This window comes from Nyctereutes procyonoides, unplaced genomic scaffold (assembly GCF_905146905.1).
Source record: "Nyctereutes procyonoides isolate TBG_1078 unplaced genomic scaffold, NYPRO_anot_genome, whole genome shotgun sequence".
In the NCBI taxonomy this organism is placed as follows: domain Eukaryota; kingdom Metazoa; phylum Chordata; class Mammalia; order Carnivora; family Canidae; genus Nyctereutes; species Nyctereutes procyonoides.
The window spans coordinates 23,140,928-23,429,285 of record NW_026575146.1 but is presented as its reverse complement, the minus strand read 5'-3'; the positions used below and the strand labels follow the sequence as shown (position 1 = coordinate 23,429,285).

At 38.1% G+C, this 288,358-nt stretch overlaps 11 protein-coding genes, 1 long non-coding RNA gene and 1 pseudogene across 21 annotated transcripts in view; 6 read left to right on the top strand and 7 right to left on the bottom strand.

Moving 5' to 3' along the window:
* The window catches only part of GPRC6A (G protein-coupled receptor class C group 6 member A), a 20,705-nt gene extending 10,514 nt beyond the window's left edge, over positions 1–10,191 (top strand). For 2 of the 3 annotated variants that reach the window (XM_055311456.1, XM_055311453.1), the window contains exons 4-6: positions 3,662–3,874; positions 6,563–6,686; positions 9,077–10,191. In XM_055311456.1, coding sequence (XP_055167431.1) covers positions 3,662–3,874; positions 6,563–6,686; positions 9,077–10,191 — 1,452 coding nt within the window. The remainder of the gene's footprint in view (positions 1–3,661; positions 3,875–6,562; positions 6,687–9,076) is intronic. The other variant, XM_055311455.1, reaches the window with a different exon arrangement.
* Positions 10,192–32,725: 22,534 nt separating this feature from the next.
* FAM162B (family with sequence similarity 162 member B) lies at positions 32,726–41,354 on the top strand. The gene is made up of 4 exons (XM_055311219.1): positions 32,726–32,916; positions 33,079–33,190; positions 37,198–37,306; positions 40,338–41,354. Exons 1-4 carry the CDS (start codon positions 32,745–32,747, stop codon positions 40,434–40,436), a joined length of 492 nt encoding a protein of 163 aa, XP_055167194.1. The 5' UTR covers positions 32,726–32,744; the 3' UTR covers positions 40,437–41,354.
* An 11,835-nt stretch (positions 41,355–53,189) lies between these two features.
* Positions 53,190–95,679, bottom strand: KPNA5 (karyopherin subunit alpha 5). Of its 3 annotated transcripts, XM_055311084.1 has the most exons (15): positions 95,516–95,679; positions 94,217–94,398; positions 89,840–89,973; positions 88,335–88,436; positions 88,116–88,215; positions 86,619–86,713; positions 83,352–83,483; positions 81,631–81,719; positions 75,682–75,781; positions 67,094–67,257; positions 64,858–64,936; positions 63,189–63,314; positions 62,260–62,387; positions 59,086–59,264; positions 53,190–56,629 (listed from the first exon to the last, which is right to left on the bottom strand). In XM_055311084.1, exons 2-15 carry the CDS (start codon positions 94,254–94,256, stop codon positions 56,442–56,444), a joined length of 1,656 nt encoding a protein of 551 aa, XP_055167059.1. In that variant the 5' UTR covers positions 94,257–94,398; positions 95,516–95,679; the 3' UTR covers positions 53,190–56,441. The 3 variants fall into 3 exon arrangements, with proteins under 3 accessions (XP_055167059.1, XP_055167061.1, XP_055167062.1); XM_055311086.1 differs by lacking the exon at positions 94,217–94,398; XM_055311087.1 differs by lacking the exons at positions 89,840–89,973; positions 94,217–94,398.
* A 3,688-nt stretch (positions 95,680–99,367) lies between these two features.
* On the top strand, positions 99,368–127,760 carry ZUP1 (zinc finger containing ubiquitin peptidase 1). 2 transcript variants are annotated; one of them, XM_055310978.1, is made up of 10 exons: positions 99,368–99,586; positions 101,217–101,789; positions 108,974–109,084; positions 110,943–111,064; positions 112,817–112,985; positions 116,711–116,899; positions 117,692–117,857; positions 122,923–123,074; positions 124,132–124,352; positions 127,524–127,760. In XM_055310978.1, exons 2-10 carry the CDS (start codon positions 101,231–101,233, stop codon positions 127,569–127,571), a joined length of 1,737 nt encoding a protein of 578 aa, XP_055166953.1. In that variant the 5' UTR covers positions 99,368–99,586; positions 101,217–101,230; the 3' UTR covers positions 127,572–127,760. The 2 variants fall into 2 exon arrangements, with proteins under 2 accessions (XP_055166953.1, XP_055166952.1); XM_055310977.1 differs by having other exon boundaries at positions 124,132–127,760.
* On the bottom strand, positions 106,870–108,710 carry LOC129499748 (eukaryotic peptide chain release factor subunit 1-like; annotated as a pseudogene).
* A 488-nt stretch (positions 127,761–128,248) lies between the features above and the next one.
* Positions 128,249–148,111, bottom strand: RSPH4A (radial spoke head component 4A). Of its 2 annotated transcripts, XM_055309586.1 has the most exons (7): positions 147,786–148,111; positions 141,351–142,361; positions 139,444–139,678; positions 134,101–134,841; positions 132,605–132,755; positions 131,636–131,753; positions 128,249–130,564 (listed from the first exon to the last, which is right to left on the bottom strand). In XM_055309586.1, the coding sequence occupies exons 2-7, from the start codon at positions 142,028–142,030 to the stop codon at positions 130,333–130,335; spliced, it is 2,157 nt and encodes a 718-aa protein (XP_055165561.1). In that variant the 5' UTR covers positions 142,031–142,361; positions 147,786–148,111; the 3' UTR covers positions 128,249–130,332. The 2 variants fall into 2 exon arrangements, with proteins under 2 accessions (XP_055165561.1, XP_055165562.1); XM_055309587.1 differs by lacking the exon at positions 147,786–148,111 and having other exon boundaries at positions 141,351–142,444.
* A 13,300-nt stretch (positions 148,112–161,411) lies between these two features.
* Positions 161,412–196,873, bottom strand: LOC129499622 (amine sulfotransferase-like). The gene is made up of 7 exons (XM_055309413.1): positions 196,734–196,873; positions 187,626–187,778; positions 170,463–170,671; positions 167,043–167,166; positions 165,939–166,033; positions 163,652–163,835; positions 161,412–161,871 (listed from the first exon to the last, which is right to left on the bottom strand). The coding sequence occupies exons 2-7, from the start codon at positions 187,765–187,767 to the stop codon at positions 161,750–161,752; spliced, it is 876 nt and encodes a 291-aa protein (XP_055165388.1). The 5' UTR covers positions 187,768–187,778; positions 196,734–196,873; the 3' UTR covers positions 161,412–161,749.
* Positions 181,572–181,838, top strand: LOC129499623 (ATP synthase subunit f, mitochondrial-like). Its single transcript, XM_055309415.1, has one exon. It carries the CDS (start codon positions 181,572–181,574, stop codon positions 181,836–181,838), a length of 267 nt encoding a protein of 88 aa, XP_055165390.1.
* An 11,633-nt stretch (positions 196,874–208,506) lies between the features above and the next one.
* RWDD1 (RWD domain containing 1) lies at positions 208,507–229,952 on the bottom strand. Of its 2 annotated transcripts, XM_055311096.1 has the most exons (9): positions 229,656–229,948; positions 228,286–228,413; positions 222,873–222,972; positions 221,937–222,002; positions 217,137–217,267; positions 214,386–214,529; positions 213,881–214,013; positions 213,078–213,140; positions 208,507–210,318 (listed from the first exon to the last, which is right to left on the bottom strand). In XM_055311096.1, the coding sequence occupies exons 2-9, from the start codon at positions 228,319–228,321 to the stop codon at positions 210,197–210,199; spliced, it is 795 nt and encodes a 264-aa protein (XP_055167071.1). In that variant the 5' UTR covers positions 228,322–228,413; positions 229,656–229,948; the 3' UTR covers positions 208,507–210,196. The 2 variants fall into 2 exon arrangements, with proteins under 2 accessions (XP_055167071.1, XP_055167072.1); XM_055311097.1 differs by lacking the exons at positions 222,873–222,972; positions 228,286–228,413 and having other exon boundaries at positions 229,656–229,952.
* A 52-nt stretch (positions 229,953–230,004) lies between these two features.
* Positions 230,005–231,521, top strand: LOC129500547 (uncharacterized). Its single transcript, XR_008662566.1, has 3 exons — positions 230,005–230,324; positions 230,806–230,862; positions 231,179–231,521. It is a non-coding gene; the product is annotated as an uncharacterized LOC129500547 (long non-coding RNA).
* A 4,455-nt stretch (positions 231,522–235,976) lies between these two features.
* On the bottom strand, positions 235,977–243,462 carry CALHM4 (calcium homeostasis modulator family member 4). Its single transcript, XM_055311247.1, has 2 exons — positions 242,844–243,462; positions 235,977–238,818 (listed from the first exon to the last, which is right to left on the bottom strand). Exons 1-2 carry the CDS (start codon positions 243,438–243,440, stop codon positions 238,432–238,434), a joined length of 984 nt encoding a protein of 327 aa, XP_055167222.1. The 5' UTR covers positions 243,441–243,462; the 3' UTR covers positions 235,977–238,431.
* Positions 243,463–251,349: 7,887 nt separating this feature from the next.
* Positions 251,350–287,971, top strand: TRAPPC3L (trafficking protein particle complex subunit 3L). Of its 3 annotated transcripts, none has more exons than XM_055311292.1 (5): positions 251,350–251,542; positions 254,597–254,694; positions 256,629–256,728; positions 281,910–282,095; positions 285,742–287,971. In XM_055311292.1, exons 1-5 carry the CDS (start codon positions 251,501–251,503, stop codon positions 285,859–285,861), a joined length of 546 nt encoding a protein of 181 aa, XP_055167267.1. In that variant the 5' UTR covers positions 251,350–251,500; the 3' UTR covers positions 285,862–287,971. The 3 variants fall into 3 exon arrangements, with proteins under 3 accessions (XP_055167267.1, XP_055167266.1, XP_055167268.1); XM_055311291.1 differs by having other exon boundaries at positions 256,605–256,728; XM_055311293.1 differs by lacking the exon at positions 251,350–251,542 and adding an exon at positions 251,970–252,009.
* CALHM5 (calcium homeostasis modulator family member 5) lies at positions 275,662–281,405 on the bottom strand. The gene is made up of 2 exons (XM_055311290.1): positions 280,332–281,405; positions 275,662–276,786 (listed from the first exon to the last, which is right to left on the bottom strand). Exons 1-2 carry the CDS (start codon positions 280,869–280,871, stop codon positions 276,397–276,399), a joined length of 930 nt encoding a protein of 309 aa, XP_055167265.1. The 5' UTR covers positions 280,872–281,405; the 3' UTR covers positions 275,662–276,396.
* Positions 287,972–288,358: the final 387 nt, after the last annotated feature.

Here is a 288,358-nt window from a genome sequence, read left to right as displayed (position 1 = left end):
GGACTCCTTTCAATAGAAATCTGCAAAACTATGTTTATAGGTTTGGACTTGATAGAGCAAGGGGAACAGTTAAAGATTTATATTTTTACACAGGAAAGTGTCATGCTCCTTCTTTCCATGTGATTCCTCATTCCAATGCAGAAATAGCATTTCATTTCCACTGTGTGTGCACGGTTAGAGGACACAAGCCAAGAGGTAGAAGGGACATTAGGTATCCAGCATTTAAAATAATGATGGGGGGGCTTATATACAGGTACAAGTATACAGTATTCTGTGTGACAGTGAGGATGGAGATGCGCATATGTGGATTTTTAAGAAGAAGAATGAAGAGCATCTGGAGATAGATTGGGTGTAACGGACAACGACAAAGAAAAAGCAATGATGTTGCAAGTGAGTCCACATTTGGACAATTGGTATCATTTGTTGGGGTAGAAACAGAGATAAATAGAGGTCTGGTGGGGAGAAGAGGCATTCAGTATTGGAAATGTTGAATTCGAAGAGCTTCACAGACATTCAAGTATAGCAATGGCAGTTACATATTGGTCCAGAAGTCAGAAGAGACACATGCTGAGGAGATAGTGATTTTGAAGTGATAAGGAGAATAGTAACTAATTATTTTTTAAAAGATTTTATTCATTTATTCCTTTGAGAGAGAGAGAGAGAGAGAGATAGTGAGCAAGAGAGAACATGAGCAAGAGGGAGGGACAGAAGGAGAGAGAGAACAGATTCTGCTGAGCAGAGAGCCCTACTCAGGGCTCAATCCCAGGGCCCTGGGATCATGACCTGAGCCAAAGGCAGACGCTGAACCTACTGAGCCACCTAGGCACCACAATAACTAATTTTGAAGGGCTACTATAGTAGGCATTGACCTCTAACCTCTATAATATTCTGGTAGGTCCACATGTTCATGCTCCTTACACTCTATCCTAAAGTAGTGGCAAGAGGAAAATGTTACTAGTGACCAAGATTTGCAGCTGTTTAGACATGGAGGGGACCCCCACAATAAGCATCCAGCCCACAGTCACCCACAGTTAGTGATGAAACTGTTCCAGCCTTAGTCCAGGATGCTTTCCACCACAGCATAGAAAACTTCATGGAAGAAAAAAGACATGGGTTGGGCACCAGACAGAGATGCAAGGCCGCATCCTCTGTGACTCGAATTTCCTCACCAGCACAGCTTACTTAGGGAAATGTCCTGGACATCAGGGTAGACAGGGAAAAGGAAAACAACATTAACCACAACAGCTTGAGTGGTGTGGCCTCCTGGCATCGCGTTCTCAAAAACAGTTCCCTGCCCTACAAAGGGAGAATTCTGTTACATGGAAATGCAAATCCCACTGTTTACGATTTATAGCATCAATTTACAGTGACTTTCAGAGTCTCAATGAAAAAAAATTGGCAGAAAAAGCCTTTAATAGCCTCATAATCAGAGCACCAATGTTTGAAACTCACCTTAACCCGGAGTAAATGCTCTATCTTACTTACCAGGTCATGAATGCACTGTTTTGTTTGCCTGCACCCCCTCTGCTGTGATGAACGTCATTACAGTTAGCTTAGTTTATGTGCATTATACAATGTTATCATATTATACAGAACGGTATTGTGTCAAAAGCTTTACCCTTGAAACGCTCATTAAATACAGGAAAAAAAATAGATGGGACATTATAGTCCAAACACAAGAGTTGGAAGAAAAGCTCCTAAAACGAGCAGAGTTTTCTGGGTTCGTGAAATGTGAATTGCTAAGAAAATTCAATACACAGGTAGAGGTGGAAAACATAGGTCCTTACTTTCTTTTTTAAATTTTCGTTCCCTTCACATTTTTTCTTCCAGGCACAGTGCCTGGAAAAAGCTTTTGCTGTTATTCCACCCTGTTAGAATCTGATGTCCTACTTCTTTAAGTAATACTAATCCATTTGTTCATTAAAGAAACTAAGAAATTGTGGGGAACATCCTAATAAAATCAAGAGACATTGCTTAGAGATTATTACTAAAGTGAACATTGATCTCAGATATGTATAACTAATATATTGTACCTAAATTAAATTGTTTTCTTATTATATTTTAAAAATGGAGAAAGAAAATTATAAAGATTAACTCCAAAGGCAATAAATAAGAAGATATATTCTACAATAGAATAATTTCTGCCTCATTCCACAGGATGTTTGCATACTGAAGAGCTCTTCATAAGCTCATGGACTTAGCGAGTTAGGCGACGTGTGTTCAGCGAGGGTAATTACTTAGCTTGATTATCTATCTCTCGGTTTAATGTGGTGCGGGGTCCTCTCCAATCAATGATTCTTTCCAAAGCACAAACTCAACACAGCTGCTTCTGTGTTCAGTAAACATTCTCATGTTCTAACTGCATGCATACACAAGTTCTTACTGTACAATTGGGTAACAAGACAGTAATTATTCACTGCATTTCTTTCCTCTCTAACTAAAAAACAAAATTATTTTATGAATTACACTTGGAAATAGAAATTTAGAGGTCACTTTACCTTACATCACTGCAACAGATGTGAAAATGACTGGAGATAATAAAGAGCCATACTTCCACCAAATAGTAACAAGTATGGATTTAGGTGGGCAGGTGTGGCGTACCTTCAACCCACCAGCTAACTTGTCTGGCGGGAGACACACGAGAACAGGGTGCTGTTGCCAGGGACTGTTTCTCCACATTTGTACTCGTTCCCTTTAGCCCTATTTTGCAGATGGGGGAGATAATTACCTCTGGCTGGATTCCACTCCCAGGTTTGGCCAAGGATCCAACTGTGACTAGGAAGGAAAAAAGGCATGTTGCTGCCTTCATATAGATCCAGTTGGTCACCAATGAGTGACTGCTTTTTGAGTCAGACTGGAAAAAATAGTGCTATTGTGAATAATATAATGTTAGATGCAATGGAAAGAACTGAATGCCAAAATGTGTGGGTCCGGATAAGGCCCTTCACCCCTTGGCTGGTGACGTTCATCTAACAAAAGAAAATGATCCCTGCTCAGCTTGTTTCACTGAGTTGTTATGGCATAGAAGGATAGCACACTTCTGAGTATTAGCAAGTAATATATGAATGTCAGGTGGCATCATTAATTGATAGACTCAAAGTATTTTTATTTGCACAATATCTCTATTAGCTAATTAACAGTGTTAACAGATATTTATCTTTTACTAATCTTAATCTGTGCCCAACGCTGGGCTAAACTCTTTATATGCTTAATTACATCTAATCCTTATAATAATCCTATAAGGAAGGTTCCATTTATTTCATTTTACAGAGGGGAAGCTGAGGCCTAGGAAGGAATTGGGTCAATACCACATCACTAATGAGATACAGAACCAGGATTAGAGCCCAGGCAACTGCCCCCAGAGGACTCACCCTGAAATTCTACATCATGGAAAAAGAAGATGCCCAGATTTCAATTTTATAAGCGAGAGAAGCTGCCCTCTGTAAATATTAACTTGATTCCTCAAATTTACAGAGCAAGACTTTGGCAGAAATCAGACTAGAATTCTTAAATTGTTGCCAGATAGTTACAAACCTTCTCAACTAATTACCACACTCGCTGATCCAGAATGTCCAGAATGTCCTTTTCTTTTTTTTTTTTTTTACCTTTTAAGTCATATTCTATGTAAGGCAGTAAAAATTTCCATTTTTATATTTTATAGTTACTTGATGTATTAAAAAATGTGACATTCACTGATGAAGGGAATTCATTTCATTTTGATGCCCATGGGGATATGAATACTGGATATGATGTTGTGCTCTGGAAGGAGATTGGCGGCCACATGACTATCACCAAGATGGCACAATATGATCTGAGGAATGATGTCTTCATCATCACAGACCAAGAAACAAAAAATGAGTTCAGAAATCTTAAGGTAATTTTATGGTAAGCCTGCTTTATAGCATTCAAATCAAATTAGTACCTCAGTTGCAAAAGTCCTTGATCCCACCAGAACCTCCAATAACCTCACTTCCTGTTTACTGTTCCCAATTTCCCTCCTTAAATTCTATGATCAACTTATATATCACTCCCTGTTCATGCTGTCTTCATCATACACATTCGACCAAAGCATGATCCTGATTAAATTCAACTCTCTGCCTAATCAGTAGAGCCCTCATTTAGCTGAACTTGGCAAAACAAAAACAAAAACACCTTGTTGACAGTTTTCACTTCAAATTCATGATCTCTCACCTCCAATGGCCCTTAATGCTGTTGGACAATCAGACTATTATCCTACTCCATTAATTCACCCACCTTCCTGGATAGCTATTCCATAATTTTTCTTCTCTCCTCCGACTCCCACACATCTTTCCCATCTTCACATTCCATTGACCTTGCTTCTTATGTCACTAACAAAACTGAAAACATCAGAAGAGAACTGCTTCTTTTCCATCTTTCCTAAAATGTCGCCATGTCAGGGCAATCTTCCCCAGTCACTTTATTTACAACTGCAATGCCAACCTAATACTTCTTATATATCCTTCTCTTTTTATTTCTCTTCCTAACACTTATCACCATCTAGCATTCTGTACCCTTTGCTTATTCTTAACTTGCTTATTGTCAGCCTTGTCAGCTAGAATGAAGGTCTATGCGAGCATGGATTTTTGTGTTTTGTCCCCTGCTGTGGCCCCAGTAATTACAACAGTGCATGACATATAATAGACACTCAAAAAGTGTGCTGAGTGAAAGAATCAAAGCTTCAAGTCACTACTTTTATTCTAATTTTCCCTGTCATAAGTTTCAGTAAGGCAAGATACTTTTTCCTTGAAAGATAGAAATGTAGCCATCTTTCTGTGTTCTCAAACTTTCTTTATCATTTTCATTATCACCTCCACTCTCACAACAATATTGTGAACCCAGAACTCTGCTAAACACCGTAACTCAACTCAATCTTTACTTTACATAGTTTACTATGTGGTGACTCATTTTTTGTACTGAATACAGAGGGGATTCTCTACTAAAATTCCTGCAAGAACCATTGTTTTTAATCCTTACCAAGACTATCTTCAGACTTTGTAGGGGAGACAGTGAGAGGGAGGTGATAGGATGATAAGTAAGTGAGAGGGGTTTTTGGTGACTAAGTGGAAAGGGCTGATCACCATAAAAAAGATGGACATGTCTTCTTTTCTGATGGTAACACCCATAAATATTTCAAGGAGGTAGTAGGAGACCAATTAAGTCAGATTTCAGGAACCAATATGTAGGCTAGTTGGGGTATCAGCATTTCTGGTAAATCATCAAAATCCATAGTATAAAACCTCAGATAATCCTATATCTTTTGATATTCCAAAGTTATTAATACCAGACTTTAGAATGTCTTTGCTGTCTCTTATGTGAAGAGGAGAAAAGGTTTCCCTTTTATCCCCTAATGACGTCCTGCCTGCTGAAAACCCAGATGAGGAATAACTGTGTTGAGAGGAAGAAAGCCACTGCTTGTGGACACAGGGCTACCAAATCTCAGCTACTTCTCTCTCTCAGCCAGATATTTTCATCTCCCAGAGTAAAGGCCAGTTAGCTTAGTCCTTGGATTGTGTTCCTGGCTCAGGAATGGCTATTAAGATAATCTGAAGAAGCCCTATTTTACCCATTTTGCTTTGGTCTTCAGAATGTAAGAGGGAGACGATAACAGATATAGTTTGCAAGATATGCCATGAGAAAGGGACTATGAATGGAAAAAAAGCACAACTGAAGTGCAAAGAATTATTATGTAAATTGGAAAAGCCTTCATAAAAATAGGATGCTATATATGATTCACACTGCGGTGTGCACAATTATAACCTAAATTCTCAGGATTATTAAAATTCTATTTATATATCTAGGGTTGCCTTTTTCACTAATACTTTAATGGTTTTAAATTCAAAATCTCCACTGTTTATTAAAAAATATTTATTTATTTATTTATTATTTATTTATTTATTATTATTTAGTGTGAGAGTGGAAGGAGGGGCAGAGGGAGAGACAATATCTCAAGCAGGCTCCCTGCCGAGTGAGGAGCCAGACTCCAGGCTTGATCTCATGACCCTGAGATCATGACCTGGGCCGAAATCATTCGTCAGATGTTCAACAAACTGAGCCATCGGGTGCCCCTCCACTGTTTTGTTTTTGAAGGTCAGACTGGCCAGAGTCCTTGGACGGCATGATTACTAACCTTATTCTGAAGAATACAAAAGCCCATTAAGTTTCTATTTTCCAATATAGCTAAAGTCTTTATATAACACAAGATTGTACATTTCCAAGCCATTGTCCCCTCTTTTAGTGTCATCACTATACATTTGTCCCTCTGCTAGGGACTTTCTGAAAGAGCTCATTTCCCTTATTTGCTTACAGAAGCTATTAATGGGACAAAAACTTCTTCTTCCTAAGGCAGTATCACTATCTGAAATAGTTTCTATTTTTTAAACTTGTTCGCATTCCTCCAGATGACAAAACAATTCTATGGTGCTATTTTTTTTTAAAGAGACCAATGTTTACTATTTAGTAAATATATCTTTACATTAAGTCAAGGTTACTTAGGATAAATCTTTAAAAAAAAAATCTATTTGAGATTTCTTTCACTTGGCAGCAAATTCGATCTAAATGCTCCAAGGAATGCAGTCCTGGGCAAATGAAAAAAACTACAAGAAGTCAACATATCTGCTGCTATGAATGTGTGGACTGTCCTGAAAATCACTACAGTAACCAGACAGGTAACTATAGTCACCACAGCACATACTGTAATAGACCTGAACCATTTCTCTTAGGCTGATTTTTTTTATAAGAATCCTATTTTGTTTTGTTTAGTTTTGTTTTTCACTTAAGGATTTCATGCACCTGCTAAAATAAATTCCAGTGAAATTTCATTTTACATTGGAATTTGCTCTTTTATATCAGCAGATGCATAACCAATACATAATAGAGATATAAAAGTAACTTCACTTCCAAGGAGAGATGTCACCCCCTCAACTGGATTTCCTCTCTCGCATCTCTCAAAACAATGTGAATTCTATCCATTTTTGTCCATCTGTCCCCCACACAGACATGCCTGCCTTGTAACTGGGGCACAGTACGTATGAATAAATAAATGCTGAGTTAGCTAAACAGAGCATGATAGAGACCCAGAGGTGTGCATACCCTGGAGATCTCATTATTCCTACCAAGAGGCAACGGTAAAGCCTAAAAAGAATCATCTGTGAGAGGAAGGGGTGGACTATTGACATAGATGAGATGCTAACTGCTTGTTTGACAAATCTGTCTTTAACAGTTCATGATATCTAAGCAAAATACACAAATTAGAGAACAAGAAGGAGCCCAGCAGCCTTCAGGGTCTTAAAAGGAGCTATCAGCGCTTTCTTTGGGGTTAAGCCTACTTTAAAGCCTCTTGTTCCCTCCCTGGCTTATTGTTCATTATAGATGCATCCCCATTCATCTCTAACTGCTGAGAACTCCAGAGCTGGACCAGTTCTCAAATGCTTACTCTTTTTTCTCATTGGCTCCAAGGGGAATAAATGACAATGTTAACATTCCAACACTCACGTTCTATCACTATCTCACAAAAATGCCACTTGTCCCAACCCAAGAGATGGGCTCTGCTGTGTGAATAATTAGATAACAGGCAGGGAGGGGATTTTCCAGGTAATACGATGTCTAGCAACTGTCTGCCAAGTGGATAATAGAGTATGTAGCGTCTGTTTCCCATAAAGACGTGCACGAGTTTTCAAAATACAATTTGGGTTGCCCTTTGATAACCCGGGAAAGAACAAGTGTAGAAGACTGCTTTTCCCCTGGAGGAAACACAAGGATTTAGGATGATCTGAAAGGACAGCATCTCTTGTTGCTCCCTATGTCTCCAGCGCACGGCCCAGGTACATCGACAAGGCCATGAAACATTCGCCAAACAGGTGAAGAAGGTGGCACACACTTGCAGCAACAGTTAGGGGACCACAGAGAAGAATGGGTACTTATAGGGACACAGGGTTTGGAAAGAGGAAGAGGCTGGAGAGGTAATGAAGAAATTTATACACAGAAACACAACCTGACTTTGAGATTAACAAAAAAGAGAACGCGGGCCCCCTTATAAAACAGAATGGGCACTGTGGAGGGTTCTCAGATGGATGCCTCGGGAGGGGATTTGGTAGTAGGCAGGACCCCAACTTTAGGGGGGTTGAGAATGGAGAGCAGAGGCAATCACACTCCCAGAGACTCCACTCTAATATCAGCTCATCATGAATCAGCTGAAATCACTTCCCAGCTTGTCACTGCCTGTGTGAGAAGCTCAATTTTATGACCTCCTAGAAAAAAAAAAATAACTAATTCTTCATTCACTGTCATTGGTTACAATCTTGTGTTATCTCACTTTTAGAGAGCTTTTAGAGAAACTTGGCTATATTTTCTCTGCTCTTAAAGAACTGCTGTCATATTTATTTATAATAGTTTTCACTACATTGAGCGTCTAAGATGTGTAATGCTCCGTGCAAAGCATTTTATATTTATTGGCGTGAATGCAGCACCCCAGTGAGGCAGGGTCTTTATGAATTTTTTTAAGATTTGGATCAGAAAGTTCAAATTACTTATCAAGATTATGGGAATCATAAGTGATAGAGGAAGGAACTTGAGATGCATTTTGACTCCAAAGCCCTTCTTCTTAACAGAGTCCCTGAACTGCCACCTATAATAGCAAATTCATAAGAGGTTAGTGTCTATCTTGAGTATTGATTTCCTAAAGACTCGCAGCCCAGCTGGTTTTTTTTTCCTTTCTCTTCCCCTTTTTCTTTTTTTTTTTTTTAATTTTTATTTATTTATGATAGTCACACGCACAGAGAGAGAGAGAGAGGCAGAGACACAGGCAGAGGGAGAAGCAGGCTCCATGCACCGGGAGCCCGATGTGGGATTCGATCCCGGGTCTCCAGGATCGCGCCCCGGGTCAAAGGCAGGCGCCAAACCGCTGCGCCACGCAGGGATCCCTCTTCCCCTTTTTCTTCCTTCACCTTCACACTTTCTCTCTTGCCTTCTTTTGGATTCTGTGTGAATGAATAACCAATGTGAAAATTAACTCTAGCTTAAATGTTTGCAATGTAACTGAATCTCCTCTGTCTTTTAGATATGGATCACTGCCTCTTATGCAACAATGAAACTCACTGGGCCCCTGTCAGGAGCACAAGATGCTTTGAAAAGGAAGTGGAATATCTCAACTGGAATGATTCCTTGGCTATACTGCTCCTGGCCCTCTCCCTACTAGGAATCATCCTTGTTCTGGCCATTGGCATAATATTTACAAGAAACCTGAACACACCCATTGTGAAATCATCTGGGGGATTGCTGGTCTGCTACGTGATCCTTCTCTGTCATCTCCTCAACTTCGCCAGCACAGGCTTCTTCATTGGAGAACCACAAGACTTCACATGTAAAACCAGGCAGACTGTATTTGGCGTGAGCTTCACTCTCTGCATCTCCTGCATTTTGATGAAGTCCCTGAAAATTCTGCTAGCCTTCAGCTTCGATCCCAAGTTGCAGAACTTCTTGAAGTGCCTCTATAAACCGATCCCCATCATCTTCACTTGCACAGGTATCCAGGTTGTCATTTGCACAATCTGGCTAATCTTTGCAGCACCTGCCGTGGAAGAGAATGTCTCCTTGCCCAGAGTCATTATCCTGGAATGTGAGGAGGGATCCGTCCTTGCATTTGGCACCATGCTGGGTTATATTGCCATCCTGGCCTTCATTTGCTTCATATTTGCATTCAAAGGCAGGAAATTACCTGAGCATTACAACGAAGCCAAATTCATAACATTTGGCATGCTCATTTATTTCATAGCTTGGATCACATTCATCCCCATCTATGCTACCACATTTGGTATATATTTGCCAGCTGTGGAGATTATTGTTATTTTAATTTCTAACTATGGGATCCTGTGTTGCACATTCTTCCCCAAATGCTATATTATTCTTTGTAAGCAAGAGGCTAACACAAAATCTGCCTTTCTCAAGATGATTTACAGTTACTCTTCCCACACTGCAAGCAGCCTTGCCATTAGTCATGTTTCACTGGACTCCACTAACAGCAATATCACAACGACCAATCCCAGCTCTAGTGGCAAGTCTGCAGCCTGGCAGGAAAGCAAGGATCTTCAGGCACAAGCATTTGCACACATATGCAGAGAAAATGCGATAAGTGTACCTAAAATTTTGCCTCGAAAAAGAATTTCAAGTATATGAAGGAGTCCTGAAGAGATGGCATGTTCGAGAATAAAATGTTTCTAGGATCTTTGTATTTAAAATGTACATTTATTTTCCAATGAATATATAGTTTGTTTTTCTTCACTGCCACCATATTCACCAATGCTCCCTCTGTCTAACCACCTGTTTAACAGAGAAAATAGAGCCCTCAACCTGAAACTGCCTTGGTTCCTCCTTCTGCATCCATCTTTAACTCCTTGTTAGCCATGTTTTTATTCAATATTAGCCCATGTTACATCATCCTTGTAATATCCTCTGTCTCCTCTTCTCAAACTTCTTCATATGGGTTCTCCTTCTCTTCCAAAGCATCTTTACCTTTCCGCCTTCATTGCTCAGTTTAGTTGAACAAGCATTTTAGCAGTTACCATGTGCCAGGTCGTATGCTAAATATGAAGGTACGGAAGGATCAAGGCATCATTTCTGACCTCTAGGAGTTCAAAATCCAGGAGAGAGGGTCACATATCAACATTTTCACTTCAGTGTGGAGAATTCTGATTGTCATGTGCATAGGGCACTGTAACAGTATAGTGAAGCAGCACTTAGTCACCCTGGGAGATGATGAGAGAGCTTCAAAGAAAGCTAAATATGACACTTAGGTAAAGTCTCGAAAGATGAATAAGAGTTAGCTAATCAAAGAAAGTACAGAAAACTGTTCCAGATAAAGGGGGAAAGCAAGGAGCAGCAGCAGAAAGGGTCAAGAAGGTACACTCGGGAGAGTACAGCCATTTGGTGTTACTAGAGAGGAGTCCTGTTTTGTATGTAGTGGTTAGGTCATGAAGGAATACCACAGACTGGAGTTTTTTCATAGGAAGCTTAGATCTTTATCTTGTGAGTTGAAGGTCATCAAGATGACAGGTTCAAAGTCTCATTTTAGGAAGATCACTCTGAAACAGGATAGAGGATGGAGTCTAATTGGGAGAGGATTTGGATCTACACGAGGGAAAAGAGAAAAGAATATGAATAGGTATCTAAGCTATATAGGAAGTGGTACTTTACTTCATGTGGTTGGTGAGGGGTGAAATATAACCTTCTTATCTGGTTTATTGGAGGAGATATGCAATATGGGAAGAAGACTGGTTTAGAGTAGGAGATGGAATATTGAATTTGAGGCGCCTGGAGTAATTTCAAGATGTATCAAGCATTCATATGGATATTAGACTCTGAGCCCAGGGGACCAGGTCAGAGCTGCTAAAAAGATTTGAATGCCATGTTCACACTGCTGCCCATCCTTATAAAACAGATAAACATACAAAATAACATTGTCTCCAGTCTTGACAACCTCTTTAACTACAACTCTCTTTCTTCCTCTTCTTCACAACTGAATGTTTGAAGGAATAGTGTCATTATTGACTTGGACCCACTGAGCCCACTGAAATCTGGCTTCTAGTTGTACCACTCTGCCAAAGTAGTTCAGAGAACAGCTGTCTGTGGCTTTTTATCTATCAGATTCAATGGTGATTCTTAAGCCTTCATCTCCCTTGAATCTGATGGGCATTTGTGGTATAATTCCTCCTCCCTGAAATTCTCCTTCTTCATTCCCTACATGATATTCTAAAGCTTCCAATTATTCAAAACTCTTCAATCTGATGCAAAGACTCTTTTGGTTCTATTCTGGCATCCTGACCATATGTCTTCCTCCATTTGACTCTCAAATATGGGTAATCCCCAGAGTGCCATCCTCAATCTAAATCCCTTTTCTCTCTATCCACTTTCTTGCTACAATACCATCCATCTCCATACCTTAACTTTGGCCCAGATAACTCCCCAAACCATGTCTCTGGTCACTCTAATCAACCCACATTCTTGTCCCTTGTACTTTGACTTGTCGAAGTCAACATGTCTAACATTTGATCCATTACTTCCTTTTCCTGGCCCCTCCTCCTGTTTTCCATTTCTCAGCATGTTATACCACCTTTGGATTCATCAGAACCCTGCAGATCATCTTATTCATCTCTGACCCCACCATTTGCTTCACCTTTCTATACCTTTAATTCATCACCTGTCTTTTGTTTTCTAACTTTTGAATTTTCTCAAAACCTTGCCAAGCCCTCTATCCCCGTCATCACTTCCTTAACCTAGGCCTTCATAATCTCTTTCATAGATATTTACAACAGCTTCCTACTTTGACTCTGATCTCTCATTTTATTTCAAATACAGAGTTCTTACTAAGCCTTCCATTCATTTCTACCTCATGTATTCCTAGAGTAAAAACCTCTTCATGTTACTCGGTTGTCCTAAAACCTCTAATAAGTCAAAATTTCTTATCTTGATGCCCAGACTCTCCATGCCCAGGAACAATGGCTGCCCCTTCCTAGCTGGTATGTTACCCTCGAGAAATGGTCACCTGCTGGTGATCGTCTGTACCCATACCATGCTACTCCATGCCTCAGAGTCTGCCTCTCCTCTTGGCCTTGATGTCCTTTCCACCTCTGTCCTCCTAGAAGATTCTAGCTAATCCACTAGACACAATCAAGTGTTTTCCCTTCTACCAGGACTTTCTTTCTGCCACTGTCACGGCACCTATTACACTTCATTGCATTCACATGTTTTTAGTTTAATTTATTCCACTAACATTTATAAGTGCCTACTATGTGCCAGGTATAATTCTATGCACAGGGCATATACAATGATAAACGACAGACAAGTTCTCTCCTCTCAAGGAGTTTATATTTAGTGTTTTCATCATTATGCAGTGAGCAATCAGTTCTCCTTTGGATCAACGTTCTTGGCTGCCCTTTCCTCTCTACTACCACTGCTATCATCACCCCAGTTTAGGCTGTCATGACTCCACATCTCTGTTGTTGAAACAGTCCAAACTAGTTACTACCCTAGAATTCCCCTTCTAATGCACACAATACATCACCACAGATTGATCTTACTCAGGGTAGTTTCAATACTATCATTCTCCTATTCAGAAAAAATTTAATAAATTCCTAACACTTTCAGAATTAAGTTAAATTCCCCTATCTTGCTAAGCAAATCTTCCACAGTCTTAGCCTGTCATGGATTGTATGTTAAACAACAACAATAAAAACAAACAAACCCAAGATATTGATCCTAGCTTACTGCTTAACCCAAATGTATTCACCTATAATATGGTGATAACATCTCATAAAATTGTTAAGGGTGAAATACCCTGATGTACATGAAAGTGTTAAGAAATGAGTATTCTGTTTGTTATTTTACTGACTCATCGCTCTGTTGATATGAAAACAGTTTCTCTTATTGACATGAGAGCAAAGCTGTAGGAGAGCTTCCAGATTCTTGAGTGTGATCACACAAAACAGAAATCCCAGTACTGTTGTGCCAATAAAACAATGAAAGGAATATTGTTTCATAAGAGTTATGACTTTTACTACAGTTACATAGCTTTCAACAATTATTCTAGAATTTTAAAAATGCTATTTAACATAAGAAATTAAGTTCTGAATTCCTTGATGCCAAAACTACATCTTTGCCATCATGTAAAACAAACAAACAAATAACAAGGGAAAGACTATTGTACTTTTCACTTTTCTGTTAACTTTTGGGGCTCTTAAATTCAACTGAGTATAAGTTAAATAATTGCTTACTCTTTTAAATAATTTCTTGCTACTTTTGGAATAAAGTGGGATTTTTTCTATCATAAAGCCAATATCTAAACATTATTTTTAAATAAGGAAATAAAAATAAGTAAAAAGGACACACACAAAAAAAACCTATAACTCTATGACCAACCAACAATCCACCATTACATAAGTAGTCAACTTTTTACAGGTTGTTTTAGCAAAGTCCAAATCATTACTCAAACAGAAACATTCCCATTGGTCAAGACAAACTGATCTGGGGGTGGGAGAGCATTTAGAATCCAGTGACAGACTGGTTCATCTAGTTATCATCTTACACTGATCACAGAGATACACACACTAAAATACTTTATTGCTAAAATGCAGGGGCAAGGGAACAAAACACATCACACCATAGCCTTAATTGGCAGGGCTGAAATCAGAAGGTGGTCATCACAGGCTGTGAGGATCTCAAGAGCACGGTCCAAGCATAACTGTTATGGGTGCATTCGTACAAAGTGAACACCAAAATTAGTATTCAGCAAGTGTTGAATGAGTAATGTTGTCCACAAATATTCTTAACGTCTTGATCAGCACAATAACTCACAGGGTTTTTTTCCAAAATTTACCTCTCATATTAGAGTCTCCATAGCTCTTGAGCTGTCTGTAAGCCAGATCTTCAGATAGGCCCTTACTGCCATTATTAGCAACATAAGACTTCCAGACAGTTCAAGTAGAAAACAGTTAACTGCAGAACCCTCAAAACTTGGGTTAGAAGATGGTGAAGAATAAACATGTGAACAATTGAATATGGAAGTGGTAAGTGGATCTTCTAGTGTGGCACTGAAAAGAAAGGAGTTTGCCCTGCTTCTACCTCTATTCTCCTTCTTTCTGGCTGTTATGCAGAAGTAAAGCCACCATCTTGGACCATGAGATACGATCTGCAAGCTTAAGAGGGCAGAGCAACAAGACTGAAAAAGCATTGGTCACCAAGACTCTGTATTGCTTTTCAGCTTATGGATTTCTTATGCTTAGAGAATATGTTTCCTTACATACTCTCTAAGCAAACAGCCTGATAAATTCATATTTGGGCTGTCTGCCTTAATGAATGACCATGAATGAAGAGTTGGAAGACTGAACACAGCAAGAAGATGCATTCGCATTCAAGAGCCCTTAGTAGGAAAATCCCAGGTGATTGAAATTTCTTACATTTTACAACTTCTAGTCTTACATAATTTTCTGATACCTATGAAAATGATTACATTTTCAGCCAAAATAATATTATGAGAAAAATGAAAGTTTGAAAATTCCAGAACAACCTAAAAACAAATTAATCAAATGCTTTCTCATTTTTACAAATAGCCATCCTTTCATATCCATGAATATGTGAATTTGATCTGCTTCTTGCTTGTTAGACATAGAAGGCATGATTAAATATGTATAAGCCAAAAGTGTAAAATCTAGTCTGCAATTAACCAGAGGGTCTGTGTTAAGAGTATTTCTCATCTAAAGAGCTATTCCTTGTAAATACTCAGATAAAACAAAAAACCCGGAGCCAAGTTCTGGGAGTTACCAGCGTAAAACTATTGGAATCCAGTATATTAGAAAAACTACTCTGTTCTTATAAGAGATAATAAAAGTGAGAATATCTAGTAAGAGGCCCCATGTTGGTAAAAGCAAGAGAAAAGTGTTAGTGGGTACAATTTATTTATTATGTTTGAACCACCCATTTCCAAGATCTCAAGTGAATTTTATGAAAAGAAATGTATTTAATAAAATTCTTAAAATAAGTATTTTAAAAATCTAATGTGGAGTGAGACCAAGCAGAAATAACTGACATCAAGGCTAGGAAGAGTGGTTGCTCTTGTACTATTCATTCTCGGCATCATGGCAGGCAAGAGAAGCGGACACTATAGCTCTCCACAGTCATAACCTACAGTCAAGTTGGAAAATTCATAACCTTGGAGGTTTGTTTTTGGGTCTAGTCCCCTTTTATTTTCTTTGTAACCTTACAAGGTTCCATCCCTCTTCAGAATTCTTTGAGGAACTGTCCACTCTATATGCCACTGGAAGGATTGTTAATCACTTGGAGCTCCACAGTGGTGGAAGAGTGGCTCATAGTAAACCGTAAGAGTCCTTCTGGGTCCTTTCTGCCCTTGGAAGGAAATAGAAAGGCTCTCTCTGATTTGGGTTTGTGAATGATAGGGCTTCCAACCATCATCCTTCCTGTCTCATGAAGGAAACCAATTTGACACAGGTAAGGTCAAAATGAAAAGTGAAGCAGAGCCAAATGATAGAGAGGAAGAAGAAAGGGCCAGAGGAAAGAGGATGGAGGTGAAGTGGGGGGAGGGAAGGCAGGGATGAGATGGAGAGGGAGCAGAGAAGCATTTGAGCACCTTGATCTAACTGTGCCTGAAGCTAAACTATACTTAGACTTTAGCAATGCCCAAAGCTGAACCATCCTTAGACTATTGGTTATAAGAGACAATACATTTTCCTTTTTTATTCACCTTAATTTTCTTGGATATCTATTATTTGAAACTAAAAACCATGACTAACACACTTGTGCTTTGCATTATTGGTTACATATTCTCATCTGTAAAATGAAAGACACGGCATAAATTTATTTAAAACTTCCCTTTGACCTAAAGCACTATAGTTCTAACTAGATTAATATGTGAACTCCTTCAGGACAGGGATATTATCTCACTTATTTTAGTACTCAGAATTTCCAGTGCTTTGTAGACTCTCATTAACTATTTCTTGTAGTAACTGAAAAGAACAGGCTGGCCACTCTCTAAGCCTATCCTCTTATGAAACTTCTGCTTGCTTACTTCCCTTCTGTTTCCCCAGGATAGAGTTGAATACATATTGTCAGGTCTCCCTTTCATAGGAAGAGAGCTAAATAATGCAGTTAAATTACTGAACGTGTTTAATCCTCAAGTGAGAAATACACACTATACTACAGATTTGATTCCAAGGGAAATATAATACTCCAAAAGAGATATTTATTATTGACATAGACCATGATAGAAAAATTAGGGATCCCTGGGTGGCGCAGTGGTTTGGCGCCTGCCTTTGGCTCAGGGCGCGATCCTGGGGACCCGGGATCGAATCCCACATCGGGCTCCCAGTGCATGGAGCCTGCTTCTCCCTCTGCCTGTGTCTCTGCCTCTCTCTCTCTCTCTCTCTGTGACTATCATAAATAAATAAATTTTTAAAAAAAAAAGAAAAATTATTAATCATTACACTCATAATGAACTTGAATATTTGATATTCTCAATTTCTGTTGGTGGAAAACAGGGAACATTTTAAAGGATTTACTGGATCAGTTGATTATAAAGGTATAATCCAAGTTTTAGAAATTGTACTCATGCTTCTGTTAATGTCAGGGCTTTCTTTTCTTTCAAGTGTACCTTCTTCCCCTCAAAAAAAAAAAAGTCAGTGCTTGTAATGATGTTTTAGTGGAAGCTCAGAAAAACAGGAGCTACAAGTTAAATGCACAGCCAAGGCTTCCAGCAGTGATCAAGGGAGGAAAACTTGAGTGTCCTATCTTTGTTGAGTATGGATCAGATGGAGTGCTATATAAAAGCAATGCCTGTCTGATGACTCTGTTTCTATACAATGTAAGCATTTATAAATCATACACATATTTCTATTTTCTAATAATTAAACTTTTCTCTATAACCATATGTGAAGAGTTTTGGTGGGAAAAGTGGAGGGGGAAGGCTGGTCACAGAACATTTCATTTTACAGATGGGAACATTGGGAAAAGACACGTCATACATATATAGTATTCCCCAAAGCTCCTTGCCACAAATACGTATTTCCTTGTCCTTGGTATTACCTTTGTGTAATAACTTTAACTTCTAGAAGGAACATTTGTTGATATTTTTACCAAATCTTAACTGCACCTTAGTTTTCTTATGTGGAAAAAAAAATGACAAAAATGCTTGTCCTTATCTACCATATCAGGTTATTATGGAGATCAAAAGTGATAATGCACATCAAAGTGCTTTGGAAGCTATATAACAGTACTCAAAATATTATTACTACCCTCATCACTGTCATTATTTGTTTCCACAACAATCTTGTGAGGTGGTAACTATTACCAAGGAGGAAATTAAGGAACAGTAAGATTAAGTGTCTTGCCTCAAGTCCCACAGTTTTTGGTGGCCAAGGTGATATGAATTCACACACCCTAACCAGCTACTAAACCATAAACATCAGGAAAAGATCTCCAGAGTTACAGATGAACACTTTTTTTCATACCTTTGACCTAAAATGCTTAAACTTTTGATGAGATCTATTAAATGATTTTACAGGCATCCAAGTCAAAATACCAGGGTAGAATCATAAACCTGTTTCTCCAGTCAATCAATCAAAACCGGAAAAGAAGAAAAGGTATATTCCATGGAATGTTTATCCAACCATAAAAAGACAGATATTCTCAGATCTTCAAAATATGTTAAGTTTACTAGTTTGGAAATAGGAATTATTATATACTATAGAGGGAAGGACAATTCAGAGCAACTTTTTAGAGGCCAATTTGTCAATATCACAATTAAAGGAACAGTTTCTGACTTAGCAATTCTGATGCAAATTTAGACTCACATATAAATTCTCAACTACACAGAGATCTATTCAGTTAGAGGATGTTCTTTGTAACAATCCTTACAATAATAAAAAAATTTAGAAACTTGAAAAAATTAAAGATCCATAAAGAATTTGCCAAATCAATTATAACACATTTGTTCAGTAAAAGACTATTCAGCCATTTGAGGAAGGGAGTTAAGTGTATATGAACAGATATTAATAGACCCTGCCATCCATTTTGAGTAATGGAAACCAGTTTCAGAATAGTATAATTTTTGCCTGGATAATATATACACAGATTGGAAAGACAAGTAGCTAACTGCTAATACAAGTTTTCCCTAAAAAGTGTGTGATTGGAAAGACTTTTCACTTTCTATGTTTTATTGACTGAATTTTTATTATAATGAGCATGTTCTATTTCAGAATGAAAATCTAAATAAAAATAATTTCTTAACCAGTCCAATTCTTAATTGGGATAATCACATTATCCCAATGAAAATCATAAAATTATGTTTTATGTAACAAAAATAGAAAAATAAATGGTAAAGAATATTCTAAAAAAGAATAATGATAAAGGTGGGAGAAGTGCCACGCATCACTAGTCCTTCCAGATAATGAATGTAACAATAATTAAATGATGCAATATTGACACAAAAACAAATGTAAGTAAATTAGAATTTTAAAACCCAGATAAGCCAATTTGTATATTATGTTTAAGTGTTCAGTGAAATAAAAATCACATAATTCAGGGTGCCTGCGTGGCTCAATCAGGTAAGTCTTGATTTAGGCTCAGGTCATGATCTCAGGGTTGTGAGATCAAGCCCCATGTCAGGCTCAGCACTGGACATGGAGCTTGTTTAGGACTTTCTCTCTCCCTCTCTCTCTGTCTCTCCCCACCTCCTCTCTCTGTCAAAAAAAAAAAAAACCCACATAATTTCAGGCAAGTGAATATTATTTAATAAATAGAGAGGGATAATTATAGTACAATATAGAGAAATTGATTTAGATATAAAACTTATACCCCAAGTGAACTCCCTGTCGATTATTTGGTTATAGAAATGTAGAAAGAAAAAAAATAAAAACATTAGTTACAAAAAATAAAGTCATGCTAACATTCCCAGAATTTCACTAAAGTATGAAGAAACATTGTAACATAAAACTCATACTTTTAAGTTTGTTTGAAATATTTCCTTAAGTCAATTTCCCAGAATAAAATTCTTGGCAAACACACACACACACACACACACACACACACACACACATTTACATGGTTCTTAGCAGGTGTTGGGAATCAAATTCAGAACATGTTTTGACAAATATGAGAGTATTTACAGATGGAATTAAACAAGATATCTGACCTCAAGCCCATCCAGAACATCACACATTCTAGAAACTACAACATATAAAGTAAATACAATCTGTATCCGTCACTGAAATAAAATAAAGTATAGCATGTCTTTATAACTAAATATTAAGATACCACATAAAAGGAGAAATATAAAGATGAGACTAAAAATAAAAATGGTTTATCAAGTGAAATGATACTAATTATGAGTACTCTAATTAGAACTTTGTATACAAAGCCTACAAGGATAGATAAAGATTCTCAGAAAGCACAGAGAGGTAGAAAATATTTGTGTTGAGAATGTGAGAATATGGGATAATTTTGTGTTAACTTTCATATTATTATAAATATATATAAAATATTTAAGTTATCTCATGGGGTATATCAAAATGTACAGATGATAAGAGTAAGACTGCTCCCTCCAACTTACAGCTCTATTGCCACTAGTTAGGATGTGACTGGATATCTTGCCTATACAAAAATATCATAAATATGATATCTGGATATCATATTTATTGATGAGAAAGCACAACTGCTTTCTCATCAATAAATATGAGTTTCAATTGTCTAGAGGCTAAGGAATAACATGAAAAAGGCACAATGCCTAAAACCACATATATTTTTAATGGAAATACTATCACATTTACTATCTAATGTCTATTAGATTAATTTGGGGCCGAAAGAGGAGTGACACTACACTCATAATTTAATTCCAGTAATGTCACAAAACCACTTGGTAGCTCAGGCTTCCCACTAGCAAAATAGCCTCACTTTTTCTTCTAACATATGAGAATAGTCTGTATTTAAAGTTTTACTACCAAAAGAAAAAGAGACACAAAGTACATATATTTGAGCTGCAGAAGAGACCATGAGTTAGCTGAGGACAGGGACAGAATTCAATTTCTTTATATCTCAAGAATTTAGTAGTGCCCCTACTTTGTGGATGTGTGTTTTTTTTTTTAATTTTTATTTATTTATGATAGGCACACAGTGAGAGAGAGAGAGGCAGAGACACAGGCAGAGGGAGAAGCAGGCTCCATGCACCGGGAGCCCGACGTGGGAATCGATTCCGGGTCTCCAGGATTGTGCCCTGGGCCAAAGGCAGGCGCCAAACTGCTGCGCCACCCAGGGATCCCAGGATGTGTGTTTGTAGAACAATTTGACATACTCCTGCCACCTGGTGGACAATTATGTGTTTCCTTTTTATTTATAGACCTTAGAGTAACTGGAATGGAGATGCTCATGAACACTTATTTTTTTTAATTCCTACATAATTTATTCTTTTTAATGTTATTATAAATGGAATTGTTTTCTTAATTTATTTTTAATTGATTTTATGTAAATCAATTAGTTAACATATACCATACCATTACATTCAGACATAGAGTTCAGTAATTCATCAGTTGCATATAACACCCATTGTCCATGACATGGACATCGTGCCTTCCTTCATGCCCATCACCCAGGTACCCCACCTTCCACTCACCTCACCTCCAGCACCCCTCAGTTTGTTTCCTATAGTTAAGACTCTCTTATGGTTTGTCTCCCTCTCTGATTTTGTCTTTTTTTATTTTATTTAAATTGAATTAATGTATAATGTATTATTGATTTCAGAGGTAGAGTTCAGTGATTCATCAGTCTTACATAATACTCAGTGTTCATTGCATCACATGCCTCTTTAACATTCATCACCCCGGTTATCCCCTCCTTTCCCCCTCAGCACCCCCATCTCACCATAGAACACTTTTAGATAAACATTAGTAATAATGTTTCCACTTAGACCAATACTGATTAATATAGCCATTAAACTATATATTTTAGTAACTTACCAAATATAAGTAATTAAAAAATAGTAATGTAAAGATATATTCTTAGAAGCAAAGAATTTGCTTTTAAATTGGTTCTTTGAGGAAAAAATACAATTTTAAATATTGGCAGGATAATAATTCTTCATTTTCAACTTTTACACATTTTTCGTCCTTAGGGAGAAGTCGTTATAGAATTTGTCCTTTCTCCCCAAATATTCTAATTTTAATGCATATAAACAAAGTTCGTTCTCATTGAAAAATTTTAAACAACTTCACCATTTATTCATGCACCATTTTCCAGTGCTTACAATATTCACCCCTGATGCAAGTAACAAGAAAATTATTTCTAAATAGTTCAAATATGTTCTATATATCATACTCTGGCTCATTGATTATTATAATAAGCATTAAACACCATCAGGTATTCCTAGCTTAACTCTGTGCTAACTCAATACTAAATTCAAGTATTTCTTTGATGCTAAAGAAGTCCTTGTGTTGTCAACATATAAACGAAACAAAATTTAAAACAGCACAATTTTAAACAATCTTTATTAGAATTTTTTGCATCATTTAAGCTTGATTTACTGGGGTAAAGCCTTCATTGCCCTGTCCTGATCATAGCTATGATTTACTTCTAGGAATTATGTGAGCTGCTGGAGCATCAGAAACAAGTAAGACCTGGTGAGAAGCACAAGTTTCTTTAACATCAGGCCAAAAACATGTTACAGGTGCCATGGCATTGGTTACCGGGCATGGATATACAGTTAGCCATGACCAGCATTGCTGATGATACGGACACCACAGGAGAATCTGCAGTCTCCCAGATGCAAGCTCTGCTCTTCCTGGAGTATTGGAAGATGAGATAGATGAGGCATAGGGAATAATCAAATAGGCTAAATGTGTCTGAAGCATGTATTCTCAAGTGATTTGCAGCTCGGTTCTTGAGGAGCTAAAAACATCTTACTATTTGTCCCAGACAAAAGAAGAAAAGGAGAAAACTGCTAATTTGGACCTTCATTAATCCTTATGTACTAAAGTTTAAGAGTAAAAACAAAGTAACAGTTGCTTCTTTAATGTCTGAAGGGTTTTCTGCTCTATCACCTCTATTTCAAATTTCCTTTTAAGAGATATTTATATTCCTTGTCTCCAATTTCTCTCTTCTGGGGACATATATTTTATCATCCAAACAGGAACATTTTGGGAATGAAAGAAAGCACCAATAATAATTATGCAAGGACAATGGGCATCCCAGCCCCTTCAGGGATTCCCAGCCTTTCTTAAACCCACTTCCGTCAGACTCTATCCCCAACCACTACACCAAAAGTGCTCTCGGTAAGGTGCCATGTCGCTAACTACTAGAATCACCAATTCTTAGTCTCTACTTTACTGACCTTCAGTAGTATTGAATACAATTGATCACACTTCCTCCTTAATACTTTCTTTACTTGGGTTCAGAAACACTGCACTCCTTTTTCCTTCTTCCAATCAAAGTAGATGCCTGTTTCACTTTCCTTTGCTGATTCTTCCTTTAATCCTTGGTCTCCTAATGTTGTCATGCTCCAGAACACAGTCCTTGGTCCTTTTTGCTATCTACATTCACTCTCTTGGTGATCTCAACCGACCCGTGATTTGTCAGATGAGATGGGGCCCGTTCAGGGTGGTACAGCCCTAAATCTCTGATTTGTAAAACCATTCATACACTGAAAGATCTCTCATTCATGTCCTAAACTCTAGACTTTTATATTCATATGCCTACTTCTCATCTCTGCTTGTCTAATAGATATCCGTGATGGTTAATTTTATGTGTCAACTTAGCTAAGCCATGAAACCCAGGTAGTTGGCCAAACACTAGTCTAGCTTTTGCTGTAAAGGTATTTTTTAGATGAAATTAACATTTAAATCAATCGACTTTGAGTAAAGCAGGTTACTTTCCATAATGCGGATGGGCTTCATCCAAGCAGATGATGGTCTTAAGAGAAAAAGACTGAAGTACCCCAAAGAAGATGGAACTCTGCCCCCCAGACTGTCTTTGGACTTAAGCTGCAACACCAACTCTTCCCTGGGTTTCCAGTCTACTGATCTTCCCTGCCAACTTTGAATTTGTCAGTTCCCACAATCCCATAAACCACAAGCAATTTCCTTAAAATCTGTCACTCTTTCACTTTCTCTCTGTCTGCCTCTCTCTTTCTCCATATACACATATATTTTGGGGAGACAGTAAAGATATAGATATAGATACAGATAGATATAGATATATAGATAGAAAGAGATGCATAGATATACATTCATATGTATTTTGTTTCTCTGAAGAACTCCAATACATCTTAAACTCAAAATATACAAAACTGAACTACATAATTTTTCCCTCAAACCCTTTCCAACCTACAGTCCTATATTTTTCTCCATTTAATGACAACTACACCTTTCAAGGTTCCTGAATTGAGTCTTTTCTTTATCTCATTCTCAACCATCATTCCCTGCAGAAATGCTGTTGACTGAACATTCAAAATATATGTACCTTATATAAAATGCAATCTGTCTTCTATCCTGGTATTCTGAATCCCCCTTACATTATTTTTTTAATTTTTTCGTGCAACTTTTAACATACTAATTTTCCTATTTACAATGTTTAGTTTTTACTCTGTTTCCTCCAAACAGAATAAGAATTTCAAGAGTAGAGATCTTCATTTTAGTCATTGACATTATCACAGTGCTTAGGATTGTTTTGTCACAGAGTAGACAATCAAAATATCTGTTAAAATAAACAATAGAGTTGAAAAATAATCTTGAGAAAAAAATCTCTAAAAAGTAAGTTAAAAGAAAAAGAGATCAAAAACAGTAGAAATAAATCAGAAGACTTCTCTAAGAGATCACATCTAAATAGTTTCCAGAAATAGAGTACAGAGAAAATGATAGCTGGAATTTATCAGAGAAATATTTCAAGAAATTAATCATTACTCTCATTAGTAAGTAACATGAGTTTTTGAAAACAGAATCCAAAAAATGCCAAGTACTTTGGATGAGAAGAGATCCACACCAAAACACCTCATTTTGAAATTTTAAATCAGTAGAGCCAGAGAGAAGATTCCAAAAAAATTTTAAGGGGGAAAAAGAAAGGGTTTACTTCTGAAGATTAAGAATCTGAATAACACCATGCTTCTCAACAGCAGTACTGGTGCCAGATTTCAATGGAACAATATTTAAAATTGCTAATTTTTTTGGTCTTAGAATTTTATTCTCAATCAAGCTTTTAATTAAGGATGAGAATTCTTTTTAAAAATCTGCTGCTTAAATGAAATTCGTCAGTACATAATAAATAATATAACAAGCAGATTTTTTTTTAACAAGCAGATTTTAATCCAAGCATCCAAAGTCTTATGATGGCATACTTATGAGAAGGAAATTTGGACACAGAGACAAACACACAGGGGAGAAGCCCATGTGAAGACATAAACAGAGATTGCAGAGATGCATCTATAAGTCAAGGAACACCAAGCATTGATGGCACCCATCAGAAGCTAGCAGAGGCAAGGAAGGATACTTCCCTAGAGCCTTGAGAGGAGCATGAACCTACCAACACCTCGATTTAGAGTTCCTAGCCTCCAGAGCTCAGAGAACAAATTTCTGTTGTTTTAAGGCATTCAGTTTGTGGTAATTTGTTATGGGAGCCCTTGGAAACTAATACACCACCCAACCTTTTTTTAAAAAAAGATTTTATTTATTTATTCATGAGAAAGAGAGGCAAAGACATAGGCAGAGGGAGAAGCAGGCTCCTTGGAGGGAGCCTGATGCGGAATTTGATCCCAAGACCCCGGGATCACACCCTGAGTCAAAGGCAGATGCTCAACCACTGAACCACCCAGGTACCCCTACACCATCCAAACTTTAATTTTTTTTTTTTATTTACGATAGTCATACAGAGAGAGAGAGAGAGAGAGAGGCAGAGACACAGGCAGAGGGAGAAGCAGGCTCCATGCACCGGGAGCCCGATGTGGGATTCGATCCCGGGTCTCCAGGATCGCGCCCCGGGCCAAAGGCAGGCGCCAAACCGCTGCGCCACCCAGGGATCCCCCATCCAAACTTTAAAGACAATTGTCTTAGTCCATTCAGGCTGCTACAACAAAAATACCATAAACTCGGTGGGTTACAAACAACAAACATTTATTTATTGTAATTCTGGGTGCTTGGAAGATTGTTGGCAGAGTCCCTGTTTGTTAAGGGCCCGCCTCCTAGAAGACCATCTTTTCACTGTAGCCCCACATGGCAGAAAAGACAAGGGTACTTTCTTGGGCCTTTCTAAAAAAAAAGCTACTAGTTCCATTCATGAGGGCTTCACCCTAATAACTTAATGACCTCCTAAAGGCCCCACTTCATAATACTGCCACCGTGGTTGTCAGGATTTCAAGAAACGAATCTCGGGGGGATCCAGATATTTAGACCATAGCACCAATACTAGATTTCATGGTGAAAGTATTCCCATCAAAGTCAGGGACAAAATCCACTACCATGCTTTCCTATAAATGTTGTTCTGGAGGACATAGCCAATGATTACAAGGAGGTATAAAAGTGGGAAAGAAACAACTCAAATGCTTTATTTTTTTGATAATATAACTGAATAAATAGAAAATTCAAGAATATGTACAAAATTATAAAAATATGTAACCCACCGAATTATAATTAAGTTCATCAGGATCAAAGGATACAAGATCAGCATACAAAATTCAACAGTGGAGCACCTGGGTGGCTCAACCGGTGAAGCATCTGCCTTGGGCTCAGATTATGATCTCCGGATCCTGAGATGGAGCCCCAGATCTGGCTCCTTGCTCTGTGGGCAGCCTGCTTCTCCCTCTCCCTCTGCCTACCTGGTGAAGTGCTTTGGAATTTCCCTCATTCCCATATGGGATTGGCAGGAGGGGGGCGGAGGAGAAATTCTTTTCTCCCACTTCAAACCCAAGGAGAGAAGTTTTGGAAGAACCTCTTGGAGAACTTGACACACGTACTCTGGAGTTTGATCCACGACTAAGACATTTAAAGACAAAAGGTTGTGACTAAAGCCATCTGTCCAGCAGCAGGGAAAAGAGGTGGCTGCATCAGGAGAAGCCCTCACTCCACTGATACCATGGTGGGCATGCACGGTGTGTCTCAGGAACCTATAAAAAGACCCTGCCCACACCAAGAAAAAGGGTCAGCTTCTGACAGCCATCAAAGACAGAGAGTGCCTACATCAGATCACAAAAATCTGTGAAGCAAGACCTTTCTCTTCCCTTTCTTCTCCTCCTCCCCTTTCTCCTTTCCAGATTTGAGGGAGCCCTGGGGGACCTGTGAAGGGGATGAGAGGTAGGGCCAATTAGATGTTGAAGAGAAGCATAAAGCAGGGAGGTGATAGATAGGAAACTGACCACACACTCCCATCTTCATGGCAGTCTGCCAGCCTGAAGCAGACCTGAGCTCAGAGAGGGAGGCCAGTTTTGTTTTAAATAAATCCCAGAATATTTATCATTACATTCAATTCAACATTTAATTTCTAAAATGAGACTATTCCCAGATTCAGAAACTTCATTTCTGGTATATACCCCAGAACAACCTATTACACATGCACCCAAGGACATGTGTCAGGAATACTCATTGCAGCATAGTTTATAATAATGAAAATGCAAAAAACAGGAGACTAGATGAAGAAATTAATGAACAAACAAAATAGCTGATTTTTCACCTCTATAACACTCTCTTAGGTTGATTATGCAGTTTCAACCTTAAAAAATTTCCCTAGATTTTGGTTCTTCAACCCAAGCCAAACCTCTTGTTGGAGAGCTCCCATAATTTAAATGATTTGTGCTAATCATCTGTAACAGGTTCTTTTGTAAATCCTTCTTATCATGATCATAAATAATAATTGTTTCCATTTGTAGATGGTGGTATACTGAGAGGTATGGAAAACAAAACAAAACAAAACCCTTAGTCCCTGCCCTTTTAATTAGCTCTGCCTAGATATGACGACTATACTTCTCACTGGAAATCAGAAATCAGTATGAGTAGCCCCAAGTAAAAAGGCTGAAAGAGAAAAAAAATTATTTGATAACTTGATTTTTTTATCCCTGAATAGCCAAAACACTCAAACAGGTAAGTTCACAATTTCTGAGAAAACATGACCTCATAAATCAAGAGAGAGACAAGCAGCTGAAAGGAGTTAAGATCTGTACAAATGCAAGTAGGACAAGAGGTAATTATCTTATGGGAATTTGGGGTGGCGTCATTCACATTATGATTATGAGCAGCCTTCTTTAATTGTAATCATATAGGAAAGGTATTATGCTGGACATTTATATTGGGTCTGGTTCATTCTGCAAGACTGCTTCTCTATATGTGTCTGAAGAGGGTGGTGTGGGACGGGAAGCTGGAGAAGCACTAGTAAGTCAATCTAAAATTCTAGCCAAGCCTAGGATTTGAATTACATAAAGTCATTATTGTGCCTCAAGAGGGAGAAGTCTGAAGCAGATATAGCCCTTGGGACCATAAAATGCTGATTTTGTCACATGAGATTGTTACCAGGAATTTTGGACTTTGATATTGAGCACGGGGGTAGGACCAGAGGCTGCTTCCTATAAAGTGATTGGGAAATTGTGTACAACTGACACATGAAAGAGCCTTAACAGACATCGAAGTCGACTACAAAAATAACCTTTCAGCCCAAGAATGTTAGAGACGTGGCCAATGCAGATGCCCCTTCACCGTCCGGGGGGCAATCTGCACAGACTTGTACTTCATAAACACGAATGCATTTCAGATTTGCTGTTTCCAGAATAAAAGCTATGTACTATTGAACAGTGCAGGAGCGGTTAATCCAACCTGCTTTCTTCTGAATGTATTTCTCAGACTCCTATTGAGAGCAATAGGACCCTAAACAATTCATCCAGTCAGAAGCCTGCCATGCCCTGATGAGAACTGGTTACACACACCGTGCCTACCAGCCTTCCAAGCCAGAAGTAAACTGTGATGTTAACCGGTAGCTGTTGTGCCTCAGTAATAGCACACAACAATTCTATGTGACCTACCTACCTGTGGTTAGTGACATTTTAAATGTCTAGGGATATGACAAAGGCAGAGAACTTGAACCAGACTACCCAAGATATACAAGCAGGAGACTTTGAATGAGTCCTCTTGCCACATTAGGATTTATTTCAGGGTCGTCTTCATGGAAAGGGATGTGGAGTGCAAAATTAGGGAGGGAATAGGGAAAAAATGGGGCCCACGAAAGATTTACATGATTGCATCCATGCTTTAGAAAAGCTATCTCCCAGAGGCTGGACAGAGGAACAACAAGAGAGAGAACAGACTAGAGATGGGGAAAATGCTTTGGGGGGCCATTACAATGGCATGCTTGAGAGAGAATGAAAGATTGAACTGCTGCAATGAAAATGGGAATGAATAGGAATAACAAGAAGATCTGCACGTAGGAGCTCATGAATGGTTTTTCAGATCTCATTTTTAGCTTCTTTGTGTGTTGTCAACCTATGCTTCATTCCTATCGGGTGACTGGGCCGTCGCCTGGACCAGCTACTTCATTGAAGTTTCCCAAAGCAACCAATCTGAGACTACATTGAGCAGGGTTGGCAGGTCACCAGTTCTAAGCTGTCACCTTAGAACTTTCCCCACAGACAGACTAGTAGGGGATTGGAAAACAAACTAGTTAAAGTTCCCTCCCAACTCCTCTTTAGGAAGAAAGGCATTTCCTGATGAGGGACTATCATCTGAGTCAGAGTGGGAGCCTCTCAGGGATAGCTCTGCAGCAATCTTGGCTTCTCCTGCCTTAGCCCAGTGGTGAGCACACAATGGCTCTTGATAATAAATAATAATAATAAAATAATTTAAAATTTACCCACACTTTCCACTCAGTCTATATAATAGCTTTATTTAAAATGGATTCATAGGGATGCCTGGGTGGCTCAGTAGGTTAAGCATCTGCCTTTTGCTCGGGTCATGATCTTGGTGTCCTGGGATCCAGCCCTGCGTTGGGCTCCCTGTCCAGGAGGGAGTTGGCTTCTCATTCTCTCTGTCTCTCTGTCTCTCTCAAATAAATCAATAAGATCTTTTAAAAATAAATAAAAATTAAATAAAATGTATTCCTACTTTTAACAGTGTATCTTAAGAAGTAACTAAAGTAACCATAAGGAATGAAAACATGAACCGGGATCCCTGGGTGGCGCAGCTGTTTGGCGCCTGCCTTTGGCCCAGGGCGCGATCCTGGAGACCCGGGATCGGGTCCCGCGTTGAGCTCCCGGTGCATGGAGCCTGCTTCTCCCTCTGCCTGTGTCTCTGCCTCTCTCTCTCTCTCTCTCTCTCTCTCTCTGTGACTGTCATAAATTTAAAAAAAAAATTAAAAAAAAGAAAAGAAAACATGAACCATACTAAGAAATGGAAAGGTAAACCATGCTAATCAAAATCAAGCCTGGAAGGAACAAAACTGAAAATAGTGTATACAAATCAGATGAACCATGGGATTGAAAAATAATATAATATAGCACACAATAAAACCGCCACATATTAGTAATAAGCTCTGTGGAGGGCAAAGAGTTGTATTTGCTTGCCTGCTGCAACCTCAGATCCTTGAACAGTGCCCGGCATACAGGAGGCACTCAGGAAATATTTATCGAAAAAATAAATAAGCTGTCCTTGTTGGGAAAAAAAAAAAAAAAGGAAGGAAGGAAGGAATATAATTAGCTTTTTCTTCTATTAGAAGATGATTTGAGTATTTTTTTAATTTAGTCCAATTCTAGAACTAAAGAAAACATCTCTCACGCAGCTGTACTTTTTTTATGTAGACCACTGCCAAATAGTGACATTTTAATCCCATAAGGAATAGAAAATAGAATTCAGATTGTTCTTTTTCTCATGATAGAAGCTCTTATTCAATCACATTGTCATTCTGCAACTCTAGAGAAGCTTGGGATAGAAAATCATGTGTAGATGTTTGACATTTAGTTCTTTCCAGGGAAATAAACTTACTTGGCTAGTTTAATACTCCTTGGTGAACTATTAATGATGGGCTGTTTCCCAGAGATGTTTTTCTCAGAAACATGAAGAAAAATAAAATCTTAAAAGGAAAAGGAACACATCTGAATAACAGGAGAATTTTCAAGCAGCAAATTCCTGGAGCAATTAAATATTACCTATGGCAACATACTTCATCAAACAGGAATTCCTTCAGTTCATCATGTGGCACATCCTCAAATACTTCAGTCTTTTCTTAAACTAGCCCAGACCGAGTCTATTTTATTATTGAAGACTTGCACTCATTTATTCATTTAACAAATACTCATAAGGGATCTACGAAGTGTCAAATTTTTCAGCTACATCCTAAGGATACAGTGTTGAATGAAACATAACCTTTGCCTTCTGGGAGGTCATAGCCTCCAACATTGCCTCCATGAGATTACACAAATTAAAATGCCCTTGCGTTTTGGGACTACTGAAACAAAAGATGTGAAGAGAAGAAATGATAACATCTTTTGGAATGTTATTACCTGTCTGCCAGGCACAGTAAGAGGGGTATCCCTAGCTATGTTTTCTAAATAGCTTTCACTCCACCCCTGCTTCCTTTTTTTTCATCCTGCTTTTTGTCTCTTCATCTACTAATTCCCACTTGACATTGTTCCGGGCCCTATCCCCAGCTCTGAGCCATAGCTGGCATATAGAAGGATTTTTGTAGTCTTTGCATGAAGGAACTTGAGAGGTAGGGATTCTTTTACAAATGAGACCAAGATTGATGGCGTAAATGATTTGCTCATGATTGTGCAACTCTTAAGTCATAAATCAGGGGTTTCAACCTTTGTATGAAGGCAAAGCCTGTGTTCCTTCTACAACCACTCCTTTAAATGCATATTTCTATCCAGAGGTATGAATCTCTTCTTTTGCTAAACATTGTTATGTGAGAGACAGTGGAGTTACAGAGATCTTGCCTTCAAGAGCCTGACAGTCTGGTTAGGGAGAAAGAAATATCTGGAGATCCAACGAAAAGTGTAAGGCGGTGTCTGGCTATGGAAGGAACCCTACGGAAAACAACAGGAGGAGGGTGAGCTGGGCCAGGTGCTGGGTCCCAAAGAGCACTCTTACCTAGCATAAGTAAGCAGAATAAGTAAAGTCCTTCAGTGTAGACAGCTTTCCAATAAGCCCTTTCCTCAGTCCTTGTTTCCATTTGGATGTCAGAGATTAGCTGATCCCACCACTTTTTTTTTTTTTTTTTGCAGAGGGAAAATGGTGGGAGGTAGAAGAAAGGCTCCTTTTGAAGAACGTTTGGAGAGTTTGTGGTCTTAGCAAGAAATGAAGAGATGGAGAGAAATAAATTGCAGCAACTGAGGTTGTTTTGCCTAGATAAGAGAAAAGGCATGGGAGTGGAGGATGGGATGAGGAGCCAGCTTCAAGAACTGTCTTCGTGGGGAATTCATAAGTTCGTTGCATGTCTTCACACTGACGTGCAACATCTGGCGTGTCCTGCCCTTGAAGGACTGTTGGTTCTTTCCGGGGGGTTTAGATTTATTCTCTTGGAACCAAACAGTGGAACCAAAGGGTGATAGCCGGAGGGAAACGCGTTTCTACTCCATACGAAGAAAAATGCCTTTAAAAGGAGCTGCAGGAATCCCTGGTGGCGCAGCGGTTTAGCGCCTGCCTGTGGCCCAGGGCGCGATCCTGGAGACTCGGGATCGAATCCCACGTCGGGCTCCCGGTGCATGGAGCCTGCTTCTCCCTCTGCCTGTGTCTCTGCCTCTCCCTCTCTCTCTGTGACTATCATAAATAAATAAAAATTAAAAAAAAATAAAAGGAGCTGCAGGGAGCAGTCTCAGGGGGTCGTGAATCTGCTCCGAGAGGGGACCCTGGGTCCCCCGGGGGGCGGGGCCAGTGTGGCGAGGGCGGGGCCGGGGCGGGGCCAGTGTGGCGAGGGCGGGCCCTGGGGCGGGGCCAGTGCGGCAGGGCGGGGGCCAGTGTTGTGAGGGGCGGGGCCAGTGTGGCGAAGGGCGGGGCCGGGGCCAGCGCGGCGAGGGCGGGGCGGGGGGCGGGGCCAGTGCTGTGAGGGGCGGGGCCAGTGTGGCGAAGGGCGGGGGGCGGGGCCAGTGCTGTGAGGGGCGGGGCCAGCGCGGCGAGGGGCGGGGCAGGGGCGGGGCCGGGGGGATGGGGGCGGGGCCGAGGCGGGGCGCGGGGAGCAGTGCTCTGCCAGCGGCCGGGAGCCCGGGAAGCCCGCGCAGGATGCTCGCGGCTGTCGGGGGCCTCCTGCGCCTCCGCCTGGGGCGCATCCTTCGCGGCGCCCCGGGAGCGCGTGGAGAAGCCGCCCCGCGGCCCACGGCGCCTGTGCGGCCTCGGGGTCTGCCCCGCTACTGCAGCGGCCGGGCCCCCAGCGGCTCTGGGCCCCAGGGTCCCGGTGAGCCGGGGCTGGGAACGACCCGGGAGGGGGGCGCGGCGGGGCGGGGCGGCGGCCGCGGGGCCGGGGCTGGGGGCACCGAGGGAGGTGGGGGCGCGCGTGCGCTGAGCCACCGTGCGGTCGGTCAGTCGGTTCCTCCCTCCACCCCTGTCGCTTTCGCAGCAGGAAAGGTGCACCGGGTTCCCGCCGAGCACAAGCCTTCGCAATTCGATAAGAAAATCCTGCTGTGGACCGGGCGTTTCAAAGCGATGGAGGACATCCCGCCTCGGATCCCGTAAGTGCGGCGTGCGCCGCGGCAGGTGCCCGGGGCATCACCTCCCCTTGGTCGGCTAAAGGTCAGATTCCTTGACGGGACAATGGGCGTCTAAGCTTACTAGGAGAGGCTGAAGTTGAGCGAAAACCCAGAAGTTCAGGGGGCACTTCCACCCCCGCCCAGACACCTGCCCCTGGGAGCGCGGAGCCGCAAGCTGAGCCCTTGGGCCGCGCAGAAGGCCTGGCCCACGCGTGCGCTCCGGGTCCTGCGGGGTCCCCAGAGGGGGAGAGGCGCTCTGCCCTGGGAGCAGCTCCCTGCCCCGCCCAGCGAAGGATCCTGGCTCTTGGGAGGGCCTGAGAGTCTCTGGGAGGAATCTGCGTCCAGGGACCTCCCGTTCTGGGGCTGGAGACGCCTGGGGCTGGTTCTGCAGCCCACCGAGCACCGGGTGTCCCCGGGGCCGGGACCCTCGGAGCTCAGCATCCCTAGCCTCTTCAGCATCCCAAGCCCAAGACAGAGGGTCGCTTAAATGATAAAACTCAACGTGACGACTTCACCCCAAGGGTACATTTAACTTAGTCCAAACAAGTAAAAACTGTCTTTCTACAGTTTCGGTTTATGCAAGCCCAAACTACTTCCCAGCATTTTTTTTTTTAGATTTTTTATTTATTCATGATAGACATAGAGAGAGACAGAGAGAGAGAGGCAGAGACACAGGCAGAGGGAGAAGCAGGCTCCATGCAGGGAGCCCAACATAGGACTCGACCCTTGAACCGCAGGATCACTCCCTGGGCCAAAGGCAGGCACCAAACCGCTGAGCCACGCAGGGATCCCACTTCCCAGAATTTTTACAAGGGAGTCAATTTTTAAAAGAGAATGAAGGAAACTAAGAAGAAAACCAATCTACTACTTTTTAAACTGATCTTTAAAAAAAATGGGGAGACTAGAACTATAATATCAAATAAGGATTTTAGATGTCCTGTATATTATTTTTATACAATATAATCAATGACTAGTAGAATGGATGATGGAAACTAGGCCTACATTTTGCTGTGCACATATTACCTACATTTTTTTGAAATTTAAATTTACATCCTTTAAATTGTAGTTGACACACAATGTTACTTCAGTAACACTTTTATTACTTTTTAATGTAATAGTTACCCAAAGCATATCAAATAAATGAAAAAAAATATGGGAAATTTCCACTCAATAATGAATTCTCAAACATTTTGTTTCTTTCTTGGATCAAATTATTTAATGAGGAATGGGCATGGAATTTGAAATAACAATGAATTTGAATCTGCATTCAACATTTATTCAACCACAGAGACATTTTTCAATATTATAAAACAAAGATTGTTTGCCTTAAGATGAATAGACTCTGAAACTACAGACTTAGACCAAAGCAGAAATTATACTCAGAAAAGCTAAAACACTGTCCTTAATTTTTTGGAATTTTGAGTTTTAGTGCTATAACAGAGTAATCAATACTTCAATAATAAATCAACTGATAACTAAAAAAAAAAAAAGTTTGTAAAGAAGCTGCAGTATTGTAAATTAATGTTCATCGAGAGACTGTAGGCCCAGGATTACATTAATAATAGCTCTTTGTGTGAAGAGAACCATTTTACAGAAATCATTTAATTTCCCCAGGATCACAGTCAAAAGAAGTGTTATAAACAGGAGAATTTAACTTTGAATAAGATGTCTAAGAAAGGAATTGTAGTTTGGGGTTGGAAACATTAAATAAAGTATTTGAATATTTTTCATTTTGCTGTTATTGTAATTTTTTATTTTTTTATAAATTAATTTTTATTGGTGTTCAATTTACCAACATACAGAATAACACCCAGTGCTCATCCTGTCAAGTGTCCCCCTCCGTGCCCGTCACCCATTCACCCCCACCCCCCGCCCTCCTCCCCTTCCACCACCCCTAGTTCATTTCCCAGAGTTAGAAGTCTTTATGTTCTGTGTCCCTTTCTGATATCTCCCACACATTTCTTCTCCCTTCCCTTATATTCCCTTTCACTGTTATTGTAATTTTTTAAAGCATTGTTATTTAAGAGGGATATGGCTCCTAAACTGAGTATTAGATTCACAATGTGAACAGCTTTCACTTTGTATGCTCTTAATGGACATGTAATTAACAAGTGACCTACAATTTTTTTTATCACACACTAATGATATTTAATAATAGTTGTGGTTTTTCTTGGTTTTTTTTTTTTTTCAGTGCTAAACTAATTTGGTATAGCAGATCAAAGCCAGATGGATAGGTAAAAAAGATCATATCTTCTAGGCTCCATCTGGAACAAAACTCAGCAACAAATATAATCTAATAATGTCTTCATATTCACCTGTTTGCAACCAACATCTTAAAATGTGCATCTTCACCTGTCTCAAATCTAAGGAAAACAGGCTAGATACTGGTTTTCTGTGCTTTTTAAACTGGTGGAAAAGTTAAAGAAAACTTTTTTCATTCTTAAGAGAAATCTCAACTTGTCTTTCTGAATTTTTTTTCCAATGTAACTACATTCTATTTAAACTTGACTTTAGATAAGAAAGACTACTGCTGCATACATTCTCAAGAATCATTATTTAATCATGTGTATCTATAAACTTGTTGCCAATTGTTAAAGTTTATTTCAGTATAAAAGGCCCACAGGCATGATTATGTTTTTAATACTGCTTTGTTAAATAGCATTGCTAAAATCTCAACTTGCCCGTAATTTTATATTAATAAATAAGTCTCCCCAGTATTCAATAAGTATATAAAATTTCAGAATAATAAGAAAACGAAAGTGACTTTTTCTTTTTCTTCAACAAATCTTTGTGATTTCGATCACTTCTTTTTAAAACTTCATGCAAAAGCCACAAAGAAAACACCTTTTCTCTCATAGTGGTCCTTACAAAATGTAAAGGACCTTTCCATTCAGGATTGGATGGGATGGGGCAAGGAGAGATTGGGAGCCTGATGAGAAAACAAAATGAGGTAAATAAGTTTTTAAAGAAACAACCTGTTTAAAACTAGAAAGGAGAGGGGAGCCTGAATGGTGCAGTCAGTTAAGCATCTCACTTCAGCTCAGGTCTTGATCTCTGGATCCTGGGATCGAACCCACATTGGGCTTTCTGCTTAGCAGGGAGTCTTCTTCTCTCTCTCTCTTTCTCTCTCTTCTCTCCCCGCTTCTTGTTCTCTCTCTCAAATAAATGACAGATAAATAAGTAAATAAATAAATAAATAAATAATAAATAGGGAGGGGCACCTGGGTGGCTCAGTCAGTTATGTGGATGATTTTTGGTTTTCAACTCAGGTCATGATCTCAGGGTTCTAAGATGGAGCCCCAACTCATGCTCCTGGCTTAGTGGGGGTCTGCTTCAGATCGTCTCTCTCTCTCTCTCTCTCTCTGCCTCTGCCCCTTCCCCTTGTCCCCCTCAAAACAAATAAATAAAATCTTTAAAAAACTAAACTAAAAATGAAGGGGATCCCTGGGTGGCTCAGCAGTTTAGTGCCTCCCAGGGCATGATCCTGGAGTTCCGGGATCGAGTCCCACATCGGGCTCCCTGCATGGGGAGCTGCTTCTCCCTCTGCCTGTGTCTCTGCCTGTGTGTGTGTGTGTGTGTGTGTGTGTGTGTGTGATGAATAAATAAATAAAATCATTAGAAAAAAACTAAAAATGAAGCTCACTTAACAATAGAGGGGCAAATGAACACGAGTCATAGACATACATAAATTCTTTACCCTGATCTATGATTAAAAAATGATGGAGAGTCAGACCATCATTTCTAGTCATTATATTTTGAGCAATCAGAAGCTGTATTACATTGTAGATTGACAGTAACTAAGACCTAAATATACCTGTTAATTTGAAATTGGTAATGTAACGGGCTAGGTTTTAGATGTGTCTTCCACAACTGCGGTTGGCATTGAGGGAAATTTGGGGCATATTTACATAACAAATGATTATCTATCATGTCAGTGAGAAAAAGCAGATTGCTCCAATATAATTAACAGAATACACATCTTGGTTTAGGCCTGAAATGATAGATGCTGCAAGAAACAAGGCTCGAGTGAAAGCTTGTTACATAATGATTGGACTCACCATTATCGCCTGTTTTGCAGTGATAGCGTCAGCCAAAAGGGTGAGTATTCTCTTTAAAATAAAGCTGTACAGGTGAATTTCAAGAAATATTATGAGTTTTGTTCTCAATTTGGGGTTTATTGTGCTGTGCTTTCAGTGTAAGCACAATTTTGTCTTCAACACCTTGAGCCACCCATAAATATCTGTCCTCCTGGAACCAATTTCTTTCATGGAAATTTGAGTCCACAAGTGCAAACTACATGGACAGGAGGAACCAAAGCTTGTTTCTGTTTATAAGATAAAAACAAAAACAAAACAGTTCATAGCCTGGTTAAAATCCACACAAAAAGAAGTTTGCTGTGTGAAAGTTACCCAGACTAGATCATTCTTTAAGTCATGAACTCAATCGTAGGCTATCACATAGAATCATTAAATCGTTAGAAAAGGCAAACGTTGGAAGTGATCAAGGTCAACTTGTGTGTCTAATTCCTGTATGTGAGCCCTTTCCTTGTCATCTCCAGTACGTGGTTTCCAGAGAGAAATTAAGAGCTGATTACTCTAATTGTGTTCTTGTTTCCCCAAATCCTTTCATCTACTGACTGCTTTTTACCATGAAGAGCAGCCCCACAAATATTGGGAGACATCTAACACATCCTCACGAGTCTTCTCTTTTCCAGTCTTAATTCCCCTCTTACAACTTCCCTGTATTTTGAGCTCTCTTCTGAACACACTGCAGTTTATCAGTGTCCCTCTTCACTGTGGCATTTGCAGCTGGACCCATCAGATCATGACTGTAACTTCCTTGTTGGTGAACTATGTCCTATTAGCACAGCCAGAGTTGGAACTAAGTTTTGGCTGCTGCATCATGTAGAAGGGTTTGCTTGGGCCCATACATCTTTGCTCTCTGGGCACATGTAGCCAATTACCATTCTCCCTAGTTCTGTGACTCTTCCCCTGGGTTATTTTTTAGGTTTTTGAGAGTATCTGGGCCCAGTAATTCACATAAGGACTGAAGCTGTAAGCTTACTATGTTATGTACGTATCCATTCATTTCTATTAGCGTGGCAGAGAATGTGTGCTTTGAAATGACTCTCTTCAAATGGGAAACTTCCTAAATATTTCTTAAATATTCAAACATAAAAATAAAGAGACTTTGTCATCTCTCGTGGATAGCCTCCTGTAGATAAAATGACTGTCCACCAAGGTGATGATTCTCTAGCTCCTAAATGACAGACGAGAGTCTGATACTGTCTGGACCCACCTCGTTTTATAACATCTTCTTTGTTCATTATGCTCCATCTACACTAGTTGCTTTTTTTTTTTTAAAGATTTTATTTATTTATTCATGATAGTCACACAGAGAGAGACAGAGAGGCAGAGACACAGGCAGAGGGAGAAGCAGGCTCCATGCACCGGGAGCCCGACGTGGGATTCGATCCCGGGTCTCCAGGATCACGCCCCGGGCCAAAGGCAGGCGCCAAACCGCTGCGCCACCCAGGGATCCCTGCTTTTTTTTTTTTTTTTAATATGCTAACCCCTTTGTCACTAGGCTTTCCTTCCTTCCCCTGGTCCTGCCATAGCTGGCTTATTCTCACTCCCATCAGAGACCTTCCCTGACCACCCCCTCCAAAACGGCCTTGTCCAGGTGCTATTTTACCATCTTCCCAGCTGCTCACAAGTAAGCCATTCTACGTCAGCAATCCTGCTGACTCCACTTTAAAATATACCTACTGTTGGACCACTCCTCAACATCTCTCCCGATATCACTCTGGTCTGAGATAACCAACATCTATTGCCTAGTTGATTGCAGTCTTTTCTAAAGGGCCTCACAGCTATCCTTCTTGCCTGTGTCCAATTCATCTTTTGTTTTAAATAATTAATGCATATATTGTAACTGAGATTGTGATAGATGGTAGTGGAGAAAAGGTTAGCAATTTGAGATATATTTGGGGAGATAGAAAGGATAGAACTTTGTGGTAAGTTTGATGTGGGAAGAGGAAAGAAAATGGAAGAAAGAAACAACCAAAAAGCCTGGGGTTTTGACTTCAGCAACAAGGTGGATGGTGCCACCATTTGTGAAGATGTGTAAAGCTGGGGAGAGAACTGATAGACACGACAGGCAAAACACACCAAGTCCTGTACTGTGGATATATTAAGTGTGAGGGGTGGATTAGGCATTCATCAATATCTATTACATTTTTTTTATTCTGCTAAGGACTTTGTACACTCTTCAGTCTGAAGACCAATAGCTTCCCTCGCTTCTGAAAAAGTCTAAGCCATCATAACTTCAAATATGGCCTCTTTGCCCATCCTATTCTTTCCATATTATGCATGTATGTTGGAACGTCTAATTGTATTCTCCATGTCTCTTAACTTTCTTTTCTATTTTTTGTATTTGTGTCTCTGTACTGACCTTAGATTATTCCCTCAGATCTATTTTCTAGATAGAATTTTTCCATCCTAATTATGATGCTGATCATCCTTCCTTTTCTGAGGTGATTCCCCCACCCCACCCCCCGCGGTAAATGCCTAGTTTCTTTGCCAGTTCCTTGGGCTAGTGTGAGGGATTGTAGTCATTTCTTTGGATTATCTGATACTTCCAACCCCAGATCCTAACTCTGACCTCACCTATTGGTGTAGAGATTAAACTCCCAGCCCACAGCTGTTAAAAACCCTATTTGCCCCTCTCCCTGAAGCCATTCCTCCTTATCCTGTCTTCAATCATGCTTATGCCCTGCCTTTTGAGATCTTCCCATTCTGATTCCTAAGGATTTCCCTTTCTTGATTTTGAGCATAACTATTTGAAAATATTTTTGTTATTTTTTATCCAAAAAATATGTCTTTGTGTGCCAAGGGAGTCAGGGCCGATTTCCAATGTCAGTCATCCTGTTGACTAGAAGTCTAACAACTTAAAAACTTTTTTTCCTCTACCAAAGGATCATTTTTATTGGATATTATTTGTGACAGATATCTTGAGTTAATTTTCTCCTCTTCTTGGAGTATCTCCTATATATGTCTATCTGTAAAAAGATTCTTTCCAGACAGTCACAAGGCTTTGCTTTGTTTTTTGTTTTGTTTTTGTTTGTTTTCAGGCTGCAGAACGACATGAATCCTTAACAAGTTGGAACCTGGCAAAGAAAGCTAAGTGGCGTGAAGAAGCTGCATTGGCTGCACAGGCTAAGGCTAAATGAAATGCTAAGTGATGAAGTGTTAATCAGAGTATCATGACTATTATTACAAACAATAAAGGATAGGTAAAATAGAATATTTAGCAAAATAATTGCCATGGTTTTATTTTATAAAGAGCACAAAGTCTTTTTATCTTTACTTGTTAGCAAAATTTTGCTGAAATGGAACTATATTCAGAGAAATGCACAAAAGTGTATACAGCTTGAAACATATTTACATAGTGAACACACCTGCATAACCACTGCCCAGGTCAAGATGGGGAACACCAGTAACACCTGAGATACCTCCTTTGTGCCCTCTGTCAGTCATTACCCCCAAAAATAACCATTGTTGTGACTTTTATCACCATAGATGAGTTTTGCTTGTTTTTGAACTTTATAGGAGAATTACACAATATGCACTTGTGAGGGTGGATTCTTATACTCAACATTATGTTATGAGATCCTTCCACAAATTTTGTATAAGCATGAGTTTATTCATTTTAATTTTTAGTATTCCCTTGTATGAATATGCAACAGTTTATCTGGATATTTGGTCCAGTTTTTGGCTAATACAGTTAATGTTAAAATGAGCACTCTGTGTATGTCATTCACTAAGCATTCTGTAAAATCTAAACTAATTTTCAACCAAAGTTCCACTGTATTTGGGTAGGACCCTTGCATTGATCAAGAACAATGTAAAACTATCAACTTTAGCATCTAAATACATAAGAAATTGTCAGAACTACAAGGAAAAAAGTGGACAAACCCACCATTATCTGGGGAAATTAATACATCTTTCTTAGAAACTGACAAATTCCACTGATTAGTAAATATATAAAAGATGTGAGTAAATTAATAATATATACATTCTTTTTTAGCATGCATGGAACATAGCACACACATGTCCCTAAAACAGCACATACTAAACCATAAAGCACATTTCATCAACTTTCAAACTACAGGGGGGGAGGGGCAAGATGGCGGAAGAGCAGGGTCCCCAAATCACCTGTCCCCACCAAATTACCTAGATAACCTTCAAACCATCCTGAAAATTTACGAATTCGGCCTGAGATTTAAAGAGAGACCAGCTGGAATGCTACAGTGAGAAGAGTCCGCGCTTCTATCAAGGTAGGAAGACGGGGAAAGAGAAATAAAGGAACAAAAGGCCTCCGAGGGGGAGGGGCCCCGCGAGGAGCCGGGCTGAGGCCGGGGCGAGTGTCCCCAGGACAGGAGAGCCCCGTCCCGTCCCGGAGGAGCAGGAGCTGCACCAACCTTCCCGGGCGGGTGGAAAGGGGCTCGCAGGGAGTTGGAGCAGGACCCAGGAGGGCGGGGATGCCCTCGGGCTCCCTGGGACACTAACAGGCTCCTGCGAGCGCAGGAGAGTGCGCCGAGCTCCCTAAGGGCTGCAGCGCGCACGGCGGGACCGACCGGAGCAGCTCGGAGGGGCTCGGGCGGCGGCTCCGCGGAGGGGGCTGCGGGGCGGGAGCGCGAATCCCACAGCGCAGGCCCCGGAGCACAGGGCGCCGGGACACAGCCCAGGATCCGGCCTCCCCCGGGACAGGCAGAGGCCGGGAGGGCCCAGGACAGCGAGGACGCTCCTGCCCCGAGCTGAGCAGATCAGCGGCCCCGCCCCGGAGCCTCCAGGGCCTGCGGACGGAGAGCCGAGAGCCCCGAGCCCCGTAGTTCCTGCGGAGGCTGAATCCAGGCTTCCAGAGTTGCCATAGCAACTGCTGCTGTTCCTCCTGTGGCCCCACGGGGTAAACAACCCCCGCTGAGCCCGGCAGCAGGCAGGGGCAGAGCAGCTCCCCCAAGTGCTAACACCTGAAAATCAGCACAGCAGGCCCCTCCCCCAGAAGACCAGCTGGACGGACCAGTGATACTCCCCCGTGTTCCAATACAACTTGTTTCTGGCCACTCTGCACTGAGCAAAATGACTAGAAGGAAAACCTCACCTCAAAAGAAAGAATCAGAAACAGCCCTCTCTCCCACAGAGTTACAAAATCTGGATTACACTTCAATGTCAGAAAGCCAATCCAGAAGCACTATTCTACAGCTACTGGTGGCTCTAGAAAAAAGCATTAAGGCCTCACGAGACTTCATGACTGCAGAATTTAGATCCAATCAGGCAGAAATTAAAAATCAATTGAATGAGATGCAATCCAAACTAGAAGTCCTAACGACGAGGGTTAACGAGGTGGAAGAACGAGTGAGTGACATAGAAGACAAGTTAATGGCAAAGAGGGAAACTGAGGAAAAAAGAGATAAACAATTAAAGAACCATGAAGACAGATTAAGGCAAATAAATGACAGTCTAAGGAAGAAAAACCTACGTTTAATTGGGGTTCCCGAGGGCGCCGAAAGGGCCAGAGGGCCAGAATATGTATTTGAACAAATCCTAGCTGAAAACTTTCCCAATCTGGGAAGGGAAACAGGCATTCAGATCCAGGAAATAGAGAGATCCCCCCCTAAAATCAATAAAAACCGTTCAACACCTCGACATCTAATAGTGAAGCTTGCAAATTCCAAAGATAAAGAGAAGATCCTTAAAGCAGCAAGAGACAAGAAGTCCCTGACTTTCATGGGGAGGAATATTAGGGTAACAGCAGACCTCTCCACAGAGACGTGGCAGGCCAGAAAGGCCTGGCAGGATATATTCAGGGTCCTAAATGAGAAGAACATGCAACCAAGAATACTTTATCCAGCAAGGCTCTCATTCAAAATGGAAGGAGAGATAAAGAGCTTCCGAGACAGGCAGGAACTGAAAGAATATGTGACCTCCAAACCAGCTCTGCAAGAAATTTTAAGGGGGACTCTTAAAACTCCCCTTTAAGAAGAAGTTCAAGTAACTCTGAATGTGAATGGGCTTAATGACCCCATCAAAAGGCGCAGAGTTTCAGACTGGATAAAAAAACAGGACCCATCTATTTGCTGTCTACAAGAGACTCATTTTAGACAGAAGGACACCTACAACCTGAAAATAAAAGGTTGGAGAACCATTTACCATTCAAATGGTTCTCAAAATATACCCTAAAAACTACAGAACACTTCTGAAAGAAATTGAGGAAGACACAAAGAGATGGAAAAATATTCCATGCTCATGGATTGGCAGAATTAATATTGTGAAAATGTCAATGTTACCCAGGGCAATTTACACGTATAATGCAATCCCTATCAAAATACCATGGACTTTCTTCAGAGACTTAGAACAAATTATTTTAAGATTTGTGTGGAATCAGAAAAGACCCCAAACAGCCAGGGGAATTTTAAAAAAAGAAAACCATATCTGGGGGCATCACAATGCCAGATTTCAGGTTGTACTACAAAGCTGTGTTCATCAAGACAGTGTGGTACTGGCACAAAAACAGACATATAGATCAATGGAACAGAACAGAGAACCCAGAAGTGGACCCTGAACTTTATGCTCAACTAATATACGATAAAGGAGGAAAGACGATCCACTAGAAGAAAGACAGTCTCTTCAATAAATGGTGCTGGGAAAATTGGACATCCACATGCAGAAGAATGAAACTGGACCACTCTCTTGCACCATACACAAAGATAAACTCAAAATAGATGAAAGATCTAAATGTGAGACAAGATTCCATCAAAATCCCAGAGGAGAACTCAGGCAACACCCTTTTTTAACTTGGCCACAGTAACCGGAGAAGGACAAACGGTGTGTGTTCTCATTCATTTGGGGAATATGAATAATAGCGAAAGGGAATATAAGGGAAGGGAGAAGAAATGTGTGAGAAATATCAGAAAGGGAGACAGAACATAAAGACTTCTAACTCTGGGAAATGAACTACGGGTGGTGGAGGGGGAGGAGGGTGGGGGGTGGGGGTGAATGGGTGACGGGCACTGAGGGGTACACTTGACGGGATGAGCACTGGGTGTTATTCTGTATGTTGGTAAATTGAACACCAATAAAAATTAATTTATAAAAAAAAAAAAAAAAAAACTTTCAAACTACATGCAATTATGGCACAACTTAGAAATTAATGGCATAATGTTTGTAGTCACTTATTTATTGTCATAATATTTTTGAAATTTGAAGATTTGAAAACATTTCTATATGACTCAAAGGTCAAAGTAAGTCATAATAGAAAATTTAAAATGCTTAGAACTGAATTATTAAGAAAAAACTATATATCAAAACCTGTGGGATGTAGTTGAGTGGTAATTCAAAGTAAATTGTTAGCCTTAATATGCTTTTCTTAGAAAAGAAAGTTCTATAACAAATGTATTAAACATTTCTAAGAAATTAGAAAAAGAAATATAGAGTAAATCCAAAGGGAATAAAAGATTGGAAATTACAGAAGAGCAGAAATTGGGGGCACCTGGGTGGCTCAGTGGTTGAGCATCTGCCTTTGGCTCAGGGCATGATCCTGGGGGCCTGTGATGAGTCCCACATCAGACTCCCCACAGGGAGCCTACTTCTCCCTCTGCCTATGTCCCTGCCTCTCTCTGTGTGTCTCTCATGAATAAATAAAATATTTTTTAAAAGTATCTCTCTTTGCACACCGCCTTTGCATTTTGCACACTCCCATCCGTTTGCACATGCCATTCCTCTCTTCCTTTGCACACCCCCATTCCTCTCTAAAAAAAAAAAAAAAAACTTTCAAAAATGAAGACGAAATAAAAACATATTCATTCAGGAATGCAAAAGCTGATGGAATTCACCACCAGCAAACTTAAAATACAAAAATACTAAAATCCATCATGTAAAAGGAAAATGATACCAGATGGAAATCTACATCTACACAAAGAATTGAAGACCCCCCAAAATGGAAACTATGAGGACAAATATAAAAAATTTTATTATTTTTGGGACACCTGGGTGGCTCAGCAGTTGAACATCTGCCTTCCACTCAGGGCATTATCCCGGGTTCCAGGGATTGAGTCCCACATGGGGGGCCCCGCAGGGAGCCTGCTTCTCCCTCTGCCTGTGTCTGCCTCTCTCTCTCTCTCTGTGTCTCTCATGAATAAATAAATGAAATCTTTTTTTAAAAAAAGAACTTTAGAATTTTTAAAACCCCTTTTAAAAATAATAGACTAAAGCAAAAATTTATGAGAAACCATGAATATATTATGGGGTTTAGATAGAGAAGTAAAATGTATGAAAACAATAGAATAGAGGCAGAGGAGAAAATGGAAGTATGTTGTATTTAAGCTGCTCATACCAGGGTTGTCAAAAGAAAAATAGTACCACAAATGAAATTTATAATTTCCTAATAGCCATATTAAAAGGTAAAACTAATCAGTAAAATGAACTTTAATGGTACTTAATCCAATATGGCCAAAATAGTATTTTAGCAAGTAATCATAATATAAACACTGTTAACAAAATAAGTTACATTCTTTTTTCCTTTTTAAGTCTTTGGGATCCAATGTGGATTTTACATCTCAGTTCAAAGACTAAATTCTATTTGGAAATACTTAGTCTATACTTAGACTTCATAAAATGTATAGTAAGAAAAAGATACCCATACCCAAGTTATTCCAAATATACCAAGTGTATAATGACCAAGTTATCTTGGTTTCTAATAACCAAGTTATCAGTTTTTATTTTTAATTTGATTAAAATAAAATAATACTAAAAATTCAATTTCTCAGTGGTCCTAGCCACATTTCAAGTGCTCCAAAGTGAAATGTTATGTGTGATATTTTCTATATTATTTGAGAGTAGCCACAGTTAAAAATGCTTAAAGCCTAAAGCAACTGATAAAAAATGAAAAATATAGTTTATAGCTAATAAGTCAAAAAGGAGATGAAATGGAACCCTAAAAAATACTTAGTTAATCCAAAACTATGTAGAAAAAGAAAAAGCAGACCAAAAAAGAGAGAGAAAAAGCAAGATGGTAGGTCTAAACTAAATTAAATCAATAATTGTAATTGTTAATGATTTATAAACACTCCAGTTAAAATGCAAATATTGTCAAAATAAAAAAGCAAGTCCCATATGTTGCCTACAAGAAATCCACTTTATAAAGGAGCAAACTGATTAAAAGTAAAAGGATGAAAAAGATATACCATGCTAACACAAAAGTAAGTAGGAGTGGCTATAGTAATATCAAAGTAGATTTTAGAGCAAAGAATATTATCAAATCTAAAGAGGGTTATTTGATAAGGGGACAATTCATGAAAACTAAAGTGTGGAAACAACCCAAATGTCCATCAACCAATGAACAGGTAAATAAAATGTGTTATATACATACAACGGAATATTACTCATTAATAAAAAGGAATGAAATGTCGGTATATGTTACAGCATGGATAAACGTCGAAAACATGCTAAATGAAAGAAGTGAGTCTCAAAATAAAATGTTCTACAATTGATTGTGGTTATAGTTACACATCCGTATGAATATAGAAACCACTGGACTGTATACTTTAAGCAGATAAACTGTACGATATGTGGGTAAATATCTCAATAAAACTTTTTTTTTAAAAAGAAAGCATGTCCTTGATACCTGAACAGGGAAAATTTAATGAAAAAACAGTTGTAATGAAGGATTGGCTACTGTAAGGAGAAGTCTGATAAATAACAGGAAAAGCAGATGTAGGGAACAGCTACTATGTCTGAGACAAAGGTAGTATCCAAGGAAGGAATAAACCTGGATAGAGCCCTCTCCTCCAAGGTTAAGAGTCAGACCTCGTTGGTATGTAGCATCCCTAGATGGCAGCTAAGTTCTTTGGGTGTCTCCAGCTGAGGCTGACAAACAGAAAACTGTCCACTGAGGTGCCAGCAAAACTCATCAGGAAGTTGCTCTCAGAGATGCTGGAGGAACTTCCTAGAATGTTGCTTGCAAGATGCTGCTTAGAAGTTGCCCACTGGGGTCCCTGCAAGTCTCCTTACTTGCCTGCTGGGGCTGCAGTGAAACTAAACTGGGAAGCCACCTACTGGGTGCCTGTGCAACTTGCTAGAAAACCAGTTGGATCACTGGAGTAATTCTCTGTAAGTCTTCTGCACGATGACTGAGCATCACAGGAACAAACACTAAGAAAAACACACTTGGAATAAGTCAAGAAAACTTCTTCCTCTGTCAGTGTCTCTCCAGTGCCTTCTATTGACAAATCAATGCCACTTGGCAAAGGAGAAATGTTTACAGTCCAGTAAACATATCACAAAGTAGGTTGAGGAAGAGTGCATTTGGAGCTTAAAAGCAATAAAAGGATACATGACACATTGGGTATATCTTAAAATAAGTTCAATACTGGAAAGTCTTTTTTTCAGCATATTAACAATGGAAAACCATATGCCTATTCATGATGCAGAATAAACAGGGGAGGAATTTCAACTCCATTCTGGTTAAAAACAGAATAAAATAAAAACCTTACACTAGGAATGAGTACTTTTAACTTTTTAAGGCTGACAGAAACTATCTACAAAAAACCCAGTCAATTCTCATTATTCATGGGAGTTATTGTATAAAGTTGCTGCAAACACCGAATTAGCAAGTACTAAATCATTACTCCAAGGGGAAAATCCCATATTAGTTTCCTGAGAGCCTCTGGTAACATTTTTGTCAACCAATCAATGCATAACCTGTTCTCTGTGTGTTTAAGACTATATATATGATTCATTAACACTGAACTCACAGCCTACGAACTCTAACTCATGCCTAAACAAAGCCTGGGTAACATGTTTCTGTTAAGACACATCACTGTTTTCTTGCACTTAGGAACACTAAACAGCACTTCAGCACTATACTTACAGGCCATTTTAGACAGCAAGATTACCAACAAATAAGGTGCAAGGAACGTGGCACTAAGTAGGTCAGGATAGTTTATAGTATGAGAGCTGAAATACGAAAGCAGAGCATTGCTTTGTTCAACCTCAGCTGGGAACATGTGCCCTGGGTGACTCCATTTTTTCACCACTCTCACAACGTCCACAAATGACCTTGAAAATGCCCTGAATTTTGATTTTTGGAGAGTAGGCAACTTTGATAACACAGCATCTGAAAATAGCAAGAGAACCTACATCTACTACTTCATATTTGGTGGTGCAACATTAAAGGCACTAAAAAAAATAAGAACAAGTTTAAAATGCTTGCTATTACTTCTAATCAGTATTGTACTAGAGATGCTACCTAATGCAATAAGAAACAATTAAATGCCATTATTCAGTTCATATGGTCTACAAAACCACAAATCTCCTATAATTGGAATTAACTTAGCAAGGTTATTAGACATGATTAATATAAAAATTCAATTATATTTCTATACCCCAGCAACAAGTTGGAAAATTTTAGGTGGCAAAGATAATTGTTTTTACAATGAAAAATGTAAGGGTCCTAACTTGGGGTAAATCTTTAAAAATGTGAATGATCTTTGTGAAGAAAACTGCAAAAAAATTTTTTTGAAATGCAATAAGGAAGGTCTAGGTAAATGGTAAGCTATAACTTGTTCATGGACAGGAAGAGTTAGTCTCATAAAGATGTTAATTCCTCCAAAATTGTCCTCTAGATTAATTTCATCCCAAAACCCTATGGGGCTCTTAACAGAATTTGAAAAGTGAATTTTTTATGTGAAAATGCAATGATAATCCTGAAGAACAAGATAGAAGATGTGCCTTATGTTGTCAGAAAATGGAATAGTATATACAGCAAAGAAAATGAACCAGATATATACATCAATATGAATGCATCTCAAAAAAAAGTTAACATTGAGCTAAAAAAATCATAGAATATGTGAAGTGAAATAGTCCATTTTATGTATTTCGAAAACAGGGAAGTGATACTATTTTAGGGATACATAAACATGAGACAAAACAATGAGGAAAAACATAGGAATTATTAACACAATCCAGAATAATGGTTGCAAAGAACTAATAATTTTTTAAACTGGGTGGTGTATATGTAGGTGTTCATTTTGTTATTCAAACTTCTTACACGTTATTCTCTTTGTGTATATTTTATAATAAAACAATTTAAAAGATGCAATGCTTAGGAAATAGTCATACTGAAACTCTAAAAGAGTATATTAAATTGTCATGCTATTTTAGTTTTTAAAAACATGTTAACCATAAATGCAAAAGGAGATATCCCTCATGAGTAGTCTACAAGTTTAAGACATTTAATTTTTAAATAAGAGGCACTTTTCAGCTTTACTAATTAAATTCCCTAAACTGCCTGTCTCCATATTAAAATGTTTGTGCATGAACTACTGAGCATTCCAAATTGTTTATTTGGTGGGGCTGCTCCCAATCAACATTCTAGTTCTGGTGTTGCTTAATAGGCAGCGCAATTATTTGAAGATTTTATTTAATAACAGAATGTAAAATTGAAATGTTAAAAGTGCTATGAATAATGATATGATGTATATATATCTCCTAAGACAAACTACTGAAACAAATATAAAAATTGATATGCTAAAAGGGGGGAATCGTGTGTTTACTGAATTTAGTCAACTCTTCAAATACCAAAGAAAAGGAAATTAAAGAACATATATAAAATTGAGCAAAAACACATTAAAGGATGTACTTAGCAATTTCTGGGGAGGGAATGCCACTGCATATTTGACCTCTACATTTAATTTTCATACATTTTCAGGAACTCATTTGTCACTAAAATTGCAGACTGCCTTGAGAGTAAGTTACCAAAAATAACTGATCCAGTCACTTTCACTATTCTGTGATTAAACTTAGTTTCAAATACTTAAGGAAAAAAAGCCAGGCAAAGCAAAAAATATAGTAGCAGCAGAAGAAAACAAAAATACTAGGCTAGGAGGCTTAGGCTTGGCTACAGTGTGTACCCTGTGTCCTATACACAGTTCATTAGTAAGTTAAATTGGATATTCTCTCTGATTTCTATTTACCACGTTTAAAACGTTACCCCTCATGATACTCTACATAGAAAACCCAAAAGCCTCCACCCCAAGATTGCTAGAACTCATACAGCAATTTGGTAGCGTGGCAGGATACAAAATCAATGCCCAGAAGTCAGTGGCATTTCTATACACTAACAATGAGACTGAAGAAAGAGAAATTAAGGAGTCAATCCCATTTACAATTGCACCGAAAAGCATAAGATACCTAGGAATAAACCTAACCAAAGAGGTAAAGGATCTATACCCTAAAAACTATAGAACACTTCTGAAAGAAATTGAGGAAGACACAAAGAGATGGAAAAATATTCCATGCTCATGGATTGGAAGAATTAATATTGTGAAAATGTCAATGTTACCCAGGGCAATTTACACGTTTAATGCAATCCCTATCAAAATACCATGGACTTTCTTCAGAGAGTTAGAACAAATTATTTTAAGATTTGTGTAGAATCAGAAAAGACCCCGAATAGCCAGGGGAATTTTAAAAAAGAAAACCATAGCTGGGGGCATCACAATGCCAGATTTCAGGTTGTACTACAAAGCTGTGGTCATCAAGACAGTGTGGTACTGGCACAAAAACAGACACATAGATCAATGGAACAGAATAGAGAACCCAGAAGTGGACCCTCAACTTTATGGTCAACTAATATTCGATAAAGGAGGAAAGACGATCCACTGGAAGAAAGACAGTCTCTTCAATAAATGGTGCTGGGAAAATTGGACATCCACATGCAGAAGAATGAAACTAGACCACTCTCTTGCACCATACACAAAGATAAACTCAAAATAGATGAAAGATCTAAATGTGAGACAAGATTCCATCAAAATCCTAGAGGAGAACACAGGCAACACCCTTTTTGAACTCGGCCACAGTAACTTCTTGCAAGATACATCCACGAAGGCAAAAGAAACAAAAGCAAAAATGTACTATTGGGACTTCATCAAGATAAGAAGCTTTTGGGGATCCCTGGGTGGCGCAGCGGTTTGGCGCCTGCCTTTGGCCCAGGGCGCGATCCTGGGACCCGGGATCGAGTCCCATGTCGGGCTCCCGGTGCATGGAGCCTGCTTCTCCCTCTGCCTGTGTCTCTGCCTCTCTCTCTCTCTCTCTCTCTCTCTCTCTGTGACTATCATAAATAAATAAAAAAAAAATTAAAAAAAAAAAGATAAGAAGCTTTTGCACAGCAAAGGATACAGTCAACAAAACTAAAAGACAACCTACAGAATGGGAGAAGATATTTGCAAATAACATATCAGATAAAGAGCTAGTTTCCAAAATCTATAAAGAACTTATTAAACTCAGCACCAAAGAAACAAACAATCCAATCATGAAATGGGCAAAAGACATGAAGAGAAATCTCACAGAGGAAGACATAGACGTGGCCAACATGCACATGAGAAAATGTTCTGCATCACTTGCCATCAGGGAAATACAGATCAAAACCACAATGAGGGATCCCTGGGTGGCGCAGCGGTTTGGCGCCTGCCTTTGGCCCAGGGCGCGATCCTGGAGACCCGGGATCGAATCCCACGTCGGGCTCCCGGTGCATGGAGCCTGCTTCTCCCTCTGCCTGTGTCTCTGCCTCTCTCTCTCTCTCTCTCTCTCTGTGTGACTATCATAAATAAATAATAAAAAAAATTAAAAAAAAAAAAAAAAAAAAAAAAACCACAATGAGATACCACCTCACACCAGTGAGAATGGGGAAAATTAACAAGGCAGGAAACAACAAATGTTGGAGAGGATGCGGAGAAAAGGGAACCCTCTGACACTGTTGGTGGGAATGTGAACTGGTGTAGCCACTCTGGAAAACAGTGTGGAGGTTCCTCAAAGAATTAAAAATAGACCTGCCCTACGACCCAGCAATTGCACTGCTGGGGATTTACCCCAAAGGTTTAGATGCAATGAAACGCCGGGACACCTGCACCCCGGTGTTTCTAGCAGCCATGTCCACAATAGCCAAACTGTGGAAGGAGCCTCGGTGCCCATCAAAAGATGAATGGATAAAGAAGATGTGGTTTATGTATACAATGGAATATTATTCAGCCATTAGAAATGACAAATACCCACCATTTGCTTCGACGTGGATGGAATGGAGTGAAAGCTGGAGGGTATTATGCTGAGTGAAATAAGTCAATCGGAGAAGGACAAACATTATATGTTCTCATTCATTTGGGGAATATGAATAATAGTGAAAGGGAATATAAGGGAAGGGAGAAGAAATGTGTGGGAAATATCAGAAAGGGAGACAGAACATAAAGACTTCTAATTCTGGGAAATGAACTAGGGGTGGTGGAGGGGGAGGAGGGCGGGGGGTGGGGGTGAATGGGTGACGGGCACTGAGGGGGACACTTGACGGGATGAGCACTGGGTGTTATTCTGTATGTTGGTAAATTGAACACCAATAAAAATTAATTAAAAAAATAAAAAATAAAAAAAATTAAAAAAAAATAAAACGTTACCCATTAAGTAGTGCACTGTATTGCATTAAAATAACAGAAAAGGAGGGCAGCCCTGGTGGCTCGGCGGTTTAGCGCCGCCTTCAGCCCAGGGAGTGATCCTGGAGACCTGGGATCGAGTCCCACATCGGGCTCCCTGCATGGAGCCTGCTTCTCCCTCTGCCTGTGTCTCTGCCTCTCTGTCTCTCATGAATAAATAAATAAAATCTTAAAAAAAAAAAGAGAGAGAGAAAAGGAAAAAGTAATCTCGAAACATGTGGATGTCTGCTAACTGCCAAAGCTTGAAATACAAAGATAAATTTGTTGTATAGCACAACATACAATTTTTTAAATAAAAGCAACATACGGCTTTATCAGATATGCTACAAACAACAATCTGGTTTTAGAAAGTGGAGGGAATTATAGTCAATGAGAGCATCTGTTTTTGTTCCATCAGGAATACACCATCCTAAGTGAGAACAAATGAAACTGACACATTTATATAAATGCAATTGTAAAATAGTATTTTATTATTTTTAATATAGTGCTGTAACATTTCATAATATTGCATACTGCTCAATTGTTGGTTTAGTTAGGCAAGAATATCCTCCCCTCATCCCACTCCCCAATTCAGAATTTGAAGACACATTATCCTTGTAGAGCCCTAGCATATTGGCTCCTAATATGTCACATTTCATAAAACAGTAATGCTATGAACTAAAATGAGTAAAGGTTAACAACAATTACTTTGATTTCACAGTTTCACAAAGCAGCCAGTAGATAGCTGAATTCGGAACAGCTCACTAAGACCTTGTATTAGAGTTACCTTTTCCATAATGTTCCTTTTCAGAAAAAATATGAGGCAAAGGTAATGCTTCTTTTAGTCCTTTATTCAATAAATCAACCTTTACCTTGCAAAAAAGTTTTACAGGTACCAAATGATGTTATTTTTGTGCCAGCAGATTTTGTTGTTTTTTGTTTTTGTTTTGCTTTCTTGTTCTGGTGCAACAAGTGAAAAAAATGACACTAAAAAGTTAAGTTCTAGAAACACCTTTAAAAATAAAACTTGTTAAAAACACCAGGCTACTGAGTCAAGTACTTGCAAATACAAAACAAGTAAGCATGATTGCATAGATTAACTAGTACAAATTAAAATTTAGACAAAACAAAACAATGAATTTAAATAAATGTAAAAGGTTCTTTCAAGTGTTTTCTTGATTTTTACATTAATGTTGCATGCATTTCCCCTTTTTACAATTTTTTTTTTTTTGGCACAGTTTCTATTCAATTTAAATATCTCATTAGGAGAGCAAGTTTAAAAAAGAAATTTTTTTTTTTTTCGTAAGGGTGAGTGAAGATTAATGAAATACATTTTGGAGCTTTTTAAGTATTTTATTTGAAAAGAGTAGTCGTATGTAAAAAATTTTTAATAACAAAGTATTTGCTACTCTTGATTCAATTAAGTCATCAGCATGTCAATAGCTGGTCTCAACTATTAGATACTCCCTCCTGAATTCAAATCTAATTAAATTAATTACCCAAATAACAGATCTAAGAAATTAAATATAATTTTATATTTAGATGCTTAAAACATGGCCATATTCTGCATTTAGAGATACAAGATTTGTTTTACTGGCAAAATTTAAAAATTGTCCCCTCAAAAATCATTTTTTATGTGTGTGGGTGTATAGACATATATATATTATTTTTCCTTCTATAAGAACTATTTGTTTCAAAGACTTAGCTTAGATAGTTATGTGACTACAGGGTCCTCAAAATAAAAGCAGGCACAGCTGGTTAGTTTATGAATTATGCTGCATTATCAAGTTCAATTGATTAGAAAGAGTGGAATACCCTGTTACCTGATACTTGGAACCATCTGTACCACAAAAAAATGTTTATCTCATAAATTCACCATCAATTTGGTAATCTTGGACAGAACTACCCTGTTCTTTTAAATATACATACCACAAAAAAAGCTTTTTATACTAAACTTTGTAACTTCCACTACAATAAATAGGGCACAGATACAATCCTCTACTTAACAATATATAAAAGAGGTTTGGCAGATACAGTCAGCATTATGGACACCAATTAAACCTGTATTTTAGGGCTGTAGGTTTTAAGTGTCTTGCCAAAAGCATAGTTTCATGATACATAATTTACAAAGTGTCATACAATTTAAAAGTACTCCTATATACATTTTCTTCTCGTAACATGCCTCTGATTTCCAGCAGAAACATTATAAATGCTATCATAAATGAAATCTTTCTTTACAGAATAGAGTATGAATCATATCAAAAATGCTTTACCTCCCATCTTAAAACAATTGTATACTAATTTTTAAATAAGTATTTCAGGTATATAATTGGAAGTGTAAATAGCCTGCATTTAACTATAAATGAAAAGACTGAGTTTCAACAGTACCATATCTGCTTGGAAAGCTCTACCAAGTACAGCACTGTGAGAATAACACACAGACACCATATACATATGCATCTATAAATAAATATATATACTTTTTCTATTGAAACTTTTTTAAAAAGCTTCATGGTTTGAAGAGGTTTTTGCTGTTAATACATAAAACACATACATTATAATCTGATACAAATGTAATTTAATACACTGATTTACAACAAGCAGCAGTATGGCCCTCCGATTATGAAAAATGAAAAAAAAAATCCCTAATACAGATTTCAACTATATCAAAGAATCCTTAACAATTTTCATTAGTGTCATCCTTTAGTGTCTAAGCATTAAGTCATTTATTAAAATTTAACATGTAACAAGGTGATTTCTTCAGGATAATTTTGCCATTCAAGTACCTAAGTTTATCATTACACAAAAAGTGAAACTTTTCAATTACTGCTCTGAAAAAAATCAGAGAAAGAATTACAGTATATTATTTTTGCTATGCAGCACTACTTTAGATTCATGATGGCATCTCTATCATGATGCTTTTTAAAATGAAGAGTGAAAAAATAATAAAACACTATTTCAAAAATGGTAGCATATTTGGTCAAAATACAAAATATACTAATATAATAGCATTTACATGTTAAAAACACAAATATTTAAATGTTGTGTAATCATTTTAATGTGTTCAACATGAAGAACAGCTTTTCTCTTCACAATTGCCACATTTTAATTGATTATCAGTACAATACTTCTATGTTTTATAAATAAATCTTACAGGTTTTTCCTGTTGTAATTTTTTTTTTTTTGCAAAGTATAACCTACAGCACAGTGATTTATAATTTAAGGTAATAGATATTTTCACATTCTAATTTAGCTTTTACACTATTTCATGCTTCTGAAGCTTTTTTGTTTTTGCTTCAAGATAGAGGTAGATTTAGTAGATTGGGCATGTCAGACTTACTGCCAAAATGCAATTATCAGCTGTACTGCTAATGTGCAGTTTCCAAGATGCTAGAAAAAATTCAGAACCATTATATGTAATACTTTACCAAAGTTCTCCTTTTCAAGCTTAAGTTATTAAATAATTTCATATGTATTTAATTGCTCACAAAATAGTTACAAAAAATAGATAAAATAAAAACACAAATATAGGTACACTAAAATAAAAACAAAACTATAATGAAAATTGAATCTGAATGGAAATTTTGTTTTGCTTTTTAAAAGTGCATCAACTTGTTTTTCTGTTCTAAGTAAAAACACATCAAACATTCCTACTGACATTGTAACAAAGAAGTGATATCTGAAATTACCCTTTGTAGCCATTAATTTTTCCCCAACAAGTTAAAGTTGAAACCCTTCCATTGGTGCTTCCTGCTGCTGAAAAACGAACTGTTGTTGACTTTCATCCACCTGAGGTACAATGCTTGGGTCATCTTCCTCTACACCAAAGTAATGTTCAATCAAATCAAAAGCCTTTTGGTAAATTTCCTGATTTTCATGGCTTTGCAAAAATTCGATTTTATCCAGACCTGTTATATAAAACATATATATTTATATATACACACACACACATATATACACACACACACAAAGAAAATTGTTATCCAAGTTTCATCAAATATTTGAACCAAAATACTGAACCAATAGGATCTGTCAGTCCATCAGCAATGGGGGTTGTTATTTTTATCAAATCTTTGCATATGCTGATAGACAATACCACTTATGTTTTAAATTTCAAGAATGAGAACATAAGGCAGTGTGGTATGAGGGAGTAACACAGGCTTGGGAATAAAAAGATCAAAGACTCCACCTTGCTATGTGATTTTGCCCAAATAAGTTTGGTTTCTCTAAAAAAGTTTAGAGAATGACAATTTCAGATTCTGTACTCCACAGGTCCTTTCCAGATTGATTTTGCTCTTTATAAAAACCACAAAAAGGGAAAGCATCAAAACAAAATGAAGAAACTAAAAAGTGAGCAAAAAACACACACATTCTCTCAGAGAATGAGCCAGAGGAGATTAGTATGGAATAGAGTACTATTTACAAATCCAATGAAGCTACTGTATAATATACCAAAAGTACAAACTATAAGTGAAACTATTTTTATAAGATAAGCAGAATTTAGAGCACTCACTCTATTTTATTGCTTACAAGAAGAAAAATCTATACTAAGTCTGGGTGATGCTGAAAATATTTTTCATTTAATTACAGATAAACCTCTTCAATTGTATTATAGCAGGATAGTACTGGAAGTTCTAGCCAGAGCAATTAGGCAGTAAAAAGAAATAAAAGGCATCTAGTTTAAAAAAGAAGTATCACCGTTTGCAGATGACATGGTATTACATATAAAAAATCCTAAAGACTCCACCAAAAAACTTAAAACGAATCAGTCAATTCAGTAAAGGAGCAGGATACAAAATTAGTACAAAAATCTATTGCATTTCTATACACCAATAACTATCAGAAAGAGAGATTAAAAATAATCCCATTTACAAGTGCATCAAAAAGAATAAAATACCTAGGAATAAATTTAACAAAGGAGGTGAAACACTTGCACACTGAAAACTATAAAAAGGAAGGAATTGAAGATGATACAAATAAATGGAAAGATACTCTGTGCTCATGGAATGGAAGAATTAATATTGCTAAAATGTCTGAACTACCCGAAGCAATCTTTAGATCCAATATAATCCTTATCAAAAAACGAATGGCATTTTTCACAGAAATAGAACAAATAATCCTAAAATTTATATTGAACCACATAAAACCCCAAAGAGCCAAAAGCAATCTTAAGAAAAAAACAATGCTGGAGGCATCATACTCTTTGATTTCAAACTATATTACAAAGCTAGAATTCTCAAAACTTACTGGCAAAAAAGCAAATCAATGGAATAGGACAGAGAGCCCAGAAAGAAACACACATATAAAATCAATTTACTACAAAGGAGCAAAGAATGTAACATACAATAGGTAAAGGGCAGTGTCTTCAATAAATGGTGCTGGGAAAACTGGACAGCCACATACAAAAGAGAAACTGGACCACTATCTTATACTGTACACAAAAACATGCCCTGAATGGATTACCTGAATTTAAGATCTGAAACCACAAAAGTACAAGAAAACATTGGTGATAAACTATTTGACACTGGTCTTGACATTTGAATTTGACACCAAAAGACAACAAAAGTAAAAATAAAAAAGTAGGATTACATCAAAGTAAAAAGCTTCTGCACAGCAAAGGAACCCATCAACAAAATGAACAAGCAATTTACAGAAAAGGAGACAATATTTGCAAATCATATACCTTAAGATATAGAAGGTATAGAAGTTCTTCAAAAAATTAAACTACTCAAAAAAACCAGAACTACCATATAATTTAGAAATTCCATTTCTGGATATTTATCCAGAGAAAACAAAAATACTAACTAGAAAAGACATCTGCATCCCCTTGTTCATTGCAGCACTATTTACAGTGGCATTTAAGGTATGTAAGCAACCCTAAGTGTTTACTGACAGATGAATGGATTTAAAAAACTAGTATATATGAATATAATAAAATATTATTCAGCCATAAAAAAGAATGAAATCTTGCCATTTGTGACAACATGGATGGACCTTGAGGGCATTACACTAAATAAAATAAGCCACACAGAGAAAGGCAAATACTATATAATATCACCTATATGTGAAATCCAAAAACAAAAAAAATACCAAATTCATAGATACAGAGAACAGACTCGTGGTTGCCAGTGGGGGAAGTTGGCAAAATGGGTGAAGGAGGTCAAAAGGTACAAACTTCTAGTTATAAATAAGTCATGGGGATAGAATGTACTGCATGGGGACTATGATGGTGATCCTGATCCTTTCACAATATATACAAACAATGAATCATTATGTTGCACACCTGAGACCAACTTGTAATGCTATATGTCAATTAAAAACAAAAAGACTTACTTATATGATACATTTTGAACTCACTGCTTACCATATGCTTCTTCAATGAGAGCACAGTATGGATTAATGCCTATCCCATTCTGCTTAGATTCTTGTTCTCCAAGACGTAAAATATTTTCAAGTCCATTTAAAGCTACTTGGACTATTTTAGAGTCCATAACAGTCAACAGGTCACAAAGTGGTTTAATGCAACCTAAAGCTACCAAATACCTTCAGAGTAATTGAAAAAAAAGCAGCGAGAGAAAAAAAAAAACACATTTAGAAAGACTTAAATGTTATTTACAGCAAATATTCTTCAGTGATGTTATATAAACAATTAATAAAAACATTCTTATACAAACTCAAACATTAAAATTTAATTTGCACTTACATAAGAACAAGAAAACTTTTTACTCTCCTATTCTCATTTAACACAATTAGCAATAAGTAATATTACAAATATTACAAAAATACACATGCAAGCAAATTGGTACTTGGGCCTGTTTTTGCACAGCATATGAATACTATGAATAGTGGCTTCAAGGTGCTTTCTTTTTTAAAATGTGAGCCTATGCACACACATTGGGGTCATATGGGAGGAGGGAGAAATAGGGAGAAGTGACATCGAAGTCAAATTTCCCACAAAAACAATCATAGCTGATGCTCTAAAATATCTCCTGTGTTCAGAAGCATACAGTAGGCTTCTAGGAGCAAAACAGCCTATGTTGTGAGTAATTTTAATAAACAATGCTCACAAAAGTTACTCCACTCATTTTTTTTAAGATTTTATTTATTTATTCATGAGACACAGAGAGGCACAGAGACACAGGCAGAGGGAGAAGCAGGCTCCCTGCAGGGAGCCCGATGTGGGACTTGATTCCAGGACCCTGGGATCACGCCTTGAGCCGAAGGCACATGCTCAACTGCTGAGCCACCCAGGCATCCCTTCCACTCATTTTTTAATACTCTGTTCTTTTATAGTTTTTAGCACTTCTTTTCCATTCTCTATAACATAAATAAAGTAACTGATTTATTTACTTGGCAAAAAGTCCATTAAGGCTAAAGGAAAAAAAACATGTACTAAAGCCAGACTGCATGCAAGTTCCATTGCATTCCTTATTAGTTGCATGACTTTGAGTGTTCTGTGCCTCAATTTCTCCATCTTAAAAACGGGGTAATAACAGTACCAAGCTCAGAGGGTTGCTGTAAAAATACAGTTAAGCTGTTCAAAAGTTAGTTTCCACTCTTCTTTTTTTTAAAAAAAGTATATACCTTCATTAGAGTATTCACTTGCTATATACTTTAATCAATATATTTGTTGAATAAATCTCACAGAGGTATGGAGTTAAAGGACAAAAAATATATGAAAGTATCTGATATTCTCCAGGCACTCAATAACTGAAATGAATTAGTACAACTGGCAATATCATTCAACAAATATTATTGGTATGCATGCTGAAATTAATCTAAGATCAATATTTCCTTCCATATATGTAGAATTAATGAAATGGCAAAAATGGCTAGAAAAAATAATGATCTCATTTTGGACACCTGACTCACACCAATAAATTTAGGTAATAATATATGGACTAGACATAATAATGAAAACAAATTGAAAAAATACAACTATTTGTAGATGAACAAAGAAACTTTCGTTCACAAAGCAGATAAATATTAGTTTATAAAAAATGCAAACTAGAACAAAGGGAAGATCTTGTTTTATTACTCCTTATATTCATAATATAATGAGATTGAAATGTAATGGAAAGTGGAAAATAAAAAGCAGAAAAGATGTAATCAATATATAGAAATATAAATCTAAAACATCAAGATAATAGTATAAATGAAGGCAAAAAGACAAAGATCTCACAACAGGTATATTTCAAAATCCTCTCAGTGATTTGTAAAATAGCTAGTAGCTTGACTTCTTGTTTTATAAATTATGACATAAATTAAAGACTCATTAGAAAATACCCTCTACAGTCACTTCCAGTAACTTAAAAAGTCCTGAGTTTCAGACAAATCCATAGAAGAAGATTCTGTAGGAAGTCAGACTTTTATATAAGTGCAAAGTAGAACCTTGCTATGGGGGAAAAGAGAGTAAAAGTACAAGATAAAAAGAAATTTAGGAATCAACTCTGGTCATAAAAGTTGATGATGATTACAAATAATAATGATAATAGCAGCTAAACTCAGTAGAGAACTTAATGTTCAGGCATCATGTTAAGCACTTTCAATATATGAATTCCATTTAATTATCAAGAAACTACCATAACTGATTATCCATTAACCAAATTCATTTGAAAATGTGACGAAACTGTGGATGATGAGACAGGTAAAATTACTTTGTCAAGGTCACACAACTTTTATTCAGGGAACAGGATTTGAAAGCAGCCTGACTTCAAAGCCCCTGTACCTACTACTTATGTTGTCAGTAAAAGAAACAAGTAAACAAATAACAAAAGACCTAGATTCAAAAACCAACTGTAAAAAAGAAAAAAGAAAACTAGTATAGAGAAAAAAAGATACCATCTGCAGGTAAGGCTAACAACCAACTAGGAGAACATCACTATACAAACAAATGTCTATTTCAGTATTATTTTTAATTTTATTTTTAATAATTACTTTAAGTAAGTGGATGTTCAAACTAGCCATTCCTATATAATAAAGTTATATGTATGTGACTCTAATGGTATACAAAATATTTAATTTTGTATTTATTTAATGTCCATTATAGTATATTTTTTAAATTAATACAGAATGTTCTTCTTCAGATTTTTAATCTGAAATAGTCTGCCAAGGCAAGTGATGTTAATTATCCTTTACTGATGAAAAAAAAGAAAAAACCCTACTATGAATGAATAATATAACTGATGTAACAAAATGCTTTCATTTCACATTAAAAATGCACATTAAGGGACACCTGGGTGGCTCAGTGGTTGAGTGAGCATCTGCCTTCTGCTCAGGGCGTGATCCTGGGTCTGGGGATCAAGTCCCACATCAGGCTCTAGGGAGCCTGCTTCTCCCTCTGTCTGTATCTCTGCGTCTCTATCTGTGTCTCTCATGAATAAATAAATAACATCTTTAAAAAAATAAAAATAAATAAAAATGCATACTAAACGGACTTAGAAATAATGTTTTAGTTTCATCAACAAATAAAAAGTATGTAGTACTTCATTTTGTTCTGTTCACATTTGAAATCGAATAAAAAAACTCTCTATCACACCTTATTTGTTCTGGAGTGCCTCCTGATGTTGCATTAGTTATAGCCCAAGCTGCTTCTTTTCTGGTGCGAAACTCTGCTTTCTGAAGAATCTCAATCAAAACAGGAAAAATATTTGCATCTATAACAGCCTGAGAAGGAAAAATGATACAGCATAAACAACGCCAATGCGGTTTTAAAAATGTTAATAAGTAGAGAAATAATAAGACCCGTTGGCTTTAAAAGAGTTTTTTGGAAACACCTTTGGAAATCCTTCTAATCTTTCAATAAACTTTCATATACTTTCAAGATTGGAAAATATATTAATAGAATATAAACTTGGGATCCCTGGGTGGCGCAGCGGTTTAGCGCCTGCCTTTGGCCCAGGGCGCGATCCTGGAGACCCGGGATCGAATCCCACGTCGGGCTCCTGGTGCATGGAGCCTGCTTCTCCCTCTGCCTGTGTCTCTGCCTCTCTCTCTCTCTCTCTGTGTGACTATCATAAATAAATAAAAATTAAAAAAAAAAGAAAAAATAGAATATAAACTTAAAAGGATGATAAAAGTACAAGGTAAATAACTTGATCAAAATGGATAAGTAATTTTTGATTCAAGTAGCCTAATAAGACCCTAAAAAATCATCACTTAAAAGCTTTGAGAGGAATATTATTACCTAACTTACTTAAAACTAATAAAAATCAATCTCTTTTTAAGACTAGTCATATGTATCTAGCACTGTGGGCAATTTTATACATACACGCATCACACGATTCCTTACCAAACTACTATAAATAAATATTATTTTGGAGGAGAAAAGGCCATACTCTGTAAAATACTTTACAAGAATCTTTTTAAGTAACACTAAAAAAAAAAAAAAACACTGATAATATGGTAACTTTTGTCCAAACTGACTTATGAGATCTTCCTGTTTTCTTAGATCTGAAAGATATTTACCTGAATCTGAGCTCTATTTCCAGCAGTGATATTAGAAACAGTCCAGCAGGCTTCTTTTCTTATTGATTCCTTAGGGCTACTCAACAAATGTAAGAGACATGGTAATGCAGAACAATTCAAGATTACCTGAAACAAAAATTAGAAATGGAAACAAAGTTTCATAGCAAAAAACTACACAAAGATAGACTAATTTAGAAATACAAAAATCGCTCATGAAAAACTAAATTAAGAAAAAAGAACTTCCTTTCAAACTAAAACTTAGGTACTTGCTATCTTCTACTCTCCCATCTTGCCAAAACTTGTTGCAGTAAAGTGCTGTCAAACCACTAAAATGCAAACAAGCAGGACACTCAGAAAAGTTTACAAATATACTTAAGAATTCAATTGATACAAGAATTTCAATATAGATTTAGTGACTGGTCAGAATCCAACTTCTAGTTTTACCAAATGAAACGATGAAAAAAAAAATCAAATAGTTTGAAAGTATCTAATTCCATAACTGGTAAGACCTCAATGTGTAGAATAAGTACATTACTTTTCATTAAAATTTTTTACTGTTCCACTTTTCTTTTGTAAAGAAATATGTGTTGTCTTGTCCCTTTACATTCTTCATTCCATGGCATAATTATGTTCCTATTTTTGGAATACCCGCAATGATTTACATTAAATTTACTTGCTGAAGAATGTATGAAGCAGTACACCAAAATTCTGCTGGAAAATGTTATGTTTAGAAGAGTATTCTTGTTTAAAGAGCTATTTTAAATTAATAACTATCAATTACCAAGGATCAACTACTTAACTAATTATCTAAATAGAACTTGAAAAGATTAAACCTGAAAAATAATATGTAAATTAGAATAAATTTATGGTGGCAAACGAAAATTTAACATCAGAGTTTAAGTTCCTATCTTCAAGAAAGATTGCCCCAGACCTAAGGTCAATCTTGATATCATATCTTTTCTATATCTCACCATCCTCCAAAACACAGATAGACACACGGTTACTAACCCAGAAAATGTTTCCTTGCCATCCTTCCTTCCATTCTCTGAATTCACTGAAGTAGGTCTTCAATCTACTATAAAAAGCCCTCCTACTTCCAACCAAATCCACATTAAAACTATTATCAATCAACCCTACCAGTTCCTTCTCCAGTCAGGCTTAATGTTTCTTAAATACAAATCACACGTCTGCCTCTGTACCTATGTTCACATAAATCTCTTCTAGTTTACTTAAGTTCTTCTCCACCTTTAAAATATAGTTTTAATTGCAATTCTTTTATGGAATCTACAAAGATTTCTCAGCACAGTGATCTCTTTTTTAAACTTCTATAGCGTTTACTGACCAATCAGCTCTCAGCAAACTTTCATTAACCTGGGTAATTTGTTTTGCTTTAATACATATTTTCCCTTCAAATTTATTATAAATTCCTTGAGACCCAACCTCTTATCTTGTGCTTCTTTATATTGATATAGATCTAGGATAGTGCTTTCACATACAGATATTTGAGGTTGATCACTTCTTATCGAGAATATGCTTACTGACACATTATACATGCCTATATAGTTATGGTAATGCTCAAGTCTTGATTAATATGTAACCAATAGTATGAAACTAGATAAATTTCTTAAAATCTATTATGTTAACAATTTATATTAAAGTCTGAACTCACCTGTGTTTGAATATCATCACCAGTCACAATATTACCAACTGCTCTTAATGCAGGTGATACAACTTTATAATCATTGTGCCTAAAAATAATAAAAATATGAACTTACATACAAGGTAAGAGTTACAATTTACAAAAAATTTGCAAAAATAGTACAAAATATTCCCATATACTCTTTACCCAGAGATCCCACTCAAGTTCACTAATTATGCCAGTAATACCTCTGTAATAAGGAATCTAATCCAGGATTATGTATTACACCCAGTTGTCATGTCTCTAGTCTTTTTAAATTCAAAACAATTCCCAATTTTTCCTTTATTTCATGATCTTGACATTTATGCTAATCATAAGCCAATTATTAGGTTTTTTCCAAAGCTTCCTCATGATTAAGACACAAATTATATGTTTATCTGGGATATCATAAATGCTATCACCTTCATTACATTATACAGCATCTGATACCTGTTTTGTCCACAATAGAACCAAACTCCAGTCACTTATGATGGTGTCTGTCAGATTTCTCCATTTTAATATTACTGTTTTCCCCTTTATACTTAATATTTTTGAGAGAATATACTTTTAGACTACATAAAATCTCATTCCTTATCCCACTTGCACCAGCACCACTATTTTCACCACCCCTTGATGGTGAAATACTGTCTGAATTATTATTGTTGATGCCAATAAACATTTTATAATACCATCATTCCAACTATATGCTTTTTTTTCAGTCTATTAATCTACCTACTTATTTTAGTGTGGACTCACAGATTTCTATTGTTATATTATTGTAATTTATTTTAATGCTCAAATCATCCAAATTTTGGAAGTTTACATAGGATTTCCCTCAAGTGGGTCTGTGTCCTTTTGACATTTCTCCATTCTTTGAGCACTTACTACTTTCTGGGTTCATCTTAATTTTTCTCAGTCCCAGCCCTAGAATCAGCCATTTATCCAAGAACTTTGGTTCCTGTTAATGAAGAGTAGTATTTAAAAACCAAGATTTGGTGTATTTGGCTTTTTAGTATAGATGTGTCACCACCTCCCACATCCTTTAAGAGGACACACACACACACACACACACACACACACACACACACTTATTTCTACATCTATCTCTTTATGTTCAAAGCTGTGAGTTCACATTGGTATCTCTAATTCTAATCTAATACCACGGGATTATTCTGTATTTCCTCCTTTCCTATTTGTACCTTCATTCTTTTAGAATAAGAAACTGGCTTCTTTTATCATAACCCCCCTATAAATGACCAATTTTCTGATCCAACTAGGTTGTTATCTATCATGGGTTGCTCCATCCAGCCTGCTTGCTATTCTGCTCTGTGGGTGCTAACCTCAAGCTTGAGCCCTGATCCCCCATTGGACCTGCCTGCCTAGGCAGATGTTGTCTTTGTACTAGAGCTCTTTTCCTCATACCATCTGCCTTGTTTGAGCCTACCTAATGGTTTTTTGATAAAAGGAAAGGGTATAATAAAATTTTTTTAAGAAAATGATAATCTTTTTAAGACAATTCTCTTACAGGTTTTTAACTTCTTTTATAAAAAATATGTTCTTTTTAAAAAAGGTAGCAATAGTAGCCTAGCAAGTGAAATACTAGAACAAATGAAATACAACAAAATGTTTTCACTACATGGGCTTTTACAAATTGGTTACTGTAACAATTAACTGGATTACTGGTTCTGTGAGAGCAGATGCCATGTTCTATACTTCATTAACAATATGTTGTACAACACTATAGCAAGTAACAGGCATTCTATACCTAAATGTTGAATTAAGTCCCTACCACTTATAAAAAGATTAAAACTGGGATCCCTGGGTGGCGCAGCAGTTTGGCGCCTGCCTTTGGCCCAGGGCCCGATCCTGGAGACCCGGGATCGAATCCCACATCAGGCTCCTGGTGCATGGAGCCTGCTTCTCCCTCTGCCTGTGTCTCTGCCTCTCTCTCTCTCTCTGTGACTATCATAAATAAATAAAAATTAAAAAAAAAAAAGATTAAAACTGATGAAACACATTCACAAAATGATTAGTTCCAACTAGAAAATGAGATACAAGTTTAAAAAAGATAAACTTTTCAGCATGATAGCTGTTCTGAAAAGTGGGGTTGATAGCTCTTCAATCATTCCTAAAAATAGTACCTCTTGAGAGATTATTATAAGGCCATTACTCTAACTGCTCGATTTAATACACAATCATACAATTATTAATCATAAATCATAGTTACATCAAAAGTTCCACCAATCTTCGACAGACTCCAGAATCAATGACTGCTTGAATTTTATCATTGGGTCCATCAGAGAGATAAGAAAGGGCCCAGCACACATCTGCTAATACATCTGGGTCGCTGCTAAACAACAATCGTGACAAGACATTTAAGCAAGGTGAAACCTAGAAGAAAAGAGCCAATATTAACTATTTTATCTAAGATCGAGTTTCCTGAGGAAAATCTAGAACTTCATTTTATGTTTTTTAGAATCTCATTTTAAAACAAAAATTTAATGCTACAAAAATACCAGAGAAATTAAAACATTCTATTGTTTTAAAATTATGATCATATATATGAACATGTAACTGATTATTTCCAATTAATCTTTTTTAAAAGACTTATTTATTTTAGAGAAAGAGAGTGCATAAGCTGGGGAAGAGACAGAGGGGGGGAAAGAGAGGGGAGGCAGACTCCCCACTGAGTGGGGAGCACAATGCAGGGCTTGATCTCAGGACCCTGAGATCACCACCTGTGCGGAAACCAGGAATCGGACGCTTAACTGACTCAGCCACCCAGGTGCCCCTCCAATTAATCTTACATTAAATATGTGGTAATTTTAAGTTTTTAAGAGTACTGAAATACATATTTGAGATCCCCTATATTTAAATCACACACATAAATCACACCCATAAAAGGCATACCAAAACTAACAAAAGTAAAAATGTTTTAGTTAAGTGTTTTAATACAATGCTCATGAAATATGATCCAACTGAAATAAACTTCAACCTACTTATTACATGTACACTACTGGAAATAAATCTAATAGTCAGTTGAGGACTAAAGGTAGAGAAAATACAATAAGAAACCTTTAGTCACTAATAAGCTGTACTTTTTAATGTACTAAAAACCCTGAATCTTCGGTTACAAAAAAAGAAAAACCACACACATAGCAAGAGACTTTAATCTCTTTCATATTAATATTACAACTAATCAGTTGTGAAATAAACCTATCACTTCACCTGAGACTCAGTTTCCAAATCTATGAAACAAATCCATAATTAGACAAATTCTATGATCCTTCCTTTCTCAAATCAGACAGACCTAGATTCACTAGATGTATGACCATGGGTAAATTACTTAATATCTCTAAAATCCATTTCTTCATTTATAAAACAGGGATAAAATAGCACTGTTAAGGGCACCTGGGTGGCTCAGTAGGTTAAGTGTCTGCCTATAGCTCAGTCATGATCCCAGAGTCCTGGGATCCAGCCCTGCACTAGGCTCCCTGCTCAGCAGGGACTCTACTTCTCCTTCGGCCCCTTCCTCTGCTTGTGCTTGCCCAATCTTGCTCTCAACCCCTCCCTATCCTCCCTCTTACTCATGAGAGAAAATAAATAATCTTTCTTTAAAAAAAAAAAAACAAAGTACTGTTAAATTAGTAACAATGTATGAGGCATCTTAGAACAGTAACTAGCACAGAGATGATTGCTCTTTTTATTGCCATGATCAGTACTGATTCTATACTCAATGTTTTTTTTATTAGTAACCTAAAGTATCCCTTAGTCTATTCTCAGACAAGAGCTATATACTAAATCTAGATATGCCACAAATAAAGAATAGTTACAGCTTCTGAAAGGTTCTAGTACTTTAGAAAAAATTTCAAAGAAATTATAAAACCTCAGGTAGATAATTTGCTGGGTCCATAAAAAAGCTAACACCTATATAGAAAAATTCCATATAAAGATAAGAGCAAAAAACAAATTCTTGAGAATATAAAATGATTGTGAAAATAATTTTTTTAAGTGTCAATAATAAAATCTCTCATAGAAAAATCACAGAAAATCTACCCAATGAGTCTTAAGCCCTATTAATGTGAATTATACTGTAAGTTTGGAATACATAGGAAACAAAAAGAGACAAAGACTCCTAACTCTAAGGAGTTTATTTCAGTGGAAGAAAGATATTTAAATTAGTAATAAATTTTTAAAACCATGTATTATGTTAAAAGATGTTGGAAAAAAATGTGGAGTAAAATGTGGAGGTGGGTCAATGGCTGGGGTATTGAGAGATTACATTATTATGAAGGGTAGTCAGAGTAGAGCTTATGGAAAAATTGCTTAAAAGCAAGCAATTAAAGAAGATGAGGGAATTATGTAATTAAGCAGATATTTAGCATTCAGTTGTAGGCCAATGGTTCTCAAAGTGTGGTCCGTGGACCGCTGCAGGATTCTTGAAACCTTTGGGAGAAGCAATCTTTAATGTAAAAGCCATTTTCATAATTATACTAACACATAATTGGTCTTTTGTTGACATTTGCACTTAAAGCCACAAAAGCAATGGTGGGTAAAACTCAGCATATATTAAGGCAGCAGTACCAAAATATACCACAGAACTTTGTATTCTTTACACCCACACACTTGCCAGGAGAGAGGGGAATGCCAGTTCATTTAAGAATTACCTTGTAGAAGCAGTAAAAATTACAAATTTTATTAAATCTCAATTCTTGAATACATGTTTTTTGAATAGAATTGTGAGATAAAATGGGAAATATGCATACATATGTATGTGTATATATACAAATAAAATATATTTTAAAAATATATTTACTGGCCTATTTGGGAACACATTGCAGATATTATCATACTTCACCCCTCAATCCTTTAGCATGTATCTCCTAAGAAAAATGGCATTTACTGGCCTATTTGGGAACCAACTGCAGATATTATCATACTTCCCCCCCCCGAATCCTTTAGCATGTATCTCCTAAGAAAAATGGTATTTCTTTACATTCTCCTATCACAACATAACTGTTATCGAAAAATCGAAACATCGAAAAATTTTTCATTGCTACAATAATATTATCTAAGGTCTAAAGCAAATTTAAATCTTTTAAACTAAAACTTAATTTCAATCCATGATCCAATCAGTAATTAAATGTTGCATATACCTGTTATAGCTCACAAGTGTTGTAAAAAAATCAAGTTTGAAGTATAAAGTAAAAATAATAGTTAGGTGTACAGTTCTATCGAGAGTTTTGGCAAATACATTCAGTTGTACAGCTACCACCCAATCAAGATATAGAATATTTCTATCATCCCTAAAACTACCCTCTCTGTCCTTTTCAGGTAATCACTGATCTGATTTTTTGTTTCTATAGTTTTGTCTTTTCCAAAATATTATATTAATGAAATCATACAAGATGCAGCATTTGTGTGCGGCTTCTTTCATTTAGCTTAATGCTTGTGAGATTCACTCATGTTGTTGCATGCACCAATAGTTTCTTCCTTTTTATTGTGGAGTTGTATTTCACCTTATGAATGAAATTATTTATCCATACACCAGCTGATATACGTTTGGGCTGTTTCCAATTTCTGATGATTATGAATAAAGCTCTTATAAACATTTATATACAGGTCTTTTTGTAGACATACTATTTCTTATTTCCTGGTAAGTACCATATTGCTAAATAGCATAATAAGAAACTGTCTTCTTACTAAAATGTATGCCATTTTACATTCTATCAGCAATGAGTGAGAATTTCAGTTGCTATCCATTATCTCGTCAGCACTTGGTATTATTAGTCCTTTAGATTTTAACCATCCCAATAGGTCTGCCTTTACTGTCTTAATCATGACTAGCTCCTCATCCTATTTGTGTGCTTTCACATTGCTGATATTCTTAGAGTCTAGGACATTTATTTCACAAATCATTCCTCAATTCTGATTGGTCTTCCTGTTTCCTCGTTATTAGATTCAGGTTAAACATTTCTAGCAAGAGTGTTACATAAGTCATGATGTGTTATTTTTAGTCATGTCACATCTGAAGGCACATAATGTCAGTTTTCCCTTCTTAGTAATGTTAAATTTAATCATTTGGTTAAGGTGACAAGAGTCCACTAGAATTATCAACAGTAAACAAAACTCCCTCCTATGCCCTTTGTAATTATTATTTTTTTAAAGATTTTATTTACTTATTCATGAGAGACACACAGAGAGAGGCAGAAACATAGTCAGAGACGGAAGCAGGCTCCTCATGGAACCCAATGCAGGACTCAATCCCCAAACCTGGATCACGCCCTGAGCCAAAGGCAGACGCTCAACTGCTGAGCCATCCAGGCATACTCCCTACTTTGTAATTAATACTCTGTAGGGCAATACTTTCCAACCATATAAATATTTTGTTCCCCAGCAATATTTCACTTAAGTGTCTTAGAACTCACTGATGATCCCTGCCCAAATCAATTATTAGCATGGTGGCTGACTTTTCTAATACAAAGTCCTTCTACATGTATTAATTGGTATTCTTCTGTAAAAAAGAGCTTTCCTTTCCCGATTTTTAGTATTAGGATAGACTCACAGATTCTTTTTATTCAATGTTAAAACTATTTCCTTTCCTTATCATCTTGATCCTCAAGCAAGGATCAAATTTGGCTAGAAGAACCCTTACCTGAATGTTCTTCAGGAGAGGCAACAGAATTTACTGATGGAATGAATGCAGAGTATGAGATAAAAGAGAAAGCAGGTAAAAATGTTAAAGTGCCTCATTTAAATAATAGAAGATGAAAATTTTATTAATGGGTCTGAAAAACTTAGCACAGAAGGTTCTGGGCAAAAGATCAGGAATTGTATTTTAAATATGTTAAATTTGAGATGTCTATTAGATAGCCAAATAAAAATGCTAAGTTTGGAGTTAGAAAAAAGATCTGAGTCAAACACTGAAATTTGGAAGTTGTTGGCATGTGGATGACATTTAAAGTCACATAATGGGTAATATCAATAAAGAACCGGATGCAGATAAATATAAGGAAAAGCCAAAACCATTCACTTTGTACTCTCAACTTTAGGAGGTAAAAGAGGAGGAACTACTATATGAAACTGTAAAGGAGCAATCATTGAGGTAGAAGGAAAACTTAAGAAAGTAGTGGCTTGAAAACTAAGTGAAAAAAAAAAATTACAGTGGTTGACAGCGTCTGCCTTCGGTTCAGGTCATGATCCTGGGCTTCTGAGATCAAGCCCCACATCAGGCTCCCCACAGGGATTCTGCTTCTCCCTCTGCCTAAGTCACTGCTTCTCTCTGTGTCTCTCTTGAGTAACTAAACAAAATCTTTAAAAAAAAAAAAAAAATTACACAGGAGGAAGAAGTGACCAAGTGTATCATGTGAAGGCAATAGATCAGGTAACATGAAGACTGAGGAATCACCACTGTGATGTATGTAGCAAGTCATTTAAGAAAAGGTCTAAACATTAACCCTTGAATGTCACAATGTAAAGACACTCATGACCTTAGTGAAAGTAGATTCAGCGCAGTGACTGAGGGAAAATTCTGATTGGAGGATGCAATGAGAATGAAAGGAGAGAGAACAGACAATGAGAACAGACAAATGAGGAATTCTGCTATAAAAGGAAGCAAAGAAATGGGGTGGCAGTAAACAGGGAAACTAATAGGGCTTTCAGGGACTAAAAAAAGATTTAACATGAGAGAAATAACAGTATCTTTAAATTATTAGAAGGAAAGAAGTGATGTACTTGGAGCGATGAAGACAGAAATCTACATAATGTACAAAAATATGAATTAACTTTATAAAGAACCATGGTTAAAGTAACCAACGATGATAGGAATGCATAGCGATACAGATGGTGACAGTAATAACCTATGGACTTTCGCTTCAGAGTACAATTTTCTCAGTGAAGAAGCCGAGTAATTAATTGAGTGAGGATGGAAATGAAGTATAGTATAGTATAGGTAGGACAGAAGAGAAAATAAGCAAGTCTCTACCAGCTATTAAATAATATCTATTCACCATTATAAATGAGAATTGGCCTGTAATTCAGGTAACCACATGGCTTCTCAAGATTCATAAAACTTCTCAAAGTCTTAATATTCCATGAGATGTTTCATACAGGCAATCATTTTAAAAAGAAAGCTCAAGGGATCTCTGGGTGGCGCAGCGGTTTAGCGCCTGCCTTTGGCCCAGGGCACGATCCTGGGGACCCGGGATCGAGTCCCACGTCGGGCTCCCGGTGCATGGAGCCTGCTTCTCCCTCTGCCTGTGTCTCTGCCTCTCTCTTTCTCTCTCTGTGACTATCATAAATAAATAAATTAAATAAATAAAAATAAATAAATAAATAAAAATTAAAAGAAAGCCCAAATATGTGGTCTAGACTATCAGTTTTATACATTACAAATTTATAAAATTTGAAAGTATCTTTCAAATAAGCAAATTCTTCAGGAAAAGCAATTCTATGAGAAAACTCTTTTTTTTTTTTTTAAGATTTTATTCATTTATTCATGAGAGACACAGAGAGAGAGAGGGGAAGAGACACAGGCAGAGGGAGAAGCAGGTTCCATGCAGGGAGCCCGATATGGGACTTGATCCCCGGACTCTGGGACCCGGCCCTGAGCCGAAGGCAGACGCTCAACCACAGAGCCACCCATGTGTCCCTGACAAAAACTTTTTTAAAAATGAGTTCTTTATATTAGATACCTGTTATTACAAAAAATTTTTAAAAATCTTTACTGCTTGTCTATGGCTAAAGAACTCTTAAAAACCATGTAGTACAATTAGAACACAAAAAGATCGCAAAATGTAAACAGTACTTAAAAAAAGAATCCAATACTGTTACTAAGCAGGAAAAATGGAAAAAATGAAACAGGATTTTAAACTAGCTATATGTTTACAACTATTACTGCATAATTATCATCTCAACATATACACATACAGATGCATAGTATTTCAAAAGCTAAGGGGAAAAAAACTACAAACTCTTAAGAGGAAAGTATTTTACAGAAAAACTTAAAATGAAAAACAATGAAAAAACTCAATCAAAATACAGTTATCCCATACCATTCTTTAAAAGGTAAATTTTTAAAATTACTGATTGTTATGTTAAAACCATGAATATATAATTAGCAAGCCAATTCTACATATGCACATCTAAACCTACAAATAGCTGAAGGATTCATCACTGTCAGTTGAATTGATCCTTATTATCTCCTCAAAATACAAACATTTTTTTCAATTCTATAATGATCATTGCCAAATGATGTTTTTATATATAATGCATTTGTTTTTTAAAAAGGTCATTTACTAGGTACTTGTGTACCATATATTCTTTTCCTTGTATTATACTCAGTTCAAATACTCATCCCTTATGGTATTTCTACTCAAAGAAATACTTCTACAATTAAAGTGAAAATTATAAAAAATCCTTTTAACTAATTAAGGCAATTGCTACATTATTTCATAACTTGTTTCCTTGAGGAACTGTGGTATAGCTTACACAAAACTTTTCTAAGATACATATTAAACCAAATTTCTAATTAGAATAATAATTCAGGGGGCACCTGGGTGGCTCAGAGATAAAGCGTCTGCCTTTGGCTCAAGGTGTGATCCCAGAGTCCTGAGATGGGAGTCCCACATTGGGCTCCCCGCAGGGAGCCTGCTTCCCTGTGTCTCTGCCTCTCTCTGTGTGTCTCTCATGAATAAGTAAATAAAATCTCTTTAAAAATTTTTTTTAAAATAAAACCAAATAATTTTGGGGATGCCTGAGTGTCTCAGCAGGTTAGGCATCTAACTCTCAATTTTGGCTCAGGTCATAATCTCACGTGTCATGAAATCAAGCCCTGCATTGGGCTCTGTGATCAGTGGGAGTCAGCTTGAGATTCTTTCCCTCCACTCCTTCCCCATGTTGAGTGTGTGCCCTTTCTCTTTCAAATAAATAAATAAAAATAAAAATAAAAAAAAGTAATAATTTTGTTCCTCATTTTATTTGTAGCATACTTTACAATGCTTTAAACCAGCTTCTTAGTCATATTACGTACTTGTCAATATACGTGGAATATGATTTGGAAAAATTTTATGGATGGTTGTGGATAGTAATGGAAAAATTTTATGAACTATGATTGAACCTCTAACATGCTATGGAGTGTGCTAAAAGATCAATAAATGATGGTACCAATGAGATTTTAAAGTTATGTTGGTGGTTCAGATGAAATGTGGCTAAATCTTAAATTTCAAATTGGAATGATAAAAGTATAAATGAGAAGGCATACCAACTCATGCATATTTTTGAATTAGGAATTTATTATTTATTGCCCTCAGAAACTTTAACACTAAATCCTCACCAGATTTTAAGCTCTTCTTAGTGCTATAGTCAATGTTCCCCTTTCACTCATGGATACTGAATTCAAAAGAAGTGTAATAGCCCAGAAATTTATCTACATTCTGTCTTTTTAACAATATCTTATTGGCAAGAAAATAGAACTAAAGATGGAGATTTGCTAATAATCTATTCTTGTAGCAGAACATGAACAGATGGGGAAAAAGATATTCTAAACAGATAAAAAGTACATTGGGAAAACACAAGCCACTGTGGACTTTTACTTTTCCAATTTTACAACTAATAGTGGACCTGGATGAATTACCTTAACCTTTTGGGGGATTTCAATTTCCTATACATGAGAACAAAACTAAAAGATTTCTAAGGTCAACACTAACATACATAAACATCAAGTGACAATGGTGGCTGAGAGGCAATCATATATATTATAAACAAACTTAAAAGTTTATATAGATAGATTCCTTAATTTGTATATTTTACTCATACCTTACTAAAGTTTGGAGGAGGGTTTTTGCCTCTACATAAATTTGAGAGGGCCCATACAGCATTTCTGGTTGTTGTAAGTCTGTTTGAATTTGTTAATAACCTGCCAAAAAAAAAAAAAGAAAGAAAGAAAGAAAGAAAGAAAAAAGAAAATTGTCACTTTACATTCATTTTTTCTCTTTAGCTATTTTATATCAGAAACTATGAAAATTCTCAGTATACTTTATAATGTAGTCAGTCTAATGTGGTAAAATTGGAAAAAGAAATTTTAAAAATCATTATATTTCTGGAAATAAAAATAAATATACCACTTTACTTTTAAAATTCTGAATCTATGATCTGAATAGAGCCTTACAAGACATAAAACATGCTCAAAATAAAGGATGTTATGGAAAATTGACTTACTTCTATATACTTTATTTTTTTAAAACTTTGATAGATTTATTATTTTGAGTCACAATATAAAGTAATAAATAATACAATTTTGAATATTAAATCTTTTTACTGGGATTTTAGAGGACCAGAAAAGGGAATGCATAAAGTCTTACCAAGAGTAGCCTAACCATTATAAATTAAGGCCAAATCATCTTAGTAAAAAAAAAAAAAAAGCAAAATATTTGGTCTGGTGCTTAAGTAAAATTATTTCTATATACTTTAAAAAAAGTATTACCTTTTTTAGAACTATGAAAATAATACATTATACAATTTCAAGAAGCAAGGAATACAGGGTCAAACTGAATGAAGATCAGCCATTGAGAAGGCATGTTTGTTTTAAAAAGATTGTCTATTAGTATTCTCGAAGACAGCCAAAAGTTTATAGTAACCAAGAAAGCTTTTAGCTAGGAAAGGGCTGCAATGTGGTAGGAGAGATTTCAGGCAGTCTGACATACCCTTGCCCAACTCCTCCCCAGTCTGGCAGCAGTCTGAAGAAGAAAGCTAGAGTTCCCACTGTGAGTTCCTGATTCGAAAAGGGAGCTAAGGAGACCTGTTTCCAAGGAATAGTGTTTGTCTGTTTTGATCTGTGTGGGTGCTGTCTGAAGGACTGATACAAGGGGTATGCCTTTGCTTTGTCTAACTGGGAACTCGTTCATGAAGTTCAACAGGTAAATTTTCATCAAAAACCATGGAAGACAGAAGGCAGTGAGATTATATATTTAAACTGCTAAAAGAGGGACACCTGAGTGGCTCAGTGTTTGAGCATCTGCCTTTGGCTCAGGGAGTAATCCCGGAGTCCTGGGATCGAGTCCCACATCGAGCTTCCTGCATGGAGCCTGCTTCTCCCTCTGCCTATGTCTCTGCCTCTCTCTCTGTGTCTCTCATGAATAAATAAAATCTTTTAAAATTTTTAAAAAATAAAAAATAAACTGCTAAAAGAAAAAAACTGTCACCTAAGAATTCTGTATCCTGCAAAACTAGCCTTCAAAATAATCAAAGAGAAAGTAAGATTCCCAGAACAACAAAAGCTAAGAAAACTCATCACCAGTAGATCTGCTTTACAAGAATAACTGAAAGGAGTCCTTTAGGCTGAAGTGAAAGGACAATAAACCATAACTCAAAACCAGAAGAAAAAATAAAGAATAAAAATAATCATATAGATAAGTATAAAAGGTGGTAAGTTTGCATTGTAATTTTTCTATGATTTAAAAGACAAACACATAAAGCAATAATTATAAATCTACTTTAATTGCCATACAAGAGATAATGTAATTTTTCATGATGACTTAAAGGGGGTGGGGCAGAGATGTACAGAAGCTGTTTTTTCATAGTATCACAACTAAATTGATATTAATTCCAACGAGTACTGCAAGTTTAAGATATTAACTGTGCTCCCTGGATTAATCATTAATAGAATAGCTAAAAAATATACAGAAAAGGTAATGAGAATGGAATACAATCTCTTACCCCAAAAAATCAAACACAAAAGGTAGCAATAAGGAATTGAGAAACAAAAAGGATATAAAATATACAGAAAACAATAAAATGGCAGAAGTCCTTTCTTGTCAGTAATTATACTGAACGTAAACGGATCAAATTATTGAATTAAAAGGCAGTGACTGGCAGAATAACATTTTGTAAAAACTCAAAAACAATCTATGAGTCATCTATAATACACTCTACAGATAATCACTTTATTATTTTTTTTAAGATTTATTTTAGAGAGAGGGAGAGAGTGTGTGCATGAGCAGGGGAGGAGGAGAGGGAGAGGTAGAGAATCTCAAGTGGACTCACTGAGCAGAGACCCCGATGTGAGGCTCAATCCCACAACCCATGAGATCATGACCTGAGTCGAAATTAAGAGTCAGACGCTTAGCTGTCTGAGCCACCCAGGCACCCCAAAAGCTAAAACAATCTTGACCAAAAAATGAAAATTGAAGGACTCACATGTTCTGATTTCAAAATTTACCACAAAGGTACTGTAATCAAAACCATATACACCATTCAATGAATAAAGAATATTCTCTTCAACAAATTATGCTGTGATAAGTGAATGTCCCCTTACACCCCACATCATATAAAAAAGTTAACTTGAAACGGATCAAAGATGAAAACACAGGGGTGCCTGGGTGGTTCAATTGGTTAAGCATCTGCCTTCAGCTCAGGTCATGATCCCAGGGTCCTGGGATCGAACTCCATGTTGAGCACTCTGCTCAGCAGAGAGCCTGTTTTTCCCTCTCCCTCTCCCTGATGCTCCCCCCACTTGTGCTCTCTCTGTCATGTCAAATAAATAAAATCTTTAAAAAGATTAAAATATAAAAGCTAAGACTATAAGACCCTTAGAAGAAAACATAAGAGCAAATATTCATGACCTCTGATTTGGCAATGGTTTCTTATATACAACACCAAAAACATAAACGACAAAACGAAAAAATATGTAAACTGGATTTCATCAAAATTAAAAACTTTTGTGACTCAATGGACATTATCAAGAGTGAAGATAACCCAGAGAATGAAGATAACCTTGCTGCTATGGAAAATAGTTTGGTGGTTCCCAAGAAGTTAGAGTTACCGTATGACCCAGTAATTCTATCCATAGGTATACCTAAAAAGAATTGAAAACTACCATTCTAACAAAATCTTGTATAAGAGTATTTAGAAGATTACTATTTAATCCAAAAATTGAAAAAAAAAATGACCATCAACTGATGAATGGGTGAACAAATGTGGTAGTACATCCATACAATAGAATATTATACAGCCATAAAAATACTGATAAAAAATTACTGATATGCTGTAATATGAACTGTGAAAACAATATGCTATGTGAAAAAAGCCAAATACAAAAGGTGACACAATGTATGATTCCATTTATATGAAACAGCCAAAACAGGCAAATCCATAAATAGCATATTAGTGGTTTCCAAGAGCTGAGGCTAGGAAGAAACGGAATATGACAGCTTACTGGGTATGGGGTTTCTCCTTGGGGTGCTAAAAGTTCTGGAACTAGCTAGTGGTGATAGGTACAAAACAAAACACTCTTTAATGCCACAACTGTACATTTTAAAATAGTTAAAATGATAAATTTTATGTTATGTATATATTACTATATATTTAAAAAATCTGTTGTACAGGTTTTCCTAATTGTCTTCTAAAACCATTACTCATTCAGAAATAAAAAAAATTACACTGACTTTTTAAATCAGGAGCTGAGAAACTTTTTCAGTAAATATTTTAGACTTTCCAGGCCTTTCTCTGTGGCAACCATTCAACTCTGATGATGCAGCACAAAAGCAATTGTAGATATTAAGTGAGCAAATGGAATGATTGTGTTCCAATAAAACTTAATTTACAAAACAGGAAGCAGGCCAGATTTGGCCTGAGGCCTGTAGTTGGCTAAACTCTGTTATATATTGTTTTTCTTTATCTGTATTAATGGAATTATTATACAAATTAAAGTTAAAACAACAAATGTGTCAGTATATGAAATATACAGTAATAAAAGATTTACATTTGCTGAAAGGTTTATGGTTACTGCAAAGTTACGCTTACTGTGAAACAAATGAAGTAGAATAAAACAAATTAAAACTCAAACAGAATTGATAAAACCGTACATTAATAGAAGTTTTACATTTACTTAAACATTAACTAAAATGTGAATTTCAATATGAACAGATAATCCATAATCTTAATAAAAGCCAATCACTTCCTTCCTTTTGCTCAACTAAAGTGGGAGCATCTAGTAGCTGAGGTGACATAATTACTCTTTCACTACTTTTCTCAATTTTTTAATGAACTTGAAACTTTCTAATTTTTTAAGCCTACTCCTTTTCTGAAATTTATTATGTTTATAACCAGCACTACATACCTGGGTACTTTTTCTCCATTAGAGCTTCATCTTTTAGTTTGGTTTCTTTGGTCATGATTAGAGGCTCCTTAGAACATTTAAAGGAATTAAAACTAAGAAATGCTTACTATTTCATAAACCATTGCCAACTTGAGATATTAACAAATAAAAAAACAAGACAGAGAGCAAAAGTAAAAAGAAATAAAGTGCTTAATCTATGAACCATATTATCAGGCCAAAAAAATCTCAAATTGAAAATTTAAGAGATACTTTTGATAGTATGAATTTCAAAATAACTCTGATATTGAACTCTAAATCACTATTTTCTTTCATAGCTCAGTTAAATTCCCAAAACTTTGGATTAGTTTTGAATAAGTCCAAAGTTAATGACATAATGACATCGTAGCAAGTGGTTCAGTAGTCTGCACATAGGTAAGTATTCAATGTTGAGTGAAATACTGTGAAATCACTCTGTTTATGGAAATTTACTCTCTCTAAAGGAATAACATATCTTTTGCAAACTAGTAACTAAAAATTTATTCTTCCTATTCAATTCTTCAGCTTGGAAAAGATGGCTAATAACACACAAATGATAAAATTTTCCCTTTCAACCATCTCCTCAATTAGTTTTTCCTTTTTCACTACCTGCAGGTGGCATCAAACCAAAAAAAAAAAAAAAAAAGTCCTCTTAGTAAATAATAATAACCAAGATTAATAAAGGAATCTACCTTTCAAATAATTTTATGTGGGACACCTGGGTGGCTCAGCGGTTTAGTGCCTACCTTCAGTCCAGGGCTTGATCCTGGAGTCCTGGGATCGAGTCCCACCCATATTGGGCTCCCTACATGGAGCCTACATCTCCCTCTGCCTGTGTCTCTGTGTCTCTCATGAATAAATAAAATCTTTTAAAAAAAAATTTTTATGTAATTTCTGTAAAGGTCCTTACATTATAGGGTAATTGCTTTTCTAAAAAGTGTATAATGTATTTGAAAAAGAAACCAGTATATAAATCATTTAAGTAAATTCTAATTTTGAAAGAAAAATATCTTATGATCTTTGATCTCTGAACGTTTCAATATCAAATATAAAAACCTGATATCCTAAATACATCATCTGTTCATGTACTAAAGATGCCCTTCTTTAGCAAAATTTAAATTTTTATTGTACTAAAAATTACTACATACTCTTATTTTGTATAATTATTATTTCAACACAGTAAGCATCAATACACAATAAACACTGTTAGCGGCACCTGGGTGGCTCAGTCAAGTAAGTATCTGCTTCTGGCTCCAGAAACCTGGGTCCTGAGCCCTGTGTCAGGCTCCCTGCTCAGTGCCTGCTTCTCCCTCTCCCTCTGCCGCTCCTCCTGCTTGTGCTCTCTCACTCTCCTCTCTCTCTCTCAAATAAATAAATAAAATCAAAAAAATAAAAAATAAATAAAACACTGTTAAGTATAACTTAAGTACAGCTTAAGAGGATATAAAAGAAATGATAAATTTGGAATTTTTTATTTGTTTTACCTACATTTAAGCTATTGCTCTTGCAAATACAGCTAACCATATACCAAATTTAAAAGCATCACTGAAGAACATAATTATGTATGTAGAATATAATGTAGAATATAGCTTTCTTTTCTGAAACTAGTATTAATTTATGATAGAGATACTTACTCTAAAAGAGGTGGAAGTATTTCACAATTCAAAACAAAATCTCTACATTCTGCATTGTCACCAGCAATATTACCAAGTGCCCAAACAGCCTTAGGAAAATGAGAAAAAAATATTGTTACAATATCTTAAATGAGATACTCTCTCTACAGAATGAACAAAGTAATAGTTTCCAAATTGTTAAAAAAAAAAAAAATGAAAACATGCTAATAGGACAGTAAAGAAAGTTTAAAAGTACCATTTATTAACAATATTTTTAATCAACCGAAGAACAGGGCATTAACATTTTCTAATTACACTAGTGAAATCATCATTATTCTGTTCAACAAAGAGAAAGTCTGTCTATGCTGAATCTACATGGAGACAAAATATATCAATTTAGTGAAATTTGCAATTACCTATACCTATGCCAAGGAATCCACTCACTGGGTAAGGACAAATTTGTAAAAGGGAAGGAGAGACAAAATATAGAAAAGTGAAGTAAAGATATTACAAGAATTGGCTTGGATTGATCTTTGAAAATAAGTTTAGAATTAGTCCAGGTTCATTCTAATTTTTTAAATAATTAGAAGTAGAAGATCAAATTATTCACTTATTAAATTTCAATTAAATGAATTATGCAAATGTAACTTATCATTTCATTACATTCTCACTTCAAATTTTTAAAGTCAGTTCAAAAGTAGACATAAGTTACTTTTTCAATTGGGAAAATTTTAATACCTAAAACATGGGTCAATATTTTTAACATTTACTCTAGACCTAAATTTATTTTCTATTTTTTAACAAAAATTTTTATAAGACAGGCACTTTAACCATAGAACCACCTTAAGAAAAAATTTTTGAAGTAAAGAGATTTTTCACCCTGAAGTCTAATATTCTGTTGGTGGGGAAATCAGTATGTGTAACTTCTTCGAAGGTCAACTTTGAAATATTAAGAATTTAAAAAATTTTTCATCTGCCAAGGTTAAATCATTGTGCCTAATGAAATAATCAAGACATACAGGCTGAAATATAATGATATTCATTATAAATTAATAATATTAATTAGTTGAAAATAATTTTAATATATAATAAAAGGTAACAAATTATGGTACATACCTGACTAGATAATGTGTAATGAGTAAAATTTTCTTGGAAGAATAGTTCACGTCATTAGAAAAGCCTTGCAATATCAATTAAGTGGGGATAAAAAACCATATATATAAAAAACTAAACAGATGAATGGAATGGAGGACCAACAGATCGATTTGCAATAAAAATAGTTCAAAAACAGAAATTTCAAAACATTTTATTTTCTTTCATTGGTACAAAGTATATGTGATTAAATTTTCCCTCTTTACGACTCTGAGAATTTACTTATAAATGTTTATTTAAAAATAGTTCCAATAAAAATAATGTGGTATTTTAAAAAGACACAACAAAATAATTCTATGTACATGCAAAAAATAGAGAGTCAGACTAGCTCAGGTTTAAAACTTGGTTCAGCAATTTACTGTGACTGGGTAAATTACTAATTATGAGTTCCAGTATGCTGTTTTATACTCAGGAATAGTAATTTCTGATTCCTGAGATCACACTTAGAGAGAACCCAGGATTATGCCTGAGACAGTTCATTCTGCCTTCTTTCTAAATTGACACTGAAGAAAAATTACTATATTTTAACAAATACAAGGCACCTGCAACTCTCTAGAGGACATTAAAATCTAGTAAATATAAAAACATACCTGCTCTTGCACATCTTCATGCTCTGAATTAAGAAGTTTAATAAATATTGGAACAGCCCCAGTTTCAATCACTACCTTGGTATGCAGAAAAGTTCCAGATGCTATATTAGTTAATGCCCATGCAGCTTCAAACTAAGGAAATAAATGAAAGCACCAAAGAAATGTCAGAAAGAAAGGAAGAAGAGAGGGAGTAAAGAGTTAGCTGGACAAGCCTGTAAGATTTATGATTATAGAAGATTAATCAGATTTCATAAATAAAACCCTTAGTTTTAAAAAAGGATTCAATTTGGACAAACAAAAACTGAGAAGAACATAATGAAAGATTTCAAAATCATGAATACATGAACACATGTGAAATTATAATTCACAAAACTCCTAATGGTTACTATTCAGAGAGCCAGGTGTCCTAAAGCAAGTAGTTCAAAAATCAATGAGACACTACTTAATAGAGCAACAGTATTTTTATGGAACTTAGAATCCTAAAAGGTACTTTTGTTTCCTTAGGGATGGATCATCTAGTTCCAATCTCCCCATTTTAAGAAATTAAGAAACTTAGAATTCCAGAGACTTAGCTGACTTGTTCAAAGTCAGAGTTCACTATGAGCAGATCCACAAGCAGGGATCAGAGTACTCCTATGAGCAACAGAACCTCTGAGAAGTCACTCATATCAATCCTACTTAAATTCTGATATACTTAAATGAGATAGATTTGTAACAAAACAGAAAATTCAATCCATGGTTCCCAATACACAATTAACTAGTGAATAACTGAAAATGATCTACAAATCAACAAACTAAGGAGTGACTATAACTTTAAAAATATTTGACATAGACAACTTTTCACATGAAAGGTACCTATCACTATGATTAATAGAATGAAAACTCATCCAAAAGTATTACTAAAAGGTATGAAAGTAGTTACTATCATGTGTAAGACTAAATTTTTAAGGGAGGAATTTATATTGGAAAAATATAATCCTAGTCCTAATCCATAGTCCTAACCAATTCTAAACAAAGAACAATGAAAAAGTTACCCCCTAATATTCTCCTAGGTACACCCAGGAGAAAGCATTAAAGACTGCTAAATTCACAAGTTGACAAAATAGACAATTAATAATAAAAGAACAATAAAAGGAGTGATATGACTAAGCAGGGAATTATAGCAAACTGGAGAGCATGATTATGGTATTTCTAAAAAGAAGGGGAAAAAAATAACTTTACTAAAAAAAATAGGGTGGGCCCAGGTCCTATTCAGATCCACTAGATCTTTGCTAAGTGGCAGGAACGCCATCTCTTCTGATTTGTCAAAAGTAGCCAAAAATCTAGATTTCCGTATGAAATTCCCAATATTTTAAAGGCTAATATCTAGATGTGAATACATTTTTAAAACACATGCAGGACAAACAAAACTTGTTTGTAGGCCAACATGGCTTGTAGCCCTCCACTGGAAAACCTTTTCAACAGACCAATAATCAGAACTAGCATATTTCATATGATCTTGGGTAACAGAACAAAGCTATAGCTATCCCAAGCTCATATTGCTAAATTTTGTTAAGTCTTAACTGCAATGATTAATACATGCCAAACTCCCCAATGTTCTTCTTGAATACTCTACGCTTTTTTGAGCTGTTCCCACAACCTGCTAATAACTTTCCTCTTTTTGGGTTGCCAACTCTCGTTCATCCTTGAGACTAGCCACACAATACTACCTTTGTGAAGTCTTCTTTAACTTCCCTTACACAGATGAGTAATTATGTTCTGTGCTCCTAAAACACTTTGTTTATAGTTCTGTTATAGCACTAAGTATACTACGGCATTAGAAATCTGTTTACATGTTTGTCTTCCCCCAAAAAAAGTGAAGAATTTCTGCAGAGGGACAATATTTTAATTTTCTAATACAAAGACTTACACACAATATACGGCTAAAACTAGCACTCAATTTTATTTATACATATTTACTCATTTCCTCTTTCATTCATTTAGAATTATAATGCCAAATAATAAGCTATATAAATCATGCAACTCTTGGGTGGCTCAGTGGTTGAGCATCTGCCTTCGGCTCAGGGCATGATCACAGAGTCCCGGGATCAAGTCCCACATTGGGCTCTTTGTGTGGAGCCTGCTTCTCCCTCTGCCTGTGTCTCTGCCTCTCTCTCTCTGTCATGAATAAATAAATAAAATCTTTAAAAAAAAAATAAGCTATGTATCGGGAGACTTGGGTTTTAGTATGGAGTTGGGGCTTAGACATAAAACAAATGGGACTAGAAGTCCTGACCTTTAGTCCTTACAGTGCTAACACCCAAAGACTTTGAAAACTAATGCACAGTATGACTATATATAATACCAAGTGGCTTTTTCCTCAGGCATCCTTATTGTAAACACTCTCAAAATTTTTCAGCATAAAAGTCATGATAGGTAACGTTCACATGTGCAACACATTCCTTTGCTTATTATCTAAAATGTGAAGAGCTTTTCTAAGTTACTCAGATAAGTGGAACACTATTTTAAGTTGCAATTTCAACAACTCTTACTCAAATAAATACCAGTAACAATCTTCTACTACTGACAATAGCACAGATAAACTAGGTGCAGGTCTTGTGCAATTCCTGATAGATTAGATTCCACACTGTACTCCTACATAAGAATATATATAGCAATGAAATCAGGAAAAGCAATCTTTCTTAAAAAAACAGTAAAACACTTGCAAACTTCAGTAATTTACTATTAGCAGCCAATTACCTGAAAGATATCTTACAACTGTCACTACAGTATAACTGAGAAGCAATGCTCATTTAGAGAAACCTAACTTTGGTCATGTTTTTAGTTGATTATATTCATTTCATTTTTTTCAAAAAAAAAAAAAAAGAACTAATCAAATAAAAATATTTTAAGAGGTAAAAGTGTTGATGCTAAAAAGTTACAACCCTAAATAGCTAAGAGCCAAAGAAAATTATTCATTAACATTTTAATTTGAGGTTTTCTAAAATGAAAAAGTTATTAAAGGTTGACATGTACAAAATTTTTATTACCATTAGGAATCATTTTATATAGTTTTCCCAAATTTTTTAAATAAAATAACAGTCCCAAGAAGAAACCAGCAATCATAACGTGACCAAGGCAAGACAGGTGGCAGGCACTACCTCTTCCTTTAATTACCAAGTATTTCCTGAATGCTTACAATATATTTAGCATTGTAGAGGTTCACTAGAAACTTTCATTGTATGTTATTTCTCAAAGGACATTAAGAAAGAAAACTTTAGAACTCACCTGTAAAGTACAATTTTCATTTCTTTCAAGAAATTTCACAAATCTCTGTACAACTCCCGGTTTCTGTATAACCTGATCAATTGGTGGGTTAGGTTCTAAAAATTAAACAAGAATTAAGTTATTACACAGACACAAAAAGACAATAACCTGGTCCCTGTGTCAATTTACAGGATACACAAAATAACTCTTTCCTAGGTTTCACTGACCAAGTTTAAAACCCTTAGGTGGACTTAAAGGAAGTAAACAAATATTCTAATAATTGCAGTGCTACTGGAAAGCAAATCCTTATTCATTAATTATAGTAAGAGAAATTTTAAAATATTTTCTACACAAAAATTTAAATTTTTTAAGTTGAAGACTATTTGTTAGGTTACCTTCACAACATGGAGTATTACAGCCTAACACTCAAAACACCAACTGATAGATAATGTTCCTGCTAATTCTTTATAAGCATAACCCAGGCAATGTCTCCTCCTCCCCTACCAACCATTTTCTAATGCTTCTCAGCCAAATGATACTCTATTTCATCAGATATCATTCATTATTCACAGAAATGCTACTGGATTATGTAGGATTCTTTATCAATTTTCATGAAATGCAGAAAAGGCTTTTGAGAATCATAAAATCTCTAGGAAATTTTAAAACAAAGATATGCAAAATTAAAATCAAGATATTTCAGCTATTGGCAATCTAAGTACTAACAACTCTTTTTTTTTTTTTAAGACTTTATTCATTCATTCATGAGAGACACACAGAGAAAAAGAGAGACGGAGAGACAGAGAGGCAGGGACACAAGCAGAGGGAGAAGCAGGTTCCATGAAAGGAGCCTGATGTGGGACTTGATCCCGGGTCTCCAGGATCACACCCTGGGTTGAAGGCTGGTGCCAAACCGCTGAGCCACCCAGGGATCCAGTACTAACAACTCTTTCTCCCTCCCTTGGCTTCAACATAAAATATACTCTTGTGATTCTCCAGAAACTTGTCTGTTAATGTTCCCTACATATAAAACAAAAAGGATTAAAAAATACTTCCTTTAGGGTTTCCTGACTGGCTCTGTCATTACAGCAAGTGATTCTTGATCTTGAAGTTGTGAGTTCAAGACTCACATTGGCCATGGAGCTTATTTAAATAAACTTTATTTTAAAAAATAGATCTATTTACAAGTACAATTTATTTTATTTTTTTAAAGATTTTATTTATTCATTCATGAGAGACACAGAGAGAGAGGCAGAGACACAGGCAGAGGGAGAAACAGGCTCTCTGCAGGAAGCCCGACGTGGGACTTGATCCTGGGACTCCAGGATCACACCCTGGGTCAAAGGCAGGCGCTAAAGCGCTGAGCCACCCAGGGATCCCCTACAAATACATTTTAAAGAAGAATTAAGAACTAATGACCTACTGACAAGGAAAATGCCTTAAAATAAAAAAAATCTAATAAGTAAAACTCTATTACAGAATCTTATAATATCAAATAAGCAAATTGAAAACAATTCTTGCCTTTAGAAAGTAGCTTTCTAAATTTCTGAGTTGCTGTTAGCTGTTGATCAGCATTGTTAGAAAAAATCATCTGAACCATATCTGTGGTGATAACTTCTTCCTAAAACAAAGAAAATATACTTTATCATTTAAATATTTTACATGAATAATCACTGCTATATTCAGTAGCTCTGAAACATTGATGAAATATAATTTGAAAAACATTTTTATAATACCTACCTCTGGAATGGGTACAGTGGAACTGATATCTGGATCCTGGATAGGACTTTCTAGCATAGATTCATCATTTCTGGGCAAAGAGACATTTCTTCGTTTGAACAACTGTAATAAAAAGAAATCACTTTATACAACACTGGGCTTTCCATAAAACACTGAATTTCCATAGAATTATATTTTTTATTTAAGTGAACAAAACAAACGGATGATTTAAAATTCTAAATAGTATTTCTCAATCACTATACCATGATGACCTAAATTATCTTTGAAAAGTTAGAACTTTCCAAAGAGCTTGGTTAGCTCTTATCCTGCAGACTGCTTTGGGTCGTTCTTAACCTCAGGTCTTCTACCAGTGGCCGGTCCCATAAGTGGAGTACACATTTACATTTTATAGCATTTAAAAAGCACATATGCTCACACTGATATGTGAGATGTCTAAGAGTTTTTCCAATATTAATAAAAAAGCAAATTAGTTATATAGGAGAAATAATGTGATATATTAACAAACATATAGCAGATTACTAAGGAATAGAGAACACCTCTCAACAAAATATGGCCCTATCCTTATTATTTCAAGAATGAATAAAAATAAAGAAAAAAAAGAGGAATGAGGCATAGTGAGGTCACTGAGGGGGATATATGGATACATTTCCTATATCAAAATATACAAAAAAAATCTGGTATATTCTTTTTGATAGCTGAAGAAATACTGCTCTTCTTTAACCAGTATACAGTTCTTTCTAATCATTTACTCAACAGATTTTTTTCGAGTCTTTACTATATTATAACAGGGACTGATAGTAAAGACTGTGTTAGATACTATAGATAGGGAGATGATAAAACAATATATCTAAAAGAGGAGGACTTTCCCTACTTTTTATTATTTGCTAGTCCTTCCTATACATTAATTTTAATTCATGCACGTGAGGACTAAACCCTCTTAATTCCTCATATATACTTCTAAATTTAAGTATATCTTGGAATGAAAAATGTTGAGATATACTCTTTTAAATGATTTTTCCATTCCTTATGTCACATATACAAAGTTCAAAACACAGAAGGCTAGGAGAGCTAGCTGGCTAATGAGACTATAGAAGGAACAGTATGAGTGGCATAGGAAGAAGACTGTAATTAACTTAGGAGCAAGAACTGTGAAAATCACAAAGCAACAAATGAATGTAATGTTTTTGTCAAATTTTATAATGACATATGGAAGTGATCTAAATAGGCTCAAGAGTAAAAAATTCCTTAACACTGGGATAAAACATGATGAACATAAAATGTTTATCAATAAAACAGAAAAGCTATTCCTCTCAGTGATTAAAAATAGCAGAGGATTCTGATTCAGGAATTATTCCTGTAGTCTAATAAAGAATAGATTTATTCAATCTCCTAAAAATATTTTTTCATTTTAAATTATCTAAAAATAAGCAATAATAATGTAACTTCTAAAATCTATATAATGATGTTTCTGTGTTACACAGAATTAAATATTTTAAGACACCTACCTGCTCTTCCCTTTTTTGTTTTCGAAGTTGTATTCCTTCTTCTTCTCTTCGTCTACGCATCTCTTGGGGATTTAGGGCTTTATTCTTATAACTTTTCATCCTATAGTTATCTTTCCCTGGACTAGCCATGGCATCTTAAGGGTAGGAGAGAAGAAAAAACATACTGACAATTCTCAAAACAACATGAGATGTCTACTCTAGGAAAACTAAGTTCATGCTTACGGCTTAAATAGACAAAATTAATTCTTAAAATTATGTATAAAGAATATGTTCCCTCATTCCCATATCAAAATGGAAACAAAAAGATCAAAATATTTTTGGACTAAACTATCCAACAAATAATGAATTTTGGTCTTAATACAGATAAAGTCATTGACCCTAACTTCACTGATTTTAAGATGCACTACCCAGTGCCTGGTGTTTTGATCTTTCTGAAGTGGGACACATCTTAACATCATTGTCAGCTAGGATATAATCAATCATGAAATAGTTGGGTAGAAAGCTTCTATACTACAGCTCCTGGCAAGATCTTATTTTCAATGGAATATGGTATTAGGCTTCAATAAGCACACCTCAAACATTTTGGGGGGTCTGGCTGTTTTCGTTTACTTCAGATGCTGTCTTCAGAACTAAGGCTCCATGGGTCATGAATTCAGTCATGACTGCAATACTAATTTGCAGTACTACTGTATAATTACTTCTTTTTAAATACTGAAATACTTGTATACTTCATTTTTAAGTAGTTTTAATATAAATGTATTTTAAAACATTAACATTTACATAAACTTCCTTACAAGTATGTTTACAATATTTTATATAACATTTTCCATTTAAAATAATGTGATAGGCACGCCTGAGTGGCTCAGTCAGTTAAGCATCTGCCTTCGGCTCAGGTCATGACCCAGGGTCCTGGGATCAACCCCTACATCAGCCTCTCTGCTTCGAGGGGAACCTACTTCTCCCTCCCTCTGCTTGTGCTCTCTCTATCAAATACAATCTTTACAAAAATAAAAAAATAAAATAATGTGATAATTTTTCTTTTGGAAACCAGAGAGAATGTTCGTGATCAATTAATGCTTATAAAATAAACAGAAGAAAAGGCTGGCATTTATCTGCCATTTCTGATGTTGAAGATAAACTAATTATACAATAAAACATATGCTTTAATCCTGTAAGAGCACAGAAGATACAGCAACTAACTAAGGAGCTAAAGGAGCTCTGAAATTTATCTTAAAAGAGCAAGAATTTGCCAGGGAAGAGGATGAAGAGAGAAAAGGGAAGGAATAAGCATTTCAAGCAGAGGGAATATATGCAAAGGCAGCATTCTTACAGAAGACTGGCATAAACATAAAACGGTAAGAAATTAAGTATGCCTGAACAAAAAAGATTTGTGGGAGAAAAGGCAGGATATAAAGGCAGAAAGGTAACTAACAACACATATGGTTCCTGAAATCAAGTTGAGAAATTTGGATTTGATCCTGAGTAAAGAAATTTAAAAAATTAAAGAGATTGTTTCAAACTTTGATGATAAAGAACTGAACTAAACCAGTAGCTTAACTGGAAATGTAGAAGACTGGCTGATTACAGAAACATTGCAGAAACTGATTCAATAAGAATCAGAGACCAAATAAATGTAAGGAATATGTGGTGAAGAAGAAAAAGTAGCTTAGAATGACTCCATGGTTTTTAGCAACAAAATAAGCCAAGACAGGGAATAAAGATGGAGTATCAGAGCGATGGTTTTGATTGCTTACTTGTTTTTGAGCTTGTTTTGAGATGAAAGCAAAAAATTGTTTTATTTTTTTAATTTATATACAGTAAAAATATCACTCTTTTGGTATAAAGTTCTATGAGTTTGACAAATGCACAGGCAATCAAGATACAGAATAGCTCCATGTTCCCTAAAAAACCTGGTTGCTGCTCCTATTAACCCTTCTCCCACCCTTAACACCTGGTAACCACTGATTGGGTTCTCCATCTTCAGTGTTCTGACTTTTCCTGAATTTCACATAAATGGATTAATAACAGTATGTCTTACTTTGGCTTAAATTAGCCAAATTGGAAATGCAAAATGTTCTTAAATTGGCTTATTTTATTTAGCACAGTGTATTTGTGTGATCCACACTGTTGGCATATATTGACAATTTATTCCATCTTATAGTTGAGTAGTACCTTATTGCATAGATATTCCAGTTTATCCACTCATTAGTTGAAGGACATTTAGGCTGTTTCTAGTTTGGTGCAGTCATGAAGAAATCTGTTATAAATATTTACATGCAGGTTTTTGTGTAAATATAGGTTTTCATTTCTCTTCAGGTAAATATTTAGAAGTAGGATTGATGGATAATATGGCAAGTGTATGCTTCATTTTTTATAAGAAATTGCAAAGTATTGTACCATTCTGCATTTCCACCAGCAATGTATAAGACTTCCTGTTGCTCTGTGTTCTGTCTACACCTGGTATTGTCAGAACTTTGTTGTTAATCGTAGCCATTGTACTAGATGTATAGTAATTTTCACTTTAAACATGTTATACTTATATACTTATTAATACTTAGGGCACATACAGGAGATTAAGACCTATAGATGGTTAAAAAATAGGGTCAAAACTGATGAAGAGTCCAAACTGATCACCCAAGATCATGCAGAGCTATAAAAGAGAGATGGTCAAGGGAGAAATCTTGAAAACGTTTACCTTCGATTGGGAAAAGGAAAGAGCAAAGGAAACCAAAAGAAATAGGTCAGAGGAATAAGATAATCAGAAGTAAGAGTCCTGAAAGAGAAGGGAATTCAAAAGACAAAGGAGTATTTCATTTGTAGTAGCACTAAAAATAAGCCACTCAATTTATTCATTCATTGATTCATTGAACGAATACAAGTTCCAACAATAAGCTAAATACCACATGAGGCAAAAGATGTGATAATTAGGTCACTGGTAAAGACAGAAAAATTTCATTATAGGTGGAGCTAAAAGTAGAATGGAATAGGCTGAGCACTTCAGAATGATTTAAGAGGTACTCTCTGTCTTTGAACCTATCACATGTATATTCTAGCAATTAAAGTGCATTTATAATTGACGAAAATCTTTCTTTCAAAGGATTTAATGAATGGATTGCAACAATACTGTGGACCTACAAATACTTATCATTAGAAACAGCTCAATCTAACTTTATTAATAATAACAATGTTCAGCGTTATTCTCTAAGCATTTCATATATAAAAATTGTTTTATTAATAAGAGTTTAGGCTCTGAGAAGAGAAAAACAGAAGTTCACTGCAGAGCAAACTGGGCTTCAACATTACTTGTTGCATTACGCTCAATAAGTATAAAACATTTTAGCAAAATGAAATGTTCACAGCAATAAGCATCTTAGTATTTATCACCTACAACATTAGGCTTTTCCAGGTCATTGTCCTCTAATTGTTTTTGATCACATATCCTCATGTATGCAAAATATATTAGTGCATTCATCCCCACATTTATTTATATACAAGTATTTCTAGGCTAAAAATCCATCCCATTATAAAATTAACAAACAAAAGTTTTTTTTAAAAGGTAAAGAAACAATTTCTAATATCTTCTCCCCACATTTGATTCAATCACCTTGTGCCTCCCCAACCTACACACTCAACACTAGTACTTCTAAGACCATTAATCTAGGTGACCACAATTAAAACCATGAATATACACTTGGGGAATATAAAAAATAGTGAAAGGGAATAAAGGGGAAAGGAGAAAAAAGGAGTGGGAAATGTCAGAGAGGGAGACAGAACATGAGAGACTCCTAACTCTGGGAAACGAACTAGGGGTGGTGGAAGGGGAGGTGAGGGGGGGGGGTGGTGGTGACTGGGTGACCAGCACTGAGGGGGGTACTTGATGGGATGAGCACTGGATGTTATTCTATATGTTGGCAAATTGAACACCAATAAAAAATAAATTTATAAAAAAAATAAAACCTTGAATATAAATACATCAACCAAATAAAATCTACTCCCAACAACTCATGAATCATTGGTTTCCTTTTCAGATGTAGTACTAACTTCTTACTGAACACCTGCATCCTCACTGCAGTTGCTTTAAACGGGACAAGTCCAAGAAAAGTCATCTCTAAAGGTGCCTGGCCCAACAGGATTGTTCCCTTTTCTATCTTTGCTATCTCATACAAATTATTTTTTAAAAAGATTTTATTTATTCATGAGAGACACAGAGAGGGAGAAGCAGGCTCCCTGCAGGGAGCCCGATGGGGGGGGGGGAGGAGGGGGGCCGGATCCCAAGGATCCCGGAATCACGCCCTGAGCCCAAGGCGCTCAACCACTGAGCCACCCAGGTCCCCCTCATACAACTGATTTCAAAAAGAAGAAATGACATTCACATACTTCGAGGTTGCACAAAGGATTTCCTTTTATTTTCAGTCATTAGCTTATTTTTTTTCTTCACTTAGCTCTTTGAAAATACTGGCTTGAGGCTGGGAAAGTAACTGGAATTTGAACTTCTTCTATTTATCAACCGAATTTCTCATGCCCCTAAAAAAAGCCTCCATTCCTACGGGTTTGGGTGCCTAGCAGCAAAAAAAAAAAAAAAAATTAACATCGGCACAAGACGGGGAGCCTGCCTGCCGACTAGAGCCCCGACAACTGAACAGGCAGCGAAGACGAGACTCAGCTGAACGTTGTTTACCAAGAAAAGTCGCTTCCCTACAGAATAAGAATCACCGAGCGTTGTAATTAAGAGACACCAGGTCAGGGATCCCTGGGTGGCGCAGCGGTTTGGCGCCTGCCTTTGGCCCGGGGCGCGATCCTGGAGACCCGGGATCGAATCCCACGTCGGGCTCCCGGTGCATGGAGCCTGCTTCTCCCTCTGCCTGTGTCTCTGCCTCTCTCTCTCTCTCTGTGACTATCGTAAATAAATAAAAGTGTTAAAAAAAAAGAAAAAAAAAAGAGACACCAGGTCAGAGGTCCGTTCTCTTAAAAAAAAAAAAATAATAATAATAATGTTTTAAAAGCCTAAGTGTAAATGCCGATGTCCTAGTCTTTTGAAGCATCACTATCCCGTTTCATAGCTTTCGGATCCTTCATCTCCTAGGCACCGCCGAGGAAAACACCTATTAAATTTCCATCTTGGGAGGGGAGGCAGATGACAGGCTATCAGAGAGAAGCATGTAACCCACCCACCCTTGCCGGCGTGGACAGGAGCCCCCCACCCCGCCCCGGGGCACCTGCACCTGCACCTGGCGGGCCGCGACCGTGCGGCAAGTAGGCCCCCGGGGCCACCACCCGGGCCGGATTCCGGGCCCTGGGTAACTCGTAACGCGCTGCCTGAGCCACGCAGACGCCGCGTCCCGGGAGCGAGCGACGTCCGACCAGCCTCGTACCGAGAATCGGGGCCCAGGCCCGGGGCGGCGGCACCGGCTCGGCCCGCAGGGCTCCTCCCGCCTGCGAGGCTCTGCGTTCCCGCACCTTCGCGGCAGCGAGGACCAGGTCCGGCGGCCACGCCCCCGCGGTCTCCCCGCGGTACACCGGGGGGCGGGGGGGAACCCCAATACCCGGCAGCACGGCCTGGTCCTCGAGCCTCCGCCAGCAAAGGGGCAAGTAACAGTGGCCCCTGGACCCTGTAACTCCCAAAGGGGCCTGGCCCGGGGTTCTCACCCAACCTGGCCCGCCCCCACCCCGACTTACCCATTAACGTGGCACTCCAGCCGGCGTCTTAACTGCCCAGTTCCCGGCGGCGGCGTCCGGTACAGGTAACCGCGGGGCCGCCACTCCGCCCCCAGCGTCGAGCGCAGCGACCAAGCCGGCAGCTCAAGATGGCGGCTCCCGGCGCCCCTTCCCCGAGACCCCGAGGCTCGGCTCCCAGAAGCCCTTGCACGCAAGCGAGAGGCCTAGCTCCACCCCCTCAATGGGCGTGGCCTGCATCTGCCCCGCCCCCCGCCCCGCCTCCCGGGTGTCAGCCGGGAGCGCGCGCGGTGGCAGCCGCGCGTCCTCCCGACCTCGTCCTCCGCGCGAGCTCCCCTCCGTTCACACTCATGCGTGGGTTGCGTTTGCTGATTCAGTCATTCATCCTTCAAGGTGGTGTGGATGGGGAGCCTAAGCGGCGCCGGGCGCTGCCACGGGATACTAGAGCCGCGCTGGGGGTGCACGACGGAAAGTGCAACCTCGTGGGGCTCCACCGGGGAGGCTCCGCGGCTTCAGCTGCATTAACCGCTTCCTGTGCGTCCTGCTCGTTCACGGGTTTCAGTTTTGCCGTTTAAACTTCGGATTCTATGACATCTGTGAATTCTGGCAAAAAGATAGTCCCTGATGGATGAATAGTTGCAAATAAGGAATTCTAAATTAGTGTAACACAGAAACTTTGTAATCCAGCCTTGGAGTCCAACAGCATTGAAAGAGACTTTTCCAGATGCGATGCTGGGCACGGAATATAGAAGATAAATAACAAATCATTCCTGCCCCTACGAAGATCCTGTTTTCTATCTTGTTCTTTTTGCTGAGAAATTTCTTGGTTTATCTTCCAGCTCTGGATTGAAATAGATGATAGATAGATAGATAGATAGATAGATAGATAGATAGATGTAGATTGAGATAGATTGATAGGTAGATGGATAGATTCTGCTATTGTATTATTAAATTCTGCTATTGTATTTTTAGTCCCAAGAGCTATTTCCTATTTTTGAATCAGGAATTAAATATTTTTTTGTCTCTCTGAAGATATTAACTTGTGGTTTCCTTAAAGTACTTTTTTCTTTTTCATTCATTGTCTCTGATTCTTCACAGTTTTTTCTTTTCTTTTCTTTTTAAATATTTTATTTATTTATTCATGAGAGACAGAGAGAGAGAGAGGCAGAGACACAGGCAGAGGGAGAAGCAGGCTCCATGCAGGGAACCCAACGTGGGGCTCGATCCCGATCCCGAGGCTCCAGGATCAGGCCCTGGGCCAAAGGTGGGGCTAAACCGCTGAGCCACCTGGGCTGCCCAGTTCTTCTCCTTTATGATAGTATTGGGTTTCATCTTTCCTGCCACCACCATACGCTAATGCTTGGTGATCCTTGAGCATCTATTCATATTTAAGAGTGAGACACTAAAGAAAACTACTGTAAACTTGGTTATCAGGTGATGGTTTACTTGCCCATTATTGGCCTCCCTACAGAGTAATAACATGGGACTTTGGCTGTTTCATTGGAGGACTATCTAAAAGCCTTTATCTGTAGATCTTTTCTCTCAGACCAATGATTTCCCTGGAGAAGAATCTTTTAATTTCCTGTCTGGAGGGCACATATAAGACATCAGAACGTGATGGGGGTTAAAATGGCCTCATAATTCAGTATTTAGCTTTCACTATTACCCACTTATAGTCTAACACCTTAACACCCCTCTTAGCTGTGCATTTCTGACTTTATAGTCTTTCTGATTCAGTTTCTTCATGAAATCAAAACTGTAGCCTTCTGTCTTAAAAGGAAAGGTAACTTGGCACCTTGGTTATTGAGGAAATCTGGAAGTGGGGTGCTAACTGCTCCTTATTCAGACTTTTCAGCAGACTATTCCTCTCTTCAGGCCCAGTTTTAGTACGTTTTTCAGGAGTATCTAGTCTTTAATTTCTGAACATTTCCAGAATTCTTTTGTATAAACTGATTAGTTTTTGTTGACTTCTTAGCCAAGTTAGTTACTACTCATCTGTCCTTTTTCTAGCTTTTAAATGTTGCTAAAATCTCATTAGCATTTACTTTTATTATTTTTATTCTTCTAAGTCATTTTAGTAGATTTTGAGAGGCAGGAAATATAAATGTACATGGTTAGCCTGCCATATTGAAGCACAAAACCCCAAATATACTGTACATTATCAGATTATGCCACTCTCCTATTTAAATATTCTAATAGTTTTCTACAAAAGCCTACATTATTTGGCCCCTGCCCACAACTCTGACTTCCCATAGTAACCACTCTTCCTTCTAATTTTTTTAAGATTTTATTTATTCATTCATGTGTGTGAGAGAGAGAGAGAGAGAGAGAGAGAGGCAGAGACACAGGCAGGGGGAGAAGCAGGCTCCATGCAGGGAGCCCGATGTGGGACTTGATCCCGGGACTCCAGAATCACACCCTGGACTGAAGACAGGCTCTAAACCACTGAGCCACCCAGGGATCCCCACCACTCTTCCTTCTAGAACATTACACTTAGGTTACAAATGTTCTTTTTCCTTCAGTCTTAACAGCCTTTGCTCTTATTTTCTTTGCCCTGAATGTTCTACCTTCTGTTGGTGCAAAATTTAGCAGCACACTCAGCTCCTCAGACAGACCTTTTCTAACTACGTTAGTACCACATATAAATAACCCAGTTTTATTTTCCCCATAGCACTTATCACGATCAGTTCGTTTAACTTCTTTTTCTCTGCCTCAAGAGCGTGTAAGCTTCAAATAGCCTGCATTTTGAGTATTTTGGTTACTGCTGCAGCCCTAGTTCCAAGCAAAATGCATTTCGAATATACACTCATTATATATTTATCGAATGAAATGACAACTGAGGCCTAAAAATAAGATGCATGTGATCTTGTAACCTGGAGGCAAGAACTTGTCTTAGTCATCTTCCAACTAGAGCAGTTTAGATTTTGGCACATGGTAGCATCACAAGCCCTTTATTGATATACCGTGGTAGTCAGGCCCTAGGGCATTGTGGACTCATGTAATGAGAATACCTCAAAACCTATTAAAAAGAGACAACTGCTAGTAATATTTGGGAGTATATGCCTTCAGCCTTCTTTATTCACAAAAACACACATACACTCAAAGGCAGTTTTACATAAATAGAATTGCATTAAAGATATTTTTGATTTAAATGTTTATTCAGAAACCTGACATGGATATATTTGCCTATCAACAAATCTAGAGGTACAAAATCATCTTAAGAACTCTAAATTCCCTTATAGGAAAATATCATAATATATCCAGTCTTCCGTTGTGGATATTCTGGTTGTTTTCAGCTTGTAACTACTGCATGGTACAAAAAATTTAAGGAATAGTGCCCTGAACTTGTGTGTGTATCCTTGCATTTGTAGGAGTCGTGTAAAGTATGAGGGTGAAAGTGCTGAGAGGATTGGATACTCCCAAGTTTAATATGCGGGAAGGAGAGCATATTTGCCATTTTGGCTAATGCGTTGGTAGGATAGTGGAGAGAAGAAGGATGACTACATTTCCAGGGCCTGAGAGAAGGCGATTCCCTTGCAGTCTACAGGAGGGGGAGTCAAAGCCACCTGAGATACACGAGAGCCTGGGCTGCTTCTAAACACCATCCTCCTGTGGTCCTTGCAATCGTTCTAAACAAACAAACAAACAAACAAACAAAAGAAAACAAACAAACAAACAAACCGTCGTAGGATTTCATTCTGGAAATTCTCAGAGCCTCCTGCGCCTCTCCTAGTACATTAGGAGTCAGCATCCTGAACGGAGGATGCAAAAGACTACGACTCCCAGAAGACACCACGACCCCGAGAAGCGTGGAGCAGTGCAGGCTGGGAGGCTTTTCCTTCCGGGAGGCGGGGACAGAGGAAAAGGCTCTTTGAATGTGGTGATGAATTTCGAGTGTTTTGGAGGCGCCGATTCTTTTCTTGGTTAACTGAGAATCTCTGGGTGTAGGGAGGGCCTGCGTCAGTTCTTCCTTGGACGGGCCCTTCTGTGCGGGAGAGCCGGACGGCGCCGGCGGCGGACCCGAAGAGGAAGCTAAGCCTGGGGCAGTGCCGCCGCGGCCGGACCTTCGGGCGGGTAGGAACCTGCGGCCGTCCCGTCCCCCATCCCCCATCCCCCGTCCCTCGTCCCCCGTCCCCCATCCCCCATCCCCCATCCCCCGCTCCGAGCCCTCCGCTGTCTGGCCCCGGGAAGAAAAGAAACTGGGCGTGACGTTCTTACCCCTGGTGCGTTGGGAGAATTTCCTTCTAGAGTCAGAAACTTGTTTTCACATTTTTAAAAAAAAACTTTATTCATGTGAGACACAGAGAGAAGCAGAGACAGAGGCGGAGGGAGAAGCAGGCTCCGTGCAGGGAGCCCGACGCGGGACTCGAACCCTGGCCTCCAGGATCAGGCCCTGGGCGGAAGGCGGGGGCTAAACCTCTGAGCCACCCGGGCCGCCCTTCCTGTTTGTTTTCAAGCAGCCCTTGGCTGAACGAAGTAGGAAGTTTGTGGCTGTGGTTGCTTTCTAAGGATTCTTAACAAACATCGCCTTTTGTCGGTACCCAGTGCTTTCGTAGTCCATAAAACCCTAAAGTGACTGCTGATTTTTGGTACAATTCATTTTATACACCGAACGTCAAAGACGTGCGATGTGATTGTCTTACGTAACATTTTGAAACCTGAGTTTGTAATCCAGTTGGTTCTAGAATCGGTGCTCTTTTCTACCTTGGTTACTCTGTTTTGGTTTGTTTGTTTGTTTGTGTTTTCTTTCTTTCCGTCAAGAAAACAGCGTTTGGAGCCCAACTGGGTTAGCATTTTGGCTGACCATTTTCTGGCTTTGGTGACCTGACAAATCCTCCCTATAGGATGACAATAATGTTACTTAAATTACTTTGATAAATCTGAAGCTCTTTTTTTTTTTTTTTAGAGATTTTATTTATTTATTCATGAGAGACACAGAGAGAGGCAGAGACACAGGCAGAGGCAGAAGCGGGCTCCAGGATCATGACCTGAGCCAAAGGCAGATGCTCAACAACTGAGCCACCCAGGCGACCGAGCTGAAGCTCTTTTTTTTTTTTTTTAATTTTTTTAAAATTTTTATTTATTTTATGATAGTCACACACACACAGAGAGAGAGAGAGAGGCAGAGACATAGGCAGAGGGAGAAGCAGGCTCCATGCACCGGGAGCCTGATCCCGGGTCTCCAGAATCGCGCCCTGGGCCAAAGGCAGGCGCCAAACCGCTGCGCCACCCAGGGATCCCACGATCTGAAGCTCTTTAACTGTTAACTCCTGTACCAAGATGTGTTTATTTACACTCCCCATTGTTAACAACTTTAAGTTTCGGTATTTAGATCAGTTAATAAGATTTCTTCTTATAGTTTTCTCATAACTGACTTGTCTTACTTGGGAAATTTTATGAACATTATTTTTTTTTCTCTACCTCAGACAAGACACACTTTTCAAAACATTTTAAAAGCTATTTATTTTTAAGTTGAACTATTATCGCCTTTATTTTGTTGAAACCATAAATTTAAAATTCAGTAGAGAAAGTTTGGTTGAGATTTATAGTGAGGTGTGTACATTTGAGGAATAGTTAAGTACATCAGACTATCACCTATATAATCCAGTTTTAGATATTTGTTAAAACTTTGTTTCAGATCATTTTATAGAATGCATTTCTCTTCAGCCTTTCAAAATTAAAATAATATTATGTTCTTTTCTAGCTACCGGTTGTACTATGTTTTCTTGTGATATTTGTGGTGAAACAGTAACCTCAGAACCAGACATGAAGGCTCACCTTCTAATCGTGCACATGGAAAATGAAGTTATATGTCCATTTTGCAAGTTGTCAGGTGTGAATTATGATGAAATGTGTTTTCATATTGAAACTGCTCACTTTGAGCAAAATGAACTAGAAAGAAGCTTTGCAAGGATCAATACGATACAAATTAGAACTTCAGATAACAGGAAGGACAACACCTTGCAGTGTAGAATGGAAGTTAATTCTAGTGTCCATTCAGCTTGTGCATCTAATCATCCAAAAACTTCACCTCAAAGCCTGCCTAGGGATGACACTTTAAAACATAAAGCCTATTCGGAGAACTTAACTGAATCTAGAAAATTCCTTAAAAGTAGGGAGAAAGAGTGTGACCTATCTAAAATAAAAGGATCAATTTATGAAACAGTGTATAGTCCTCCCGAATGTCCGTTCTGTGGAAGAATAGAAGATTGCAGTCAAGATATGGAAAATCATGTGAAAACAAAGCATGCCAGTCTTTTAGACACTCCATCAGAAGGTAAGATGTTCATTTTATGTAATAAAACCGTAGTCTCAGTTTAATATATGGTGTCCTAAAAATTGGTTTGTAAATCAGATTACTGCAAATGTGTCTTTTTTTTAAGATCTTATTTATTTATTAGAGACAGAGAGAGAGAGAGAGAGAGAGGCAGAAGCAGACTCCACGCAGGGAGCCCGACGAGGGACTCGATCCCGGGTCTCCAGGATCACGCCCTGGGCTGAAGGCGGCACTAAACTGCTAAGCCACTGCGGCTACCCTGCAAATGTGTTTTTTAAATACAGTTTATAACATTGTTCATTTGCTATTATTGCAATCTAAGAATATAATTATGGAAAAGAATTTTGATTCAGTTAATGTTTCAACTACATTGAGAGTAGTTTTAGAACCTTTCTGAGGAGGAATACACTCAGAGTCCATTTTTCAGAGGGCATGCTTTTACTTACCACCAGCCCAATGGCATCTGAACTGTATTGGACTCTGGTTTTCTGTGGTTCTGAGATTGACTCCCTTATGATCAGAAAACACACTCTATGATGTTAGTTATTTTGCAAATATTTCTTCCAATCTGGAGCCTGTCTTTTCATTCTCTTAACAGTGTTTTTCATAGAGCAGAAGTTTTGACTTTTAATGAAGTGCAACTTACTTGATCTTTCATGGATTGTGCTTTTGATGTCGTATCTAAAAATTCATCACCAAATCCAAGGTCATCCTTCCTATGTTATCTTCTAGAAGTTTTGTAGTTTTGAATTTTACATTTAGGTCTGTGGTTCATTAGAGTTAATTTTTTTTTTAAGTGTAAGGAGTATCTAGATTCTTTTTTTAACTAATGAATGTCATTTTTTAGAGCAGTTTCAGGTTCACAGTAAAAGTAAGTAGAAAGTACAGAGAATACCCACGTGCCCACTGTCCTCATATATTCACAACCTCCTCCACTATAAATAACTGTCCAAGTGATAATCATTTTTTTTTTTTTTATAATCAGTGAACCTACTCTGACCCATCATTGTCACCCAAAGTCATAGTTTTCATTAACGTTCACTCTTGGTGTTGTATGTTCTATAGGATTTGACAAATGTGTAATAACAATTACCCACCATTTTAGTTATGCAGAATAGTTTCACTTCTCTAAAAATCCTCTGTGCACCACCTAGTCACCACTCCCCCACCCTAACTTCTGGGGCAATCACAGATCTTTCTACTATCTCTGTATTTTTGCTTTTTTCAATGTCATTGGGAATCATGCAGTATATAGCTTTTTCAGATTGGTTTCTTTCACTTAGTAATATGCATTTAAGTTTTCTCCATGTCTTTTCATGGCTTGGTAGTTCGTTTTTTAGGGTTGAATAATATTCCATTGTCTGTACGTACCACAGTGTATTTATTCACCTACTGAAAAGCATCTTGGTTGTTTCCAGGTTTTGGCATTTAGGAATAAAGCTGCTTTAAACATCCATGTGTAGATTTTTATACGGACAGAAATTTTCGATAGTTGAGTAGATAGCAAGAAATGTGATTAATGGATTGTATAATATGGTGTGTTTAGTTCTAATAAGAAACTGCCAAGCTCTTTCAGCAGTGAATGACATTTCCTCTTGCTCTATATCCTCACCAGCATTTGGTATTGTCAGTGTTCCAGATTGTGGCTATTCTAATATTTGTATTGTAGTATCTCATCTTAATTTATTTTTTGTCTTAAAGTGCTATCTCATAAACGTAGCATGAATCTCTTTTTGTATGGTTACTTAACCATCGGTATATCTTCTGTGGTAAAATATCTGTGAAGGTCTTCAGCCACATTTTAATTTGGTTTTGGTTTTCTTATTGTTGATTTTTAAGAGGTTTTTTGAATATTTTGGATAACAGATCTTTAGTACATGTATTGCATTTTCAAGTCACTTTTGTGAAGGATTTAAATTCTGAGTCTAGATTCATTTTCTTTGTATTTTGATGTCCACATGTTCCAGCGCCATTTGTTGAAAGATTTTCTTTCCTCCATAATTCTGCCTTTGCTTCGTCAAAGATTAATTGACTGGGCTATAAGTCTATTTCTGGGCTCTCTGTTCTGTTTCATTGATCTCTTTGTTCTTTTTTTCAGTACTGTAGCTTTATAGTGTCTTGGAAGTCAGGTAGAACCAGTCCTTTGTTTTATTCTTCAATATTAACTTGGTTATTCTAGATAGTTTGCCTCATCATATACATTTTAGAATCAGTTTGTTGATAGCCACCAAATAATTTGCTGGGATTTTTTTTATTGGGATTGCCTTGGATCTATAGATCAAATTGGGAAGAATAGATATTGTGGCAATATTGAGTCTTCCTATCATGAACAAGAAATATCTCTCAACTTAGTTGTTTACTGATTTCTCTCATCAGAATTTTGTATTTTTTTTCTCGTGTATATCTTGTTATATATTTTATTAGGTTTTTACCTAGGGTTTGTTTTTGTTGTTGTTGTTTTTGGGGTGGTGGTGGTGGTATTAATTTACCTGATTGTGTCTTTCAAGGAATTGGTCCATTTCATCTAGTTTACAAATTTGTGACCTAATTCATAATATAACTTTATTATCTTTGGAATGTACATAGGACATGTAATAATGTTCTCCTTTTTACTTCTGGTGTTAACAATCGGTGTTCTCTTTTTTCTTCTTAGTTTGGCCAGCAGCATTTGGTTTCGTTGGTTTTCTCTTGAGTTTTTGTTTTCAGTTTCATTTATTTCTGCTCATTTTTTTAAAAAAATTTCTTCTGCTTATCTTGGATTTAACTTGTTCTTTTTCTAGTTTCCTGAAGTGGAAACCTGGATGATTATCTTTCTTCTTTTCTGATACATTCATTCAGTGTTACAAATTTCCTTCTAAGCAGTGCTTTTGCTGCATTGCATAAATTTTAAGTTGTACTTTAATTTTCATTTAGTTTAAAATATTTTAAAATTTCTCTTGAGATTTGATACATTAATTAGATGTATGTTTAATCTCCAAGTATTTGGGGATTTTTCGGCTCTTTTTGTTAATTTTTATTTATTTCCTTTGTAGTCTGAGAGCAGACATTGTTTGACTTTAATTCTTTAAATTTCTTAAGGTTTAATGGCCTAGATTATGTTTTATGGCCTGGAATGTGGTTTGTCTTGGTGAATATTTTATATTTTATATGAGCTTAAGCAGAATGTGTATTCTGCTATTGTCGTATCAATTATATCCAGTTGATTGATGGTACCATTGAGTCAAACTATATCCTTATTTTCTGCCTACTGGATTTGTCCACTTCTAAAAGAGAAGGTTAAAAATTCTCTAACTGAAAAAAAAATTCTCTAACAGTATAATAGCAGATTCATCTGTTTCTTCTTATAGTTCTATTAATTTTTGCCTCATGTGTTTTAATACTCTGTTACGGGGATCCCTGGGTGGCTTAGCGGTTTAGCACCGTCTTCAGCCCCGGGCCTGATCCTAGAGTCCTGGGATTGAGTCCCACGTCAGGCTTCCTGCATGGAGCCTGCTTCTCCCTCTGCCTGTGTCTCTGCCTCTCTCTCTCTCTCTCTCTCTGTCTCTGTCTCTGTCTCTCATGATTAAATAAATAAAATCTTTACCAAAAAACTCTGTTAGGCTCATATACACTAAGGATTATTGTGTCTTCTTGGAATATTGAACCCTTTGTCATTATGTAGTAACATTATCCTGGGTGACATTCCTTATTCAGAAATCTGCCCTCTCTGAAATTAATATAGCTACTCCTGGTTCTTTGGTTTTGGTTTTGGGTAGTGTTAGCATGACGTATCTTTCTCCATCCCTTTACTTTTAATCTGTATGTGTATTTTTAAATATTTATTCATTTATTTGGCAGGGGGGAGGGGCATAAGAAGAGAATCTTCAAGTATATCCCCCACGGAGTGTGGAGCTCACACAGGGCTCCATCTCAACAACCCATGAGATCAAAACAAGAGTTGGACGCTTAACCAACTGAGGCACCCGGGCATCCCTCTATATGTGTATTTATATTTAAAATAGAATTTCTTATAGACAGCATATAGGTAGGTCTTGTACTTTGCTCCACTCTGATAATCTGTCTTTTAATGGGTGTGTTTAGACTAAAGATGTTTAAAGTGACTATTTCTATAGTTGGATATTTGTTATTGTTTTCTTTTTGTTGCCCTTGTTCTTAGCTTCTTTTTTTGTCTTCTACTTTTTTTCTGTCTTTTATGGTTTAATTGAGCCTCTCATATGATTTCATTTTCTATTGGGAAAAACAGTGATGCGTGTAGTCTTTTGACCCTATTTGGCTACATAGGAATGAGCCTTGGGCCTGGAACACTTCCTTATCAAGATATAGAGTCCTCACAGCCTGTGTTTGGAAATATTTTTCCGTTTCAGGCAATAAGGTATACTCCTTTGTTTTGTGTAACCACTTGTGTCATCTGGCACCCGAACCAGCCTTACTGCTGGATTTATCTTCTGCCAGAGGTGGGATGGCATCCTCTGCCAGAAGGGGATGACATCCTTCATTCTGTGGCACAAGAGAGGTGTGTACAGACCAATTGCCGTATATTGGCTGCTAGAAGAGACCTATTGGTCATGGCAGGCTAATGTCTAATCCTGAAGGTTATCCTGCTCTTTCTCTTCTGTGTGTTTCTCTATGTTTACTTTGAGTAAAGGGTTCTCTCTAGTACTTGACTGCATTATGTTTTCCTTGGTGATTCTGATATCAAGATGCATTTGGACTTCTACTCCTGATACTAGGCAAGAGATGACACTTGCTCACTACTCTTCCTTTCTTAACATATCAATTATACTTGTTCTTACTTTTTTTAGTGCTTGGCCTAGAATTTGCAGTGTATGTTAACAACTAATCCAGGTCTACTTTTGAATGACACTGTATCACTGTAGGAGTACAGACTTTATAATAATAAGATATTTATTCTTAATTCCTTCCCATCCCTTGTGTCATTGCTGTCATTCATTTCAAGTAAATGTAAGCACATACATATATACATATATATATATATATACACACACCCACATAATTGAATACATTGTTTCTATTTTTATTTGAATAAACTTTTATATCAATGAGAAAAATAAAAGTTTTTATTTTACTATTTCCTGCTTCACTGATACTCTTCCTTTATGGATATCCATGTTTCTGACCAATACCATTTTCCTTCTCTCTGAAGAATTTAACATTTCTTGCGTGGCAAGTCTACTGGCAACAATTTCCCTCAATTTTGTCTGAGAAGTTCTTTCTTTTCCTTCACTTTTGAGGGATAATTTTGATTGCTATAAAATTTTAGGTTGATGGGGTTTTTTTCCTTCTGGAAAAGTGAAATATTTCACTCCTCTGTCTTATTACCTGAATCACTTCTGAGAAGCTGTATGTAATTCTTATCTTTGTTCCTGTATAGGTAGGGTGTTTTTCCTTCTGGCTCCTTTCAAGGTTTTTTATCCTCGATTTTCTGAAGTCTGAATATGATGTGCCTAGATGTAGTTTTTTTTAATATTTACTGTGCTTGGTGTTTTCTGAGCTTCCAAGATCTATAGTTTGATGTCTGACATTAATTTGGGATATTCTCAGACATTATTGCTCTAAAACTTTTGTTCCTTTCACCCTTCTAGTATTCCCATTTTGTGTATGTTATAACTTTTGCAGTTTTCCCACAGCTTTTGGAGATTGTGGGTTTGGATTTTTATGTTTACCAGGGGGCTTTGGGAGATCATTTTCTTTTTACATTTCATTTTGGAAAATATCATTTAAGAACTTAGTTGAAGGCTGCAATGTTGACACCATGACAAAGCCACGTGTAGGGTCGGGTCTGGTTTTGTTTTGGTTTTGTTTTCAGTAGCCAGTGGGGTATGTTCCTTGAGTTGGCTGCTAGAAGGTGTGGTACAGTTTGGTGGGTAAAAAAAAATGCCTACTAGTCATCAGGGTAAAAAAAAATTCATTATCTCCTCCCTGGTATTCCATTCCATGGAAATCAACTCAGTATTGCAAGATACTTGCAACTCCACTGAATGCTTTCACAAACTGGGATCTTTTGTATGACTTACCTGTGACAATTTCCAATGTAGCTCCAAATTTTTTAGAGTTGTGAGCAAACCATTCTATCAGGGACATATTTTTAAGCAGTTCATGTTCCTGTCCTGTCAGTGAAATGAGATTTATCCTTCTCCTATTCACAGTTAGATAGAGAGTGTTCTCCTCTTTTGTGCCTTGGCAATGAAGAACATTTCTCATTGAATCCAGATTTTCATAAACTGTTAGAATCTCTACAGCTCCCATTCCAAAGCTTTAGTTTATCGTCAGCTCCAAAACAGTACTTGTCTGTGTCCTGGCTAATTTTCACCAAAGTGTTGAATTAATTTCTCTTTTTGAATGAATTTTACCTTGAAAGAACAACCCTAGATAACTCAATGACTTGGTTTCCATTTTCACCACCATAGTATATATCAACTCATTTTAAATCTTTTGAATGCAGCCTCTCACCAAACATATCAGATTGACTTAGTTCAATTTTAAGGTCAGCCGATCCACCTAAAATAAGACCAGTCACATTCACTTAGTAGAAATAAAAGCTACAAGGCAGTCTCAGCTACTTTCTAAATATGGTTATTCCATTTCCAGACCAGGCCTTACATGTATGGCTTGCTCAGCTCAGTGTTCTGTGTCCCTCTTCTGTGCACAATATCAGTCCATTCTTGGTCATGCAGAGGGTGCAGCTTCTTTCCTGCGCAAGCTGCACCTGTCTGCTTACAGTGCTGCTTGGTGAATACAGCACTTTGATCTCCTGCTCCCAACTAGGCAGTGTGATCCCAGTTCCAAGCTTTATGCTGAAAGCTTTGTGCTGAATTTTGCACCTCACCACTCAGTTTTGGAGGAAGGGTGCTGACAATTTAGTCCCTAAAATTCATGCATAGACTGGCCCCTACTTACCATTTTAATTTTCCTTTATACTTTTCTTTCTTTAACTACAGATCCAACTGTTTATTATTATTTTTTTTTTCTTTTATTATACCGGTAAGAGATTTGTGCTTATGTTCAGCCTTCCATTTTGACTCTAGAATTAGAAAATAGCTTTAAATCCAACTATAAAGAGCTTTTACTTATTTAATTGGTTATTGGGCAGTAGACAATCTTTGACTTCAGGTGAAAAAATCTTGAAGTTTTAAAAAACCAACTAAATTATATCTCCAAAACAGACCATGATCAACCACTGTATGACTGTCCTATGTGTGGGCTCATCTGTACAAATTACCATATTCTTCAGGAACATGTCGACTTACATTTAGAAGAAAGCAACTTTGGACAAGGTATGTTGATGTGTTTAAAAATAAGAATCTCGTGATGTAATTTCTGCTGCCTAGAATATATTGAATCTTTAGAGTAGTGATATAGAGAGAACAAAGCATACCAGTTAAAAATAAATTTGTACCTTTAAAGAATTCTAATGTCCCTTCAACTTTTTTTTTTTTTAAAGATGTACTTATTTATTCATTCAGAGAGAGCGAGGGAGAGAGGCAGAGACGCAGGCAGAGGGAAAAGCAGGCTCCATGCAGGAAGCCCGACGTGGGACTCGATCCTGGGTCTCCAGGATCATACCCCGGGCTGCAGGTGGCGCTAAACTGCTGCACCACCGGGGCTGCCCTCCCTTCAACTTCTTTTTAGAAGTTGTTTCACAGAAAAGTTGTATAGGAATTGCTGTGACCAGCAACTAAACTAGTGGTGTGTACCCCAGAGTTTTGCCCCAAAATACCAATATTTAGAAGACAGTGAAATATGGTACAATTTAAGAAATATGTTTGATGAAGTTGAGGCTATTTCAGCAGCTAGAAGTTACTGAATTTAGCATCAGGTCAGCAAAAGTTGATGAGCTAGGAAGCTGCCATATGACACATATAATTTTTTTAAAATACGTGAACTTTATGATTTAACTGTTTTCAAGTTCATTTCCAGTTTGCCCAGTTTCTTATATTATCACTTACTAGTTTTGTAAGTGACTCTGTACAATTTTTTCTCTGTCCCCTATGTCTTTGAGTAGTGTCATTGATTAAAAAATCATTGTGATGCCTTAGAAGTGGAAAGATCCTGTGAGTTTCAGAGTCCCAATGAAACAATATAAAGTAGACCCTAAGAGAAACCAATTGTGTTCTACTGGGCTTCATTTTCTTAAGGTACATTGAAATCTCCTAATAATTCAGGGGTCTTGAGTATCCTCTATTACTGATCTTAGTACTTACTGTCAGTACAAGGAATAGGATCTTCATGTACAATATTCCTTGCTTACTCAGCCTAATCTCAAAATGAGAATCCCTGGAGCAAAGATGAACAGTCCTCTGCTCCAGTGATTTTCTACTACTGTGGAAAAAATAACCCTCTGAAGCTGAATGTAACTCTTCTTTTGTTTATGATAGGCTTTGTAGGGGTACATAAATTATTCTATAAGCCTATGGTAAATAATGGAAGGTATGGCCTGAGTAAATCACTGTAGATTGCGTCAGAAGTACGCTAAAAATCAGTTGTAAATTGCTTATCTCCGGCAGTGGAAATGGGGACCAATAGGAAGATGTAGTAAAGACTGAGAGATTTGGAAGGAAAGAAAGAATATCCAGATACATAATTCAAATATCAAATTAGAAGTCAGGGCGACAAGATCCTGGCCAGAAGCCACTAGCTAATGGATCTGCAGGGTATTGAGTAGAGAAGAAACAGGACAACATGTGGCAAAGTTGTACTATTTGTTTGAGACCAGACTGTAATTAAGCTGGACTTTGCAAACATATTTTTATGCCCTCTATTATTTTCTTTTCTCCCACCGGTTTATTTTAAAAGCCAGTTTTCCTTTTTTGCTAATTAAGAGTATTAATATCTCAAAGTTCTGGTTTCCTTAGTACGTAATACCTAACTTCCTAAGGTTGTTATAATGATCAAATGAGATAATTAATGAAAAATGCTTGTCACAGCCTACCTACTCAGTGAGTATTAGTGATTTAAGTGGAGGTGGTACCATGATAGAAACTGTTCAAGTTCTGCTAGAAACTGTATTTTCATGACATCATAGTCATGAATAAATACCAAAATAATGGCATTTGCTTCATTTAAAAAACAGGAGTTAACGTATAATGAGATTTGAATACAGTTGTTATTTTATTCTAAACTAATATCTAATAGGCATAAATAGAGTACAGTGTTCTCGAGATCTGGAATTGGCTCACCAACTTCAACAAGAAGAAGACAGAAAGAGGAGATCTGAAGAAGCACGACAAGAAATGGGAGAATTTCAGAAGCTGCAGGTACAAAGATTAAACAATTACAGTATTTTGCGTTGGTAGAATTCTTATTTTTCAAACATGCTGTCAATACTGCAGCCTATTAGTTTTGCCATTGTTGGTATATAAAATACTTTTTTTACATTTATATTTTATAATTCATAATAGTTACCACTTATAAGTATTCACTCTGGTCATTTCCTGGGATAAGAACCTCATATATAGTATCTCAAAATCTTCACAACAACTCCCTACATGACAGATGAGGAAGTAGAGACCGAGTGCTCACATAGCTAGTAACTTGTTCAGGTTCGGGCTGTATTAAATGATAAAGCCTAGATTCAAACCTATGTTAAGTTGATAGGGCACATTAGGAAACCAAGATTCAGAATTTAAGTGTTTATATAGATACTTAAAAGAGAAACTTTGAATTAATTTCTCCTGAGTGTTAGATTCTTTTAGTGATTGCAATTCAGGCATTTTTAAAGACCCATTTTTAATGGAAAATGCATTTTTTATGATATTTGAGATTTTTATCTTAGGTTGATGATGGTATCTGCTAAACTAAACTGGCAGCATCTAATATATTTTTGGTGCATTTATATTTTTAATAGATTTTTCTACTTTTCTCAGTCCTAATTTGCTGTGGACTATGGTGTTACCTGTGCTAATAATGCTCACAGTTTCTAAATGCTCTCTTTCTATGTGCTAATAGGATTATGGAATAAAAAGGGTTTATGATTAAGTTTGAAAATATTCAGTTAAACAGGTTTGTATACTTCAAGATTTGTCGAAACCTTTAATATACTAATGTGCATTGTACAAATAATTTTCTCCGGCCTACTTCTGAGTTTTTCTTTTCCGATATGTCACACATGACTAATTCTCATTTTGGAATATCTAATTTAGGCTATTTTTCTCCTTGGTGATTCATTTATTTGCAAAATATTTTCCCACCAACTTTCAGAGGAAGAAAAAAAGTTGTCTTTTCCTAAATTTTCCCTGTCTTGCATAATTTTGAATATCATCAATACAAAAAATTTCCAGTATTTAAATAGGAAGTTTGTTGGGGATCCCTGGGTGGCGCAGCGGTTTGGCGCCTGCCTTTGGCCCAGGGCGCGATCCTGGAGACCCGGGATCGAATCCCACATCGGGCTTCTGGTGCATGGAGCCTGCTTCTCCCTCTGCCTGTGTCTCTGCCTCTCTCTCTCTGTGACTATCATAAATAAATAAAAAAAAAAAATTTTAAATAGGAAGTTTGTTAAGTAACTTTGCAAATTGTTTAGATCTCAGAAACTTTTTCCATAGAGGCTCTGTTACACATTTGAGATTCTCTATCCAGTATACAAAAAAAAAAAAAAAAAAAATTTACTGTGTAGAGTTACTGCCTGAATGAATTATGGATTAAGTAGGACTTCATTGACTAGCCTGGGAACCAAATAAGAACTGACAAGCTTTCTTAAATCAGTGATATGTTCAGAACTCATCTGCCTTTTTCAGTACCTTTAGTAGAAATATAGGATTCTTTACTTTCCCAACTATAAGGAAAGCAAATCTCTTGCTATGGTAGTAGTTTATAGAGAAACACTCTTATTAACTCAGGGTTTCTGTGTGTGTGTGTTATTTATCTCTAATAAAAATCTTGAATTGACTTGTATGAAAGTCTATACACCAGAATGTTTCAAATTACATTTCCAAATAAAATTGTAGTAAGTTTCCATCTTCATTGAGGTAAAGGGACATAAAAATTAAGTCATTTGTTTTTATGTTTGATAGAGACAATATGGTTTAGATAACTCTGGAGGATACAAACAACAGCAACTACGAAATATGGAGATAGAAGTCAATAGGGGAAGAATGCATCCATCTGAATTTCATAGAAGAAAAGCTGATATGATGGAATCTCTAGCTATTGGTATTGATGATGGAAAAACAAAAACTTCTGGTGAGTACTTAAACATCAAAATTGTTATTTTAGTAATTCATATAACAGTGAGGTAATAATCAGGATTATTTGAATTTTGCTTAATTTTAATAATCCATAGTTTTTATACTTTTAGGTGAGACTGTTCATATAATTTTTTGTATTTTTTGGAAACTTCTGCACTTCTATTTTTACATTAAAGAGTTCACCTAAAAATAATTTACTTTTATATTGTGTTCATTTACTTGACATTTGAAAATGAACCTTTTAGAAGTTTTATTGTTTACTATGTTCTAGATCAATGCTGTGTAATAGAAGTATAAGTGAACCAAATATATAATTTTAAATTCCTATAGTCACATTCAGAAAAGAAAGAAAATGAGGTGAATTTTAATATTTTAAACCCCATATGTCCATCATGTTGTTATTTCAACATATAATCAATATTAAAAACTATTAATGAAATATTTTGCAATCTTTGTACATTCTTCAAATTTCAATGTGTATTTTATACTTTCCAGAATATTTAGATTTGGCAAGCACATCTCAAGTGCTTAATAGTCATACTGAGATAGTGGCTACTCTATTGTTTTAATATAGTTATAGACACTGAGATCTTTATATATATATATGTATATATTCTTTATATATTTTTATTTGGTCAGTTTATTCTTAGAGCTGTACTTCAAATATGTTGATTCTTATAGCTGTACGTCATTCATTTTGACTCTAGTATATACTAGTATTTCCTTGTATGAGGAAACACACACAACTAATTTACCTATTTTCATGTTGACAAACATTTAGGTTGTTTCCAGTTTCTTACTCTGAAATTATGAACAGGTCTTTTTGTTTGTTTCCTTAATGCCCATCACCATTTGCCCCATCCCCCCACCCATCTCCCTGCCAGCAACATTCAGTTTGTTCCTGTTGTGAAGAGGTCTTTTTTAAGAGTTTCTCTAGTAATGCATTCAGAACTGGAAATATTAGGTTAAAGGGAATATACATCTCTAACCTTGTTAAGGTTATTGCAGAATTATTTTCCAAAATGATCATAATCTACATTTGCATCATTGTATTCTCACTCATACTTTATATGGTGACATTTTTTAATTTTTGCCACTCATTTTTGAAAGAAAATACTTTCTAGTATTTTCTTAGAGTAGTACTTAATTTGCATTTTCCTGATTACTCCTGAGTTAGTTTCCTGTTCCTTTCCTTTGTCTGTTCTCTATTGAGTTATCTTTTTCTTATCTGGTTTGTGGGAGTTCCTTCAATATTCAGGACATCAATTCTGTTGATTACATGAAATACAAATATTTTCTTCAACATCTGTAATTTACCTTTAAATTTTGTATATGATATCTTTAATTAGAATTTTAAATTTGATTATAATCAAATTTCTCAGTCTTTGTCCTTATTTATATCCTAAGTAATTTAAGAAAATCCCCCAGCTTCAAGATCATAAACATATTCCTTTATATTTTCTGTAAACATTTGTACTTTGTGTTTCCTATTTCTACTTTTAATTTACATGGGATTTATTTGTATGAGACAGGAGAGAGAGAGAAAGAGGAGGTGTGGATTTAATTTTTTCCTCATATATAACAGCACTTGTAAGTTCTTATTGAATATACATAAGCAATAAGAAAGGAATAGCAATAAGCAATAAGCAATAAGAAAGGAATTGCTCTCAAGCAATAAGAAAGGAAAGCAACTCTGTACTTTCCCCACTTATCTGTAATTCCCTAATGCCATGTATTTTCATACCCCATGAGTGTTTCTGAAGGCTGTCTTTATACTTCTTCAAGGGTCTCCATGTAAAAAGGTTTCTGTGGGATAGTTAGGGCATTCCAGGAGATGTGGAATATGATTTATTAAGGTGTACAGGAAGAAAATACTAGAGTTTCTATTTTAATTTATGTCACCCTTTAATTTCTATTTGTGCATATGTTTTAGAATTACTATAGAATGTGGTACAGTATATATAATTTAATATTAATATATCTGTAGAAGATTAAAGAATACTACTCTGTAATGTACTATGTCCTTTTTATAAACTGCTTTGGAATTCAGTGATTGTGTGGCAAAGATTTTTATTTTTGTTAGTTACGCAAATGTTAATTGAAGCAGCTATTAGTTACTCTTATTTCTTTTTAACAATAGATTATAATTTAACGAAAGATAGATTTCATCTTAGGTAATATCTTAAAGAGATTAAAGGGCTAAGGGTAAAAAATACTATTATGAGGAACTTTTTCTTTGGCAGTTATATGATGTGGTTGCTAAGACCGTGTTACCTAGACAGTGAGGCACCATTGTCTTAGTAATAAGTATGCCAACGTATATTAGAATGTTCATTACTTCTTTTTTTTTGGGGGGGGGGAGGTTTCCCTCTCATTCTCAGTGATCTCTCTCAAATCTTGTTTTCTTCATCAAAGTTTCTGATACTGAAGTTCACATTTATTTTCTCTGAATTCTAGAGTATCCATTCCATGCTACCATTTTTAATCAATTAATTACATAGTCTTTTATTCTTTTTCTTGATTGTAAATCTTACCTTTCAAAATTCCTTGGAAATGCTTATATATATTTCCATCTTTCATATGCCAGGCACAGCTACTACTCTTGGTTCATTTAATTGTTTTGACTTATTTGCTCTATCTTGTTAAGGACAAAACTGATTTTCCCATAGTTACCCTCATTCAAGTGAGGAGTTCAGTGATTGTCTTTTTGGTACCACATACCCTATTGAGAAGGTATGCGTTACCCAGTTCAGACCTTCCTGCCCACAACCTTCACAGAGTCTGTAGAGAAGTAAAGTATACACAAAACTGTTGTGTTCTCGTGACAGAATATGGCTAGTACCTAGGAGCACAACAAATAAATGCAGTGTGTGTTCAGGGAAAGAGGACCGTTTTGTTTGGGTTTTAGAATCAGGAAAAGGGTCTGTGAAGACATGAGCATGTGATCTGTGGAGTATCTGTAGGATTTCAAAATACAAGAAGTGTATACCAGAAGGAGGCAAAAGGATAGGATCACATGTACTCTGTCCTAACACCTTGTTTATCCATATTATAGTACTTACTATGGTCTGAGTCCATGAGATTTCAAGGAAAATGTTATATATCTTTATATATATATTTTCGTATCTTAGCACTTAGCATAGTGCTAGGTATATAAAAAGTGCTTAGTAGACATTGTTAGTAGAAATTCCATGGGCAAAATAACATTTAATGTATTCAGTTAGGTGACAGCCAAAATTATGGCAAGAAGAATGGTTGGAGAAAAAGATAAATTAGAGGATAGCTTGCTGTGGGGCTTCATATACCATGGATTATAACCATTCTTTAGGTAATAGGAAATTACTAAAGGTTTTTAATTGGGAGCAAATTGATGAGCTTCAGAGAGCATAATGTCCAACACTATGTATAATAATAGACAAGTATAACATTCATTCAATAATATACTTTTATGTGCACCTTGCAGGTGCAGAAATGAAAGATGTAAACCACTTCAATTCTGTGTAATAAGTAAGTAGTATGCTAGTATCAGGAAACTTGCATAGTAGTAACAAGAAAGACATGAACTAAGGTTATAACAGTCAAAAGATAAAGAAGATGGAATTGACAGGATTTAGATGGGGCACTTGAGGGAGGAGAGGGGCTGGTACTAGAAATAGATGAGACAGCCATAGAAGAGGATAGCTTATCCTTCTAAATCTTCTTTTTTTATTATTATTTTAGGAATTATTGAAGCACTTCATAGATACTATCAGAATGCTGCCACAGATGTGAGACGCGTGTGGCTTTCCACAGGGGTGGATCACTTTCATTCATCTTTTGGTGACAAAGGTTGGGGTTGTGGTTACAGAAATTTCCAGATGCTACTTTCATCATTACTGCAAAATGATGCTTATGATGATTGCTTGAAAGGTATGTGAAATACAGTTCTCTCAATTTGTCCACTGATAACATAGGCCCTCTAAAAAACATGAGTTTGAACTACATATACATGGATTTTTATAAATGGATTTTTTAGTCTAGTATTTTATTTCTCTTATGACTTTTTTCCTTATGAGTTTCTTTTTTCTAGCTTTATTATAGGAATACAGTATATAATATGTATAATATAAAATATATGTTAATCAACTGTTCCTTTTATATTTATTGGGGAGGCTTCTGGTCAACAGTAGGTTATTAGTAGTGAAGTTTTTGGGGAGCACAGGGTGCCTAGGTGGCTCAATTGGTTAAGCATCTGCCTTCAGCTCATATGGTCCTGGGATCAAGCTCTGCAAGGAGTCTCCCTCTCCCTCTGCCAATCTCCCTGCTTGTGATATCTCAATGTCTTTCTCCTTCTCTCTAATAAATAAATAAAATCTTTAAGAAAGTTTTGGGGGAGCAAAACGTATGCAGATTTCTGACTGTGTAAGGGGTCAGTGCTCCTAACCCTTGAATTGTTCAAGGATCACCTGTACATATAATATGGAATGAATTCATATATAGTGCATACAATTAATAGCTGTAACGAAGAAGTGTTTTGGTGGATAATTACGTTAAAACCTGAATTCTGGTTGGAAGAAGAGAAAATGATAAAATAGAAAATGTCAAGAGTAATGATCTTAAAAACCGTGTTATAGGTCCTCTAGAGCACGTGGTGTACTACTAACTGATACTATTTAGTACTTTAGTAACTGTCATGTAATATGTTTGCTTGTATAATTTTAGGTATGTCAATTCCTTGCATTCCAAAAATTCAGTCTATGATTGAAGATGCATGGAAGGAAGGTTTTGATCCACAGGGTGCCTCTCAACTTAATAACAGGTTACAGGGAACAAAGGCCTGGATCGGAGCATGTGAAGTATATACACTCCTGACCTCCCTACGGGTAAAGTATGTACCACAAAACCCAAGTTAAGGTTATTGACATATCTGGGAGGTTTTCTTTGTTGTTTTTTCTTTAATCAAAGAGACATTTAAAAAATAAAATTTAAGAGACACTGAAAGGCGTCTACTAAAAATCAGTAATTCAGTCCCTAGCTCATGTTCTTCTCTATTCTCAAGTCTGATTTCTCAGAGGCAGCTGTTAGTTACTTCATTTGTTTCTGAATAATATGCTTTTTCTCTCAGGGCTTTTTACGTTTTGTTTTTTATCAGTTTTAGACATCATCTCTTGAATTTCCCTCACATTTCCTACCTATGTTCACCCTCAGTCCTTATAATTTGATTAAATCTCACTTTTTTATTTAAGTCAGAGTTTACATCATGACTATAATATCATTCATTGCTGATTTTATTTCCTTTTTTTTTTATTATTATTTTATTTCCTTTCCTGAAAACCTTTTAAAAATTTTCCTTGAGTTAAGAATTGTCTTTTCTTTTCCCTATTACTATTTGGCTGCATCATGGTCTCATACATTTTTACACACTCCACTTTGTAATCTGAGGCACTCCTATTCCTGGACACTTCTTCCTTGAGCCCTCTATTGTCTTTGCACTCGCTAGTCTCCTGGATCCCCTTCAAAGCTAATCATGTAGCATTCCATCATGGTTTCCTTGAAGCAGAGCCTGGAATTTTTTCTGGATTCCATGTCGTTATCTTTTTTGGACTACTCTTCTGCTTAAACACATCTTTCATTAGCTCCCTAAGGAAAGGTGTCTAATGATAAACTGATAGTTTGGGTGGCTGTATTATTCTAAATTCAAAATCATTTTCAGATCAAATTAAGTTTTTACTCTGTTGACTTCTAGCAATCAATGTTCCTATTGAGAACGTAAAATGTCATCTGATTTTCATTCCTTTTATATATAACCTATTTATTTTCTCTGAAAGTTTTTTGCATCAACTCTTAGTTCTGCTGTTAAGAAATTCTACCATGAATGTGGGGCTTTAATTCATTATATTGGGCATTTGTTTTTCCTTTTGAATCTGGAATTGTGAGTTTAAAGATCTCGGGATAGGGATGAAGAGCTTGGACTTTGGAGTCAGACTGCCTACAATTGATTCTAGCTTTCCTGCTTATTGGCTGTATGACTTAATTTGTCTATAGCTTAGTTCCATTATTGATAAAAAGAACATGTAAGTACTAACTGCTTCACAGAGTTAGAGTAATATTAAATAATAAGGTGCTTAGAACTGTGACTACAATATAGTAAGAGCTCAGAGGTTAGCTGTTGTTTGATAATTATGATCCTTCCCTTTTCTTTATTTTTTCTGGAATTTCTGGTAGTTGGCCACCTAACTCCTTTCACTTTTTAAGTTTATTGGTCACGTTTCATTTTTTTTTTTTTACCTTTGCTTTTGTTTTACTATGTAGACTTTCTCAGCTCTATCTCCCAATTACTCTATTGAAATTTGTATCTTAGCAATCATGTTAATTTTAAGGAGTAATTTCATAGCATCATAGTCTGTTATGGTGGCAAAATTTTTTCCCAGCATTTATTTTCTTTCTATTCCTTGAATTTTGTGGGTTTCTTCCATGTTAATTTGTTTTCATGTCTATTTATTTTAGTCCTTTGCATTTTGAAGGCTTTCTTCTAACTTTTGTAAATCCTTAGTCCATTCCTAGAGTGAAGATGAGGCACTAAAAAGTTGATCAGAGGGTCCTGTAAGATTTCATGGAGCTTGAAGATGAGCAGGCTTCATTTACAGTTTTAGGTGGAAGCTTGCTATTTGAGGAACTCTCAAATTTCAGTAAAGGACCATTCAAAGAAGAGTTCTCCACTTTCCTGCCTAAGCTCCTACATTGATGGAGGGAATAGTTAAGCAGTGATTTGCCTTCCTTGTGGAAGCTTTCAATTTGTTTCATATTGTATAGTCTCCCCAATACCTAGTGCCTCTAAGCTTCCAGCCTCTCTGGGATTTTAAGACAGTTGTCTATTTTTTTGCATTTGCTTTTATATTTCCTTTTCTTGCTTTTGTCTGTCTCCATTCTTTTGTCTTTACTATCTGAATCATTTTCTCCAGTACTATGTTGTTGGGCTTTCAAGAGGGAATAGAGATAGATGTTTGTCATCTTGAATTGAAAGTTTGCCTTTAAGCTTCATGGCTCTGTATTTTCCTTTATGCTTGTTTTACATTGTTTCTACCCTATTAATATTAATTGGTTGGTTTCAGAGGTAAAAATATTTTTTAACTTTTAAACAGCAATAGAAAAACTTTAAATAGAACTTTAAATAGAAAAACTCGTGCTTTCTCAAAATAAATAAAAATTTATTTAAACATTTTTAAAAATATTTTTTATTTATTCATGAGAGTCACACAGAGAGAGGCAGAGACATAGGCAGAGGGAGAAGCAGGCTCCCCGCAGGGAGCCCAATGTGGGACTAGATCCCAGACCCCGGAATCACGGCCTGAGCCGAAGGCAGACACTCAACTGCTGAGCCACCCAGGTGTCTCTATTCAAACATTTTTTAAATTGAGGCACAGTTGATATATAACATTATATTAGTTTCAGGTATACAGTGTAATGATTTGATATTTGTGTATATTAGGAAATGACCACCACAATGTCCGGTTAACATCCATCACTGTACATAGTTACAAAATCTTTTCTTATGGGAACTTCTAAGATTTACCTTCTGAGCAGCCTTCAAATATGCAATACACTATTTTTTTTAAGTTTTTAAAATTTAAATTCAATTAACATATAGTGTATTATTAGTTTCAAAGGTAGAGTTCAGGGATTCATCAGTCATATATAATAAATCTATAAAAGACAAAGACTTTAATAAGTATATTGAATTATTTATATTGGAAGTACTATTTTAATGCCCTCTAAATTTATTTTTTCTCGTTTTCTTCTTGCCAGTCTGTTGACACTTTAAGACTACATATTATACCATGTACTGAGTTTTCAAATAATGTTTAAGGAAAGGAAAATATCTAGAATACCTGATATGTCCAGCTTTTTTCTTGGTGCCTGAAATAGTTTAGTTTTTTAGTAAAGCCACTTTAATACTATACTCTGAATTTGTTTACTATTTGTGTAAATGTCTTCCTTTCTCTAGGATATTATTCAAATTCTAAATCTAAACATGTCATCAATTTTTTTTTATTTTTTTTTTTTATTTACGATAGTCATACAGAGAGAGAGAGAGAGAGGCAGAGACACAGGCAGAGGGAGAAGCAGGCTCCATGCACCGGGAGCCTGACGTGGGATTCGATCCCGGGTCTCCAGGATCATGCCCTGGGCCAAAGGCAGGCGCCAAACCGCTGCGCCACCCAGGGATCCCATGTCATCAATTTTTAACCTAAAAGCAGTGTACCTACTTTTTAAAAATTTAATCAGAAGTTCAGTTTTTAAAACTTAGTAATCATTTGGAAGTTATCAACAATACACTTGCTGAGGCTAAGGATAGCAACCATTGCAATTTTGGTGTATTTGGAGATTTTATTGTCCAGAGAGACAAGGAAAGGGTATCTGTGCTGTACTTTAAAGTGACAGTAAAGCTTTTAATTAATTTTGCTTATAACCCAACCTTTTATTTATTTTTTAAGATTTTATTTATGTGAGAGAGAGAGAGAGAAAGAGCGACTAAGCACAAGCTGGGGGAAAGGCAGAGGGAGAAAGAGAATCTCAAGCAGACTCCATGCTCATCTCAGAGCCTGATGTGGAGCTCCATCTCAGAACCCTGAGACCCTGAACAGAAATCAAGAGTTGAACACTTAGGGATCCCTGGGTGGCGCAGCGGTTTGGCGCCTGCCTTTGGCCTGGGGCACGATCCTGGAGACCCGGGATTGAATCCCACGTCGGCTCCCCGCATGGAGCCTGCTTCTCCCTCTGCCTGTGTCTCTGCCTCTCTGTCTCTCTCTGTGTGACTATCATGAATAAATAAATAAAATCTTTAAAAAAAAAAAAAAGAGTTGAACACTTAACCCACTGAGCCACCCAGACACGCCTTGCTTATACCCAACCTTTTAAAAATAGTTACTGAGAAGTGTCAGTAGTGCTTCTGGTTAAAATAATTTTGTTTATTCAAGGTTGACTTCTCTTGAAGAAGAAACACCACTGTGGTCTAGTGCCAAATAGGGGATGGGTAGATGTATAGATAGGAATGTATACAGAGTTTTTCTAACATCTTTACAGGTATTTTCTTGTCTATTATTGGAATGTAAGAGCCAACTGAAAAAATACTCAGGATATTTTTAATGGATATGAATGGCTGTTGTGGAATTAAAATTAGAAGTCAGCTTCTAATTGATCATCAGGTTTAGAGATTTTATTTATTTTTTAAATATTTTATTTATTTATTAGAGACAGAGAGAGAGAGGCAGAGACACAGGCAGAGGGAGAAGCAGGCTCCGTGCAGGGAGCCCAACGTGGGACTCAATCCCGGGTCTCCAGAATCACGCCCTGGGCTGAAGGTGGTGCTAAACCACTAAGCCACCGGGGCTGCCCAGGTTTAGAGAGTTTAGAATGAAATTTGTGTCTCAGATTACATGTAGGTGACTTTTAAAAACCAAGTATGGTCCTCATTTACTATTCATGGAGATTCTATATGTCAGAAAATGTTTGTAACTTTGAAATCAGCCATCAACATTATTATAAAGTTATTTAAATAATTATTTTTTCATAAAATGATACTTTTCCTGATACATAATGAAATTTATATATATTTTCTTCTTAGGAAAATATTCCTGGGATAAAATTAGTTCTAAATTAAATTTTTTTGTATTTGATAACTCCATTGATGAAAATGTTTTAAAAAATATTCTCCAGGGATCCCTGGGTGGCGCAGTGGTTTGGCGCCTGCCTTTGGCCCAGGGCGCGATCCTGGAGACCCGGGATCGAATCCCACGTCGGGCTCCCGGTGCATGGAGCCTGCTTCTCCCTCTGCCTGTGTCTCTGCCTCTCTCTCTCTCACTGTGTGCCTATCATAAATAAATAAAAATTAAAAAAATATATTTAAAAAAAAAATATTCTCCAAATAATCCATTTTATCAAATTTTTTATAGATGCCACATTGTTGATTTTCATAAGTCAACTGGTCCTTTGGGTACCCATCCTCGCTTATTTGAATGGATATTGAACTATTATTCTTCAGAGAGAGAAGGGAATCCAAAAGTAGTGTGTACATCTAAACCTCCTATCTATCTTCAGCATCAAGGTTGGTATAACTCATAGATAGGAAGTATAGCTTATAAGGTAATACCTTTATAGAACAACTAATTGGCTTTTGCTTTAGGATAGATTAAGATTCAGATACAAGGGAAGAGGGGAGTATTGTGACATTAGTCTGATTTTCAGAGCTACATTGTCATTATGGTAGCTTCCTAGGTAATGAAGGATGCTGTGCCTCATTCATTCAGGGCCCCTGGGTTCACTCTTCCTTTCTTATTCATCCCTTCCTTTTTATAGGTCTTCATGTATGTCACTTCAGTGAGGCTTTCCCTGATCACCTTATTTAAAATTCCACCTTGTAAATAGCCCTCAACACTGGCATCTTCTCTCTCTTCCCTGCTTTATTTTTTTTTTATCTAACGTAATATATGCTTACCTATTTACCTTGTTTATAGGGTATTCCTTCCTTTTAGAGTAAAAACTCCAAGAAGGCAGGAATGTTTGTTCTGTTTGCTTCTGCACAGCTAACTGCCTGGAATAGTGCCTGGCACATGGATACTTGATACATTTTGTTGAACAGATGATTTGAATCAATAGGAGTAGAAGTAAGTGTAGGGAATTTTGTTACTTAGGAATACAAGCTGTAAATGTTGAGCCCTCCCTGTTGAAATTCTAGTATATATTAATTTACTTTTGTTAACTTTTTGGATTCATAAGAGTTTCTGTTTTGTGGTAAGTAATTTTCAAATGCTTTCATGTGAGATGATTTGATTAAGAAGGATCAAGGGATTAGGAAAGAAAAACTAAAATATATGCCACAGTAGACATAATTTTTTGTAACGAAGCCTTTAAGAAAATAAAAACTGAAACTAAAGGTTTCAAAAAATGAAAAGTAAAGATTAGGAAATAGAATTAAAACTATTTTGTCTTTAGAATGAGAGACTGGTTAGGACTATTTATATTCCGAAGACAAATGTGCACACACTGCATACAGAGGGTATATAGTGTATGTGTATGTATTTAGTAACATATCTATATGTATAGCAATAGACAGGACATACACATATATACAGCTAGGTTTGTTTTGTTTTGTTTTTTGATAGGTCATAGTCGAACAGTTGTTGGAATTGAAGAGAGAAAAAATCGAACATTATGTTTACTAATATTTGATCCTGGATGTCCTTCTCGGGAAATGCAGAAACTATTAAAGCAAGATACAGAGGCTAGCAATCTCAAACAACTTCGGAAATTTGTGGGAAATTTAAAACATAAGCAGTACCAGATAGTGGCAGTAGAGGGTGTTCTTTCTTCTGAGGAGAAAATTGTAAGTATTTACGTATTTTCTTGTGTGAAGCTTGAACAAATTGAACTTATGGGTTTAAAATTTTTAGTTAAAATCATCAGTGTTATCCCTTTTTATCTCATTCTGTATTTTTCGGTTGGCAAAGATATTTTGGTTTTGTATCATTTAATTTCTGGACTGGACATCTTTAAATTTCAGGTGCTACCTAACTTGACTCAGAGCTTCAAAAAAATATTTAATCTTACACTGTATTAACATAATTGTTAATACCAGGCACATAATGAAAAATGGCAACATATATGGTAAAAAGACCTAACTTAATCCGAGGACTCCTAATGCATATTGGTCTTAACAATTATGGTTTATTAAATGTGATTCTTGTGATTATTGAGGCTCTGTGTTATGCACTTGGGTTTACTGGATATACACAGTTCTAGAATTTAACTTCAATACAGTTCCCTCTTTATCCCGTACAGCTAAGTGATGACTGGTACATTACAGAAGAATCTCTAGAGGTTGAAAACCCTCCACTTAGTATAACTGAAGCTATGTATTTAGTGGCATATCAAGTCTAGAAAATGCACAGTTCCCAGAATCTTAAAAGGAAAAAAAAAAAAGTGCCTATTTGAGTATTCCACATGGATTTGTTCTCCCCTAAGGAGGAGACAGAGGCCTAGAGAGGAGCATTTATGAAGAATAACAGGATTACAGGTGGAAACACTAAAATTGCTTTAAATGAGAGAGAATTACAGTAATCTTTTCAGTCTCACAACTTGGGATATAAAGGCAAATATTATTTCAGAGGTTCTTCAGTTTAATTAAATCTTAAAGGTTTCCTTGGAGTGAATTACATGCCAAAATTGCATTCATTTTTTTTACCCTGTCTTATCTTTGGCTGCATAAAGTTAGAGATTAAATTTATTTATTTATTTATTTATTTATTTATTTATTTATTTATTTATTCTTTTAAAAATATATTTTTTTATTTTAATTCTAGTGTTAACATACAATATTATACTGGTTTCAGGGATATAATATAGTGATTCAGCAGTTCTGTACATTACCAATTAAGTGTATCTTAATCCTCTGTACCTATTTCGCCCACCCCCCACCCACCTCCCCTCTGGTGGCCATCTGTTTGTTCTCTATAGTTAAGTCTGTTTTTTGTTTTGTTAGAGGTTAATTTTAATTGTTATAAAATGCAAGATGCTTGTTCATCAGTATACAGGTTACTTATGAGAGCATAAGTGAGGTTAAATACTATCATGGAACCTAGCTGAACATTTTAGTTCGGTGTTATGTTAACTTTCTGATTGTGGGAACTGAGATGTTGTTAGAAGAGTAGCTTGTCCTTTTCTTTCTTTCTTTTTTTTTTTTTTTTGAGTCATAGAGAGTAGCTGTGTCTTTAACTTCTTTAAAAGAATTAGAACTTGGCTCATTATTTACAATACTGCTAGGTGGAAAAGAAATAATATGATTATAATTGTAATACTAATAAAGTATTACTTTGTAATGCTTGCTTTGCACTAGGCACCACACTAAGCATTTTTACACAGATATTAACTAATGTGATTACACAATTGCCCTATAGAGTAGGCTCTATTATTCCCATTTTACAGATGAGGATGTCTAGGCTCAGAAGAGTTGTTACATTTCTGAAGTCACACAGCTGCTAAGTAACAAGAGGCAGGATTCCAATTCAGTCAGTTTACATCCAGAGTTCTGCCCTATGTGGCTGCTTCTGGGAGGATACAATGTCTTGTCGTTTCATATTTGTTAATTAAGTTTATATGTGAACAATTCACTTTTATTATTGAAAAGATAACTATATTTTGAAAAATGAAAAAAAATCAGTTAACATTATTTTTACATAGCCCTTTCAAGCCTACGTTTTTGTTTCTTCCTTTTTGTTTTAAATCATTGTGTCTTAGAGTTATTCTGCCATTTTTAACAGTGCTGTCTACCTTGCAGGAATTCAGCAAATACTGCCATACTGATTGATCTGTGTATCACCAGATAGACATCTGCAGCTTCAACTAAGGGCTCATTAATGACTTTACTTTTTATTTCAGAGTGGTGGTTTATTTATAGCTCATTTTAAAATGTGTTTTTCCTCCTAAGTGATAACTATAATTTTAATTGTAGGAATTTTAGAACATATTTGGTATTTTAAAGTATCCCAAAGTGTAGATATTTGTAACTGCATTTTATATTCTTCATATTTGGAGTTTAATTATAATATTTTAATAATCATGCAGCTCTTATTCAAGGAAAGGAAACAGGTTTCAAAAAATTGTTTTTATCCTGGCAGCTGTCCTATAATTACCATAATGCATTTCTGCCATAAGTATATTTTGAGTAATAATTCCAAACTGTTACAGATGTTGGAGCACTTGGTTAAGTGAAAGAATTTATGTTGGCAAATATCTCCTAATGCAATTCAATTAAGTAATGCATACACACCTACTTAATAGCCATTTTCCTCAATTCTTTTCATACATTGACATGTTTTAGTTAAATTCTACAAAGAAGCACTGCATTCTGTTTTCCATTTTGTAATCCTTGTACATTTTGTAAAATCCTTGATTTAACTTCGTTTTAAACTGGCTTGGTATAATATGCCTTGATTCATAACTCAAGTTGTAAAAATAGAACAAATGCTTGAAAGTCTTTTAAAGTGACATTTAAAGCTATAATGGAGATAATTTTCTTAAAGATTCTCTGCTCACAGCCCTCTCTGTTTATACGTGTCTCTCTGACTGTGAGCCATCATTTTTATTTTTGACTCATTATTCCTTAAAACGGTGAATTTTCTTTTTACTCTTTTCTCTTTACCTGGTATTTTGTTTAATTTCCTTTTTTGGGGTTGGTTTTAAAAATCTTTATTACTAGAGCATAGAGCACCTGGCTGGCTCAGTTAGTTAAGCATCCAACTTGATCTCAGCTCAAGTCTTGATCTCAGGATCCTGAGTTCTAGCCCAATGTTGGGCTCCACGCTGAGTGTGGAGCCTACTTAAAAAGAAAAAATGTTTATTCCTAATTTCCTAAGTTTGAAGTTGTAATTTTTCTTAAGGAATTTTCATTATCTTAAAAAAAGTCCAGATTTTATTTTTTATGTTAGATAATTAATATATATTCTAAATAATGGACTTCTTGCTTAAAATTAACAGTTTTTTAAAATTCCTTTTCAAGGCCAGGAGACAAGCTTCTCAAGTCTTCACAGCTGAGAAGATTCCTTGAAGAATTAAGCATTTCAGTGATCATGGGATTTTACTTTCTTTTCCAAATTCAGATACTATAAACTCCCTCATAGTGCTTACAAATCTGAATTCTCTAAATACTCAACTTATAATTTCTGAAACATCCAAATCATACCTCGAGTACCTCACTGTTTAGAAACTATTTCAATAAACTGTTTTGTTTGCATTATGAGTTCTGTATTTCCTCTTAGAATTATGTGTTAGAAACTGGTTTTGTATGATAGTCATATGTAATATTTATTGGGTCCTTGTGTTAGGTATTCTTAGTACTTCCCATGTATTAATTAATGTAATCTTTAAAATAATTCTTTGAGACCAATTCTGTTAGTCCTGTAAGGAAGCTGAAGCTCTGCGAGGTTTGTAATTTGCCCAAGAAAATGATTGTAGTCCAGGGTTTGAACCCAGGCTGTCTCCCTTCCAAGCTCTTAGCACTTGAGCATTATGCTTTCTTTCATTATAAAACATATATAATGAAATTCCCTTCTTATCACTTAGAAATTACCTTAATACTTAACAGGTATAACTCTAAAAAGAGGGATTTACTTTTGTTAAATATTTATACTCTTACCCATACAACTGAATTAGAACCTTGTGTTTAACATGGCCTATAGGAAAGAAACTTTCAGATTCATGTTAGATGTGTCAGGTAAGGTTGTAAGCAGGAATCCTACTTTGGCCAATTTGAGCAGAAGGGAGTTCATTGAAAGAGTATCAGAAACTTAGAGAATACCAGGTAACTAGGAAATAGTGCTGGGACAAAGACAAATCTAGAGGCCAGCATGTGATCCGATTTATAGCAGAACAATCAGATTAGGAGCTGAGGTCAAATGTCTCTGCTCAAAATTCAGTTTCTCGAAAGAGCACATCTGATTGGCATGAGACTATGCCAGGGGACAGAGGCAGTTTCTCAAAAGGAAATCAGGGTAGATAAGGAAATGGATATAATACAACAACAAGCAGCACCATGAAAAAAAGGAAGAACATACTTGAATAAGGTTTTATAAATATTAGCTACTCCATCAAATAGTAAAAGGTGTACTCCAAGAATGAATAATACTGCCAATTGGAAAATTCTGGAATCATCCTTTCTAATATTCTATCCCTCAGACAGCCAGCCAGGTTTCTACTTTATCCCATTTCATGCCATCATTACCTTTTATCTAGATAATGGGATCATCTAACTGGTCATTCTTGATCCTCTGTCTTGATCCTCTGTCGGTCAGTCTTCCACATGGAAGCCTAATGTTCTGAAATACAGATGTGATTTTGTGACTTCCTTGAGTCCTCTTCATTGCTCCTGGATAAAGTCGAGACATTCCACACAATCTGGGCCCTGCTTACCTCTCCAGGCTCATCCCTCACCACTCTTAAAATTCTGCTCCTTCCAGCCTAAAGTCCTTTGCCAAAAAACAGTGGTTACTGCCTAGCACCCTTCTCCCCTTAGTTCTCCAGCTCTTAGAAGTGCTTTCTGTGAGGCTCAAGTCCCAAGTCCAGATTAAATGCACCTTCTAAATGTTTGATAGCAGTGTTTTTCAAAGTGTAGATAGATCAGTGATCTGAGAACTGCCAGTCTGTGACAAGATGATTTCAGAATTTAAAATTGCTGTGATACTTTATTTTACAAAAATAATGGCATTGGGTTAGAATTTTTATTTTTAGGGGTTCCTGGGTGGCTCGGTCAGTTAAGCGTGAGCTGTGCATCTTGCTTCTTGCTTATCAGGGAGTCTGTTTCTCCCTCTGCCACTCCCCCTGTTTGTGTACTCTCTCTCTCTCAAATAAAATCTTTAATTTTTTTAAAAAATTGATACTTCACAGAATTTGAGAAGCACTGTTCTGTGGTACCCTGTGACATTTATATTACAATACCTGCTAAGTCGCAATCTGTTCTAATTTTCAATTCCTCTTTTAATATTCCCTTCCTTGAATGGAAGCTCAAAGACTTCAGGAGCAATTGCTACTTTTTAGCAGTAGTCTCAGAGTGCCTGGCACATAAAGGACTCAAAAATACTTTTTTAGTGAATGGAAATAATAAACTCATTTTTAGAGAAATAGGAGTAGAAGAGTAGTAATCTGAAGCCTGGATGTTCCAGCCAGCCATCTCTGTGCAGATCATTTTCCCCCAGTCAGGTCAAACCAATTTCTGTAAGGTAAAGGAGTCAGACTGACAACCTTTTTAAGAAGTTAACAAGTAAAAGTTTTGAGTGTTCCCATCTTTGAGCAGGTGATAAAATTATAAATCCTTTTCCCAACAAAACAAAACAAAACAAAAAACAACCCTCCCCATACAAACTCAAACACAATATTCACATACAGTATCACAGGCTAGTTAAAAACACATGCTCTAATTCAGGGATTATCAATATTTTTGGCCCCAGTACCCACCAATAAATATTAAAGTCCCCAAGATTTTGTGGATTACATCTTTCCATGTTTCCATATTAGAAAATATGCCTAAGACTTTTTTTTTAATACACATTCTACTAGCTGTAACCATCATAACAGTGATATAAGAATATGTCATTTAGGCCTCTGGAAAACCCATCAAGCGTCTCTTTATAAGTACATATTAATAGTCGCACATACAAAATTCCAAATGACATTTTCAAGCAATGACATTTTGCACATGAAGAGTTGCCAATTTTTATGTAACTGTTACTACATATTATATATGTAAAACTGGTTCCACACGTGGTGTATGTGTACCAGTCTCACACAAGACTGGACTGATTTTATTCTTGGTCCTAATCATCTTCCTCATCTTCATCTTCCTCAGTTTCTTCCATTTCCTCAGCAGGAAGAGCAGCTGCTTCTTGAGCGGCTCTGAAAGCCTGCTCTTCCTCCACACTAGGATCATCCATTTCTGTAATTTCTGCTCCGCTGGGGTATTCTTGACAAACTGGGGGTAGAGTTGGAGGTGTATAGTTGTCTGGACTATATTTATGACCCCAGCCTATGTAGACATTTTCAAACTTTCTATAAAGTTTGAAGAGAAAGTAGAATGATCATTATACAGTTTTTCAGTAAGAAAGTTGATCCTTCTGTAAAAGCTGATCACTCTCTCTTAGACCATCATATCCCCGTAATTTTAAAACAATACATTTTAGGGATCCCTGGGTGGCGCAGTGGTTTAGTGCCTGCCTTTGGCCCAGGGCGTGATCCTGGAGACCCGGGATCGAATCCCACGTCGGGCTCCCGGTGCATGGAGCCTGCTTCTCCCTCTGCCTGTGTCTCTGCCTCTCTCTCTCTCTCTCTCTCTCTCTCTCTCTCTCTCTCTGTGACTATCATAAAAAATAATAAATAAATAAATAAATAAAAAGCTATATGAAAAAAAAACAATACATTAAAGTGCTAGGGATGAAATCGCCCTCAGTGATTCTTCTACCACAGGAAATGACTGATGCAAACTGCCCTTGAGAAGACAAGCTTCTCAAGTCTTCACAGCTGAGAAGATTCCTTGAAGAATTAAGCATTTCAGTGATCATGGGAGATTGTGGTGGTGTAGGTTCCCTGGGAGTGGTCATCTGGGCAACAGGAAGAATTTTATCCCAGGCAGTGACACTACCCACTATGGAGTCCAGGGACTTCATCTGCCTCCAGCCTCTTGCTCCCTCTTTATCTCAGCCAATTCCCTAAGCTATGAAATGAGGGACCTCTCTTCCCAAAGTTGTGATAAAAGATGATGAGGAAGATGTAAGTACAAGTGCTGAACATGACATCTGGCTCATGGCCTGGACCTTCCTAGGAATCCACCTCTCTACCAGCTATCTGGATAGACTGCCCCATGCCATTTTTTCCCTCCCATCCTGGTCTGAGATCTCACCCTAAGGTTATTGTGAATGGCTGCCCTGAACAACCACCCAGGGCAGCCTTATCTGTTACTCTGGGGTTGCTCTAACTCCTTTGCCCAGGCTTATACTTTACTTGGGGAAGCAGGTAAGGGAGAAGAAAAAAAAAAAAAACTGGAACATAACATTCCAGCGATAACTATAATTTCTAGCATTTAAATAGTCTTAATAATGGCTTTGTAAGCCGTCAGATACTTACTTGCCATTGGAAAAGGCATATGCTCCAGGCCAAAGGTTGGATCTAAGGACTGCAATAGCATATTGAGGAATGAGATTTGAGGACAGCCGTGTTGTCCAAGGTGGTATATTCTGGATTTCTGTAAACCAAAGAGAAATTCAAAAGCGTAACTTCTAAACAGACAAGGATCTGTTGTATAACAAAGTTTTTAGAAATCTTAAAACTCATACTTGACACACAAAGAAAAAGTAAACATCAGCAACTTAACATAAAGTCAAAAGGATAATTTATGAACATTGTGGAACAACAAAATTCAATTATTTATATGCGTGTATGTGTGCAGGTGTGTGTCCATCTGTGCAACAGAGAAAAGTTTTAGAAAAATTATCTAATGACCAAGTAAAAGATCAAATTATTATTATGAAAGAGAACAAGAGTTATAAGCAAAGATGCTCCAGAACTGAATAGGAAGAAACAAGAATAGAAGGACAAAGGTAGATTTAAAAAGCCACAGTATCTCATCTAATATTTTACTGTAACTATGTTGGGTATTTATGGCCATAGGTCTTGGCTGCAGAATGCAAGACAAGAATGAAACACAAGACAACTGTCAGCATTTCCAAGTAAGAGCTTCAGCCAATTTACATTTCTCCCTGCACCACTCGTCACCCTCTGTCTGAGGAAGTTGGTGGTGGGGCCAGCTATAGTCTCTAATCTCCGCTATGCCAAGGCACGTGAATGAAAGTGGATGAAATTTAGGTTCCTGTTCACTTTTTATTGGTTTCCAACTCCCATGTATTTACTCTATAATATCCACAGGATATTATGTATACATGAAAAATACACTATAGTGTGTGTATATAATATATATTATATATAGTGTATATAATGTGTATATATATTATATAGTGTATACTATATTATATATACATAGCATCTGTATAGTGTATATAATACACACGGCATATTATGTAGTTTGTGTAAAATTACCTAAATCTTCAGAGATCGGCGTCAAAAGAGGAGGCCCCACTTCCTGTTCTATATAGTCAGGCTCTTCTCCTTTTTCTTCTTCTTTTTCTTCATCCTCCTCCTCTTCCTCCTCCTCACTCTTTTGTATGGGGTTAAACCAATTACAGCGACCCTGGGAATGAGTGTTGCAACATTTAGTCGTCTAATGAAGACCTTAAAATATTGAAATATTTATTCAGATTAAAGCAGTTATCTGCAGAAGGTCCTACTATGTGGGAATTTAATCAATCATTTATTCATTCAACATCCCTGGTGCTAGGTTTTTAATCTAGCATATTTCAAGCAAAAAATGCTATAATTTAGTTCACAAATTTGCCAACTGCTTAAAGTTACCGAACATTTATATTTTAAAATCAGCAAAATCTTAGTGAGAAAAATATGTACTTTACTGATTTGTAATAAATAATTTATGTGAAAATGATAAGGTGCTATTATTATTAGCAACAACGAATTTTTGAATGCGATAATAAAGTTAGGTAAGGAGGTTGGGGTTATTTCTCATTTAAGTGACTCTTATCCAGAGACATATCAGAGTACCTCTTCCATAGATCAGATGCAATGATTTTCTACCTACAGATGAGACAGTACAGCAGGGTGATTAAGAGGATGGATGCTGGATCCATTCTGTCCATTCACAGGTGACCCTGTTGCCTTTTACCTATAATCCCTTTTTCACATTTTCTAAACTCTCTGCCTTGATTTTCTCATCTGTAAAATGAGGATAGTATTAGTCTCTCATACAGTTATGAGGCTTACATGAGATAATATATATAAAGTGCTATTAAGAGGACCTGGGAGGGGATGCCTGGATGGCTCAGAGGTTGAGCATCTGCCTCTGGCTCAGGTTGTGGTCCCAGGGTCGAGTCCCACATCGGGCTCCCTGGATGGAGCCTGCTTCTCCCTCTACCTATGTCTCTGCCTCCCTCTCTGTGTCTCTCATGAATAAATAAATAAAATCTTAAAAAAAAAAAAAAAAAACACCTGGGAGAAGAGGTGCCAAATAACTGCCAGATAGCACTGATTATTTTCATGTTTGTTATATTTTATTTTTCTTGGTATAAAAGCTCCATGTATTATAGAATAAAAAGAACTGCTCCCCAAACTAATGCACCTATCTATATTTGACGTATAAAATATAATATAATTATAATTAATTAGAACTATAATTAAATCATAAATTATAATTAAAATTTAATTAATTAATAATTAACCTAAATCCTTACATAACTTCTCAAATTCCCCCTAGACATATTTATTTTATTTCTGTTTGGAAATAAAAACTCGAAGATCCCAGATCTAGACTGCTCAGCAATTTTGTACTACTCTGCTTTTATTTGATTTTTCAATGGTTTCTTTAGGGTCTGGAGAACATTGTTTTGTATATATTTGTGCATTGTAGAGAGACTTTAATAAAATTTGCTGATTGGCTGATAGATCGAGAATTGCAAAACCCCTACCTGAGAGAGAATGTGTTGCACATGATGAACCCAATTGGATAGAGATTCCACGAGATCAGTCACTTGGATGCCTTCAAAATCGGGGTTTTCTTCAAAGCTGTCTCGCCTGCCTTCCACCTCCTCCTCCTCCTCTCCTTCCTCTTCGCCAAACTGATAGAATCCCAGAGGGCTGACATGGGTCCCTGCTGAAATTCTGGCAATTTGTGCTCGTAAGTAATTGCTCTCATTGCCTGGGAAAGGCGGGTAGCTCACAATGGGAGCATCTAAACGCCCAGTGAAAAACTTCTTGATTTTTCTTGCAGTGACTATTTGTGCAGGTGTCACCGATGGTAACTTCACCCACGGTCGGCCCGGTTCGTTGCAAACAAAATACACATACTTGTTGGCCCCTGTTCTGCTTTCTTCTTTCGGGGTAGCCTGTGGGGTCTTGTAAAACGCCCTGGGTAATTCATCTTCGTCGTCTTCATCAGCTCCACTGTCTCCATCGTCCCTCTCTTCAGGGACATCTTCGTCTTCTATGTCCTCTTCATCCTCGCCCTCCCGGAATTCTACTTCAGCCACCAGGTAATTCATTTCCAGACCCAAGATCTTGCCCCAGAAGCGGCATCTTTGGATTGGGTGGGTGTCAGTAAGTTGCTTGAGGGCAAGAAATATGCGATAAGTCTCATCTGTGCCCAAGCCAACTCCAGCTTGTTCAAAATAAAAGGCTGACTCCATTAGGTTTGGGAGAGAGTTTTCTGCCTGGGGATACAAATGCGGTGGTTAATGCTCTATCTCTAAGGGAACTGCTTGCTTCCTTTTTCCTTTATCCACATCTTGCTATGAGCTCTACTTTCCTCCTTCCATCATGTCTTCGACATTCCTTGCAAGGCTTAGAGCAAACTCTGATCATTCCTGTATTCCAATTTTTCTCTCGTTACTTACAGATCTAACTTTTACTGTTGTGTCTTATACTCACCAATATGAGAGTTGCCTCATTGTATGTGTGTGTCTTAAGGATAATTGAATCGCTACTAGAAATAATAAAAATTCAACATCCTCTTTTCATAAAAAAAAATACTTAGATGGTCCCTTTCCTATTCTGAAATAACAAAATATAATCTACCTCCCTACCTACATTTAGACAGAGTTTATATCTGTTCATATAAATTACCACTGTTTTTCTAAGAAAGCAGTATTTATTGTGTACATCTGATCATAGATAGGGTAAATAAAAATCAATATGGCCCTCTATATAGGGGAATATATAGGATAAATAACAAAAAGATAGAAAACAAGTGCTCAGATGTGACTGCCCTTGAAAACATAATTTAGTCAGGTATTTGCCCCTACTTATAATAAATACTTTGGGGTTTAACATAAGGAAGAAAATAAAAAATGATATTATAAAGGGAATAGAAATGAAAAAGCAAAGCCTCAAGTGGACTCTAAGAAAACATCTGTGAGAAAGTAGAAAGTAACTTTAAGTAAGATAGGGATCATGTGCAAGTTTTAAATAAACAAAGACAAATTTTAGACCTTGAAGATGGAGAAATTGAGAGCACTTTGCTAATTCTTACAAGTGTTCTGCCCTTGTTTATGTTATACTTTTGGTGTCAGAATAAGCACAATGACTTTTTTACAACCTTCATCACTTACATGTTTGGCATCTGTCGCACCCTTCACCTTTTTTTCTTTTTCTTTTTTTTTTTTTTTTTTATTTGAGTGTAGTGGGCACACAACATTGCATTAGTTTCAGGTGTATCCATAGTGATTAGACAAGATTATACACATGCGGTGCTCACCACAAGGGCACGATACTATTACAGTATCATTGACTGTATTCCCTACACTACATCTTTTATTTCTGTGACATTCATTTCAAAACTGGAAGCCTGTATCTCCCAATCCCTATCACCCATTTTTCCCGTCCCTCTGCCCCTCTCTCCTCTGGCAAACATCAGTTTCTTCTCTGTTTTTACAGGACTGATTCTGCTTTTTGTTTGTTTATAAACTTGTGTCTTTTTAGATTCCATATATGAGTAAAATTATATGGTATTTGTCTTTCTCAGTCTGACTTATTTCACTTAGCATTATACATTCTAGGTCCATCCATGCTCTCACAAGTTCATCCTTTTTTATGATTGTGAAATAATTCATTATCCTTATCCATTTGTCTTTCAGTGGACATTTAGGTGGCTTCCATATCTTGAAATATTGTAAATAATGTCCTGCAATAAAGATAGGGGTGCATACATCTTTTCAAATCAGTGTTTTTGTTTTCTTTTGGTAAATATTTGGTAGTGGAATTATTGGATCATATGGTATTCCTTTATTTAATTTTATTTATTTATTTATTTTTATTTATTCATGACAGACACACAGAGAGAGAGAGAGGCAGAGACACAGGCAGAGGGAGAAGCAGACTCCATGCACGGAGCCCGACGTGGGACTTGATCCCAGGTCTCCAGGATCACACCCTGGGCCGAAGGTGGCACTAAAGCGCTGGGCCACCAGGGCTGCCCCTATATTTAATTTTTAGAGGAACTTCCCTACTGTTTTCCACAGTGGCTATCACTCTTCATCCTATACTGTCCTTTAAAACTATTTCTTCTTAGTCTCTAATTGGCTCCTTTTCCTTTATTGAGCCCTAAATATTCATGTCCTCAAATTTCAGTCATCATTCAGTACTTTATGCTTGGAAGATTGCTTCCACACACTTCAAATGTTATATTGTCGTTCAAAATCTAGCTCTCTCATTCTGACTTTACTCCCATGTTCTACACCTGTGTTTCTAGTCATGAGAAATTTCAGTTGAATAGTCTACATATACCTCCAATTAAGATTGCATTCATATTTCTCTCAAAATCTTCTCTTTTTACTATATACCCTATCTTTGCCAATAATATCACCATTCACTCAGGTTCCCAAAGTAATTCCATCACCCTATTTCTTCTCACTCTCTACACTTTCATATTTAATTAGAGTCCTATTGATTTTACCACCTAAAAAGCTATGCCCATTATCCCTTCCTCTTTAGCTCATTTCTTCCATACTAGTCTCCATCCTGACTCCTTATCCTGTCACAGAAGGCTTCACATGCTTTTCTTGCCCTGTTCTAATCTTTCTTCTTTCATTCTCCTCCACATTAATTCCAGAGTTACCTTTCTAAACCAAAAGTAAGATCATGCTATTTTCTATTAAAAGCTTCTTTTGACTTCCCATCATACAGAAGAAAGAAATTTCTTATCAGTGCACAAGAACAGTCTGGCTTTAAGCACCTGTTTGCTTTGTTTCTATCACTTCCTCAATCCCAGGTTTCACTTTCCCAAACATTACATAATGTCTCCTGACTTTTTATTGCTCCTTTTGCTCAGAATTTATTCCTTGTATAGTCTTTGTCTCATGAACCTCTACTTATCCTTCACGACCCAAATGAAATATCACCTCCAGTACAAAGCCTTGCCCAATTCCCGATAGTGGGAATTAATGGAGTTAGTCGCTCCATTCTGTTTAATGGCTTGTAAAAACAATATAATCATTCATTAAATTCCCAGTATGTGCCAAAGCTATCATATATAGTACTCTACCCCTTGAGTTGTTGACATGTGATTATCCCTGAGGCTTGGAAAGTTTCAATCACTCACTCATAGTCACACAGTAAGTTAAGGGATTGAGCTATGATTCTAATTCAGGTGTAACTCCAAAGTTCATATTTTTTTCCCACCAAACAAGGCTATCTCTATTTTTGCGCTGATCAAATAGTGTTACAGCCTTTTCTGCTTCTTTCACTAGACTGTCCTGACTTAAGTTGGGCAGTCTTTTTTATGTGTGCATCATTTCACGTGTATGTCTTTCTCACGTGTAGCTGGCATGCAGTGGGTGGTCACAGGGCTTTTGAATTACTGGGTTAACAAATAAATGAAAGCTGAAAACTAGGAACAGGAATTCTCATGTGGTCAAAGACAGGAATAGAATCATGAACACTCTCCATCTTAAGTCTGAGACAGAGTTGGTCACATAGCTCATATTTCAATGCTTCCAAGACCTATGCGTCTTTCTGTTCCTGCATCTTCCTACTGCCTGAGGTAGAACTTTTAATCTTCATCTGATGGCTCAGCTCTTGTTGGCTCTAAAACCAATGCTACTCCTCAATAGGAAGAATTTATGAAACCTGATTAAGGGGTTCAAGTTCCAGGACCAAAACACCTCATTTGTGTTTTCAGCCCTAGTTTTAGGATGCAGATCTCTACCATTTAATACTGTACCAATGGAGGGCCCAATGCCCTATTCTTTATGCTAGACACTGATTTCTTTGATAAACTCCACCATGAGAGTGTCTGCCTATCTGTTTGATCCCCACATGCTGATTGCCCCCAGACTTGTCATCTCTCTGTGTGTGTGGCTATCTAACCACATGTGTGAAGTAAGATATTTTCAGAAAAGTTTCAGCTGATGTCAACTCCTTGGCACCTAAGAACTGTTTCTTCCGAGTACTCTGTGTTCCACTGTGTCACAAAGTTTGCGGAGCACCTTACCCTCCTTTTTCTTGACTGAACTCTCCACCCTTCTGAAAATACCTTACACCAAACATCAACTTTGCAAGCATATAGGCAGATTTTAAGGATTCTAGTGGTACTATAATGGAAGCTCAGTAGATATATAGTATAAGTTACTCAGTAGCATAAATTATAACCATATGGGCATCCAAGAAACAGAATACTTGATGCTATTTTAAAAATATCTGGAGCAAAAATTTCTGTGGTACAATAATTTTATTCTTTAATGATAGCTTTTTTATCTCTGACACCAGCTTTCTCTGTAAATATTTTCAAAACACATTGTATATAGCTATTAAAATAAATATTTTATCTCTCTCTAGTTGTATTATGTCCCATTGATGTAATATGCATACTATGAGGAATTCCGTTGCCTTGGAAAATAACGCAAAAACATTAGAGGTACTCCTAATTATTCTAGTAAATTAATGGGGAAAATAGGCAACTTGTTTTAAAGCCCAACTTTTAACTATCTGTCATTAATTCACTCATTCAACAAATATTTAATAAGAAACAACTTTAGACCTATATCTATACCAGGTACTTTGGAGAATATGAAAGATGAAGGAATCATTTTCTCTTATAACAAGAAGCTCAATGCCACAAACATAAAAACTAAGCCTATGAAATATTAAAACAGAATGTGAAAAAATAAGAAACTCTAAATAAAGAAATGAATGGTGTGAAATGAGATTGCAAATACTATTCAGGAAACTATAGAAGGCAGTCAATATGAATTTCAAGCCACACTCACTCATCTCAAAACCCGAAGATCGCACTATTCAAATTTATAGCCATGACTCACTATTTCATCTTCCAGTTCTTGGTCGGCTCCCTCCAAATTTCCCTGGAGAAAAAGAGCCTTTTGCTTCTCTGCTATTTCATATGTTGGAAGCATCTCATTCTCATTTTGGAGTGTATCTAATTTTTTCCTAAAATGTGCCATCTTCACATCTTGGCTGATACTTTCAATGATGTCCACAGCATTTTCAGGACGCTCATCTAAGACCTTCGTGAGCATATCAGAAAGATGATCATATCTACCCGAAAAGAGAAGATTCCAGGTAACATCCATGTCAAAAAGGCTTTGAAGAAGCATTACATGCAGACTCAATTAGTGGGTTTCTAGGAAACTTCAACAACTCAAAGCCTTCAGAAATTTTAAGTGGATAAACACAGTAACTTCATCTGCCACAAAGATCCTACCCTAGAATCTTCCTTATTTGATATGAATATTTAACTTATTTAAAAAACATATTACAGCAACTAGAGTTCTTGATTTGCTCCAAAAGGGGCCATAAATGCCATTAAATTGCCATTAAATTGAGGACTCTACATCCAAATTTTCATTTTATTTTTCCAGTTTTAATATGTTTACATTTGATTTATTTATAGTTCTTCAGACAAGATATTGTATCAGTGTGTCTTAAGAAGTCCAAACCTGAAAATGCCTTTCTGTCAAATTGTAAAATATGTTTATTAGATTTTAATTCACAATTATAGCTTTTTCAATTTGGAAGCTATAATTAATATATAATTATATATTATTATAATATGTAACAATATAATTAATAACTTAATAGAATGACAGAAAAGGAGGAAGCAATTCTTTTTGGAGGCTTTTTATTCAACAGAGTAAAACCAATATCAGATTTTGTGTTTTAGTAAAAGACTGTTTTAATCACAACAAAAAATATTTTTCATGGCTGTCAAATAAGATCTGCAGATAAGAGAGAATTAAAGTCATCTGTTACTGAGCAGTTTTTAAATGCAGGCTCTACCGTACTTAGAAGATAATAGTGAATATTATAAGAGATGACAATTTATGACCTCAGAGACTTAGCATTTGAAAATAAAATTTAGATATTTAAGTAATGTCAGTTACAAAATAATTCAGTAAAAGAAATTTTTCCATTTCGATGTTTTGTGTTCAGTTTTAAATTGTTAGTGAACTCTCAAGTATTTATAATGAGTTTTTCTGGAATTTTAACACTGTTTGTAAATTCATACTTGTTATTTAACCCAGAGAATTATGACCATAAGTTTATATGAGAAATTCAAGTAGAATCCACTACTTCACATTCTTGAAGCTTAGTAAATAAACTGTAGCTTAAAACAGTATTTTAGAAAAAATCTTTTGAATTGTTAGTCTTGGGTTTTGTGGAAGATTTCTCACATTAAATATTAACTTGAAAAAATTCTTCAGACCTTAAAATTATTGTGACCAATTCTCCTAGTTTGCCCCAGACTAAGGGGTTTCTCAGGATGCAGAACAATCAGTGCTCAAATCAAGACAATTCTGGGTAACTGAGATAGTGACTCACCCCCTCACTGGCCTGGTGAGGCAGGGGACTCAAAACCAAGCCAGACAAGCACCAGGATGCCATGCACTCCCTATCACTGGTAGACAATTACTTTTTATAAGCATCTAGGAGAGATGCTTGGACTTCACTGTTTTCATGATCTGTTTTAAACCCAAGATTCCATAATCCCTAGGTTTTATTTCTGTGTGCAAAGTGTCTTTAAAGAAGTTAAAGGAATCCCCATCAAAGATCTGTTTTGAGTTATGTGATGCAAAGAGTTACTAAGTCACTCTCTCCTACAAATGCAGACTTTTCAAATATATTTCCATTCACACACTTTCACACAAAGATACTCACACTCCCCTTTTTCTTTTCCTCCTCCTCCCTCGTTTTTCCCTTTAAGACTTACAAATTTAAGCCAGACTTGCTACTGGTCTTCAGTAGGTAAGCCTTAGCACTCTGAATGGCAATCTCAAGCAGGCTGGGGGCCACTTCCGAGACCCCAGGCTCAGCACAATCCAGATCATAGTTACTGTTTGAGTCTTCCTCCTGAAAGATGTTAAATCTCAGCTCTTTTTGTTTAGAGTTGTTCTCACTCACATCTTCTGGGCCATGCAGGTGATGTCCGGTTTGCTGAGACTGTTGAAAGGTGTTTCCTTCTGATTGGCACGTTTGAGGAGCAGTCGATTCTCCTTTATCAGATGATTGTTCCAAATGGGGGGAGCGAGGTGTCCCAGCTTTGGGATCCACATCAGGGGTTTTGTCCGACTGCCAAGGTGTGCCAAGCTCCTGTCTGGCCAGAGTCAGGATAGAAGGAGGGGAAGGGGCCTCCTGAGGAGGGGAAGGTGCAGATGATGCGTCTGGTCCTGTGAGGTCATCCAGAGGAGTGCTGGTTCTAGACTGTGGGCTCTGAGGAGGGCTGCTTCTGGGTTGGGGTCCTCTTTCTGGCCCCTGCTCCGACTCCAGGGGCTCAGATAAACCAGACTCCGGATCTTGGGAAGAAGCCACTGTTATTTCTTCCCATGGCCGCCCTACATCCCCCACTTCTTGGTCTGCCTTTTCTTCCTTTGCGGATGTCAAGTCTTCCATGGAAGGAGTCGAGAAAAAACGACGTTGTGGATGAAGGGGGCGTGCAGATATGGAAAGAGGCAACGCAGGGCAGTTACCTTGTTGAGGTCGGCTGAGAGATTCCTGGGTCCCAGCGGCTCTGCAAGTTGCAGCGTCCTATCTCCATAGCAACCCCAGGCTTGGGTTCCTCGAAGGGCAACTACGCACACCTGTTGCCAGGATTCCAGGGAGGAGACCAAGTAAAATGAAAATCCTAGATTTGTGATTTGGTGAAGCCTCTGCTCCTCTTCTTACCGCAGCCAATCTGACCTGCTAGTCGACCAGTCTTGGCTGGAAACCTGAGAACTGGAGCCTGGAGAACAAAGGAGGAGGAGCTTTCAGGATCCAGCGCGGGGTGGGGGACTTGCCGGGTCTGATGGTTTGATTCAAGTTGCGCGCAAAGGGGCGAGTCAAGCATTAGTGGAGACATAATGCATTTATAGATTGTGTGTGTGTGTGTGTGTGTGTGTGTGTGTGTGTGTGTGTGTGTGTGACAGTGACACAGGCACAGACGCAGACGCACCTTTGGAGCCACGAGGTGTAAGTGCCAATGAGATGCCAGTGTGCGGACCAGAGTGCAGACGAGCGGCGTCTAAGACTAACCCTTAGAAGGCAGAGCTGTCTCATCTGCGCCCTCCAAACTCGAGAGACTCGGAGGATTAACAAGAAGTCCTGATTTTTGTTCTTCCCCCCTCTTAGGGAATATGCCAGAGGGGTAAGCAGAGTATTACCTTGACGGTGAAGGCAAGGCAGGTTATCCTATACATAAATAATGCAGCTCATAGGTTTACTTGTTTTCTAGTGATTGAAATTCAACTTAACTCTGAAACTATACTGGCATAGCATAATCCTTTTTTTGATCATATAAATGTGAATTCATAATTTTGCAATATTTAAGGTCATTACTATGACTATTAATTCGTATTATTCATGAAGAAGGTATAAAGGATGAGACCATATATTAATTAGTCCTTAATCTTTGTCCCTGTATCTCTCTTTTAATAAACTAATACTTGGTTTTTGACCCTTTACATTGATATAACTTTCAATTAGCAAGATGTTGGTCATTAATTTTAACTTCATGAAATAACATAATACCTAGCTCTTGCTCACTACCAATTTAGTGGGAGAATTACAGGGCTCTTCCATAAAACTGTGGACCTTTATCCTTCACAAAATACACATGTCTGTGCACACAAAATGTTGCATATAATTTCTGCTGGTTCAGGAACTCATTGAAGTGAAAGTCCTCAGAACAGAACCCCCGGAATAGACTTAAAATGAAAGAAAAACTAGGGGGATCCCTGGGTGGCTCAGCGGTTTGGCACCTGCCTTTGGCCCAGGGTGCAATCCTGGAGTCCCGGGATGGAGTCCCGCATTGGGCTCCCGGCATGGAGCCTGCTTCTCCCTCTGCCTGTGTCTCTGCCTCTCTCTCTCTCTCTCTCTCTCTCTCTCTGTGTGTGTGTGTGTGTGTGTGTCTCTCATGAATAAATAAATAAAATCTTTAAAAAAAAAAAGAAAGAAAAACTAGAATGATGAATTAGGGGAGGAAGGCAACTGAAAGGAATAACCTTAAGAAAATGTCTGTTATTTTTCCTGCTTCATTTCTAGCCCAAACATCTATCTAGGCTTTGACTCTATTCCTAAAGTTTGTTCTCATTATTCTTAAAATAACTATCAAAAGTCTTGGCCTACTAACCTTTCCATTTTCATCTGGAGCCACTCTTCCCTTCTGGATCGGCAACTTAGTCCCCTGATTTTTCTTTCATTAACTCAAATGTTCCATATTCCTTCTTACCTCAGAGCAATTGCACATGCTGTTTCGTTTGCCTGAAAAGTTTTCCCGTTGTTCCACTTAGTTCTTTTCCTTAGAAAAACCTTCCTTGATCCCATAGACAATCTCAGTTTCCCTTATTATGTGCTATCATCATACCCTGTACTTTTCATTCTTAGCATTGATCACAATTTGCCATGGTAATGAACTACTAGTGAGTTTTACCTCCAGAGGCTTCCCCAGGTTCTTTTTTTTTTTCCCCCAGGTTCTTGAAGACCAAAGGAAAAAAAAAACCTTTTCTACTTTGAGCAGGGGACAGGGGAAAGTAACCATTCCCAGAAATACGCCCAGAGCTTTCTGTTCTCCTTAATAAGGTTTGCCCTCCAGGGAAGGCATTTTACCAGAGCCTAACTAATTTTTACAAGGGTTTCTCTGGGCTTTTTTCTGAAGCATAATTGATCTGAGAGATATCCAAATCTAGCACACCCTAGCCTTCCTATATCACCTGAGGTTAGAGAGGGGGAATAAAGCTGAGAAGCAGTTGTGAAGTCCACACCTCAGCAAAGATATTTACAAAGAACTGAGACCTAATTATAGGATTATGGAATGCTTCCCCTTTCTCTACATCTTACCACCCATTTAGTGGGGCTTCTGTATAATAACAGGGGGTAACACTGGAAAAACTGCAAACCTGAGATCCATTTAAGGAGGAGTCTCTGGAGAAACCCAAAGACAACAGAGGACCCAAAAACAAGAACACTAGAGGAAATTGTATCCTCTGAAACCACAGCTGCAGCAAACAGTAAACACATCCTAACTCTTAACAAGATAAATACCTCACACTAATGGTCTATGTATCTCAGTTCCTTTTACCTGATAGATCCTTCCAGCTTTCCATAAAAAACTTACAAAGCATGTTAAAAGACAATAAACAGTCTGAAGAGAAAAACTAGCATCAGAACCAGAGTCAGATATGGCAGTTTTGGAATTATCAGACCTGAATTTAAAGTAACCATAATAAACAGGCTAAAGGCTTTAATGAAAAAAAGTAGACAATATTGGAAGAACAGATGAGTACTCTAAGAAGAAAGATGGAAACTGTACAAATCAAAAGGAAATGCTGGAAACCAAAATCATTGTAGAAGAAATGAACAATGTATCTGCTGGGTCATCAGTTTAATGGACATGGCTGAGGAAAGAATCAGTGAGTTTGAAGTATGTTCATAGAAACTTTTCAAGCTGAAAAACAAAGAGAAAAAAGAATTAAAAAATAGAAATAAAATGAACAGAATATCCAAGACTTATGTGATAATTATAATAGGTGTAAAATAAACCTAATGGAAATAGCAGAAGGTAAAAAAGAAAAGAACGGAAAAAAAATATTTGTAGTAATAATGGCTGAGAATTTTCCAAAATTAATAACAGACACCAAACCACAAATCCAGACAATTAAGACAACATGCAGGATAAATACTGAAATATCTACATCTAGGCATATAATATTCAAACCTCAGAAAAGCAAGACAAAGAAAAAATCTTGAAAGAAGATGGAGGAAAAAAACACTTTACCTATCTCTATAGAAACAAGGATAAGAATTCCATCAGACTTCTCTTTAAAAACCATTCAAGCTGGGGCACCTGGGTATTTCAATCAGTTAAGAGTCATGATTCCAGGGTCCTGGGATTGAGCCCCAAGTCAGGCTCCCTGCTCAGCAGGGAGTCTCCCTCTCTCTTTGTTCTTCCCTCTCCCCCTGCCCCACCCCTACATTCGCCTGCTCTCTCTCTCTCAAATAAATAAGTAAAATCTTTAAAAAAAAAATTCAAGCAAGAAGCAAGTGAAGTAAAAAATGCAAAGATTTGAAAGAAAAAAAACCCCACAAATCTGGAATTCTGTATCCAATAAAATTATCCTTCACAAGTGAAGGAGACATAAAGACTTTCTGAGATGAAGACTTGCTCCCCGAAGACCTGCCTTGCAAGAAATGTTAAAAGATGTTCCTCAGAGAGGAGAATGATACAGATGAGAAAGTCAAATCTACACAAGGAAAGAAAAAGTGTTAGAATACATAAATGAAGGTAAAATCAAATCTTTACTTTTATTACTTTTAAGTGAGTAACAGATAACAGTTTGATCAAAGTAATAAGAAATGATTATTGGATAAATACAGCTTATGCATAAGTAGATTGCCAGCAGATGGATTTGGGTTCAGTTACAGAGAAAGGAAAAATTCTCTATAGGTGTTAACAAGGTAAGCTACTTTGGGTTATATATTCATTGACTGCTGGTTTTATCTTCAGAATGTCCACAAATATGAGTCTTTTTTTTAAAGACTTTATTTATGCATGAGACACACACACACAGAGAGAGAGAGAGAGAGAGAGAGAGAGAGGCAGAGACACAGGCAGAAGGAGAAGCAGGCTCCACACAGGGAGCCCGACGTGGGACTTGATCCCAGGTCTCCATGATCAGGCCCTGGGCTGAAGGCTAAACTGCTGAGCCCCCTGGGCTGCCCCACAACTATGAGCCTTATGATCATCAGATGTCTGTTCTGCTGACTTCTCAATAAATGCTTAAAAACAATTGCTGTTTTGCCCAATCCAAAGGTTTTGGCCCAGTTCAAACAAAAGTAGGTAAGGTGGTTTCTCTACAATGGCCATCTCTACTCCCTTTTAAAATGGATTGTCATGTCAATTTTTCACATTTCCCCCTTTTGAACTAGATCTTTCTCTGAAAGTATTGCTGATCAACCATTAAGCATCAGTGATCCCTTGTCACCAGGCAGGCTCATTCTCAGTGTGTCATGTCCACATAATGAGTAAAGTGACTTGCTTAGGATTCTTAGGCCACAGCTGAGCAACATTAGTGCCAGAGAAGAGAAAGTCTTTACCATCAAGTCCTAAGGCCAAATACCTCCTGTAGTTTCTAGAGCTTCCTCATGTAATGTCTCAAAGCCTTAGAAATCATTTCAAAATGCTGAATGACAGTTTCCTAGGTGACACCCTTATAACATTAAGCTATATAGAGGACACAAAGTTTTATAATGAGAAAAATTCCAATAATAACAAACAAAATGCTGAGTCCAAATTAGAGGATTGATCTGAACCAGAAAGCAAGCAATTCCTGAGGGCAGCCAGCTAAAAAGAAATCAGCAGGCACTGCATTTGACACTTGGATTGTGCCCAGATTTTATCTAGTTCTGTTTCTTCACCAGGAGTGTTTATACCCAAGTACAACCAGAGGTATTTAGCCCAGAACAAACCCCATGTTGTTCTGCTAGCAGGCAACCGAGAACAATTCCATTAGTGAATACAACTGTGCAGGGGAGTTCAAAAGTTTTTCTTGGATGGCTATTGTTTTAGCAACAGATTTAACAATACCCCTCAGGATATCAGAGAGATTTCTGCTGGTGTATTCAGTTATGGCAGTGTCTACCAAAGAAAGAGTAATCTTCCAAGCCTGGCAGCTTTGCTGGTGTTGACACCACCAGTCATTGATCACCCTTGACTGTATGTGCTGCCAGTGTCACACTTTAGCTTGTGAAGTAACTTTAAAGATGATGTCTAATGCTAAGTTTCTGATTGGTTATGCAAATGAAATAGGTGTCACAAATAATCCAATTGCACAGCAACCCATATTTTGACAGGGGCTTAAACACTGTGTTCCCTGTAAGTCCTTTTGCCAAATACTAGTCAAAGTATATCCTGAGGAGGCATAAATTATGGTCATTAGACATTATAGTTCGATCAATAAGGTGGACCTATTTTAGTAGGGAAATTAAGGGAGGAAATAAGGAGTAGCAATATTTTAAAAATATCAACAATCTGAGCATGTCAGAAGTGTTGAGTTATCAAAAGCTAAGAAGTTTGGCGGTATTGTAAAGCAGGTCTAATGTGAAATGGATTAAGAGCAGAGTCAAAATAATGTTCATGAGTATCCAGGCCTGGTCCAGAGTCTTGAGTTACCTGTCCACGTTAGGTGCCATCTTCATTTTCCTAGTAATTTGGTTCAGAGGTCTCGAGCATTTGTATAGAGCCATATGTCAGGTGGCGCCTTCTTTGGATGTGAGATGTGTTCCCAAGGCTCAAGTCCCTAAAGTTTGGCTGTCATGTGGGCAGTGAGGAGGACTTGATATATTCTCTTGCAAGGAGATTTGAAGGCAATTATTGTTCTTAATGATTTCACATCACAAGGGTGGGAGAAAATTGGAAATGTTAGTTTGGAGAGTCAAAGCCAGATATTTGAAGGAACTAGAAGAATTTAGGATTCAGTCCAGCTTCCAAGTATATAACAAAATCTCAAAGACAATTAATAGGACTAGACTCTAATACAAAGATACAAATATAACTTCTCTTTCTACAATTACCCTTATTTTTAAAAAAATTCAAAGATCATGACAAAACTAATTTGCTTAAGCTTGGCCTGATTATTTATATAAAAACAGCAAAAAGAGTGATTAGCTATATAAACTTTTTAAAGGATTGTTTTGTTGGAACTTTGTAAGCAAGGTACTAGGCCAATTTTTGCAAGCAGTTCTTTAAAGCTATCTGGTCATACCTGAGTCTATGCACCTATCTTACAAATATGTTCTAGTTAAAGCCTTGGCAAGGCAGCCAATTTTTTAAAAATTGTGTCCTGTGATAAGCAGAACAACTTCTCATTGAATTTATATAAACAACTAACAATATTGTTTGAATTCTAGAGGGATAAGGTAGGGAGGGAAAGACAAATATTTCATCTTTGTTTACAAAGGTATATCTTACCAAATGGTTGACATATTAAGAGAAAAGACTTTCCTAAATCTGGAAAAACAAAAAATTAAAAACTGGTAACACTTCAGTTAAAAAGTTATGAAAATTATAATCCATATTCATCAGTTTGTTGATGACTTCAGTCCTATGTCATTAATACTTGTTCTGCCTGAGTACATTTTTTTCATTAGTTTTGTTGACCTTGCCTGATAATCAAAAGTGATAATTTTAAGAAATTTGTAAGGTTTTCATTAAGTCTTACATAATTTGCCTGATGAAGTCGGTACCTGGATATTGTGGAATGTATACCTTACATGGGAAACACATCAACATTTTGATAACCCATAGTAGGTGGCAGTTGAATGAAGTCCAACTGTAGATGTTCAAAAAATCCAGAGAGAGGTCTGAGGCCTCTGAGGAACAAATTAGCTTTTCTTTTCTTTTCTTTTTTTTTTTTCAAATTAGCTTTTCTTAAATGCACTAAGGTGAGTAAAGGAACGCAAAAACCAAAAATGGGTTTTGCCAAGGGGCTAGGAGCCATCTTGGTTTTCCCATAGCCCTGACTAATCACTTAATTTATAGCCATTGTTTACCTATCTTAATTTCTGTGATTCAGGAGTAGACTGTTGTCATGTTACAAGGACACCAGGATGGCAAGAGTGTGGTAATGAGGGGCCATTTTTTGTAGAATCAGAATGTACTTTACACACATGTACCACAACCTATAGATTGTATTGCCTGTTGTTAAAGACGTAATGAGAATTCACTGCAATGGTATTGACAAGAAAGTTTGGTTATTTTTGAGACATATTACATTTTAAGATAATACCTGAAATTGTGGGATCCCTGGGTGGCACAGCGGTTTGGCGCCTGCCTTTGGCCCAGGGCGCGATCCTGGAGACCCGGGATCGAATCCCATGTCGGGCTCCCGGTGCATGGAGCCTGCTTCTCCCTCTGCCTGTGTCTCTGCCTCTCTCTCTCTCTCTGTGACTATCATAAATAAATAAAAATTTAAAAAAATGTTTCAAATACCTGAAATTGTTAGTAATAAGCTGATTCGGGTAATCTTATTAAAAATATTCAAAAGGCTTTGAAATACTTGGTCAAATAGGATCATAAGCCATTGGGAAGCAATAGTTAGTTATCCATTTAGCCATGGTGACGATTAAAGACTTTGCAGGCAAATACACAATGTTAATATTGGGAACCATAGCTCTTTCAGTAGAAAATACTCAGTTTTAAGTAATCAAAAAACCTGACAAAGCCATTTTTTTTAAAAGAATTTATTTATTTATTCATGAGAGACACACACAGAGAGAGAGAGGCAGAGACACAGGCAGAGGGAGAAGCAGGCTCCATGCAGGGAGTCCAATGTGGGACTCAATCCCGGGTCTCCAGGATCATGCTCTGGGCCAAAGGCAGGAGCCAAACTGCTGAGCCACCCAGGGATCACCTGGTCTTTTTATTTTAGAGATTTTTTTTTTTTCATGAGAGACACAGAGAAAGAGAGAGGTAGAGACACAAGCAGAGGGAGAAGCAGGCTTTCTGTGGAGAGCCTGATGTGGGACTTGATCCCAGGACCCCAGGATCACACTGTGAACCATAGGCAGCGCTCAACCACTGAGCCACCCAGGCATCCCAAAAATTGGTCTTTTTAAAAGTAAACCAAATCCTAATTTTGCAACAGTGTACTTTTGTTTTACAATAAATTCATTTTAATCTTAGCCAGCTTGACCACACATTAAAATTCCTTTTCAACAAACATTATATGGTCTCATTCATTTGTGGAATATAAAAATTAGTGAAAGGGAATAAAGGGAAAGCAGAGAAAATAAGTGAAAATATCAGTGAGGGTGACAAAACATGAGAGACTCCTAACTCTGGGAAATGAATAAGGGGTAGTGGAAGGGGAGGTGGGCAGGGGGTTGGGGTGACTGAGTGATGGGCAATGAGAGGGGTACTTGGCGGGGTGAGCACTGGGTGTTATGCTATATGCTGGCAAATTGAACTCCAATAAAAAACATTTTTAAAAAATTCCTTTTCAAAGATTTCTTTTCCACAGATCTTCTCAAGTTTCTTTTTACACTTAGATTTTGTCCTCAGTATCCCCTCTTTCTTTAAAAAAATTTATTTATTTATTTATGATAGACAGAGAGAGAGAGAGAGAAAGAGAGAGAGAGAGAGGCAGAGACACAGGAGGAGGGAGAAGCAGGCTCCATGCTGGGAGCCCGATGTGGGACTCAGTCCCAGGACTCCAGGATCACACCCTGGGCCAAAGGCAGGCGCTAAACCACTGAGCCACCCAGGGATCCCCCAGTATCCCCTCTTTAAATAACCAATCTCATTATAGGACAAAATTATTTTATTCTCCCTCAACAAAAATGCATTTCCATTCCTCATACCTTCTTTTACACACATCCTACTTTTTGTGATTTCTAGAAATACTTACTTTTTATAGTATAATCTTTGAATAAAGCATAAAACATGTTTGCTAACAGATCCAAATGTTATCTTTAGTTTCTTTGTAATGAGGGAGCCAAAAGTAGATACGCCTATGCTCAGAAATTAATATTTAATTATTTTATCTTATTTGGAAATGATCTAGACATTTAATACACTTCTATCATTTATTTTAATTTAGCAAAACTAAAGTTTCAAGTTACTTGAAACTTGATTTTCAAGCTATTGAAAATTTTGGAAGCCATTTTTTTTAAGATTTTATTTATTTATTCATGAGAGATGCAGAGAGAGAGAGAGAAAGAGAGAGGCAGAGACACAGATAGAGGGAGAAGCAGGCTCCATGCAGGGAGCCTGACGTGGGACTTGATCCCAGATCTCCAGAATCATGCCCTGGACTGAAGGCGGCACTAAACTGCTGAGGCACCTGGGCTGCCCAGGAAGCTATTTTTAAGAAAAAGCTTCACCATAAGAAATTATTGTGAAATTTTGTAAGAGAGATGACATAAGCTGTTTGTAGAGGCTGCTTTTAGTCAACAGGCTTGAGCAATGGAAAATGGAGCAAGGCCAAAAGGCCTACACTGACCACCCCAGCTGATGCGAACAGATTCATTAACTCATTGGCCCTAACCAACCAATGTGCTAACTGAGCACAATTCCTGAAGTTGCCCTCCACTGGAACCCATTCTTATAATACTATTTTCCAGTTGGACCTCTTATTGGAATTCCTCCAAATGGTCAGAGATCCCATATATGCAAGCCCACATATCAATGTCCCTCAAATCACGACCTCCACAAAAACTGTAGAATGTGCCTTTTTTCAGTTTCATGGCCCATCTGACCCTGTGGACATTCTAGAAAACTCTTCTTTTATTCCACCCAGTTGTCTTTCCCCTCTCCCTGAAGGCCCAGGGGCTCCCATGGACTTAAATTGCAAACTTTAGATTTACCCACCGGTATCCCAGGTAAAAATTGACCATGGGGAACAAACCAATTGACTTTTAGTGGACACAGATGCAGCATATTCAGTTAAAGCTAATCTTCACAGTGTCTTCACCAGGAATAGGTTCCATCTCAAGAAACCACTTTCTTTGCTCATCCATTAGAAGCAACTCCTCATCCATTCAAGTTTGATCGTGAGATCACAGCAATTCAGTCACACCTTCAGGTTCTCCTTCCAATTCTAGTTCTTGGCTATTTCTTCAGACCTTTAATTTGTACAAAATACGGTACCTGTGAAACACAAAAAAGTGAAACACAGTAAGATGAGGTACACCTATAACTGCTACTGGAACATTAAAAAAGTAATAAGCCGAGAGGACAGGGAATCTGGATTGGCAGAGGGCATGGGATGGAGTGGCGTTGTTAGAATACATGAACAATTGTCCTTCATTTACATATGCATTTTAAAGATTTCTGCCTCTCTTAATCATTAATTATATAATTGATCCTCATCATTTTTGTTCATTTAGTGAAAATATACACACAGCTGAAGTTTTATTAATATCGATATCAGACAATCAGAATGTGGTTTTACTACGCTTTCTATCGTCTTCTGTTGATTGATTATTCTCTTCATTTACCAATACCAACCACTGTCTTTGTGGTAAGTCTTAAAGTCAGTACGTCATTCCTCTGATTTTTTTCTACTCTTTCAAATAGTGTGGAATTCTGGGTCCTTTATTTCTATATACCTTTAGAATCAGCTTGAGAGTATCCACAAAATACTTGTGGGCTAATCATCTATAAGAGGCTGTGATAAGAAATTTCAAGACACTATTGGTCAAATAGAGTGGCATTTATTAATACGTACTATTGTTGTTTTTAATACATATTATTAATATTTAAGATATTAATCTTATGTTGAATTTTGTATTTAGAGACACTCTCTAAAACACTTATCCTGATTACTTGTAATGGGCACAAATTGGTATTATTTCAGAATTCTCACTTACTCTTTTTTTATAGGGTTACTGAAAGTAGTGGTTTTTTTTTATAGACACAATTTGATTATCAGAGTATTGAAAGTAGTTCTGAATAATATAAAAACAATATAGTTCATAATAACATTTAATGGTCCAGGTATAATGTGAGAAAAATTAAATGCACATAAATTTGAAATCCATTAATCAAATAGGAAATATTAATAGTGCATTATTCTTTTTTTAATTAATTAATTTTTTTTTTGAAGACAAATCCTAAGCAGACTCCACACCCACCTTGGAAGCCCCATGTGGGGCTCGATCTCCCACAACCTGAAATCATGACTGAGCAAAATGAAGAGTCAGATGCTGACCAACTACACAGGTGCCCTAATTGTGCATATTTCTAAGCCAATTGCGTAAAAATGGCATTATACTTATTTAGTATGAAAAAAACATTTCCCCCATTGAACTTAACTTTTTTATAAGCTAGGAGTCGAATATGTGTTTTTTTGTTTGGTTTTTCATTTTTCGGGGGTTGAAGGAGTATATATATATATATATATATATATATACACAATATATATGTATATATAATCACATTATATATGTTTTTATGAATTTATATTTAAAGGAAAGCAAGCTGGAATATTAGGATTGTTCTATAACTTATTTTTTTCACCAATAATCATTCAGTACCTTTCTAAATTTTGAACATATATATGTGTATGTATATATATATGTATTTTTATTAAATAAATTCCATAATCTACTTTATCCTAATGGCTATTGTGCTAAACTTAGTTTTTAATCTCCTATTTTTTAAATAATGTAACGCTAAACATTCTATTGTAGTTTTATATGTTTAGTTCTTAAGGTAGATACTATGTGTTTGTGTGTGTGTTTTTACATATATGCAATAAATTTCTAGATGTGAAACTTTTGGGTCAGCCGCTATGCACATTTACATTTTTAATTTGTATTGCTAAATGGTAATTAATTGATAATCTGCCATAATTATTGCATATTTAAGATGAAAAACCTGGTCCAGCTTAATAATTGGCGAATTATTTCAGTTGTATAGCTATGAAAGGATAATGCTAATACTTATAAATTAATCTCAGTAAGGTAGTTGGTTAAATAATATCCTACCTGAAATATTCTGATTCTGTGTAAGGAATTTTCTGATAAATTGTATTTATAAGTGTTTCATTTTTCAGTTAAATTTTCATATAGCGAAGCAGCAAACCAACAACTTTAAACTATACTAAAAATCATATTTAGAGTCACATATAAATTACCTTGATATGTCAAAGAAAATGTGATATGTTTCAGTATTTTGGCCATTCAAAACAATTTTGTACTTATGCATGTGCATATGATACCCTCTTTATGACTTAGCACTTAGATAAAGTACATAAACATGTAATAAACAATTTAATATTGGAAGCTACTGAATGGGAGAATATATTTGCAAGCCATATATTTGATAAGGGGTTAATATCAAAAGTACATAAAGAACTCAGACAACTCAGGAGCGAAAATTCAAACAATCCAATTTAAAAATGGGCTGAAGGGCAGCCCGGGTGGCTCAGCAGTTTTGCGCTTGCCTTCGGCTCAGGGCATGATCCTGGAGACCCAGGATAGAGTCCCACATTGGGCTCCCTGCATGGAGCCTGCTTCTCCCTCTGCCTGTGTCTCTGCCTCTATCTCTCTCTCTCTATCTCTCTCTGTGTGTGTCTTTCATGAATGGATGAATAAAATCTGTAAAAAATATATATTAAGAAATGGGCTGAAGATCTAAATAGACATTTTTCCAGAGAAAGCATATAGATGGCCAACATGTATATGGCAACATCAATAACCATAAGGGAAATGTAAATTAAAACCACAATGAAATATTACCTCATCTTATTAGTATGGCTACCAGAGAAACAAAAAATAACAAAAGTGTTGATGAGGATGTGGAGAGAAGAGGACCCTAGTGCTGCGTTGGTGGGAATGTAACTTGATGCAGGCCCTATGGAAAACAACATAGCAGTTCCTTAAAAATAAAGCTACCATATGATCCAGTAATTCCACTTCTGGATATTTATCTGAAGAAAATGAAAATATTAACTTGAAAAGATATCTGCACCTCCAATGTTTATTGGAGCATTGTTTACACTAACCAAGATGTGGAAGCAACCCTAAGTGTTTATTGATTAATGAAAAAAGAAAGAAAATACAGTATATTATTTAGCCATAAAAAAGAATGAAATCTTGCCATTTGTGACAGCATGAATGGACCTTGAGGGCATTATGCTAAGTGAAATAAGTTATACAGAGAAAGAGAAAGCTATATAATCTCTCTTATATGTACAGCCTATATATTTTTTTAAAGATTTTTATTTATTCATGAGAGATAGAGAGAGAGAGACAGAGAGAGGCAGAGACACAGGCAGAGGGAGAAGCAGGCTCCATGCAGGGAGCCCGATGTGGGACTTGATCCCAGGTCTCCAGGATCACGCCCCAGGCCGAAGGCAGACGCCCAACCGCTGAGCCACCCAGGCGTCCCGTAAAGCCTATATTTAAAACAATAAAACAAAAAATTAAAACTCAAGTTCATGGATGCAAAAATCAGATTGGTAACAAGGAAAAAAAAAAGGGACAGTTTGGTAGTTGCCATAGGAAGGGGATGAGGTTAGGGTGGGAGAAATGGGTGAAGGGAGTCAAAAGATTTTTTTAAATTAATTTAAAATTTTTAAATAAAACAAAAAAGAAGGGGTGCCTGGGTGGCTCAGTCGATTAACTGTTTGCTTTCAGCTCAGGTCATGATCCCAAGGTCCTGGGATTGAGCCCCAAGCATCAGGCTCCCTGCCCAGTAGAGAGCCTGCTTCTCCCTCTCCCTCTGCAGCATCTCTTGCTTGTGCTCTCTTAGTTCTCTCTCTCAAATAAAGGAATAAAATATTAAAAAGAAAGAAAAAGACGGGACTTAAGACCCATTTCAGACTTCTGACCTCAAGAAATATAAGAGAATAGATTTATGTTGTTCTAAGCAATTAAATTTGTGATAATTCATGATAGCAGCAATAGGAAACTAATACAGCTGGTAAACAGTAAACAGCAGCTTTCTAATAGCTCCTTGAATATCATTTTAGAATGAACTCAGCATCGGTATGAAAAAATGGCCCCTATTCCTCCTGGCATTTTATAAAAAGGAGAAGAAGCCATCTTACCAAATAGGTTAGGGGATGGGGACCGATTTGTGCAGGAGGAGGTTTCCTACAATTTCAAAAACAGTCAGTTGGAAAAGAAGTGGGTCCCATAGTGTTCCCTTTTTTAGGAACAAGCGTCTTAAAGATTTTCTTTTTATTTATTCATAGAGACACACAGAGAGAGAGGGAGAGGCAGAGACACAGGCAAAGGGAGAAGCAGGCTCCATGCAGAGAGCCTGACGTGGGACTCGATCAGGGTCCCCAGGATCACGCCCTGGGCTGAAGGCTGTGCCAAACCGCTGGGTCACCGGGGCTTCCAGGAACAAGAGTCTTAAAAGGGAAACACAATTTCTTACCAGGTGTATCAACCATCTGGAATAAATAAAGCTCTCCTCTGAGTCCTTAACCTGTTTTGTGGAGGATATATGCATTAATAGTCCTGTCTTTATCCCTTCCTCTTGATAGATGATGATGATAGGTGATAGATGATAGATAGATGATGATAGATAGATGATAGATGATAGATAGATAGATAGATAGATAGATAGATAGATAGATAGATAGAAACTTGGAAATTCAATACAGCTGTGTAAGAACATCAGGCTGTAAGCACCTCATGGGTTGATAGCAGTGCCGGGATCCCAATCTTGTACTTACTCTGCGTAAGCTGCTATGTTAATACTGAATAGGTAGAGGAATCAAGCTTCTCACTTTCCTAAAATAATACTATACCTTAGTAGCAGATCACTGAATAATGGCAGAACAGACCAAAACAGAGGAAGTTGATAACTAGTGCTATACTTCAAAGACTTTTCATCCCTATTTGTGGAACCAAATTTTCTAGATGTGCTAAAAGACTTTGAAATCTGACATAGTGATACCTTCATTGTTTCTTATCCAAAATCTAGTAAGTTATATAATTATTTTGATTTTTATAGCATATGTCAATGTATATATTAATGATCACTAACAAGTATTATTGGAAATTTGGCCCAAAAAGTCCCAAGAGAAGAAGGGTGTAAGAATGTATCCTGATCAGTTTTAATGGAATACATCATTTCATTTTTAAATTCACAAACCATTCTTTCTTAGCATTAAGGGAGCCCAAAAATTTCCAATCATTGATTATTGACTTAAAAGATCTTACATTGTGAACTGTATCTACTCTAGGATGGAAACATTTTCTTCTATTTCCCACCCCTGAATCCAGCTGAATACACTCTTGTTTCCTTCTCAGTGTCTCTGATTTGTGGAATTCATCATAGATCTTGACCTACATGGCTCACATAGAGCATATCATTCTAGCTGTCATATTTTGGGAGCCAAAATTAAAGCCTTTGAGCCTTAAAAGAACTACCAAAGACAAAACCTCATTTTATGGAAATTCTTTTCTTGAATGTCACTCTTTAGACTCACACATTTTTTTCCCAGCAATTTAATGAGTGAGGAACACCGTATTTATACCAGACTTAGTATTAGATAGGATTTGAGATGGTGACCTGTATTAAAATGATTTCACTTGGTAGGGTAAGGATTGCTCTATGTGGTTTTTGTTCCCTGAAGACTTTCTGCCTTGCTTTAGAGGATAAGAGAGAAAATGGTGTCCTCCCAATCTCCAGTCCCAGAGCAGAAAGCTTGGGGCCCATCTCCTCTGTGCACCCTCAGGGAAAACCAGTCAATCACACCTGTCTCCCTGGTCTGACCACACTATGTGTTCACCCATGCTGTGATGGAACAGACTGAGGGACCCTCAGTCTTCCTGTGACCCTCAGGGATTCTGAGACCACCCTGTTCCACCTAGGATTCCTCCCCTGCTTCACCACCTGAACACTTTTCAGTCAGGGACCTCACTGGAGCAGACCTCTAAAAGTTCTGATATTGTGCTACTTTGCTCTATCACTGGCTGCTGGCTGGCTGGAGGCTCCCTCCCTCCACACTTTATCTTCCCATGTATTGCTTCAGGTTCACTTCTCTGCACTTCCTACCTTGCAGATATATACTCATATAATGTCTTCCTTTGCTGCCTGACATGTATGATCTCTGAAGGACAAACACTGTGAGCTACTTCACATAGTTTACCTACTTTGTGTTGTAACACCAAAAATGGATTAGCACATAAATATTAAAAACCTGCACTCTCCTTTTTCTCAAATCTAAAAATCATCTCTCTCCTTCTTGGCAAAGATGTCTTTGGAATTGGTGACTGTACAATGAATTCATCCTTTGCATCCATAAGAGCTGTTGATTCATCACTCTTACTGGTTTTACCTTCACTAGGGAATGTTCATGTAGCCTTTTCATTGGGTTTGCCTTAGATCAGTATTTATCCCCATTTTTCCTGTTAGCCTTGTTGGCACAAAAATATGAAAGAATGAAGAATAAAAGCTGCAGATGGCAAATACCTCATGCTTTGGGAGATGGAACCCAGGAAACTCTGGAAGCCTTGTTGAACTCCTAGACTATGGTGAGTCACCTACATCTAGTGCAAAATTTAAGGAAACACCCAAATTTCAGTAATTAGGATAAATAACATTTTCATGCAATAGGTACAAAAATAAATAAAAAATTAATGTAAATAAAATGCTTGGTAAGCAGAATATCCACATTTTATATTGGACAGTGCTTTTAACTCAGGTGATAATATGCTTGTGTATATCACTATTGTTTGAAGTTCTGATTTGGTATCCCTCTCCAATATTATTTTTAAACATTTATTTATTTATTTGAGAGAGAGAGTGAGAGCACATGATGGGGAGGGGCAGAGACTGAGAGAGAGAGAAACTGAAGCAGACTCCCTGCTGAGCACAGAGTCTGAGGGGGGCTCCATCTCAGCACCCTGAGATCATGACCCAAGCCAAAATCAAGAGTCTGACACTGAACCAACTATGCCACCCAGGAGCCCTGCAATATTCTTGAACTTTCTCCAGCAAAATGATATATCACTTCCTACCTTACTGAGTGGCTATATCAAACAGACTGAAAATAATTAGCATTAGTGAAGATGTAGAGAAATGGGAATCCTTTCCAGTGGTGCTGAGGTAAAGGTACGGTCCTTAGAAAGCAGTTTGGCATTACAACTTATAGGTGTTTACTGAAAAGAAATGAAAATATATGCCCCTTCGAAGACTTGTCTGTGAATGCTCATAGCAGTGTTATGCATAGTAGCCAAAAATGGAAAATATTCCAACATCTATCAACTGGTGAATAAACAAAAGGTGGCATATCCACACAATGGAATACTATTCAGGAATAAAAATGAACCACATTTAATACATGCTATAGCAGGAATGAACCTCAATGTTCCCCAACAAATGATTAAAGGCAGAACATAGTTTTGTATGTGACTGAGTGGGAGCATAGGAACAGAAATTGGGATGTTGATGGAACTGTTCTAAAATGAATTGTGGCGGTGGTTGCACAGCTCTAAACTACTAAGCATTATTAGGGCATACGCCTAAAATGGGTTAACTTTATAGCATATAAATCATCCCTCGACGTATCTGTTAAAAAATAGCTTAGAGAAAGCTTATCTGACATGCAACTCAGAACATTACAACCATTGCTTACTGCTCCTATGGTCCCTATGTTAGGTCAAGATTTGGAAGTTAAGTGGGTAGAGTAGAATGATAACAGTCTACTTCAGCTCAGGATTCTCACTAACTGAAAAAAATCTCACGATAGCCCATAGTTTTCTTACAAATCTTTGACTTCTTGACAGATGCTCTCTTTTTTTTTTATCTGTCTCTCATATGCTTCAATGGGAGGTGAAAAATGACTCATTGAATATAGTGAGGGAGAATAAGTAATAGTATCATAAGAAATGAATGAAGAATCTTTAACTGGCTGTATTCTCAAGGGCAATTAGCCACTTCTGTCAAAAACAAGTCGCCAAATATCAAAGCCAAGATCAAAGTTTTGTTTTCCTAAAACACAAAGGTAAGTACAGTCAGAGCTGTCTTATAAACTGGGCTCAGGCAAAATTTTAAAAATTGTGAAAATACCTGTCAATTAAACTTGTTTTTAAATTACAAAATCAATTTCTGATAAATACTGAAGAAATCTTTTTAAGAATTTTGGACTTTACAATTCCACTGAGGGATCCCTGGGTGGCGCAGTGGTTTGGCGCCTGCCTTTGGCCCAGGGCGTGATCCTGGAGACCTGGGATCGAATTCCGCGTCGGGCTCCCGGTGCATGGAGCCTGCTTCTCCCTCTGCCTGTGTCTCTGCCTCTCTCTCTCTCTCTCTGTGTGTGACTATCATAAATAAATAAAAAATTAAAAAAAAAAAGATTTACAATTCCACTGAAAGCCTAATGTAAACGAAGAGAATCCTCATCGCCATATCACAGGGAAGTTAATGATTTAGATACAAGATGATCAAAGACATGGGAAGAAGTGCTTGTGCCTGGCACATAATGACTATGTAGCTTGAAATGGCTTGCTCTTATATAATTAATATGTTTAATGAAGTAAATCTTGGAGAACCTGGGACGCTCAGTCAGTTAAGTGTCTCCTTCAGCTCGGGTCATGATCCCAAAGTCCTGGGATGGAGCCCGAGTTGGCCTCCCTACTCAGCGGGAAGCCTGCTTCTCCCTCTCCCTCTGCCTGCTGCTCCCCCTGCTTGTGCTCTCTCTCTGTACCTGTCAAATAAATAAATAAAAATGGGGGGGTGGAATCTTAAAGGGATTTCGTATCATCTTCATGTTATAATGATATGAAGAGGCACTTGCTGAGAGAGAGGATGTGGCATTGTGAACATCAAGAGAGTTAATTAACTCTTGGTAAAGGTTGAGGAAAAATTGCACAGAATACAATTATGAGAGGAATAGCCAGTTACCACAATATCCTCACATGATTTGATATTGTTAGAAGGTGAGAATTCAATCTTTCGTTTATTCATGATTTGCAATGAGTAAGAACAATCTGGGCACTGGTACATTGTCTGGATCTTATCTACCCCAATGTGATGCTTGACTCAGTCAGATTGTCTCAGGACCCAAGTAATGCTTGTCTCACCTAGGAACTCATTAAACACACTGGTGGAAAATGAACTTGCTCCATTTCTTGAAATCAGGCAGGAAGCCCTGGTGCATATATGCCACAGACCCTGGCTACAAAGATGCAAAGAGAATTTGGAATTGGAATTTCTGAACATAAATTAAATGCCTTTCCCTAATTATATGCCAAGACAAAGAGACAACCCTCTCCTGAACAGAACCTGAGGAATCCTGGACAATGGAAAAGAGGCCACAGATGGCAAATGATGTAAAGGCGGTATATTCATATTTATTAATCACTGAGGTTTTTTTAAATTTTTATTTATTTATGATAATCACACAGAGAGAGAGACAGAGAGAGAGGCAGAGACACAGGCAGAGGGAGAAGCAGGCTCCATGCACCGGGAGCCCGACGTGGGATTCGATACCGGGTCTCCAGGATCGGGCCCTGGGCCAAAGGCAGGCGCTAAACCACTGCGCCACCCAGGGATCCCCTCACTGAGGTTTTTTAATAATGATCCAATGAGAGTCAAAGATGAAAGTGTACAATTGGATATATTTCCTTCTGAAAGTGCTTTCTTAAACTATCTGTGTATGGCTTAGCATTCTAGTCTTCATTCACATCCCAGATGAACTTCAGGGGAAAATCTTTCATCTCCCTTTGGAAAATCTTGTCAAACCTTTCATTCTGCTCAACAGTCATGTGATTTTTCCAGTCTCCAATGGTACCTGGGAGGAAAAACAAGGAAATTACATCAGGGAAGAGTCTGAGAAGAGGGGCATGATGCCTTAGCATTGTTGGGAGAAACAGTTTTTGCATTTTGATTTCTCTCCCCACTAAGGCCTCAGTGACTCCTAAACGCGGCCTTGCCCCTTCCCTCTCCCAGCTCCTGGCAAGTGGGCAAATTCATTCTCGCAATTATGCTGTAATGTCAGATAATTAGCCCGACTTCTCAGCTGGCAGACACCTGGAAAAGAAGAAAACTCTGGCAGCTTGTCCAGTACTATGCTACAGGCTAGCATGGGCTATGGTAGTTTAGAGAAAGAAGTCCTGCAAAATTTCCATAAAATCAGGTATCAATGAGCTGATTTATAACTGATTAGGACCTGGCAGTTCAGAGAGATGTTTAAAATGTAGTCCAAGGAACTAGAGTTCATAATGGCTGCCCTGTAACGATTCCCTCTTCACCCACTTTAGGTTCACAACAATCTTACTTTAAACTTGTAAACACAGAGTCGTGATGACAGACACAGGCTGATAGAGGGAGAGGCAAGAAAAGAAACACTGATCTTCACACACACTGAACTGTATACAGACAACTGAAAAAGCTGAAATATTAACAAAACTGGAATCATAAACCATAGCAGTGCAGGAGCGCTGAAGTCCGTGCAGATGCTGCCCGGAGGATCACATCTAAGAGAAAAGCGCACCTGTGTGCTCAGTAAACATATGGGGGTGTGCTTCATTTCCACAGGAGATCTAGCTCCTTGTATTTTTTTCTAAGCCCTTTCAGTTTGTCATTTTTGGGTGTAAAGACATATAAGCACAGAAATTTTTCTTTTTTCAAAGAGAAACAAATTGCAAGCACAAAGACAATGGCAGTTGAAGAGGGCTTTGTATCTGCACCACAATAGGATGTGCAGGGTATAACGGGAAGGTGTTTCCCCACTTCTGGAGGTTCTCAGGTACCAGTGTTTCATATTTTTTTAATTGAACAGGTAAATACATATGAAGAGATTAAGTAAGGAAATACTAACTTGAGGAAATCAAAGTGAAAATTTCTTGCTACTTGACATAGAGGCATAGCACCCTATGATGAAGTGCAAAATTGAGGTCTATAATTCCGTTTTATAGATTTTCTGTGTACCAAGCTAGAACATCATAAAATATAATGTAGAATGATTGTATAAAATAAAATAATTTACCATGTTCAAATTTATCAGTTCTATAAAATCTCACTCACCGAGGATATATTATGATAAATGAGATATTCCTATACTTTTTACTGATGTGAAATTCTAGTTTACTAGAGGACAGGTGATAGTCCTGCCCAAGAACACAAGCACAGCAAGTATATGTTCTTAATTCAGCCCTGGTGGAGGTTTAGGAAAAATCACAGAGATGGAAGAGCAGCCAGTAACAGCCAACAGACCCATCATTACCTCATCATCACATGCTGAGCCCATGCTAATGAGAGGAAGCAGTCTAAACCTAAATGAACATCTGTTTTGTGGCAGACATTGTGCTAGGTATTGGTAGATTTTCAGAGGCCGTGGAGAAGACCTCGTGATTTTAGGTAACTCATCAGATTCATCCAGGAAACAAATAATATAGTCTCCTAAAGAGCGCCAAGAAGAAATCATAGAAAATCATCTGTTAAGAAATGAACAGGCCCATGAGGGTTCTATGTTAGGAAAGTCCACCTACAAGTTTAGAGGATAGACTCTGGTCCTTTTGTACCATAGTACAACACAGCCATTTGCTGTTCAACCTCCTGTTCAAGCTCACCTTTGCGAAGGAAATGACCTTTTACATTCTTTCCATATGCAGTTTTGATTATATCGTCATAATTTGCTAGTGGGTCATACTTCATGTTTTCAAATGTGGCCTTTGTCATGACAGCATCTATATTCTCCTCACTCAATTCTTTCCCCAGAAACTTGCAGATTTTTAACACAGAACCTCTGAGATCCTGAAATACATCAGAGTATGATAAATTATGCACGGTATAAGAAAGAAGACTTACACGAAGGTCACAGCTAAGAATAAAAATAAAAAATGTAGGTGCTGATGTTGGCTAGAAAAATGGACTTGGACCACAAGAAGTGACTTGCTTATTCTTCTTGGTAAATTAATCCTTCAGTGTGCACTATTTTAGAGCACATTTGGCTTCATTACAGACGCTCATTTTTCATTTTATCTGTGTAAGTAAGTCAGCAAGTATTTGGGGAGTAGTTACCACATGTCAGACACTGCCCACATGATGGTGCAAGAGAAGAGAGGCACAGCTGGGACTCGGTGCTGGGAATTCAGTACACAGACCTAGGGGCAGGAGTAATTCCATAACAGAATTTGGAGAAAGGTTCAACAAAGATGGGAAATTTGTTTGGGGAATTAATGCAAAAACAGGAAATTTCTGTTATTATCTAGAAATTTCAAGATAGCCCAACTGAAGGTATGGAGTCTGGACAAAAGAAAGAAAATATATGCACTGTTGTGGTTGCATGGAAGGTGTGAGGTTCCAGGTCACAGGACTATCAGAATTTGAATCTCCCTTGTGGAGCTTTATGGGCATGTGCCTAGGAGCAGAAAGATGGGAGATGGGGCTGGAGGCAGTGAGGAAGCCATATTGTGAGTAAGGTTACAAGGCCGGCCACATGCCTGAATATCTCATTGGTGGGTGGTACAGACTGAACAAAAGAGTATAGGCTTGGTGTCTTGAGCTTGGGGCAGGTATAGCAGAAACCAGTGACAAATACTCAGCACATGGCAGCCCTACATGTCAACTCTTTCTCTTCTTTCCCGGCTAAGAGATCCCTGATGGTGTTCTGGCAGCAATGCCCAGACCCCTTCCAGTAATGATCTGGAATGATCCAGATCTTCATGCAATCCCATTGTCCTTTACAAGACATTCACCTAGGGTGGTCACACGACCCAAACTGTGTCAGAAAGATGAAGTCAAAGAGAAGTTTGAAAGAGTGATTGTCCTTCTAGAGAATAGATGGGAGCGAAGCAAGGCAAGAAAGTCCTTCTCCGCCCACTTCGCTCTCTTTCTGCCATGAATTCTATCTTCTGAGGACATGACTTTGGAGCTACAATCACCATCCTGCTACTATGAGGGAAGACATCGTTGTCACAGTAAATATGATAGAAAGAAAAGACAGAAGATGCTTCAGTCATTCACAACATGTTTAAGCTGCCACACTCAACACCAGGATAGGCTGTCTCTGGGTTTGGGTCAATAAGCAATAGAAATTCTTCTGTTTTAAGGCATTTGTAGTGGACTATAGTAGAAGCTGGATTCTTTCTTTTTTATTATTTATTTTTAATTTTCAAGTCAACATTTAGTTGGCTAAATTCAATAATTCAACATATAGTACATCCTTTAGTTTCAGATGTAGTATTCCAGAATTCTTTCTGATCATACACAGACATTTCATTTAATTTTTCTTACAATACTTAACCACAATACAGACAAGATTAAAGTTTCCCATGAGATGCATCCCAGAATGATGAATATAACATCTAGATGGTTACTAGAATGAATAATGCAGAAAATAGATTTCATAACCCTTGCAAGAGCAACCAATAATCTGGCTCACAATTATCAAACATATGCATGTCCACATAGATAAATAGACAATGCCTCATACACAGCTGGTTTTTGGAAAGAAAGTTCCAATTAATTAACTGTAAATGAAAACATGGTAAGCAAACTACAGGAATGATATAGGAAACACATCTCCTATTATGCTTAATCTGGGATCTCAAAATTTTTTTTTAATTTTTATTTATTTATGATAGTCGCACACACAGAGAGAGAGGCAGAGACACAGGCAGAGGGAGAAGCAGGCTCCATGCACCGGGAGCCTGACGTGGGATTCGATCCCGGGTCTCCAGGATCGCGCCCTGGGCCAAAGGCAGGCGCCAAACCGCTGCGCCACCCAGGGATCCCTGGGATCTCAAATTTGATAATGTTTTTGGGTGTTCTACATATGAACAATCAATCAACTCATTTAGCCAGGCTGAATTGTTTTTACAGCTTCTGTGAAGTCACTAATGTCATGTTTCTCACCTTGTTTATCTCCTCATACATCATGAACTGAATGTTGAAGAGGCTTTTGTGCTCATACCAACCTTTGATGTGGTCAAACCAAAGGCTTCCCATAACTGTGGGAAAAACAGATACATCATCAGGCAAATTTGTTGAACAGGTTGAAAATAAGCTATAGTCGTAGGAGGTACAGGAATCTTTACTAACAAAGAAGGAAGAGGAAGTCTGCTGCTAAATTTCAAATTCTCCCTAGAACCTGGTTCTAGGAGCACTATCCACCTTCCCCTAGGAAACAATTAGATGAACTCAAGGAGAAATTAGTCTCTTAAAAATGCATTTTATTCAGGCAGAAAATCATCTTAACATGGGGAGAGAAAAACCAAAACCGGAAAAGAGAGAAAGGAATCTTCTCCTTTTTGCTCCTCCCTCAGTGCCCAAAGGCACCTAGAGCTATTTGCCTGCGGCATGCAACAAGAAGTCTTCCTGATGAGTCACTTCGGCTCTCCAGTTGACTCTCCTGTTCCAGATCATCATCTCTACCTCTGCAGGCCTTGCTCCTGATCAATCAGTTACACTGGCTTCTCAGAACACAAATGTGGGGAGCTGGCTCCTAGGACGGAATCAGTAACTCTTGATCTTGAGGATGTGAGTTTGAGCCCCACATTGGGCATAGAGATGGGCAAAAATAAAAAAAAATAAGAAAAAAATTTTTAAAAAGAAAGGAATATGGAACAGAACTTTGTCAAATAGAGCTCCTGGGAGGTGCCCCTTGCAACATGCAGTGCAAAGCTCCAAACCTGTGATCTCAATTGAGATGCTTCTCTCTGAGCTAGACCAGACAACTGTGTGCTTGTGAAAGACTCTCCTCATGGTTAGATGTAAATATTCTCTGGTGATGTACCTGTAATCTTGACAGTCTCCTGAGAGGGAGCAGGAGTAATCAAAATCTGTAACAACGGCAGGTCATGGTTATCCCAGACAGCCCTACCAACTGGCTCGATACATTGATTACAGAACCCTGTTTGAATCTATTTCATCATTCACTCTCCATCTGCCAAATTCACTAAGCTTAAAAATTTACTACAGGACACCAAACTTAATACTTATACTATAAATTTTAGTTACCTCTTCCTTCGAGAAATTGTTCCATGAATCTCTCAAAGCTACTTGTAACTTGTAATATCACATTTGTTCCAAAGTGGAAATATGAGCACAAAACATCCTTAGGGTTTCTGTATATGTAAATAATCTGGAAAGAAAGGAGGCATTCATTATTTCTGATGCTTTCATTCTCTCAGAGCTTTACCCTAATAGTTTCCAATTGGATGAAGCCTGTTGTTTTAACTCTACATTTTCCTAGCCACGTCATGTATATACTCAGCCCTCTTTATATTTTGGGCTTTCCCTTCTTGGCAATGCCTTTCCTTTCATGAGTGGCCTAGTGACTCTCAATTATTCCATAAGACACACCTCACATGGTACCTCTTCTTAACTCACCCTGACAGAGAGCAGCAATATTCTCTTGTCTCTACATCAACAAGCTAATACATGTGAAAATGCCCCATAGCTATAAATTATATAACAATAAGAAAAGCTTATAAAGATATTTTCAAATCATCTTAGAAAATTTAGAATGCCTTTTTTCATCCTTCTGTGTACGGTTTACATAGTTCTTATTTATATATCTTCATAGTGTAAAGTACGAGTACTTTGCACAGAGAAGTTAAAGTTACTTCAGGATGTTTGGCATTGAAGGAATATGGGATTCATTCTAAAAACTGTTTATTATAACCAATCAGAAGACTTGCATTCATAAAACAGCTAAGCAACCCAATGACATTAGAATACAAAATATCATCAATCGCTGTCTAGCCCACGCTTATTCAGCGTGTGTATAGATATTAGTCAGGGGGCCTGGATGAAACCTAAGGTTTGTATCTTCATAATGGCATGTATATATTTTGTGACTCCTTTGGGAGTCACATCTAGGTTTATAATAGGAAAAGCTTTCATTCACCTACTGCCTCCCTGTACATTGCCTGGAGCCAACCCTTAAGCTAGAAGATGAGCTTGATGCATGTCAGCCCACTGAACCCTTCACCCATGGGATTTACTGATATGAACAAAGTGGTCGATGATACCAAACAACTGTTAAACTGGTTGGTATCTGTAATGAAATAAAAGGTCTTCTTAAACATGGAGGAAGAAGTTCTTTTCATTCCCTTGCTGCTTTGGCTTTGAGAATGGCTTCTTGTCATTAATCCACAGGATTGTATAAAAGTGACATAAGCACAATGGTACAAATGAGTCACTTATGCCAGATGTCCTGATCCTAACCCTCTTAGGTAGATGATTACACATTTATGAATACAGGGAACCTGGAAGAGCAGTGGTTTGGAGATAAAATAAAAAATGCATTTGGATATTTGAGTTCCATGTTTAGATAACAGGAGCCATAGATATATTTGAGATCTCTTTAGACATAATAGAGGAAATGGAGTGAGAGAAGTTTTGCTTTACTGTAAAAACGTGACACATTAAAAGTTGGTTATGGGCCAAATGCAATGATCCTGTAATCACAAGGACAATGGAAATGAATGAAAAAAGAAACAATATTGCTCAAGCAAAATCTTTGAGGATAGAGCAAGTTTCTCACAGTGGGAAACATGGCCATTTTCCCCCAGTAATCTGTTTTTGGGATGACTTTAAGCATGATAGGACATTTAACAGCATGCTGGAACTCAACCCATCAAAGATCAGTAGCATCAATACCCTAGCCAAAAATGCTCCAAATATTCCAAATATCCTATGGGGACAAAATGTCTCTCATTTGCAAAACAGTTGGGTAGATAAAACAGATCTAGAAAGGGATCCAAACCATAAGGAGAGGGCAGATATATACTGAAAACAAAAATGATCAACACATTCCACTCCTCTTCTTAAGGAGGGAAGGCAGGGAGTGGAGGTTTGGGATGTGGAGGTCATCAAGTGGGAATAGTTTATTGTGACCCTTTTACTGGGATAGGTGGAACAGAATGTTATTGAATTTTGAGAAGATGAAGACAGTAGCAAATGGTCATTTTGGTAACAGTGAAAGCAAAACATTTTTTTTTTTAGAAAAATATTTTTTAAAAGTAAAATTTGAGCATCAAGGTCATAAAAAGAAAAAGAAGATACAACTTTTAAGTGCGTTGTTTTTTCTTCTCACACTACCAGTTCATGAACACCCCGAATATACAATAATTGGGTTTCACCAGACTTAGCAGTTAGAAGCTGATCATAAGAGTTGAATGGAGCAAGGGAATTGAGGCAAAGGGGATTTGAATGTAAAATATGGGGTCATTGGTGGGTGAGGAGAAATTGAGGATATGCGAGAGAGGGGGGGGTGTGTGTGTTGAGACAGAGTGGAGGGGGAGGGAATAGGAGATCTGAATGTGCTGACAGGTCACTGCAAGAGATACCTGAAAGGAGTAGGAGGAAAAGGAGGCAGCACTCAGATAACAAGGTGTTTGAAGTCAGGATTCAAGTTAGAACAATCACTGGTGATCCCTTTGTTCATTTATTCAACTCTAATGCTTGCTGGACACTGTTCTGTGCACTTCCAACTCCATCTCTCTCATGGGTTTGTACTCCAGCCAGAACTGGACAGTAAATAAACAGGTAAGTATGTATTGCATCAGGTGGCAAATGGTATCATAAAGAAAGGCAGGTTTATAACACATTTATAAACCCTGGAGGTTGGCAGAGGAATAGTTCACTGGAGGTGAAGCCCACACTGAGAGGTCTGGTGGGGATAGGGGTGGTCAGTGCAGAGCCTAAAGGATCAACATGAAGGAGGCAATCCTGCACTTGCATGACCCTCAGAAGGCTCCTTCCTGGTGACCCCTCAGGGGCAGGTTGGCTCACATTTGTCTGGCACTGCAGAAGACCATTCACATCAACTTTGAAACACTCCCATGAGTGACAGGAGTAGAGGTAGAGAGGAAGGTAATGAGTCAAGAGCTGAAATTATCAATGAGTGGAGGTGACTGATCCAGGGAGAGGGAGAGAAATACACTCAGTAGAGATCAATGATTTGCTCCGAGGTTCCCTTGCAATTCCAAGGAATGAGGTACATTTGAACAGAAAGTAGGCAAAATAGGTGAAGTGTGAAAAGAAAGCAGGGAGGGCACGCAGAGCCAAGAAAAAGGAATTGCTAGCATTTTATATATACTTGGTACTACAGTTGTAAAAAATGAAAGGATATATAATTATATAATATATAATATATATGGTATTTTAATACAGTCTGTCAAGCAAATTAAAAGCACAGATATCTATTCTTTCCTTTTTGAATGTCTGTATTACTTTTATAATCAGAAAAGAAATGGTGCAAGATACAAATCAGATACTGTAGATAAGACCTCAGATGGCTATTGAAATTTAAAGTTTGGAAATAGCCATATTTGTGAACAGTTGGATGAGTGCACAGTGTTGATGAAGTGAAACAAAATGAAATCATGAAAAAGAGCAATTATCTTTCAGCAGTCAGAGTCTATTTCCTACTTTGCCTTTCTTGTTCTTCAGCCCACTTGGAACCAAGTTGTATGGGAGGTGGGTAGAGAAGAGACGAGGAGATGGTCTTTTCCCAAAATCCAATTGTCGAAAGTTGTACTCAAAGAAGGGGACCTGATCCACTGTTTGCAGTTTTCCAGTGCCTCTGCGATGTTCCTCAAAATAAATCAGACTTAATAACTGCTGAAGCCAGACAGTTCCTATAAGAGAAATAATTTTGTTTTCAATGCTGCACAAATTCCTCCAAAATGTTAGATATGTCATCAATTTTTAATCAGAGCTTGCTATTATCATAAGTAAATGGTAAGTTTATTGGATTGGAATTTTTTTTTTAATTTATTTATGATAGTCACACACACACAGAGAGAGAGAGAGAGAGAGAGAGAGAGAGGCAGAGACATAGGCAGAGGGAGAAGCAGGCTCCATACACAGGGAGCCCGACATGGGATTCAATCCCGGGTCTCCAGGATCGCGCCCTGGGCCAAAGGCAGGCGCCAAACCGCTGCGCCACCCAGGGATCCCTGGATTGGAATTTTTAATATATCTAAAGTACAGTATGGGTAAAAGAAAACAACATTGCCTTTATTTTTCTGTTTCAGGAGATGCTCCATTTGAAACTCCATGGGCATTTGTCCCACACATTTATTCTTTGACTCTTCTGTCCTTCCTTCTGCTTCATATACAGGACTTATAAAATATCGTCTATGGCTGCCTCCCTATTTCCCTCCCAACTCCACTCCTAGAAGCCAATGAGCCAATATTAGCAAAAAACAAAAACAAAAACAAAACAAAACAAAAGAAGACAAAAAACAAAAAACAAAAAAAAGAAAAGAAAAAAAAGGAATTTCACTGAAGAGTACTTTCCATCTTTCCCCCCTTTCCCATGTTTGTCTGTGCCCATGATGGCTACTTAAGGAAAGAGTGTTCATTATGAATCCCTAAAGGAGGCCCTGGGACACCCACATGGAGATGGGAATGGAAAGACGATGCCTAAAGTTAGACCTTCTGCTTTAAGTGGGATGTGACAAATTTTTATGATGACTCTTTCACTTCATTCCAATTAGAGTGAACATTTGTCACAAAATATGTGGGTGTAATTGCCTGCTTTAGTTCCTTACACTTCACTTGCAATGCTTCATATATGGGACTATAAAGGTCATGCTTCTGACATATCCAGGCAATGCTTTACAAAGACTTCTCCCATCAAAAAATCACAAGTCCCAGGAAGATTCAAATCAACTTCTGAAATGAGAAAACCCATTCTCCCTCATCAATTCTCATCGGCTTCCTTCTCAAGACTCTCCAATCACCCATGCTAAGTAGCAGCCCCCAGCGAGCAAGATCATTGTTGGGCATACATCCCTTGCTGGCAGTTGCTGGTGGTGTGCATCTTATCGGATCCTTCCAGTACCTTAATATTGGTGGTTGTAGTCCTCCAGTGTTGCCCAGGGAAGACCAAGACCACATGGGCCTACATGCTACCACAGCTAGAGCTCAAACTCTGTGAAAACTGTTAGGAGGCTCTAAAAGGCTTTCTTACATCCTTTCACTTTTCCCAGATAACAGACACTGCTTCTGTAGGAGGGATTGTAGCTTTAGGGTGGCAAAGAGGTATCATGCCATAGTTCTAGAGACTGAGTAAGAGGATGCAAAAATCTCTGCACAGATTCAAAACTTCAAATGTCTTCAGCTTTTCCTCCCACTCCCCTTTCCACATGGTGTCCATCTGTCTTCTTTCTTTCTTTCTTTCTTTCTTTCTTTCTTTCTTTCTTTCTTCTTTTCTTTCTTTCTTCTACCTTCCATTCTTTCTCTTCCTTCTATCCTTTCTTTTTCCCTTTTCTTCCTTCCTCACTCCCTTCCTCCTTTCCTTTATCTCTTTCTTGGACTATCTGGTAGTCAGCTGTTAGCATAATGGGATACTAAACTTTTCTCTTCAGTTCGTGATATATTAACATCACTGATTCACTACAGGCCTTCTGTCATCTGTTTATTCCTTTATCTCATTTCCTGTTCCATCCTACCCCTACTCAAACCACAGACAGGCAGGCTTTGGTATTTAAAGTTGTTTCTTTGCTGGAATGTATTCTTATGAAATATGCCTTGTTGTATGTGTTTGTATTTTCAGTGGATGGGCATCTCTTCCTCTTTCACTGTACTCTGTAGTTTAACATTCATTTATATGCTATGATGTCTGATCCATTGTGTCTAAAAGAGACTATGTTTCAGGGTTGCACCCCCACAATGACCTGTCAACTTTCTCCCGACGGACACCCCATCCCAAACAACACTGCAGTGTACACCTTCACTCATGTTCCCCTATGCACCAGCATAAGATATTTTGGAGACAATACTCAAGCAGGAATTGCCTGCTAGGTCTGTATTGCAGTTGTCCAGGGATTGGCAGATTGCTCTCCAGAGATGCTGCTGAGATCTTCTCTCTCAGGGGAAATATGCTAATGCATGCAGATGTCTGTGTACTCCATGACAGCATTCAGGTCCTCCAAAGTTTGACAGCCTAGTAGATGTAAATTAATACACCATTGTTGACTAACTTGAGGGTTTTTTTTGTTGGTATTGCTGGAGGGTGGTTTTTCTCTGTACATCTTAGCTCATTTGTTTGGCCCTTTTTAAATTCAGACTGCTGTCCCCTACTTGCTGTTTTGGGGTCTTACTGTATCATAGATAATTAATTATTTCTTAATTGTAAACATTGCAAATATTTCCTCTCTTTCTGTCACCTATTAACTTTGCCCAAGGGATTCTTAGAACTATGTGACCTATTCTAAAGTAATAAGTATCATCTTGTGGAGAGCAATTAGAGCAGCAGAGAAGATTGTGAGTTTTTTGGTGAGGCTGAGTTTTTAATATAGCCATTCAAAATGCAATCATGAGAATATGAATTTTTAAGTAAGGACTCAAATGAAGGGAGTATTCCATGTACACATCTAGAGGAAGACGTTTTTACAGAAAAGAAAATCTGTGAGTGCAAAGAGCCCGAGGCTGGAACATGTCTGTGATATGGAGGAAGAGCAAATAGCCAGTGTTACTCTGGTAAAAATATGAAAAGTATTTTTTCTAACACACATAGAAAGATGAAGAATTAATATCAATCCTTCACAATCCTTCAAAAGCTAGAAAAGAAGGGAAAACTCCCAAACTCATTTTAAAGCCAGAATTACTCTGACAAAACCCAGACAAGGCAAATACAAGAAAGGAATATTAGAGGCCATTAATCTTGATGAAAATGGGTGTAAAAATCCCTGTCAAAATATTAGGAAACTACTGAATTCAGTAATACATTAAAAGGGAGGACCTAAGATGGCAGAGTAGTAGGAGGACCCAGGTTTGCTTCCTTCCTCCAACACAGCTAGATACATATAAAATCATTCTGAATACACAAGAAATCAATCTGAGTGATGAGGGAGCACAAGGCTAGATGAGGACACAGCACAAGCTGATACCCTGCAACCTTCTCCCTGTCCCGATTACTGGGTGAAATATGTGTGATGGAGTAATGTCACACATACTCCAGGAAGCTCCCAACTGTCTTCATGTTAATGCCTTGCTAGAGGGAAAAACAACCTTAACTTGACAATGGCAAGGCCTCCAGTATCTTCTGGGTCCTCTTTAGCATATGAAAGTTCTTTTGAAAACCTCCCTTTTCCTTACCTCTCCTAACTCCCAAGTATATAATCAGCCACCCCTTACAACCCCAGGGCAGCAGGTCTTCCTGCCCAGGGGTGCTGTCCTCCTTGCTTTAATAAAACCACCATTTTGCACCAAAGACCTCTCAAGAATTCCTTCTTGGCTGTGGGCTCCAGACCTCACTACATCATATGTCACCTACATTTAAAACTACATCACTCTCCCTCCTGAGAGCTTTTTCTATATCCTTGCTTAATAAAACTCTATCCCTTTACTTGCTCGCCCTTGTCTGCAAGATTCATTCTTTGACTCTGTAAGACAAGAACCTTGCTCTCCAGGTGCATGAGGAGAACAGAACAAACCACACAACATGAGGGAGAGAAGAGGCCACATCATTAAAGGTAGAAGGCAGAGATGTGGTTTGGGGGAGAAATGGATCCCCAATGCTGCAGAGTGGGAGAGAGCAGGTCACAGAGACAGGAGAGAGAGAGATTGAGAGAGGTAGGAGTACACAGGTGATCGCACAAGAAAACATTTCCCCACACAGACAGTGACTGGGAAAAAGAGGCAGTCTGATTTTTGTGAGTGCTTACAATCAGCAGGGTTCAAAGACTGGAGGATTGGAAGTCTGTGACTTGGCTGGTCTGGATCCCTGTGGGCACTGCAGTGCTCCTGTGGAAGAGGGCAGATGGCCTGAAGTGGAGAGCAGGACCTGAGGATCCTATGGGACTCCCTGGGGGAGATGGTTCCCCCTTCCTGGAGTGCATCTGGGAAAGATGGCATTGTCTCGCTGGGGACAAAAGGGCTGGCAGGTGCCATAACCTTCCCCCAGTGCTCAGCAAGGGCACAGACCCCTTCTGAGGGCAGCTAACCTGGACACTGGCTCTTTGCTGGGCTTTACCCCAAACTCCAGGCTCTTGAACTTTAGGGACAGACCTGCATCGTTTCCAGCACAGCAAGACGCTCGCCCAGAGGACCAGTGGAGGTCCACAACACACCTTCCCTAAAGTTTCAAGTTTTAAAACTCACCTGACCTGCCTGGAATAAAACACAGGTGCATTGCACTGCCAGGTGGGCAGCCAGCCTAGACACAGACAGGGTGAAGGCAGGAATCTAGGGATGCTTGGGACACATGAGGGGAGATTGTTCATTCTTCTGTGAGGGCTTCCCAGACAGTAGCAAGCTTCAACTCCCTTCTCTGGGATGAGGGAGGGGATTGATGCCATTTCTCTCTCCTACCCCTCACCATAAACTAATTTCAGTAAGCAGCACAGGTCCAACAATGACAGCCTAAACCACTACCACAAGGCCCATCCCCTTGCACCTGCAGGCACTGCTCAACTAGGGTAAGTTTGCCTGAGAACAGGAGCTGTGGGCCCATCCCCCAGAAGACTAGGAGAAACCCTTTGCAGGCACAAGGTCTACTGACAATAGGGAACTGACTAAACCTTCAGTTCAAAAAAAAATTAAAAAAAAATTAAAAAATAAAATAAACCTTCAGCTCTAGTGGAAAATGCATCACATGTCTTTTAACAAGTAGACCACAGCACAATCCTAAAACCCACCACACTGTGGTCAAGGTTCAACACTCCCTACTGTAGGCAAAGAGAAACTCTAAACAGGACCTGAGGGAAAGAGCACCTAAAACATAGCCATAGAGTGCACACAGTATATGCCAGAGACACTTCCTGACATGTCAGGCTCTGAACAATATATGATCTCTTCTTTATAACGCCATTACTCTCAGGAGCAGGAAAACTAATAGGCTTTCCTAACACAAAATAAAAGACAGAGACCTGGACAAAATGCCTGGATGGAGGAATTTATCCCAAAAGAAAGAACATGCCCAGTGATTTAATCAAAACTGACATGAGTAGTATGCCTGATGGAAAATTTAAAGCAATAATTTTAATAATACTAATTGAACTTTAAAAAAGCATAGAAGACATCATAGAGTCCCTTGCCACAGAGAATGAAGATCTAAAAAATAGACAAAAATGAAAAATGCAATAACTGAGATTTGAAACCGACTGGATTTAATGACCACAAACATGGAAGAATCAGAGGAACAAATAAAGGATATCAAAGATAAAACTATAGAAATAATGAAGTTAAAAGAAGAGAGAAAGAGAAGTATTAGATCACAAATGCAGGCTTAGGAACTCAGAGACTCCATAAAACATAATAACATTCATATCATAGGAGTCCCAGAAGAAGAGAGGGAAAAAAAGGAGCAGAAAGTTTTTAAGGAAATTAGACCTGAAAATTTCCCTAATCTGGGGAAGGAAACAGATATCCAAATCAAGGAGGCACAGAGAACTCCTATCAAAATTAACAAAAGCAGGTGAACACCAAAATATATTGTAGTTAAATTTGCAAAGTATAGAGATATGAAAACATCCTGTGAGTACCAAGGGAAAAGAAATCCATAATTCACAAGGAAACACAAATAGGGTCAGCAGCAGATCTCTCCACAGAAACTTAGCACACCAGAAGAGAGTGATATGATATATTCAATGTGCTGGAGGGGAAAAATATGCTGCCTAGAATTCTCTATCCGACAAGGCTTTCATTCACAATAGAAGGAGAGATAAAAAGTATTTTCCAGACCGACAAAAACTAAGGAGTTTGTGACCACTACCCAGCTCTGTGAGAAATATGAACGTGACTCAATGAATGGGAAAGAAAAACCAAAAGCAAACATGGACTAGAAAGGAACAGAGAAAATCTCCAGAAACAACACTGATATAAGTAATAAAGTGACACTAAATTCATATCTGTCAATAATTACTTTCTATGTAAATGGACTAAATGCTCCAGTCAAAAGATAAAGGGTGTCAGTATGGATAAAAAAGCGAGACCCATGTATATGCTGCCAACAAGACACTCATTTAGATCTAAAGACACCTGCAGATTGAAAGTGAAGGGAGAGAGAACATTCATCATGCAAACAAATGTCAAAAGGAAAGCAGAGTAGCTATACTTCTATCAGAAGTAGATTTAAATCAAAGACTGTAAAAGGAGATTTAAAAAGGCACGATATTATAAAGGGTTTTATCCAAGAAAAAGATCAAGCAATTATAAATATTTATGCCCCCAACCTAGAGCTCCCAAATATATAAAACATTTAATAATAAACACAAAGGAACTCATCAATGATAATATAACAGCAATAGGAGACTTTAACACATCACTTACATCAATGGATAGATTATTTAAACAGAAAATCAACAAGGAAACAATGACACATTGGACCAGATGAAGTTAACAGATACAGAATATTTCATCCTAAAGCACCAGAATACACATTCTTGTTGAGTGCACATGGGACATTCTCCAGAATAGATCACATAATAGGTCATAAACCAGGCTTATTAAGTACAAAAAGAGTGAAACCATACCATGAATATTTTCTGACCACAATATCATGAAACTTGAAGTCAACCACAGGAAAAAATTTGCAAAGACCACTGCACATGGAGGTTAAAGATCATTCTACTAAAAAATGAATGGGTCAACCAGGAAATTACAGAATAAATAAAAAGTACATGGAAACAAATGATATTGAAAACAGGAGAGTCCAAAATCTTTAGGATCCAGCAAGAACAGACAAGAGTGAAGTATACAGCAGTACAGAACTACATCAAGAAGCAAGAAAAATCTCAAATACACAATATAACCTAACCCCTAAAGCATAGATAGAAAAAGAACAACAAATGAATCCTAAAGCCAACAGAAGAAGGGAAAAAAATAGAGATTAGAGAAGAAATAAATGATATAGAAACAAACAAAAACCTCACTAGAACAAATCAATGAAACCAGGAGCTAGTCCCTTGAGAGAATTAATAAAATTGATAAAGCACTAACCAGAGTTATCGAGAGAGAGAGATAAAGGACCTAAATAAATAAAATCAGAAATGAGAGGTGACATCACAACCAACACCACAGAATTACAAACATATTATAAGACAATATTATGAAAAATTATATGCCAACAAATTAGGTAATCAGGAAGAAATGGATACATTCCTAGAAACATAAAAACTACCAAAACTGAAGCAAGAAGAAATAGAAAATTTGAACAGACTAAAGAAATTGAATCAGTAAGCAAAACTCTGCTTGAGAAGAGAAACAAAAGTCCAGGGCTAAATGACTTCCCAAAGAAATTCAACCAAATATTTAAAGAAGGATTACTTACCTATTCTTCTCAAACTATTCCAAAAATAGGAATGGAAAGAAAACTTCCAAACTCATTCCACTAGGCCAGCATTACCTTGATTCCAAAACCAGACAAAGACCCCACTAAAAAAGAGAATATAGGCCAATATCCCTAAGGAACATGGATGTAAAAATTCTCAACAAAATGCTAGTGAATTGAATCCAAGAGTACGTTAAAAGAATCATTCACTATGATCAAGTGAGATTTATTCATGGGCTGCAAAAGTGGTTCAATATTTGCAAATCAATCAATGTGATACACCACATTAATAAAAGAAAGAGAAAGAATCACATGATCTCTCAATAGATGCAGAAAAGTATCTGACAAAATGCAGCATCAATTCTGGATAAAAACCTTCAACAAGGTAAGGATAGATGGAAAATACCTCAACATTATAAATGACATATAAAAAACCCACAGCTAATATCATCCTCAAAGGGGAAAAATTGAGAGCTTTCCTCTAAGGTCAGGAACACAACAGGGATTCTCACTCTCACCATTGTTACTTAACATAGTACTAGAAGTCCTAGCCTTGGTAATCAGATGACAAAAAGTTATAAAAGGCATCCAAATCACCAAAGAAGTCAAATTTTCAATCTTCACAGACAAAATGATATTCTATGTAGAAAACCCAAAAGGCTCCACCAAAAGGTTGGTAAAACTGATACACAAATTCAGTAAAGTCACAGGATGCAAGATCAACATTTCTATACACCATAGAAATCAGCATTTCTATTTCTATACACCAAATATGAAGCAGCAGAAAGAGAAATCAAGGAATCTATTCCATTTTCAATTGCACCAAAATCAGTAAGATACCTAGGAATAAACCTAGCTAAAGAGGTAAAAGACTTGTGTGCTAAAAACTAAGACACAAAGAAATGGAAAAATATTCCACGTTCGTGGATGGGAAGAATATATATAGTTAAAATGTCTATACTACCCAAAACAATCTACACATTCAATGCAATACATAAATAATACCACAGCATTTTTCACAGAGCCAGAACAAACAATCCTAAAATTTGTATGGAACCACAAAAGATCCCAAACAACCAAAGTCATCTTGAAAAAGGAAAACAAACCTGGAGAGATCACAATTCTGGATGGCAAGTTATATTATAAAGCTGTAATGATCAAGAGAATATGGTACCAACACAAAAACAGATACATAGATCAATAGAACAGAACAGAACATCCAGAAATGGACTCACAACTATACAGTCAACTAATCTTCAACCTAACAAGAAAGAACATCCAACAGAAAAAAGACAATCGGATAGTCTCTTCAACAAATAGTGCTGAGAAAACCGAACAGCCACATGCAGAAGAATAAAACTGGACCCTTTCTTACACTATACACAAAAATAAATTCAAATGGATGAAAGACCTAAATTTGAAACAGGAAACCTTCAAAATCCTAGAGGAGAACAAAGACAGAAACCTTTTTGACATCAGTCAAGACAACTTCTTACTACATGTGTCTCTGGAGGCAAGGGAAACAAAAGCAAAACTGAATTATAGGGATGTCATCAAGATAAAATATTTCTGCACAGTGAAGGAAACAGTCAACAAAACTAAAAGGCAACTTTCAGAACAAGAGAAGATTTATGCAAATTACATATACAATAAAGGGTTAGCATCCAAAATCTATAAAGAACTTATCAGACTCAACAGCCAAAGAACACATAATCCAGTCAAGAAATGGGCAAAAGACATGAATAAATATTATTCCAAAGAAGACATCTAGATGGCTAACAGACACATGAAAAGATGCCCCAAATCACTCAGCATCAGGGAATTACAAATCAAAACCACAATGAGATAATACCACACACCTATCAGAATGGCTGAAATTAACAACATAGGACACAATATATGTTGGCAATGATGCAGAAAAAGAGGGCACTCTTGCAACATTGGTGGGAATGCAAACTGGTGTAGTCACTCTGGAAAACAGTATGGAAATTCCTCAAAAAGGTAAAAATAGAACTACCCTATAGCCCAGCAATTGCACTACCAGGTATTTACCAAAAGGATACAAAAATCCTGAAATAAAAGGATACATGCTCTCCCATGTTCATAGCAGCATTATCAACAATAGCCATATGATGCAAAGAGCCCAAACGTCTATTAACTGATGAATGCATAAAGAAGATGTAATATATATATATATATATATATATATATATATATATATATATATATAATGCAATATTCCTCAGCCATCAAAAACAATAAAACCTTGCCATTTGCAACAATGCGGATGGAGCTAGAGTGTATTATGCTAAGCAAAATAAGTCAGAGAAAGATAAATATCATATGATTTCACTCATATTGTGGAATTTAAAAGACAAAATAGATTAACATAGAGGGGGGAAAAGGGAGAGAGGCAAGCCATAAAACAGTCTCTTAACTACAGAGAACAAACTGAGGGCTACTGGAGGGAACGTAGAGGAAGAATGGGTTAAATGGGTGGTGGGTATTAAGGTACGTATTGTGATGAGCACTAAGGGTCATGTGAGGGGACATCACTAAATTCTACTCTTGAAACTAACATTACAGTATCTGTTAACTAACTAGAATTTAAATAAAAACATTAAATTAAAACAAAATACATTCAAAGAACCATATACCATTCTCAGGTACTCTTTATTCCAGAGATACAAGGATGAGTCGACATCCACAAATCAGGATGATATACCACATCAACAAAATGAACCATGAAAACTTCATTATCATCCAATTGATGCAGAAAAAGTATTTGAGAAAATTGAACATCCATTCATGACAAAAAGTCTCAACAGAATGGGTATGGAAGGACATATGTCAGCTTACAAAATGCCATTTATGACAAGCTCACAGGTACCATTATATCCAATGTTGAACAACAGAAATCTTTCATCTAAGATCAAACCAGGATCAAGATGCCCATTCTCAGTAGTTTTTGTGGAAATCCTAAGAGAGCAATTAGGCAAAAAAAAAAAAAAGAAAGAAAGAAAATACATCCAAATTGCAAATGAAGTATAAAACTATCTCTCTGTGTAGATGATAATGATATTGTATATAGCTAGCCCTAACGACTCTCTCAAAAATACTTTTAAGACTAATAAACAATCCATTTGAATTTTTTATTTGCAGGATATGAAATCAGGATATAAATATAAGTTGCATTTCAACACAATTATAACAAACTATCAGAAAGAGAAATTAAGAAACATCCCATTTGAGGACTCATGGCGTCATCCATACCAGTGAAAGAAAAGAAGCTCATGGAGGTGAAAGTAGGAGAGCTGCCAGGCTGGATACTGATGCGGGACTTCACCCCTAAGGGCATTGCTGGAGCATTTCAAAGAGGTTACTACCGGTATTACCACAAGTATATCAATGTGAAGGAAGGGGGCGTTGCTGGGATTTCTATGGTACTGGTTGCTTATGTGCTTTTCAACTACTGTCGTTCTTACAAGGAGCTCACACATGAACGGCTTCACAAGTACCACTGAAGAGGGCCCAGTGTGAAAGCACATTTGGCATTCCTGACCATGACTTTTGCCTGGCATCCCTGAATCCTTCCACTGCCTAATTCACAATTAATATCCAATAAAAGCTGACTGGTAAAAAAAAAAAAAAAAAAAAAAAAAGAAAGAAAAAGAAACAGAAACATCCCATTTATGATAGCATGAAAAAGAATAAAATATGTAAGAATAAATATATTCAAGGAGGTGAAAGACTTGTACATTGAAAACCGTAAGACACTGATAAATTGAAGAAAACACAAATAAAACACATTCTATGCTCATGGATTAGAATAAACAACGTTGTTAAAATATCTATACTAGGGGCAGCCCAGGTGGGGTGGCTCAGCAGTTTAGCACCACCTTCAGTCCAGGGCCTGACCCTGGAGACCTGGGATGGAGTCCCACGTAGGGCTCCCTGCAGGGAGCCTGCTTCACCTTCTGCCTGTGTCTCTGCCTCTCTCTCTGTGTGTGTCTCTCATGAATAAATAAATAAAAATCTTCAAAAAAAGGTCTATACTATAAAAAGCAATCTACAGATTCAATGCAATACCTATGAATGTTACCATGGCATTTTTCACAATAGGACAAACCATTCCAAAATTCGTTTGTAAGTAAACAAGACCCCAAATAGACGAAGTAATTTTGAGAAAAGAGAACAAAGCCTGAAGCATTACACTTCTAGGTTTCAAATAATATTACAAAGTTATAATATCAAAACAGCATGGTATGGCATTTAAAAAGACACATTGATAAATAGAACAATAGAGAGGTCCCAGAAATAAACCAACACATTGTCACTTAACTGATGGCAAAGGAGCCCAAAATATACAATGCGGACAAATGGTGTTGGAAAAGTTAGACAGCCAAATACAAAAGCATGAAACTGGACCACTCTCTCACACTACACACATTAATTCAAAACAGATTAACGACATGAATGTAAGACCTGGAGCATAAAACTCTTATTGGAAAACATTGCTCTTAGCAACGACTTTTTTATGGGAGTTGGATATGACAGTATAAACAAATGCAACAAAAGCAAAAAATAAGCAAGTAGGATAACATTAACATCAACTAAAAAGCTTCTGTATAACATGTGGGAAAAGGCTGTGAAAAAGGATGAAAAGGAGATAGAAGAGCTCAAGAAGGAAGAGCAAAGACACATAAAGACCATGGATGAGGCCATGGCCCAGCTACAGGACCTGAAGAATCAGCATCTGATTAAGAGATCTGAGGTGAGATGGGGGAGATTCGTAAGAAACTGGGACACCAACGAAGAAATGACCCATTTACAGAAGGAAGTAACAGCCATTGGGACCAAGCTTGAACAGAAACACAGTGACGGGGGGGGGGGGAATCTCTGGGTGGCTCAGCAGGTTTGGCTCCTGCCTTTGGCCCAGGGCACGATCCTGGAGTCCCGGGATCAAGTCCCGCGCCGGGCTCCCGGCGCGGAGCCTACTTATTCCTCTACCTGTGTCACTGCCTCTCTCTCTCTCTCTCTGTCATAAATAAATAAATCTTTTTTAAAAAAATCTTAAAAAAAAAAGAAAGAAACGCAGTGACTGCCACAACGTGCTACAGACTTGCAAGATCTAGGATATCAAGTTACCCCTGTCTAAGAGCACTATGGATGACATTAGTCAGGGAGAGGGTAGCTCTCAGGGTGAGGATTCAGTGAGTGGTTCCCAGTGAACTTCCAGTGTCTCTGCATGAGAGGCCCACACTGAGATTGACTATGGTGAGCTGTGTGAAGATCTGAAGGGTACCCAGGCTGAGGAGATCAAACAGGAGATGAATACACTGCAGCAGAAGCTGAATAAGCAACAGAGTGTATACTCCAGCATATCGCTACCCCTAACATGAAAGCCATAGAAAAGCTGGAAAGTGTCCAAGGCAAGTTACAGGAGACCTCAGATAAGCTGGGAGAAGACTGAAAAGCAAGCCAAGAGAGCCAAGCAGGGATTCAAACAGATCAAGAAGGAGCACTTTGACCATTTCAACGCTTGTTTTGAATCTGTGGCCACCAACACTGATGAGATCGATGAGGCCATATCCCTTGACAACAGTGCCCAGGCATTCCTGGGCCCTGAGAACCCTTAGGAACCCTACTTGGATGGCATCAGTTACAACTGATGGCTCCTGGCAAATGCTTCTGGTCTATGGTGAACTTGTTGAGGGGGGAGAAGAGTGGCAGCTCTGGCTTGCTCACTGCCATTCACAGCTAGAAGCCAGCCCCCTTTTTCATCCTGGATGAGATCGATGCTGCCCTGGAGAGCAGTGACATTGGCAAGGTAGCAAATTATATCAAGGAGCAATCAAGTTGCAACTTCCAGGCCATTGTCATCTCTCTCAAGGAGGAGTTCTACACCAAGACTCAGAGCCTCATGGGAGTCTGCCCTGAGTAAGGGAACTGTGTGAGCAGCAGAATCCTAACCTTCGATCTCACTAAGTACTCAGATGCCAACCCCAAGTCCAATGAGCGGTAGCAGTACTTCTGCCCTCCTGCCCTCCTGCTCTGTCTGGATCCCTAAGCTGCCCCTCTCCCAATCTCTGAATATTTGGCCCCTAACATTCCCCTATTTCTTGTCCCTGTTTGGTAGAGTCATGGGATTCAGGCACTGCTTTCAAGTACCAAGTAGAATTGAGGTGATGTTAGCTCTGGGGCAAAAATTCCTGAGCTACAGTGAGCACCTTGGCCTTTGCAATGAGGTGCTGAGCTCATCTGAGCTGAACAGGGCCATCTGTCCATTCCTGCTCACTCCTAGCCCCCTCCAAGACCTCCTGCTCATCACCCATAATCATGGGTCAGACCCCTTGCATCTTGTTTGTGTGGAGTATGTGCGTGTGTATATATTAGTCCATATGTTTACATATGGGTGTGTTTGTAAAATCATAAAGATATTGGAGACTCATTTTAGAAGGATCCTAGGCTGAATTTAATTCCAAGAGAGCTCAGTATTACAGCACCCCACACCTGGGCAAAGGTATCAAGGACCTCATAGGAATCAGTCAGACAAAATTGCCCTTAATCACTCATTCGTGTTTTCATATATTTGTGCATTCATCAGACATATATTGAGCACCCTCTATTTGTCAGGCTCTGTTCTAGAAATATAGAGCAGAATCAGACATGATCTCTACCCTACTACTGAGGAGATGCAGTGGGTTCATTGTTTCCCACAGTCAGCTGAATCATATTTATGCATACTTTGAAGAAGAAGAATGAGAAGGATGAGAAGAGGATGATCACCTCCAGGCTTCCTGAGCTGAATCTTGACAAACTGGTAGGATTTGGTTGGGCTCTGAGGACAGACAGTTGTGGTTTCTAGTCCCTTTTATTAATCATTCACTAGTTTGATGTTGGGCAAGTCATTTGACCTTTCTATGCCTCAGTTTTCTCATCTGTAAAATGGGGCTAACAATATGACCTACCCCATAGGGTTTAATGATGTCAAGCTCCTCACTGAGGATCTTATCCCTGCTTGGAGCCCAGTAGGTGCTAACCCATCAGAATACAAGCCTTCTCATCCCTGGACCCCTGAGAGCTCTGATCCCAATTGCTGGGGACAGAAGGAGCCTCCAAATCTGGGAGATGCTAAATGTCTTGGTTATTGAGAAAGTTCCAGGGCACCAATGGGATTTACCTGGATGGTGAAAGGTGTGAAGAAGCCTACAGCTTCAAACATGTATGGTATCCAGGTGCCTGGGCCCCAACTTGGGTGGTAAGGAAGTCGGAGAGAGATAGCCTGGAGCACATCCAGGCCAAATGTGTATGAAGATCTTTTTGGGAACTAACTGTGTCAGCTGCAGGAACTGTGCAGAGGCAGCACAGCCTGCAGCCATGAGGTCAGCCTTTACTTGTTCACGCACTGTCAGACCATCACTTTGTCCTGATTGTATACTACATTTTTGTTTTTCAAATGTGAAATCAGTTCTAACTATTCAAGTGACACATAAATCCATTCTCTAAGAAATTAGATTTATAAGTAAAGCTAGCCTCATTTGACTATCATTGCCTTCCCTCTCTAATATGCTATTATGTTTGCTGTATGTCCATCTAAATTCTTTTTAAGACTTTTACATATATGAGTAATTTGAAAACATTATTGTGTGTTTAATCCAAATGTTATATTGAGTCCTGCAATTTGCTTTCTTTGCTTAACAATATTTTTGAGGTCTATGCATGCTGTTTTTCCTAAAGTAGGTTCAACTCATCCTTTGTAACTGCCATATTGAGTGTCATCATATGACTCTATCACGTCTTACCTGTTTCTTTTGTGCTGGCTAGTTAAGACTGTTTTCTACTTTTGCTATTACAAATCGCCACATTGGAAGATTATGTGTGTGTGTATGTTGGTGTGTGTGTGTTTGTGTGCGTGTATATATATATATATATATTTACTCAGGGTTGTTTCCCAGAAGTTCAATTGCAGAGTCCTCAGCTATTTATATTTTTGTTTTGAATAGACACTTCCAACTTGCCCTCCTGTACTATTTACTCAATATTTTTCTTGACATAGTCTTAGGTGTAACATTGTTATTGATTTCACTTTTATCCAAAGTAGTGATATTCATGAAACCACAGATTTAATGTGCTAATTATATATTTTTCTAATACACATCTTTAATGTGTCCATCTTTTGAGCCTAACTCAAAAAACATTTCTGTACAGCAAAGAAAGCTATCAACAAGAAGAAAAATAAAAGGAATTAAAGGATTCCTTTAATTAAAGGAATTAAATTAAAAGGAAAAAAATATTTGTAAGTCATTTATCAAATAAGGGGTTAATATCCAAAATATATTAACAAGTCATATAACACAATAATAAAGATTACAGAAACCCACTTAAAACATGGATAAAGGACTTGAATAGACATGCATGTATATACACACACATTTATGTATATATGCATTGTATACATGTATGTATGTTTTGGTCCTTTCTGAGTGCTCTAGCAAAATAAGACCCAAATAATTGAGTATTATTACACACTGTGATAATTAGTATAAATTAAATTTCCTCCTTCTCATGCACTTGGTTATTAAATACAACTTCAACTATACTTCAAGGTAGCTTTCTTTTTTTTTTTTAAGATTTTTATCTATGTATTCATGAGAGACACAGACACACAGACACACACACACACACACACACACACACACAGGCAGAGAGAGAAGCAGGCTCCATGCAGGGAGCCCATGTGGGACTTGATCCTGGGTCTCCAGGATCACGCCCTGGACTGAAGGCAGCGCTAAACCGCTGAGCCACCCGGGCTGCCCAACTTTCTAAATGATAAATATTTCTGCAGCCTTCCCAGCCCAATTTAGCAATTTAGTGTTTGATAGGGTGTCTTTAAAATATCTACTTCAATATTTTCTCCATTTCTTTGTCTACATCAAAAATAACTTGTAGGGACGCCTGGGTGGCTCAGCGGTTGAGTGTCTGTCTCTGGCTCAGGGTGCGATCCCGGGGTTCCAGGATTGAGTCCCACATCGGGCTCCCTGTGAGGAGCCTGCTTCTCCCTCCACCTATGTCTCTGCCTCTCTCTCTGTCTCTCATGAATAAATAAATAAAATAAAAAAAAACAAAACAAAAATTACTTGTAGCTACATTGTAAAAGACCTTATTTCATAGGATATTAAATTCAATACACCATGATATCTAGTAGAAGAAGTGTATATATCCATATAGAATACTACTAAAAAGACAGTTCCCACATTATTAAAGTATCATCTGATTTCTTAGATTAGCTATTAGAATATAGAACTAACCAGATTTAGGGTAAGTGATTATGAAGACATCATCTTCTCTGATTTCAAAATTATCTAAGTTTTCTATAAAGTCAATATCAATTCCTTTGCGATAAAAATAATATCCTTTAAATTTGAATAAAAATCCATCTCCGTCTTCCATATTTCAGTCACCTGCAAAAGAGAGGCAAAATTATTTGAAAGAGATTTAGTGAGTATCTATGGTCTCTTCCCTTCTGTATCTTCAGTTGTTGACCATATACTGAGAGAATAAATTGATAACTTGCTTTCTTCACAAACACTGAGAAGTGGCTGGCTCTGTAAGCTACTTCCTGGATTCCAGATGTGTGGTGTTTGGTCCAATGCTGGGAACCAATTGTTCATAGGCTCTAGGTTAGTTCTATGTATGTGTACTACATTTTTCTAGCTACAGGGAAAATAGTTAAAAAATAATTTTTGTAGTAGCAAAAAGATACTTTAATTAGAAAGCATACATATATATGAGTGTATATATAAATATATACACATATAAAAATGAACATACAAGTTGGATTTGAACAGGCTTCAGAAACACTTGTCTCCCACCATTCCTTCATTAGCTGGACTTTTCCCCCCATAACTGGAATATAATGTGTTAGTGTTTAGCAGGTTTCTAGAAGCTTTTCTTTATATACTTCCTGGGTGGGAATTATGCATTCGAAATATCTTTGGTAACTTTTTTTATTTTTTTTTTATTTTTTTTTAATTTTTTATTTATTGATGATAGTCACATAGAATGAGAGAGAGAGAGGCAGAGACACAGGCAGAGGGAGAAGCAGGCTCCATGCACCGGGAGCCCGACGTGGGATTCGATCCTGGGTCTCCAGGATCGCGCCCTGGGCCAAAGGCAGGCGCTAAACCGCTGTGCCACCCAGGGATCCCTCTTTGGTAACTTTTAACTTAAATTTCGTTTTATTTCTTAACTTGTAACATGTAGAAGAATTAACACACATGACTGTATTCCAGGAAGCTAATAAATTGCAATGTGAACAATTAAATTTCCATAATGACTAGATGAACAATAGCACAAAGTGAAAGTCTTAGAGAAAACATTCAAATAATGGTTGATACATAGTGCAAACCGAGCCTCATGAGTCATCATTCATGTATATATTTTGCCTTTCATTATTATCTCTCACTAGCCATATGGAAAATAATCTCTTGATACTATAAACTCTGAGGTGATAGTTGACTTAGGGTTCTTCCAGATGACTCTGAAGTGTCCTTTTTTCCTATTTTCCAAAGTAGTCAGTCACTGGAACAGTTAACAAAACAACAGTTTCAGAATCACACAACTTGAAAGCAATTCCAGGACACCTGGGCCAAGGGTCATCATGAGAAGACAAAGGGAAATAAGAAATATTTGAAATATATTTTGACAGTCACACTGTTACTAGAAAACAGAGGATCGATAGCCTCTCTTTACAAAGAAGATTTAGGAAAGCTGCAAAGTAGTTGGAATCATCAACATGAATTGACAGAGGAGAAAGTGGGGGACCAGACAGGGAAGGCTAGAGGAAGAGAGAGAAGAAGATGAGTTATCCTGTCACTAGAGTTATTTAAGGTTTCTCATCCTTGCCATCCTTAGTGTTCAGAGAAACCAGCTACTTTTCAACTCCATACCCATTGGGCTCTAATATTAATGTCCACTATGAAGAAGCAGTGACTCCCGAACAGTAGCCAATTCCATGTCTTGGGATCCAAACAATAATGATGAGCCTATAACATCTTGATCTTTTCATGAAGTAAATGTAATTCTACCATCTTATATTCTACTTATATTAGATCTAAGTATAATTACTCTCACCACAGTGAATTATATCTTTCTTTTAGTATATGTTCTTAAATCTCTACATAAATATTTGGAATCACATAATGGATCAGTTCATTGAAAATCAAAGCAAAAGTAGTACACTATAGTCTTCTGTCATATAGAAGGGCTGATAGCTTACATATATTTAGTCTAATGTTTAGAAAACTACCAAACACCTAAACCTGCATAATTAGTACAGTGCAGTCAAGAGAAAGGAAGCGGAGAGTATGTCACCCCTAAAGTACCAATTTGACATGTGGATTGTTTTAGCTGAAAGCAATTAAGACCCAACAGACTCAGAACAGCTTTTTAGCTTCTGCCTAAAAGAATTTGGATAGGGAGCCTGTACCAGGAATAGAGTTACTACCACATATAGCTTTTTCTAGTAGCAAGACACTTTGATGGCATGGAACACATCTGCTTATCAAATATGTGCTTTCTCAACTTCCTGTGAATTGCCCTTCTCCTTTTTGATTTCTGAAGCATATTACCCCCTTCTCCTTTCCTCAGGATGTGCCATGGAGCCAGGGATATATATATATATATATATATATATATATATATATATATATTTAAATAAATTTATTTTTTATTGGTGTTCAATTTGCCAACATACAGAATAACACCCAGTGCTCATCCCGTCAAGTGCCCCCCTCAGTGCCCGTCACCCATTCCCCCCCACCCCCCGCCCTCCTCCCCTTCCACCACCCCTAGTTCGTTTCCCAGAGTTAGGAGTCTTTATGTTCTGTGTCCCTTTCTGATATTTCCCACACATTTCTTCTCCCTTCCCTAATATTCCCTTTCACTATTGTTTATATTCCCCAAATGAATGAGAACATACACTGTTTGTCCTTCTCCGATTGACTTACTTCATTCAGCATAATACCCTCCAGTTCCATCCACGTTGAAGCAAATGGTGGGTATTTGTCGTTTCTAATGGCTGAGGAATATTCCATTGTATACATAAACCACAGCTTCTTTATCCATTCATCTTTCGATGGACACCGAAGCTCCTTCCACAGTTTGGCTATTGTGGACATGGCTGCTAGAAACATCGGGGTGCAGGTGTCCCGGTGTTTCATTGCATCTGAATCTTTGGGGTAAATCCCGACAGTGCAATTGATGGGTCGTAGGGCAGGTCTATTTTTAACTCTTTGAGGAACCCACACAGTTTTCCAGAGTGGCTGCACCAGTTCACATTCCCACCAACAGTGTAAGAGGGTTCCCTTTTCTCCACATCCTCTCCAACATTTGTTGTTTCCTGCCTTATTAATTTTCCCCATTCTCACTGGTGTGAGGTGGTATCTCATTGTGGTTTTGATTTGTATTTCCCTGATGGCAAGTGATGCAGAGCATTTTCTCATGTGCATGTTGGCCATGTCTATGTCTTCCTCTGTGAGATTTCTCTTCATATATTTTACCCATTTCATGATTGGATTATTTGTTTCTTTGGTGTTGAGTTTAATAAGTTCTTTATAGATCTTGGAAACCAGCCCTTTATCTGATACGTCATTTGCAAATATCTTCTCCCATTCTGTAGGTTGTCTTTTAGTTTTGTTGACTGTATCCTTTGCTGTGCAAAAGCTTCTTATCTTGATGAAGTCCCAATAGTTCATTTTTGCTTTTGTTTCTTTTGCTTTCGTGGATGTATCTTGCAAGAAGTTACTGTGGCCAAGTTCAAAAAGTGTGTTGCCTGTGTTCTCCTCTAGGATTTTGATGGACTCTTGCCTCACATTTAGATCTTTCATCCATTTTGAGTTTATCTTTGTGTATGGTGCAAGAGAGTGGTCTAGTTTCATTCTTCTGCATGTGGATGTCCAATTTTCCCAGCACCATTTATTGAAGAGACTGTCTTTCTTCCAGTGGATAGTCTTTCCTCCTTTATCGAATATTAGTTGACCATAAAGTTGAGGGTCCACTTCTGGGTTCTCTATTCTGTTCCATTGATCTATGTGTCTGTTTTTGTGCCAGTACCACACTGTCTTGATGACCACAGCTTTGTAGTACAACCTGAAATCTGGCATTGTGATGCCCCCAGATATGGTTTTCTTTTTTAAAATTCCCCTGGCTATTCGGGGTCTTTTCTGATTCCACACAAATCTTAAAATAATTTGTTCTAACTCTCTGAAGAAAGTCCATGGTATTTTGATAGGGATTGCATTAAACGTGTAAATTGCCCTGGGTAACATTGACCTTTTCACAATATTAATTCTGCCAATCCACGAGCATGGAATATTTTTCCATCTCTTTGTGTCTTCCTCAATTTCTTTCAGAAGTGTTCTATAGTTTTTAGGGTATAGATCCTTTACCTCTTTGGTTAGGTTTATCCCTAGGTATCTTATGCTTTTCGGTGCAATTGTAAATGGGATTGACTCCTTAATTTCTCTTTCTTCAGTCTCATTATTAGTGTATAGAAATGCCACTGATTTCTGGGCATTGATTTTGTATCCTGCCACGCTACCAAATTGCTGTATGAGTTCTAGCAATCTTGGGGTGGAGGCTTTTGGGTTTTCTATGTAGAGTATCATGTCATCGGTGAAGAGGGAGAGTTTGACTTCTTCTTTGCCAATTTGAATGCCTTTAATGTCTTTTTGTTGTCTGATTGCTGAGGCTAGGACTTCCAGTACTATGTTGAATAGCAGTGGTGAGAGTGGACATCCCTGTCTTGTTCCTGATCTTAGGGGAAAGGCTCCCAGTGCTTCCCCATTGAGAATGATATTTGCTGTGGGCTTTTCGTAGATGGCTTTTAAGATGTTGAGGAATGTTCCCTCTATCCCTACACTCTGAAGAGTTTTGATCAGGAATGGATGCTGTATTTTGTCAAATGCTTTCTCTGCATCTAATGAGAGGATCATATGGTTCTTGGTTTTTCTCTTGCTGATATGATGAATCACACTGATTGTTTTACGAATGTTGAACCAGCCTTGTGTCCCGGGGATAAATCCTACTTGGTCATGGTGAATAATTTTTTTAATGTATTGTTGGATCCTATTGGCTAGTATCTTGATGAGAATTTTTGCATCCATGTTCATCAGGGATATTGGTCTGTAATTCTCCTTTTTGGTGGGGTCTTTGTCTGGTTTTAGAATTAAGGTGATGCTGGCCTCATAGAATGAGTTTGGAAGTACTCCATCTCTTTCTATCTTTCCAAACAGCTTTAGTAGAATAGGTATGGTTTCTTCTTTAAACGTTTGATAGAATTCCCCTGGGAAGCCATCTGGCCCTGGACTTTTGTGTCTTGGGAGGTTTTTGATGACTTCTTCAATTTCCTCCCTGGTTGTTGGCCTGTTCAGGTTTTCTATTTCTTCCTGTTCCAGTTTTGGTAGTTTGTGGCTTTCCAGGAATGCGTCCATTTCTTCTAGATTGCCTAATTAATTGGCGTAGAGCTGTTCATAATATGTTTTTAAAATCGTTTGTATTTCCTTGGTGTTGGTAGTGATCTCTCCTTTCTCATTCATGATTTTATTAATTTGAGTCTTCTCTCTCTTCTTTTTAATAAGGCTGGCTAATGGTTTATCTACCTTATTAATTCTTTCAAAGAACCAACTCCTGGTTCTGTTGATCTGTTCCACAGTTCTTCTGGTCTCGATTTTGTTGAGTTCTGCTCAAATCTTAATTAACTCTCTTCTTCTGTTGGGTGTAGGATCCATTTGCTGTTATTATCTAAGCAAATTTCCATTTGCTGTTGTAATCCATTTGCTGTTATTATTATCTAAGTATTTCTTCACTTTGGTTATTAATTGATTTAAATATTTGGCAGCTCCCACATTTGGGGCATATATATTGAGGATTGTTAAGTCCTCTTGTTGGATAGATCCTTTAAGTATGATATAGTGTCCCTCTTCATCTCTCACTACAGTCTTCGGGGTAAATTTTAGTTTATCTGATATAAGGATGGCTACCCTTGCTTTCTTTTGAGGACCATTTGAATGGTAAATGGTTCTCCAACCTTTTATTTTCAGGTTGTAGGTGTCCTTCTGTCTAAAATGAGTCTCTTGTAGACAGCAAATAGATGGGTCCTGCTTTTTTATCCAGTCTGAAACCCTGCGCCTTTTGATGGGGTCATTAAGCCGGTTCACGTTCAGAGTTACTATCGAAAGATATGAGTTTAGTGTCATCATGATATCTATTCAGTCCTTGTTTTTGTGGATTGTTCCACTGAACTTCTTCTTAAAGGGGAGTTTTAAGAGTCCCCCTTAAAATTTCTTGCAGAGCTGGTTTGAAGGTCACATATTCTTTCAGTTCCTGCCTGTCTTGGAAGCTCTTTATCTCTCCTTCCATTTTGAATGAGAGCCTTGCTGGATAAAGTATTCTTGGTTGCATGTTCTTCTCATTTAGGACCCTGAATATACCCTGCCAGCCCTTTCTGGCCTGCCAGGTCTCTGTGGAGAGGTCTGCTGTTACCCTGATATTCCTCCCCATGAAAATCAGGGACTTCTTGTCTCTTGCTGCTTTAAGGATCTTCTCTTTATCTTTGGAATTTGCAAGCTTCACTATTAGATGTTGAGGTGTTGAACGGTTTTTATTGATTTTAGGGGGGGATCTCTCTATTTCCTGGATCTGAATGCCTGTTTCCTTTCCCAGATTAGGAAAGTTTTCAGCTATGATTTGTTCAAATACATATTCTGGCCCTTTGTCCCTTTCGGCGCCCTCGGGAAACCCAGTTAAATGTAGGTTTTTCTTCCTCAGGCTGTTGTTTATTTCCCTTAATCTATCCTCATGGTCTTTTAATTGTTTGTCTCTTTTTTCCTCAGTTTCCCGCTTTGCCATCAACTTGTCTTCTATGTCACTCACTCATTCTTCCACCTCATTAACCCTCGTCGTTAGGACTTCTAGTTTGGATTGCATCTCATTCAATTGATTTTTAATTTCTGCCTGATTGGATCTAAATTCTGCAGTCATGAAGTCTCTTGAGTCCTTTATGCTTTTTTCTAGAGCTACCAGTAGCTGTATAATAGTGCTTCTGAATTGGCTTTCTGACATTGAATTGTAATCTAGATTTTGTAACTCTGTGGGAGAGAGGACTGTTTCTGATTCTTTCTCTTGAGGTGAGGTTTTCCTTCTAGTCATTTTGCTCAGTGCAGTGGCCAAAAACAAGTTGTATTGGGAAAAGGAGAAAAAGAGAGAGAAAGAAGGAAAGAAAAGAGAAAAAGAAAAAAGAAAAAAGGAAGAAAAAAGAAAAAAAGAGAAGAAAAAGAGAAAGAAAAAGAAAGAAAGGGGGGAAAAGGGTGGGGGAAGCAGACAGAAATCAAAAAGAAAAAAAAAAAAAAGAAAAGAAAAAACCACGGGGGAGTATCTTCTGATTCTGTATACTTTAAGTCCCTTGACTTCCCCTGGAACTTGTCCGTCTAACTGGTCTTCTGGGGGAGGGGCATGTTGTGCTGATTTTCAGGTGTTAGCACTTGGGGGAGCTGCTCTGCCCCTGCCTGCTGCAGGGCTCAGCGGGGGTTGTTTACCCCGTGGGACCCAGGGAGGAACAACCGCAGAGGCCACGGACAGCTCTGGAGCCCTGGAGTCAGCCCCTGCAGGAACTCCAGAGCTCTCTGTCTGCAGGGCCTGGAGGCTACGGGGCAGGGCCGCTGATCTGCTCAGCTCGGGGCAGGAGCGTCCTTGCTGTCCTGGGCCCTCCCGGCCTCTGCCTGTCCCGGGGGAGGCCGGGGCCTGCGCTGTGGGATTCGCGCTCCCGCCCCGCAGCCCCCTCCGCGGAGCCTCCCCCGAGCCCCTCCGAGCTGCTCTGGGTCCCGTGGTGCGCGCTGCAGCCCTTAGGGAGCTCGGCGCACTCTCCTGGGCACGCAGGTGTCTGTTAGCGTCCCAGGGAGCCCGAGGACATCCCCGCCCTCCTGGGTCCTGCTCTAACTCCCTGCGAGGCCTTTCTGCCCGGGAAGGTTGGTGCAGCTCCTGCTTCTCCGGACGGGGCTCTCCTGTCCTGGGGGCACTCGCCCCAGCCTTAGCCCGGCTCCTCGCGGGGCCCCTCCCCCTCGGAGGCCTTTTGTGTCTTTATCCCCCCCCTCCCCCCGTCTTCCTACCTCGATAGAAGCGCGAACTCTTCTCACTGTAGCATTCCAGCTATTCTCTCTTTAAATCTCAGGCCGAATTCGTAGATTTTCAGGATAATTTGAAGGTTATCTAGGTAATTTGGTGGGGACAGGTGATTTGGGGACCCTACTCTTCCGCCGTCTTGCCCCTCCTCTCTCCAGGGATATATTTTGACAGTCACACTGTTACTAGAAAACAGGATTGATAGCCTCTCTTTATAAAGGAGATTTAGGAAAGCTGCAAAGTAGCTAGAATCATCAATATGAATTGATAGAGAAGAAAGTGTGGGACCAGACAGGGAAGGCTAGAGGAAGAGAGAGGAGGTGACCATATGAAGAAAGATTTGGAGTGTCATTGAAATTTAATACGGGAGGACAGAGGGACCAAGCCTCGAACTTAAACTCAGACTGGACTTGGATCCCAAGGCTTTGTCTCCTACAGTTTTTATTAAGAGAGCTAGCAGATTGGCTACAGGAATGATTAATTTGGGGAAGCAGAGAAAAGCATGTTTACTTCAAAAGGTAAAAGCATAGGCTATTAACTCAAGGAGGGGGAGTGGAGGACCTTATATCTGTAGAATAATGTGGACAAGAGTCAATGTGCCAATTCAGGACCTCACGCATCCTCAGTGTGCCCAGGACTACAAGATTCAGTTCTCAGATAGGCTCCACAGCTAGTTTCCCCACAAGGATGGTATATAAGACTCAGTTGTCAGACTATCTTTGACTCTTCATGCCGTTGTGGGTCTCCCACACACATAATTACATTTCTTTTCTGTGAGTCTCCCTTTTGTCTATTTTTAAAATAAATTTATTTTTTATTGGTGTTCAATTTGCCAACATATATACAATAACACCCAGTGCTCATCCTGTCAAGTGCCCCCCTCAGTGCCCATCACCCAGTCATCCCCACCCCCCCACCCACCTCCCCTTCCACCACCCCTAGTTCGTTTCCCAGAGTTAGGAGTCTTTCATGTTCTGTCTCCCTTTCTGATATTTCCCACTCATTTTTTCTCCTTTCCCCTTTATTCCCTTTCACTATTTTTAATATTCCCCAAATGAATGAGACCATATGTTTGTCCTTCTCTGACTGACTTATTTCACTCAGCATAATACCCTCCAGTTCCATCCACGTGGAAGCAAATGGTGGGTATTTGTCGTTTCTTATTCTCAGACCAGCAAAGAACCTAGAAGGAAGTAGCAGAAAGTGTTTCATCCCCAAACTACAATGAAGCTACTCACCTTGAGCGTTCTTTGAAGTGAAGTGTGGGCTCCCGATATAAAAGCCAATGAAAAGAATAATTGTGTACTACTGAAGGAGAAAGACACAGATGAAAACTGCGGTTTCCACAAAGAGATTTAATGACTCACTAAGTAGCAGAGTTCCCAGAACAAATAGCTCCTTAAGGAGGAGGGATTAGGCTGATGTTGACCAGTAGATCATCAGATAGTCTAGGAAAAGCTCTGAAGTATTTACTGTAAACAATGGAAGATAATGCTTCCAGCAGCTTGGTGCTACTCAGAGCTGCTGACTAGGGTCCAAAGTCTCTGCTTCTATTCTGCTATAATTGAAAAGTACTTGCTGTCCCACTCAAGATACTCTAATGGCCATAGATCAGTAGTATAATGGACTGAGTTGCTGCTTCTTCAATAGCATGAGTATTTGTGCCTTTAAATCCTTGTGTTGTTTCTCATGAAATAGGAAGGAGAATAAGTGCAGTGTGAACAATGGAAAAGTTGAGGGGAGATAAACATATCTTCAGGAAGTAAATCTATTTATTTTGAAGGATTAGGCACTTTCCCAAATTCTACAATATGCTTGACACAAATGTAATACTCACTTAACTACCAGTTACCAAATAGCTGCCATTAAACCCCTCCATTGTGTTACTATTGGGAAAGTCTTCATTTCACTATATCACAGAGTGAGACATAGGCCCTCGGGTTGGCTCCCCAGGTAGTTTTGTGTCCTCTTTTTCGGGGGTTCCACACTCTAGCCTGTCAGTTTGTTTTCCAAACAGAATGATCATAAAGGATAAACATTATAAGGTTTATTCAAGTTCCCTCTATATGTACTTGGATTTTTGACCTTAGATCCTGTTTCTCTTCTTTTATTAGTTCTTGAAAGCAAACGTTTCTTCACATATGCTAAGATAAATCAGCACTCCTTGGCATTTGTTGATGTTATGGCATGCACGCTAACAGCTTTGGAACATGACTCAAGCCCTTTCTAACACATCTCCTCTCAGTCCTCCTCTAAACATATCACCAGGCAAAGGTAGCCCTTTTTTCTCATTTAGAACTACTCTTGACAACTTTAGAGTTCATCTGTGGTTTCACCTTTCCTATTGTCACCTTTCATTAAATAAAATTTTGATCCAAGGAAGGGTTTAGTCCCTTTTCTTGGAGAAATTTTACTGTTAGGAAAGTGTTTAATGTGACAGAAATTTGACCTTGCAATTATTCAGAAAACCTCTTTTTCAGTGTTCTCTAAATTAAAACATAACACATTTCATGAAGCAAAAGTTGTCAATTCCTAGGAAGGAATAATTGTGATTTCCTAAAACAAATAACTTGAGGAAAGTAAACTGATACTTGTGGTTATGCAAATTTTCATTATTTGCTAAACCTATGATGCTGAAAAGCTGGAAAAATTACCTGCTTAAGAGGCTTAAGCACAATCTCTTGATCTATTATTGAATGATGAATAAGCTACCTTGGCCTTGTCTTAAATATAACACAAGATTAAAAAAAAATCTAAGTGGTGACATCAGAGTGTACATAAGGTTGGGGATAGATTCCATAGAATTAGTTCTCGTGAGCCACTATCTAAAAACATTAAAAATAAAATAAACCAAAAAAGAGGAACAACCACTTCCAGGACAAGATCAGAATTCTAAAAATATTTAGTTTTCACAATAAAATACCATATGCCAAAAAAAAAAAAAAAAAAAAAAACAGGAAAGTATGGTGCATGTGCAGGAAAAAAGAGCAATTAATAAAAACAGTGTCTGAATGGCCCCAGACTTTGGACTTAGCAAACAAAACAACTGTAAAAAATATGTCCCATTTGTTGAGCCACTCAAAAAAGGTTTGCTCCAGCAGAAGAATCATGCAAATGAAAACAGATCAATAGAGAAAAGAAATACAAACAATGAAAAGAAGACAAAGAATAAAGAAAACTGAACATAGCCTCAGAGACCTGTAGAAAATATCAAGCATACCAACATAAGTGCAAGCAGGAGAGGAAAGGGCAGAAGAAAATCTTTGAAGAAATTATGACCAAGATCTTCCCAAATTGGATGAAAAATATTAATTTGCACATCTATGAAGCTCAACAATGAGTAGCATCAACATGAATAGATTGAAAGGAACACACACAGAGTTAAACCCCTGAAACATACATTTCAGCACTACTTCTCTTACTTCTTAGAAGAATGCTTTTGGTATTTTGATGAGGATTGAATTTCATCAGTGGATGGCCTTGGGTAGTAGGGACATCATGATATTCAGTCTTCCAATCCACAAGTGTGAGACGTCCTTCCATTTGTTTTGTCTTCTTTGATTTCTGTTAGCAAAATCTTATAGCTTACATTGTACAGGTCTTTCACGTCCCTGGTTAAATTTACTGAGATTTTTCATTGTTTTTGATGTTACTGGGAATTAAATACTTTATTTCTTTTTCAGATATTTCATTACTAGTGTAAAGGAATGAAATGGATTTCTGTATATTGATTTTGTATCCTGAAACTTTACTCTGATAGTTGATTCCACAATTTTTTGATCAACTCTTTGGGATTTTCTCTCTATATATATATATAATCCTTTATCTGCAAATATTGGCTATTTTATTTCTTACTTTCTGATTTGGATGCCTTTTATTTCTTTGTCTTGTCTAATGGCTCTAGCTTGGACTTAGTACCAGAGAAGTGGTGAGAGTGAGTATCCATGTCTCACTCCTGATCTTAGAGGAAGCTTGCAAACTTTCACTATTGACCATGATATTAGCTGTGGCTTGTCAAAATAGTCTTTATTATGTTGTGGTATATTCAATCTATTAAGGGTTTTTAGCATGGAAGGATGTTGTGTATTATCAGTTGCTTTTTCAGTGTCTATTGAGATAATCATGGTACATTATCTTTTATTTTATTGGTATTTTACATTTATTGAGTTGTGCATGTTGAGTGAAACTTGCATCCTAGAGGCAAATCCCACTTGGTCCAGGTATATAATATGTTAATGTGCTCTTGATTTTGGTCTGCTATTTTGTGGAGAATTTTCCATCAGGGATATTGGTCTAGTTTCAAGGTTATTTTTAATTTAAATTAAATTAGCCAACATATAGTATACCATTAGTTTCAGATGTAGAGTCCAGCTATTCATCAGTCTCATATAACACCCAGTGCTCATCACATCATGTGCCCTCCTTAATGTCCACGACCCAGTTACCCCATCCCTCCTCCTCCCACCTCCCTTCCACCAACCTTCAGTTTGTGCCCCATAGTTGAAAGCTGCTGTTTGTCTTCCTCTGATTTCTTTCCATTCAGTTTTCCCTCCCTTCCCCTATGATCGATCCTCCGTGATATTTCTTATATTTAACATATGAGTGAAACAATGTGATAGTTGTTTTTCTCTGACTTATTTCGTTCAGCATAATACCTTCCAGTTGCACCCACATCAATGTAAATGGTAAGATTTCATCCTTTTGACCACTAATATTCCGATATATATATAGTATATATATATATATATATGCAGGTGGCCCTTTGGATCACTATATTTGTATTTTGGGGGGTAAATACCTAGTAGGGCAATTGCTGGATCATTGGGTAACCTCTATTTTCAAGTTTCTGAGGAAACTCCACACTTTTTTCCAGAGTGGCTGCACCATCTTGCTTTCCCGTCAACAGTGTAAGAGAGTTCCCCTTTCTCTGCATCCTTGCCAACATGTCTTCTCCTGACTTGTTAATTTTAGCCATTTTGACTGGTGTGAGGTGGTATCTCATTGTGATTTTAGTTTGTATATCCCTGATGCAGAGTGATGTGGGCCATTTTTCCATGTGCTTGTTGGCCATTTGTATGTCTTCTTTGGAGAAATGTCTGTTCATGTCTTCTGCCCATTTCTTGACTGGATTATTTGTTTTTTGGGTGTTGAGTTCGATAAATTCTTTATAGATCTGATACTAGCCCTATGTCATTTGCAAATATCTTCTCCCATTCTGTAGCTTGCCTTTTAGTTTTGTTGCTAGTTATGGGTCTGTTCAATTTTTCTATTTCTTCCTGTTTCAGCTTTGGTATTTGGTGTTCTTGTCTGATTTTGGTATGAGAGTTAAGAGCGGCCTCACAGATTTAGTTTGGAAATATGACTTCCTCCTTGATATTATGGAAGACTTGTGGAGGATTGATATTGTTTCTTTAAATGTTTGGTAGAATTAATCTGTAAAGTCAGTCATCTGATCCTACTTTTTTGGTGTGGGTTGATAACTGATTCAATCTCTTTACTCATTTGTTCAGATTTTCTATTTCTTCTGATTCACTCTTGGTACATTGTGTTTCTAGAAATGCATCCACTTCTTCTAGATTATGGAATTTGCTGGCATGTAATTGTTCCTAGTAGTCTCTTAGGCTCCTATGTATTATTGCTGTAGTATCATTTGCACTATCTCCTCTTTCATTTCTAATTTTATTTGTCTGTCTTTTCTTCTTTGTTCATCTAGGTAAAGTTTTGTCAATTTGGTGATATTTTCAAAGAAGCACTCTTAGTTTTCTTGATTCTTTTTATTGTTTTTCTGATCTCTAATTTATTTCTGCTCTCATCTTTTGATCTGTATTATTTCCCAAGTTAACTTTGGGCTTGTTCTCTAGTTCAAGCTGTAAAATTAAGGACTTTATTTGATATCTAATTTGTAATATGTGATTATTGGTATTAAATAGCCATTCGGAACTGTTCCTGCTGTAAGGAACAGATCCCATAAGATCTGATATGATGTGCTAAAAATGTTTAATATGTTGCATTTCCATTTCATTTGTTTTGAGGTAATGTCTTTTTTTTTTTTTTAGGTAATGTCTTTCTTATGATTTATTTTTGACCCATTGATTATTCAGAAGTGTGTCATTCAGTTTCTACATATGTGGATGTTTTCATTTTCTTGTCAGTATCATACAAAGTAAAAAGAGATAGTTGGTATAAATTGAATCTTCTGAAATTTCCTAAGATTTTTGTATACTATTATATAATCTATAATGCAGAATAATGAGATGAATGTGTATTTTGCAGATATTGGATAGAACATTCATTGGAGGTCTCTTAAGTCCATTTCTTCTAAAGTATGCTTCCATTCCAATGTTTCTTTGTTGATTTTCTATCTGGATAATGAACCTACTGCTGATAGTGAGGTAATGAAATACCTTCTCTTACCATTACTGAATTGCTGTATATTTCACCCTTAAGGTCTGTTAGTATTTGCTTAATATATTTCAGTGCTCCAACGTTGAGAGTAGAAATAGTTGTGGCTTTTATATCTTCTTGATTTATTGACCCTTTACCTTCATATAATGACTTTCTTTTGTTACTTTTGACTTGAAATCCATTTCGTTTGATATAAAATAGCAGCCTGCACCTGTCTTCTTTTGGTTTCCATTTGTTTGGAAAGCCATCTTCCATCTCTTCACTTTGAGTTTATGTATGTCTTTAGAGCTGATATGTCTCCTGTAGGCAGCATATAGCACAGTTGTGTCTTGCTTTTTCTTTAATCTATCCAGCCACTGTGTGCATTATAATTGGTGAATTGATCCATTTATAATTAGGGTAATTATATTAATACATAAGGACTTTCTACTCTTATCTTTTGCTTTCTGGTTTTCTAGCTATTTTCTTTCTTTTTCATTGTTTCTACCTCTGTAAAGTGGCGGGTTTTGTTTATTTGCTCAGTCTTCCGTGTGTGTGTGTGTGTGTGTGTGTGTGTGTGTGTGTGTGTAGATGTGTCTTCTCTAGATTTTTGTTTTGGGGTTTCCTTGAATAATACATAAAACATACAAGTCCTTTTTCTGTTGCTAGCGACTCATATTCGCTTGTTTCTGCTCTCAAGTTTTGCCTTATGGTTACCTTGAGGCTTACATAAATGCTAGACCTTTACTGCTAGAAACTCATATTCATTCACTTATAATGGTTCCACACTTTTTTCCACTCCTCCCTTTTGTTTCTTATGTCAAAGTTATCTCTTATTATGCTGTGAATTCCTTAACCAACTGTAGTCCCTATCGTTATTTTCAATGCTCTCTTCCTTTAACCTTTATTCTGTAATTGTTTAAAATACTATTCAACTGAATCTCCCTATTTTGATGGTCTCTATCACCTTGATGAGTTTTGTGTGATTTCATTTTTTGTCACTAGTGTCTTTTCATTTTAGCTTGAAGAGCTCTTTCAACCTCTCTTGCAAGACAGGTCTAGTGTTGGCAAACTCCTTCAGCTTCTGTTTGGGGAAAACCCTTACTTTCCCTCATATCTGATATGTTTGGTGCCAGAGTATTCATGACTGCCATTGGTATCTTTCAGTACTCTGAATCTGTCATTCCATTGTCTCCTGGCCTATAGTGTTTCTGCTGAGAAATCTGCCCATAGTCTAAAGAGTTGGGTGTGAGAGCTTCCTTTGCACCAATTCTTTCCTCTGCCTCTAAAATTATTTACCATTGGTTTTGACATTTATAATGTGTCATTGAGAAAGATAATAAAGTGTTCTATTAGCTCTGTGGACTTGTATGTTAACTTCCTTCCACAGGTTGGGAAACTCTCAGCAATTATTTCTTTAAATAAATGCTTCCCCCTTCCACTCTTCTGGTATTCTTGATATTCTTATATTGGCTTTTCTAGTCTGATAACTCAAATAGGGTTTCTCAACGTGTTAAAAATCTTAGTCTCTTTTCTCTTCCACTTGAATCATTTCCCAATTCCCATCATTAGATAGTTCATTCTCCCTCCCATCTGACCCACTATATTCCTATGTTTTCTAATTCATTTCTCATCTCATGTGTTGAGTCCCTCACATCCAGAATTTCTTTGGTTCCTTTTTATAATTTCAATCTCTTTGGTAACACACTCCTTCTGTTCATTAATTTTATGCCCAGATTCTCTGAGATGCCTCCTAAATTTTCTCTGGCTCATTGAAATATTTCACAGAAGCTTCATAAAAGCAATTATATAAGAATAAGATCACAATATTCTTTGCCTCTTAATTTAGTCCCTGGACTATTGTCATTTTCTCTTTGTGATACCATCATACTATGATTTTGGATGAAATGTGCCTTTGTCATCTCACTTGAAGGTTCAAGCATCTTTCTTATTTAGGAAAGGTTTTGTTGACTTTGATTCTAACAGTTAAGCAAATTGGCAATCAGAAACCTTACTTTTGTTTCCCAGAAGGTCATGATCTAGCACAATATTTTATTTTCTTATTGGAGCTGACTCACCGCTAATTAGGAGCACACCTAAGAGATCTGACACTTAGGGAGTTAAAAAAAAAAAAAAAACCTGGTGGCAGAGTGGCAGGGCAGTTGTGGGCTTTAGCACTTGGGTCATGGGTGTACCCAAGGCCAGTGGGATGGGTGGGTAGGGTCTCAGAGGTCCCAGACTTCTTGAAACCCCAAGGCAGACAGCAGGAAACACCTTCCTCCAAATCATTTCCTCCCCTTCCTTCCCTTGTGTCAGTCACAGAGTTCCTCAGAAATCCAGGTGCTGAACAGCAACAGGTTCCTCCATGTACCTGAGCAGCCAGGGAGACTTTGACTTATCACTCTGCTTTCTACCTCCTCTGCCTCCAATGCCAGGATCAGCACTGCCACTGATGCTGCTGCACTTCCCTTGGCCCCATAATCTCTATGATTCCTAATCCACCCTCTTTGGAATGCAGATGGATGGATCTCTCAGTATGCTCTCTGGAGGCACTTTTATTCAGCCATGGATGTTTAATTAGACACAAATGGAAAGAAAGAGAAAAAATGAAGAACTTACCCAGCTACGATGCTGATGACACCCCTATTACTCTTTAATAGGGTTGAATAAGAAATGTTAAATGAATTTCTTCTGTCTGGTGTTTACCTAATGAGGACTGAGATGAGTATGAAATGCAGTACACTTGTTATTTGGAAAAACCAGGCATACATGAAGGGTAGGAGAGAACCTAACAAAGACCAGGTTCCAAGGACAAACACAGGTACTTGTTTTCTACATATATATATACTACTCATACTGGAACAGTGCAAATCCTTCTAGGGAGGCCATGACTTTATCTGAGATCAGTCTATTCTAGAGCAACTTAAAAAACACCATAGTTGCCCAAACTCCATTTAATATCCTAGAGTCATAATTCTATCACTCTAGTTCTGGCTCCAGGATGGCATGAACCCCTTTCAGTGCATCTTTCATAATTCTATAAATTCTGGACAAATACAGAAAGACCCACAATTAGCCACAGATACCAAGAGTGCATGGGAGACAAAACTTGAACAAGTGCCCAGTATAGGGAATAAGGTCTCCAGGTCTCTGTTACTTTATTTCTGTGCCTTTGTCTACAAAAATTTCTCCAGCTGTAGGGAGAAAGAATCCAGATTCCTGGCTTCTTCCCACCCTGATATGTTGTGAGAAACAAAAATGCTCCCACATTTTTCCAGGCCCCATCCAGAACCAGTTTCCTAGCACCACCAAGGGCCCCAGCTCAACACCCACCCCATCAAACTCTGCCCTCAGTTGGTTCTGCTCCAAGGCTGTTCTGCCATTAGGTCACCAAGCTGCTTTAATTGAAATCATTTCATAGGATGTTTTCCTTTGGCTGCTTCTGAGGACACAGACTGAGATATGCCTGCAGACTAGGAAGTGCCCTCAGGAACACCACCTGTGAGGGAGTGAGAGCAGAGGAGGGCAGAGGAGGAAGTTGAACTGCAATTAAACAGCAACAAAACCCACAAATGATCAAACAGGGAGCTAAGGACCTGGGATGCCTTTCAAATTCTTTTAACTTGAGGCAGTTTTGCTGCTACAATTGGAATGCAGGGCAACATTTGTGCAACCATCACTCAAGGACATGCCACCTGCACTGCTACATGTTTTGTTTCTGGATTTGCTTTTTTGATGAAATAATGGCAAAAGGAAGACAGAAGGGTACCTGTCTTACTCCAATCAGGCTGCTATCACAAGACAGCACAGACTGGTGGCTTACAAACAATGGATACTTATTTCTCACAGTTCGGAGGCTGGGAAGTCCAAGATAGTGACACCAGCAAATTTGTGTCTGGAGAGAATACCCTTCTGTGGTGGTCTTTTCACTGTGACCTCACGTAGCTGAAGTGCCAAGGGAGCTCAAGGCAGCTTTGGTAAGAGTGCCAATCCCAATCATCCCCTCCCCAAAGCTCATCTTGGGGCTTAGGATCTCAACATAAGAACTTCTGGGGGACACATGCATTCGGCCAATGGCAGTACACTTCTTCCCTATAATTTCACTGTGTGAGGAGAGGACACTAGGCAGTGTGGGAAATGTAGGGAGATTTGTACACAAGGCCCCACAACAGCAGTGTTAAATCACTAAGCTGAACATGTGTATTAGTTGTCAATTTTAAGTAGATTTTCATATTCAGAAATTATTGTAATCCCTGCTTACAGATGAGGAAATTGAGGACCAGAAATTAAGTGGAATGATGTGCAAACTGTCAGTTATTAGAAGAGCCTATTACTCCAATTCTCACTCTTTCCACTAGTGCCATCTAAAAAATTTTCGTGCTACACATGCATTAACCTTTAGTGGTGAACTAAAATATTAAGTAGTAAACATTAAATCTTCACTTTTCCCCTTTGTGTTCAAGCTCTCTGGGGCTGGCTCAACATGTCCTATTTCATATCAATTGATCACCTATGTGAGGAAGAGAGACATTCCAAACTCTCTTCATAAAATATACAGACACAAAGATACTTCCTATCTCTGATAGAATCCAATAAAATTAGTTGATAATAGCAAAAAAAAAAAAAAAAAAAAAAAGAAAGAAAAAAAGAAAAAGGATATTAAATGCAAATCTTTGAGAATGTGCCTAAGACTTTAATGTCATTTCTAAGGGCCTTATAATCAATATTTACATTTTAAAACAAACACTCTTAAATCCTAATGGCTAAAGGCCTTTTCAAACAATAGAGACGAATCAATCTGACCTTTAAGAAAAAATTAGAAGATACATCCAAATTCATATCAAGAAGTTCTTTTAAAAACATTAGCCCAAAAGTAGAGGTTGAAATAACCTATTTTTTAAAATTTTTATTTATTTTATGATAGTCACACAGAGAGAGAGAGAAAGAGAGAGAGAAAGAGGCAGAGACATAGGCAGAGGGAGAAGCAGGCTCCATGCACTGGGAGCCCGACGTGGGATTCGATCCCGGGTCTCCAGAATCGCGCCCTGGGCCAAAGGCAGGCGCCAAACCGCTGCGCCACCCAGGGATCCCTATAACCTAATTTTTAAAAAAAAGATTTTATTTATTTATTTGAGAGAGACAGTGAGCACAAGCTGTGGGGAGGGGTAGATGGAGAGGGAAAAACAGACTTCCCCCTGAGCAGGGAGCCTGATGCAGGGTTTGATCCTATGACCTGGCTCATGACCTGAGCCAAAGGCAGACGCGTAACTGCCTAACCGACTGAGCTAACCACGTGCCCAACTATAACCTATTTTTTGATGTCTTAGGCATGTGGCAGTAGCCCACAGTCTAGTAATCTCCAGGCCCTTAATTGCTTTGCTTAAATATCTGCTTGAAGCTGATATGGCTCATTCTATTTGTTGTTTTCTGAGCATCTTCATTTACATAAGGAAGCCCCCGTTACCTAAAACTCCACATGGTTCTGCCTCCAGGCCTTTCTCGTTAATAATCTTAGGATGGAGGTCAGGGAACCCTGAAAGCTTTTTGGAGCTATCATGGACTACGGCAGGCAAGTGAGGCACTGATCTTAGGTGTAGAATTTAAAGAGGAACCAAAAACTCAGTTATTAAGATAAATAATATTTTAATGCAGTATTTTAAAAAATAAATATTAATGTAAAATCCAAAATAAATAAAATAAGTAAATTTTAGGTAATTACTATTGATTCCTTTTACCTCAGAGGCCAAAATGGTTCTGCACAGCCATTATTTAAATTTTGATTTGATATCCCTTACAATATCCTTGAAACTTTTCTAGCATATTTCCATTTCTTATTAATGGAAAGTGCACTAAATTGTGCATTCCCAACGTATCTCATCCCTTTTCTTTCCAAGTCCTTTGCCCAAAAAAGTTGACATGAAACAGAAGGCTATAAACTTCATAATAGACCTTTCGGCAGCATTCTGCATCTCTTACTCTGACATAGGGCCTAAGGCAGCAAACAAACTAATGTCATTCCTATGGACTCCTACTCCATGTATCACTTGTGAAAAACTTTCCTTACCACATTAGATCTCCACGGTCTCTAAAATTACTCCCTACAGTTCCGAAGTTGTGACCCATTTTAATGTATAATCATACAATGGCTACCTTTGCTGCCTGACACGTATGATCTCTGAAAGACAAACACTGTGAGCTACTTGAGGCAGTTACCTACTTTGTGTTCTAATACAAACAGTGAGCTAGCACAAATATTGAAAACCCACAATCTCCTTTCTCCTGGAATCCAGGAATGCATCTCTTTGCTTCTTGGCACATATACCTTTGGAACTGGTGACAGTACAATCAATGAACTCATCCTTTACACCCACAAGACCTGTTATTCATACTCTTCCTGATGTTATCTCAACTAGGAAATGTTCATGTAGCCTTTTAGATGTGTTTGAAGTTAATGCAGAATGCAGAAGCATTCTTCAAAGCTGCAGGTGGCAAATAGAACATTTCTTCTGTCAATGTTTTACCTTCAAAATGCATGACAATTTTGCATTCTTTTCTATAATTCACTCATTCAACAAATATTAGATGCCTATTCAGTGCCAGATATTGTCATAGGGATACAGCAGAGAATACACATATTTATATGTCTTTAATCTTAGAATATCTTATACAATTTAGCATAAGTAGAGAAACCAGAGCAAAAATTATCCCAAATCCAAGAGCAAAATTGGTAATCTGAGATGGCCAATTATTGCTTCACATACCACCAGTCATGCTTTTTGCACATCCTGGGATCATGTGTGCTCCAGTCTGAGAAGTAGAGTCTTTTATTAATTCCCAGAAAATAAAAGAAATATTAACATTAATATTTATTCCAGATGAAAATACTTGGGAGTACCATTAGAACTAACTCTTTGTCTTCATTTCCGTACATTAGGTTCTGCCTACATTCTGAAATGACAAAGATAGAATCCACTTCAATACCCACAGAAAATATATAAAGCTAATACTTTAAAAAAATCATGTGTGAGGAGAAGGTAGTCTCACTCTTGACACTTTAAGGTCAAATCTTCATTGACCTCGGTGCTACATTGTTCATGACTGCTTATCTTACCCTTAATTAAACTGCTCTTAAGTTCTTAATGCATCTACTGATCAGCTTCAGAAAGGATCTCTCCTTAGAAAAAGCTAATTTTCACACAAAAGAAACTTTTAGACTTGTCTCTGCAGAGAAATGCTGAACACTACTGCTGTTCCCTTTCACTGGTCAGAACCAAAGCTAGTGAGAAAGAATTATACTCTTCAGTGATAGTTTTGTCTTAAATAATCTGATTTTAGCAATAGGTCTAACTCCAAAAATAAACATGTGGTACTGCTTGTGCTTGTGGATATGTAGTATAGGCATTTTTGAAAGAAGGCAGTGATTTGCAATAGCACAGTAATTTCCTGTTAGGATTAAGATTCAATTCTCCAAAACTACAGTGACTGGATAACTTGCATGAAGCCTGGCTTTCCTACCTGAAATCCTCATGTCAACCATTCCAAATTATTACAAAGAAGGTCTCATATGTGTATTAATGTAGATGTGTGTTCTCTTGCAAACATTGTATAACCTCAAGAATTCAGATCTTTTCAGACTGTTTAAACTAGAAAAGTACTGGAACAACACAATATATATTTCACAACTATAGAACAGGGATTCTTACTAAGGAGTAAGTAACGGAATAATCTGTGTCACTGGCATGAGATCTCACTGCTTTAAAATTCAGATTAAGGTCAGTGTTTAATAACCTAAATTGAGGAGGGCCTAGGAATGCATACCTTTTAATAACTCCATAAAGGATGCTGATTCAAATACTAACATAAGACTAAAGTCCACTTTAATCCTGAATATAATTTAGCTTTCTGGTTTTGTAAAGGTTTAAATTTAACATGCCCAAAGGCTAGAATTCCACAGATTTAACGTTCTCTTCACTTCTGTCTTCTAATATTTTATATTAATGATGGTACTCAGAAGCATAAACCACCACTGTCCTCAGCACAGAAATCCCAAGTTATTACAATTCCTTATATATGAATCCACACCTGCGCACAGCTGCATCCTATCCTCAAATAGACCTTATTCCTACCAATAAGAGGAACTGAACATTTTTATATTTGAAACTTTAAGGTCAGTTTATTAAGTTCAATGATGAAAGCTATCAGAAGAATATTCTCCTGAAAATTATTTTTTCTTAGAAAAAAAGAAAGGAAAATCAACACCTCCACACAGCCACAGATGCTGTGGCAGTCACACCTCTCTGTAGATGGGGATAGTCCATTAGTCAGTCAGATCACTCTCTGGGTCAGCAGGATTATAGTCTGGATCATCCTCATCATCCTCTAGCTCCAAGTCATCCATTTCCTGGAACAGGGATTCATCTACCTCCACATTGTTTCCAGCTGTAAAAGACAAAAGATTTTGCCTTCAGTCTAATATTTAGGAATAAAAGAACTCACTGGCAACACCAAATACAAACTTCTAAATGTACAAGTGAGGTGCCAGTGAGGAAATCCTAAACTACTACCACAAATCATAATAACAATGATCTGTATTAGTCAGCAAAGACATACATTTTAAGAGACACTTCAGGCTTCCAGTTTAAAAAAAAAAATCCAGTTATAAAAAAAGCTTTCCTAGAATGCATTATTTATTATGTGGCATGTTATAAGTTGAAGACAATGGTATGCCCTGGTTACGCAAAGTTGATTATCACTGACCATGGGGCCTGAGCCAGGAGTTTTATCACTTCTAGTAGTGGTAGATATGTACGTCACTAGAACTCAACCACACTTGTTATTTAATTCATAGATATAACTTGATCTTTACTCTCAGATAGTTCCCCTTATAACCAATGGTATGCCCTTCTCAAATTCTAAATATCTGAGCCCTTTAGGAAGCAACACCTCAGCCTTGCATTAAACATCTTTACTCTTCAGTGCATCTAAAATACATAAAGGCAGGATATTATAGTACTCTTAAATCACCAGAAATTGTTCATCTTCCTTTCCTGTCAGACGTTAGCCTACTGATATTCAATTCAATGAGAATGAGTCTTGCTTTATCCCTAAAAGCAGTTAAGTAATAAAATTAAACTTTCCTAAGTCCAGGCTAAAGAATAACTCACTGATTCTGGAAGAGCCAGGAAAGACTTCCCAAAACAGATGACATCTAAAATACCTTTATGATAAATTTTAATCCACCAAGAAGAAAAGGTGTCAGGATTAAGCAATCATAGCAAAAGTCAGAAAGAAAAAATAAGGGCAGCCCGCGTGGCTCAGCGGTTTAGCGCCACCTTCAGCCCAGGGCGTGATCCTGGAGACCCGGGATCGAGTCCCATGTCAGGTTCCCTGCATGGAGCCTGCTTCTCCCTCTGCCTATGTCTCTGCCTCTCTCTCTCTGTGTCTGTCATGAATAAATAAATAAATAAAATCTTAAAAAAAAAAAGAAAGAAAGAAAAAATAAGACTTTGGGTTTTGTTTTTTTTATTTTTATTTTTTTTATTTTTATCCATCTATGATAGTCACACACAGACAGAGAGAGAGAGAGAGAGAGGCAGAGACACAGGCAGAGGGAGAAGCAGGCTCCATGCACCAGGAGCCTGACGTGGGATTCGATCCGGGGTCTCCAGGATCACGCCCTGGGCCAAAGGCAGGCGCTAAACCGCTGCACCACCCAGGGATCCCATGTTTTTGTTTTTAAATAAGACTTTGAATATTTCTAATTGGAACACAAGATTCTTTAGGAAAACTATATGGATATATCATAGATGAAGGCGAAATTGAAGGACTGCATAGGTCAACTTTTTCCTCTAACCAGTAGAGAGCCATCAAAAGATTTTGAGAAATATCATGATTAAACATGAATTTTAGAAATGCCACCTCAGGGGCAGTGACTAAAGGCACTAGAAAGAGGAAGAGACTGAAGCAGGGAGACAATATAAGAAGCCACCACAAACAACCAGGGAAAATGTTAAAATCTTCCAGTTAGGAGGAAAGAGTTGAAAATGTCTGGAAAAGACACTTCTGAAGCAGAATCAATGGAGAATTTTTGGTGAGTTACTGGATATGAAGAGATATTTGATCCATTAGATAGGGTAAGGAGTCAAGGCTGAGTGAAGACAGGAAAACTTCTAAAGTGCAAGAGAGAATGAGATACAGCTTTCTGGTTGAGAATTTCTCAATAAAATAGGAGAAAAACAAGCTATAAGTGAGAGAAGGATACATGAGGACAGCCTTGCTGGGTTTGTTTGTTTGTGGTTGTTTGTTTGAGACTAATAAATATCTTGGAGCAAGAATGCGGTAAGAGATGTAAAACAAAATGCTGAGTGTCAATAAGGGTGCAGCTCAAGTTAAGGAGCAATTTAATTTAGCACTGAGGCCATAACAACACTGTTTTAACCTTTTCCAGGAGACAGTCCAGGAACAAGGCTGAAAGGCCAGATGCTTCAGGATCACCAACTGGCAAGATAAGCACGAAGAAAGCTAATGAAGTGCAGAACTCTAGGGTGCTATCAGAAGTGTGACTGAGTATGGAGCCCAGTTAAAGGAACACACATAGGCCATAAGCTCCATGAGGGCAGGGACTGTCTACACCATTCTCTGCTGCTGTATCAGCAGCAGCCAGTACAACGCTTGGCTTATACTGGGGTGCAATAAATATCTATGGATGGACGAATAATGGATGGACAGAAGATTTAAAGAGGATAAAGTTTAGGATAAAAAGGAAAAGGAAAGCATAAGGAACTAGATGCTTCAGATAGTAAGAAACATAGTATGTTTCTTAGTATGAAACATAGATTTCTGGGTAGAGGGCATGAAGAGTTCCAGATTTGAGGTCTCTATAAAGTTCCATGACTTCTGATACTAGAAATTTGAGTAAACTAGGTCACCTACATTACATTGGCCTGGTTTGCTAGTTCTAGAGAGTAATGTGACCATAACTGTTTACTGCCATCTTTAATGTGGCTTAAATTATCAGAAAATTTTAAAAAATACATTGCTATAGTTTAGTGTTTAAAATGATCAAACATTACAATTTATTCTTCAAAATGTATTTGTTTATAGCCTTGGAAGGAAAATTTTACATTACACTCTAATTTTCACAGTTTAATATTAAAAACAGTACATTATATACATGTGGAATCTTAGTATTATCTTACCATCTTCCAAAAACTGGATATCAGATGTGTCAAGATTATGATCTGTTTCAAATAGCTGTTTCCCTAAAAGAAATAAATATGTTTAATTCAAACATATTTTTTCTATATGTTCCAGTTTCCCGCCTTTCCAGTTTTCCTCCATTGTCCCTACAATCCTTTAAAAAGTATAATTCAAGAAAAGAAGTCTGAAAACCTATTTTTCTGTGAATTTCAATAAATTTATCAATTCAGTAAGTAGCTAAGAGGCACGAGATAGGTATCTGCATTGAAATGAAGAAGTGAAAACCCAGGCTGCCTTTAGAGTCCTAGAAAAACAAATGCATTTGACTCTACCACTTCCTACACTTGTGATTCTGAATGCCATGGCAGCTATATCTCAAGATTTTTCCACTGCAATATTTAGATCAGAGATAAGCCATAAAAATTAATTATAATTATGAATGAAGGGCAGCCCCGGTGGCCCAGTGGTTTAGTGCCGCCTTTAGCCTGGGGTGTGATCCTGGAGACCTGAGATCGAGTCCCACGTTGGGCTCCCTGCATGGAGCCTGCTTCTCCCTCTGCCTGTGTCTCTGCCTCTCTCTCGCTCTCTCTCATGAATAAACAAATAAATAAAATCTTAAAAAAAAATTATGTATGAAGTAATATCATCATGTAGACAGAATGCTCTTTTTGTCCTAGATACCGAAGTACATTGTTTTTCTATAGAAATCTGTCCAAATGAGATCCTCTTGCAATGTAACAATATAGAACAGCCTGGCTTGGGGGGGGGGGGGGAACGGGGGCGGGGGGGAGATGAGTCATACCACTTAATTTATTTTTTCCTGCTTGTTCTTCTTCTTTCATTCGTTTCTTTTTAATTTCCAAGAGTTCTGCATCAAACTTGGCCTTCCAACTTAAGAAATTCTCAATTGTGACAGGAGTGCCATGAAATAATTGCTTAGAAAATAAAAATGACATGTGATCACATAAATGAGACACTTATAATTTATAATAAAATTATCATTTATAAAGAAATAATGCATATTTCTTGATCTTACCTGCATGAGCTCTATTAACCTTTACTAGTCTTTATTGATAATTATCCATGCTATGTGACCAATGCAGTAAGGGACTTCTCACATTTTATTTAACAAATCTTAAATAAAATTTACTTTTATTTTGCGATTGCCAAAAAATTACCAAAACCAAAAAAACCCACCAAAAAACTGAAAACAACAACAACAACAACAACAACAACAAAAAAACCCCAAAACAAAAACCACAAAGCAGATATAAAGAATAAGGAAAAAACTTAACTTTATAATATACCTTTTCAGCTTCTTCTGCCTCTTTCTCTTTTTGTTTCTTTTCTTCTTCTCTTCTAGTTTTTATTTGATCTACTATTTCATTTAATTTTTCTTGCACAGCTGTCACTAAAGTAAAGATCATTACCATACCAAGGTTTTCTTCTGCCTATGTAACCAAAAGAAAGGTTGTAGTGAGAAACCTACTCCTGAGGAAAACTAAAAAAAAAAACAATGAAACTGTTTCATCATAATTGCTAAATTCCATACATTTATAATATGATTACTAATTACTAATTCAGTTACACCATAAATTTAGACATCTAGATAAATGATCATTTAAGAATTGAGCACATACGGGCATATGGGTGATTCAGACCATTAAGTGCCTCGGGCTTAGGTCATGATCCCAGGGTCTTGGGACTGAGCCCTATGTCAGGCTCCTTGCTCAGTCACGAGTCTGATTCTCCCTCTCCCTCTCCCCCTCCCCCCTGCTTGTGCTCGCTCACTCACTCTATCCCTCAAATAAATAAAATCTTTTAAAAAGTGGGAAAAAAAGAATTAAGCACATATATATGAATAACTATATAATAAATTAAAAAAGACATGTGATTTGCTACATCCAACCTAAAACAGGTATCTGTCTTACTAAATTCTGTTTAATAATCAGAATTCAGAAAACCTTTTCCTACAGCAGCTAGTAACATAAGTTCTCCACCATATTTTCATGATTTAGATCTTTTGGGATATTTTAAGAGCTGAGACAATGAACTGAATCTTGAGGCCAAAGTGATTTCCTAATATAGAACAATAAAGAATGTAGGTATTTTTGTGATTTATCTTTACCTACCTTTTTTTCTTCAATTTGAAATGGCTTAAAATCAAATATAATAAAGCTCTCCAACTCATGAAAGAGATATATACAGTTGATCCTTGAACAATGTAGGTTGGCACTGCACAGGTCCACTTATATCTATTTTTTTCAATAAATACAGTATAGTACCGTAAATGTATCTTCTCTTCCTTATGACTTTTTAATAACATCTTCTCTAGCATACTTTAAGAATACAGTATATAGTACATATACCATATAAAACATGTGTTTATCAATGGTTTATGTTATGGGTAAAGCTTCCTGCCAGTTAGGAGTAGTTTTTGGGGAGTCAAAAGTTACACACAGATTTTCGACTATGTGGAAGGTCAGGTTCCCTCAACCTCTGTGTTGTTCAAGGGTCAACTGTAAGTCAGAAGCTATTTTGGAAGTTGGTTACTTGAAAGCAGAATAAAGTAAAACAAGATATCCTGCTTATCCATAGAAACAAAATACAGTTTGAAGAAAACAGACCAAAAAAAAAAAAAAAAAACAAAACAAACAAACAAAAAAAACAACAAAAAAATACCCAAATATATAAGCCAGAATCTTCACTCTAGAAAGAGAAGAGATTTCCAACCACTCCTTTGACAGAGCTGGCCTCAGGGGAAGTTGAGCAGGTATTTCAGCTCCTAGGCCCTCTCCGAATACAAGATTTCCAGCTGGCTCCTGTGATTCTCTTCTTGGGGCTTCTCTGTGGTGTCTCCATCCTAACCATCCTAAATCTGACTACACAAACTTCTCTCCTGAGTGCCGAACCCATAATAAAACTGCCCAGTGGACAGCAATACAGTGTCTCACAGGCATGTCAACACTGAAACCATCATTTTCTCTACAAAACCTATTTCTATGTTCCCCAACTCAGAGATCCAAACCACTAACCACCCAGCATGATCACTCACATCCCATCATAAGCTCTATCACTGCCTCTAATCTATTCTTAAATGTCATTTCAATCTGCCTACTGTTCTGTCAACATTGTTATTATCCTAACCTAGGACTCAATAATCTTCAACTTCAAATATTAAAAGAAATCCCTAACTGGCTTTCTTAAAATCTGTGGTCTTGTCACCCCCAAAATCAACTTCTCTGGCCACTTAGCACACAAACATAACTAATCCAGTCAGTATCTTGCTTAAAACTCCTCAACAGCTTCCCAAACCAGGAACAAGAGCATATTTTCAAAATAGTTCAGAAGATCCTTTAGGTATTAATTTGTTTAGTTCCATCACATAATATCACTAACTTCAAATTCTAAGCTCAAGAAATTTAGTATGACTAGAAGTTCTGGAAGGAAATATTGCCCTCTTCTCTCCCTCTCACTTCCATGACCCTTAGCTTGCTCTTCTACTAGCCAAGAACTTTCCAATACCTATTTTTTTCTTCCATTCAACCCCTGCTCTCAGAGGGATCGTAAATCCTGGTTGCTGCTTGTAAGCTTGAGGAGAAGGAAAAATAATAAGAAACAAAACAAGTAGCAGTCCTCTCCCCAGATTGCAGGCAATCTAGACTACAACAGGTCAGAGGGGTTGGAAGTTTTAATTTTTTTAAAAGTCAGAATTTTTAACTGCATACGGGGCTGGACGTTCTGAGAAGCAGATAAAAACTGTATTTAAAGTACCTATCAGACATTTTATTGACTAAAAAGTCATGAGGCTGACTGAGTTTCAAACAGGGATATACGGACAACTTCTCTTACTCAAATTTTAAATGTACAGTGGGAAACAAAAATAAAGATGCTTTGTGAATATCTATATCTGTATGTATATGTTTAAAGAGAGAGATAACATTAATTCTCCCTGTCCAATGTACTGGTTATACATATTTACTAGCATTTTCTGACTCTTGAAATTAATGTATACTTAAGGCCAATAAAAAATGCCATTAAAAGACTTATTTCCTTACCTGTAATGCTAATAGTTTTAAAATATCTGAGACATCATTATCTTCTAGATTTTCCTGGGAGAATATTTCATAAAGAGGGGCTTCATCTGGGTATTTTTCACTGTATGTGAACTTGAGGGTAGTCTGGACAGCTAAAGACAGAAGATACAAATTTGATATAAATTATCTTTAAATGTAAAGTATCAAGAGGTCGACATCTTTGTTGGATCAGTGATTAATTTACAATGTGTCAATGAAAAGTAACACAACAGATATTCCTGCAAAGAAAAACAAGGTTACTATGAGATAACCACTTAGACAACCACTAAAGATAAATAACTACCTACCACAAAGATGAAGTGAAAACAAATCATGGGAATACCAAAAATCACCTTGAACGCATGAAATACATGTCTTACTTATCAGTAATTTACCATATCATATCGCATGTCTGAGAAAGAGCATGGATAAAAGCCACTCTTTTTAAAAACCTCCTTAAGATGAACAAAAGGCACTGAATATAATACGCAGAAAAATACTACCTTGGGCTTATTTTCAGGTCTCTACCAGACCCAGTTCCCAGTGAGGAAGATCTGGCATTAGCCCTGGAATCTACATTTCTATCTGAACAATTCCAATAGGGTACTGCTAAAGGATTGCTAGATGACACAGTTTTGAAATAGGGTTTCAGAGGTTGTCAGAGAAACTTAAAACCTGATTCATTTTATGATAATTTTTGTCCCAATGTCAACTTTTTTCACTGAATAAAAATTTAACTGGGTCAAGGAAACACCTCTACGAAAATCTAAAAAAAAAAAACAAAAAAAAAAACAAACAAAACACCTGATTCATCAATACATTCTCACTCACTCTTTTGGCCTGTATCAATGCATACATCTGACACTTGTACAGAAGTGAGATTCTGGGCAGCCCCGGTGGCACAGCGGTTTAGCGCCACCTGCAGCCCAGGGCGTGATCCTGGAGACCCGGGATCGAGTCCCACATCAGGCTCTCTGTATGATGCCTGCTTCTCCCTCTGCCTGTGTCTCTGCCTCTCTCTGTCTCTATGAATAAATAAATAAAATCTTAAAAAAAAAAAAAAAAGAAGTGAGATTCTTACAGGCAGATCAGTGCAAGGTATCTCTCTACAGACCAGCCTGGTGAATTCTCAATGCCACCAGGCAATTTGTAATTAAGCAGCAGTGCCAAACATTTTCTGTTAAAACTTATTATTTACACACACAAAAATAAAAATAAAAAAAATAAAACTTACTAATCATAATGATCCTTTGTCTAGACTTCGACTTTCTTGTAACTCACATTTTAATTATTAAGAACAATCCTAAATTTTGTATGGAACCACAAAAGAACTCAAATAGCCAAAGGAATGTTGAAAAAAGAAAACCAAAGCAGGAAGTATCATGAATCCAGACTTCAAGCTATATTACAAAGATGCAGTCATCAAGACAGTATGGTACTGGCACAAAAACAAACATATATATCAATGGAACAGAATAGAAAACCGAGAAATGGACTCACAACTATATAGTCAACTAATCTTTGACAGAGTAGGAAAGAATATCCAATGGAAGAAAAAAGATAAAATATAGTCTCTTCAACAAACAGTGCTGGGAAAACTGAATAGCCACATGCAGAAGAATGAAACTGGACCACTTTCTTGTACCATACACAAAAATAAATTCAAAATAGATGAAAGATCTAAATATGAGACAGGAAACCATCAAAATCTTAGAGAACACAGGCAGCAAACTCTGACCTTGGCTATAGCAACTTATTTGATATGTTGTTGGAGGCAAGGGAAACAAAACCAAAAATGAACTACTGGGACTTCATCAATATAAAAAGCTCTGCCCAGTGAAGGAAACAATCAACAAAACTAAAAGGCAGCAGGGATCCCTGGGTGGCTCAGCGGTTTAGCGCCTGCCTTTGGCCCAGGGCACGATCCTGGAGACCCGGGATCGAATCCCATGTCGGGCTCCCGGTGCATGGAGCCTGCCCCACGTCGGGCTCCCAGTGCATGGAGCCTGCTTCTCCCTCTGCCTATGTCTCGGCCTCTCTCTCTCTCTCTCTGTGTGGTTATCATAAATAAATAAAAAATTTAAAGAAGAAAAAAAAAACTAAAAGGCAGCCTATGGAATGGGAGAAGATATTTGCAAATGCCTTATCAGATAAAGTGCCAATATCCAAAATCTATAAAAAACTTACCAAACTCAACACTCAAAGAACAAGTACTCTAGTCAAGAAATGGGCAGAACATATGAACAGCCATTTCTCCAAAGATGATATCCAGATGGCTAACAGACACATGAAAAGGCACTCAAAACATCACTCATCATCAGGGAAATTCACATCAAAACCACAATGAGATACCACCTCACACCTGTCAGAATGGCTAAAATTAACAACATGAGAAACAACAGATGTTGGTGAGGATGCAGAGAAAGGAGACACTCTTGCACTGCTGGTGGGAATGCAAATTGGTGCTGTCATTCTGGAGAACAGTTTAGAGGTTTCTCAAAAACAAAAATAGGGGTGCCTAGGTGGCTCAGATAGATAAGCATTCGACTCTTGGTTTGGGCTCAGGTCAAGATCTCATGAATCATGGGATAGAGTCTCAAGTTGGGCTCTGCACTCAGCTCAGAGTCTGCTTGGAATTCTCTCTCTCTTCTCCCTTTGCCCCCACCCCCCATTCACACAGGCACCTGTTCTTGCTCTAAAATAAATTAATAAATCTTAAAAAAAAAAAAGAAAAAATAGAACTACTCTATGATCCAGCAATTTCACTGTTTACCCAAAAGATAAAAAATACAGATTCGAAGGGGTACATGAACCCCGATGTTAATAGCAGCATTATCAACAATAGCCACACCATGGGGAGAGCCAAAATATCCACTGACTGATGAATGGATAAAGATGTGGTATATATACAACAATGGAATATTACTCAGCCATCAGAAAAAAAAAATGGAATCTTGCCATTCACAATGATGTGGACAGAGCTAGATAGGGTATATTATGCTAAGTGAAATAAATCAGAGAAAAGACAAATACCATTATGATCTCACATGTGGAATTTAAGAAAGAAAAGAGATCAACATATGGGAAGGGGGGGAGGAGAAGAAAATAAGGCATAAGAAATTCTTAACTATAAAGAACTGAGGGTTAATGGAGGAAGGTGGATGGGGAGGTGGGCTAGGTGAGTAATGGGTATTAAAGAAGGCACTTGTTATGATGAGCACTGGGTGTTGTATATAAGTGATGAATCACTGAACTCTACTCCTAAAACCAATACTGCACTGTATGTTAACTAAGTAAAATTTTAAATAAATAATAAAAAATAATTTAAAAAAAAGACTGTTAGGCCAGTAAGGATACATAGTATCTTATGGCATTTTCTTTCTTTTTTTACTGCTAGAATAAGATTTTTTTTATATGTTTACTGATTTTACTATTTGATGTAATAGATATTCATTATAGAAAATTTAGAAATACATTAAGGGGAAAATAAAATCAACAATAATCCCACAATCATGAAGAGATCACTGTTGCCATTTTGGGATATTTAAAGTATCATAAAAGTATTTTTTAAAGGATATTTTAAAGTATCTTTCATATATTTATTTACATTTCAAAGTATAAAAGGATACTCATGTTGTATTTGAGATTCTGTGTATAAAACCTATATATATACATACATACATATAAGCATATGACTGTGTCCAACATCTTTTTAATTCAGATTTTAGTAATATCTCTGTGCTAATCTCATTTTGAATTGTATAAAACAGATTTGGTTATCAAGAGATGCCACTAAAATTGCTATTACTGATTGCTCATGGCAGAATTTTAACTGACTAGCTTAACATTAAAAAAAAAAATCCTTGGGGTTAACACCACCTTAAGTAACGTTTTTATCAAATTCCAAAATTAACTGAACTAGACTAATAGTGGAAATGAACTTCAGATCCTCTCCCATCTGCCACATTTAAATTAATCTATTTAATTTTAAATTATTGGTTTTATAACTGCTTTATTTATGTCAGTATATTTGTCTTACTTCTATAGTTGTATAATAGTGGGTTTTATCTGGTTTTGTGTGTGTGTGTGTGTGTATTTAAACAACAGTATAATATCCATCCTAAAGAAAAAGAGAAGAGAGATATTTATCCGGCTTATTTTGTTTTTTTCTTTTTTCTTTTCTTTTTTTTTTTTTTTTTAAAGATTTTATTTATTCATGAGAGACACAGAGAGAGAGGCAGAGACATAGGCAGAGGGAGAAGCAGGCTCCCTGCAGGGAGCCTGATGTAGGACTTGATCCCCAGATTCTGGGATCATGCCCTGAGCTGAAGGCAGACACTCAACTGCTGAGCTACCCAGGCGACCCTATCTAACTTAACTTGTAACAGCAAATGTCCAATAAGCAATCTAAATGCCCAGAGAGGAAAAACAATCATGGAGAAGTGGAATAAAACATAGTCACTGAAATATGCATACATTCACAGTCTGGTTCTAGACAATAATCTTCTACCTTTTCTCCATCTGTTATATTGTTAATGTTTCTTTTTCACTTTTTAAAATTAAGTCATTATGTCAGAATATATCGCATTGACCTTCTCTCTGTTTCTAAGTCATGTTTACATAGTAAATGCTAATTAGAGGATTGCAACATTCATACTAGGTTCCTGACAGCACCTAATTTAGCACCTCCACATCTTCACTCCCCAGCATAATGGCTGCAGAATGAGTATCATTGCTGAGAGCAACTTAGGAGAACCACAAGTATTTTTTTACTGGACTTACTTTCATCATTTTCTCCAGCCTCAGAGGTCACAGTAATGGTGAAACTGGGTGGATTTTCTGATAATACTGCAAGAAAATATACACAGAGATTAAGTTATTAAGATGCTTCCTAAGGCAAATGCTTTTCTTATTAGCAAAATATCACTACCCAGTCCTGGAAACTGATCCCTAGTCTGTATTTTCACTTCCAAAAATACAGACTGAACAGAACATTCAAGTGATAAAACACTCACCAATTTTCTTTTTAAATCTAGGATTATCTTTAATTTGGAAAAAATACCTATAGCAGATACATTTTTGAAAGTTTTATAAAATCAATTCAAAATTTCCATCTATATGTGGAAAACTACATTCTAAAAAGTAATGGCAGAATGGCAAAAAAAGTTTGATGTTTTATCAGAAACTATCTGTTGATATTCAGTATTATCACTAATTTTTAAACATATATTTCCTAAGGTATAATTCAGAACCTCTATGACAAACAGTAAATATTAATTTGTTAGAGTTTGTGTCTTCTAACTATTTCTTTCTCCCACATCATCCCTAGAACCAAACTTTATTCTTTCACCAATTACTGAGTCTCTACCATCTTTCACGGAATTACAAAAACAGCCATGAATCCAAATACCAAATTGCTTACAATTTGTTAAGCAAGTCAGGATATGCAAATCAACATTTACATAAATAAGAAAGCTTTATATATCATTTTACAGCCTAATGCCTATCTGATAGCATATATGTTTATATTTCTTTCCCCACAAGAATACTATAAAAACTATGAGAACTTCTGAATCAGTGCCTGGCTGTATCTAGAAATTCAATAATTTCTGGAAAAATGACAAGAGTTAAAACAATAGAATGGAAGTAGAAAAACAAAAACAAATTAATCTTAAATCCAGAACCATTAGAAGAGTAAACAAAAAAAATTCAGGCCACCTGTGATTGCTGCTGAGCCCCTGAGAAAAGCCTGTGCCTCACTCCAGCCCTGGGAAGCACTGGCCCCTGACAAGGTTGGCAGCAGCTCAGCAACCTCTTTCTGAAATGAAAGGGCAAGGACATCTCTGAAGAAGTCACCAAGGAAACTACTCAAAAACTTCTTAAGCCTTCATAAATATTCATTATCAATAAGATTTTCAAGACATATGACTTCATTTTAATTGAAGTTTGAAAGTACTCAAAGCATGATGAACATTTATGATTACTGTCAAAGTATTTGTCAAGAAGATAAAACTCACTAGACTCATATTTTAATAGGCCTCAGATAGTCCAGCCGACGCTAAAAAAAGTCCCTGAAAGATAATTCTCATAAAGCTTTTATAATATGACTCTACCTTTTTTTTGACAAATGTGTATAAAATATATTTGAGGCATTTTATTTCTATTTCTTTCCATGACCAACTTTAGCATTTATGTGTCATAAGATGTAAACACAGCGACTATAAAAATAAGGGTTCAACCCATCTTATTACCACTTTTAGGATTCCATGAGGCTGTACTTTAAGGGTTGCTATACCTAATAACAACAGCTAACGTCTACTGAACACTACTTTGTGCCAATGTTGTACTATGCATTTACACAAAGATCCTTTATTCTTACACCAGGACCACAATTTTATACTGTTACCATATTTCACCAAATTTAAAAGACTGTCAAGTATATGAGATACACCCTACTTTATAAACTAAAAACAAAGAATCTGCCAGTTAAACTGTAATACATAATCGATTATAAGACAAATTCATATTTCAGAGATGTTAAAACACAGAAATGTCTTAGAACCAATTAAATATACTATTATCCCAATTTCATAGCGTGGAAACTGAGATAAAAAAAAGCTTTTAAATAATCTGCCCAAGGTTATTCAGCTAGTAACTAGAAGAACTGAATAGACTATATTGAGTTTCATGTGAAAAGAAAATGTTTTTTCCACCTGGAGAAGTCATTTGAGCTAGGCTATGAATTAAGGCATATTGAAAAATAAAGATGGAGAAAAGAAATGTAGGGAACAGAAACACGGTAGCAAGGGCATAATGGTGGGAATGTTTAAGGAATATATAGGAAAGAAGAAATTATTCCATTTTGTGGATGTATATGTGAGTGAAGACAAATAGTTGAAAAAAGTTTAGTTGTGGACAATGATAGTTTTTTTAGCCACAGCAGTATGGGCAGAATTGTATTTCTAAACATAGGAAGATAAGGCTAGCAACAGAGCAGAAGTTGGAAGAGGGGAAACAAGACTAGAGGTACAATGATCGTAGATAGCTATTAAAATCATCCCAGCAAGGTTAATGAGGTTCTGAACTAGGTTAGGAGCCATGGGGATAGCAGGGAACAGGGAGGATTCTACATTCCAAATGTGCAGGCAGAGGATGGTTAATGCCACTAATAAAAACAAAAAAATACAAAAGAAAAATCAGAGATGATACATTTAAATGACACAAGGAACTTTCTGTTGGAGACACTGAGTATGCAATATGCAATCAGAAACCGGCAAATGGAGTTAGAGAGTTGGGCTTGAATTTAATTTGGAGTCACACACACAGAAGTGATAGCTAAAGCTATCAGACTAAATGAGATCACGAGAGAGAAAACAGAGAAATAGGACCAACACTGGCTTGGCTTTGTAAGGAATCCTAAATTTGGAAATCAAAAGAGGAAAAAGGGCCAGAGAGAAAAAGAAAAGCAGTAGCCATGAAGTCAAGACATACTCAAAAGCAGCCTATTTTATTTGTGAAGGCACCCCAACTATTGAGATCCAGGTCTGGTAGGGCAGCGCTGTCTACAATGTGTACTATATGGGTCTGTGGAGCTCTATCAGGGGAAAATGAGCAATGAACCACTGGCCTGCAAGATCAGATCTAAATCCCTAACAAGGCCTTCTGTAATCCTGCCCCTGTTCATTTGTCGTGCCTCATTTTTCATGACCCCAGTACACACTTTATGTATTAGGAATACCAAGCCACTTTCCTTTTAAATATATTTTGCTATTGCAGAGTCCTGCTTCTGCACATGCTGTGTCCCTTCCCCCATCACCCCTTAGAGTTCTCCAAAACAATCAAGACTCTCCCCTTTTCCTGTGCTCCTATATGTTCTTCTATGAAAGAATCGTCACACTATATTGTAAATTACTTATCTGACGTCTTTTCCCAACAGACTGAGATTCTAACAACGCATTTAATAAATATTTGGTAAATGAGGACTTGGGATGCTAGCATGCACGTCATGGAATTGCCTGACCTCGGGAGACATACAGAATAGGGAGGCAAGATAGACGAGAAAGAAGTCGATAAACTCTTAATCCATGAGAAATCATGAGGAGAGGCGTGTTCAGTAAAAAAACTGGAATGAAGAACTGTGGGGCTACAAAGTTTATGGACAGAAAGAGGACTTTCAGAGGCCAAAATTCTAAAGATGGCATTTACAAGGTATGGTCATGCCCCCACACAGTTGAAGGAAATGGAAATAAAAACTGTTCATTGATGAAGACAAGGGATTGTGAAGCCATATTGGAAGAATCAGCAACTAAGATGGTAAATTTCCAGTAGAGAGTATCTTATACTTAACAGTTACAAAGTATTTGCACTTACATTATTTCCCATTAAACACATATGGAAACTGAAGCCTGGAGAGGTTATGACTTGTCCAAAGACATAGGGCTCATATCCACTATACCAAGCTGCCATTACAGAGAAAAAAATGTGAGCCAGGAACAACAATAACAAAAAAGGACACTGGAGAACACTGCTAGTATCCCCTACTATCTACTCCCCCTCTCTTCTAGTTACTATACCACTTCTAACTGAGCATATTAACCACCCAGAATGAAGACTGCATTTCCCAGCCTCCTTTCCAGTTAGGTCTCACCTAAGTTCCAGCTAATGAGATGGAAACAAGGAAGTCCTTTGACAGTTTCCAGGAAATTTACTTAAGAAACTGCTGTCTTTGGATTTTTCTCTGTCCCCCTCACTCCCCCATTCCTTTATCTACTCTAAAGCCTGTAAAGGAATGTTACCATCTTCACCATGAGGTAGACACTACATCTAAGGAATAACAAGGAACTAAGCAGCAGCCTGGGTACCTGAGGAATTCTTGGACTAAAGCTACACAACTATCTTTTATGTGCAAAAGCAATAAACTTTTACCTTTTTAAATTTATTCAGAGAGAGAGTGTGAGGGGTGGGGGTGGGGGCAGAGGGAGAGGGAGAAAGAATTTTAAGCAGACACTGCGTTAAGTGCGGAGCCCAACTCAGGGCTGGATCCCATGATCCTGAGACCATGACCTGAGCCAAAATCAAGAGTCAGACACCTAACCAACTGAGCCACTCATTTCCCCTAAACTTTTACCTTTTTGAAACCACTGCTTTTTGGGGTTTTCTGTCACAGCTGGACCTAATCCAAAGAAAGAAAAGAGAAGAAAAGGAAGGAAAAGAAAGAAAAAGAAAAGAAAAAAGAAAGAATATTCCAAAGCTTGGAGTAAACTAACACAAAGATGAGAAAGTTACTTAATTGGACTTGAAACGATGAATGATTCATCAGCACTGACGAAGGAATAATCCCATTCCAATGCATTACTGAGTTAGAATAAAATTAGCCTTCACTAAAGATACCAGATTTCCGCCGCTGTAAGTGGATCAAAATATTTTTGAGAAAAAGAATAAGGTTATTGGGCGTAGTGGAAGGAACCAGTGGAGGAGCAGGAGAAGTGTTGAGGGATATGGGCGCAGACGATGGTAAACTGGACAGAATTAAGGACAGACATAATGGAGGTAATAGCTGAAAGGTACACTAAAGGGACACACGAATGACATCAGGGTTTTCACAAAGAACCAGATAGCCCATATTAAAATAAGTCCCTGTAGTTCTCAGGGACTCTCTTAGAAAAACTGCTTTTGAAAGATGACCTGTGCCCCATCTCTAAGATGCAGTTATAACTATTACATGCTCATAGATACTACTTAGAGGTACTGACACAAGCAAATACCGAATCACGTACCTCTCTTTGTAAGACCAAACAGAATTAAGGGAACTTGACTTTTGGTTAGCCTGAAGCTAACCAATTTGTTTCAACAAAATTCCCCATAGCCAGAGATTTTGATACAGAAATGGAAATAACCAAATTCTACTACCTTAGCAGGGCCTTGTCAAGTGAAGCACTACTGAAGGAGAATGTGGTATCAGGAGAGTCCATTTATATTTTGGAAGACTAGTTGTTAGGAGGATTGGATCAATGTGCAATCAAGCTACAGAACAGGCAAAAAGAAGAAACTGTATTATGATTTGTCAAAATTCACAACAAATTCAACACTGGACCAAAAGTTCTTTGCAAATAGTCAAGCAATCAACTTTGAGGTTAGGCTAGGTCTATGTGGCTAGAACTATGGGCTAGCTAGATGCTGCCTCTTAAGCATCCACAAGGGGGGCCATGATGTGCTTAACAAAGAAGGCTTCTCTGGCAAGCACCACGCTTTTATTTAAAAAAAAAAAAAAAAAAGTATATCTACTTCCTTCATCAACGGCATTGAGCATTTACCAAATCTAATATTAAATGGGATTCAAAATGAAATTAGAAAACTGCGAATTAGTGTTCCTTGGCAAACTGACACAAGCAAGCTCTCTCCTTTAACCGGGTATGAAAACAGGAAGGTAAGAAATCATCAACAGAAAAGAAGGCTATAAAACAGTAAACCTTGCAAATCCTCATGATTTCAAAAGATCAAACATGGAAGGGTCTTATCCCAAACTCCTCTGCCTTTTCCCTGAGAGGTTTCATAAACAACACGATCATGAGTAAGGCAAAGTTCCTTAAATAAATAAATAAATAAATAAATAAACACACGCAAAAACACTATAAATTGAGACATCTTATTTTACTTTATTTATTGCAAAGTTTATAGGAATGGTGTCAGGAATTAGAGACGGATGGACTCAGCTGATACTGCAGAACACTTGAATGCATCCAAGATTCATAAATTGTTTTTTTTTTTTTTATTACCCTGGCTCAGAATCCTCAAGCACTTTTGCGCCTGACAAGAATTTCACATACTGAACTGTATCAGAGCTTAGTACAATTTGAAAGAATCCTGGTTTAGGATTAAAAATGTATCACTTTTTAAAATGCTTCTATGCACAGTATTTAATGAGGGATACTTTATGTCCATAGAAAAGAACAGTATACCTTATGCTTTCTTAACTCTACCTACACGGTGCCAATTACATTTCCAATGTACCAGAAATGACCAAACGTCAGGATTAAGAACATACCCAACAACGGACCCTATGTTCCATTTTATTTAGACATTGACATATAAGCAAGGAGAGAGAAGGGAGCCAGACTCCATACACACTCACCCAGTTAATGACACTCTCAAACCCCTCTTCACTCATCCCCTTAACATCCTCACAGCACAGCTGTACTGCTGGTGAGAGAGAACATGAACAGGACTGGAGCTATACAGGGGTAGCTGAGAGACATCTGCCTGTTGGCAAAGCAGAACAAAATTTGCTACCATTGCAAGCAGTGGTCAAAAAGTGGAGCTAAGAAAACTAAAGCTGAACAAGGAAAAAGGGAGAGGGATGGGAGTGGAACATACCTTACATTCTGAATTCTGACCGTCAGGGACGGACGACAGTCAAAGGAAGGGATGGGGGCTGTCAATCCCACAAACCTATAGGTTCTACTCCCTCATCTTGGCTTTAATTCGATCACTTCGCAGGCACGGAGGAGGGCTACGGTGGTTATCAGGCGGCACTTTCAAAACCCATCTGAAGCGCGGCTTAATACAGAAAAATCCTCTGCCTTTAACACCCGTCTAATGAGCTTCTCAACGATTTTTTTTTTTTTTTTTACATTGGCCCAACCTACCAAGTAATCGTCTGCTCCCCCTCATCCCGGCTGGAGCTAGATCCCACGTTCCACGTGTCCGCAAAGTGAAGGAACAGGAAAGGGGGCCCAAGCCCCAAGCGGTTCCGCCGGTTCCGCCGCTAACGTGCTGGCTGGCCGGACCCCAAGCGAGCCACTCACCTTCCCTGCGCCTCCATCACCCTGCTGGAAGCCAGACGCGTCCAGGCCAGACGACGTCTACTCTACTACCCCTCCCTAACAACCTGTGAATCTGCAGTGGGACTGAGATGTGTGCCGCATCATTCACTGGGCATTCGCAGGGAATATAAAGACAAAGAAAAGCGACAGATCTCAGGGACACCCCCCCAAAAAAAAATAAAAATAAAAACCCCCAAAAAAAACTGATTCTGGGCGACTTCGACAACAGCACTCTGAATCCCATCAACTCTGAAACACCAGCATATGAAAAACAGCTTCTACCCCCGACGAAAGGGGGAAAACCGACGCCTCTTGCAGCTCTGGAAAAGCTGCTCCCACTTAAGAGCATCTGTTTTCGTGTGTTTCCCCTAAAGCTCGGGTTCGCTGTAAGTTACCCAGAGACCAACGTGCACCCAACTCCGATTCCAGGCCTGACGCTCCCCAAGGGGCCTCGCCGGCCCGGCCCGGGCTCTCCAGGGTTCGGGCACTAAGCGCTGGAGTTACTCCTAAGGGTCTGAACACGTCGGGAGAAGAAGGTGAAGAGAGAGCGGCGGGCGAGGTGGCCACGCGGCCTCGCCGTCGCCGTCCTCCATCCTCCATCCTCGCCCGGGAGGCCGAGGGCTCCGGCCCGTCCCACGCCGCCCCCGGGCCGCTCGGGGCCCGCAGCTGCGCAAGTCACCTGTGAAGGAGTCGGGGTAGATGGACTCCAGAGCCTCCAGCTCGTTGCGCTGCTCCTCGCCGTAATCTGTCATCGTGGCCCTCGCCGCTGCCCATGGGCCGCCCGGCCACCCCGGCGGCGCGCTGCAGCTGGGACCGCCGCCGCGCCGGGAGAGCGGGCAGCGGCCGGACCCGCGCAGGCGCAGACTCCCCGGCTGCGAGGCCCGGGGCCCAAGGCCAGGCCGGGCCTGCCGAGCAGCAGCCCCGCGCGGGCCTACGCCTGCTCGCTAGTTCCGCGTTCGACTCGTGAGGCCTGGCCAGCCGAGCGCGGAGCAGCTGCTCCGTTCCCCGCCCCCACCCCCGCCCCCGCCCCCGCCCCCCGCCGCGCCACCGCCGCTAGGGATTCGCTGAGGCGCGGCGGCCCCCGGCGCGGCGTCCGCTCCGGACAACGGGGCCCGGGTCCCGGGCTTCTCGGGGCCTGAGCCTGGCAGGCCGCTCAGCGCCACATCCCCCGCTCGATGGGTCTAGCCTGAGAGCCGGCCGCGCGTACCGAGGCGGGACGGGGCGGCTGCTGGCGGGACGCGGGGCGCTTCCGCGAACCTCGTCGCTTCCGGCTTCCGGGTCGCGGCCCTGCGGCCCCCGCGGGAAGGAGCGACGCGGCGCTGAGGCCGGTTCTCGCTGCGGTCGTGTGGTTCGTACGCGTGCGGAGCCTCCCGGTGTCCCGGCGGCCCGGGGGGCGGGGGTGGGGGTGGAGTGGGGAGGGCGAGAGGCCGAGCAGGGGAGGCTGCGGGCGGCGGAGGAGCGGAAGCTCTGCTGGGGCGGCGGGCCCGGAACGGTCGGGGGCCCGGAACGGTCGGCCTGCAGCGGCCGTGAGCCGGGGGGGTGGGTGGGGGGGTGGGTAGGAGTCGCCTGAAGGCGGGAAGTCGCGGTTCCGGATCCCCGCGCTTCCCTGCTGCGTTCGGCAGGTGAGCGCGGCCGGACGTGGATCTAAATGCGGTTTATTTCCGTGGAATGATGAAAGGGATGTAGGTTTCAGGAACGGTTTTAATAAGCAATGTTCAGTACTCTGGGAAACGTTCCGAATTGTTACCTGGGAGGATAAAATCGAGGAGGTGATCCTGAAAAAAACAACAACAACAAAAAAACATCCAGATGCGTCTGTCGTCTCCCAGGGTCATCGCGGCCGTCGAGATGTTCAGAGAACAGAAGGGCAGGGCTGAGTGAACAAGGTACTTTTTTAGGGGGAAGGATGTTAACAGACTGTTTATGTTCGTGATAAAGGGACGTGCGGAGTTGTAGGGAGACGCTCGCAGCAGATTACAAGATTTGTCACGCTGTTTTTTCTTTCTTTCTTTCTTTCTTTCTTTCTTTCTTTCTTTCTTTTTCTTTTCTTTTTTCTTTCTTTCTTTTTCTTTTCTTTCTTTTCTTCTTTCTTTCTTTCTTTCTTTCTTTCTTTCTTTCTTTCTTTTCTTTCTCTCTTTTTCTTTCTTTTCTTTCTTTTTCTTTCTTTTCTTTCCACCCTGTGTTTTTCATTTTCTGATACAGAAGCGGATTTCACTTGTGCAGTGGGGGTAACGCTTCACGAAGAAGTTCCCCGACGGATAAAAGCTCTGAAGTTCTCTCTGTCTTGTTACGATGATGATGTACTACGGAAGGAGCAGCAGCAGCAGCAGCAACAGGCGTTTTGATCTTCTCCTGGGAAGTATGAGCTTGCAGCTGGGGAATGTGTGAGAGCGAAGGTATTGGGGGGGGGGGGAGACACCCCCTGGTCCTGATTCTGCGCCTTGAGGATTGCTTTGGGGCATTCTTTGAGACTTTGGGGAAAAAAATCGGGAACTCTACTGAGGATGGCGAGAATCAAATAAAGCCCTTGAAGTAACTTTGCAAATGTAAGGTGCTTATTTTTCTGGATACCCTGAGTTTACAGAAAGTAACCGTTTGTTTGTTGGGGGGGGGGGCGCAGGGGGGAAGGGGGAAGAGCTGGACAGAAGAACAGTCAGTGCAAAGGCGAGAGCCCACGTGGTATTTTGGAAGCCAGTGCGGCTGATTCCCCGTGGACTGGGCGGGATTTGCAGATCCCGCAGGGTCACGATTTGATGTGGGTGGTAAGAGAGGTCAGAAGGGGTTTCTGGCTAGAATAAGGGGAAAGATGAAATTCTAGTGACCTAAATGACAGGCAATGAAGACAAGGAGTTTGGCACAGACGTGGATAGCACCTTTAAATAATGGGCCAAAGAAAAAGGTCAGGTGAAATGTTAAGACTTCTCCTGATAGTCAAAACAACCTATCAAGATGGATACAATGTAGCGAAACAACCAATTTAAAGTTTACATTAGAAAAAAGATCTGTGTTGGTTACAAGTTTTAATTCAGCAAATGAAGTGCTCCTTTATTTGCTCTGCTATTAACAGAAGTTTTGGTAAGAATACCCCTTTTAAGCCTGTTACATATATATCCACTATAAAGCCTTCATATTTTAGAACGCTGTTGTGATGGCTTTGTTTGTTTCTGTTTTTTTTTTTTTTTTAAGATTTTATTTTTATTTATTCGTGACAGACACAGAGACAGAGAGACAGAGACACAGGCCGAGGGAGAAACAGGCTCCATGCAGGGAGCCGGACGTGGTACTGGATCCTGGGTCTCCAGGATCAGGCCCTGGGCTGAAGATGGCGCTAAACCGCTGCGCCACCAGGGCTGCCCCTGTTTGTTTCTTAATCCTGCGGATAGCTCCCTGAGGGAGTCCAGTGCTAACGTAATCAAGAGAACACCCTCAAATCTTTACCACACTTAATTTTTTGGTTGATCTCTAATTTCATTTTGACGATGACAGAGACACTTCACAGATACATGAAGACCCGTAACTCCCTGCAAGGTGGGGCGGGGGGAGTTGTTAGGAGGCAAATTGGCTTTCTTTTAGTGTTTTGTTTTTAATCTTTAAAGATGTTGGAGAACAGGAGTGTTTGAAGCTCTGCAGATAGGCAGATTGTGTAGGGAAACCGTCACAGGGTTTGAAAACAAGTGAGAAGCCCAGCTTTAGCTATTTATAAGCGTATAAGATCATTCAGAGAACATGGAATCATGTATATAATAGCACATTGAGATTCAAAAGTAGGATATTAGTGTTATTCGTAATCTTGAATGTATATAGTATCTTCTGAAGCACTTTTCTCTTACTGTTCTCCATCTTCATTACTAAAGAAAAGTGTCTCTAAGATACTTGTCTTATTTGCATTCATCTAAGTTTCTTTGCAAGTAACACAAACTCCCAGTTGCTATTTCCTAGTATTATCAGTCTTCAAAAATTGTTTTGGTGTTTATTTTTACTTGTCTGTGCCTATGAGTTTTCGAGGCATTCTACTCTCAGATGCGCAGAATATCAAATACCCTATTTAATGATTAATCTTAATTATCTTCATGTGGCTAATGTTTTCATTTAGTCAGGGGTCTCATCACCAGTCACAAATACAAATAGCCACATGAAATTCTAATTTTGTGTCCCCTTGAAAGGTAGTGAATCTCTGTTTCACTTCCAGCCTAACTGACCCCCCTGTTTCCACCCTCATTTTACAATCTGCTCTGACCCAACACAGGAGTCAGAGTGATCCTGTTACAGTATAAATCTGATAATGTCACTCTACTCATAACTGACACTCTCCCCAGATAAAGGCCCATCTGGCCCCCCAACCCTCACCTGCACATTTTGTTACCTCTCTAACCTTGTCTCCTACTGTCCTGCTACCTATTCTCTGCTCCTGCCGCACTAGCCTCCTCAGAGTTCCTCAGACATGCAATGTAAGTTCTCTTCCTGAAGTCTTTGCGCTTGCTTTCCCTCTGCTTGGCATGCTCTTCCTCCCACACCTACATGGCTCACTCCTTCATGTCCTTCAAGTCTCTCCTCAAATGTCACTTTCTCAATGAGGCTACCCTGATTACCCTACTTAAAATTACAACTACTCTTCTCAGTACATGCTACTCTTTACCTAATTTTATTTTTCTCATGGCGTGCTAAAATTGTACTAGAATTATTTATTAATATTATTCTCCCGCGCTCCCCATACACACCCCTTTGCTTTGGATTTGAAAGGGACTGGGTAGAGAAGGAGGAGAGAAAACAAAGGAGTAGAAATACAGAATAAGATAGGCCTAGTGAAATAGGATATAGGGGCAGCCCGGGTGGCTCAGCGGTTTAGCGCCGCCTCAGCCCAGGGCCTGATCCTGGAGTCCCGGAATCAAGTCCCACATCGGGCTCCCTGCGTGGAGCCCGCTTCTCCCTCTGCCTGTGTCTCTGCCTCTCTTTCTGTGTGTCTCTCATGAATAAATAAACAAAATCTTAAAAAAAAAAAAGATTTAGAATAAGACACTTAACGCATTTGTTTATTGTTTAATCAGTGAGCATGAAGAGCATGCACCATCTCATTATGCTCTTTATCATCAAATATGTTCCTGTCTAACTTCCTATCTCCCATCATGAAAAAAAATGTAGCAGTGCTATTACTACTCACAATGCCATGGTTCTTTGTAACTTCTATTGAAACAATATAGTTCTTGCTTCTGCAGTATCCTAATGCTGTTAAAGTAATGTTAGTCATAACATTGCTCATTAAGTTCCACCTATCATGTTGCTCCAGAATACTGGCTTCCAGTGATTTTCTCAAAGAATGTGTTCTCTTGAGGATGTCCGCAAATGCAAATCTTACCCAAAGTATGCAGGAAAATAAGTGATCATTTGTTTTCTAGTCACACTAAACTTACTACATATCTTCCAACCATGTCTTTTCTTGATTTCTTTGAATCACAATCACTGCATTCCTAGAATGGGATCTCTTTCAGTGTCAGCAGCACCTTACCTTCCAGGTGGGTGGATCCAGTCCAGCAGTTGCATTTGCCTGTGAGGAATACTCTTGACTAGCCCGGGAGAGCACAAAGTCACCACGTGATCAGGGACCAGGGAAGGTAGCAATCTGAAGGGCCAGTTATAAACCTCAGAGGATGAGATGCACCACCCCCAGTGGGCTACCTAAATCAGAGGCTGGATTTTGGCTCAGTCATTACAAGTCTGTGTCCTTTGGCAGATTGTTTGACTTCTCTGTATCTCAATTGCTTCATCAGTAAAATGGGGGAACCTATTTTAGTGGGGCAAAATAGGCCTGGATTCCAGTTATGACCCATGGTTCACCAGTTACAATGTCAGTGAGAAAACATGTTGTCTGTTTAGAACTGTACACAAAATTGTTTCAACTTCTCTGTGTTATTTCATGCCATTTCAGCAAGTCATGTCCCAATATATGCTTCTGTTTAGCAATCTGTTGTAAAGTAAATGGGATACATTTTAAAGTATTTTAAAGTTTAAAGTAGCTGGCATATAGTAACACTACATACATATTGTTACTACCACTACTACGGCAGATGGGTGCAGATACAGGTCTAGGCCACTGGGAGGCAGCAGAGGAAGCAACACCTGAAATCCATTTCTGTCTAAGGTTCTGGTGTACCGAGATTAAAGAAGTTTAATTATACCTTGTGGTTAGTGCAGAAAAATAATTCATTTTAGGAATGATATAATTCACCTCTCTGGAAACACCATTCATTGCTCTTTGGTTCACTAGTCCCATTTATATACATGTGCTCCGTAGCTCAAGGAGCTCTTTGTATAGCCATATAGCTGAGGAAAACCTGTCGTTCAGTGACTAGGACTAAATTGTGGTAGATTTACTTAGAAGCTAACATTATATTGCTACACTTTATATTTTGAGGTAGCAAATAACTACCTAATCTTGCATTTGGAAGGCCTTTGGTTGACTGTGGTATTTCAAAGTTTTAAAGTTAATGTGATTTTCCTTTGTGCTAAAAAAAAATGCAAAAAGCACTTTGGAAATCCACATTGTTGTTTCTTATTACGATCCTGCATTTGTGTTTTTTAATGGAATTGGAGATTGAGAACAGAAGAAGGAGACAAAGAAGGTAAATATAAGTTTGATTCTGCAATTCAGCTTTGGAAAACAAAGAAAGCTGAGTTAAACACATCTAAACATTGAGATTATATTGTCTCCTAGAAAGGAGGCAGCTTAGATTGTGGTGAGGGGCTGGGGGAGCTGACAAAGTTGAAGTTAGGAAATGAGTAGGTCTGTGTGTATGCCAAGCCATAGCATTTGATGTAGTAGCCAAGATCATTTGGTAACAAAATATAAGGTAGTATTAGCATATAATTGATTTTAATTATATGTCTTTAAATTATATAAATCCATTAGGCATAAAGGGGAGGAAGTACAATATTACTAATGAAAAAGTTTTGTCTAACTGGCTGTAGAACAAAAGAATATTCTGAACAAACATATACACACAGATGGAAATATGATTTGTTTAATTGGAAATAGTGTACAATGAAATACTAGGGATGTGATCTACCTTTCAAATGTTCACATAGTTGCTATAAAGCTCTTTGAAGCCATGTAGAGAAACCAAAGAATACTTTAATCCTTTGCTAGAAAGCTGTGCGGAAGATTATGATTACGTGATTTAGAATATAAACTGTGTATGTCATACTCTGAAGGAGTTTGATGTAGAAAGGGCTTCCAGAATCTAGTAAAAAGAAAGTTTCCTGGTGTTAGTGTGTATAAGCAACGATTATCTTCTTTCTGGTGATGTAATGCTTTAACTTTATATACTCTTTGATGTTTCTATTAACTGAAAATCTTATTGGAGAGTATTTCCTGTGCTATAATCCCCAGAAACTAATAAAATAATTCTGAACATGGTATAAAGTTTTGATTAAACTATTCTGTCCCAATACAGAGGAGTTTCAAAAATTCCCAGATAGATAGAGTGATAAATTTTAGTGCTGGAGGAGACTGGAGAACAAAGTGGACATGACCTTCCGTATTTACACGGTTCATTTACATCAGAGCCAGATGAGGACCCTAATTAACTTCCACAACTTCTGTTTTCTTAAGGATCCCTCTTGTGGGGCACCTGGGTGGCTCAGTGGTTGAGTGTCTGGTTTTGGCCCAGGTCATGATCTCATGATCCTGAGGTCCTGGGATCCAGTTCTGCATCAAGCTTTCCGCAGGGAGCCTGCATCTCCCTCTGCCTATGTCTCTGCCTCTGCGTGTATTTGTCTTTCATGAATAAATAAATAAAATCTTAAAAAAAAAATGACGATCCCTCTTGTCATGTCAGTCATGTCAGTCCTTGGCTACTTGAAAAAGTTCAGTACATGAACGTTCTTTTGAAAGTGGAATGTCAGCAAATGTGTTTAGAAGAAGAATTGAACTCCGTGATAATTTCCTTCTAATGGAGACAACCTGGGCCTACTATTCCAGAAGATTGTATACATATGGACCTGTATACATTTAAACATGAACATAAATATCTTAATAGATTTAAAATGCACCTCAAGAATACATTTGCTTCAGTTCCTTGCCCTACAACAGGTAAGGTATCATTAACTATATTTTATAGATGAAGTGACTGAGTCCCAGATAGACTAGCTGACTTGTCCATTAAGTAATGGTGAAGGAGAGACGGATCTCCTGTCATCGCAAAGTACTACACTAGGCATCTCTTATAAATTTTTTTAAAAAATGGCCTTCAAATTCATTTTCTATTGGTTTCCATGAAGTTTGTGGAACCCATAATTTCACACAGAATAGACTCTTCCACAATTGTGTAAAAGTAGATTACTAAGTGATTATATTTCAGTTATTCAAGTTCTCTGGTCTCCTTGAAAGTGAATCTTGAACGTCAGCATGACAATTGATAGTTGGTCCATTACCCAGTAAGCAGCCATGGTTTTGGTTTTAAAAGACACACGAAAGCTCTCATTTTGCTTTAGCCAATGAACCAGTTGCTTAAGTGAATGTGACAAACATCAGGCACAAGACACTACATATATCAGAAATAATCAGGATAAATTAGAAACTTTCAGATATTAGAGGTGTAGCGTCACAGAGAAGAGTCAGGCAGGTCTCCCCTTTTGGAGTTTTAGATAATGGGTATATACAAATACAGATGGCAGTCTCATTTCCCCAAATGGATTTTGAGTGCAAGGGTGCAAATTGATAATGAAAAGGCATGGATAGTGTCTCTACAGTAGAGCATAGAAGGGAAAATTTCTAGAATAAACTTATGTTTTGGCTATAAAAATGTTCCTAGTGTGGACGTGCTACCAATAACATTTATGATACTAATGATGATAGAATAATGCATCATCTTACCCTGGTTATGGCAGAATTGACACAAGACCTTGCATGGGCTTCTACTGTACATGTTACCAGTTTAGAAAGGGCTTTTAGTATAGGTGCTGCCAAAGCGAGCACAGAAAGGGCTTTTCATCCTGTTGCCAAAAGGTCAGATATTTAAGATCAAAGGAAATTAGAGAGTAATGGAAAACGTGGAACACAGAAAGAGTAACGTGTGTTGGCACTTATTTTAGGAAAGGCACTGTGCTGAGCACTTAGCTTATATTAACACCTTTAATCCTCACAACAGCTCTATGAGGTAGCCGTTATGTGCAGATAACAAGATGGTGCTCAAAAATACTATTTTTCACACAGCTAATTGAGTAACAACCGAGATTCCAACTCTGATAGGACTTCAAGATCCATATTGTTTTCATTAAGCCAATATTAAACCAGTATCATTGGCACAATGATCAGATAAACGGATTTTGGAAATAGCACCTTGAATGGACTCAGTCAAACAAATCTCAGGAGAGAAAAAGGTGAAGAGATTACTTTGAAACTCCATCATCACAAAAATAAACCATCTGTTAAGCAACCTGAATTGTGAGAGGTGCCATAATCAAGGTTTTAATTCAATACCTTCGGGTTTGCTTTCCTCATTATCCTCATCCACCCTGTCTCCAAGGAAGCTATAGCGACCTTGCAAGTCCTCACCCATGCAGAAAAGACTGGGTGCTGAAATATCTCTCCAGTCCTGACATGAAGGAATACGGATGTGTTTGACATCTTCCTTTCCAGGAATAAAGCCAAAGAGTTTCTTTATGCGCTGCATGATGATGAGCCGTGAATGCTGCTCTGCAGCTTGTTCAAAGAGCTCCCTCTCGTTGTGCAGGTGGTTGGTCCAGTAGCAGTGCTGCAGAGAGGTGAGGGGGGAGCAGCACCTCGCCAAGCAGCAGGACACGAGGATAGCGATGGTTGCCAAGGTGATCAAAATCCAGCCCAGCATCTTGATATAGTTATTTAAATAAAAATCAGAAAACATCAATATAGCAATTATCAAAGGAACAGGCACAGTAAGAGGGATTCTTACATAACTAAGAAGTGGGTAAGAAATTTGTTTTTCTAGTCTTTAAAATACTAACAAGGTGCTGATCGCTTGATATGGATATAGGCATGATGGAGAGACTAAACCCAACCATTTTAATTTGGTTTGGGGCCTATTAAGGATATTGACCAGTTAACTTAGAGTGGATTAGAAGTCCTGTCCTTGAAGTGGCAGATGCTATAACCCACCAATTACTCTTATGTAAGGTACAATAAACTATATTTAACTCCCCCTCTCTCCCAACCATTAGGTAGGTACAGGTCAAGCATCCTTTGGGTTCTTAACAACTATTTGGTAATGATTGTGATGAAGATGATACGATAGATAATAATGGTAGCTTCCTAAGTGCCTTCTTAATAATGTGCTAACAGGTGTTCATTAATATTTCTTCCTGAACTGCTCTTCCCTTTTATTTTTTTGTGACCAGAGATGACTTTTATGTCCCTAAATGGAAAGCACTTTATTATTTTCCTTTTCATTTCCCTCCTCCTTCAAATAGTTATTGGCTGACCAGTTTAATGATTCATTTTTGAAATATACTTAGAAGGGAAAATTAGCCATATTTTATTTGCAATTACTTAGTGTCCTCTTTGAAAGATTGATGTAAATGGCTGTTTTCGGGCAGCCCGGGTGGCTCAGCGGTTTAGCACCACCTTCGGTCCAGGGTCTGATCCTGGAGACCCGGGATTGAGTCCCACGTCGGGCTTCCTGCATAGAGCCTGCTTCTCCCTATGCCTGTGTCTGTGTCTGTGTTTCTCTGTATCTCTCATGGGTAAATAAATAAAATCTTTTAAAATAATAATAAAATAAATGGCTGTTTTCTAGTCTTGGAACTCTTTTTTTTTAATGATTTTTTAAAGATTTTATTTATTTATTTATGAGAGACACAGAAAGGCAGAGACATAGGCAGAGGGAGAAGCAGGCTCCCTAGGGATTAAGGATCCTAGGATCACTACAGGAGCCAGAGGCAGATGCTCAACCACTGAGCCACTCAGGCACCCTAATAATTCTTTTTTTCCCAATCGTTAACAATTATTATGTAAAGTGAGAGAGGCAAGTTCCACACCGATAAGGAAGCTAGCAGGAGGCAGCCACAGTCTGGGAGGTGAAGGTCTCTCCCACAGCTTGTGATTCTCCAGCAGACCTGGAATTACCAGGGTGAGCACAGCAGGGTAGCTGCACTCAATGGAGGCTAAAACCTACAAAGTGACACAGCAATTTAACTTGAGAGAGGCCAGCACGGTGGAGGAAAGGCCATCTGAGATGCCCATTAATTATCAGCCATCATTTATTGAGTACCTGGTTGACCTCTCACCATGTTCTATACATGGTGGTTGGTTATGGGGACTTAGATGTGAATACATTTAAGATACATTCAGCTTTCCACAGTCTTTCAACCAAAGGAGGAAGACAAAATAGCAAGCCAAGAAATATAGTTAAATATGATAGGTTTTTTTATACCAGTAAGCACAATGGGAAAGAAATGAACTCACTTAATGAAGAGGAGTATCAGGGAGTACTTCCCAGAGGAGATGATGTTCAGACTTAAATATTAAAGAGCAGTTCACCAGATGCAAGAAATTAAGAGTTCTGATTAAAAAAAAAAGCTGATAAGAAGAAAAATAAGAGCATGAAGAATTGGGAGAACCTCAAGAAGTTTGTGCTCACAGGTCATAGGAGTCCTGTGAAAAAGTCAGGAGCCAGCCACTGAAGGACTTTGTATGCCCTGACAAGAATTTGGGTTTGTGACTGGGCCAGTAGGAAATCATTCAGGAACTTCATATAGGGTCTGGGGACAGTGATCATAATTCGATTCACATTTAGAAAGATAATTTTGGCATGGCTGTAGAAAGTTGACTGAAATTGGATAAAACTATGCCAGGAAGCTATTTTAGAATGACGTATGGGCAGAGAAGGGGTTTGAACTTTATAGGACCTTGTGGTCATCTCAGAAAAATCAAACAGAAAAAACAGTGTATACTTCTCAAATGAGACTGAAGTTCAAGGTAGTCGTGAAATGTGGCTTGGTACAATGGAAACAGTATGACCTTTGAATATCTCTCTCAGCCCTTTATTAGCTCTGTGAGCTTATAAAAGTTACATAAACTCTTTAGTCTTTGCTTTCCTCATCTGTAAAATGGGATTGATTATAGCTCTCTCTTAAGATTCTGAAGGTTAGAATTAAAAATGAAGTATTTGTACAGTATATGATAAACATCTTACTAAATATTAGTTTTGTGGTCGCTGATCCAAAGAAGTCCACTGACTGATGGCACTCAGAACCATAAAACTGTCTTTTCCCGTAAGTCTGTGTAATATATTAAACAAGGTATTTTATTTTCACTTTAAGAAAATCTTACTAGTGTGTAATAGATCTTAGTTTTTCTTGAGCAAGAACATTTTTGCAAGTTAAAATGGTCCCATTAATTATTTGACGTTTCACCTATCCTCACATAGCTCCCTCCTCTATCTGAGCTCTAGGGCTAGTATAAAAGGTTGAGGCACAGCATACCTTAATGGGATTTCTAACTTTGCTTCAATCAGGCCATATGCAACACTTGAGTATTCTGTGTGTTGATAGTAATTTTTTTCAACAGAATAGCACTAGCACTTCTAAATTTTAATAGCTAAAAAAGTGATGGGTCAAAAATGTGTATGCCTTTGCAATAAATAGTTTAAAAATAGTGTATTTTTATTGTGCTGCAGTGGTTTGCCAATGTGTTTTTATCCCCAAATCCCTCACAGAGAGCGATGAATGCCAATGATTCTTTCTGTATTGACAAAATGCACTTTTACAGTTCTTTTTTTTTAAGATTTTATTTTTTATTTATTCATGAGAGACATAGATTGAGAGAGAGAGGCAGAGACACAGGCAGAGGGAGAAGCAGGCTCTATGCATGGAGCCTGAAGTGGGACTCGATTTTAGGTCCCCAGGATCAGGCCCTGGGTAGAAGGCGGCGCTAAACCACTGAGCCACCTGGGCTACCCTATAGTTCTTAAATTTAACCTGTAAGTGCAGTAGATACAGGCCTTTTCTCTGCCTCATCCCACCCCCTCATGTAAACTTGTCTAAGGACATTAAATTTAGAGCCATCGCTGGAATTTATTTTGATCATTATTAAGCTTCCTATAATTTTAGGTAAAATGTTAATACACAAGAAAGTATTTCAGAATATCCAAGATGGAATGAAATGATACACTGTATGGTAATAATAATTTTAATGACGATATCTAAGATGTATTGTTTTTTAACATGGATTGTAGACACGATGCTGAGCCTTTTAGATATATTAGCTCATTTATTACTCACTTCAACCTTATTTGGTAGGCCCTATTAATATCTCTATTTGCAAATTGAACACCAATAAAAAATAAATGTATATTAAAAAAATAGTGAAAGGGAATAAAGGAGAAAGGAGAAAAAAATGAGTGGGAAATATCAGAAAGGGAGACAGAACATGAAAGACTCCTAACTCTGGGAAACGAACTAGGGGTGGTGGAAGGGGAGGTGGGCGGGGGGTGCGGGTGACTGGGTGATGGGCACTGAGGTGGGCACTTGATGGGATGAGCACTGGGTGTTATTCTATATGTTGGCAAACTGAACATCAATAACAAATTTATTAAAAAAAGTAAAAAAATCTCTTTTATAGCAAAGAAAAGTAAAGCGTGGTTAAGTTATATAACTTGCTCAAGGTTTTGCAGGTTAATAAAAGGCAAAGCAAGATTCAAACACAGGTCTGCTGACTCCAAAGCCCAACATCCTAACCATATGTCTAGAGCCACTCAGTAGAAATCACTTTGATAAGTGGCATCAAGATTGTGTTGTATATTCGGATACTATGAGAAGTAGTAGGAATGTGAAATGTCTCCAATGGCTGCAGTTAAGATGGGATAGCATAGCAAGAAAAAAAAAATCAAGAACTTACTTGTGACTGGAATCTGTGCAGAAGAGCAACTTCATCTCTTGCCAGGATCATGTCAGATGGAGCTGATTTGGGACATGGAAACCCAGCTAGGATCTCTTTTCGTTTGCTCGCGCTGACATTGTCAAACACTGGGTAATGATCCACAGATGCGAATTCACTTGCTGCGCATTCATAGTAGGTGCCTGTCAGCAGGGTGACAGCCAGCCATGTTAATGGGGCAACAAGTGCCCTCCCAGTGATGCTGAAGAACCGAAGACAAGCCAGCTTGCGCTCCAGGGGGCTGATTCTCCGGTGTGAAGGGGCACAGCTGCAGCAGTATTCACTGGTCATTGTCCACATCTGGCTTCTCAGAGCATAGCCAGCAACCAGAAGGATCAAGGCTGGGATGACTAGAAACGCAGAACCATAGTAGAAATTTTTTCCAACCTGACAGGGACAACTGAATGTGAAAGAAGAGAAAAGCTGTTGCCCACCAATAGTCAAAGCAGCAATGAGAGAATTGATAAATGTCCCACTTCTCTGCAGGGAAGATACGATATTGTTGAGAGTTCGGCTCATCGTTGGGAAGCTCTGAAACAAATGGCCCTTTCTGATCATTAGACTCCACAGCTATAACCATTTTATGGGATCTTACTGGTTTAACTGGCTGTGTCAAGCGACTGAACATCCTTATATGTTTAAAGGATTCTAGCATCTTTCCTTGTGTACTTTGTGAATCCTGAACTAATAAATGCCCTTCGGATTACAGCTGGAAGAAACTAGAGAGATTAATCTGGTACGAGTGACAGGAAACACTTCTGCAGTATATCTTCCTGCTAAAAAAAGAATGACCTGCTTTGCAAAGCAAATTGCTGCCATCTTTCCATGTGCTGCTGTGTGACACAACATGCTCAGCACCAGCAAATAGAACATTGGGAGCAAAACAGAGAACATTCTTACCCTGTACTAGACCAGGATTTAGTTACCATCAAATTATGATATAAGAACACAGAAATTATCAAATAATAGAGCAATCCAAACATTAGGGCTGTCTGGAACATCCAAAACCTAAGAGTTCTGTCAGAAGGTCCCAAAAGCTTTCCCCAAAAGGACAAGAGTTGGGTACCCATAAATCCAAATCACAACAAAAACATTCCAACTTTGCATTAAAATGCATTTGTATTGATGGAATATAATATATTAAAGTGTGGCTTTATAAGTTAATTAGAAAATTTGGGTTTATATGGTATCTTTTTGTTACATGAAAATGTGATACCTAGGTATTAATAAAATTGTATATCTATAGAAAGAAGTAAAATGATCAGATATGTAAGGTGTTTTCTATATTTAATCAGAAAATATTTATTGTATAACTTCTATACAAAAGGCACTGGACTAGGCTTGGTTGGGCTAATAAAAAGTGAATAAGATACAAATTTCTCAAACTGTCAACTGGCTGTTGTTAAATATGTAATTAGTGAATTGAAGCATAATGCTGAGGAATTCACCCAAAGTACAGTATAAAAAGATAAAGAAATAAAATACTATATTTTAAAAACCAATTCAATGAACTAGAAGAGACTAAGCAACTCTATAATAGGACTTCCAGAAGGAAGAAATGGGATAGGCAGAGAAACAATGTTTCAAGAGAAGTAACAGAGTTTTGCAGAATCAAAGAAAGTTCTCATATCAGAAGAGTGTTAGATGTTCTGAGCAGCTTAAATGAAGACAAATCTACATATAAAAACACCATAGTAAAACCGCAGAGTGTGAAAAATGAAGCGATATTATTAAAAGCTACCAGAAGGGGATGCCTGGGTTGCTCAGTGGTTGAGCTTCTGCCTTTGGCTCAGGGTGTGATCTCGGGTCCGGGGATTGAGTCCCACATCGGGTTCTTGCAGGGAGCCTGCTTCTCCCCCTGTCTATGTCTCTGCCTCTCTCTGTGTGTCTCTCATGAATAAATAAATAAAATCTTTAGGAAAAAAAAAAGCTACCAGAAAGAAGAGACACATAAACTACGAAAGAATGACTGAATCTCTCATTAGCAACACTGGAGACCAGAGGCAGTATCTTCAAAATGCTTAGTACCAGATACACTATCACTCAAGACAGAACAAAACAAAGATACATATGTTAATTTTAAAAAGAGATACATAAAGGCTAAGGGAATTTACCACTCACAGGAACTCATAAAGAGCATTATTAAAGGATATATTTCAACAAGGAGAAAAATTAACTCTAAGGAATGACACAGGACAAAAAATAATTATGAGTACAAATATGGCATTTTTAAGTTATTTTCTTTAATCATTAGCTGTGGAAAGAATTACTTTTTTAACAGGTGGAACTAAGGCAATACACGGTTATGATATGATATCAGTATGCAAACGGCTAAAATTAAGAAGACTGACCCTATCAAATGTTGCTAAGGTTTGCAGAATAACTGGAACTCTTTTTATTTATTTTTTTTAATGTTTATTTATTTTAGAGAGAGAAAGAGTGTGGCAGGGAGGGGCAGAGGGAGCAGGAGAGAGACACTCAAGCAGACTCCACACTGAGCATGGAGCCTGACTTGGGGCTTGATCTCATGACCTTGAGATCATGACCTGAGCCAAAAATCAAGAGTTGGATGCTTAACCAACTGAGCCAGTCAGGCACTCCCAGAGTAACTACAACACTTATACCCTGATAGCGGGAATGTAAAATGGAATATTTTTGGAAAATTGTCAGTTTCTTTAAAAGTTTACTATGTACCCACTATATATGGTACAGTCATTTGTCTCCTAGTTACTTGCTCAAGAGAAATGAAAGCATAAGTCTACACAAAAAATTGCACTTGAATGTCCACAGTAGCTTTATTTATAATAGCTACAAACCAGAAACAACACAAATGTCCATCAACAGGTGAGTAGATCAACAAACTGTTATATGTCCATATGATGAATACTCCTTGGTAAGATAAAATGAATAAACTATTGATTTATACAATAAGAAGAATGCATTGAAAATAATTTTCTGAATTAAAGAATTTAAGCAAAGAAGTACATAATGTATGACTCTATATAAAATTCTAAAAATGCAAATTCATCAATACAGACAGAGAATAGGCCAGTGCTTGCCTAGGGAATAGAGGAGGAGGAGTAAGAAGAGTGAGTACCAAAGGGCCTTAGAAAACTTTCAAAGGTCATATCAATTTGTACTGATAGGGTTTTAATTTATGGAGGTGATTGAGTGATGACATGGAGAAGCCAACGCCATTGATAGGAGATTTCTTATTTTCATTTACCAAGAGAAGAGGGCATTCCAGGCCGCAAGGGGAAGCATCAGGTTTGGTCAAGAGGCAGAAAGGAAGACAGAAGAGCCTCGGCTAGAGCTTTTATTGGGGTTTCCATAGTAAAGGCAAGGTAAGGCAGGGGAAACAGCCTAGGATTGGCTAGTTTAAATAATTCTGGTGGGCTTTGGGGCCTAAGGGCTGTCACAGCTTGTCTAGTACCTGGTCCTGGGTCGATCTAGAGCAGGGGAAATATTGACTTGGTGTATGAGAGGTAGATAAGAAGATGTTCCGGGTCTGATCACATGGGAGATATTAACCGCTTTGCCTGTTAGTGTGGCCCTGTAATTAATGGATCCCAAATAGACAAAGATTCTAAGATAACATAGCTGAAACAAGGGTAATGGAAATGTTAATTATGTTAATTAATTTGATGGCTTTGGGGTTTATATGTATGCCAAAACTCATCAAATTTTATTTTATTTATTTATTTTTAAAAGATTTTATTTATTCATGAGAGACACAGAGAGAGAGGCAGAGACACAGGCAGAGGGAGAAGCAGGCTCCATGCAGGGAGTCCAATGCAGGACTCGATCCGAGGACTCCAGGATCACTCCCTGGGCCAAAGGCAGATGCTTAACTGCTGAACCACCCAGGTGTTCCAAGACTCATCAAATTTTAAATCAATTCATCTCATTAAAGCAGCAAAATTGTAAGCATAATTATTAAATACTTGAAATATAGTGTATAGATCATTCAAAAGCAGAAAATTAGAAGGGAATATTAACAGAAAAAGAGACTAAAGAAAGGGAAAATGATGGTAAAAAGAAAACACAAAATAATGGTAAAAATGAGACCAAACACATCAATAATCACATACAAAAAAAATTTAAATACCTAATAATTACTGTGGGCTTAGGGACATGTCAGGCACAATTATAAGAACTATGATGAGATACTAATATCATCCTCAACTGGTTTACAGATGAGAATGTTATCCTCAACTTGCTTACAGGTAAGAACTTATTTTCATGAAAAGATTCAGGAAATTGCACAGGGCCATACAGAGATGGGTAAACTTAGCTCCAGAGTTGTTAAAAAAAATAGAGTCATACTGCTTACAAGGGACACACCAAAAACTAGACCACACACAAAGCTTGAGAAATAAAGGCACTGAAATCTATATAACTGGGAATAATGATATTAAAAGAAGGCAGAACCGAACCAAAGGCAACAAGTGTCAAAAGGGCTAATTTGGGACACTCCATCATAATAAAAGGAACAATCCATTATGAAGATAGAGCAATTGTCAACTTGTATGTCTGTGTATGTAGTATCCCATCACAGTATTTCCATCCCATTTCATTAGTAATGTCCAATAATGAAGAAACAGATGAATCAACTGCAGAAACAGAATGCTGTAGACGAGGGGTTGACCATCTAAGGCTCATAGACAAAACTGGCCCACTGCCTGTATTCTTCGACTTGAGTTAAGAATGGTTTCTACACCTTAACACAGTTGGATGTAACAAAAAATTGTTTAGTATTTTATAACATGTGAAACTGCATGAGATTCAAATCTCCATGTTTACAAATAAAGTTTTATTGGCACACAGGCACACCTGTTCCTGCTTTCCCATCACAATAGCAGAGTTGAGTGGTTGTGACAGAGTCCATATGTTTGTAGAACTTAAAACACCTACGCTCTGGGCCTTCTCAGAAGAAGTTTGCTAATCTCATCTAGAAAGGCTGTGAAAATAAATGAGCTAGAGTGACAGCCATGGATATGGATAAACCTTAACAAATAACTGGGAAGAAAAAATGCAAGCTGTAGGATATGTACAGTATGATAAATTATGTCATTTTAAAACAAACTGATGGGGCATCTGGGTGGCTCAGCAGTTGGGCATCTGCCTTCAGCTCAGGTTGTGATCCTGGGGTCCTGGGATCGAGTACTGCATTGGGCTCCCCACAGGGAGCCTGTTTCTCCGTCTGCCTATGTCTCTGCCTCTCTCTGTGTGTCTCTCATGAATAAATACATAAAATATTTTAAAAATAAAATGAAATGATACTACATATTCTTTGCACTTACTAACATATAGAGAATTTTAAAACATATATAGAAATAATAAATATCAAGTTCTATGTAGTGGTGACCACTGAGGAGGACAGAATAGAATTAAAGAGGGTGCTGGCTATTTCAACTGGATCAGCATTGCTTTATTGCTTACAACAAGGCCTCAAGTATATCTAGCAACTTGTTCCATGGAACGTGGTAGTAAAAACCGCATTTTCCTTGTGTTTATAGTTTCATATTTTAAAAGTCCATGTAATGGAACATATGGGAAGTGAGGAAGAGAGAAGGAAATTGTAGACCAGTGTTTCAGGGAACAACGCAAGAAAGGATGGAGCACTGATTAATGAGAAGTCACTATTGGAGTATCAAAGTCTTGCCGTAAAGGAGTTTCTTGATGACAAATTCTTAATTTTTTATCGTTGTTTACAGTCAAAAGAACTAATGACTTCCTCAGGGGTCCTGTGTGTAACTCGTCAGTGATTGTGAATGATTACATCTATGATGGATCAATTTTCTTTGGGGTGTTATAACCAAATGGTCTTTTTGTTAAAGATAGCTTGCTGTCACCTGTCTATCCAACATATTAAATGTCTACTTGTCAGCGGAGACCCAGAGGCTCCCTGGCTGAGGACGTGCTGGCACACGGATAGGAAAATCAGATCTGACAGCTAGAGCAGTCCTCAGAGGGCTGGGGTGCTGAGCATATTATCACTCATTTTATGTAAAGAAGTTTGGTTAAAATAAATGCAAAAGGCAGCTTTAAACAGAAAAAGAAATTGCAAAAAGATAAGACATTCCTGAAGCAGATGTGATGGCTGTGTCTGATAGTTTGTGGGCAGTCTCAGAGATGACACAGCTGATGATAGATCAGTAGGGGTTCCCCTCTGTCAGCACCTCCCCAGTCTACTCAGCTGCCCAGGTACCTCCCAAGGGACCACTCTCGGGGACTGGCTCAGTTCATCACTTCCTTGCGCTGGTCGGTTTGCAGTGCCCTATGATGCCATCGACCATTGCATCATTCTCCCAACCCTGGCTCCAAGTTTGTCCTAGGCTACCAAAAGAACTCTTAATAAAAGAGGAAAAGCTCCTCCTCTGCATTATTTTGAAATGATTCTTCTTCCCAGTTCACTGCCAAGACAGAAATTATCTACCAGCTACCTGTTTGAAACATACCCTTTGTACTTTCTTCTATTTAAGGGAAGAAAGTGAAGAAAAGAAAGAGCCTGGGGCACACCAGCCTGCCTTAGATCATAAAGGCCACTGAAGGTTGGTGGGTTTCAGATTCTGGGACACAATCCAGTGTCCCAGCACCACCGGCTGCAGCTGTGTTCGTGCAGGCTGTGCCTCTCCTGCAGGAACGCCAGGCAGGGACTCCTTCCTCAAGCCTCATGGTCCTGGGTGAAAGGGCAGGAGAGAGGGGGAGGCCTGGCAGTCCAGAGGAAGAGCTGGCTTGTCCCAATGTGCCCACGATGTCCTGAATCCTCAAGGTGGCCGTGATGTTTCCACACCACAGTCATTAGAGTTCAGTGAAATGGATTCCTGGACCACCACTCTCCACACACCAAGCACACAGGCCTGTGCTGTTTTTCTCAGGACTCAGCACTGCCCCCCCACTAGGCTCAGCAGCGTGCTCTCACCATGCCTTCGTAGCCATTGTGAGTCCACCTCTAAACTATTTTGCTCTAACATAGAGCGTGTACAGTAGAAAAAAATGTTTGATTTGGAGTCAGCAACTTGAGCCTAAATCCTTCCTTGTTGCCAACTCTCCAGCGGCTTTGAACAAATTTCTTAACATGACTTATAGATTCTTATCCTAGGACATGGCAATCAATTACAGATGGTAATTGAATTAGAGGGAGAGAAAGTGAAAACCATGTTTTAAATTGTAAGCTTTACATAAATATAAGGTGGTGTTAATCCGCCACCAAAAAGCACCCTTCGCCCCCCTACACCACCACCTAGCAAAACTGACTTTTCCTGGGAATAGTCATGGAATACAGGCATTAATAGGAATACCCTAAATATTGTGGAACCCCATTCAATATACTCACGAGAAAAAACTACAGTAATTAGTGTTTCTATGGTGCATTATAATGTGTTTTATAGCGCACATTATCTCTTTGATACTCACAATTATTCTGTGAGGTGGGTATTATTATTGCCTTTTTGCAAATGTGGAAACTGAGCCATAGAGCAATAAAATAGCTTGTCCAAAGTCACTCAGCCAGTAAATGGTAGAACTGCAGCTCAGCCTGAGACTTCCAAATTCTCCTAGGCTCTTTCAACTCCACCACACTCTTTCAAAGTAGTGAGTAGTCTGTCTTTATACTATGTACTTTATACTTGCTATACTTTATAGCAAGCATTTTCGAGAACATACAGGGCTCATTGACTCAGATGGTAAGAAGTAGGAAACTACTTTCTTTAAATTGAGTTTTAGGCTTCTGTTTCTGGAACAGTTTTGATCCTCCACACCCTGCAGCTGTCAAGATGAGGGAGTTTCTCGTTTTAGCTTTAAATATGTATACTCCTACTTAAATAAAGAGAGGCTTCAGTAGCTAATATCTCAGGGACTACAAAAGAAAGCTGAGGGCTTGCTTTCTCTGCCAAAATCATTATACATTATTCAACTGTAGAACACTCATTTAGAGCAACAGTTTCACAACAAAAAATACTAATACCCCCAAATCCATCATTCCTTAAAACTGCTGCTTATGAAAACAAAAGTACCAAATATATTTGAATTTTGTGTTTTTTTGTTTTTTTATTTTTATATTTGAATTTTGTAATCATGAAAGATGGGGGTGTGCGATACCTATTAGAGTTGTTGATTAGGTTTGAACCCAAAGGGTAGTACCTACAGATTGCTGATCCTGTCTCGAATTCACACAACAATCAATACAAAGACTGAATAATGCTAACATTGAGATCTGTCTTGGATTGTGAAGGTTTCTGTTTGTGATTTTAGAACAATGCCTTGGCATGAGAGCAAAACACCACTCTTATATCCCTTGGGCTAAAGAATTTTCAGTAGCTGGTGCTTCTGATCTGACTTCCCACTATCAGCTTTTATGCCTCTAGATTACAACTTGTTCTCACCAGTGAAGCAATATTTGATCGGTGGCAAGGAACGTGCCTATAAGACAGTCCTGCTCATGATTGTTTTCCTCTACAGCCCAGCCAGGAGCAACAGCAGCAGGGTGCAGAAGTAGCACTTGTCTCAAAGCAAGAAGGAACTTGCAAAAAACGGAAGGACAGAGATTGATATGCCTCTAAGGTAAAAGCCAGTGAAAAGAAATCGAAGATCACATTCTCCATCTATCAAGCACTATGTCTCGCCCTGCACACAGAAGACCAGAATACCATAAAATCGTAAGGCCTTTTTATAAATATATTCTCAAAGAAGGTTTTCTTCTACTTCAAGGGAAATGTTTTCTTGAATGATTTCTGATTTATTTTAAATGGTGACACTTATACACAGACTTTTTTTCCAGTGGAGCAAAGGAGTGTTTAGTAGATGGATCATAAAAGACACCTCTGGGAACAGTACAATGATCTCTAACACAGTGTAACAAAATAATTGATCCTTTATACATATTTTAGGGTTTTCTTTTGTGACTAATTAGCTCTATAAAGGAACAAATTTATCTTTTGTATCTGATAGAAAATATAAAAAGATGAAGCAATTCTTTGTATTTCTTACTTCAGAACTAGGAAATGAAATGTATGTGAAATATATATAAAGATAGTGATTATGTATTAAATTAAGGGGAATAAATCAGCAAAAAAACCTCAGCATTAAAAGTTTGCCTTTAGAAATATATTTCCTTGTCTCAAATGTAAGTATCTATTACTATAATTTGATATGTGCTATTAACCTTTCTGTATATTCCAAGCTCAGAGTTATTTTCAAAACTTAATTGTTTGCAGATTAGCTTTGGATAAATATTCTTTTATAATCCTCTCATTAGAAATTGCAGATGTGAAAATGTATCATTAAATTAAAGCTCTTTTAATTATTTCAGGAAACTGACGAGCATTGAATAAAATAATTTCAGTTATGGGTACTTAGAATTGTATGATTAACTGGCACACCCCAATTGGGAATGCTTGTAGATACCCCCTCTGGCATTCTGGGATCTTGACTTATTTTTATGTGGGGCTCTGAAATACTAAAAGATTTTGTAGAGTTGAGATATTGTACCTAAATCACTTCATTTATGTGTCAGTTAAAACACACTTTTATCCTAATATATCCAAAACCTCAAATAATTAATGGTGTTCTGTTTTTTATATGTGAAAATGACTTTTTATTGTTTTATGAACTATGTCAAATTTTATGTTGACATTTTCTGTGACCAGTAGTATGGATTTGAGACCTACTGGACATGTAGTTTAAGGAATCGCCTTTTACTAGGATGCAGAATGGAAAATGGGCCTCATGGGTGTTGAACTTAAAATTCAGCTATGAGTCAACTATAGTGACTACTCACCCATCAGAATAAGAGAGAAAGAGGAAGAAGAAAATGCCATGATTCAGTTTGGTTATATTATAAATGGGCACAATGTTGAGGCTCTGGCATATGAGTAGGGTGTAATTTCATTTCCTGTTACCTCTTGGTCAAATTCTTCTATTTTTCTTGCTAGTGGCAACAACCACATTATTCTCTCTGTCTCTCCTTCACCTTTGCTTATTTTTATGCTGTGCTCTTAACCACATAGCATAATTTATCTTCTGTGGTGGCTCCTTATTTGTTGAGAAGATATTTCATGTATAATTTACAGACATTTCTTATAGTGTATGACCAAGTTTTTCAAGTTAAATAAGAACAGAATTAAAATTGAATACATTGTGACTCTTTAGTGATTTAATAATATTTATGTTAAAATCACTAGCTTTACATTTCTTCTTTTCTAGTAGAAATATTAATGTACTTATTATTTTCCTATACCTGACTCATATAGATTAGTCCTTGATGTAATGTCAATTAGTGTATATAATGTACATTCTACACACACTTATGACATTTTGATTTATATTTTCAGTGTAAATTATATCCACATATGGACTTAATTTTTATAATTATTTAGATTCTATCCATTTAAAACTTATTTAGTTATTACAAACATTCTATCTGATTAAAGAAACATATTTGTTATGACATAAACCCACGTATATGGAAGTGGACTCTGGTGGTATTGGACAAATTTTGGAAGTATTTGGATCAAAATTATATAACATTTTATAGACGTTACTTTGTTGAAAAAACAATTTTATTGGCTTGGTTAGCCATTTCTGAAGCTGGTGCCTTAAAAAAAAAATCTTATCAGGTCTTATCTTACCCTCCATGTTAGGCTACCCAAGACACCTGAGTCTAGAGGTATAGACACCTCTTCTAACTGGAATCCAGATTTACCTTTTCATGTAAACACAAGATTATGCTATGCACAGAATAAGATTATTTTAAACAGTGGATCCCTTCCGTCCCTCCCTCTCCCACCCACCTCTATTTCAAATAGGCCTTCTTTTGTGCATCTCAGAGATAATTGCTATGTCAGAGTGAAGCCTGCAGTCTCAGGTTCCACCCTGGCTCTGCCAGTTGATGGCTAGTTGGACAAGTCACTCATTCCTCCTGAGGCCTCATTCCCTCTTCTGTGGGACTGAGAGCATTGGAATAAATTATCCCTAATATCTCCGGCCCTTACTTAGATAGTATTCAATAGCAGAAGCAAAATAGAGAGACTTTGTCAAATGGATTGGTCAAGCTTTGTGTGTTCTGTTTCCCATTATTTTCAACCTCTCAATGCTAAACCAAACATAAATTATTCTTAGTCGTAGTTTTCATATTTAGTTCACTCTGAAAATAGGCCATATTTTGGAGATCTATAAGGAAAGTACAAATTCTCCTTTTTTCACTAAGTATAAAGAAAACAACACCTCACAAATTTGCTGCTACAGCTGGGTTTTCATCCTGCTGGCCTCCTTGGCAGATGTGGAACCCATTAGGGATTGTGCAGACTCATGAGGAGTCTCAACCAATTATTTCTTCCAACTGAAAACATGGTCAGCCAATACCAAAGGCCATTCTAGAACAACAGAAATTTATATTAGCAATTATTCCTTTTTTAAAAACTTGCTCTGTGAAAATACCTTGCAAGCTATATAATATAGCAAATGCATACAAAGATTTCTCCTATTAAGAAATTTATTTCATTTCACAGTGTTTTTTCTCATCAGCAATGGATCCAAATATGGGTACAACTTGTTCTCAAAAGTCAAAATTATTGCAATAATTAGGAGGGTGGAAAAAAATGTGCAGATGATCTCCAAAGCTTCTTCTAATTGGAAAATTTGTTTAAAAAAAATAGAGTAGCATATTGTCCATAGCTTTACCTGTAAAGTAAAACCAACCCTTTTTTCTCTAGAACAAAGATCTCTTTGTCCTCACCTATGGAGCACTGGTTGCCCAACTGTGCAAAGATTATGAAAAAGACGAAGATGTGAATAAATATCTAGATAAAATGTAAGTAGAAGTCTTTTATTCTCATGGAATGTATATTGTTTCTTCACATCCTCTGAATTTTGTCTACTTCTAATGACTTTGCTTGCTCCACTTCATGAGCTCTTCTATTATTTCAATGAACCACATTTTAAAGCTGAACATAATTTCTGACAAATGCCATTTGGGTTGTCATAAAGTATAAAGTAAGAGAAAGGAAACTTTTTTTTTCTATGAAAACCAAGCATGGAATATATTCTTTTGAGGGAGAAATCGTTTCTTTGCTAGTCAATTATAAACAAAAGTATGGTAAAACAGACTGTTCTTTCAACAATGTGATGGATCATCAAACTGATTCTTTTCAGAAGTCTTTTGTTCTAATATAACCCCTTCTAATACAAATATGTGCTTATATAAGTACAGATTATCTGTGGAAGGATATGCAAAAAGAATGCTAATGGCAGTTGCCTGAGAGAACTTGGAGACAGGATTATACATAGAAGAGAGATTCACTTTTTCCTATGTAGTGTTTTTATTGTTTGAACACTTTTACCATTGCTATGCTTTACTTAAAAATATATTAAAGGGAGAAATGCACTCCTTCCTTTTAAAGTCCATTCTCCTTGTATCCTTCTGCATAAATTCAGCCTTTAATTTTCTTAGAATAATTATATGATCATCAGATTATTGCTCAATAATAAAATATCTGTCAACATTTTTTAAACCTCTTAATTATGGATCCTGAAAAGGACTCTAACAGGGCAATGACTAGAGGGCCTGTATTAATAGAAGATTTAGTTAGAAAGGTTGAAGGTGAGATTTAGCCTAGTTGAGGCTCTACCCTATGGAACATTCCCTTTACACACTGTGGTGACTTTATCTTGGTGGGCCTTCTATTGCTCCGTTCAAATCATTTCACTTGTCTATGTACATGTGGTTGTGAAGTTAAAAGACAAATTTTGTGCCAGTTGTTTAGCAAAGGCAGTCTTATTCCTTTTTATTTCCAACATTAAGGTCATATTTGCTCAACTAGATTGAAAGTTCTTAGGTCTGTCTTGCCACAAGTGTCTGCTCAGCCATCTCAGCAACATTATGACATCTCTTTTTTTTAAATTTTTATTTATTTATGATAGTCACAGAGAGAGAGAGAGAGAGGGGCAGAGACATAGGCAGAGGGAGAAACAGGCTCCATGCACCGGGAGCCCGATGTGGGATTCGATCCCGGGTCTCCAGGATCGCACCCTGGGCCAAAGGCAGGCACCAAACCACTGCGCCACCCAGGGATCCCACATTATGACATCTCAATAAGATGTTCTCAACATTGTGCTTCAGGTACTACTGAATCCATTTGTGGTAGGGTGGAGCTAGCAGGTCATACAAATACTTTCCCCCAAGTCCCATAGATTCAGTTTCCCTAGAATGAAAAATGAATTTTTTGAATGTTGCTTTTTTTTTCTTTTCATTAAACTTCAAAGTTCTAACTGCAGAAAACTACACAGGCAATAAAAATAGATTTTTCTTTTCCCTTCTTCCTCTCCTTCTGGAGCTCATCCTGGACATGACTGTCTTCTTACCATGATAACTATGCTAAGAGAAGAATGAGCAGCCATGTACCACATCTATAGCAGACAAGTTAGCTAGATGCTCATTCTGTTTTCATCAACAGCCACTGATGAGAAAGTTCTTTGCCAGTAAGAGATATTAGGCTACAAACACCAACCTCCTTTAACTTTACATTGTCAAATTTGGGCCAACCTTTCCTTTTCAGGCTTCTCTGCTCATAGGAAACTAGTTAATATTTCCCGGATAATTGCTCTCTGCCAATAGCCATTGGACTTGTCAAATTTGCTTTAATTTGTTACCCATGCAAATGCTAAACAGAGGACTCCATCCCTAAACATTGATTGAGTTTATTATTCAAATATTATTTACAGACCACACACTTTCCTTCATCACAGGGGATATGGCATTGGAACACGGCTGGTGGAAGACTTTTTGGCTCGATCTTGTGTAAGAAGATGCCATAGTTATTCAGAAATTATAGACATAATTGCCCAGGTAAATGCATTTTTAGCTCTTTCAATATGTTTTGAAAATCTTTGACTTTCCTCAGTCCTGTGGTTTTCTGCTCTGATTGGATAGGCTCTATCTGTATTCACTATTAGGTGCTAAGAGATTCTGATTGAAACCATTTTATTTCAGCCCAGGAATAAAGCTATTGTGAACAGAGGAAAATGCTTTTAGGTATTTAAACATCTATAGATTTTTCTGGCCACACTGGGAAAAATATTTTGAGAAGTAAATAGAAAAGGAGTGTAATAGGGCAACCTGGTAACATGCACACCCCAAACTGATTTCTTTGTAATCACTTTAGCACACAGAGGAGGTGGTCTTTGGCTGCCTCAGAGAATACAGTTGTAGCCATTTTATTCCCAGAGCAATATTTTCCCCATTGAAAAATAAAGCTTCCTGTAAAAGTATGTGCTCTAAGAACTTTCACAGCCCTGTTACACGAGAGACAACTTGGAATCACCTGAGAGTAGCTCAAATATCTTAGATAGAAGATGAAATCAGGAAATGCATCATTAGCCAAAATCCCTTTAATCTGCCAGCCTACAATTATTAACCTAGTGTTGTTCGTTTGTGGGAGACCTGGACCGTGTATCTGGGTATCGGATACTTTAAGGTTCAGGTATACTGCCTCCAGGTTCCCACAACAGACCTATTAAGTTGGTCTCATTCTTCTCTTCTCTCCGGATCCTTAATATCATGATACATTGCCATCCTGACTTTTCACGTGAGTGAAAATAATAGTTCTACATGGTGCAATAATAGTTCTACATGGTGCTTTGTGACTCCAAATGCAGTTTTACTTTTTTTTTTGTCTTTTACCCTTACAGTATCCTTATGAAGTAAGCAGAGTAGGAGTTGTTCCCATTTTCCAGACAAGAAAACTGAGTCCCAGAAAGAATATGATAAAAATAGAATACTAGTATATACAAAAAATTATGCATTCAAAAACACAGTCCAAATGAAAGATTTTCCCCATTCTTGTAATGATTACTTTCATTATTTCATTTCATTTCTCATTATTTCATTATTTCATGAATAATGTGGATAAAATTGAAATCCAAGTTTTCCATTCTCTACACACACACAACAAATTTTGGTGAAGATGTGGAGAGATTGGAACCCTTGCACACTGTTGGTAGGAATTCAAAATGGTACAGCTACTATGGGAAACAGTTTGAAAGTTTATCAAAAAAATTAAAAATAGAATTACCATAAGACGTACCAATCCCACTTCTGGGTATTTATCAAAAAAAAAATTGAAATCAGGATCTTGAAGTGATATTAGCACCTTATATTCATCACAGCACTATTCACAATAGCCAAGATGTGGAAACAACCTAAAACACAATTGACAGATGAATAAAGAAAATGTAGTATATACATATAAATGTGGTATATACATATAATGGCATACTATTCAGTCTTTAAAAAAAAGAAAGAAACATTCTGCAATGTGAGACAACATGGTTGAACCCAGACACAGAAAGACAAATACTGCATGATTTCACCTAGGTGAGAAATCTAAATCTAAATCTAAAATATTCAAATTCATAGACTCAAAGAGGGTTTCCAGGGGCTGTGAGGAAGAGGAAATAGGAAGTTATCAGCCAGTGGGCATAAAGCTTCAGTCAAGCTTTAGGGGCTGTGGTACAACATTGTATCGGTCGTCAACAATAATGTATTGTACACTTACAATTATGTTACAAGGGTAGATCTCATGTTAAGGTTCTGATCCCATTTTTAAAAAATCTTAAAAGAAAGAGATCTGTTTGATATAAAACTAAGAACATGTAGAACATCACTTTCCAAATATCTCTCCTCTAAACCTTTTATGTCTTCTTGATTTTTCTGATGTCACGGAAATTCTTGTCTGCTCCTCCTGTCTTCAAAACACTGGGAACAAATCCACTTCCACTCCTTTGCAAGATTCCTTCTTGCAATGAAGAGAATATTTCATCACCCTTACCCTTCTCTTGTGCATTGGGTTGTCTCCTGGCCTTTGCACTTTCCTTCAAAGGTCCAGTTCCCTCCCTCTTAATCATTTTCACTCCTCCAGCAAATGTTCTTTTACAAAATGTTACCCAATCCAGAAGCATTTTAACACAGAGGAAGGGCGGACCTTAGTTACATACTCACCCAGTAATGTTTTGCTTGTGTGTGACAGCTTTCATTAAAACTCCGGCCTTCAGCAGCATTATTTCATTGATCCTTGTAAACGCTCCTGAGAGGAGGCAGGTGTCAAGTGTTAGGATCAGTTTTAGAGAGGAGGGGGGAGCAGAGGAAATTCACCAGAGTCACATGCTGCCCATGGAGCATAGCAGGGTCAGGAATAAAACCTAAACCTTGTAACTTTGTCTGGCTGCCCCCTCAGACTTTGCCCTTATACAGAACACCATCGTGGTTCCTTGCCTCCTCACCGTTTTTTGTTTTTGTTTTTGTTTTTGTTTTTGTTTTTTTTGACAAAGCTTTAGACCTCAGGTTGCGCCATCTAGTGGTCTGAAGAGGTCAGACCATGACAGAGGTCAAATCACAAAAAAGTCTGTAATCAGGCCTTATATTTCTTTTTTTTTAAATTTTTATTTATTTATGATAGTCACAGAGAGAGAGAGAGAGGGGCAGAGACACAGGCAGAGGGAGAAACAGGCTCCATGCACCGGGAGCCCGACGTGGGATTCGATCCCGGGTCTCCAGGATCGCGCCCTGGGCCAAAGGCAAGCGCCAAACCGCTGCGCCACCCAGGGATCCCAGGCCTTATATTTCATATAAAAAAGAGATGACAGGCTAATTCTAAAGTCATATCCCTGCAACATTAAAATGTATCCATTTTTAAAGTGTGATTTAATCACAAGTCTACTTTTTGTGGTGATTGCCTTAAAGTACTTTAAATTCTAAATGTAAAATTAAATACAAAGATTGTCAGTAGCATTATAACGTGATGTTGAAAAACTATTAGTAATGCAGCGCCTTTCTTAAGAAAAGCTCAAAGTAATTACCACCTATTATTTTTTTTCCCTTCCAAGAGTCTTGTGAAGTAAAAGCGATAGCCACCGTTAGCCTCATTCTACTGATGATGTGATTGGGACTTGGGATGATGTCATCACAGTTACATAGTCAGAAAACCCAGCTGAAAATTTAATTTTTCTGGTCTTATTCCAGTGCATTTCCCCAAAATTAATTGTTTCTTTTAAACGTACATTTGAAGATTTTCTCCTGTTATGACCACTTTTCTGAGAAAATTGAAAATGTGGAATTCACAGTAGAGTCACTGTGGCTGCTTTTAGTTGTAGTACCGAAACACTGGAGCGTTCAAATGTAATTTAAGAGGCATAAATCTTTCAGTTTATTATAAAAGCATGAATAAATAAATAAAAGATGAGAGAGACAGAGACAGAGGGAGAGAGGCAGAGACACAAGCAGAGAGAGAAGCAGGCTCTATGCACAGGGCCCAATGTGGGATCCAATCCCAGGACTCCAGGATCATGCCCTGGGCCAAAGGCAGACACTCAACCACTGAGGCACCCAGGCATCCCAAATAAAATCTTAAAAAAAAAAAAAAAGAAAAGAACTGGTACCTCACTTTGGTCTAAGGTCTAAAACACACTTCCTTAGTTACATAAAACTATATTTCATTGTTTCCAAACACATCCACGACAAATGCTTTATTATTAAGATAAGCTAGAGATAACTTAATCTTTTGAAGTCAAAATGATTGTAAAGTTTAGACTTGATAAAAGATTATAACACTGTCTTTTATTTTATTTTATATTTATGATAGTCACAGAGAGAGAAAGAGAGAGAGGCAGAGACACAGGCAGAGGGAGAAGCAGGCTCCATGCACTGGGAGCCCGACATGGGATTTGATCCCGGGTCTCCAGGATCATGCCCTGGGCCAAAGGCAGGCGCCAAACCGCTGCGCCACCCAGGGATCCCATAACACTGTCTTTTAAAGTTAATTTAAACACAAGAATCTCTGACCCTCATCAGATGCAAAGTGATAATCTAACCAAATCTAATGTAGTCGAGATTAAGAGTCCACATCCTACTTAGCCACATTCCCAATGTGTGACCCCGAGCGCGTCATGCAGCCTGTCTGAACCTCAGCTTCCCAATCTGTAGGTAGGACCTGTAGTTTCAGCTGTAGTTTTTCCGATTTTCAGGCTTTGCTTTCCATAGGCAAAATCTGGACATGGAACTATAATCATAAAGAGCTGAGTGTGATGGGTGTAGTTCCTTAGGCCTCCCTTGGAGCATCCATAATGTCTCGTTACTGGTGGTGTTTACAACTGCTCGCCTTAGCACAAATTCTGCTCATCAAAGCTGGAAAGCTTTTCACTGTTGTTAGATCAATGTCATTATGATGTCATTATAAGGGATAGAAGGAATGTATAATTTTTCAGTATAAATATCACACCAGGAGTGTTGTTACAGAAATATTAAATTTGTAGAAAAAATATATGATATATAAAAAATATAAAAAGACTTATAAGACTTGAAATTCTGTTCTTTAGGTTAAAAAACTGCCCTTAATATATTATCCCTGGAAATTCTGAAAGCAAAAATGAGATCTTTTCCTTTTAATAGTATAAATTGAAATTTTACCTTAACTAAATAATAGGAGTAATGATTTTTTTTCTTTGGTGAGTGATGTAAAATCAATTAATAATTGAAAGGAAGTATTCATAGGGGGCAATATAAGTAAGGATGCCTAAAGCAGGGAGGAAACCTAATGGTGAATGTCAGAAGCATGAACTTGAGGGCAAAACATTTAGGAATATAATCCAGAGAGGAACTTGAATGGCAGAGGTTTTTTTTTTAACTGGATGATCATTTTTAATTCAATAAATTGGTCCATTTAAGATTAGAGTTGAGGCTACACGGAAAGATTCCAGTAAATCATACCGGTCTTATTTCTCTTATCTTGCTTCTGATATGAATACACAAAACTAACGTGGATGAACAGATACAAGTAATTCAAGTATTTTGAAGCATCAAGCTCCTGAGTCATTTCAGGATGGTGGCATCTGCCGTAGCCATAGAATTGCAATCTCCAATACCAATTTGTACTCAGAAGCACAAATTTTATGCTTCTACAAGGACATCCAAATCTGACTTTATCAGACATTTTCAGAGGGGTGTGTCATCGCTTGCTTGGAAGGTGGGTCAGTGAGGCCCCATCAAGAGACAGAAACCACACAATCATTTCAATCAAGAAGAATTAATATAAAGCGTTATTAACTATTTATATGGAATTATCTTCTAAGAAAGGGAAAAAACGCTGAAGAATACCCTAGTGCTGAGAGAAACTACCCAATCCAGAACCACATTTTGAAGAGGGATCATCTTCCCAAGGCTGGGTTTCAAATGTCTTTGGAGACATGTGATTACAGCTCATGGATGCTGGAAGAGGCCTTTGGGTTGTCAGGTTGAGATATGTGGGTAGGCAATTATGGATCAAAACTGGTAAACAGAAAACCCCCACCAAGGTCTAAGTGTGCTGAAGCTGGCAGTGAGGGACCCATGGGAAGGGAGCGGGAGCTCAGAAGGGAGAGCCACTGGGGGTCCCATGTACCACCAGTCACCATTTCCAGCAGACAAGGTACCCCAGAGCCAGGAAGAGATGTCCGTCCTCCTGTCCGTCTACTTGGCAAAGGAGAAATATTTGCAACATCTACCTCCAGCATCACAAGCAATGCAACGAAGAGTAGGTTTGGAGCCGAGAGGCATCATCTGACAACTGGCACAGAAGGCATGAGTCAGTGTGATTGTCACATACATTTATACATTTCTGTGGCTTTTAATTTTATTTATTTATTTATTTATTTATTTATTTATTTATTTATTTATTTTAACATCGAGTGGGCTCGCGTTTGGCCCTATCCAAACTGCTGGCTCACATAGGAACTACTCTCACCTCTCAGGGTAACTCAGGCTGGCTGGGGGAAGAGAGATGTGATAAAGGAAGCTGCATTCACCTCTTAGCAGGGTGGTGTCAACTTCTTGCAAATGAAGATGCAAAACAGGCTGAAGAGTACCATTTTCAGTATGCAAACTTCTGAAAAACTTTCTGTTAAACGCTGACATTTATTAAATACAGCTACTGCCTCTTAATGAATTTCTCTATGACCAAATCTGTTCTTTCTCCCATGACTATTAAATCGACTCTCTCTATTTCATTACTGTTCAAAGTGCCATTAAGTGACCTTACTGGCCAAGAACCCCAGAACACGACTGGTGGGCTCTTCCCCAGAAGTCCAAAGAAGTGAGGTGCGTGGTGCAATGGTAGATTGGTGCTTAAGCCGCCACTTAGTGAAAGGTAAGTCTGGGACTCAGACTTACCATCTGTGTTAGGGTCTCATGAGCTTTAAATGGACCAGGTCCATTTTCTGAAATGTGCCAAAGGGTGAAACTTAAATTTTCTTTGTAGGAGGCAGGAGCTGCAGTCACAGTGAGTAAGCAAAAATGACAGAGCAACTTCAGGAACGTACGGGAACCCACGATTACCCTTACCAAGAACATTTTTTTATTGTGAAAAAAGAGCAACATGAGTCTGCATTTTAGCTTAATATCTCAGTCTGTGAAATGTAATTTTACTAGGTTTTGTGCCTGCTGATCTCCCAAGAATTTCCCGTTGACCGGCTTTTTTGGCGTATATTTCTGTCCTCCATCTAACTACCGTCAAAGCATTGTGCAAAGAATGGAAATTAATACAGGGTTTTCTTGAGTTGTTTGAGTTGATGCTGCAGTGAGATTATCTTTCATTTCTGGGAAATCTCATTGCCCCATCCCATCTGGTAAGCTTTTCAAAGGGAGGGATAATTTCAGACATTCTTGGGGTTTGGCCCACAGTGTCATGGCAAAGCAGTACATGGTAGATGTTCGTTAGAAACTGTCGAAGTGAATTCAGAAAATATTTGCAGATCTTTTCACTCAAGGGCACACTGTTGCTCCTCCTCTTCTGTCCAGGAGAGGGCAGTGGTCCACACTCATCTCTAAATTAAAGCTTCCCCCTCCCTCCCTGGCTCCCACCAGCTGTAAAAGCTCTTTTATTTCCAGCGATATTTACTGCATTGAAAATCTAGTGCTCCAAAAGTGTGGTGGCTCACGACGGCCGATCTGCAATAACACGATTTGAACTGCAATGGGATCCTGGACAGGAAAAGAGCTGATTCTTGTTAAATAATGGACAGTGAACTCAACTTGATAATTTTACAGAAACATTTCGGGGGGTTTTTGCCACTATTTATAAGTGTAGCATGTTTCAGGAGAAGAGAGATATTCGGTCTTGCTACATTGAGGTCAACTGTGATCACAAAGTGCAAGGAGGATCCCTGAGTGGCTCAGCGGTTGAGCACCTCCCTTCTGCCCAGGGTGTGATCCTGGAGTCCCAGGATGGAGTCCCACATGGGGCTCCCTGCATGGAGCCTGCTTCTCCCTCTGCCTGTGTCTCTGCCCCCCTCTCTCTGTCTCTCTTTGCATCTCTCATGAATAAATAAATAAAATCTTTGAAAATAAATAAATAGGTAATCAAATCATTAGATATTAAATTTCACTTAACTGACTCAACAGGCATCTATCACTTCCAGTTTATTCTAAGAGCAGATAGAAAATACAATTATACCTTTCTCTAGTCTAAGAGCTAAAAAAGCATCTCCTTAGTTGTACAAAAGTGTTTTTCATACTTTCCAAACCTGTTTGTGGTAAGATTTCATTATTAAGAGAAGCTAATTAAAGATAAAATTGATCATTTAAATAAATCATTTCCATTAATTATGGAAAATATTTGAAATATATCCTGAACTTCATCATGGAGCCGAATTGTGTTGGATAGATTCCTTTACGCCACTGGTTGGTGGGTTATGTTGGGTCATAGTGGTTGATTGTAAGGATGTTCTGGGACACAACAGATAGGCCTCATGGCAGAGCAGAAATCAGGAAATCCCCCATCTACCGTGTCATGTAGGCGTCTGTGGCTCCTTGCTTGAGTCCTTGTCATTTTGGTGACTCAACTATTCTCTGCCTCTTTTGCTCTTGCAGTTACCTGCTGACATCTTTCTATTCTTTATTTTCTCCACCCGTGTCAGACTCTGCCTCAGGACATCTGCTTACTCTCCTTTACTCCCTTCTCTCTGGGTGTCTTTTGTTTTCTGTGACTCTCTGTGTCTTATAGTCAAAGTTCCAGAAAAAGCCCCTAATCTGTGGGGTCGATCACTTGCCCTCTGTGGGTAGAGCTTCCATGCCACGCATCTTCCAGCCTGTATCAAACTGTGGGCAGACTGCCCCAGTTCTCAGATGCCCTTCTATCTAGTCCATTACCTATGGCCAGAATGGAAGCAGAATGAGTCACAGAGCCTGGCCATCATAGGGAGCCCCCCAGGAAGGGGATTTGGGTATGAAAACATTCTGAAATTTCTCAAAATGGAGCAAAACAATTGGTAAAGACCTTGCTCTTCCTGGCTGGAGATTAGCAACGTTTATTTATGAGTCTTCTTTACCTGTGAACCCTCTGCTCATATTTGTCTTACTAATGTTGGAATTTTCCATTCTTCCAGAGGCTAGAATTCCCATATCGAAGAGTGTAGCAGGCTCCATGTAGCATGTGAAGTATAAGGTATTGAAACAGAGAGAATTGTCCTTGTTGTATGTTTTGCAGTTAATAATCAAGTAAGAAAACTTAAAATACTTCCTCTGGGAAGCAATTTAAGCCAAATCACATTATTTGTTGTAAATAAATATTTTATTTTATCTATTTATTTTTAAAGATTTTATTTACTTATTCATGAGAGACACAGAGAGAAAGAGGCAGAGACACAGGCAGAGGGAGAAGCAGGCTCCATGCAGGGAGCCCCATGTGGGACTCGATTCTGGGTCTCCAGGATCACACCCTGGGCTGAAGGCGGCGCTAAACTGCTGAGCCACTGGAGCTGCCCGTAAATAATATTTTAGACCATTAGCCAAGAGTGGGGCAGACATTTCTTAGAACAGTAAACTTAGAGGGCTGCTTCGTCCAAGGGAGATAGCCAGATTTCTTCTGAGAAAAATGATGCTGTGCTGCAACAGACAGTATTAGGTTTTCTTTTGAATTTCTTATAAAGGAACCAATCATAGAAGTTTGTTCTGATCCTCTAATCCCATGGGCTTTTTGCTTTTGTTTCTTTTTCTAAATCTTTTTCAGTCCTTTCTCTTGGCATTCTGTTTTTTTTTTTCTTTAGAGAACATTACCAGAGATGACCTGATTTTTTTATGTGAATAGGAAAACTGCCCAAGTGAAATGAACTTGAACCAGGCCATTCAAGACAGAGACATCAGAGTATCTTAGGTGTCTTCTTCCTCTTAAAAACAAAGCAAAACAAAACAGGTTTTGTTCCTTACGCTTCTGTATTTTACTTTCCTTCCTTTAAAATTTTTAAAAAGATTTATTTATTAGTTATTTTAGAGAGAGAGAGAGTATGTATGTGGAGGGGCAGAGGGAGAGAGGAAATCTCAAGCAGACTCCCCACTTAGCCTGGAGCCCTCTGTGGGTCTTGGTCTCACAACCTTGATGGGATCATGACCTGAGCCAAAATCAGGAGTCAGATGCTTAAGCAATTGAGCTACCCAGGTGCTCCTCCTTCCTTTTTCTTCTGATTATATTTGGCTTCTTTCATTTTCTTTTTTAAATTTTTAAGATTGTATTTATTTATTTGACAGAGGGAGAAAGAGAAAGAGAGAGAGGGCACAAGAAGGTGGAGCCCGGAGACAGGGAGCGGGAAAGCTGACCAGAGAGCCCTATCCCAGGACCTTGGGATCATGACCTGATGGGAAAGCAGACGCTTAACCAACTGAGCTCCCCAGGTGCCCCGGCTTCCTTCATTTTCTATACATTGTACATGTTTAAAAGGGATACTTTTCCTAAAAGGAATCATATTTCACAATTCTGAGTGTAAACCTAAGTGTACTGCTCCCAGTACAATGCACAACACTCAAATTGTGTCAACATCCTAGTTCTGTGCACACAATCAGACTTTTTTCTGTCCTTTGAATGTTTTTTAACCAGGGAAAAAATTTAAATATCAATTTTAAAGTTGCCTCTGTTCCCACCCACCCCCACTTCCCCTGTCTTCCCCACATCTTCACACCCACACATACACTCTCCTCCCCCTTATACACAACATACTTAAAGGGATAGACTGAATGGCATAGGATAGAGGGAAACCTGGAGCCCTTTTATTACTGGGCAACCTTTGCCCTTTGTTAAAATCTCCCATTGATGGTTGAGGTCTGGTCTTTGCTGATGATCCTCTCAAAAGGTGACTCATCTCATCATGGCTGGGAGCACCTCACTGCCCCTGCCCTGCTGTCAACATGACCAGATGATATGCCCTGATCCAGCCTCCTTGCTTCCAGGATACAGAGAGGAGGCTCTGGGCTCCCTACACAGATACTAATGGAGGGAAACTTCCCCTCAGATCAGATCTGCTCCACCTTGGGCAGCTCAGTGCTGTACTCAAGATAATCTCTAGGCAATCTGGGTAATTCAAGGTGAAGATTGGGGAGAGGGTGCAGGGTGGCTACCACTTACTTCACCTACATCAGACTGCCAACAGTCATGACTGTCAATTCAAAGATTCTCCCTTCCCCGCTACCATCCTAAAATACGTTGGTGTCTTGCCATTGTTTGATACTAGAATACTCTGTAAATAGATGTTTGAGAATGTGGCCATTATTGTATGTGCCTCCCACCCCCACTCAGAAGATTGAAGTCAGAAACTGAGGTATTAGAACACAGGGTCCTCAGAGTCTAGGGGGAAATGAGTAACGGGTCTGGACAGAAGTAGAGTGTGAATGTTCACAGGCGACAGGGTGTAACTGGAGACCAGGTCACAGAGCGCTGTTCCCCGTGAGGAGCAAGTGGGGCTGGATCCATGGGAGAGGGCACTGGAGGGGACCTCACCCTCGCCCTCCATGCTGTTCTAGGATTATACTTCCTTCCATCCCTCCCCCAATAATGGAAGCTAATCAGATTAAGCCTAAACAAGGTTGTTTTTTTTTTGTTTGTTTGTTTTGTTTTGTTTTTGCTATTAATCACCATTTTTCAAAGACTAACTCACACTGTAGTGTTAGGGACCTATTCAATTGCTTTCCTTTTTCCGCTTTTTCCAACAGATGATATTAAAATAAGTGGGAGCCCTTGATAAACAGGGGTTGAATTCCATGGAAGTCACAGCACAGCACCACACAGCATTCCAGAGAAGGCTGGCCTCACAGCCAGATGAATGTCAGGCCATTTTCTTACTTAGTAACATTTTTGAGCAGGGAAGAAGGGAGTGGAAAAAATTAAATGAAAAGAAAAACCCTTTATAGTCGTAAAATCCTCAGTATTTAAACAAATGAATATTAACAGCAAAAGGAACCCGTCGAATATTTTGAGAAATCTTCCCATTTGGGCCAGAAATATAACAGGTACCTTATTAAAAATCAGAAGCTTGTTTAAAGAAATAGAAATGTTTAGGCCTAATTCTCCTGTCTGAGTAGCCAAGAACTGCCTTACATAAACACCCACTCACTTGGTCTATTCCCCTTTGTACCTCTGCGAGGGGTGAAAGAAGAAAGGCGTAGGAAGTTTTCTTTTGTGCAAGAGCCTTTGTGCAGAGCCACAGGGGTTGTGGATCCTGTGGACGGCCTGGGCCTAACCCAGCAGACCACATCAATTAGCCACGGCTGAGTTCCAACAGGAAAGCAGGGCACCTGGGCGAAGATTACCCCTAAGCCTTTATTACGACGACGCTTGAGTAGTAGTGTTTTTCCTTTAGTCGCAGAGAAGTGTTTCTTAAGGCTCAGCTGTCAGCAAATTCTGCAAGTTATCCCCTCTTACCGATGAATGTCCATCTTCCAGTTCTGTCTATGATCAGGTCTTATAGGAAATCTGGCTTTAAATCTAGGCACGTCATCTCCTTGGCACTGTTACCAAAGGTGCTCCAGGGGAAAGTCTTCAATGTGCCAGGTATCTCAGCACATGAAAACCTCGGCTGTCCTAACTTTGCGTTGGAGAGTCTCCTTTTTAGTCCTATTTCTTAACTCTTTTGGATGAGATTCATAAGAGCCTGACTTAGGAAACAAACCGAAGTATGCAGATTGAAAATAGCAGGAGCATTTCGTCCCTGTAACTATTCCTTCCCAGGAAATGAAAATGGCCAAGGGAATACTCTGGGGAACCAAACCCCAAGGGCTGAACAAGGTCCGTCTGGGCCTGATGATTCAGACACTTATCTGGAAGACAGCCACACTTGGGAGCCTCCTTGCTCAGTGTTCTTTTTTTAAAAAAGATTTTGTTTATTTATTCATGAGAGACACACACACACACACACAGAGAGAGAGAGAGAGAGAGGCAGAGACACAGGCAGAGGGAGAAGCAGGCTCCACGCAGAAGCCCAACGTGGGACTCGATCCTGGGACTCCAGGATCATGCCCTGGACCAAAGGCAGGTGCTAAACCGCTGAGCCACCCAGGGATCCCCTAGCTCAGTGTTCTTAATTCATGTCAGAAGTAAGATTTTGTTCATACTTGCCCTGACCTCTCAGTGATGCTCCAGAGTAATGGTTCTCCATTCTTACTGCTTCATAGAATCACCTAGAGCTTTAAAAAAAAAAAAAATCCAGATGCCCAGACCCTCCCTACTTTTGACCAATTGAATGATGGTCTCTGGAAATAAGACCCAGTCATCAGGACTTTCAAAATGCTCCCCAAGTGATTTGCATGGGCTTTCTCTGCTTTAAAGCAAAAGTATGCCAACTGTGTCCCTTGGTGAGTGCTCTAGGGTGATTGCTGTAAATGCAAGGAGGTATGTGAGGGCTGCCACTCCTCCAGGCCCTCACCCCCAATTCTTCCAGAGTTACCTCTCATTCGATCTCTTCTAAGTGTTTCCAATAAAATAAAATGTCATTGGGAAAAAAGTGGATAGTCTTGATTGAAACAAAGGCCACCCCACCAGTGGTTGGGATGACTAGCTTATCTCATGGGGAAGAGGTAGGAAGAGAAACTGGGTCTTCTAGGACATTCCCTCCAGAGAAGATCAAAATTGATCAAACACTGGTTTGTGACTCTATATTTTTATTCACAGCTTATTTCCTATGCAGAGTCAGTAAGACCCACTTATAATTAGCCAGGTGTTTAAGGAAGTAAGCTTTTTTTTTTAAATTTTTTTTTTAGGAAGTAAGCTTTTTTTAAGCACTGATTACTATCCCTCATGTTTCCTCCCATTATTCAAATACAAAAAAAAAAAAAAACCCAAAACCCTGGGAGAAAGAATCTTGTTCCGTTGATACCATCAGCAATCATTGTTTATGCAAACGCAAATCCGTTCATGTTACAATCTAGGAATAAAATGTTCTTACAGTGCAACTAATAACTGTTTTATGAGTTACGTACTCTGTCCAAAGATGTAATACATTTTGAGGTATTCTTTTTTTTTTTTTTTAGGATTTTATTTATTCATTTGAGAGAGAGTGTGTGTGCTCTAGCAGGGAGGAGTGGTGGGGAAAGTGAGAAAGAATCTGAAGCCCACTCCACATTGAGCACAGATTCCAATGTGGGGCTTGATCCCACAACCACGAAATCATGACCTGAGCTAAAACCAAGAGTCAGATGCTCAACCTTCTGTGTTGCCCAGGCGCCCCTTGAGGTATTTTTCTTAAGCAGAATGACTTAGTAATACGCCAACATGAGACAACATTTCTGTGGTGGAAGTTAAGAGATCAGACAAATCCAGGTCCAAATTTAGGCTCTATTCTCTTAGGCTTAACCTTGACCTTTTTAAACTTTGGTGTTATTCATAAAAATAGAAACAATAATACCGTTTCCCCAGGACGCTTGGGAAATTTTTAATATAAATTACATGTAAAGTATCTATCACATGATAAGTGTCAATAAACATTAATTCAGCCTTCCCTCCTTAGTGGAAGAGCAAAATTTAGAATGTGATCTCAGAGCTCAAGTGTTCTTTCTGCATAACTCAGCTTTAACCAACTGAACATAGAAAATTTTATTTGAGGGGCACCTGGGTAGCTCAGTTGGTTAAGCATCTGCCTTCTGCCTTGGGCTCAGGTCATGACTTCAGAGTCCTGGGATTGAGCCCCCCACTCTGCAGGGAGTCTGCTTCTCCTTCTCCCTCTGCCCCTCTCCCCCTCCTTGTGTGCTCTCTCAAGTAAATAAAATCTTGTAAAAAAAAAAAAAAAGAAAAGAAAATATTATTTGAAGCTGCCTAAGAGCAGATTTCCTTCCAGACTAAAAAAGGACATTTTATATTTGTAATAAATATGTTCCAATCCCAGAAGGGATTAAACTCAATGCTCTTGATCAAAATCTTACTCGAACAGGTGTAAGTTTAAAGTTCTGGCACTTGTCTTGCTTGGAGGCCCCTTTCTGGGACTTCCCTCCATGCTCAGGCTCCAGCCTCAGTAGCTCAGCTTGTCCTCTTGTCTCTCTTGAAACCTCACTATGTCCCAGTACACAGTTTGGGCTTCATTAAGGTTTAGATTAGAACTGGAACCAGATCCTTCCTGATGTCAGTGCCTCAGGCGGGGCTGCTAGGCTCCCTGGGGGAACGCTGGGCAATGATGGGATTGAGATGAATATATGAGAATCAAGACAGCAACCACACAAAGATCTTCATCTTTGCAGCTGCCACATAAGTGTGTGGATCCCCTGTTCCTTGCTGTTTACCTCATAGGTCTGGGGCTACACCTGTCAAAAAAATCAAGGATTGACTGTATTCTGGTCGCATGGGCAGGTGGAGAGAAAGGAGAGGGTAGGAATAGATGAAATGAGAATCCAGACCACAAGATTAACTTCATTTTTGAAAATTATTATTCAATTAATGGAATTCCAATAAAAGTATAGCAGTGGCTTAAAGGTTCTGAATCCCAAACCATAACGTTTCTTGAAAATCATGTAATGTAACAAGGAGAATACGAGGAAATTCACAGGCCCACTTTCTTGAAACAGAAGAAAATGTTTCTCCATAATGAAAGAGTGTAGCTTGGAGCAGGGAAAACCTCTCTGAAGGCATATCTAGTAGCATTATTGGACTTTAAAGATGTGAAAATACAGGGCACCTGGGTGGCTCGGTGGTGAAGCGTCTGCCTTTGGCTCAGGTCATGATCTCAGGGTTCTGGGTGTAGCCCCTACACCCCTGCTCAGCAGGGGGTGATCTTCTCCCTTCCTCTGCCCCTCCCCCCACCTCATGCTCTTTCACACTCTCTCAACTAAATAAAATCTTAAAAAAATAAGATGTGAAAATATAGGCAAAAACATCATGTTAGGAAATCAGGGTGACATTGGATTTTTCCTCAGCAATATTCAGTAACAAAAGAAAACAGAGTAACACTTAACATACACCCAAGTAGAAAAAGTGTGAGCCAGCTAAGCAGTCCTTCAAGTGGAGAACAGGCCAACATTTGAATATCTAAGAATTCAGGGAATAATATTCCCCGAGAACCTTTTCTGAGGCTGATACTAGAGAGTACAATCCAAGCAAGCAGGAGCTGATTGGCAACACTTCAGTAGAAAACTGAGGTGAGCATAATTTATTTCATTGCATAACTATTGTGAAAAATTTCAAGCATACACAAATTTAAAGAGAATGTATTATAAATCCCATGTACCATCTATCCAGGTTCAGTAAGTATCAATCTTTTGCCAATCTTGTTTCATCTTTTAGCTACCCTCCTTTTTTGTGCTGAAATATTTTATTTTTTTAAAGATTTTATTTATTTATTTGAGAGACAGAGAGAGAGATCACAAGCAGGGTGATGGTGGAGGGGGCAAGGGAGAAGCAGGCTCCCCACTGAGCAAGGAGCCCAACTGAGGACTCGATCCCAGAACCCTGGGATCATGACCTGAGCTGAAGGCAGACGCTTAACTGACCCAGCCACCCAGGTGCCCCAGTGCTGAAATATTTTAAAGAAAATCCTAAACATTAATGCTAATTTACACAGAAACATTTCAACATGCATCTGTAACTGATAAGGACTTTTTAAAAGCTATCAACCACCATGCTATTATTATACATAACATGGTATATATTTTATATGCATGTGTTTAGCTTATAATATTATTATAAATAATTCCCTGAAGTCATCTAATACCTATTTAATACTCATTTGTGAATATTTCCCTAAATATCGCAAAGATATTCTGTTATAGTTGGCTGTTTGAAACAGGTTACAATAAGGTTCATATATTGCTTTTGGTAGTTACATCTCTTGTCTCTTTTTTTGTCCTTTTTTCATGTCATTGGTCTGTAGAAAACTGGGTCATGTATCAAAGAGAATGTCCTGTATTGTTCATTTACTTGGTTGCTTCCTCATTAACTTGTTTTCTTTGACCTGTATTTCCTATGAGGTAGTAATTGGGTCTAAATCCTTGATTAGATTCACATTGAATTCTTTAGGAAGCAGTACTTGACAGGTGATACTGTGTACTTATTCTTGCACTGTGCAAGAATATCTGGCTGTCCCATTTTTAGAGATACTAAGGAAGATGAGTGGCTTCAAGTGGCACAGTCCTCATCCCGCCATGCTTTCCTCTCGTAGTTTAGAATTCATTATTTATTGTGTAGATCCATTATGTCATTAGGGGTAGCAAAATGGTTATTTTCTAATTCTGAAGAGCTCTACAAAGAATAAAATAATAATATGCATAAAGAAATAGCTTTTTCATGCACTTGACTAATCACGACTTAGAAGATATCACGGGAAAAAGAAACCATTGACTATAGCAGAAAAGAAGAATGCCTACAAATACAGGAAACTTAATAAAACTTGTGTGAGGAAAAATTTAAAATATTTCTAAAGGACAAAAGTTAGCCTTGAAGAAATGGAAAATAAATGGAAAGGATCCCCATGTTCCCAGACAGGTTGATAACAACATAACAAAGGTGTCTAATTAGGTAAGCTCTCCAGTGGGACCCAAGATTCTGAATCTCTTCTAGCCTCCCCGGCATGGCCTGCTTTGTGCTTTAGAGCAGTTCTCAAGGTGTGATCTCCAGCCAACAGCATGAGCATCACCTGAGAACTTAATTACAAATTGCAGATTCTCTTGTCTCACCCCAGACCTACTAAATCAGACACCTTGGTCCCAGCAGTCTCCATGTTAACAAGCCCTCTGGATGATTTTGACACGAGCTGAAAGTTTGAGAACCATGACTCTAGGGCTTCTGAAATTTCAGTTGTGTAGGAATCACCTAAGATCCTGTCAAACTGAAGATTTGATTCAACAGATCTGGGATAGGGTCTGATTCTGCATTTCTAACAAACTCCCTCACGATGCGGATGGTCTGACGATGACATTTTGAAGAGCAAGACTAGAAGAACAATCTGTTTCTAGTTTCCTCAAGGCCAACCTATCCTGTACCTTCTGCTCCCATTTTGTTCTGGGTATTAATGACAGATCATATGCTATTTCTCTCCGTAGTATGTTTATTTTAAGCAGAATTTAACCCACAGAAGTGTGTTCCTCTCAAAACAAATTTACCCAGAAATAATTGCAAATTAATCTCAGGCTTTGGTGGAGCAATTTTGAAGCGATGCCTAGTTAGCATCTTTTAAATCATGCCACCGAGGATATACTGCTGAATGGAATCTAGGGGAACAAATTAAGGAAAAGCTTACCCATAAAGAGAATTTTATATAAATCTATGTGTAAATCCAATTCACCTCTAATTTCTCTCCCTTAATAAATTCTGATTATCATATTTAAGGTTTAGGCTATCTATGGCTTCATAGGGACCCAAAATTTGGTGGCTTAAAACAACAAACATTTATTTAAGCTCATGATTTTCTGGGTCAGGGATTTAGGGAAGACACAGTAGGGAGTGCCCTGCAATGTCCACAGCCTCAGAAGGGGTGCTCAAAAATCTGCATGGTGGGAAAGGCTTTACTACGACCATAGCCCTGAAGTCTTTGTTCTGGCTCTTGGTTGGGTTCCCTGGTTCTTTTCCATGTCACGTCTACTGAGGCTGTTGAAATGGCTTCTTCACTCGTGCATCTGGCACCTAAGCTAGCATGACTGGAACAGCTGGGGCTGACCAGCTCCTCTCTCTTTCTCTCTCTTTCTCCCTCCACTTGGCTAGCTTGGCCTTCTTCAGAACTTGGACCTTCAGGTAAGTGGTCTTCTTGTGGTGACTGGCTTCTGCCAGGGTGAGCATTACCAGAGACAAGGCAGAAAGTTCCACAAATCTGGCTTTATTTCTGCTACGTGCTTTGGGATCACTAAGGCCAGATTCAAGGGGAGAAGGGTAAGACTCCATCTCTCAAATGGAGCCATTGAGCTGTACTACCATGGCTAGGTTTTATTAAAGTGAAACCCAGATTCACCAAAGATGCAATGAAGTTGCTTTGGTTAGAATCAATGTAAATGCAAAAACAAACAAACAAACAAAACAAAACAAAACAAAACAAAAAAAACTAGCTTTAATACCTTCTCTGAAAGGCTCAAGAGAGCCGGTGGTTAACATCAATTCCTCACTCTGCCTTCAGTGATCTCACCTTGGTAACTTAAATATGTGTCATAGAAGTTGGCAAACATTTCAAATCAGAATCTTTTTAAGAGCCAGTTGTTACATATTAATCACACACCATGTTTAAAATCCAAATAATATATCACATATGTTGCAAATATACTGAACTTTACATCCTCCACCCTCCACTCTGTATGTATGTATATATATATTTAAAAGAACATGGGTCTATTACATAGTAGATGCACATTTTGCATTTGGTTTTGATAAACATAAAACTGCAAAAGCAGTTTTGACAGTTTCCTCAGACCTCCAGTCAGGAACCCTTTCAGCACAATGGTTACTATACCAAGGACCCATGATATTTGTTGGGGCTCACGAAGGTGTTTTTAATTTCTTTTAAAATCAGAAGAAAATGAATGAACTTTTGGGTTGCAAAAAAATGCTTTAATACATAATATCAGTGTATTCATCTTTATATTATTACAGTCATAAATGTGTGTGTATGTGTCTTTTTTAATGTAGAAAGGGGTCCATGCAGGCAGCAGTGCCTCTGGCCCCCAAAAGTCATAAGACAGCCCTGACTATAGGGACATTTTCAGCGCACAGTGGAAACATGTGAAAAAGCTCTAAATTTTAGGCATCATATCCTTTGACTGTGTTATTCATGAGAACTGCTGTCTTCAGCTTCCAAGGAAATGAATTCCAAATGGTAGGATTTCATACATCCTTGAAAGGTAGTAGAATAGACTTGCAGGACAAGGATTTCCTCCGACGAAATCACAGATCCCACTGTCTCCAGCAGTCTGGCAAGAGTTTCTTGCTTACTCACAAGTCACCACTTCTGTCCCCAGATGCCATGACCAATGTTCACAAAGAGTGGCCAGACTTCTTGTATGAGTCTTCCTGTCAAACCATAAAAATCTTAGAACTTGAAGCCACTGAACCCCAACCCCAACCCTTGACTAGTCCCTAGGCATCAGTTTGAGTATATCTTGACACTGCCTGCCCTGGGAGCTTCAAAGCTGCTTCCCTTTGGGCTCTTGTCTTCAAGGAAACACTAAATGTGAGAAAACACAGAAATACACCGGGTTGCTATGGATGCAGCCCAAAATGTCAGAATGAGTGTATCCCGATCCCTGTGATTCTGCAGTAGTGGACTACACACTGTGGGCAGTACCCACAAGCACCATTGTGGTCTCATCGTCCTCAGGGCTAAGTTCCAGGCCATCGTCCACCACCCTGTGTAGGGTACTGTAATGTTGCCGGCTCTGCCGGAAAGAATGCAGCTCTGAAGCAGCCTCCCAGGCCGCAAAGGAGGGCATAGGGAAGACATCTGGCCTCTTGTTTTCAAAAAAGCATTTCAGGTTTCTCTCGCTCAGCTTGTTGGCATACTCCAGGAATGTATTTTCCAACTGCTCCTTCTCCTTTTGTGCATACGTCTTCCAAAAACTCAGCTGAAGGTAGCTAACTTTAGATCGGCAGCGAGCGTAACAAGTGGCGAGCAGAGAGAAGAAAGATGCTGAACAAATCAGGCACCATCCTAGAATCTTAGAAAGAAAGAAATATTGAGGACGCGGAAAAGTAAAGCCACTTCCCAGGCAGCGGAGGTGGTGTTACTGGTAAGTAAGTGCCTGGCTAAGTTAACACCACAGTCATGGCCACGCCTCATTTGAAATCCTTCATGTTAATTTTTTAACAATACTTTTTTTCAACAGTGAAAGTAAAGTTCAGGTTTGCTTAATCCCTATTATCCATCCTACCCCCATTGCTGGTATGCAACTAAATAACCAGAAGGCAGACAAATGGAAAAGGGCAAAAATAGAAATTATCCAAGAATCAGCTAAACCAAGCCCTCAAGTAGTCGCTTTTAAAGGAAAGAATTCCGTGCATGAGTGAATGTGGTCATGGGAGCCAATGAACAGTTTCTCAGCCAGGAGTTTCCAGGCATTGATAAGTGCATATTCATGGCCAGTGACTGACTTTTCCATGTTACGTTGTTTGCAGAGAACAACAGATCCTCTCTGAGAGAGATCCCACTACTCATCATACATGATAAAGTGAGACAGACATAATACAATGGAGAAACTGAAGCTAAAAGAATGAAAAGGCTGTATAAAAGCCAAAAAAAAAAAAAAAAAAAAAAAAAAAAAACCAAAACCCCCCAAACAACCAGAGTCATTCTAAACCTTCAGGATTATTGGTTCTGATTTCTGGCAATTGGAAAAAAGAAAAAACAACAACCAAATTCCTTTTTGAGGACAAACTGGTTCAGCTGGCATTTTTTTTCCTCCAAATTTTAAAAGCAAATAAAATAGTTCAACTTACCTCCTAAACTCTCTTGTTGTTCTTAATTATATTTGTCACAATTGGAATTAATCTCCTATTTGGACAACTAACAGAGCCCTTTCACAGTTTCTCTTGACATTTTCGTTAAATGACCCTTAGTATTTCTCAGCAAATGGGCCTATTTGAAAATAGAAGCAATAATCCACAAATGAACCCATTCTGACCCTAACAGGACTACAGATACACTCCAGTGCTTTAAATCAGGAGTTCCCACACTCTGCTCAGACTGTGGAGTCATTGTGAAGGTCCCAGACTCCACAGGAATGCCAACTCTGGACTGGCGCTAGGTGGGTTTAAATCTCAACCTTCCCCTCCTCTGGGTGTTCTCATTTCTTATGGGTGCCTCATCTCCTCAGTCATAAAATGGGAGTTACCCACCACAGAGAGGAAGTTGGGGAATTAAAATAAGACCCTGTAGACACACATATGCCTTCAGGAAGTGTTAGCTATTATCACAGGCTGCTATTTTTCAAACGTATAGATGTTTGTGTAAAAGCATAACTGAACTCAGGGTGTCTTCCTGTCATGATTTACCAATGAGGCACTGCTCCTATCGTGTGAAAGTCCTCATATTTACCTCGAATCACTTGTGGTTGGCTTTTTCAGAGCTTCCTCTTCCTCTTCTACCTTCCTCTTTCCATACAGCCAGGCCTCCTGTATTGGGCCGTCTTGTCTCAGTATCTGAGCCAGTTCTGAGTTACACTATTTGATCAACTACAGATTCCTCCTCCCACATTGCTTGGCCTTAGCGTCACCTCGCTCTCACCCAAGTGCTGAGCACTGAGCCCTCATGTTCTTCCACAAATCCTAGTACCCGGAATCTATCAGACACGGTGGATGCTCCCCCTGCAGCCCTCAATACGTTCCATTCCACATGAGCCTCCTCTCGCAAACCCTGGTGGTTTTCTCATTAATTTAGAACACTTACTTTGTGTCAGCAGCTTTATGCTCAGGTATGTCCATTATCTCTACGTCTTCCAGCCACCCTCCAAAGTAGGTGTTCTGACTCCCAGCTATGAGGACACGGGCTCAGAGGGGTCCAACCATTAGCTCTGGGTCATAGAACTGGTAAGTGGTAGAATGAGGATTCAAACCTAAGGCTAACCAACTCTAGACCAACTCTTGCCACTAGTCCACTCAACTTCCTTAAGAATAGAGAGGCACCCAGCTGGATTTCTTGTTTCTTTGCTCCACCCCTGGATGGGGCACTTTTTCCACTCCCACCCACATACCCAACTATTGATCGTTCCTCCTGCCTGGCTGAACCACTTGTGGTCAGCACCTGCCATTGATACAGCTCCCCTTGTCCACATCCTGCTTGCATCTTCCGCTGAAAATCAGCCCCAGGTCCTTCCTATTCTGCTGTAAACAGGTAGTGTGCCCAGACTAAGCTATGACAGGATACGCATGACTTCCTTATGCCTGTGTTTAGAGAAGAAAAGCTCACACAGTGATAAGTGTTTGGATCTGGCACTAACTGAATAGAGTCTGGTGCCTGAGGACATAAATCATAAATCACTCATTGTATCATAACATTTGTAATTAATACCTTCCTTCAACAAAAGAAGGAAGACATTTGGGATCCTGGCAGGTTTTTATCTAAGATGTGCCTTATGCAGTAATGAAAAGATTTTGTTTGACGGGGTGGGGGTGCATTTTTAAGCTTCTCGGTTTGTGCAAAAAGTCTGGTGTGACTCTACTGCCAGCCAGCTTTGGAAAGTATGATTTTAAAACCAGACTGCCTCGATGAGTTTGTTGAAAAGGCAAGTCCTTGCTGAAAAAGTAAAATTATACCATTTGCGGTGCGTTCATTCTGAAATGAATGGCATTCCTGACAAATTGTGGCTCTGTTTATCTACCCTTATTAGTTGTTTTGGTTTGGGGAATGTAATCCTACTGCTCACAGGTAGGAATTGGGCCTTTTCCCGAGGCCAGGGCAGGGCTTCACATCTGGATTTGTGCTCAGGCACCTGGAAGGGCGAGCAGCTACTTCCCTGTGTCCATTAGGTAAAGCTACAGTTTCCTTCTGTTAAATCAAACAGTGTCCCAAACCCTGAGCTTCTAAACTGCTGTAAGAGCTTCTGTAGCTGGAGAGCGCAAAGAGCAAAGGAAGCAACCTCCCTGGAGAACATGGTCCCTTTCCACGAATGGCTGTGTCGAGACTGCCAACGCCCCGTTTACGCGGGAAATCTTTCTCAATTCTGACAATATTCATACACAGAGCGAACAGTCAGTCGCCAGGAGTCATTTGAGGAAACCTCTACACTGATTATATCACATGCAGCTTTGAAAAATATTAGTTCACTTGGTTTGGCTGGATTTTAATAAGCGAGTGAGTGCCACATGCACAGGTTCTCAGAAACCAGTTTGAAAATAAATAATTGATAGAAAGCAGCAATTTCTAATCACAGCTCTGCCATTAACTCTCAATTATGAGTTAGTGTGGTGCATTATTCACAAAGTCAACCCCAAGAGGTGGTTCTCAAAGCACTTAAGTATTTACATCTGCTCCCCCCAGGGGACAGTTTCTTTTCAGAAGTGGAAAGGACACAATCCAATCAGCAATTTCACGGAGCCACCAACCTCCAAAATAGCTTTTCCGGAGATGGTGCAGGCTGCGTCATGTCCCAGTTTTCATTTAGTGTCACAACGTGCCTGCAGGATTGCGGCTCGGCTGTGCCTGGAAGGATGGAGCGAGAGTCCTTGGAGCTCCTGCGGGGGGAAAGAGCAGCCTGTCCTTTCTTACCTGGGACTGGGCTTGCAGGGACAGCTTCAGTTCTTCGCTGTCCGCGGCTGTCAGGCTGGTTTTGCCACAAGAGACTTTGTGCAGCTCATCCCAGCACTCCCGGGGCTTGTCCTTGCAGATCAGGCCCAGGAGTTTCGAGCTTTTGGTCCCGCTCATGGCACATTCATAAAAAGTCCCATTGAGCAGAGCCACGGAGAGCCACATCATCGGAGCCACCAGGGAACTCAGCGTGATCTGGCCCAGGACATGGAAGAAGCGGCAACTGTGGCCTTTGGGGAAGATTTTCCTGGGGTTCACACAGCAGCCTGTGAAGAGCCTCCACGACCTGCTGTTCAGGAAAAATCCCAGGATCAGCAACACCCAGGCAGGGGCGACCAGGAACACCAGCCCATAGACCACGTTCTCCTTGCTGCAGGGACACTTAAAGGCCACAAGGGAAAAGAGACGCTCACTGCCCACGGTCAGCAGAGCCATAAAGCTGTAGCCGATAACAGTCTTCTGGTTGAGGAAGAATTTTAAAATCCCCTGAAAAGCATCCATGCTGAAGGGCCCGGCAAGGGGAACCCGCTCGGCCTTACTTATGGGCAGAGCAGCCGGGGCAGTGGCCGAGGGTGGAGCTCCTTCTCACTACAAACAACAGTCCAGACTGTTCTCCAGACTGACTCCAGCCAGATAAGGAAACAATGTCATGCCCTAGGAATGAGTCTTTCCCAACCGTGTTCAGATGATGCCTCCTACTGGTGGGATTTCGCGCCGTGGAACCGGGGCCCAAACACTGAGGATCTGAGTTAAATTCAGAGTGCCCCGCTCCCATTTGACGTTATTTTCACATGGCTTGGATTTTCAATCATATAAATAGCAGTCTAGGAATTTTCCAGCCAGAGGAATCAGCATGAGCAGAAATAGGTTTCAGCCAATTCACTGGGAGCCAAGTCTCCGATTGTGGAATTTCATGCAGGCTTTTCCTTTGCAGCTTAAGACGTTTTGCTATTTTGCCTTAAGATCTGAAAGATGCATTTTGGGTCCCCTGGAGCTGACGAGTGTCAAAGATGTGAGCCGAATTTTAGGATTTGGGCTATTTGAAATTTATATGGAAAAGTTTAGGGAGCATTTGAATTTTGAGTGACAGACAAAATGAGAATGGTCCTCACCGTTTCTTTCCCAGGCGATGAGAGCAACCTCTCGATTAGTATCTCTGCCTTTGCCCTCATGCCCACCCCATCTTCGACCCTAATAATGACTAATATTTTAATTTCTTACCTTCTCGCACGATATTTATTTTGGAAAAAAATTTTTTGAGAAATAATGCTTAACTCTGTTTCGCAAAGCATATTGTTTCCACGGAAAACTAGTCCCTTAAGATATTCCATAAAAACAAAAGGGTTTAAGACTTGTACAGGTCTCAGGGGCAGTGCATTCCAAAGCTGAGTATTCCAAAGTCTGAACCCAGACTTTCTGACTACAAACTCCACATGCTTAACCATTGTGTGGACCACCCGGAAGAGAATATTTGGGGCCTCTGCTAATGGATATTTCTTCCTGACCAAGTTCTAGTAGAGTTTTTTTCCTCTTTATCAGGTTGCCTTTAAGATGTACTTGGGGATTACACCCAGTGTGACCTGTAACAATTCAAGCAGAACTGAATTTTCCCTGATCCTAGACAAGAATCCGCTGGTGGAGTTTGTGGAAGAGCTCCCTGCCGGGCGATCCTCTCTGTGCTACTGCAATTTACTCTCTGGGATTATCAGAGGTGCCCTGGAAATGGTAAATCACATATTTCATTTTGCCAGGTATATTCGTTATCTAGTGCTGTGTAACAAATTACCCCCCAATACAACTGCTTAAAACAACAAATATTTATTATCTCACACAGTTTCTAAGAATCAGAAATCTGGGAGTTTTGCTATGTAGGTTGTGGCTAAGAGCCTTTCAGAGCCTAATATCCATGCATTCCAGTCGTTGGTCACGGCTGCAGTGGTGGAGACTTGACTGAGGCTAGAGAATCCACCTCCACACTTACTCACATGGCCTCAGTGCATTACTGACAGTGGGCTAGAGGCTCCATGAAATTCCTTGCCACATGGCCCCTTGGTAGATCTAGTCACAGCAGGTGCTGCCAAGCCTGGTATACTGTGGGAGGGAACTACCCGCGGGTGTGAATAACAGGAGGCGGAGATCATTGTGATCTGTTTTGGAGACTGGCTTCCATACCTGACTATTCATCAGCTTAACAAAGACAGTAATTCAGCATCTGTTCAAAGGCACTGAGCATACAAGATGAGTAAGACATAGTTGCTTCCCTTTGAGAGTTTCTGTGCGGCAGAGAAGTCAGATGTGTAAAGAAGTGTCGATGATGGCTATGGGAGAAGCTGGGTTGGCGTGGGTAGTGGGGCAGGGATGACTTCCTAGAGAAACTCTGGGCTAGCATGTGAAGGATAAATAAGAACTAGGGGAAGGAAGGCCTTAGGATGAGGGGAGCAGGGGAAAATCATATTCCAGGTAAAAGGAGTAGCATGTTCAAAGGCACGAAAAGAATGTTTCATGCAAGGAGCAAGGAACCTTCCTTTCAATAGTGTGTGAGGAAGTCAGCCTTTTTAAACTAGTAAGACTGTTATGGGCCTTCTGTTTTTATAAATATTCAAAAGACTTCTGGGTTTTAAATGTATTCCTATTAGGGTTCAGTTTAGTTTTTCTTTGAATGTGATTGTAGGTGTGATATAATAAATATGTACATATATTAAAAAAAGGGAACAAGGAACTTGAATTAGTTCAGTATGGGTGGCATGTAGATTGAGAGAGATAATGTCAGGAAAAAGGAGGTTTCATTTCTTTACAGAGGCCTGATTTTGAGAAAGTGGTGGGATCATTCATATGACCCAAGTTGGGAATTTAGACTTTTGTAACGAAAGCCGCAAAGACCTATTAGAGGTTGATAAACAAGGGAATGATATTTTGAGATCTGTGGTTTAGAAATTCCATTCCTTTGTTGTCAAAGCAGAAGTGTACAGTAGGGTAGGATGCTGGAAGAAGAGGGCAGTTGGGAAGCTGATGATAGTAACCTCAAGAAAAACCAGAATAAAGCCCTGACAATAGGAATGGATTTGAACAACATTAAGAAAGCAGAATAGTAATTAATTAGACTGAAGACTAGGATATCAGTTGACTGAAAGAGACAAGATTGGGAAGAAGAGTCAGGAATTATTCAGGGTTCTGAGCAACCTGTAAGGATGGTTGTACTATTGATCAAGAGAGTAAACCAAGGAGGGGTACAGTGGGGTTAGGAGACACAAAGTGAGGAGTTCAGTTTGGGAGGTTCTAGGTTTGAGGTGTTTAACACACAGGCAAGTGATGATATCCAATAAGCAGCTATTTTTTTTAAATTTATTTATTTATTTATTTATGATAGTCATAGAGAGAGAGAGAGAGAGGCAGAGACACAGGCAGAGGGAGAAGCAGGCTCCATGCACCGGGAGCCCGATGTGGGACTTGATCCCGGGTCTCCAGGATCACGCCCTGGGCCAAAGGCAGGCGCCAAACCGCTGCGCCACCCAGGGATCCCCAATAAGCAGCTATTACACATGTCTGGAAACCACAGAGAGATGTGGGCTGTCAAAAGCGTGTAGGGAGTGTGTAGAGGAAGAAAGAAAAGGAGTCACAGGTGGAACCCTAGGAAGCGATAACACGTAATGAGTAAGTTGAAGAGAGAATACGAAGGCTGCAAAGGGTACCAAGAAGGAGTAATCAAAGGTGAGAAAAATGCAAAGACAGAATGGAGTCAGAAACAAAGGAGGAGAATATTTCAAGAAAAGGGACAGAGTCACAAGATCAAGGACAGCAGAGGGGTGAAGCAAAACAAGACCTGAGAAATATTCAAAACACGCAGGGACCCAAAAGTCAGGAAGGACCTTAGTAAAAGCTGGTTTGGGAAAGTGAAGGAAGAAGAAGACCATCTGTCAAAGACTGTAGAGCCAAAGGCAGCTTAGAAAGAGGTAACAGTCCACAATGTCTCATTTTTCCAGAAGCTTAGTTATTAAGAGTGGTGGGACCAGAGAGTAGCCAAAGACTCGACATGTGTTGACCCACCCAATAATGATACATTCATGTAATTTTTCAATTATTGCTGATAATTAGAGGAAGGACATAATAACAGGGAATCCAATAGAATACAACTATTGAAATCATATTTTATTCACATAGATCTTGCATGTTTCTATCCTACCAATTTTTAAAGATTGCCTTATAATCCAGAAATCAAGAAAGGGGAAGGGAAATATTCCCTTATAAGCAAAGGGATGATCCATAAAACAAAGGCAAAAAGAGGATAAAGAATTCTCCAGCTTTCATGGATAACAGTTGATTCTATGTGCTATATGACAAACATATCAGACCTCATGCAGCCTCCAGTATCCAAATAGCTTCAACATAGCCTCCTAGTTCATTTTAATTGACCTTCTGTTAAATTTTGACAAAAAACAAAATTGTTTTTGATCTCATGGGGTGGGGGGAAATGACGGTAAATATAACTTCTGTATTTCAATTACCTATTAAACTCAGGTTTTATCACTTATTATTATTATTTGCTTTTACCAACCAAGTACTTTTGCTTAGTTATTTTACTTATCCCAATGACGTAAAATAGCTGAACAGACACTCTATTGAGGGGAGTAGGTCAGCAATATGCTGCTCTTATGTGAATGCATTTTAATGAATAGGGAAGTAAGCCCTGTGGGATTACGTCAATGTATGGGAAGTGAGAAATGCTTTACAGAGGGAAAGAAGGGCTGGATATCAAATATTCATGTCTGTAATTTCTATCATTAATTTTATATTTATAATTTATTTAGCTGATGCTTTTTCAAAGCTCTCAAAGCTGTAAGTGATTCCTAAATGTTGTTAGGACAAATGATTATGTTATTTAGCTGATGACAGAATGATTGATTGCAAGTCACTGGGAAAGAAATCCTTTAAGAATCCATTTATCCTCAGAAGTTCTGTCTGACAAGGCACATTGGATCAAGGCTATCTTTCAGTTGGGAATTTGTGTTCTTCTTGAGATGGACCCATAGTTCAGCTCTGCGCTGTGAGCAAGAGTGGGCTCATCTCTCTGGGCTTGCCCCCAGAGGCAGCCAGGTTGGGCCTGGCCTGGGCCCCCCTTCTCTCTGTGGACTTACACCACAGAGCTGCCACTCGGCCAGACCGTGTCTGGAGGACACATAGCAAAGGGCCCTTCATCTCCCAGAGCAAGCTCTTTTTCATCATTCCTGAAGGAAAGTCAGCCCCTTCTAGGGTAAGTAAAGCTGAAAGCAGAGACAAATTTAGAGAGGTTGTTTTTGTTTGTTTGTTTGTTTGTTTGTTTTAAAAAATTAAATGATGCAGGCCTGGTTTATTTTTTATTTTTTCCCTTTCCTAGGTTCATTTGGCTGCTGATGTTACATTCTTGCAAGACACACTGAAAGGCGACCGTGTGACAGAAATAGGAATAACATTTCTGAAAAAGCTAGATGAGAAAAAATACAGACGGAAAAAATGAAGAATTGCATGCAAAATGCCACAGGGTGGCCAGTTGAGGAGTAATATTATCTAAATATATAGAGCCATAGAAATTTTGAATTGCTTAATAATAGCATGGGCTTTAAATGGCTTATATATCAGTCAGAAATTTGAAGTGCAGAGCACTAGGATTTAAAGCTGTTTTTTTTCCTTTGCTTATAGATTACACGTTTTCAATCTTATTTCCATAAGATTTCATATACAAATAAGATAGCATACATGAATTCCACATATCATATGTGCATCCTAACAGAGCCCACTTATTTCATTTATTTATGATAATGAAAAACAAAGCATACCAACTGCACAGTTGGTATATTTATCCATTCTTATTGGAAAAATAGATGAAATGATATAATATAGAGTTCACTATATGTAGACAATTTCTAGATACCATATATTACATTCTCTATAGAAATAGTGCCATTTATAACACTTTTCCATATTTTTGAGTAACTATGGATATGATTTCTCTTATATATTGGCTCGGGTTATCACTTCAGCCTCCTAAAGCTGCTCTCCCTTGATTTATAACTACCAAGGCAAGCTGGTTATTTGTATGCTAATTCTGAAATATTTTAAAATAGTATTTAATTTTAATTCATGTAAATTTTAGATAATATTGACCAAATGTCTTCCTTTTCTTATGAAACATTGCTGATGGGCAGGCCAGGAAACCTCTAAAATGAGAGGTAAATAATATTTTTTGAAAATACTTTCTTACCCCAAAGCTTATTCAGTTAGAACTTCTGCTATCATTTTTTATTCCCTAAAAAACCTTACAAAGCATAGTTTGTGACCAGAACATATTTAAAATTTAAAATGTACTGGATTAAATAAACAATAATCGTTACCAGACCATCAGCATACGCAGGTAGCCTCTATGGCAGTCCAGGATCTACTGGACTCTGCAGAAAACTGAAATTCCAAGTACATTAGAATTAGTGTGGGTCCATCAGTTAAAACTAGCATAAAGGATATGATCGTGGTAGACCTCAACAAGGACTCAGGAGCCTGAAGACACAGTCCCAGGTCTGTTTCTAGTGGATTCAGCTGATCCTAACTAATGGCTCATCTCGGGCCAGGCACATAAAAGATTACGTGCTCTCTCTCATCTATACAATGACACCATTGAACGTGATAAATATCTAATTATATAAATGGCTTTAAATGACATCAGGAACCACTGAAATTCCACATTTTTGGATTTTGAAGACATGAGGAAATTATTTGTTCCCTACCTACTCAGCTATCTCTTCAAAAGGACATCGAGGTTGGTATTAAGAACCAAATAGCATCACTGGGGCAGTTGCAGCAACCATGGAGGGAACTTCAAGCCAGTTCCACAGAAGACCAAGAGTAGAGTCTCAAAGAAGAACTACCTGACATCAGAAGGGCTATCACAATGCCATGTATTTTAAACTGATGCCTCCAGAAGAATGTTTGCCTGACATTCATCCCAAAACTTCTTTTTGGGATATTTCCATCTTCTGTTCCTCTTTCTCCTTTATAGTACACTCACCCCTCCAGGAACCCAAAATACTCATGTCTAAGGGCCTTCCTCTTAAATCAGTACCCAACTAACCTCTTGTAAATGTTCCATACTCTGGAATATTCTCTAACCTGACTATATCGTGCTCTCTTTTCTTTCCTGACCCAGCCATCCAAACTGCCTTGGCGCTCTGTCTTCATTGCCCACCCACCTGAGGACAGGTGAATCTGATGCTCTCAATGATGTGGAGTGTGAGAACTGGTGAGGGTTTTGGGATAAGGCTTGTTCTCCATCCTCTCTCCTCCCCTCATCTTAGAGTGGGAGACACGAGGCTTTGGGATTGAATTTGTGGTATGAACAGTGACCTATTTAACTGAGAGAATAGTCCTCCCTTATCCACAGAGGATATGTTCCAAGACCCCCAGTGGATGCCTGAAGCCACAGATAGTACTAAACCCTATATATACTATGTTTTTCCTATATATACATAGCTGCAATAAAGTTTAATTTATAAATTAGGCACAGTAAGAGATTTATAATAATAATAATAACAAAATAAAACAATGACAACAACATACTATAATAAAAGTTATATAAATGTGGGATTTCTCTTTTTCAAAATATCTTACTGTACTATACTCACCTTTCTGTGATGACGTGCGATGATAAAATGCCTATATGATGAGATAAAATGAAGTGACTGATGGAGGCATTGCGATGGAGAGTTAGGTTACTATGGACCTTCTGACCAGAAGTCAGAAGGAGAATCATCTGCTCCCAGACTGTGGTTGATTGGAAAGCAAAACTGCACGTGAGGAGAGACTACTGTATTCACTAGGTGCTGTATCCTGAGGAAAGTTAAGAATCTAAAAATACTGTTAGAAGTAGAGCCACATATATAAATTTTCTAATAGCCACACTCAAAAAGTAAGAAGGAGGGATGCCTGGGTGGTTCAGTTGGTTGAGCACCCAGCTTTTGGTTTTG

Bases quoted from the DNA above. Each gene is read 5' to 3' on its own strand.
- RSPH4A (XM_055309586.1), bottom strand. From the start codon at position 142,030: ATGGAAGACTTGACATCCGCAAAGGAAGAAAAGGCAGACCAAGAAGTG. The intron at 132,756-134,100 runs GTAGGGGTTTTG...ACTCATTCCCAG, and splicing joins TGCAACACATTCTCTCTCAG to GGTCGCTGTAATTGGTTTAA. The intron at 130,565-131,635 runs GTAAGTATCTGA...CAAACTTTATAG, and splicing joins TATGCCTTTTCCAATGGCAA to AAAGTTTGAAAATGTCTACA.
- KPNA5 (XM_055311084.1), bottom strand. From the start codon at position 94,256: ATGACTGAAAATAAAAGGAAATCCTTTGTGCAACCTCGAA. The intron at 75,782-81,630 runs GTAAGTATCTCT...TTTTTTTGGCAG, and splicing joins ATACTTCCACCTCTTTTAGA to GTTATTAACAAATTCAAACA. The intron at 64,937-67,093 runs GTAACTATGATT...TATTATTTTTAG, and splicing joins AGATTGGTGGAACTTTTGAT to GCACAATGATTATAAAGTTG.
- FAM162B (XM_055311219.1), top strand. From the start codon at position 32,745: ATGCTCGCGGCTGTCGGGGGCCTCCTGCGCCTCCGCCTGGGGCGCATC. The intron at 32,917-33,078 runs GTGAGCCGGGGC...TCGCTTTCGCAG, and splicing joins CTCTGGGCCCCAGGGTCCCG to CAGGAAAGGTGCACCGGGTT. The intron at 33,191-37,197 runs GTAAGTGCGGCG...ATCTTGGTTTAG, and splicing joins GACATCCCGCCTCGGATCCC to GCCTGAAATGATAGATGCTG.
- RWDD1 (XM_055311096.1), bottom strand. From the start codon at position 228,321: ATGAGTGAAGAGGGGTTTGAGAGTGTCATTAACTGG. The intron at 213,141-213,880 runs GTATGACTCATC...TATTTCTTTTAG, and splicing joins AGGAAAAAATAAATTAAGTG to GGAAACAGCTATTTGAAACA. The intron at 210,319-213,077 runs GTAAGATAATAC...TGTCTTTTACAG, and splicing joins TATCCAGTTTTTGGAAGATG to CTGGAAACAATGTGGAGGTA.
- CALHM4 (XM_055311247.1), bottom strand. From the start codon at position 243,440: ATGATCAGAAAGGGCCATTTGTTTCAGAGCTTCCCAACGATGAGCCGA. The intron at 238,819-242,843 runs GTAAGTTCTTGA...AACTATATCAAG, and splicing joins TGCACAGATTCCAGTCACAA to ATGCTGGGCTGGATTTTGAT.
- LOC129499623 (XM_055309415.1), top strand. From the start codon at position 181,572: ATGGCGTCATCCATACCAGTGAAAGAAAAGAAGCTCATGGAGGTGAAA.
- CALHM5 (XM_055311290.1), bottom strand. From the start codon at position 280,871: ATGGATGCTTTTCAGGGGATTTTAAAATTCTTCCTCAACCAGAAGACT. The intron at 276,787-280,331 runs GTAAGAAAGGAC...TTTCTTTCTAAG, and splicing joins CCCTGCAAGCCCAGTCCCAG to ATTCTAGGATGGTGCCTGAT.
- ZUP1 (XM_055310977.1), top strand. From the start codon at position 101,231: ATGTTTTCTTGTGATATTTGTGGTGAAACAGTAACCTCAGAACCAGAC. The intron at 117,858-122,922 runs GTATGTACCACA...AATTTTTTATAG, and splicing joins CTGACCTCCCTACGGGTAAA to ATGCCACATTGTTGATTTTC. The intron at 123,075-124,131 runs GTTGGTATAACT...GTTTTTTGATAG, and splicing joins TATCTATCTTCAGCATCAAG to GTCATAGTCGAACAGTTGTT.
- TRAPPC3L (XM_055311291.1), top strand. From the start codon at position 251,501: ATGTCTCGCCCTGCACACAGAAGACCAGAATACCATAAAATC. The intron at 251,543-254,596 runs GTAAGGCCTTTT...TTTTTTCTCTAG, and splicing joins GACCAGAATACCATAAAATC to AACAAAGATCTCTTTGTCCT. The intron at 282,096-285,741 runs GTAAATCACATA...TCCCTTTCCTAG, and splicing joins TCAGAGGTGCCCTGGAAATG to GTTCATTTGGCTGCTGATGT.
- LOC129499622 (XM_055309413.1), bottom strand. From the start codon at position 187,767: ATGGAAGACGGAGATGGATTTTTATTCAAATTTAAAGGATATTATTTT. The intron at 167,167-170,462 runs GTAGGAAATAGA...CTTTCTTTCCAG, and splicing joins TGAAGAACAAGAAAGGCAAA to ATTATTTACATATACAGAAA. The intron at 166,034-167,042 runs GTAACTAAAATT...TTTTTCCCACAG, and splicing joins ACAATTTCTCGAAGGAAGAG to TTATGGGAAGCCTTTGGTTT.